The sequence below is a fragment of the Mytilus galloprovincialis genome, chromosome 11 (assembly GCF_965363235.1).
Source record: "Mytilus galloprovincialis chromosome 11, xbMytGall1.hap1.1, whole genome shotgun sequence".
Classification (NCBI taxonomy): Eukaryota; Metazoa; Mollusca; class Bivalvia; order Mytilida; family Mytilidae; genus Mytilus; species Mytilus galloprovincialis.
Genome location: NC_134848.1, coordinates 15,043,882 through 15,332,239, shown reverse-complemented (window position 1 = coordinate 15,332,239; position 288,358 = coordinate 15,043,882). Strand labels below are relative to the sequence as shown.

The 288,358-nt window shown below is 33.6% G+C and overlaps 10 protein-coding genes and 4 long non-coding RNA genes across 15 annotated transcripts in view; 11 read left to right on the top strand and 3 right to left on the bottom strand.

Moving 5' to 3' along the window:
- Nucleotides 1-1,439, bottom strand: part of LOC143051724 (uncharacterized) — a 4,581-nt gene extending 3,142 nt beyond the window's left edge. Inside the window, exon 1 of the long non-coding RNA XR_012970882.1 lies at nt 1,236-1,439. This is a non-coding gene — a long non-coding RNA (uncharacterized LOC143051724). The remainder of the gene's footprint in view (nt 1-1,235) is intronic.
- Nucleotides 1,440-52,201: 50,762 nt separating this feature from the next.
- LOC143051715 (uncharacterized) lies at nt 52,202-55,494 on the top strand. Its single transcript, XR_012970877.1, has 2 exons — nt 52,202-52,697; nt 55,308-55,494. It is a non-coding gene; the product is annotated as an uncharacterized LOC143051715 (long non-coding RNA).
- Nucleotides 55,495-59,590: 4,096 nt separating this feature from the next.
- Nucleotides 59,591-234,560, top strand: LOC143051678 (uncharacterized). Its single transcript, XM_076224588.1, has 2 exons — nt 59,591-59,675; nt 232,731-234,560. The coding sequence occupies exon 2, from the start codon at nt 232,772-232,774 to the stop codon at nt 234,368-234,370; it is 1,599 nt and encodes a 532-aa protein (XP_076080703.1). The 5' UTR covers nt 59,591-59,675; nt 232,731-232,771; the 3' UTR covers nt 234,371-234,560.
- LOC143051692 (uncharacterized) lies at nt 83,361-87,290 on the top strand. The gene has a single exon (XM_076224602.1). It carries the CDS (start codon nt 84,682-84,684, stop codon nt 85,843-85,845), a length of 1,164 nt encoding a protein of 387 aa, XP_076080717.1. The 5' UTR covers nt 83,361-84,681; the 3' UTR covers nt 85,846-87,290.
- LOC143051711 (uncharacterized) lies at nt 114,996-124,988 on the bottom strand. The gene is made up of 2 exons (XM_076224625.1): nt 124,945-124,988; nt 114,996-118,574 (listed from the first exon to the last, which is right to left on the bottom strand). Exon 2 carries the CDS (start codon nt 118,534-118,536, stop codon nt 117,694-117,696), a length of 843 nt encoding a protein of 280 aa, XP_076080740.1. The 5' UTR covers nt 118,537-118,574; nt 124,945-124,988; the 3' UTR covers nt 114,996-117,693.
- Nucleotides 126,541-135,478, top strand: LOC143051688 (uncharacterized). Its single transcript, XM_076224599.1, has 2 exons — nt 126,541-126,874; nt 132,324-135,478. The coding sequence occupies exon 2, from the start codon at nt 132,467-132,469 to the stop codon at nt 133,721-133,723; it is 1,257 nt and encodes a 418-aa protein (XP_076080714.1). The 5' UTR covers nt 126,541-126,874; nt 132,324-132,466; the 3' UTR covers nt 133,724-135,478.
- Nucleotides 160,618-161,562, bottom strand: LOC143051714 (uncharacterized). The gene is made up of 2 exons (XR_012970876.1): nt 161,389-161,562; nt 160,618-160,886 (listed from the first exon to the last, which is right to left on the bottom strand). It is a non-coding gene; the product is annotated as an uncharacterized LOC143051714 (long non-coding RNA).
- LOC143052048 (uncharacterized) lies at nt 171,301-201,215 on the top strand. Its single transcript, XM_076225020.1, has 5 exons — nt 171,301-171,340; nt 171,734-171,745; nt 179,468-179,569; nt 197,297-197,491; nt 199,400-201,215. The coding sequence occupies exons 1-5, from the start codon at nt 171,301-171,303 to the stop codon at nt 199,999-200,001; spliced, it is 951 nt and encodes a 316-aa protein (XP_076081135.1). The 3' UTR covers nt 200,002-201,215.
- LOC143051697 (uncharacterized) lies at nt 208,760-214,318 on the top strand. The gene is made up of 2 exons (XM_076224609.1): nt 208,760-208,958; nt 209,934-214,318. The coding sequence occupies exon 2, from the start codon at nt 209,985-209,987 to the stop codon at nt 210,984-210,986; it is 1,002 nt and encodes a 333-aa protein (XP_076080724.1). The 5' UTR covers nt 208,760-208,958; nt 209,934-209,984; the 3' UTR covers nt 210,987-214,318.
- On the top strand, nt 219,320-219,992 carry LOC143051710 (uncharacterized). Its single transcript, XM_076224623.1, has one exon. It carries the CDS (start codon nt 219,355-219,357, stop codon nt 219,856-219,858), a length of 504 nt encoding a protein of 167 aa, XP_076080738.1. The 5' UTR covers nt 219,320-219,354; the 3' UTR covers nt 219,859-219,992.
- Nucleotides 234,561-234,566: 6 nt separating the features above from the next.
- Nucleotides 234,567-237,308, top strand: LOC143051680 (uncharacterized). Its single transcript, XM_076224589.1, has 4 exons — nt 234,567-235,331; nt 235,645-235,802; nt 236,106-236,252; nt 236,535-237,308. Exons 1-4 carry the CDS (start codon nt 234,766-234,768, stop codon nt 237,227-237,229), a joined length of 1,566 nt encoding a protein of 521 aa, XP_076080704.1. The 5' UTR covers nt 234,567-234,765; the 3' UTR covers nt 237,230-237,308.
- Nucleotides 237,309-246,305: 8,997 nt separating this feature from the next.
- Nucleotides 246,306-247,183, top strand: LOC143051717 (uncharacterized). The gene is made up of 2 exons (XR_012970879.1): nt 246,306-246,452; nt 246,497-247,183. It is a non-coding gene; the product is annotated as an uncharacterized LOC143051717 (long non-coding RNA).
- A 10,481-nt stretch (nt 247,184-257,664) lies between these two features.
- On the top strand, nt 257,665-269,174 carry LOC143051696 (uncharacterized). Of its 2 annotated transcripts, none has more exons than XM_076224608.1 (2): nt 257,665-257,706; nt 267,566-269,174. In XM_076224608.1, exon 2 carries the CDS (start codon nt 267,751-267,753, stop codon nt 268,780-268,782), a length of 1,032 nt encoding a protein of 343 aa, XP_076080723.1. In that variant the 5' UTR covers nt 257,665-257,706; nt 267,566-267,750; the 3' UTR covers nt 268,783-269,174. The 2 variants fall into 2 exon arrangements, with proteins under 2 accessions (XP_076080723.1, XP_076080722.1); XM_076224607.1 differs by lacking the exon at nt 257,665-257,706 and adding an exon at nt 265,329-265,520.
- Nucleotides 269,175-277,174: 8,000 nt separating this feature from the next.
- On the top strand, nt 277,175-278,905 carry LOC143051687 (uncharacterized). Its single transcript, XM_076224598.1, has one exon. The coding sequence runs from the start codon at nt 277,325-277,327 to the stop codon at nt 278,585-278,587; it is 1,263 nt and encodes a 420-aa protein (XP_076080713.1). The 5' UTR covers nt 277,175-277,324; the 3' UTR covers nt 278,588-278,905.
- Nucleotides 278,906-288,358: the final 9,453 nt, after the last annotated feature.

The following is a 288,358-nucleotide window of genomic DNA, read 5'->3' as shown; positions in this document are numbered from 1 at the left end:
TTTTATATTGTAAAGTAGCAAAATCTTCTGACTACTATACCATATATAAACAAGATGAGAGCCGTGGTGTAGTGGTTAGTGCGTCGGACTACTAACACAAAGGTTCCAGTTCGATTCCCGTTCGAGATGAAAATTTCAGGAACTCAATTTTCGGCTCTCCCTTGACACCATCTGCGAGTATGGTCTTGAGGAAACGATGATAGTCCGTCGGAAGGGGACGATAAATGGCTGACCCGTGTTAAGAGAGAGCCATATCTCTTGCACGTTAAAGACACCCTTGTAGTTTTCGAAAAAGAGTAGGCTAATGCCGCCTATAAGGCAGCACTCGCTCCCGCAAAGTGGAAAGGGATTAATATAAGTTGCAAAACTTGTTTCCCAATCCACTATAAATAAATATGTTTAAACTATATAAACAAGAATATGTCCATAGTACACCGATGCCCCACTCATACTATCATTTCTATGTTTGGTGGACCGTGAAATTGGGGTAAAAACTCTAATTTGGCATTAAAATTAGAAAGATCATATCATAGGGAACATGTATACTAAGTTTGAAGTTGATTGGACTTCAACTTCATCAAAAACTACCTTGACCAAAAACTTTAACCTGAAGCGGGACGAACGGAACGAACGAACAGACGGACGGAGGCACAGACCAGAAAACATAATGCCCCTCTACTATCGTAGTTGGGGCATAAAAAAAGTGTTTTACCATCATAAATTAAAAACAAATTTTGCTAGCATAAATTCAAAAAGTATTTTACTATCATAAATTAAAAACAAATTCTGACTATACAAATCATATTGACAAAATGTTCTTCATATATATGAATGGAGCAAAGTTTATTAGACTGGAAATAACTCCTTTAAATCCAGACTACGCATAAGGAGATATGAAATTTAAGTTTGCAAAAGTTAAAATTATCGCAAAATAATTCAAATACTTGAAGAGTCAAATGACCCAAAAAAGAACCACAAAAGAAAAGCTTAATTGTCTTGGAACCAACTTGCATGGTGGGTTTTACCTGTTAGTATACGATGTTACCATTTAAAAAATAATAACACAGAATCCTATGTGAAACACAAAGAAATGGATTTAAAAAAATACCAGGTGAGATACACTGATCTGTGTCCACACTTGTACAATTCAAAAAATTAATTAAATATGATAAATAATTTGAATGCGCATCTATGTTAAATTGCTGCTATGATAACATGGAAAAAAATATACTCACCAACATATTTAAATGTGCAGCTCTACAATGTATTCCAAATAATACTAACAATAAAAATTTGAAGATGGGATGCTGTTGTCTTTTCATATTTGCAATCCGAATTTGAAACCGGTACGGTTCTAAACTTAGTTCAAAGAGTTTTCACCTCCGTCGGTTTCAACGGCTACAATAGAAAGAACAGAATACCATATACAATAACTGTCAACTAAGTCATAGACCATAACGGTCTTTATTGACAGCTTTTGAGTAGCATATCGACAAAAAACGTCCATCATATTTAATAGTCATTTAGGACTATTAGGCCAAAGTGGTGTTTTTCTTAGTTGTCAAAAAAAAACTGTCCATCATATTTAATTGTCATTAAAGGCAAACTATTAGGCAAACTTGTGTTTTCTTAGTTACATGCGTTCGTTTGCTTCATACAGGCTTTTTTATGGCATAAAGACAAATACAAAAGTGTTTCAGATAATCTTTTAAAAAGGGCAAAATGGGATTTTTAAGGGAACATGTTGTTATAACTTGTGTCCAATATCTTTTGCTACTTTTGCAAAAGAAGTTCTGAGCTGTATTTAAACTAACATTAAATGACCCTTCCCAAATCATTATTATATTCTCACTTTTAGATAACAGGCTTTTGATTTAGAATATGAAAATTATTTTTCGATAAAGTTTGATTTTTTCCAGTTTTTATTATCTTTCCCTTTCCGAATTTGCCTTAGAATTCGGCATTTTTTATACATTTTTCTTTGTACTCCAGACGCACGTTTTGTCTTCAAAAAGTCAATGAAGCTTGAATTAAAAAGAGTCAAAAGGCCAAAGAGCAAAATAAGGCCAAAGTACAAAGTTGAGCATTGAGATACTTCAAATCAAATCAAATATATGTTTTTCCCTAATCAAAGGGCCCTTATTAAGGTATATCAATTACAAACAAATACATCATAGTAAAAAAGCCAAATAAACATAGATATAGGAAGATGTGATGTGAGTGCCAACGAGACAACTCTCCATTCACATAACAATTAATAAAAGTAAACCATTATAGGTCAATTTACGACCTTCAACACGGAGCCTTGGCTCACACCGAACAAAAGCTATAAAGGGCCCCAAAATTACTAGTGTAAAACCATTCAAATTTTTATCAAATTAAACATTATAATTAATATGATTTATATAAAAACAAAAGAACAGATAAGCAGATCAATGTAGGATATAAAAAACTTTATCCAAATAGTTTGAGGTGGGGTGAAGGATGGGGTAAACATTGCTTCAAGTTTTGTTTATTTGACATCGATTTTACATAAATCCATATTGGTCAATCAATTTTTCCCAAATTCAGTCAAGAGGGGGCCAGTGAAAAAACAATGTACATTGAGTTTTTTTTTTTTTATCCTACATTGAACTTTTGATGTCGTCCCTTGTGATTATCAGGTACGCGAAACAAACAAACAAATACATACGGCCTTATGTAAGAGATATGGCCAAAAAATCATAATAATGTTAACGCATGTAAATGTGTAATGACACGCGAATCTACTCTCATTATTATTATATGTTATTATCATTGTGTAATTTATCTTGTGGTAATTATTGGATAATTCGAACAAATGTCCATTTCCATTTTTTTGACGACATAATTATTGTATAATTCGGACAAATTCCCTTTACTATTTTTTTACGACGTATAATAATGGCTTAATTCGGACAAATGTCAATTTCTTGCTTGTTGACCGCGTAACAACTAATATTGAATAATTTATTACATGTTACATGTGCAACAATTGCATTCATGAATATAAAGGTATGTGCCTATGACGTATGCTCTAAAGAATTACAATAACACATATATATGTGGAATTGATAGATATAATAGCGAAACAAATTTGGAGGGGGGATTTAAAATCGACGTTATGTTTCCCCAAACAAATCTTGTTTCTATCTGTTATTAAAAAAAATAGTTTCATTTAGCCGGAACAAATGTTTGTATCGAGTATACATGGTCAAGTTTGTGTTTTTATTTAATGAATGGCTTTTATTTATTTTGAATTTATTGAACCATAAAATTAATTTTTGACTCTTCACATTGAATAATCCGCGAAATGTGAACAGTTAAAAATTAATTTTATGGTTCAATAAACTCAAAATAAATTATTGCCATTCATTATGAATAAATTTCTATCAAAAATAATGCTCAAAGATATATATTAATACCAATAACAACGTACACAGATGTTTGCGTATGAATACACAACGTTAGAGTGGGCGTGTCTCCATAAAAATTGATAACATTGAAAATAAAGCCAATTCTTTTAGCCAATCAGAAGACAGTAAATACACCAAATTTATTAATTAGTGTTTATAGAAGCGGTTGAACAGAGAATATAATTAGATATATAGAAATGCCATAATCGGATTTTGTGCTTTAGACCGTCGTTTTATTTTTTTCATTCGATAGTTTAAGAAATGTATAAACATCTAGTATTTGATTAATCATCTATGAAGATGCAATAATTGAAGTTTGGATTAGGTCATTTTACTCAACATGGTATTTTTTTTATTATTGCAATAAATATGAAAAATAAGAGATGTGGTATAATGATAATTGCCAGTGAGTAAACTCTCCACCAAAGACCAAATGACGTAGAAGTTAATTAATTACTATAGGTCTATGTACAGCCTTCAACAATGAGCAATAGTCAATTATGAAAGACACCAAAGTGATAAATGTAAATCAATTTAAACGAGACAATAAGTATGTTTGAACTTAATACAAGAAGTGTGACCCTGAACTCTCTTTTAGGCATTTAATAATTCATAATGTAAAATACCTATTTATATAGAATAATTGTCGTGATTATTCTAAATAGACAGCTGACTAAGCGGTATGGACTTTGCTCATTGTTGAAGGCCGTACGGTGACCTATAGTTGTTAATTTCTGTGTCATGTTTGTCCTTTGTGCATCTGCCTTTGTGGAGAGTTGTCTCATTGGCAATCATACCACATCCCCTTTTTTATAGATACATTATATTCTAGATTTCAGGAACTCATTATGAAGACAAACGTTTGACTGACAATTTCGGGCATTCGTTCTAATTGATAAATTATATCTCGTGATCATTTTTAGTGTGGACAAGTGGATGTAAAGCAATTTTGACATCGGTGTGTGTGTGTACAGTCAGTATAACATTGAAGAGCTTTCTTGCACGATAGTGCTGATTTGTCTCGCTTGAGCTTAACTTCACATAACTTGACCAATTTATATTGAAAGGTTTAAAAATCCATCTCAATGTGTTATATTCACATTCATCGTAGAGTCGGATCCAAACTTTCTAAACAGGAGGTTCCAACCATAGGTCCCCATTGATAAGCATTGATCGTCAAAAAAGGGTTTTTCTAAACACTGGACCCCCTATTTTTGGACCCACCACTTAGCGGCGGTTCTACGAACTATTTTATTTTAACTATATTAAACAGAGGCCGTCTTATATCGGGTATTGTCATGGACATACCGTGTATTCAATATAAACCGTACTCACGTGACATCGTACAACCAATCGAATTATCTTAATTCATTATCTAGTGTATTGATGGTAGATTAACCCATATATACATTTTACCAATATATGATCGGAAATATAGGACTGGTTCCCGATATAAATCACAGTAAAATCATTATACTGACATATAGGTGTAGGTGTATATGATTGATTTATGACCATATGCACGGTAATTACATTTACAATGATACTAAACATATTTCTTCATGATTTTTATTGCTGATTCTAATATATCCGGTTCACATTTTCTGAAAACAAGGCGAAATGGGACGAACAACTTCTTGGCATTGCAGGGGCAGATCCAGTCATTTTAAAAGGGGGGGGGGGGGGGTTCCTAACCTAGGACAAAGGGGGGTTCCAACTACATGTCCCCATTAAAATGCATTGATCGTCCAAAAAAAATGGGGGGTTCCAACCCCCGGACCCTCCTCCTGGATCCGCCACTGCATTGTCAGTTTATTTTGGAACTTTGACTGTTCCTCTGGTATTATTCACTTCTTTTCCTTATGCGAACGAGAGGATATTGAGTATACAGACTGAAATTAGGGAGCTACCATTTGATTTTTATGGGGGGGGGGCTAGGATGAAATTTGAAAAAAAAATAGGCAGGACAGGAGTTTTGAGTAAAAAAAAGGCAGGATGAGACAATTGCAAAAAAAAAAAAGTCAGGATGACAATTTAGGTAAAAAAAAGTCAGGGTAAACTAATAAAAAAAAGGCAGGACCAAATAGAGTGAAAAATAAAAAGGCAGGACAGAGATTACAACTAAAAAAAAATGCAGGACAAAATTTTTCATCCTAGCCCCCCCCCCCCCCATAAAAATCAAATGGTAGCTCCCTTAGTGACTCAGTCAGGCAAAATGAAAGAACAGAGAAAAATCAACGATAAGGACATGTTTGAGCGGGGTCATTTTAATCTGAGTACTGCTCAAGAGAAAATTGAAATACTAAAATAATAAAGTTATTTCTTTTAAACAAACTTCACCTTTTTTTTAAATTTAAGAGCAACGAATTGACACGGACCATTTACATTGTCCATTTTTTTAGTTCATGTATATGAGGGTCTAGGTTAGGGGGAAGATTATTCATTTCTACATCCTTTAAATGTTTCGCCCATTAATAGCTTTTCTTTGGGCTTATTTACCTATTTTTTCATCTATTTTTCTTTAATATTTTGCCCTTTTTCTGTATTATATTGGCCCATTAGTCTCTATTTTTACTAATTCGTGGCCACGAATTACCACGATTTACTTATTCGTTGCCACGATTTACTTATTCGTTGCCACGATTTACTTATTCGTGGCCACGATTTACAAAGTGGTGGCCACGATTTACAAAGTTGTTGCCTGGAGTTGTAAAATATATTACATATATGCAATTTTGCGCCTGTCCCAAGTCAGGAACCTCTGGCTCTGGCCTTTGTTAGTCTTGTATGATTTTTAATTTTAGTTTCTTGTGTATGATTCGGAGTTTAGTATGACGTCCATTATCACTGTACTAGTATACATAATTTTTAAGGGGCCAGCTGTGAAGGACGCCTACGGGTGCGGGAGTTTCTCGCTACATTGAAGACCCATTGGTGGCCTTCGGCTGTTGTCTGCTCTATGGTCGGATTGTTGTCGCTTTGACACATTCCCCATTTCCTTTCTCAATTTTATATAATCATTCTCAAAATGCAATAATTGTATTTTTACAAGACCTATTTTATTACATGATCTGGGACTAATGGCATCTATCTCAAAGTCCAAACATACATGGGACTAATGGCATCTATCTCAAAGTCCAAACATACATGGGACAAATGGCATCTATCTCAAAGTCCAAACATACATGGGACTAATGGCATCTATCTCAAAGTCCAAACATACATGAGACTAATGGCATCTATCTCAAAGTCCAAACATACAGTAAATTATTATAAGATATTTTTATTCAATTTAAGGGCCCTTGAAGAACATAATTTATTACAATGATTTTTATAATTGTTACAATAATGTTGACATAAATCATAAATATGAATTTAACTATAGTTCAATTCTTAGATGTTAATCCACAGCCACTTATATGGGGGACTCATTGGGGGTTCCGATCCCGGATCCCGCTTATTGTTTTGTCAGATTCCCGTATCACGCTTACACTATATATACGTAAGCAATTCTCATTTTTTTGTCATTTCCGGCCGGGTCCCGCTAGACCTCATTTCCCGTTTTCACGACACAATAATTTGACTTTCACGTGTCACGCTTACAAAAAATTAGCAATCCCGCGTCACACTTAGACCCCAATGAGACCCACTTATATGAATAAGTTAATTTTTTTAATTACCACATATGCATGAGTCACCATTTATCAGGACATAAAATATCGAGTAAAATATAAAAAATATGTTGATTGTTTTATGGTTGACCAGTGGCAAATATTTCACGCATGTTTAGGACAAATATAATAGAGATCAAAGGATAAAGAATAGAGTGAAATGGTAAAAAATAAAAGATATAGAATTATAGAGACATTGATCTGACCCCCTCTCCCCGAACACACACACACACACACACACACAACATAGACATTACTGTCAATACTCTCATATCTACATCTCTATAAAAATATCTAAATTTGGTTTCCTGGTGCCAAACAGTAAAAAGTAACTAGTGGCCACGAAGAAGCAAGTCGTGGCCACAAATTAGTAAATCAATGCCATGGACAAGTAAGTCGTGGCCACGAATAAATATGTCGTGGTCACGGATAAGTAACTCGTGGCCACGACTAATATTTTTTTTTTCTAGAGCATGGAATGACCCAAATAAGCTTTCATAAGCCATTGAAAATTTGGCTGGAAATAATTTTCTCTAGACTTATCATACATCTATATATAACATTGTCACATTTTCCTTTCAAAAGTTTAAGGAAAAAAAAACAAGGAATGTATAGGAACTTCAAATATGGCTTTTTAAACTTTATGTTATTAAATTATATGAAAAGAAAGCATGTAAAGTAGGGGTTAGTGGGGAAATTTTCAAGTCAGTTAATGGCACTACATGGATAAAAGCAGACAATTCCGAATATCATGGCTTCAAAAATATAATTTCTAAAATTCAAAAACAAGAGGATCGACCATCCTTAGCATCTCGTTCCGAATGAATTATGATAATTTGTCAGATATATATTTATAAGTTAGCCGCAAGATGTCTGATTTCATACATGTTATGAAGTACAAAGGATATCAGTAAAGAATATGCATAATTTATACAAACTCGTTTATCTAGTTTGCCATTTATAACACTTAAGTAAGTCAATGTGGTCACTAGAAATGGTCTAGACAGCCATAAAAGTTAATTTATCGTCATTTTTTACCAAGATTTCAAATACTTTAGTACATATAACAACAGAGCATGCGCAGTAACTGTGTCATGAAAGTAGAACAAAAATGTGACAGCGAAAAAGAGTTACTTACAAGGCCATTTTGTTTTCTTGTTCAGTGCATCAATTTTGTGATTTCAGGGCTTTTTTTTATTAGCTCATTATTGAAGGCCGTACGGTTACCTATAGTTGTTTATTTCTGTGTCATTTTGTCATTTGTGGACAGTTGAATTTCATTGACAATCATACCTCTTCTTCTTTTTTATACTTACTAAAATTGTCCGTTTATAAATTTTGAAATTATAAAGAAACTACGGTTTCAACTCCCTTAGGCACAGTTGACTTGGGATTGATATGACTAAATAAATTTTTAAACCGTACTTTTAGGTCATATTGATCTTCAAGTACATTCGTGGCTTTCAAATATTTTGCTGTGATTGTTCCTGATGAAGATAAATGCAGAAAAGAGCTTCAAACGCATGAAATTAATAATGTGTTGTATTCATTTATTTTATTAAACATTTATGATAAATTATATATTTATTTCTTCCAAATGAAAGATTTCAAAACGAAAGATGCCAAAAAAAAAAATCGAATATTTTTTTAATTTAATTCAATTGTATAGCGCTTTTCTTGATTTACCTTAGTTTTAAAGCCAAAGATGTGTTATAGTAGAACCGAAATAGTTAAAGAGCTATTTAACCAAAAATGCATGTAGATATAAGAAGATGTTATATGAGTGTCAATTGTAGATCAAAATAGTTGTAGATAAAAAGCTGGCAAGATTTGTCCGCCTTGCACACATTCGTCACAACTCGGCCGATTCCGTAACTTCATCTATATAGCGGATTCACCCGAGTATTGCCGAATGCCTTGTAAACTAAAAAAACTTTAATGCATCTCGTGTTCTTTTACTGTTTGTTAAAAATACCACCAATGACACATTTGAATACGTGTCTGTATCTTTGGCAGAGGCGGATTTACTGAGGAGGGGCAAGGGGCCCTCCATCCTTTTCTGGAAAAAATTTGGTTGCTTATATATAGGGAATCACTGAAGCATGACCGGAGCGGGCCCCCTCTTCGGCATTCAGTGGACCCCCACTTATGAAAAATTCTGCATCCGCCACTGTTTGTTTTATGTGAAGCAAAATTGTTACAATAGTTATCAAAAGTTCCACGATTACAATTTAATACGCCAGACGCAGCGCGTTTCGTCTATAAAAGACTCATCAGTGACGTTCAGATCAAAATAGTTATTACGCCAAACAAGTACAAAGTTTAACAAAGTGTCTGACATCGCTCTCTCATATTATTTTGTTACATTCTTCGCAAAATGACTAGTAGATGACAAAGAGGTCACTTAAATTACCGGGTAACCTTATTTTCAGACCACAAAGGTCATGTATGACAGATTAAAGACTTAGAAAGATATTAAACTGGTCATTGGGTCATCGATGGGAAACCATTGTAATTTTTGTTCTTTGTAAATTGAACCGTTTCTAGACCGCAAAAGTCATCTATGCATGAAAGATTACAGACTTAAAAGGATATTAACCAATAATAGGGTCATCGATGGAATTTTTGGTTTTTCTGTAGCTAGGCGTTTTGTTTTGGTAATTAGAATTTAAACAAGATAGAATCGGCAATTTCCTTTTAACATATTATTCAAGTTATCATTTTAATCAAACTCAAAGGAAAAAAGAAAAAGGAGTAGGTCCAGAAAGACCCCTTTTTGGCCCCAAAATATAGCAGTTTTACAAAATTGTTAAACTGAAAACTTTCAGCTATTTATTGGGAAGTAGAATACTTCTGTTACATAAATATGGACTGTTTTTGACAACACAATGTAGATGTATCGGGTACTAGCCAATCGGCAATCCTCGGGTGACTCCGCTTCTTTCGGAATCGGCCGAGTTATGACGATTGGGGTACTAGCATCAAATAGTCATGCTAAATTACTGAAGTCTTCACAATTTTAGCATTTGAATTGATTTCCGTCTTAAATGGTAGTGGCTTCATTCGGTGTGTTCATTCTTCATTATTCTTTATTCACTTTGTCAATTATTTTCTATTCTTTATATTTAATCACCTCATTTTTCTCTTTTTTATTTTGTTTTAATCAATTGTAAATTTTTCTATTCTTTATATTTAATCACCTCATTTTTCTCTTTTTTATTTTGTTTTAATCAATTGTAAATTTTTCTATTCTTTATAGTTTAGGACCGCATCCTTTCTCTTATATTGTTTAAACCTATCCCAATTTTTCTATTCTTTATTTTTTGCCCGCTTATATTCTCTTTTCTTTTAATCTCATCCGCACCATCATATTTATAAGCGGGGGTGTCAAACCTGACCCCATTTCAACCTCTTCCGGTGACATACATTTATATGAGATAAATCAACAGGGACACATATAAAATATACTAAATTTGCTGCGTGTGTCAATTTTATTCTCTTATCTGTCAAATGGTTATTGTAGCTTAAGTGTTAATATGGTGTTATAAGCATAAGAGATTCAAGTCCACTTCTTCTCTGAATAGATTCTCCAAAAAACCATCATGGTCAATATTAAGGAGGTAGATCTAGGTTAAGGGAAATAACTCTTAAAATCATCAGTACGTTTGTGTCAACCATTTTCAAAACTATATTCTAAGCTTCTAGGTTACATAGATTATTTTCAATCTGTTTCAGGTAAATGCTTAAAATACATTGATGAACTTGATTTTACAAACGCTTAACTGATTTAAAGAGTTATCTCCCTGAACCAAGGTCTACCCCCTTAAGTTTGAACCAAAGTTAAAAAAATTAGTTCCTGTTATATACTTTTGTAGTTTTACATTCTCTTTTGTTTGCTAAATCTAAAAATCTGAAGTCCTTAATAATAACATGAAAATTAATTTAAAGTTTGACACATAATTATTTCAGTTATGTATTTGATAGCTTGGTTCAGAGACATATAAATACATAAAAAAAAATTGTCGCATTTTGTCGGAAAACGAGAACGATTAAAAATTTAATTATGTTATAAATTCTGGTAGTTGGTGAAATATGACGTAAAATTTGATTATTAAATTGAAAGAGGGTCCATTTCTATGTTTGACTGGAGGAGAAATAATGCCTTGCAAGTTGCAACTGATCGCTTACAGTTCCTTAAAAATGTTGTTGCAATGATTTTTTAATGGATGGGGTCCAGAGAATAGGGAATAATGGACAATTTGAACGGAAATGGATGCATTTATGTAGTATTTCATCAATAAAAAGAGACCAGAGAAAATGGGTCCAATTTAATTTACCTAGAGCGACAACAGCTAAGCGGATCAAGGGGTCTGAAGGGTCCGCCCCCCTTTTTTTTTTGGGAAAATTGATTTTTTTTATGTATAGGCAATCACTGAAGCAATACTGTCAGTTAGTGGACCCCACTTATGAAAAGTTCTGGATCCGCCACTGTACATAACGCTTTACTTGTTCCACTCCAAACGTTCTGCATTTGTTTATATTCCCTAACATGTCTGCACTTAATTTCCTATTCCTTATGTTCTAAGACCCTTTTTTTAATCCTCAATTATGCTTCCCCTATACATACCCTCAGAATGGGTGTAAAAAAACCCGGTAATACAACATTCATAAGACCTTATGTTAAATCCATTCCCCTCACGGTGACCATACCTTGTTTTATTAAATGGAGCTGCATACTGCATAACTGACGTGACTTTTTAAATACTTTCCAGCCGGGACGAGCTAATTATCGGACTTTCTGTGACCAACTTTATTATCAACTCATTTTGACCATTGAATTTGTAACTGGGACGAGGTGGGATTTAACCCTTTTTATAAGTAGAGCGTGTTAGCCATACAAAGTGTAACGGGAAAATAACCTTTTTTCGTAAATGGGGTGAGTTGGTGAAAAGTAGGGCGATTTGGGTATGTGGCGATTTTGCAGTGTGGCTAGTCTTTCTTTCTTCATGTTAACGTTGGTTTCTTTCCCTTGACTTATTTTCCCCTTGAAGAGAATAGTGACATTATGTAAGTTTTTAAATAAACAACGCTATATCTTATTTTTTTACTAACGGAATTGATGAATATACTATAAGGATAGCACCTATGCCGACCCGAAAACTGAGAAACCCTCGTTTAGACCTCAGACTACTATAACACATCACATGTACCATATGTGTTATAGTAGTCTCAGTTTTAGACCTATTTGGTATTTTGAGAGGGTAAATAACATATTTCCATTGGATGTTGGATGTGTACGGACATTGATAATTTTTTTAGTCTTAGATCATGATGCATGTTTTTTTTCAGTTGATAGTGGCTTTAAACAGGGTCGCCCTGATATTCCGACACCCTGTTAGTCCGACACCCCATTAGTCCGACACCTCATTGGTCCGACACCCCAATAGTCCGACACACCATTAGTCCGACACCCCATTGGTCCGATACCCCAATGGTCCGAAACACCAATAGTCCGACAAAGGTAAATAACCGCCGAAATATAAAGGTTAGAGAATAATTGCAAACAGTATAAAGAAAAGAGAAAATTGCATATCAATTAAAGAATATCTATATGAACGACCCCTCCCAAAATCCCTACACTCCTTCGTAGAATCTTGATATTTGAACTACTCTTGCTTATGAGTATATCACAGAAACAGAAAATATCATGTCCCCTGTTTGATATTATTATTGAAGAAGTACCATGACTAAGTCCATATAAGAAAAACCAAGGTCCTTGCAAGTTTTGGTAAACTAATATAAGATATGTTCTATATGGGAACACATTCTACTAAAAAATAAATTGTCATCAGCAGTCTCTAATCATAATGAATCGTGTACACGTGATAAGGTCTCGGATACAGTCAAAACTGGAAAAACTGTCATTTTACCATGAAGAAGGACTATTGATTCCAACCATTACTATTTCAATTCATATACAATGTATATACAGTACACAAACACTGAGAGCCATGGTGAGTGTGTTTAAGTTTATAACATCTATAGTGAAATTGTCCAATCGGTAATTATCTTTCTATACAAAGAAGACTTGATTAAGGTTGAAACTTCGATATAAATGGATGAAATGTGCTGTCAGAATGAACATGAACTGAATAGTCATGAAACATTTGCCACTGGACATTAGACAAAAATTAACTACCAATCATGTATTCAAACCGTCATGTCCATGAATAATGACAAAAGCAACAATATTTGTAATTGCATATTCATAAAGCAACAAACTTTCTGTAATTATATTTTAGTTATTTTCATTTGTGTTCTTTGTTGCATCTTTAAGGTGGTACCTAACACTACAGGGAGATAACTCTGTAAAATCAGCTAAACGTTTTAATTACGTTGTGTTGTAAAGGGAATAGTAAGCTTGTCAGGGATCAAAATTGGTGTTTTTCAAACTGCTATAACCAGTGTAATTTTTCTGATAAAATGGTTGGTTCAAAATTTTTGAAACTTTTATATATTTGTTAAAGGGTCAAAGTAAATACTTTGTCAAAATTTAATGAAAATTAAACGAGCCAAATTAATTTTAGTGAAAGTGTTGGGTACCATCTTAAAAACACAACTTATCGCTTGTCTTTTAAACAAACCAGGCAAACATGCAACATGAAAATAAATCTAGCAACAAACCCCACTTCTCTTGATATTCACACTTTTACAGGAATGTACTTGTTTTCATTATTTCTTTTTACCAGCACATTTTTGGCTGATTCTTTACGGAGAACACACCAAACTTTACAAAGTTCTGTTTGGTTCACCCCTATTTTAAGTGTTTAATGTATTTGCTTTAAATAATTCATTCTTCAATAAGTACAAAAATTGTTGCATAAAGACAAACTAAACTCAAACAAATTCTGTACACCACACCGAATCAACTTCGAATCTTGCATACAAACTTTTATTCAGTAAAGCCTAATTGGAGCCTTAACTTTCTTATTTCCCTCCTTTGGGAGAAACAAAAAGTAGCGTATCGCCATGTTAGTTATTCGACAAAACTTCAAAAAGTACATTTAGTTTTACAAAATGTTCGCTACTCGGCACCTTAGTCAGATTTTCTGTATTTGGTTTGAGTAAATATATGCCATTATTTTCACTAACACAAACCAACCTTGATATTCCTAAGTTGCATTATCTGTTCTCAGTCGTTCGATGGACAAGGTCAATGAGTTTTGATATCTATCTAAAATTAAAGTGGGAATAGAATTATGGTCACTTTTGCCTTTTTCCAACTACTAGTAGCAGTAAACCCTGGGTGCATGGGACGTCCGTTTGATTGGTCGAGGTATATAATTTTCCACAAAAGTCAGAGTGGTGACGTTTTATTCGATGCCTCGTATAGAGAGAGTACCACGCTCTCTGCAGGTTAAGTAACATTGCAACAAATCTATGAGGGGTCGTCGGTAGCCTTTTGTCTGAGCCTGTTGCAAGGCAAATGTTTGTCCCTATTCAATATACGTTTATCATCCAGCAGCACTCCAAGTTTCATTGACCTTTTTTTTTTACCCCTGATGGTATCTATTACAGAACTTGTCTATTGTATTTGTTAAATTGTTTTCGCATGTAATATTTGTCACTGGACATTAAGCAAATTTATAATATTGTGAGTACTTCATGAATTATGTTATTATAATTATGAGGACTCTCAGGAGGATTAGTTTTAACTAATGATATTATTCTCTTGAAGTGAAGATAATGTATTTCTTCGATCATTTTTCCTAATGTGCTTTGTCTATTATATGCATTTTCAGCTCATCTGGCCCATCACTTGGCATCCGTCGACCGGCGTCGTCCGTTAACTTTTACAAAAACCTTCTCCTCTGAACCTACGAGGGTTTCTTATCGTCGAGTTGCAATTTGCGAGTTAAGATAGTCGAGTTGCGAGTTACGAAAGTCGAGTTGCGAGTTAAAAAAGTTGAGTTGCAAGTTACAAAAGTCGAGTTGCGAGTTACAAAAGTCAAGTTGCGAGTTACAAAAGTCGAGTTGCGAGTTAAGAAAGTCGAGTTGCGAGTTCAAAAAGTCGAGTTGCGAGTTACAAAAGTCGAGTTGCGAGTTAAAAAAGTTGAGTTGCAAGTTACAAAAGTCGAGTTGCGAGTTAAAAAAGTTGAGTTGCAAGTTACAAAAGTCGAGTTGCGAGTTACAAAAGTCGAGTTGCGAGTTACAAAAGTCGAGTTGCGAGTTAAGAAAGTCGAGTTGCGAGTTCAGAAAGTCGAGTTGCGAGTTCAGAAAGTCGAGTTGCGAGTTACGAAAGTCGAGTTGCGAGTTACAAAAGTCGAGTTGCGAGTTACAAAAGTCGAGTTGCGAGTTACAAAAATAGTTTTGAGGATTGATTCACATTTGATAAACAAAGCATGCGTGTGTAAGTGATAAATTTGTCCTGGTAAAATATGTCTGGGCGGACAAATATTACTATTATAAAAAGTCCATGGTTACATAATTTACTAGTATATTTAGTCCGATGTTAGTAATATATGTCCCCAGACTAATTTTCCTAGGTAATCATGTCCTATAAAATCCTTTAATAAATTTAATTACATTTAAACCATGGAAATTTAGATGTTACGTTTTAGTAATGTTTAAGAGTTGCATAGTTATATTTTTTTATAAAATTTCCCCAGACTAATTTTCCTATGGAATCATGTCCATGCCATTAATAGTCTTAGGTTAAAATGTCCATGCCCTTAATTTTAAAAGGTGAATATGAATGTAATATGTTTTAATATTGTTAAAGACAAAACGAAAGAGTTGTGTATCAATCTGTTTAAGAAAATTTGTCTCCAGACTAGTTTTCCTAGGAAATCATGTCCATGTCATTAACAATTCTAGGTTAAAATGTCCAAGCCCTTAGTTTTAAAGGTAACTATAAATGTAATATGTTTTAATATTGTTAAATAGTTGTGTATCAATTTTTTAAATAAATTTTATGTCCCCAGACTAATTTTCCTAGGAAATCATCCCTCCGTCACATTATGTATGTATGTGCCTGTCCCAAGTCAGGAGCCTGTAATTCAGTGGTGGTCGTCTGTTTATGTGTTACATATTTGTTTTTCGTTCATTTTTTTTTATATAAATAAGGCCGTTCGTTTTCTCGTTTGATTTGTTTTACATTGTCATTTCGGGGCCTTTTATAGCTCACTATGGGGTATGGGCTTTGCTCATTTATGAAGGCCGTACGGTGACCTATAAATTATTATTTTGGTTTCTTGTGGACAGTTGTCTCAGTGGCAATCATACCACATCTTCTTTTTCATATAATACGAATAACGTCGTTTATTTGGACCAAACTTATGACACTGAACAATATTGAAAGCAAATGGCAAATGGCACGCAATAAATCGGGCCTTCTTTATATATTAGCAGTTCGGAGTCAAACGTACGAGTGACACACGACTGTTGTACGACAGTCGTTCGACAGTGGCACGACAGTGACACGACGGTAACACTCATATTTCCATGACATGAAAATCTGAAAAATAGACCCAACAACTCACGATTGTCATACGACAGTCGCACGACTTTCACAAGACTCACTTGCGACAAACCCACGACAGTACAATTACAATTCTTTTTTCCTGTACTGTACCCATCATGGAACCATCGTAGACATGTCGTAGCTGATGTGACCTCTCGAAATATTTTTTTGACATTTGATTTTGCACGACAGTGCCACGACAACTTTTTTATTGATCTTCCACGACAAAAAATCGTACGATCTGTTGTGATCGGGGCTTTACATTTCGAACATCTCTATGGACGTCATGGCAATATGGCCGTTACGTCCTGCATCGGGTGTTTTTACCATAGTATCATCCTTTGTTTCCCGAATATGGAACAATCCAAATTGAATTCTTAGAAAACTAACGGAAACCGTTTTACTAATTAATTCATAATTGACAACCTCAAACGTGTGAACACTATATAATTTTAAACCTAAGTGAATGAGTTTTATAAGTTACCCAATACCCAGGAGGAATACTTTTAAAAAAATCTTATTCACGATGTAGCACTAAACATTTTAAATTTTCCAATTAAACCTTACCTGTAAAATGGCGCAAATGTAGTTTTTACAATAGTATCTTTGATGGCAACATGTATAGACCAAAGAATAAAATGGGGGAATGAGTCAAAGAGACAGCAACCCAACCAAAATATGCAATTCAACCGAAGGCCATTTGGTCTTCAACACAGCGAGAAATCCCACACCTAGAGGGAGCCCCAAGCAGGCCCCGAAACACAGTGTCCTATATCGTTAGATCAAGAATATTTACGCCATTCTATGCTCCTAAATATAAAGATGAACCAAAATAAAAAAAATATACAAGAGCAACAAAGGCTAAAGGTTCCTTACTTAGGTCAGACACAAAAATGCAGCGGGTTTAAACTTGTTTTATGCACACACATCATTTCCCCTGTATCTCTAGCCAATGTAGACATATATAATTTTAACGTCCACAATTTTGAGTGTCACTGCCAAAGAATAAATTTTGCGGTCCCTAACGATTATTGCCAGGCTCGGCAACTCGACTTTCGTAACTCGTAACTTGACTTTCTTAACTCGCAACTCGACTTTCGTAACTCGCAACTCGACTTTCGTAACTCGCAACTCGACTTTCATAACTCGCAACTCGACTTTCTTAACTCGCAACTCGACTTTTTAAACTCGCAACTCGACTTTTTTAACTCGCAATTCGACTTTCGTAACTCGCAACTCGGCTTTCATAACTCGCAACTCGACTTTCGTAACTCGCAACTCGACTTTCTTAACTCGCAACTCGACTTTTTTAACTCGCAACTCGACATTTTTAACTCGCAACTCGCGACTCGACTTTTGTAACTCGCAACTCGACTTTCGTAACTCGCAACTCGACTTTTGTAACTTGCAACTCGATACTAGCAACTCGCATCTCGATACTCGACAACAAGTGAATCTCGAACCTACTGGGCCAAATTTCAAATTCAACCAAATTTGGCCACAATCATCATTTAGGTATCAGCTAGTTTAAAACATGTGTCTGATGAACCGGCCAATCAACCAAGGCGGTGGCTGGCATGGTTAAAAATAGAACATAGGGGTAAAATGTAGATTCTGGAATATATATCTCTAAATCCAAAGCATTTAGAGCAAATCTGAAATGGGTTTAAATTGTTTACTAGAACAAGGTCAAGATCTATCTGCCCTGAAATTTTCAGACAAATCAGACAACCCTTTGTCGGGTTGCTGCAACTGAAATTTGTAAATTTAAAGGAAACTTTGCAGTTTTAGGTTATGATCTTAAATATTATGATAGATAGAGCTAAACTGTACGATCTACAAAGTCAAACATGACCAAAATGGTCAATTGACCCCTTGATTTTTCTTCTCCTCTGAAATTACCGAGAAAAATTTAACCAAACTTGGCCACAATCAGCAGTATGGTATCTAGTTTTAGAAATGTGTTTGGTGACCCTGCCATCCAACCAACATGGCAGACATGGCATGAAATATAACAAAAAGGGCAGGGGTTAAGAAATTTTGTTATAGCTCACTAGCCCAGGGCTAATTGGTTGCAAGATTTTACTAGCCCTGTTGGAAGAACTACTATCGCAACAAAACTGACCTGCTAGCCCTAGTATGCCTTACAAATTCAGAGTTTGCTGCAATAACAATGAATTCTGTAAACTTAACAATTGTTATCCATTCACGGCATTGTACAGTAGAATTTTGCAAATTGAATATTCAAAACTTATATCAGCAACAAATATTCCATTAGCATATACATGTATATTCAATTAATCGATAATTGAATATTCACTGAAAATTGACCAAATCGGGGGATGATACAAGTCTTGACCACTGCTATACGTGGGTATGTAAAAGGATTGGATGGGGTCTTATCAGATACAATAGCATCATCACGTTTGTGTAAAAGAATTATCAGCACATGTTTCAAATTTATATTAGTCAGGTTTCTGCTGTCAAAAGGTATTCACATTTATATTGCAATAAATTAATCAGAAGGAGGTAAAATCAGGTTGCAATGTACAATACCACCCCCTGTACTGACACATCGATATTGAAATTACAAGATCCACCCAGATTTATTTGTTCTATTTTAAAACTTGTACAAAATCAGTTCAAATTCTGGGAATCCCGGATGACGTAGTTGAATCTGATTGGATAAGATAGAAAAGTGATGAGGGGGTTTTCCCCTTTCAATTTTAGAAACGCCAAGAATATTTTGTAACTAGTCCGTCGGGCATTTTGGGTTACACGTTTTGGTTGCCCGAGGTCTAAATGTTGTAGTCCCGGGCGTCGGGCTAGTGGATTTTTTAACCCCTGAAGGGGAAATGCAGTTTTTGACTTATATTTCTGAAACTAAAGCAAAAGAATAACGGTTGCATTATTTCATGCATCAATTATAAATAAAAATATCAGGAAGGCGACACAGGCTGTTACAGGTTTGTTCAGTGGCGGATCCAGGGGGAGGGTTCCGGGGGTTGGAACCCCCCCTTTTTTTGGGACGATCAATGCATTTGAATGGGGACATATAGTTGGAACCCCCCCCCCTTTTGTCCTGGGTTGGGAACCCCCCTTTTTAAAATGGCTGGATCCGCGCCTGTTTGTTGTTATAGAGATTATTACACAATGTTGACTATTGTACCCCTATTTTTGACATTTTTACCCATCATGCCTTAATATTATGTTTGTTTTAATTTGTTCGCATATTGATGTCAATATAGTGGAATTTTATACGACTGTCATGCAAGGGAGAGGTTCAGAGAATATGTACATTATGTAATGAGGGAATAGGGATGAGTTTCATATATTGTTCATCTGTAAAAATGCTGATGCAACTGCTCTTAAATCAACGTTTATACCAAATTATTATGTTATGAATCCAAGCAAGAACAAATTTATTGGCTTGTTGTCGATATGTAACGTACAAGTTCAAAGGAAATTATCAATTTTCGTGAAGAAAATTATGAAATACTTTAACTAATTATACCAATTGTCCATTATAATATACTATATGTATTTATGTTTCGTCTGTCCTGTCTAGCTTTAGAATTCAACTTCATTTATAACTAATATAGGACAATGCTGTTGATTAAAAAATACTCCATTCCAGGACCTTTCATTTTCCAAATAATTAATATTACCAATAATTGATCAGTTCCAGTTCGACGGGTTCAAACAGAAAGATTTGAAAGCAGAGAAAACTGAGTATCTTATAATCGGCATGACTTTATCAGATGACAATACTAATACTAAAATGAGGCTTGCGCATAGTTATATACCTTAATTCAGTCACGGACCCGCGATATCACGGGTATGTTCTAGTAGTATTGAAGTAGAACTAACCTAACATGCAGATGTCATATATAGTATTGAAGTAGAACTACCCCAACACATAGATGTCATATATAGTATTGAAGTAGAACTAACCTAACATGTAGATGTCATATATAGTATTGAAGTAGAACTCTAACATGTAGATGTCATATATAGTATTGAAGTAGAACTACCCTAACATGTAGATGTCATATATAGTATTGAAGTAGAACTAACCTAATATGTAGATGTCATATATAGTATTGAAGTAGAGCTACCCCAACACATAGATGTCATATATAGTATTGAAGTAGAACTACCCCAACACATAGATGTCATATATAGTATTGAAGTAGAACTAACCTAACATGCAGATGTCATATATAGTATTGAAGTAGAACTACCCCAACACATAGATGTCATATATAGTATTGAAGTAGAACTAACCTAACATGCAGATGTCATATATAGTATTGAAGTAGAACTACCCCAACACATAGATGTCATATATAGTATTGAAGTAGAACTACCCTAACATGTAGATGTCATATTTAGTATTGAAGTAGAACTAACCTAACATGTAGATGTCATATATAGTATTAAAGTAGAACTACCCCAACACATAGATGTCATATATAGTATTGAAGTAGAACTAACCTAACATGTAGATGTCATATATAGTATTGAAGTAGAACTACCCCAACACATACATGTAGATGTCATATTTAGTATTGAAGTAGAGCTACCCCAACATGTAGATGTCATATTTAGTATTGAAGTAGAACTAACCTAACATGTAGATGTCATATATAGTATTGAAGTAGAACTCTAACATGTAGATGTCATATATAGTATTGAAGTAGAACTACCCCAACACATAGATGTCATATATAGTATTGAAGTAGAACTAACCTAACATGTAGATGTCATATATAGTATTGAAGTAGAACTACCCCAACATGTAGATGTCATATATAGTATTAAAGTAGAACTACCCTAACATGTAGATGTCATATTTAGTATTGAAGTAGAACTAACCTAACATGTAGATGTCATATATAGTATTAAAGTAGAACTACCCCAACACATAGATGTCATATATAGTATTGAAGTAGAACTACCCTAACATGTAGATGTCATATTTAGTATTGAAGTAGAACTAACCTAACATGTAGATGTCATATATAGTATTAAAGTAGAACTACCCCAACACATAGATGTCATATACTAGTGTTGAAGTAGAACTAACCTAACATGCAGATGTCATATATAGTATTGAAATATAACTACCCTAACATGTAGATGTCATATATAGTATTGAAGTAGAACTACCCCAACACATAGATGTCATATATATTATTGAAGTAGAACTAACCTAACATGCAGATGTCATATTTAGTATTGAAGTAGAACTACCCTAACATGTAGATGTCATATATAGTATTGAAGTAGAACTAACCTAACATGCAGATGTCATATATAGTATTGAAGTAGAACTACCCCAACACATAGATGTCATATATAGTATTGAAGTAGAACTAACCTAACATGTAGATGTCATATTTAGTATTGAAGTAGAACTACCCTAACATGTAGATGTCATATATAGTATTGAAGTAGAACTACCCTAACATGCAGATGTTGTATATAGTATTGAAGTAGAACTAACCTAACATGTAGATGTCATATATAGTATTGAAGTAGAACTACCCTAACATGTAGATGTCATATATAGTATTGAAGTAGAACTACCCAAACACATAGATGTCATATTTAGTATTGAAGTAGAACTACCCTAACATGTAGATGTCATATATAGTATTGAAGTAGAACTACCCTAACACGTAGATGTCATATATAGTATTGAAGTAGAACTTCCCTAACATGTTGATGTCATATATAGTATTGAAGTAGAACTATCCTAACATGTAGATGTCATATTTAGTATTGAAGTAGAACTTCCCTAACATGTAGATGTCATATATAGTATTGAAGTAGAACTACCCTAACACATAGATGTCATATATAGTATTGAAGTAGAACTACCCTAACACGTAGATGTCATATATCATGTATATAGTATTGAAGTAGAACCCTAGCATGCAGATGTCATATATAGTATTGAAGTATAACTCTTAACATGTAGATGTCATATATAGTATTGAAGTAGAACTAGAACTACCCTAACATGTAGATGTCATATATAGTATTGAAGTAGAACTAACCTAACATGTAGATGTCATATATAGTATTAAAGTAGAACTACCCTAACATGTAGATGTAGATCTAAGATGTATAAATCATTAATAGAGAATATGTTGTAGTACACCAAAACAGTGAACTCAACATAGATAGCTTAAACATGTGTTAAAGGTAATTTACTGGGTATGTTTAAAATGGTTTAGTCATTATTTTTTGTTGTTTCTTACAGAGATAAGACTTATAATTAGGATGAATGTGGTAGAGGATTTAGTCACAATCAATGGTACGCTACAAAGACATGCAAGAACAGAGGATTTAGTCACACTCAATGGTACGCTACACCGTCATGCAAGAACAGAGGATTTAGTCACAATCAATGGTACGCTACACAGACATGTAAGAACAGAGGCTGGTAATAAACTGCAGGAATGGGATATTTGTGCTAGAAAAAATAGTAGCGGTAGAGACTTAATGAGACACATAAGAATGCAAACAGCTGAAAAACGTCATAAATGTGATATGTGTGAGAGACGATTTTCTAGAGGTAGTTACCTAAAGATACACATGAGAACACATACAGGTGATAAACCTTATGACTGTGGTGATTGTGGTAAGGGGTTTAGTCAACAAAGTAATTTACGGGATCACATGAGGACACATTCAACCGAAAAACCTCATGTCTGTGATGTATGTGGTAAAGGATTTATTAGGTTTGGTCTTTTACAAGTTCACATGAGAACACATACAGGTGATAAACCTTATGACTGTGGTGAATGTGGTAAGGGGTTTAGTCAGCTTTCTAGTTTACAGAGACACATGAGAACACATTCTGGCGATAAGCCTCATGACTGTGATGTATGTGGTAAAGAGTTTAGTCACCTTGGTAATTTACAAAGACACAAGAGAATTCATAGCGGTGATAAACATGATAAACCTCATGACTATGATGTATTAAAGGAACACATGAGAATACATACAGGTGGTAAATCTCATGTCTGTGAATTATGTGGTAAAGGGTTTAGTCAGAATGGTAGTTTAAACAGACACATGAGAATACATACAGGTGATAAACCTCATGACTGTTATGTATGTGGTAAAGGGTTTAGTCAGCTTTATCATTTGCAGCTTCACATGAGTATGCATACTGGAAGTAAACCTTATATATGTGATGTGTGTGGTAAAGGGTTTGGTCAGCATTGTAATTTAAAGATTCACATGAGAACACATACAGGGGATAAACCTCATGACTGTGATGTATGTGGTAAAGGGTTTAGTCAGCTTGGTAGTTTACAGAGACACATGAAAATACATACTAAGGATAAAGCTCACAATGAGATAAATGGGGTTGAGGTTAAGTGTGAGTGATTTTTATATGACCCCAAACAAATTTTTGGTTCGTATAATGGTATGATGTCGTCGTCTGCGTCGTCTGCGTCGTCAGCGTCGTCTGCGTCGTCTGCGTCGTCGTCGTCCGAAGACACTTTGGTTTCCGGATAATAACTTTAGTTTAAGTGAATAGATCTTAATGAAATTTTTTCAGAAGGTTCAATACCATAAAAGGAAGGTTGGGATTTATTTTGGGGATGATGGTCCAAACCGTTTAGGAATTAGGGCCCAAAAGGTGCCAAAACAAGCATTTTTCTAGTTTCAGGATAACTTGTTTACCAGTATTTTAATTGCTCTGAAAGTATACTGCAATGTTTAAAATCACAGTTAGAAGGTTTGGATTCATTTAAGGGGTTATGGGGCCAAAGTTTAGGAATTAAGGGCCAAAAGGGGGCCAAAACAAGCATTTTGCTAGTTTCCAGACAATACCTTGTGTGTAATTGCATGGATCTCTCTGAAATTGTACCACAATGTACCATATAACAAAGGGGAGGCTAGGATTAAGTTTTGGGTTAATTGCCCAAAATATGTAGGAATTAAGGGCCAAAAAAGGGCGAAAAAGAAACATGTTTCTAGTTTCCAAACAATCATGACAATAACTTGTGTTTAAAGAGGGGGGGCAAGGGGGGTCCCAATAACAGCAAAACAGCAAATTGATTTGGCTCATAACAGATAACAAGGAATTAAAATGGACAAAAACAGATAACAGTAAATGAAATATTAAAATAATTCGGTCTTTGACAAATCAATATTTCTTATTACGGATATAATCCTTTGTAATGCATTCCATTTTTTATGACTATGTTTTTAGTATTAATCTATGTATCTAGAATGTGTTTAAATTACTACTCAATATATTATAGTATTTTTATACGCTCGTTTACTGAACGTATTATGGTAAACTGTTGTCCGTCTTTTGTCAACATGTCGGACATTAACTCAAAAACTCTTTAACCATTTGCATTAAACTTTGGGAAATTGTTTATATCTATTGACGTGAGCTCCCTTTTTGGTTTTGGTTTTTTTATAAATTTTAGATTTTAAGATTCTGGGTAACGAGTTTTTATTCAATAAAATTGGAGATTTTTTTTCAGTTTTCTGATAATATCTCAAAAATGCTTTCTCAAAGCAAGGAATTTTGGTGAATTGAAATATATCTATTAACATGAGGTAACTTTCAATTTTTATAAATTTTAGATTTTACGTTTCCGAGTTAACGGGTTTTATTAATTAAAAAGGGGTGATTTTCCAGTTTTCAGACATTAACACAAAAATGTTTTCAGCAGTTCTTCTTCTTTCAGTACAGAGTCGGACTCTTCTTGAGTGTATAAATGACTCTTGCTCGTGAAATCATGAGGCCTTCCCTCCTCACTTAAGGTGGCTGGGGCCTATTCGAAGTTTCTATCAGAAGTGCCGTATTTTTAGTTATTTTATTCTTTACAGAAAGTGAATCAAATTGGTCGAAAAAAATAGGGGGTCACGGACCATTTAAGCTCAAAATTTTACTTTTAAAGAGGTATGTAAAAGGGACCATTTTTAAATGAAATGATAGGGAAAATAGAGGTGTTGACATATTTTTATCGGAATATCAAAAAAACGTTCTATGACACTTGGTCCAAAACTGTAATATAAAAAGCTTCAAAAAATGAGCAAATAAAAAACATAGGTCACGGATAAGGAAAAAAACATATTTTGCCTTAAAACCCAAATTTTGGCAGGAAAATGGTGAAAATGGGTGAAATGTCATTTTGTCCCTTTAACAGATACGGATAATAACGAAAATATTCTATTAGTTACATAACTACAATGATTTAACATTTCTAATCAATCAAAATATTTTGAAAAAATATATCGCATTTACGACAAATACTTTTGTAATTCATGCGTGAAATTATGCGCAGTCGAATAGTCCCGAGCCACCTTAATAAAAACTATTTACAGGAAAAATTATTTACACATAAAACTATGTACATCTGGGGTCAAAGGAGATCTAGGTGTGTGAAGCTCCTGTCAAGGCCTCTGGCAGGATGGTAAGGCTGGCCTTGAACTCTTCTAGTGTAGCTGCTGTTGTGGCTTTTTCCGGTAGAGTGTTCCATTCCCTGCTTGATCTTGGGAAGAAGGAGTACCTGTATTGGTCTTTTAGAGTGCACTGTTGGTGTATGCGGTGGCCTCCTCTGGTCCTTGAATCTCCGGGTTTGTAATAATTAGAGGGGTCAATATCCACCAATCTAATGCCATGGTGAGTCGGTCTTTGCAGCGGCGATCTTTAAGAGGCTCCCATTTTAGTCTCTCCATTAAGGAGCTGACACAACCTGGGGATACATCTTGGTATTCATTGTACACGAACCTAGCTGCCCTTCTCTGTACTTGTTCTGGGTCTTTTTCAAGGGTATGTTGGTAAGGGTCCCATACAGTGGAGGCGTATTCCAGGGTAGGTCTGACCATGGTGATGTAGGCGTTAGCTTTGACTTCTGGTTTACACCGTCCTAGGTTCCTTCTCAGAAAGCCTAGTGTTCGTGATGCTTTGCCTACCGTCTGGTTGATATGTGTCTTCCACTGTAGGTCATTGTTTATGGTGACTCCCAGGTATTTCCCATGCTCGACTGCATCTAGTGTGTGACCATGTATTTGGTAGTTCCTTATCAGTGGGTTTCTTTTGTTGGTAATCCGTATCACGATGCACTTCTCAGGATGGAAATTCATCTGCCATCGTGATTCCCACTCTTGGAGTTTGTTAAGGTCGTCTTGGAGTGTCTCGCTATCCTTTACATTCTTTATTTTTCTGTAAACTAGGCAATCGTCTGCAAATAACCTTGCCTCAGAAGATGTTGATTGTGGCAGGTCATTAATGTAAGCCAGAAATAATAGGGGTCCGATGACTGTTCCCTGAGGCACCCCTGAGATGACGTCTAGGGGGCCAGACTTATGCCCTTCAAGCAATACGGATTGTGTTCTCTTGCTTAGGAAGTCTTGTATCCATTTGAGTGTTACTCCACGTATTCCGTAATAGTCCATTTTTTGGAGGAGTCTCTTGTGGGGCACTTTGTCAAAGGCTTTGGAGAAATCAAGCAGGGTGATGTCTGTCTGTTCTCCTTGGTCTAAATTCTTGCCAATTTCGTCTAGTGTTATCAGGAGTTGTGTTTCACAAGATCTTTTGGATCTGAAACCGTGTTGATGGTCACAAAGGATCTGGTGGCGGTCAAAGTGATCCATGATGGTGCTGTGAACAATATGTTCCAATAGTTTGCAGCAGATTGAAGTCAATGAGACTGGCCGATAGTTAGAAGCTTTGTGTTTTTCTCCTTTTTTGAAGACTGGGACAATGTTGGCAGCTCGCCAGTCGTCAGGAATAATTCCAGTGTCCAAAGATTTCTGGTAAAGTATGGTCAGATATGGTGATATGTGTTCAGCTGCTTCTTTGAGTATATAGGCTGGAATTTCATCAGGCCCGGTGGCTTTGAATGGTCTTAGTCCACGGAGTAGCTTGTAAACTCCCGCCTGGCTGACTCTGATGTTGTCCATAGTTGGGTATGGACTTGGTCCTATATGTGGCATGTTATGTATGTCTTCTTTGGTGTAGACAGATTGAAACTGCTGGTTTAAGATTGAAGCTTTAGTTGGTGTATCACTGTGGAGAAGTCCATCTTAGTCTTTGAGTGTAACAATGCCTGTGGATTCTTGTTTCCTGCTCTTAATGTAGGACCAAAATCGTTTCGGTTGCTCCTTGTGGTCTGTGCTTATGATGTCTTCCATGTATTTTCCATGAGCAATCCTAGATTCTTTCTGTAGCTTTGCCTTGAGAAATTTGTAGCGTTTCCAATCTTTAGTGTTTTTAGTTCTTTTAGCTTTGGTGTATGCACGCTGTTTGCTGTTGCTAATTTTACGTAACTGTGTGTTCATCCAAGGGTGGCTGTATCTCTCCTTGGTCTGTTTAGTTGTACGTATGTGGTCATTGCTTTCATGATGATGCTCTTGAATTTATTCCACATTGCGTTGATATCACTGAAATTGGTGGTTTGAAATTCAGTGAAGTTATCAGTAAGGCTTTTGTTAATTCCCTCCATATTGGCTTTTTTCCAGAGGTAGATGGTTCTACTAGTAGGTTTAGGTCTTGTTACTTTAGCTGCTAGGTCTAATAGTACGATGTCGAGGTCACTGTTTCCAGTTCTCATGAAACGTTGGTGTATTGTTTATATATATTGACTGAAGCTCCCTTTGTTGCTAATCAAAAAAGTGACCTAAAAGAGTTTGAATATTCTGACTTTTTCTAAATGACCATTTAATGAGGTGTGTGAATTTTTCTTAATAAAACTATGAGGCAAAGTGGTATATAGGGTAGAAAAATCAAAAGCACCAATTATAAGCATGCAATTTATCAAGTACTTCGAAGGAATTTTGACACTCTAAAAGCAATTTATTCCACTATTTTCAAAGGCCTTATTTGAACAAATTTTTATCAGTTAAGGTTTTTGATTGTACCAAGTGTACTAGTAAGTAGAATACATAGTTTAGTAGGGAAACAGTGGCTTGAAACGAAATAAATCTTTGTTTGTAATGAGTTATGTGCAGCTTCGGACCCAAGTACATGGTTGGAACTTTCATTGTACAATGCATTTGGTTCTGCTTTGAAAAAGAATCACAGAGCCGAGTCTATGTACCATATTATATAAAAGATTAAGTGGTTGTTAGGACCTAGTCCTTAATTGAGATCCTTGTCAGATATTCCTGGCCATATGTTTTCCTTTTTGTCATATTAAGAATTGTTTTAATTTAATATGTTCGTACGGAAAACAAGGAACATTATTCTCATACAAAAAATTAAGATAATTCTAAATACACATTCATAAAACAAAATGGAATTTATTACAAAGGACAATCATAAGATATACTTGAATTGTCCTGGACCTCACTTCTGTGATGGGTATATGTTAATGGAATCCTTCTCTGAATACGGGACAAACATATTAGTAGTGGTAGACCCCAATGGCCAATGATCTTCAATTTATACCGAATATTGACTGTCAAAAAAAATGCTAACATTCCAATTTTCAATAACAGTTAACAGCAAATACATTATCACAATAACAGATAACAAAAAAACTAAAAGCCCAATAACAGCTAACAGAGAATAAGACAATAACAGCTAACAGCAAATACATTTTCAAAATAACAGATAACAAAGAATTAAATTGCCCCATAACAGCATAACAGTTAAACCCCTTGCCCCCCCCTCTTTAAAGTGTATGGATCTCTCTGAAATCGTACTACAAGGTTCAATATTACAAAGGAAAGCATGGGATTGAGTTTAAGGGTTATTGCTCCAAGGGGGGGGGGTTGGGGTTTCAATAAATTGGGGGGATCTCAGTTTACCATTTTTTTAAGGGATTTTTTTTTTTCAACATTTTTCAAATTTCAAATTTTGAAAAGTTTCAATAAGAAATATTCAATTGCATAGTTTTGTGCAATAGATGTGTTAAATCTTGAACCACATTAATTTTGTGGCAAAAACCTATATTATGTCAAAATTTGATCACAATCAAAATTCAGACAGTATCAAGCTTGAATATTGTGACCAAATTTGCCCCAACTGTTCAGGGTTCGACCACTGGGGTCGAATAAAGCTGCGCCCTGCGGAGCACCTGGTTACATAGACACATGATAACACATTCAAGTCAAATCAAGGCAAATCTAATTTTTGTGCCAAATAACATATTGGAAGAAAATCTGTTTAAGACTTACAGAGAACACATACTTGTGACAAACATAATAAATATGATGTACAGTGAAACCTGTTTAAACCAAACCTCTTCGGGATTATGTTCGGTTTTGATTGAGGTTAGGTTTTATCAGGTTCACAGCGCATACAATTTGATATGACGGTGCTTTAGAAAATGTTTGGTTTATACAGGTTTTCGGTTTAAGCAGGATTCGGTTTAGCCAGGTTTCACTGTACATGCTAACAAGTTGTATTCAGAAGAAATGGATTAAAGAGACACTGTGACACATGAGAACACATACTGGAAATAATTATTAAACCTCATAGTATATGTGATGTATTGAGTATAGGGTTTTATAATAATGGAAACTGACAGACACATGAAAACATATAATTCAAGTGTTTAATCATGGGCCAAACATTATTTGAAATGATGACTCATAGATTTGTATATTAAAGATCTCATACTGGAGATAGTTTTTAAATTGTGATGTATGTAGTGGGTGGATTCTTTAGAATCGAACCTGGAGATAGTCTTTAAACTGTGATGTATGTAGTGGGTGGATTCCCGACTGATTTTTTGCATTCAAACTGATTTAATTCGAAAACGAGTGCATGGACCCCCATTTTTTAAACCGACATTTTGTTTCATTTTGCAGGGAGATTATGTGGACCAAATTTTATAAAACTGTAAATAGTGCATTTTTTTTTTAATTTTGATAAATGTACAGCAAAAAATTACTGTTTTTTTCTCAATTCATGACCATTTGATAAATATGAGTTATTTCTGAACAAAAAAGGCATACATTTTTAGAATACTTCTAAAATACAGAAATTACAAATTATTTAACAAAAAAAAATTTATGTTTATCTTTTAAAACAAAAAAGTTATGTCTTTCTTTCTAAATGGAAAATACGGCCACAAATCCGAATTTTGAGCAAATATACAAAATTTCGACCTCATTTAACTCAAAAAGTAGCACATGAAGGTATATTTTTTATTATACCCCATGCAACGGGTTGCGGAGGGTATAATGTTTTTGACCCGTCCGTCCGTCCGTCAGTCCTGTTTCTTGTCATCGCAACTCCTCTCAAACCACACAACAGAATTTCATGAAACCTTTTCAGATAATAAGGACATACTATGTAGTTGTGCATATCGACAGGAAATTGCGGTTCAATTTTTTTTCTAGGAGTTACGCCCCTTTGAACTTATTTACTTTAATGTACTACTGCAACAGTTTGTCATCGCAACTCCTCTCAAACCACACAACAGAATTTCACGAAACCTTTTTAGATAAAATGGACATATTATGTAGTTGTGCATGTCGACAGGAAATTACAATTCCATTTTTTTTCTAGGAGTTACGCCCCTTTGAACTTTTTTACCTTTACGTACTACTGCAACAGTTTGTCATCGCAACTCCTCTGAAACTGCACAACAGAATTTCACGAAAGCTTTATAAAAAAAAGGTCATATTATGTTGTTGTACATATCGACAGGAAATTACGATTCAAATTTATTTCTAGGAGTTATGCCCCTTTGAACTTATTTGCTTCAATGTACTATTGCAACAGTTGGTCATCGCAACTCCTCTGAAACCACACAACAGCATTTCATGAAACCTTTTTATACGACCGCAAAATTTGAAAAAATTTTCGTCGTATATTGCTATCACGTTGGCGTCGTCGTCTGCGTTGTCGTCTGCGTCGTCGTCCGAATACTTTTAGTTTTCGCACTCTAACTTTAGTAAAAGTGAATGGAAATCTATGAAATTTTAACACAAGGTTTATGACCACAAAAGGAAGGTTGGTATTGATTTTGGGAGTTTTGGTCCCAACATTTTAGGAATTAGGGGCCAAAAAGGGCCCAAATAAGCATTTTCTTGGTTTTCGCACTATAACTTTAGTTTAAGTTAATAGAAATCTATGAAATTTTGACACAAGGTTTATGACCACAAAAGAACGGTTGGGATTGATTTTTGGAGTTTTGGTTTCAACAGTTTAGGAATTAGGGGCCAAAAAAGGGCCCAAATAAGCATTATTCTTGGTTTTCGCACAATAACTTTAGTTTAAGTAAATAGAAATCAATGAAATTTAAACACAATGTTAATGACTACAAAAGGAAGATTGGTATTGATTTTGGGAGTTTAGGTCCCAATAGTTTAGGAATTAGGGGCCAAAAAGGGACCCAAATAAGCATTTTTCTTGGTTTTCGCACCATAACGTTAGTATAAGTAAATAGAAATCTATGAAATTTAAACACAAGGTTTATGACCATAAAAGGAAGGTTGGTATTGATTTTGGGAGTTTTGGTCCCAACAGAATAAGGGGCACAAAGGGTCCAAAATTAAACTTTGTTTGATTTCATCAAATTGAATAATTGGGGTTCTTTGATATGCCGAATCTAACTGTCATGACTGTGTATGTAGATTCTTAACTTTTGGTCCCGTTTTCAAATTGGTCTACATTAAGGTCCAAAGGGTCCAAAATTAAGCTTAGTTTGATTTTGACAAAAAATGAATCAGTTAGGTTCTTTGATATGCTGAATCTAAAAATGTACTTAGATTCTTGATTATTGGTCCAGTTTTCAAGTTGGTCCAAATTGGGGTCCAAAATTAAACTTTTTTTTTTGTTTGATTTCATCAAAAATTGAATAAATGGGGTTCTTTGATATACCAAATCTAACTGTGTATGTAGGTTCTTCATTGTTGGTCCTGTTTTCAAATTGGTCTACACTAAAGTCCAAAGGGTCCAAAATTAAACTTAGTCTGATTTTAACAAAAATTGAAATCTTGGGGTTCTTTGATATGCTGAATCCAAAAATGTACTTAGATTTTTTATTATGGGCCCAGTTTTCAAGTTGGTCCAAATCAGGATCTAGAATAATTATATTAAGTATTGTGCAATAGCAAGTCTTTTCAATTGCACAGTATTGTGCAATGGCAAGAAATATCTAATTGCACAATATTGTGAAATAACAATTTTTTTTTAATTAGAGTTATCTTTCTTTGTCCAGAATAGTAAGCAAGAAATATCTAATTGCAAAATATTGTGCAATAGCAAGATTTTTTTTTAATTGGAGTTATCTTTCTTTGTCCAGAATCAACTTAAATCTTTGTTATATACAATATACAATGTATATTCACTTTTTACTACCAACTGATAAATTAAAATAATCTTTACCATTCAGTGATAACAAGCAGTTTTTTTACATCTTAATATTTTATGATGTATTTAAATGAGTAGTTATTGTTGCAAACTCCATTAGAAATTTTAATTGAGATTAGTTTTGGAATAAGGGAAAGGGGGATGTGATTAAAAAAATTGGGTTCAATTTTTATACGACCGCAAAAATTTTAATTTTTTGGTCGTATATTGCTATCACGTTGGCGTCGTCGTCTGCGTCGTCGTCGTCGTCGTCCGAATACTTTTAGTTTTCGCACTCTAACTTTAGTAAAAGTGAATAGAAATCAATGAAATTTTAACACAAGGTTTATGACCACAAAAGGAAGGTTGGGATTGATTTTGGGAGTTTTGGTCCCAACATTTTAGGAATTAAGGGCCAAAAAGGGCCCAAATAAGCATTTTCTTGGTTTTCGCACTATAACTTTAGTTTAAGTGAATAGAAATCTATGAAATTTTGACACAAGGTTTATGACCACAAAAGGAAGGTTGGGATTGATTTTGGGAGTTTTGGTTCCAACAGTTTAGGAATTAAGGGCCAAAAAAGGGCCCAAATAAGCATTATTCTTGGTTTTCGCACCATAACTTTAGTATAAGTAAATAGAAATCTATGAATTTAAACACAAGGTTTATGACCATAAAAGGAAGGTTGGGTTTGATTCTGGGAGTTTTGGTCCTAACAGTTTAGGAATAAGGGGCCCAAAGGGTCCAAAATTGAACTTTGTGTGATTTCATCAAAAATTTAATAATTGGGGTTCTTTGATATGCCGAATCTAACTATGCATGTAGATTCTTAATTTTTGGTCCCGTTTTCAAATTGGTCTACATTAAGGTCCAAAGGGTCCAAAATTAAACTTAGTTTGATTTTAACAAAAATTGAATCCTTGGGGTTCTTTGATATGCTGAATTTAAAAATGTACTTAGATTTTTAATTATTGGCCTAGTTTTCAAGTTGGTCCAAATTGGGGTCCAAAATTAAACTTTGTTTGATTTCATCAAAAATTGAATAAATGGGTTCTTTGATATGCCAAATCTAACTGTGTATGTAGATTCTTAATTTTTGGTCCCATTTTCAAATTGGTCTACATTAAGGTCCAAAGGGTCCAAAATTAAACTAAGTTTGATTTTAACAAAAATTAAATTCTTGAGCTTATTTGATATGCTTTATCTAAATATGTACTTTGATTTTTGATTATGGGCCCAGTTTTCAAGTTGGTCCAAATCAGGATTCCATATCAAGTATTGTGCAATAGCAAGAAATTTTCAATTGCACAGTATTGCACAATAGCAAGAAATATCTAATTGCACAATATTGTGCAATAGCAATTAATTTTCAATTGGAGTTATCTTTCTTTGTATAGAATAGTAGTTGATAATATATGTTGGAAATTTGCCAGACATGACTATGATGTCATTTTTGTCGAGCCTGCAACTTTTGTTGCAGAAAGCTCGACATAGGGATAGTGATCCGGCGGCGGCGGCGGCGGCGGCGGTGTTAGCTAACTTCTTAAAAGCTTTATATTTTAGAAGGTGGAAGACCTGGATGCTTCATACTTTGTATATAGATGCCTCATGTTACGAAGTTTCCGTCAGTCACATGTCCAATGTCCTTGACCTCATTTTCATGGGTCAGTGACCACTTGAAAAAAAAGTTCAAATTTTTTGTAATGTTGAATTCTCTCTTATTATAAGTAATAGGATAACTATATTTGATATGTGCGTACCTTGCAAGGTCCTCATGTCTGTCAGACAGTTTTCACTTGACCTCGACCTCATTTCATGGATCAGTGAACAAGGTTAAGTTTTGGTGGTCAAGTCCATATCTCAGATACTATAAGCAATAGGGCTAGTATATTCAGTGTATGGAAGGACTGTAAGGTGTACATCTCTAACTGGCAGGTGTCATCTGACCTTGACCTCATTTTCATGGTTCAGTGGTTATAGTTAAATTTTTGCGTTTTGGTCTGTTTTTCTCATACTATATGCAATAGGTCTACTATATTTGTTGTATGGAACGATTGTAAGGTGTACATGTCTATCGGGAAGATGTCATGTGACCTTGACCTCATTTTCATGGTTCAGTGGTCAAAGTTAAATTTTTGTGTTTTGGTCTGTTTTTCTCATACTATATGCAATAGGTCTACTATATTTGTTGTATGGAACGATTGTAAGGTGTACATGTCTATCGTGAGATGTCATGTGACCTTGACCTCATTTTCATGGTTCAGTGGTCAAAGTTAAATTTTTGTGTTTTGGTCTGTTTTTCTCATACTATATGCAATAGGTCTACTATATTTGTTGTATTGAACGATTGTAAGGTGTACATGTCTAACGGGCAGATGTCATGTGACCTTGACCTCATTTTCATGGTTCAGTGGTCAAAGTTAAGTTTTTGAGTTTTGGTCTTTTTATCTAATACTATATGCCATAGGTCAACTGTATTTGGTGTATGGAAATATTTTATGATCTTTATGTTAGTCGCACAGGTTTTATTTGACCGTGACCTCATTTTCACGGTTCATTGCACAGTCTTAAGGTTTTGTGTTTTGGTCTATTTTTCTTAAACTATAAGTAATCGGTCAACTATATATGTTGTATAGAAGCATTGTTAGCTGTACATGTCTGCCTGGCATGGTTCATCTGACCTTGACCTCATTTTCAAGGTTCATTGGTCTATGTTTAGTTATCTTGGTTAATGTTAAGTTTATGTGACAATTGTTATAAAGCTTAGCTTTATACTTAGGACTATCAACATAATATCAATGATTAGTATAGAAGGCGAGACATTTCAGCGTGTGCACTCTTGTCTATTTTTATTTGCCAATAACTTTATGTAAATAACTTCATTGGAAATTTGCCAATATAAAATGTTGCTGATTAAGCTTTTTGGAAAATGACGCAGTCATTGTTCCATTACTGGCGACCTGAACTTCATTACATTTCTCTGCCTACCGCGCTTGGTTTCGTATTTACTATTTTCTATACAAACTGGAATTTGCTTGTGTTATCATTATGCATGAGAGGTCATTGTGTAGTAATCAGCCAGGAACCAGTTTACAAACTAACTGGTTTCTGCTTGTATTCCACTACACTCGAACAAAGTGTTGTAGTTTGACGGGAACCAGTTTATAATTTGTAAACTACAAAACGTAATCGGTTATTGTTCATTCCGTTTTGGTGTTTCATACCGACTTTTATGGTTTGAATAAGCTTTAGACCCTTCAAACATTAATGTGATAGGTATATTAAAGACTGTTTTACAAAAGGATGGAACTGTTTTGCTTTCAAAGTCGTACTATAGCGATATCTGTTATGTACGGATTTCCACTCTCACCGGTTAGTTTCTTCTTTTACACGTGCTTTTGAAACTTTCTGTTTAAACATCGCAAGTTTTAAAATTGTTTTTTGAGTGAATTTAACTTATTTTAACAATCATGAAGCGTTCCAGAATCATTTTCAAGCAGTTCCTTCTTCTCTTTGATGATGGAAAATAGGTTTTTCTCAAGAAAATACCGCAAACGATCGCAGAGGAATTGAAACGTACAAGTCAAGTCGGCACCTGGTTAAATTGGCATCTAGTCAAATCGGCACCTATTTGACGTCAATTCGGCATGCAATAATATTTGTTATAATATTTTCTATTCAATTAATTAATAACTGTTACCAAGTACATAGTGAATATGTTGTTGTGTATTTAGGTAAACAACGAAACCAAAGTGAAATTATGTTGTTGTGTATAAAGGTAAACAACGAAGCCCTTACCCAAACTGTTGTATTAACAATTAGACAATTATTAAAATAAAATGGAAAACTTTCAATAAATCAAACTTTCATGCCAAATAATAAGCAAATTTAAGGTGTTTTTTTTCAGTAAAGTTTAAAAAGCATTAAACAAACAATCCTGAAAAATGCTCAACTGGTTTAAATAATGCATAAAAATATCCAATATCTCATGTATTAGTCCAAATAATTATGACGTCTGGCAAGGCTATTTTATTTTTTTTCTGTGATGTCTTCCTACGAAGTTCGTAGGAAGGCGTCCCAGAAAAAAATTAACATAGCCTTGCGGTCAAAGAAAGGTGTCCCAGAATATAATTAAAAAAGCCTTGCCAGACGTAATAATTATTTTGACTACTCATATATATATCATTAAAAATACACCAAAAAAGTCATTAAGTTGAGAAAAATAAATATATACAAAATGTACATGAACACCCAAAAATGTGAAAGTTAGTATTTAACTCTTTTTGCTTAAATACTGAAAAAAATTCTGGCAACCCCTTACTTATTTTACTCTTTTTGCTCAAAATACTGTTAAAATTTATATTTAACATGGGTAACGAATTGACTATATCAGGTGTCGATTTAACCAGGTGCTGATTTGTCCAGGTGCCAATTTAACCAGGTGCCGGTTTGACTAGAATTCTTTGACAAATGTTTGAAATTACCTGAGTTTCATTAGACCTTTAATAACAGTAACAAAAAGATTAATTACTTAATATTTTGTGGGAGAAGGGGGTTCAGACTATGTGGTATCAGGTCTGTTCGCGCCCAATACACTTTCGCACCCTACACGTTCGCACCTCGCACGTTCGCACCCAAGGTCCGTTTGCACTCTACTCATTCGCGCCCAATTTTAATTCAAATTCAAGTTGAATAATTGGAAAATTATGATTGTTGTTTTAAATTGCTTTGGTGTAAATACTGAATGTATTTATAGCTTGGTATGAGTAAAACATTGAAGATTTTAAAGGAAAAACACAAAAGATAATTGTTTTTAACAGCTTGGTCCCTTTGATCTGAAACAACGAAACAATAAAATATAGGAACCAAAATATAGCAATCCACTATTATAACCAAAACATGATAAAATCTATTCAACACACAGAAAAAAACATAGTCAGAATCTCACTTCATTTTGAAAGAAGTCAATGAAACAAAGTTATAGCAATACACTAACCAAAACATGATTAAGAGTTATTCATAGATCAACACAAAATAAAACGTTGACAAAATACCACTTTATTTAGAAAGGATTATTATAATTTTTAACAAAACATGATTAAGATTTATTCAACACAAAAAAAAAAAATGCTGTCTCACTTTATTTTGAGACAATGACAACAATTATACTTATAAGAAAACAGTTGCTTACAGAGTTATTAAACACAAAACCAATTAAGATTGGGTGCGAACATGTAGGGTGTGAAAGTGAAAGGGGCGAACATGAGTGGGCGCGAACGGACCCAGATTCAGACTATGTACCAGTGAGAAATATACAAGCCTTTCTACGGTATTTATTTGTACAATTCAGGTAGTCTTGACCTATTCATTTGTCTTAAAAAACAGCCAGTTGTCACCTTCACTTCACACACACACACATATACGAATATCAATTATATGCTTACGAGACATGTTGCATTGTTAAACTAATTACGGTATGTGAAAATCAAGACTTGCATAAAAACTATCCCAATATTAGAGACAGTGGCGTCATTTTTCTTCAGTGCTTTCAGCTCTTTGATTTTCCTTATCTTATCTAAAATGTTTTTAGATAATGTATGTTGGACATTTGCCAGACATGACTATGATGTCATTTTCTATTTTTATTTGCCAATAACTTTATGTAAATAACTTCATTGGAAATTTGCCAATATAAAATGTTGCTGATGAAGTTTTTTTTATTGTTTTATACAATAAACAATGTATATTCACTTTTACTACCAACCAATCTTTACCATTCAGTGATAACAAGCTCTTTATTTTACATTTTAATATTTTATGATGTATTTAAAAGAGTAGTTATTGTTGCAAACTCCATTAGAAATTTGAATTGATATCAGTTTTGGTAAAAGGGAAACGGGGATGTGAAAAAAAGGGGGGGGGGGGTTTAAATTTTTCTCATTTCAGATTTCATAAATAAATAAAAAGAAAATTTCTTCAAATATTTTTTTGAGAGGATTAATATTCAACAGCATAGTGAATTGCTCAAAGGCAAAAAAAAACTTTTATGTTCATTAGACCACATTCATTCTGTGTCAGAAACCTATGCTGTGTCAACTATTTAATTTTAGATTTAAAAAGTTTGAAGAAGAAATCTTTAATTGATTTGTAAAATCTTGATATTTGTTTTGTGTAAAAAAAAAACATGTAATGTCAAAAATTTGATCACAATCCAAATTCAGAGCTGTATCACGCTTGAATGTTTTGTCCATACTTGCCCCAACTGTTCAGGGTTCGACCTCTGCGGTCGTATAAAGCTGCGCCCTGCGGAGCACCTGGTTAGATAATAAGGACATAATATGTAGATGTATGGACAGGAAATTATAATTCATTTTTTTTCTATGAGTTAAGCCCCTTTAAACTTATTTACTTTAATGTACTACTGCAACAGTTTGTCATCGCAACTCCTCTGAAACTACACAACAGAATTTCATGAAACTTTGTGGATAATAAGGTCACACTACGTAGATGTGCACATCGACAGGAAATTACAATTCATTTTTTTTCTAGGAGTTACATTTTTTTGTAAGCCCCTTTGAATTTATTTGCTTCAATGTACTTCTGCAACAGTTTGTCATCTCAACTCCTCTGAAACCACACAACAGAATTTCATGAAATTTTGTAGATAATAAGGACATGCTATGAAGAGGTGCATATTGACAGGAAATTATTTTTTAATATTTTTTTTTTCTTTCTTACACTTATTTAATTTCTCCAATGACAATGTGGGGACGTGGGGTATGTGAGCATGCTCCCTAAGGTTCTTTAATTACATATTTGATTTAATCAGGTAAAAAATAGCCTATATGCAAATTTTCATCAACTTGTAAATACAGAATCAAAACTGTATAGTATGCCCTTAAATTGTGATGTATGTAGTGGGTGGATTCTTTAGAATCGAACCTGGAGATAGTCTTTAAACTGTGACGTATGTAGTGGGTGGATTCTTTAGAATCGAACCTGGAGATAGTCTTTATTAACTGTGATGTATGTAGTGGATGGATTCTTTAGAATCGAACCTGGAGATAGTCTTTATTAACTGTGATGTATGTAGTGGATGGATTCTTTAGAATCGAACCTGGAGATAGTCTTTAAACTGTGATGTATGTAGTGGGGGGATTCTTTAGAATCGAACCTGGAGATAGTCTTTAAACTGTGATGTATGTAGTGGATGGATTCTTAAGAAACACTCAGGTGATTAACATGTATTAATATTTTATAATGCATAGGTTAAAGTTTAATTGTATATACACATGTTTACAATGTACCAAATAAATGCTATTTTCTAAATTCTTTGTTTATTAAAGGATCAGATGAATATCCATGAATGTATGAGAGTTCATCCGGGTATTCATGGTATTACAATATGTTAAAACATCAATTGTGATACGACAATGTCATGAATGAATGAGAGAGTGCATTCGGGTATTTAATTATGTTAAAACAAATGAAAAAAGTAAAATCATAAATATGCTGAACTCCGAGGAAAATTCAAAACGGAAAGTCCCTTATCAAATGGCAAAATCAAAAGCACAAACACATCACACGAATGGATAACAAATGTCATATTCATGACTTGGTACAGGCATTTTCTTATGTAGAAAATGGTGGATTGAACCTGGTTTTATATCTAGCTAAACCTCTCACTTGTATGACAGTCACAACAACATTGTGATATATGACAATGGCATGAATGGAGAGAGTGCATCCAGGTATCAACCTATGTTAAAACATTAATTGTGATACGACAATGTCATGATAATATTCTGTTTTCTACATTTTTGTCTTATTTTGATTTGTATATATATTTTTTTTTATCTTATTTTGGGTTTTTTACAACATGTACCTCTTGAACAGTAATATACATGACTGTAAATTAACTATCATGTGTAAATATCTGTTTTTGGTTGTATTGTGATGTATGTGTTTTTGAGGGCCTCAATGAAGATGAGGTTTTTTTGGTAACTAACTCAACCCTCTTTAAATAAAGAATTTATTTATTCATTATTCTTATATTTATTATTATGATTGTATGATGGCGGCAACTTAGGTATTGCTATCCGGCGGCGGCGTAAACTATTTAAATAAAGCTTGATATTTCAGAAGGAAGAAGACCTGGATGCTTCATATCTTGTATGTAGATACCTTATGTTACGAAATTTCCGTTTGTCATATGTCTAATGTTATTGACCTCATTTTCAGGGTTCAGTTACTTCTTGAACAAAGGAGTTTTTTTTTGTAATGTGAATTTCTTTCAGATATTATCTGACCTTGACCTCATTTTCATGGTTTATTGGTCAATGATACATTTTCGTCATTTTGTCAGTCTATCAGATACTCTATGCAACAGGTTACCTATATTTGGTGTATTGAATGATTGTAAGATACATGTAGTTCTAACCAATAACATCTGACCTTAACCTCATTTTCATGGTTCATTGGTGAATTTTAAGTTTTTGTCTTTTTTTTTCAAGTTCTATAATGCAAACGCGTTAAAACAGTATTAGAACTTCTCATTATTTTTTGTGTTCATAGACCATATGATAAGTGAACTGGAGAGTGGAGTCGCGTCTAGTATGATCAGAAAATCGCTTCTTTGCGCTGAATCTGTGTCATCGTGTTGTAGGAAATATAACAAACGAACAAATCTCAACATTGTCTGAGACATTTATACGAAACTTACCTGGCATGTAATTTTGACGAATTTAATTGGGAGGTCGCTCGATACCGAACACGTACGCTGCTTTATAACATCTCGCGAGTGCTACCATGGAGATCTATCAGTGTACAACGTATTTTGAAAACAAATGTACGATCAACAATGAACAACGACAGTTACTTGCATTACTGCATATTCATCGGGATTTCAGTGTGAATATTGACAAAGTAATGGAGAAGTTAGTTTCTGCCTATACCCGAAGAGCAGATTTTGGATAATTTTGAGTAAATTCTGTATCACAAATATGTGTTGTTTATGTATTACTCTATTCTGAAGATTTATTAATAGTTTTACATTCAAAATTTTTTAATAAGTCCTATATACATATAGCTCCTCTTTTAACCGTCCTATGACCGAAAACCGAAAAAAACATTTTTCTGCATAAAAGGGACCCAAATTTTTTTGTAGTTGCTTGCACATCCTTGTATTCTAGCTACGCACCTGCTATTAGTAATAGGTCAACTATATTTAGTGTATAAAATGATTGTAAGGTATACATGACTTTTTTGTAGTTCTAGTCCATATCATCTGACCTTGACCCCATTTTCATGGTTCATTGGTCAATGTTAAGTTTTTATACGCCCGTTTACGAGACGTATTATGGTATACCGTTGACCGTCAGTCCGTCCGTCCGTACGTTCGTACGTCCGCCCCAAAGTTGGTTTCCGTTCTCTAACTTTAGTTTGCCTCAATCAAATGTTATGAAACTTATGCACAATCGGCTTAAGCTTAGTACAACAAAATACAGATCAAGTTTGAATTTTGGTAGTGTAATTTTAACCGTTATAGAGTTATGCCCCTTTACAAATGGAAAAATGGCTGAATTTTTCTTTTCCATTCTCTAACTTAAGTAAGCTTATTTTTTTGTTTCTGTTCACTAACTTAAGTTTGCCTCAACCAAATGATATGTTATGCCCCTTTATAAATGGAAAAATTGCTGAATATTTCGTGTCCGTTCTCTAACTTAGGTTTGCCTCAACCAAATGTCATGAAACACAATACTTATTTATACCACAAGTACAAATTTGAGAAGCGGTATTTTTACCGATCATGATTTAAGTCCCTTTACAACTTTATATGATTTGCAAGCTATGGGAGCATCATCTGTGTCCCATGGACACATTCCCCATTTATTTGGGCTCATTTTTCTCTATTCTTTATATTCTTTGCCCATTATTCTTTATGGTCAAGGAGACAACTATCCACCAAAAGAAATCAAATGGTGAAGATAAATTTGACCTGTCATGTAATTTTGACGAATTTAATTGGGAGGTCGCTCGATGCCGAACACATATGCTGTTTTATAACATCTCGCGAGTGCTACCATGGAGATCTATCAGTGTACAACGTATTTTGAAAACAAATGTACGATCAACAATGAACAACGACAGTTACTTGCATTACTGCATATTCATCGGGATTTCAGTGTGAATATTGACAAAGTAATGGAGAAGTTAGTTTCTGCCTATACCCGAAGAGCAGATTTTGGATAATTTTGAGTAAATTCTGTATCACAAATATGTGTTGTTTATGTATTACTCTATTCTGAAGATTTATTAATAGTTTTACATTCAAAATTTTTTAATAAGTCCTATATACATATAGCTCCTCTTTTAACCGTCCTATGACCGAAAACCGAAAAAAACATTTTTCTGCATAAAAGGGTCCCAATTTTTTTTGTAGCTGCTTGCACATCCTTGTATTCTAGCTACGCACCTGCTATTAGTAATAGGTCAACTATATTTAGTGTATAAAATGATTGTAAGGCATACATGACTTTTTTGTAGTTCTAGTCCATATCATCTGACCTTGACCCCATTTTCATGGTTCATTGGTCAATGTTAAGTTTTTATACGCCCGTTTACGAGACGTATTATGGTATACCGTTGACCGTCAGTCTGTCCGTCCGTACGTACGTACGTCCGTACGTCCGTCCCAAAGTTGGTTTCCGTTCTCTAACTTTAGTTTGCCTCAATCAAATGTTATGAAACTTATGCACAATCGGCTTAAGCTTAGTACAACAAAATACAGATCAAGTTTGAATTTTGGTTTTGTAATTTTAACCTATACAGAGTTATGCCCCTTTACAAATGGAAAAATTGCTGATTTTTTCTTTTCCATTCTCTAACTTAAGTAAGCTTCATTTCTTGTTTCTGTTCACTAACTCAAGTTTGCCTCAACCAAATGATATGTTATGCCCCTTTATAAATGGAAAAATTGCTGAATATTTCGTGTCCGTTCTCTAACTTAGGTTTGCCTCAACCAAATGTCATGAAACACTATACTTATTTATACCACAAGTACAAATTTGGGTAGCGGTATTTTTACCGATCATGATTTAAGTCCCTTTACAACTTTGTATGATTTCCAAGCTATGGGGGCATCATCTGTGTCCCATGGACACATTCCCCATTTATTTTGGGCCCTTTTTCTCTATTCTTTATATTCTTTGTCCATTATTCTTTATGGTCAAGGAGACAACTATCCACCAGAAGAAATCAAATGGTCAAGATAAAAGCATTTATAGGTAACTGTACGACGACCTTCAGCAATAACAAAGAAAAAAAGAAAGAAAAATGTGAATAAATTCAATCAATCAACTAACGAGCAAATTTATACAATATAATTTACAAGAAACATGTATGACAGAACCAACGACAAACGCTTAATTACAGGCCCTTGACATGGGACAGTCTCTTATCAATATGTAGCGGTGTTAAACATGTTGCATAGCGCTAAATCCTTCCCTAACCAGGGACATTGTTGGTACATCACATCATACAAACAAACTATTAAAATCAGTTGCAGTATAAATCGGTATATGCACAAATAAACCAACTAACATAAAAACAGTAGACACTAAGGGACAACATCAAAAGATCAATGTAAGATAAAAAACTTAATTCAAATAGTTTGAAGGTAGGGTTGAATGCTGCAAGATTTGCTTATCCAACATTGATTTTTACATATATCCATATGGGTCAATCAATTTTTACCAAATTAAGTTAAAGAGGGGGAGGGCTGGGGGTCAATTAAAAAACTATATGAATTAAGTTTTTTTTTTATCCTTCATTGAACTTTTGATGTGGTCCATAAGTACCGATATGAGAGTAGCAGCAGTTACTAAAAGATATTTGAAATTTAATCACTTACAACAAAAAAAAAAATAATCATGTTTTCTCGGACAAAAGTATCAATCAAGGCACATCATACGGATTTAGTATGAGGACGTCATAAACGGTATGAGAAACGCATGACTGTGCAATGACACCCATTTTCCAGTGACATCCTAATTGTATACCCTTCATGATGGTTGATCATTTGTCGCATGACCTATTGTATTAATTGTTTATTGGTCGTCATCCTGATCATGCATGAAATGTTTGCCACTGGACGTTATGCAAAAACAATTAATCAAATACAATGACTGCATTATGTCATTACGAATGTATGGTTATACCAATCGATATTACTAGAATAACGAGTTACAATGTGTTAGCCGATCGGCATTGCGTAAAACGACGAATCAAAGAATTCAACTGTATAAACAACTAAAAAGGAGAGCCAGCCTTAATTTAAATACTCTTTTAAAAAAAATCTTAATTTGAAAATTAAAAAAAACTAAATTTCAAAAAGGGAACTTGTAAATACATTCTTTCATAAAATATTTTTGTACTAAAATATAGAAGCGAAAACCCTCATCCGAGCGGAAAATTTCTGTGTTGAAGACCCATTGACGGCCCTGTGCTGTTTTCTGCTCTTTGGTCGGTTTGTTGTCTCTTTGACACGATCCTCGTTTCCATTCTCCTCAATTTTGGAAATGCAAAAAGGGTTATTGAATACTATGTATATCTTGTAGTGCAAATGAATTACAATCCAGGCAATAGATAAGTACTAGGTGTTTAAATTGAGCCACGGATCTCGCGATGTCGCGAGTGTAATCTCAGTGGCGGATCAAAGGGGGCGGGGTCCTGGGGTTGGAACCCCCCTTTTTTGGACGATCTATGCATTTGAATGAGAGCATATAGTTGGAATCCCCCTTTACTCTGGGTTGGGAACCCCCCTTTTAAAAATGGCTGGATCCGCCCCTGAATCTAGTTGTATGATACTATTTAACATGTATATCGTTTGTTTTTACCTGCTCAAAACTTGAACAAATTATGAACAGTAATAGCAAAATACTTAAGTAAGGGATATTTTAATCACTTATTTCAGAACCATTTCTTAATTCCCTGAAAAAGTACATACACTGGCAATTATAACAAAAAAATTGTAAGGGTTCCGCGGAACCCAGTGTCTCGCCTACTTTTGCGCGTAGTCACAGGCTCAACATAAATGAGGAAGAATATAATAAAAATGTTCCTCTAGATACTATCTTTTGATTGTAAGAAGCTTCTGTCAAAGTTTGGTAAAAATCCAGGATAGTTTATGTATCTAATAAATGTGTTAAAAACTTTGCCTGCAGACTGCAAGTAGTGTTAACTGGAAGAAAAACTAAGTCTATTTATAAGTAGAATATAGAAAAACAGGAACGAAATTTTAACAAAATTTTCTTCTTGATACTAGCTTTTGATCATAAACAAGCTTCTGTCCAAGTTTGGTACAAATCTAGGATAGTTTAAGAAAATTATTAAAATTTTAAAAACTTTAACCACAGAGTGAATGCAATGTTTCCTGGCAGAAAAATTAAGTCCATTTATAAGTAAAATACGGAAAAAGAGGAATTAATTTTTACAAAAATTTACTTCTTGATACTATCTTATGATCATAAACCAGCTTCTGTCCAAGTTTAATAAAAATCCAGGATAGTTTAAGAAAGTTATTAAAATTTTAAAAACTTTAACCCTAGATTGAATGTTATGTTAACTGGAAGAAAAACTAAGTCCATTTATAAGTAAAATACGGAAAAACAGGATATTTTTTCACAAAATTTACTTCTGGATACTATCGTATGATCATAAACCAGCTTCTGTCCAAGTTTAATAAAAATCCAGGACAGTTTAAGAAAGTTATTAAAATTTTAAAAACTTTAACCCTAGATTGAATGTTATGTTAACTGGAAGAAAAACTAAGTCCATTTATAAGTAAAATACGGAAAAACAGGATATTTTTTCACAAAATTTACTTCTGGATACTATCGTATGATCATAAACCAGCTTCTGTCCAATTTTAATAAAAATCCAGGATAGTTTAAGAAAGTAATTAAAATTTTAAAAACTTTAACCCTAGAGTGAATGTTATGTTAACTGGCAGAAAAACTAAGTCCATTTATAAGTAAAATACGGAAAAACAGGATATTTTTTCACAAAATTTACTTCTGGATACTATCGTATGATCATAAACCAGCTTCTGTCCAAGTTTAATAAAAATCCAGGACAGTTTAAGAAAGTTATTAAAATTTTAAAAACTTTAACCCTAGAGTGAATGTTATGTTAACTGGCAGAAAAACTAAGTCCATTTATAATAAAATACGGAAAAACAGGATATTTTTTTCACAAAATTTACTTCTGGATACTAACTAAGGATCATAAACAAGCTTCTGTCCAAGTTTGGTAGAAATCCAGGATAGTTTAAGAAAGTTATTAAAATTTCAAAAACTTTAACCACAGAGTGAATATAACGATGACGCAGACGACGGAATGTAGGATCGCTAAGTCTCGCTTTTTCAACTATACTTAAAACATGTAATCAGTGTAAGGTGTACTTGTCCGTCTGGCAGTGTTCATCTGATATTGACCTCATTTTCATGGTTCATTGATCAAAATGAATGTTAAGTTTTCCTGGTTTAGAAAAGAGAATAGTTGTTTGTTAAAATGTCAAGAAAAGAGAAAATGGGTTGTTAAAATATAAAGAATAGAAAATGATGGAGTGCTAAAATATAAAGAATAGAAAATGATGGAGTGCTAAAATATAAAGAATAGAAAATGATGGAGTGCTAAAATATAAAGAATAGAAAATGATGGAGTGTTAAAATATAAAGAATAGAAAATGATGGATCAGTGCTAAAATATAAAGAATAGAAAATGATGGAGTGCTAAAATATAAAGAATAGAAAATGATGGAGTGCTAAAATATAAAGAATAGAAAATGATGGAGTGCTAAAATATAAAGAATAGAGAATAACATGAATCCTTAAACACAGCAGAACATTTAAAATTTACCTTTCACAGATTTTTTTCTCTCTCGGAAATTGTTAAAATTGATATGTGAGGCTCCACGCTAAAGGAGTGAACAATAATGTTAAGGGAAATGTGAGAACGAGATCATATGATTTATTATTCATGTATTAGCATCTGTCATATTAATTAATGTTTGTAAAACGAAACTTCCTCCAATGAAGGAGGAGCTCATAATTAGAGTGTCATGTTTTGAGTCAATATTCAGTAAAAATAATAGTGATTATAATAGAACATATATACAGACGCACAGAAATGATTCAAGCAAGTATCACTTATGACTACGGGTTATGAATGTGATTTTAATTAGAGTATTGCTACACGTTTGTCATGTTAATTGAGTATTGTCTGTTTTTTGGTATTCCGTCTAAATATTGGCTGTAAATATAAAAATTACACAAACATATAGATACAATATACATGATATATAGGCCGCAGGAAGGAGTCAATTGCAATTTGTAAAACGAATCTTCCTCCAATGAAGGAGGAGCTCATAATTAGAGTGTCATGTTTTTGAGTCAAATTGAATACTCAGTACAAATAATGTGATAAGTGATTATAATTGGACATACATACGCACAGAGGTAGGAGTCATTATTGTAACTGTTAAACGAATCGTCCTCTTAATTGACAGAGTCACAGAGATACATATAGATAGTAGACAGGTACGTAGGAGTCATTATTGTAACTGTTAAACGAATCTTCCTCCTAATTACAGCGGATTCCATTGAGTGTGTAGTAATGTAATATCTTTGGTTTGCTTGCTTGCTTGCTTGTTAGCTGAACCGTGAAGTCATTATTAGGTTAGGTATACTACCCTTCTTTCGAAGTAGCATAGTCCAACAGACAAATCGATTAGTTTTCTGTTGGACTAGTATATTCTCAAAGTAGGGTAGTTTAATTATCCCAACAATGACTTCACAGTTCAGCTAACAAGCAAGCTAACCAAAGAATTACCTTTGGCTACACACTCAATGGAATGCTCTGTAACAGACTCACAGAGATACATATAGATAGTAGGTAGGTGGAAGTCATTATTGTAACTGTTAAACGAATCTTCCTCTCAATTAACAGACTCGCAGAGATACAGATAGATAGAAGGCAGGTAGGAGTCATTATTGTAACTGTTAAACGAATCTTCCTCCTAATTAACAGACTCACAGAGATACATATACTAAGATAGTAGGCAGGTAGGAGTCATAATTGTAACTGTAAAACAAATCTTCCTCTTAAGACGGAATCACATAATGTAATGTTGGTAATATAACTTGAAATAAAGAGATGTGGTATGATTGCCAATGAGACAACTATCTATCATAGATCAAATGAAGCGGATGTAAGAATTTATAGGCCACCATACGACATTCAACAATGAAAAACCCATACTAGCTCAACTTATGAAAAGGAGTTTAATCTCATTGAACATAAAGCCCGGGTCTGCCAACTCACCCCACTGAGTGATGACAAAAAAAAATAAACCGTATCATAGTAAATTAAGACCTGCTAACTCGCCCTACTTATGAAAAGGAGTTTAATTCCGACAAAAAAAAGGTCTGCCAACTCGCCCTCTAATGAAAAGGAGTTTAATCCCTTTGAATAAAGGTCTGCCAACTCGCATCACTTATGAAAAGGAGAATAAAATCTTACTACATTAAAGACTACAAATTCGCCCATCTTGTGAAAAGGTGTTAAAGAATAAAATCTTGAAGCATTAGTGAAGGGCTACCAACTCGCCTCACTTATGTAAAGGAGTTTTAATCCCGACAAAAAAAGGTCTGTTTAATGGGTACTTATAAAGTGAGAAACGGAATCGAAACGAAACGAAACGAAATATAACGAAACGAAACGAAATACAACGAAACGAAACGAAATATAACGAAACGAAACGAAATGAAAAAATGAAAAATGAAGAAACGAAATACAACGAAATAAACGAAATAGGCCTATATATAATATATCTTTTACATTGTTATAGGAGGTTAGGATTTTGATTTTAAAAAGGTGGTGTAATTAATCGTTTTTTTTTTATTCCAAGTTCAGAGTCCAAGTTAAGGGGGCTACCATTTGATTTTTTTGGGGGGGGGGGGGGGGTGGAGAGGGCTATGATGAAATTAAAAAAAAACCTGCAGGACAGGGATTTGAGTATAAATAAGGCAAGACAGGATTGTTTAGTAAAAAAGAAGGCAGGATGAGCAACTGGGCAAAAAAAAACGGGATAAATTTATATAAAAAGGCAGGACCAAATATAGTGAAAAATAAAAAGGTAGGACAGAGATTACAACTAAATAAAATGCAGGACAAAAAATTTAGCCTAGCCCATAAAAATCAAATGGTATCTCCCTAAGTTTGAATTGGAGAAGTTGTATTTGACAAGACATTAAAAATGTGAAATGCTAACGGCGGACGAGTAGCCATAACGAAACCTAAATTGAACTGAAAAAGAGATCTGAGGTGAACGTTCTGTGTTACTCCCTTTTTACCAAACATGAATTTGAATGGAGATATAAATTTGGAATGTTTTTCTCCTGGGTTGGAGACCCCTTCAATCTTTTGAAAATGACTGGATCCGCTGCTGACGTCGATGAGAAAGAAAATCAACATACCTAGATGGTCAGAAAGAGTCCACCATGTTTTAAGTGATTAACAAATATCTACATCGTGTTGCAAGCAATATATCTCAATATAGATATATTGAAACATCTTACTGACAGCAATTCGGACTTGTGTGTAGATTAAACCAATATCTTTGGTTAAGTTGCTTTCAAACTGAACCATGAAATCATTACTTTTGAGTGTAGTTACTTTTGAAAGTAGTTTAGTCCGACATATAGACAACATTCTGTTCATCAGACTAGACTACTCTAAAGGGCGGGTGGGTTCGTTTGAATTGTTTTACATTTATCATTTCGGGCCTTTTATAGCTGACTATGCGGTATGGTCTTTGTTCATTGTTGAAGGCCGTACGGTGACCTATATTTGTTAATAACTGTGTCATTGGGTCTCTTGTTGTCTTATTGGCAATCTCAACACATCTTTTTTGTATGTACAAAATCTTTCCTTTCCCTGAAATCTAGTAGAACAATTGCTTAAAGTATCTCTGAAACAAACTCAGTGACATGACAAAAATTGGACTTTGACCAATGAACCATGAAAATCAGGTCAAGGTCAGATGACATTTTTTAAACGGCAATTTTCATCTTATTAGCATCATATAAACCAAATTATTGATAAAGTACATCCCTTATAATGAACTATAGAAATGGGGTCCAAGTCAGATGATACCTGTTATTTGAATACACCAAATATAGTGCACCTAATGCTTAAAATATAGGCGATATGGATTTGACCACGAAAACTTAACACTGACGTGCATGCAGATTTTACAAGATACTTAATTGTGTATATTTTGTATGCCTGCACCTGTCCTGGATTATTTAGGAGCCTGTTGTTCATGTGGTTGTTGTAGTTCATATGTGTTTTCTGTTTCTCGTTTTGTATATATTGTATTGTGTCGCGGATCATACATATTCTGAAGTGTTGATATTGTTTAAATCGCGTCTTTTTCATAGAGTTAATATTTTATAGCGTCTTTTTATTTTATAATGTTTAACTTCTGTCTAAGGTTAGGTTCAAGGTTGGCGAGCCTGTTAAACTGTTTAAACCAGATGCATATTCAATACTACTGTCAGTAACCTGTTGTTCAGTGGTTGGTGTGGTTCATAGGTGTTTCTCGTTTTCTATATTTTGATTTACTTGTTTAAAGTTTGTATTCAATGGCAATTTTGGGGACTTTATATGTAGCTTGCTGTTTAGTGTTAGCAAAGACTCTGTGTTCAAATCGATGCTCATTGAACTGTTAACTTAAAATGCATTGCGACTTGGATGGAGAGTTGTCTCATTGGCACTCAAACCACATCTTAATTATAGCGTTGGTTTCCTGTTTAAATAGTTTTACATTGGTCATTTTTGACCCTTTATATCTTGTTCGGTGATTGTTCATGAGTTCGTATTGAAAGGCCGTACTCTAACCTATAATTGCTAAGTTAAACTACACTGTGGCGTGGATAGAGTTGTCTCATTCGCACTCATACAACATTTTCTGTTTAAAATCAAAATCCTAACCTCCTAAAACAATGTAAAAGATATATTTTATATAGGCATATTTCGTTTATTTCGTTGTATTTCGTTTCTTCATTTTCCATTTCGTTTCGTTTCTTAATTTTTTCATTTCGTTTCGTTTCGTTTCGTTGTATTTCGTTGCGTTTCGTTGTATTTCGTTTCGTTTCGTTATATTTCGTTTCGTTTCGTTTCGATTCCGTTTCTCACTTTATAAGTACCCCTGTTTAATCCCATTGAATATCCAACTCGGCCGACTATTGAAAAAACCAATTTGAACCGTAATAAATTAAACCAATTAGCCATACTTAAGAAATACAATTAATCTGATGAAAACCTTAGAAATGCTTCTTACTTATTTACTACTTTTCAGTCGAAGAGGTAAATACCAGCCTTTCTCGTGTTTCTGTGACCAAGGCCTTCACGGTGTAGTAATTACTATACAAATCCTTGCTGTGACGTACGATGTTATTATTATTACCATTGTAACTGAGACGAGGTGGGATTCGTTGGGATTTTACCCTTTTTATAAGTATAGCGAGCTAGCCATACAAAGTTAAAAGGGAAAATAACCCTTTTTCGTAAATGGGGTGAGTTGGTGAAGAGTAGGGCGATTCGGTATGGGGCGATTTTGCAGTGTGGCAAGTCTTGCTTTCATCATGATAATTTTGGTTTCTTTCCCTTGACTTATTTTCCCCTTGAAGAGAAAAGCAACATTTATACATGTATGTAAGTTTATAAATAAACAACGCCATATCTTATTTTTTTTACTAGCTGAATTGGTGAAAATACTATAAGGATAACACCAATGCAGACACGAAAACTGAAAAAACCTTGTTTAGACATATTTGGTACATGTATTTTGAGACCGTAAATAACATATAATTTTCCATCAGTCCATTGGATGTAATTGTTGGATGTGTACGGATTGATAATTGCGTCTTAGATGCATGATTTTCTTATCAGTTAAAAATCATAGTTATTAATAAGGATCCAAGGTATCAAGGGGCCTAAGTGGCCAAGTGGTCTAAGTACAATGTAGTTACTAAGTGTAATCAGTAGTCAACACTGGAGTTGTGAGTTCGAACCTCGCTCATGCGGGGCCACTTCTTCTTCTTCTTCTTTATTCTTTCCCACACTATCTGGAGTACCACTACTTTTGTAGTGTAGCACGGATAAGCAACTGATTGATACTGTAAGCAACTGTGTGCATGTGCAGGAATATTGTACAGTGAATATGATCAGTGCACAAACCAGTATTATTTCGCCGAAAATATATTGTTCAAGATACTGGTGTAAAGGATATCAACACAGCCTGGCGTACCCACCACCAATTTACAACGCAACGGCAGTTGGTCTTATCCAAAATGAGCTAAGGCTGCGATCCCAGCTCAGGGTGCTCAATTAAAACATAAAACTTGAGTGTTTTTAAAATAACTTGATGTCAAATCACTTTTGTACACGTGCAGCAAACTGTTCCCCTGCATCACCAAACTATATACATTTGTACTGCATTTAAGGCACACATGACATGTTATTTCAATTATACACTAATCAATGTATATTACTTTAAAAGTTCATGCACTGTGGCATATATACTAAAATCTAAAATCACTTCATGTACCACCAAATTATCAATGTTACTGTGACAGTTTGTAACTCAGCATATAACTCAACTTTCTATTGTTCATTCTAAATTAAACCAATATGCACATCTTTATTGGTACTTCTCTTAAGTCTCCTTACACTGCACCAGTAGCCTTATATCTCCTACTTCACTAAAAAAACACACAACAAGTTAAGTTAAGGGAGAAAATCAGTAGCTTACACTCAACTCCAACCTTAATTGACTAGGATTGTCAGTTTTCATGTCTAAGTTTAAGTGTATATAATTTTAATTTACTAGAAACTTATATGTGTGCGACAAACTTTTATAACTCATTATCTGGAAATAATTCCAATGAGAAGGTGTTCCACAATTGGAATTAAATACGTATAGAATTTTAACGGGAAAAGGGTGAGATTTTAACTCCCGCCGGAAGAATCACATGTATATTGTTACTTGAACTTAAGAAGATAGTTGTCTCATAACTTATTTGACAATTGTATATAGTTTGATGACGACCATTTGATATTGGGGGTTGGTGGGGGGGGGGGGGAGGAGGGGGGGGGGGGGGGGGCAGGAGGATTTGGAAAATAAATAACTCAGCCCTGATAATCACAAAAATAAATGGTTTGTTCTGTGGTACATGTAGTTTGAAAATAAATTACCTGATTTGCAATGTATTGGGGTGTCATTATAAAATTTAGTCCTGGTATCTGTGATGAGTTTATTATACCCCCGCTTTAAAATTATACCCCCGCTTTAAAAAAGGGGGGGTATACTGTTTTACCTCTGTCTGTCCGTCAGTCCGTCCGTCCATCAGTCCGTCAGTCCGTCCGTCCGTCAGTCAGTCCGTCCCACGAAACTTTCGTCACATTTTTCTCAGGAACTACACATCCACCCTTTCTGTAATTTGGTATCAACATTTATATATGTCAGCCATACCGTGTGATGCGTTTTCAGATTCATCACTTGACAACTTCCTGTTTACCGAACACTTGTCTGATTTTACACATTATAGCCAAGTTGAAAATTTTCGTCACATTTTTCTCAGGAACTACAATACAAGGATTTCTGAAATTTGGTTTCAGGATTTATATAAGTCAGCTATACCGTGTGATGCGTTTTCAGATTCATCACTCGACAACTTCCTGTTTACCGAACACTTGTATGATTTTACACATGATAGCCAAGTTGAAAATTTTCGTCACATTTTTCTCAGGAACTACAATACAAGGATTTCTGAAATTTGGTTTCAGGATTTATATAAGTCAGCTATGCCGTGTGATGCGTTTTCAGATTCATCACTCGACAACTTCCTGTTTACCGAACACTTGCATATTTTTACACTATTAATATTATCCACTTGCGGCGGGGGTATCATCAGTGAGCAGTAGCTCGCAGTTTCACTTGTTTATATTGTTTTAGAGTTTTGCCTCTTTACAAATGGAAGAATTGCTTAATTATTCGCTTCCATTCTCTTCCTTAAAGATACTATTATATGTATGGTTGCATCAACCATACATGTTATGAGACTTATAGACAATTGTTATTACCACAAAACTCAGATTAAGTACAAGATAGATTTACTTTTACCGATCTTCAGTTATGTCCCTTAATAAATTTAAGGTTTGAATTGTGGTGGCAATACTATTTAACTGTTCTAGAGTTATGTCACTTTACTGTCACGGAAGCACATATTAAGTTAACTTTTGTTATTTTTTTTTTATAGATCTACTAGTCTTACAAGAACCCACATATACTGCCTAGTAATAGGATGTACGAGGTAGAGGATTTAGTCACAATCAATGATACTATTACGAGACACATAAGAACAGAGACTGATAATATACATCATAAATGTGAGGTTTGTACGAGAGAATTTAGTCTAAAGAGTGACTTAACAAAACATGTTAGAACACATATTGATAAAAAACCTTACAAATGTGATGTTTGTGGTAGAGATTTTTCCAGAGGTAGTTTCCTAACTAGACACATGCTAATACATACTGGAGATAAACCTTATGACTGTGATGTATGTGGTAAAAGGTTTGGTCAGGATAGCAATTTACAGAGACACATGAGAACACATACAGAGACACGTGCAGGAGATGATAAACGTCATGACTGTGATGTATGTGGTAAAAGTTTTAGTCAATATTGTACTTTACAGACACATATGAGAACACATTCAGATGATAAACCTCATGACTGTGATGTATGTGGTAAACAGTTTAGTCTATATGCTTCTTTACAGAGACACATGAAAATACATACAGGTGATAAACCTCATGAGTGCAATTTGTGTGGTAAAAGATTTATTCAACATGGTAGTTTACAGATACACATGAGAATACATACTGGTGATAAACCTCATGAGTGTGATTTATGTGATCAACAGTTTAATCAGCTGAGTAGTTTACAGATTCACATGAGAATACATACAGGTGATAAACCTCATGACTGCGATGTATGTGGTAAAAGGTTCAGTGAGCAGAGTAATTTACAAATTCACATGAGAACACATACAGGCAATAAACCTCATGACTGTGATGTATGTGGTAAACGGTTTACTCAGCTTGTTAGCTTACAAATTCACATGAGAATACATACAGGCGATAAACCTCATAACTGTAATTTATGTGGTAAAGGGTTTAGTCAGCTTGGTAATTTACAAAGACACACAAGAACGGTTCACACATGACACATACATTGACATACAGGTGATATTAAGCGACATGAGTGTCATGTTTGCGGTAATGTCAGTTAAACAATATACACAATAAAGGGTTCAAAATCAAGATTGTAATTTACATAGACATGTGAAAATTAGAGTCACTGATGAGTCTTACAAAACTATAATCCTGGTACCTTTGATAACTATTGTAATAAATTTTAATGTATTATTTACCTGCTGTATATTAATTCTTTGATTTTACATATCCATCCCATGCATTTGATCTATTATATGTATTCAAATCCATTTTAACTCCCGTATCTTATTCTATGTACATGTACATGTAAGATATGAGATGTACATAATTATAGGTCAAAATACAGTCTTCAACACAGTCTTCAAATCAGAGCTTTGGCTCACACTAAACAGCAAGCCATATCAAGGACCTTAAACTGACTAGTGTAAAACCATTCAAACAGGAAATTAAACCAACGGTCTAATCTATATAACAAAATCGTAAGGGTTACACAGTGTCTTGCCTTCTTTTGCTGTTAATCACAGGCTCAACAAAAATGAGGAAAAAAATCAATAAAATATTTTTCTCGATACTATCTTTTGATTTTAAGAAGTTGTTTTATCATGATACTTTACAACATGTGTTTAATCGTGATACTTGACAAGGTACCTTAAGTTGGAATGATGTGTTTAATCCTGATATTTGTAAAGGTACCTTAAGTTTGGTGGATGTGTTTAATCATGATACTTGGTAAGGTACTTTCAGTTGTGTTGATGTGTTTAATCGTGATACTTGACAAGGTACCTTATGTTTTGAGGATGTGTTTAGTCCTGATATTGGTCAAGGTACCTTAAGTTGTGTTGATGTGTTTAATCCTGGCACATTACACGTTACATTATGTATTGATGTGTTTGATCATAAAGCTTGACAGGGTACCATCAGTTGTGCATTGATCCGTACTAAAACTTATTCAACTACGATTTAAAACCGGGGAAGATAACTCCCAATACAAAAATGTTCACATAGCAAATTCAAATTAATAGCAATCTTTACCATCAATGTTCACAAACACTTTGATTCAGAATGGACAACTGATTGATTTTTGGTGTTTAACGCCACTTTCGTCACTCTTTGCTATATCGTAGTGGCCAATATTTATTGGTGGAGGAAGACCAAATACCCTGAAAGATAAACACAATTATTCGGTGGAAAAACTTGCTATCATAAAAGAATATTGAATGGATATGGGGTATCTATGATATATATGACATGAAATATACATTTAATAAGTATGGGCACAGTAAAAGACACAAAAAGCAATGGAACAGCGCTTTTTTTCCTATTTTTCATCTTAAAGTCACACTGAGGCCTCACTCAAATTCAAAGTCAACAATACTCCGGCGTTGTTTTTTTAGGTTATTTCTAAAAATTTGGGACAACTGACTGCCTATAACGAAATGTTTCAAAATCTGCTTTTATAAAAATTGAATAAAAAAAGTTATGTTTTTGTCTAAGGGGGGGGGCTATGGGGGTTTTTTTTCTGGACAAAAACAAGCTATTTTTTTAGCGACAAGTCGAAAACAATTTTTTTCTTTCAATTTTAGCATTACATTTAGTGGCAGCTGAGGGTGAAACAAACAATTTTTTTTTCTCAGAATCAAAAACAAATTATTTTTTTCTCCAAAAACTGGAAACAAACTTTTTTTTCAAAAAAAAACCATAGCCCCCCCCCCCCCCCCCCCCCCCCCCCCCCCAGAAAATCAAATGGTTGCTGCCTAAATCGTAGATACACTTTGCGGATCACTTCAAAAATTTCTATGTAGGATGAAAAAAAAATAATAATTTACATAGATTTTTCCAAGACTCGCCACTTTGATGTATAATGGAGCTACCATTTGATTTTAAGGAGTGTAGTATCATAAAGGGTGTTTCCTTTCTTGTTAGTATAGCTGCTGAATGTCCAGTGGCAAATAGTTTACGCATATTCAGGACGCGCATATTCAGGACGAGAACAAATTACATTATGAAACCACATACAACAGGAAAGTCCAGTAATTGGGGTCGACCATAATGGAAATTTGGTCTTCCAATGGAACACCAGGGTAAAATTTGATATGCACAGAAATTTAAACTTTAGGGGTCCTTAATTTGCAGAGAGACTTGGACTCTCTTTACATTCTTCTTTGTCAAGGGTTTTACTGACGATCGGAAGAAGACTTAACAAAGTCGGATCATATTTATCCTAGTCACCCTTGTGGTTCCTCAACATGAATATAGATTGACTGGCAAAAATATATGCGACAAAGTATATGTAAGAAGATGTGGCATGAGTGCCAATGAGGCAACTCTTAATCCAAGTCAAAATGTGTAAAAGTAGACCATTATTGGTCAGAGTACGTACTTCAACGCGAAAACCTTGGCTCACATCGGACTGCTAACTATAAAGGGTTCTAAAAATTACTAAAGAAAACCATTCAAACGGGAAAACCATATCATCGATCTCATCTGTCCAAATATTGAAGAAGAAAAAAAACAGACAAAAGAGAAACACTTATGAACCTCATCAACAAACGACTACTGAACATCATGTTCCTGGTTGAAGATATGTGCATAAAATTGCTGCGGGTTTAAGGGCTTTTATCAATAGTGTAACATCACAACATATATAGAAAGACTCATATTCCCCATTTCCATTTTCAATTTCACATTATGAAGTATCAATTAAAATGGCTTAACTCAATCAAAAGAAAAATTTACACAATTGAACATACAGTGAAAATAAGTTGGAATGTTTTATCATGAAGCGTGTTTCCTTAACTGCTACAACAATTGATTAATCAGTTAGTATAGTTGTCCAGTGGCAAGTAGTTTACGCGGCATGTTCAGGAAAAAAAGAAATTACATTGTACCAATACAGAGGGGGGATAGGACCTTTATCGGGACTCCGGGATCGGATGTTTTTAAGCTCGGGATTTCGGGATTGACCCTTTCGGGATCCGGGAACCTTTTTTTCGGATTTTGGGATGTCGGGATTTGCTTTATTTAAATTCGGGACCTCGGGATTTTATTTTTTCAAGTCCGGGATTTCGGGATCAAGACCCCTCCTATCCCCCCGCAATACATACAATAGGAAAGTCCCTATTTTTCTCTTTTCTTTATATTTTACCACCTTATTATTTCAAGGCCTAGCTTGTTTTGGGCGCACTTTTCTTAAATTTTTTAAGCTATTTTCTTCACTGTTTGTCGATGATTTTATGTTCTTCATTGGAAGGAAATACATTTTGAAGAATATAACGTTGGTCTCTTTTCCCCGACTTAAATCGTCCCTTAAAAAACAAAGTAAGTTATGATTAGAAGACAATGGTTTATTATATTATTCTTTACTAACTGAGGCGTAAAATATATTGGTAGGTTTAATACTGTTTATAACATGAAAACTATGAAGAAGCTATTATCTGCTGGTAGGTTTAATACTGTTTATAACATGAAAACTATGAAGAAGTTATTATCTGCTGGTAGGTTTAATACTGTTTATAACATGAAAACTATGAAGAAGCTATTATCTGCTTGTCCAGACTGAAATTTGTCACGTGTAAGACGGTAAATAACATGTCATGTATGTTGTATTTTCATGGTTGGTAGTTTATGAATCCGGGTCCGTTCGCCCTGATTCATGTTCGCCCTGATAAATGTTCGCCCTGATTTCTGTTTGCCCAGAATCTATTCGCCCTGATTTTAATTTTTTTTCTAATTTCATAATTTTAGTATTTGAACAAAATATGTTAAAGTTTGTTGAAAAATTGACAGAATATTTATATTCCCGCGATCAATTTATCATTTTCTCTTTGATTTACCATAGATGTAAAAATAATACATCTATGGATTTACAGAGTAGAATACTGGACTGAATACAATGTATTTCTCTTTATTGATAACTACTCTCAGAGTATTATATTAAATGAACTTGTAAACAAACATGTTTCATGATTTACAGTTTGTAAATCATTGTTTTTTTTTTTTTTATTAATTTCAAGGTGAATATTTTATCAAAACAAAACGTTTGATTTTTATTAATAATCCACCAAAAGACAAGTATCAGTGATCCGAATTATTTTGTCATTGAACAATTATAATGATCCTAAACAAGCCATAAACTTTTAGATATTTCCCTGTTTCCATAAATATCAAGAATATATATATCATAGAAATATCTGAATAAGTTTATTCAACTTCAATGTCCTGAATATTAATATTTTTTTAGTAGGGCGAACTAACCAGGGCGAACATGTTATCAGGGCGAACGGTCCCAATACCGTAGTTTATTATATTATGACTGAGACAACTATCCTCCTATCTACAAAATATTATGAAATTGTGTCCTGTTAAAGGGAGGTTATATTTTGTGAGTATAAATGAGACAATATTTCATAGGCAGAATCTTGTCTCATGAAGGGGAGGTTATCAACATATAATCATGTTGGAGAAGGTATATAGGAATTTGTTTTCTGTGACATGTGCCTGTGTATATATTTACAAAATAAGCGATTATCAGTACATCATGTACATAACTTATATGTGCACAGTATAATGTAATAAAATGAAACATATGTTAGACAATTCTTTAAACTATAATATATATATATATATATATATATATATATATACATTTGTAATGTATTTATGCAAATTTGAAACTCACTATTAGTAAATATAATATAAATTCCTTACTATACAAAACAATTTTCAGTTATAAATCTAAAAATGTGCATGCTGCATGCTTGTGTACTATTTCTAATTGTGTAATAATTCGATAAAAAAATATTTTAAAAGCCAGTATTTCTTAGTGAAGTATTTTCATGAACAGAATTTCATAGTGAAATACTGTCTAGAAGCAGGTGACAAAATTTTATAGACAAGGACACTATTTCATAATAAAATATTGTTCAAGACAATATTTCATTATGTAATCATGTTAATACTGTCTGTGGACAATATTTTATATGAAATTTTGTCGACAGACAATATTTCATGCATGGGGGACAATATTTTATGTTACAAATATGTGGCATGCATGCCAATGAGACAATTCTCAATCCAAGTTACAATGCATTAAAAGTTAAGAACCATAAGTCATATTACGGCCTTCAACACCATGAACTCAGAGCTTGTAAATTATGTTGACATTTACTAACATTGTATTCCTTATGAATAAATAAGTCGTAAGGTATACATCAATTAGCAGTACAGCATACAGTCAAACCTGTTTTCAGAGACCATTTAATGTAGAGCAAAACAGTGGTCTCTTATTACAGGTGGTCTTTTAATACAGATTTGATTTATCATGTTTATATACATGACATACCGAAACAGAGGGACAACAGTCCGAAAATTGTATGTCGTCATTAAATATCAGATTAGAAGCTTCCTCGCTCTAAAAGGGGGAACAAATATGTTTACTTGTGTAACTTTTGTAGCATGAACAACGATAAACAGCCTGCACGGACTTCTGTAAATTAACAGCTTCCGCATGAAACATCTTGATGTTCACCTCGTCTAATCTTTTATTCAATGCAGATACAAAAATCGACTTTCCAATACTGTTAAATTGACTCAAAAATCAGTCCATTTTTTCTTTTCTTTGCATATTAAACACTGCATAAAATTTAACAACGTTTGTCTTTTCTTTGGACTTAATGGGGCAAGTTGCAACGGACTTGACGTATCACGGAATATTTACTGAAACTATCCGTAAATTATTTGGATTTTACAATTAGACTTTTCTGACAAAGTATATTTAATGTTTTATAACAAAAAAACATAGAATATAAACACATACACACAAAGATTGTAGCATATATCAGTGCAAATATGTGTATATAATAGCGAAAAGGTAGTAATGTCATATATCAGTTGAGACCAAATTATTGACTAATACACAAAATGTGACGGAAGGCAAGTGATTAAGTTCCGTGTTGAAATTGAAGTTTTTTATTCCATTCTTTTTCCATTGATTTCTTAAGGTTTTTTTCATATTTTGGTTCCGAATTTTTTATCACTGATTAGTTTTATGAAATACTATATGCTAAAAATATTACGGGATAATTTGTTTTACTACGATGAAGAAGAAACTAAAGTTTGTGTCTGAATTTGCGATTAAAATTACCTAAATTTTTAACAGTCTAAACTTCGCAAATTTTATAGATTATAAGAAAATGAAATACTAAATAGAATATTTCGATATCTGAAAATAGCGTCAGGAAAAACTATTTCAGTTAAATGTAAGCAAACATACACAATTTTTCATTTTGAAAAAGGGGGGTTGAAACTCTCCTATATACTACTAGTCATTAAAACGACTTTTTAGAAAAATGTGACCGTACGAAATTCTGACGACAGGGCAAAAACTAAAGAAGACATATTTGTCTTTAAGTTAAGACAATTTTTAGCCGTGTGTTATTTGGGGAGATTAAACTCGCCATCTAGACGACTTTTTACACTTCTGTCACCGCACTATTAATAAATCTGGGGTGGGTGTGACTTAATACACCAGATAACTTAAATATATTCACCTAAACTGAGGGTCTGGATGGTGTTTACAGAATAGATACACCAATCATGTAATAATCCCTTATTAAGCAAAAGAGCAATATTTAAAGGCTGAGAAATTAAAGATTAAGAAAAGACTGATAATAAAAGAAAATGATGGTGTGTTAAAATACAAAGAATAGATAATACTGGGCAAAATAGATAAAGATTAATATAGAAAATGGTATATAAAATATAGAACTGAAGGACCCTATCAAGAATCATACATTATAATATAATTGATACTTACATTTAATTGTGTATAGACCTCATATTTGATGTTATAGAAACTACACTCTTTTATATGCATTAACTGTCAACTTAAATGTGCCAGTTGTAAATCAATCTGCAAAAGAAGTTACAATAATTACTGAAAGGTTTCAATTAACACTCAATTGTATACACACCAGGTTGTAATATAAAATACACAAAATTAAGATTGATCTGTTGATGTGATTGTTTTATAACAAGTGTGTTAAAATTTGAAAAGATCTACACAAACACGCAAATACTTCAGATACACATTATCATAGTGAATCAATATTGAAAATACATATTTTTAAATTTAATCTTATGTCTATATATAAAATAAACATAAGAAAACAAATATATTAAAGACAAAAAATTCAAATACACACTAAAAGGGATGATTTAAAATAATACTATAATGACTTATGTAGCATCAGATTCAAAACCATCAATAAAAAGTTGTTAATAAATTATGGCCATGACAATAAATAATATTTCTCACATATAATATCTCATGTGAATGCTTCCACAGTTTGATTAAAAGCAGACCAGGCTCAAGCTAGCAGCCACTCGCCAGCAGCCACTTCGCTAGCAGCCAGTTTTCAGATATGTCTATAAATCCAAAAGTTGCAAAAGACTCAAACGTACTTTAAATGTTTTTATCAATCATATAATCACAAAATAATCTGTTTTTATATATGAATGAGCAGCCGAAGACACTATTTAATGTTTTTTTTTTTCTTTCAAATTAACATGTAATTTCCTGATCATTACTTTATTCGCTTTTCATATACAAAACAGCGTGCTGCGCGCAATTTTAAATAGTGTATGAAGAATAGTAAATAGCTATGCACTTATTTAAATGCTGGCAAAATTGTTGTTACATGACATCGACGTTTCCATAAGAAATCAATTTTGTGATATTGTAAGAAATAGCTTTCCATAGTCTCGGCATCCTGTCAAGTAGTTCCTAAAAAGTATCAATAGTTTTGCATTACAAGAATAGAAAATTGCACTCGTGCTTTGCTATTTTTTTGTCAGACAAATTTGTTTTGACAAAAGATTCTACTTCTGAACAAGCGGAATGCGCTCACATTTAATTATACGAAAAGTTTATTTGTTGTACTTAATGTATGGTGTGCACGGAAAATATAAATTAGCAATTTATAAAAGAAACCTACCTTTGGACCTATGGTGAATTTTCCCACCTGGGCCATTTGGGCCATTGGACCTTAGACCCTTACCTATCATTTGCACCTAGTGGGTAAAAAAGTATTGCCGTAGGGAATTTTTGACAGACTTTTGAAAATTTGGGGTAGGCATTTTTGACCCTTAAGACCTAAGTTCGGACCTATGGTGAAGACAAACTATGAGTTGTCCCACCTGGACCTTTTGGACCATTGGACCCTAGCACAATACCTACCATTTCCACCTAGTGGCTAAAAAAGTATTGCCGTAGGGAATTTTTTACACTCCTTTAAAAATTGGGGTAAGGCATTTTTTTAAAATGTAACTTGGACCCATGGTGAGGACAAACCATGAGTTGTCCCACCTGAACCTTTTGACCCATTGGACCTAGACCCTTACCTATCATTTGCACCTAGTGGGTAAAAAAGTATTGCCGTAGGGAATTTTTGACAGACTTTTGAAAATTTGGGGTAGGCATGTTTGACCCTTAAGACCTAAGTTCGGACCTATGGTGAAGACAAACTATGAGTTGTCCCACCTGGACCTTTTGGACCATTGGACCCTAGCACATTACCTACCATTTCCACCTAGTGGCTAAAAAAGTATTGCCGTAGGGAATTTTTAACACTCCTTTAAAAATTGGGGTAAGGCATTTTTTTTAAATGTAACTTTGGACCCATGGTGAGGACAAACCATGAGTTGTCCCACCTGAACCTTTTGACCCATTGGACCTTAGACCCTTACCTATCATTTGCACCTAGTGGGTAAAAAAGTATTGCCGTAGGGAATTTTTGACAGACTTTTGAAAATTTGGGGTAGGCATGTTTGACCCTTAAGACCTAAGTTCGGACCTATGGTGAAGACAAACCATGAGTTGTCCCACCTGGACCTTTTGGACCATTGGACCATAGCACATTACCTACGATTTCCACCTAGTGGCTAAAAAAGTATTGCCGTAGGAAATTTTTTACACTCCTTTAAAAATTGGGGTAAGGCATTTTTATGCCCCGTCTACGATAGTAGTAGGGGCATTATGTTTTCTGGTCTGTGCGTCCGTTCGTCCGTCTGTTCGTTCGTCTGTTCGTTCGTCTGTTCGTTCGTCCGTTCGTCCGTCTGTCCCATGTCAGGTTAAAGTTTTTGGTCGAGGTAGTTTATGATGAAGTTATAGTTGCATCCATTTGTAACTTTACATACATAGTCATTATGATAGGGAATTTCTAAAAAGTACCTCAAATTTAGGTTTTGGTCCTCATTTCATGGTTCATTGAACATGAAAATGAGATTGTGTGAAACAGCTCTTTGCCAGGTTAAAGTTTTTGGTCGAGATAGTTTATGATGAAGTTATAGTTGCATCCATTTGTAACTTTACATACATAGTCATTATGATAGGGAATTTCTAAAAAGTACCTCAAATTTAGGTTTTGGTCCTCATTTCATGGTTCATTGAACATGAAAATGAGATTGTGTGAAACAGCTCTTTGCCAGGTTAAAGTTTTTGGTCGAGGTAGTTTATGATGAAGTTATAGTTGCATCCATTTGTAACTTTACATACATAGTCATTTTGATAGGGAATTTCTAAAAAGTACCTCAAATTTAGGTTTTGGTCCTCATTTCATGGTTCATTGAACATGAAAATGAGATTGTGTGAAACAGCTCTTTGCCAGGTTAAAGTTTTTGGTCGAGGTAGTTTTTGATGAAGTTGAAGTCCAATCAACTTGAAACTTAGTACACATGTTCCTTATGATATGATCTTTCTAATTTAAATGCCAAATTAGAGTTTTGACCCCAATTTTACGGTTCACTGATAGAAAATGATAGTGCAAATTTCAGGTTAAAGTTTTTGGCTTCAGGTTAAAGTTTTTGGTCAAGGTAGTTTTTGATGAAGTTGAAGTCCAATCAACTTGAAACTTAGTATACATGTGCCCTATGATATGATCTTTCTAATTTAAATGCCAAATTAGAGTTTTGACCCCAATTTTACGGTTCACTGAACATAGAAAATGATAGTGCAAATTTCAGGTTAAAGTTTTTGGCTTCAGGTTAAAGTTTTTGGTCAAGGTAGTTTTTGATGAAGTTGAAGTCCAATCAACTTGAAACTTAGTATACATGTGCCCTATGATATGATCTTTCTAATTTAAATGCCAAATTAGAGTTTTGACCCCAATTTTACGGTTCACTGAACATAGAAAATGATAGTGCAAATTTCAGGTTAAAGTTTTTGGCTTCAGGTTAAAGTTTTTGGTCAAGGTAGTTTTTGATGAAGTTGAAGTCCAATCAACTTGAAACTTAGTATACATGTGCCCTATGATATGATCTTTCTAATTTAAATGCCAAATTAGAGTTTTGACCCCAATTTTACGGTTCACTGAACATAGAAAATGATAGTGCAAATTTCAGGTTAAAGTTTTTGGTCAAGGTAGTTTTTGATAAAGTAGAAGTCCAATCAACTTGAAACTTAGTATACATGTTCCCTTTGATAAGATCATTCTAATTTTAATGCCAAATTAGAGAATTTATTCCAATTTCACAGTCCTTTAAACATAGAAAATGATAGTGTGAGTGGGGCATCCGTGTACTGTGGACACATTCTTGTTTTTAAATGTAACTTTGGACCCATGGTGAGGACAAACCATGAGTTGTCCCACCTGAACCTTTTGACCCATTGGACCTTAGACCCTTACCTATCATTTGCACCTAGTGGGTAAAAAAGTATTGCCGTAGGGAATTTTTGACAGACTTTTGAAAATTTGGGGTAGGCATTTTTTACCCTTAAGACCTAAGTTCGGACCTATGGTGAAGACAAACTATGAGTTGTCTCACCTGGACCTTTTGGACTATTGTACCCTAGCACATTACCTACCATTTCCACCTAGTGGCTAAAAAAGTATTGCCGTAGGGAATTTTTTACACTCCTTTAAAAATTGGGGTAAGGCATTTTTTTTAAATGTAACTTGGACCCATGGTGAGGACAAACCATGAGTTGTCCCACCTGGACCTTTTGACCCATTGGACCTTAGACCCTTACCTATCATTTGCACCTAGTGGGTAAAAAAGTATTGCCGTAGGGAATTTTTGACAGACTTTTGAAAATTTGCGGTAGGCATGTTTGACCCTTAAGACCTAAGTTCGGACCTATGGTGAAGACAAACTATGAGTTGTCCCACCTGGACCTTTTGGACCTTTTGACCCTAGCACATTACCTACCATTTCCACCTACATGTAGTGGCTAAAAAAGTATTGCCGTAGGGAATTTTTTACACTCCTTTAAAAATTGGGGTAAGGCATTTTTTTTAAATGTAACTTGGACCCATGGTGAGGACAAACCATGAGTTGTCCCACCTGAACCTTTTGACCCATTGGACCTTAGACCCTTACATATCATTTGCACCTAGTGGGTAAAAAAGTATTGCCGTAGGGAATTTTTGACAGACTTTTGAAAATTTGGGGTAGGCATGTTTGACCCTTAAGACCTAAGTTCGGACCTATGGTGAAGACAAACTATGAGTTGTCCCACCTGGACCTTTTGGACCATTGGACCCTAGCACATTACCTACCATTTCCACCTAGTGGCTAAAAAAGTATTGCCGTAGGGAATTTTTTACACTCCTTTGAAAATTGGGGTAAGGCATTTTTTTTAAATGTAACTTTGGACCCATGGTGAGGACAAACCATGAGTTGTCCCACCTGAACCTATTGACCCAGTGGACCTTAGACCCTTACCTATCATTTGCACCTAGTGGGTAAAAAAGTATTGCCGTAGGGAATTTTTGACAGACTTTTGAAAATTTGGGGTAGGCATGTTTGACCCTTAAGACCTAAGTTCGGACCTATGGTGAAGACAAACTATGAGTTGTCCCACCTGGACCTTTTGGACCATTGGACCCTAGCATATTACCTACCATTTCCACCTAGTGGCTAAAAAAGTATTGCCGTAGGGAATTTTTAACACTCCTTTAAAAATTGGGGTAAGGCATTTTTTTAAAATGTAACTTTGGACCCATGGTGAGGACAAACCATGAGTTGTCCCACCTGAACCTTTTGACCCATTGGACCTTAGACCCTTACTTATCATTTGCACCTAGTGGGTAAAAAAGTATTGCCGTAGGGAATTTTTGACAGACTTTTGAAAATTTGGGGTAGGCATGTTTGACCCTTAAGACCTAAGTTCGGACCTATGGTGATGACAAACTATGAGTTGTCCCACCTGGACCTTTTGGACCATTGGACCCTAGCCCATTACCTACCATTTCCACCTAGTGGCTAAAAAAGTATTGCCGTAGGGAATTTTTTACACTCCTTTAAAAATTGGGGTAAGGCATTTTTTTAAAATGTAACTTTGGACCCATGGTGAGGACAAACCATGAGTTGTCCCACCTGAACCTTTTGACCCATTGGACCTTAGACCCTTACCTATCATTTGCACCTAGTGGGTAAAAAAGTATTGCCGTAGGGAATTTTTGACAGTCTTTTGAAAATTTGGGGTAGGCATGTTTGACCCTTAAGACCTAAGTTCGGACCTATGGTGAAGACAAACTATGAGTTGTCCCACCTGGACCTTTTGGACCATTGGACCCTAGCCCATTACATACCATTTCCACCTAGTGGCTAAAAAAGTATTGCCGTAGGGAATTTTTTACACTCTTTTAAAAATTGGGGTAAGGCATTTTTTTTTAATCTAACTTTGGACCCATGGTGAGGACAAACCATGAGTTGTCCCACCTGGACCTTTTGACCCATTGGACCTTAGATAAAATGAGATCCTTTTCAAAACTGATGAACTTGAGACGCGAGGGGATGTGGTATGTGGTCACTTTTGTCTGTCCGTGTTGAAGATGCTGACAATGGGAAAATCGTGGAAAATGCAATCTTTTCGCTCTATAGATAAATGGATAAGTTTGGATCCCATGCAAGACAGTGCATATCCGTCTGGTGGATCGTGCATCATTTCGATATGAACGACAATCGCATTACTAGCCTATGATATCCCAAGGACAGCTCGGATGCTGTGACAAAACGGTAGGTAACCAAGCAGTTGAAAGATGGTATAAAAGACAACAATGAGGTAGAGGCTGCGCTAGAAGCGATCATGAAATAGCTCTCGAGGACATGAAAAAACACCTTGTCGGTATCGAGAAAAAAAGTGGGAAAGTGTCTACCTTGCGGCACAAGAACTAGTGACCAAAGGATGGTATATGCAAAGAACTATGTGGATCTAAGCATGGCGGTTCTAGAGAAAATCAATACCATCGAATTGAAGGTGAAGTCTTATCACACGGCGGACAGGAGACGGCGCGAATCGAATCTCATATCTGAAGAGGACCTGCGCAACTATATGATAACACAGCAGTTTTTTCCGGTCATATGAACTAGTCTATTGCACATCCGCAGCTTTGACCCAATAGTTGAACTCCGTGGGGTACCCCTCCACTTGACGTTAAGCTCTTTCATCCCTCCCCATGTTCTTCTACGCAAGATATGTTCGATGCGGTAGGTGTTTTGACACTCATATCAACAAGGTCGGCCGCCTAGGTCTCATCCACACCACACTACTACACCGCGTTTTTGAAACGTTCCTCGAACTGGTTTGTGCAACTCATTCGCTAAATCATCGGTCCAGCGAACTTTTATTTTCTAAATACTCAGACCAAATCGAGTTTTGGTATCGATGATTGGTCCGATGATGCTGTGGTCCATGCGTTCGCGTGTGAAAGTGTTGGAAATGGTGTTAAGCGAGGCTAGCATAGCTTTGCCACAGATGGGGTAACGGGCGGTTTTATCCTTGTGCTGGGGATAACAGAGATCGTGGTGATATGCAGCCTGGTAAATTCGATTAATGTGGTTTGACCAAGCTTTCTGGGTGCAGGCGCTTGCTAAGTTTAATCTCTGGCCCGGTAAAGTTGTGTCCGGGTAGACGCATTTCCATTGGTGATCGGTTGATTACTAGTAGTTTGTCCATGAACCCTGCACCAGTTGCAGCAACAAACTAAGACTTCATGGCACCGCATACCTTACAATTTCCAACTTTAATCCGTCGCCTGTTCGATTCCTGGTCATTACCTCGCTGGGGTTAACTATGTCCGTCTTCCAATGACATTGCAAGCAAAAGTTCATCGCTATTTTATTCAAATAAATGAACGTCGAAGACATTTCCTACAGTGCCAACGCCTCCAACAGGAGCAATCGCTACCTCCTGCCGCAATCAGAAGGTTTATCATTGGGAAGTCGGACTGTGGTAAGACAACGCTGTTAAACAACATAATCCTGTGCGATGGATGCCTCAAGTACGATCAATTGTACGTCTTCAGGAAATCGCTTCACCAGCCCATCTACCGGGTGTTGCAGCAAGCGCTGGGAACAGGCTTCACTAAGGAAGATATCCTAAACCTCGTACAGTGCAAAGCCAAGTCACCCTACTCGTTGATCGATGTGGTCAACGCCTCACCACCACCACGACACCCGGGTGGTATCGAAACTTTTTCATCGAGCAAAGGAGCGATGAACTAAGCCCCGGAAACTCGACCAAACTCATTGTGTTCGACGACTTGATGCTTAGCAAATGAAGACTACTACGTGAGTGATCGCCACAACATTGATTGTTTTTAATTGTGACAACTACTTCAACTGCCCCGCCAGTCTATCCGGGAGAATGCCAAGGTCCTATGCTTCTTCTAGCATGATGCTAAGAATTTCGAACAAATCCGACGAGATCACTGCAACAATCTCACCAAGGAATACTGTAAATTCAGAGATTATTGCGAGGTTTTTATTATTGCGAATAATGCGACAGAGTTGTAAACGCAATAATTAAAACTCGCATTTTGTAATGTCTTCACTGAATTAAGCATGACTTTTCTCAAAATCGTAATAATTAAAATCGCATTTAATTTAAAATGACAAAATCGCAATAATAAATGAACGTAATAATTTCTGAATTTACAGTAGTTTGGCAACCTATGTATTTGTAACCATCGATATAAAAAGCACCAAGGCAAATGGAAAATATCGATGCAATTTGATGAGTTTTATAGGTATTGTATCAATAATAAATTGTTACAAAGATAACCCCTCGAAGTACAAGGATTCAGAGTTCCTAGAGTATTCATTGTCAGATATTGAACTGGAGCTAGAGTTCGATCCCCAGCCTAAGAAATACGAATGGCCCTGAAATGTAAATTTGAGTCGGCCCCGGGCAAGGTATGAAGACTGTGTTACAAGTGTGGTTGGATTGTGTTTCATTATTTATGTCCCGATATGTATGAAAGTCTGTTGAATTGGATATACACATAATGGTAGATCCCAACGCCCACAACAACCCAAATGCCCGCCAAAACTTTTTTCGGTCATCAGTGCAATCACCGATGCAAACCGCGTAAAGACGTATGTCTCAGATACAGGAATCTTCAGAAGATGGGCATTCGACCCACGCTTGAACCATCGCATATAATTGATCGACCTGGGTCGACTGGGTATTCGAACCAAGACTATTGGGGTGTTCGAGGCAATCGAAGGCGTTCACACCAACGCTTAGGTGCGTTCGAATGCGTTCGTTCAAACCCTTGAAGGCGTTCGAAGCCGTTCACAGCAACGCCTAGGGGCGTTTGTTCCAACGCTTTGAATAAATGACGTTCATCCAAATTCCCGTCCCAAAGCAGCGGGGGGCACTCTCAAAGGAGTTGCATGTAACTAAGCGGAGCATTCAATCCTGTAACATGCAGCACCGCCCTGACATTATTGGACCTTTCCAAAGTGTTTAAGCCTGAGGTTGAGGCTCAGCGGAAAGCAGTTTAAAAAAATCACCAAAACAATTGAAGATTTACCTCCAGTTGTGCCAGCCCTTCCTTCTCCAACGCCCGAGTTTGCCGACCCTCTACCTATTGCACCACCTACAACCACCGTCCTCGTACCTCGAGAACAGCAGTATTTGCAGCTCAGTATGACTCCTTCCGCCGGCCACAACCTTGGATTTCGATCTGAAAACGATGGTTTCTTCATCCGAAGTTTATCAGTTACTTTTGACGGCGATGATATTTTCGTGGATGGTGTGAGGTACAAAGGAACCCTTGGCCTCTGGGAACTCATGGTGAAAAAGAAACCAGATTCGTTCGACGCTGACGACCTTGACGACTTTGAAGAGATCCTGAAAAGTTCCGGTGCCATGTATCAATGCAATTCAACCCTCTTAAAAACGGCGAAGGCGAACAAGAGTTACAAGGAAGGAAATCGTATCCCACATCTACCAGAGGGATAAGTTTGGCAGTGGGCTGCCAGTCGTGAATCTTTCTGCCAACTTCAAGCAGCTTCTCGATCGCTTGGAACTGTGTGCTGCAGCTTACCGAGCAGGAAATAATGGTGTGCGCAACGAAATTGTGTCGATTATTGATGCTATGAAAAAGGGTAGACATATCAGCATTGAGGAATATAAGGCGCTTCATCGTAGCTTCCTATAAATAAATGTTGCAAATAAAAAAAGGTTACGCACGAAAGTACGACTACGGTAGGACAGGTTTGTTTGACACAGTAGCCTTGAAAGGTGTTGAAAAATGTGGTTGGTAAAGTGGTATAAACCATCTACTACTTCGTCAACGCTAAAAATACATACATTATGTCTGACATCCTTACAATCACCGAAGGATTGACTTTCGATGAAAGTCTCCAGGGATTTATCAAGTTGACGAATACGAACCTCAAACTGGTGCCAACCTGAATAATCAAGGTGGTATCCTAATCAATATCGAAACCCAAGACTTATTACTCCATCCCGCTGAAAGTTATCTTTTGGTAGAGGGGCAACTGCAAAAGAACGACAGTAGTGCATATGCTGATGCAGATCTAGTGTCTCTCTTTCACAATGGAATCATGTATATCTTCTCTCAGGCCAGCTAATCGAACATATCAATAACCCAGGCGTTGCCACTACCATGTTGGAAATTCTGATTTATCACGACGATTTCTCCAAATCCCAAGGTCTCAACCAGCTGTGGTGCATGGATTCATCTACCGAAGCTGAGACCGAAAACACAGGGTTCGCAGCACGTCATGGTAAAATTATCCCCAAACCTGCCAACAAAGGAGCTTTTTCATTCACAATACCCCTGAGACATATTTTCGGCTTTTCAGACGACTACGACAAGATCGTATACGAATTAAAGCATGCATTGTCACTAGTGCGCGTGATTCAGACGCCGATGCCATGCACTGAGCCGCCGCAGTCAACGATGTGGCAAAAAATATTCTGAGTCAGATCTCTTGGTTCGTTCTTCACGTCACCCCATCAGGCAAAAACAAGATGCGGCTGTACAAAACCATACAAAGTAAAAGTAAAATCGACTGTGGATTTCGCATGAGGCAGTGTGATTCTATCACCGTTCCCAAAAACACACAATTTAAACTGGCGCATATCTGCCACAAGTGGTACTTATAAGCCTAGATATACAATCGTTGCAATCCAAACCGACAAAAGTGTGGATAAGACCCATGACGCCGCCGTGTGCGATCACTGTCGATTGCGGAACATAGATATTACTGTCAACGCTGAACCCTACCCAGCCGTCGTATTTAATGCCTTTTTCACCCAAAATAGGGTTGCCAGAGTGTTCAAGGAGGCTGCAGACATAAGAAAGAAACTCTACAACATGGTCACCCTCCTCAGTAACGGCGGCGTCAACACCGATACCTCTGATTTCACAGGCTTATAGCCGATGTTTATCATCTATGCAAGTCATCAGTCCGAGCGGCTGAAAGAATCCACGGTGGACATCCAGATACGAGCCGAATTCGATCGCAATGTTTCCGCCAACACCGAAGCATTTGCACTTGGAATCTCCGACAGAGTTCTTTACTTCGAATCTGACGGACACAAGACAAACGTCGTGTTTGAAGCCTGAAAATAAATTAACAACATTATTTTGCAGCAATTCGTAGGTAAAACCGATCTAAAGCAGGGGTTCTCGTTCATAGTATCCGGGAACCATAGCTAAATTCAAACCCGCTTCAATCCACTAAAAATTGGAAAGAATTATGAGATGTCATTGGTAAATCATGAGACTTACTACGTATACTCCATCCCCAACATTCACACAGGTTCCTATGGCATCAACGATGAAATACAGCGACAGCTGCGGCTCAACAAACACAAAGCCAAAATCATTATCGATGCAAATCGGGAAACCCTAAGAGCATCACTAACTCTCGCCAGGCACTACGAAGAACTTTACTTTTTTCAACTTTACAAATAGCCGCAACACCGTCTTGGGATTAGAACTGCAAATTTACACCTACGATAGGGCTATACAGAAGGGGAACACATTGTTAGTATCATCAACATCATCAGCATCCAGCTGGCAAATAGCGGTATTTTCTACGGGAGCTATGTAAATGGAAAGCAGTAATCCACCATCTGTAGTTTCTTTCCCGGTGTCGATCCTGGTATGAAGAACCCCCCAAAAAAACTGGTGTACTTACCAGTGACCCTGAAAACCATCAATCCCATGTGCACTTATCTCACCGATCAGGATGGTGACCCCATCAAACTCCGCGGCGAACACCTCACTATCCATTTTCATCTTCTAAGGGAATAAATAATAACTTAACACGATAATGGTTTGAAAGGTCAAGTAAATAAACTACACTGGGCTGCCAAGAAAGGTTGTCAAGTCTCCATTTATTTGTCCCATGCAAACCTGTAATGCGAACACAAGATGAGGCTCACCTCTCGGCAGGTTAAAAGATTATCAAACTTCTTCAAAAAGTTACTTGTGTTATTAATCTGGAGCTGAGTACCACCCAGATAAAAAAAACATAAAAAAAAGTGGATACCTACACATGTTCGTAGGCAATGAGGGCATTTCACATGGTATCTAAAACCATTCTATCTGCCTTGGGTATTGGAGACTTGATTGCTTTGGTGGTGAACCCGTCAACAAGGTATTGGGATCATGATTTTACCTGAAACTTGGTGTATGCGTTTGAAATTTTAAGATATTTTAATTCTGGTATCTATGGTGAATTTATTTGCACAGTGAATCCCAGTGGTAACGATCTCTACCTCAACCCTCAAACGCCAAGATCACCTATGATGATGGACTTTACTTGAGGCTTGCACGTGGTCAGCAATTCAACGACAAAGCCGGTCTGATATTAGGTGATACCAGCACCTTCAAAGATACCCCTCCTCGGTATGCTCCTATAAATAAATGAACGATTTAGATTCTGGGTACCGGCAACTAAAGATTTCTACCTCCTGAGCCTTATTCTCTCTCTGATCAGACATACCTTGTGTTTATTATGTGGCTTTTTTCTCTTTTCTTTCACAAAGGCACATAGGCAGGTAATAATTCAAGGTCAAATTGGCCAAAAGCCCAGGTGTAAATCATAGGTAAGGGTCTAAGGTCCAATGGGTCAAAAGGTCCAGGTGGGACAACTCATGGTTTGTCCTCACCATGGGTCCAAAGTTAGATTTAAAAAAAATGCCTTACCCCAATTTTTAAAGGAGTGTAAAAAAATCCCTACGTCAATATTTTGTTAGCCACTAGGTGGAAATGGTAGGTAATGGGCTAGGGTCCAATGGGCCAAAAGGTCCAGGTGGGACAACTCATAGTTTGTCTTCACCATAGGTCCAAACTTAGGTCTTAAGGGTCAAACATGCCTCCCCCAAATTTTCAAAAGTCTGTCAAAAATTCCCTACGCCAATACTTTTTTACCCACTAGGTGCAAATGATAGGTAAGGGTCTAAGGTCCAATGGGTCAAAAGGTCCAGGTGGGACAACTCATGGTTTGTCCTCACCATGGGTCCAAAGTTAGATTTAAAAAAAATGCCTTACCCCAATTTTTAAAGGAGTGTAAAAAAATCCCTACGGCAATATTTTGTTAGCCACTAGGTGGAAATGGTAGGTAATGGGCTAGGGTCCAATGGGCCAAAAGGTCCAGGTGGGACAACTCATAGTTTGTCTTCACCATAGGTCCAAACTTAGGTCTTAAGGGTCAAACATGCCTCCCCCAAATTTTCAAAAGTCTGTCAAAAATTCCCTACGGCAATACTTTTTTACCCACTAGGTGCAAATGATAGGTAAGGGTCTAAGGTCCAATGGGTCAAAAGGTCCAGGTGGGACAACTCATGGTTTGTCCTCACCATGGGTCCAAAGTTAGATTTAAAAAAAATGCCTTACCCCAATTTTTAAAGGAGTGTAAAAAAATCCCTACGGCAATATTTTTTTAGCCACTAGGTGGAAATGGTAGGTAATGGGCTAGGGTCCAATGGGCCAAAAGGTCCAGGTGGGACAACTCATAGTTTGTCTTCACCATAGGTCCGAACTTAGGTCTTAAGGGTCAAACATGCCTCCCCCAAATTTTCAAAAGTCTGTCAAAAATTCCCTACGGCAATACTTTTTTACCCACTAGGTGCAAATGATAGGTAAGGGTCTAAGGTCCAATGGGTCAAAAGGTCCAGGTGGGACAACTCATGGTTTGTCCTCACCATGGGTCCAAAGTTAGATTTAAAAAAAATGCCTTACCCCAATTTTTAAAGGAGTGTAAAAAAATCCTACGGCAATATTTTGTTAGCCACTAGGTGGAAATGGTAGGTAATGGGCTAGGGTCCAATGGGCCAAAAGGTCCAGGTGGGACAACTCATAGTTTGTCTTCACCATAGGTCCGAGCTTAGGTCTTAAGGGTCAAACATGCCTCCCCCAAATTTTCAAAAGTCTGTCAAAAATTCCCTACGGCAATACTTTTTTACCCACTAGGTGCAAATGATAGGTAAGGGTCTAAGGTCCAATGGGTCAAAAGGTCCAGGTGGGACAACTCATGGTTTGTCCTCACCATGGGTCCAAAGTTAGATTTAAAAAAAATGCCTTACCCCAATTTTTAAAGGAGTGTAAAAAAATCCCTACGTCAATATTTTGTTAGCCACTAGGTGGAAATGGTAGGTAATGGGCTAGGGTCCAATGGGCCAACAGGTCCAGGTGGGACAACTCATAGTTTGTCTTCACCATAGGTCCAAACTTAGGTCTTAAGGGTCAAACATGCCTCCCCCAAATTTTCAAAAGTCTGTCAAAAATTCCCTACGCCAATACTTTTTTACCCACTAGGTGCAAATGATAGGTAAGGGTCTAAGGTCCAATGGCCCAAATGGCCCAGGTGGGAAAATTTCACCATAGGTCCAAAGGTAGGTTTCTTTTATAAATTGCTAATTTTTATTTTCCGTGCACACCATACATTAAGTACAACAAATAAACCTTTCGTATAATGAAATGTAAGCGCATTTCGCTTGTTCAGAAGTAGAATCTTTCGTCAAAACAAATTTGTCTAACAAAAAAATAGCAAAGCACGAGTGCAATTTTCTATTCTTGTAATGCAAAACTATTGATACTTTTTAGGAACTACTTGACAGATGCCGAGACTATGGAAAGCTATTTCTTACAATATCACAAAATTGATTTGTTATGGAAACGTCGATGTCATGTAACAACAATTTTGCCAGCATTTAAATAAGTGCATAGCTATTTATTATTCTTCATACACTATTTAAAATTGCGCGCAGCACGCTGTTTGGTATATGAAAAGCGAATAAAGTAATGATCAGGAAATTACATGTTAATTTGAAGAAAAAAAAACATTAAATAGTGTCTTCGGCTGCTCATTCATATATAAAAACAGATTAATTAGTGATTATATGATTGATAAAAACATTTAAAGTACGTTTGAATCTTATGCAACTTTTGGGTTTATAGACATATCTGAAAACTGGCTGCTAGCGAAGTGGCTGCTGGCGAGTGGCTGCTAGCTTGAGCCTGGTTAAAAGCAGGTATGATGCACAGAGTAATGTATGCATTTTTTGAATAATTCTTTGTTTTTAATACTTCTACAATATGTTATAAATTGGAATAAGAAATAATTTAACATGTGTAAATGCGATCAGTTTTAAGATTCATGTACAAATATACCTTATAGATCTTTAAAGAAAATGCACTGGGGGGGAGCATAGGTGAAAGGTGGCGGGCCTCAGCCGGCATGTTGATCGGGCATTTTAACAAATTCTACTCCTTTAATACGTTGCATGGTTGATCATGGTTTCCCAAATTTAAACTTTGACCGGCATGAATGGATCCATGGTCAGTCTGCAAAATGTCGACGTGAAATTATATTTGTATAGTCAATAGTCGATAAAGATTGGATTGTTTATAAGCAAGTAAGATAGTGTAAACGTAAAAAATTATTTCAAAGGAAGTTTCAACGGACTGACCACATCATGTTGACAACGAAACGTGTAAATAACCACATTTTTTAAGTAAACATGCAGCTTTTTCTTCAGACTACATTCATAACCGCGAATGAAATGGATATCCAAGATCTTCGGCAGAAGGCGAAAATAATTTAAAACTAACGTACCTCAACATATAAGCAACCCACATCTATCGTGTTGTTGTCGAACTGAAGACACTGACTTCTATCATAACAAGGTGCCCGATCAGCTGTTGGTGACAAGCTAAAATCTGACGTCGACGAAACGTTCTAGCCAATCACGTGTCGAATAGTTGGGAAAATGACGTCAGATTTAGATTGCGATGCAAACACCGAAAATCATTGCTAAATATTTTTAAACTGCATTAACCCACATTAACCTGCCTGCGATATAACACATTTATAGGTTAGACAATACTTGGTCATGTTCAGTGGCGGATCCAGAAATTTTTATAAGTGGGGGCCCACTGACTGACCTAAGAGGGGGCCCGCTCCAGTCACGCTTCAGTGATTCTCTATATAAGCAACCAAATTTTTTCCCAAAAAGGGGGGGCCCGGGCCCCCTGGGCCCCCCCCCTAAATCCGCCTCTGATGTTTTATGAAAATTTAAGCCCAAGGCGAAGCCAAGGGCTTAAATCTTCATAAAACATGATCAAGTATTGTCTGACCAATTTAAAACATATTCACACTTTCGAGTGACCATACAAAATTCACGGGGGGGGGGTCTCTTCCTATATAAAGGTATATACATATGTGCCGCTGGAATGGGTCCCTTTTTTGATCCGTCAAATATATCAATGGGGTGCAATTTTACCGAGGAAATATATCAATAGGTAGTAATTGACCGATTGTGATATATCAATGGGTCATAAATTTCAGTTTGTTGTGCAACGATAAATATATGAATGGGTTATGATTTCGCTGTGAAATATATGTATAGGTAGGGATTTCACAATTATTCAATATATGAATGGGGGTGTTTTTAAAATCCCAGCTGCACACCTGTACCCAAAATCCCATGTTGAGACCCCCCCGTGACAAAATTAGCCTTTCCCATTGTAATATTCAAACCTTAACAGGAGTTCACTTTTTATAATGAACCAAATGTAAAACATACTAGGTAATCATCATTTTAATGGATGCAATGAAATAGCACTGACATACATGTAGTTTGTGAGGACCGAATGGATATTTTTTTTCTTCTGCTTCAGGTAAAATTTAATACTTTTATACCTTGAGATTTTTTTATTTTGGAAAGCAACACAATGTTATGTAAATCCCCTTTTTGAAAGTTTTTTTTTGTAAATAAAAACTCTCTGTATAAGCAGTTAAAAGTCCATAAAACATTAAATGCTTAATTTTCATTGATAGTTTTATATGTATTGTGTTCCTCCGAAAAAGAAAAAAAAAATCCTTTGCTTTACGTGTAAATATCAGTAGTATGATATTGTTTTCTTGAAAGAAAAAAAATTCCCTCAAATGCCAGGTATATAATTATAAACAAATATTATTTAACCTTACCCCCCCCCCCCAAAAAAAAAAAATTGTTTTTGTATATCTATAATACTAAAATTACGAGGTCCAATTTGTCAGCCGTCATCAAGTTAAAACGACGAATCAAAGAATTCAACTTTATATATAACTAATATAGTACAAAGGTGTAGATTCAAAATTACACCACTCCAGGCCCTTTTGTTTTCCACGTAATTAATATTGCCAATAATTAAGAAGTTCCGGGTAGAGTCCGATACCGATACCAATAGTGTCTGTATATTCACCTGTTACCTATTACCTTATCTGTACGATCCGCATCTGACAGGCGCACCACCAAACGGTGTTTTCAGGATTAATATGCTATATTCACGGGTCATAATCACCGTGTTGACACTACTAAATTCAAGCACTCCCTATTGTAGTAAGACTTTCTAAAATAACAATACGAATTCTAAAAATCTGGACTTTAAATAAGGCATATAGGTACAGTTTTCAATTTGTTAGCGGGCATGACGTAAAACAACAAATAAAATAATTCAACTTTATTTATAACTAATACAGGACAATGCTGTTGATTAAAAAACACTCCATTCCCAGACCTTTTCGCCGCAATATAGCCTTTTAAGCTAATGCGGCGTAAAGCAACCAACAATCAATCAATCCAGGACCTTTTGTTTTCCAAATGATTAATATTACCAATAATTGATACGTTCCAGGTCGACGGGTTCAAACAGAAAGATTTTGAAAGCAGAGAAAACTGTGCAACTTATAATCGGCATGACTTTATCAGATGACAATACCAATACTTAAATAAGGGTTACGCATGGTTATATAATTGAATTCAGTCACGGACCCGCGATATCACGGGTGTGTTCTAGTTCTATATATGTGTACCATTATAAAATGTATGAAAATTTGCAAAATTCAAAATGTTTTGTTTGAATCTTTGCTCCTTCATCTTTAATCAGTAGGCTCTTTTCCCAGTGAAAATGCCCCCGGGGATTGTACACTTCATTAGTGGAGTTATTTTAAGAGTTCACTTTTATAATTAACTGACAATGAAAAGTCATTCATGTAAAGCATTTCATAGTGCATGGAAAACCATGTACTATGAAAATTAGAGAGTGAAAAACTGACTTTTCATTGGACGAGAAGGGGTGAGTATGTTCTAAATATACACAAACAGATAGATACAATATATAGGCCGCAGGCAGGAGTCAATTGCAATTGTTAAACGAATATTCCTTCAATGAAGGAGGAGCTCATAGTTAGAGTGTCATGTTTTTGAGTCAATATTCAGTAAAAAATGTGATAGGTGCATGATTATAATAGGACATACAGAATCACAGAGGTACATATAGATAGAAGGCAGGTGGGAGTCATTCATGATTGTAACTGTTAAACGAATCTTCCTCCCAATTAACAGACTCACAGAGGTACATGTAGGCAGGTAGGAGTCATTATTGTAACTGTTAAACGAATCTTCCTCCCAATTAACAGACTCACAGAGGTACATGTAGGCAGGTAGGAGTCATTATTGTAACTGTTAAACGATCTTTCTCTATATTAACAGACTCACAGAGATACATATAGATAGTAAGCAGGTAGGAATCATTATTGTAACTGTTAAACGAATCTTTCTCTCAATTAACAGACTCACAGAGGTACATGTAGGCAGGTAGGAGTCATTATTGTAACTGTTAAACGAATCTTCCTCCCAATTAACAGACTCACAGAGGTACATGTAGGCAGGTAGGAGTCATTATTGTAACTGTTAAACGATCTTTCTCTATATTAACAGACTCACAGAGATACATATAGATAGTAAGCAGGTAGGAATCATTATTGTAACTGTTAAACGAATCTTTCTCTCAATTAACAGACTCACAGAGGTACATGAAGGTAGGTAGGAGTCATTATTGTAACTGTTAAACGAATCTTCCTCCCAATTAACAGACTCACAGAGGTACATGTAGGCAGGTAGGAGTCATTATTGTAACTGTTAAACAAATCTTCCTCCCAATTAACAGACTCACAGAGGTACATGTAGGCAGGTAGGAGTCATTATTGTAACTGTTAAACGATCTTTCTCCATATTAACAGACTCACAGAGATACATATAGATAGTAAGCAGGTAGGAGTCATTATAGTAATTCTGTTAATCGAATCTTCCTCTAAAGACGGAATCACATAATATATTATGTTGGTAATACTGATCATAACTTGAAATTAAGAGATTGATTGCCAATGAGACAACTTTCCATCATAGATCAAATGAAGTGGATGTAAGAATTTATAGGCCACCATACGACATTCAACAATGAAAAACCCATACTAGCTCAACGTATGAAAAGGAGTTTAATCGCATTGAACATAAAGCCCGGGTCTGCCAACTCACCCCACTGAGTGATGACAAAAAATATTAAACTGTATCATAGTAAATAAAGACCTGCTAACTCTCCCTAGTTATAAAAAGGAGTTTAATTCCGGCAAAAGAAGGTCTGCCAACTCGCCCTCTAACTGAAAAGGAGAATAAAATCCTACTACATTAAAGACTACAAATTCGCCCATCTTGTGAAAAGGTGATAAAGAATAAAATCTTGAAGCATTACTGAAGGGCTACCAACTCACCTCACTTATGTAAAGGAGTTTAATCCCGACAAAAAAGGTATATTTAATCCCATTGAATATCATGGCCAACTCGGCCGACTATTGAAAAAATCCAATTTGAACCGTAATAAATTAAACCAATTAGCCATACTTCAGAATTATAATTAATCTGATGAAAACCTTAGAAATGCTTCTTACTACTTCTCAGTCGAAGAGGTAAATACCAGCCTTTTTCGTGTTTCTGTGACCAAGGCCTTAATTGTGTACTGAGTAATTACTCATGATACAAAGTCCTTGCTGTGACGTACGATGTCATTATTATTACCATTGTAACTGGGACGAGGTGGGATTCGTTGCTTTTTATAAGTATTGCGAGTTAGCCATACAAAGTTAAAATAACCCTTTTTCGTAAATTGGTGAAAAGTAGGGCGATTCGGTATGGGGCGATTTTGCAATGTGGCAAGTCTTGCTTTCCTCATGATAATTTTGGTTTCTTTCCCCTGACTTATTTTTCCCTTGAAGAGAAAAGTAACAGTTATGTAAGTTTATAAATAAACAACGCCATATCTTATTTTTTTACGAACTGAATTGATGAATATACTATAAGGATAACACCAATGCAGACACGAAAACTGAAAAAAAACTGGTTTAGACATATTTGGTATTTTGAGACCGTAAATAACATATATTTCCATGAGTCCATCATTGTCCATTGGATGTACATAACAATGAACATATTAAATTGTTGAATGTGTACGCTACGGATTGATAATTGAGTCTCAGATGCATGATTTTTTATCAGTTAAAAATCATATTTAAATTATTAATAAGGATCCAAGATATCAAAGGGTCTAGGTGGCCAAGTGGTCTTAAGTAGGGGTTATATACATGTATAATTAGGGGGAGGGTTGGGATCCCCATAACATGTTTAACCCCGCCACATTATTTAAGTATGTGTCTGTCCCAAGTCAGGAGCCTGTAATTCAGTGGTTGTCGTTTGTTTATGTGTTACATATTTGTTTTACGTTCATTTTTTTACATAAATGAGGTCGTTAGTTTTCTTGCTTGAATTGTTTTACATTGTCCTATCGGGCCTTTTATAGCTGACTATGCGGTATGGGCTTTGCTCATTGTTGAAGGCTGTATGTTGACCTATAAGTGTTGATGTTTGTGTCATTTTGGTCTTTTGTGGATAGTTGTCTCATCTGCTCATTGGCAAGCATACCACATCTTCTTTTTTATAAGTAGTAAGTACAATGTAGTAACTATTGAATCAGTAGTCGACACTGGAGTTGTGAGTTTGAACCTCGCTCAACTTCAACCTTAATTTACTAGGATTGTCAGTTTTCCTGTCTTAGTTTAAGTGTATATAATTTTAATTTACTAGAAACTTTTTTAACTCCCGCCGGAGGAATCACATGTACATGCATATATGTTGTTACTGGAACTTTAGAGGATAGTTGTCTCGTAACTTATTTGACAATTGTATATAGTTTGAGGACAACCATTTGATATTTGCAATTGGGGATGGGAAGCAGGAGGATTTGGAAAATAAATAACTCAGCCCTGATAATCACAAAAATAAATGGTTCGTTCTGTGGTACATGTAGTTTGAAAATAGATTACCTGATTTGCAATGTATTGGGGTGTCATATGATGAGTTTATTTATATTGTTTTAGACTTTTGCCTCATTACAAATGGAAGAGCTTAATTGTTTAATTATTCGCTTTCATTCTTTCTCAAAGATACTATTATATGTATGGTTGCATCATCCTTACCATATATGTTATGAGACTTATAGACAATTGTTATTACCACAAAACTCAGATTAAGTACAAGATAGCTTTAATTTTACCGATCTTCAGTTATGTCCCTTAATAAATTTAAGGTTTGAACTGTGGTGGCGATACTATTTAACTGTTCTAGAGTTATGTCACTTTATTGTCACAGAAGCACATATTAAGTTAACTTTTGTTATTTTTTTTTTTATAGATCTAGTCTTTAAATACAAGAACTCACATATATACTGCCTATTACATTGTAATAGGATGGACGAGGTAGAGGATTTAGCCACAATCAATGATACTCTACCGGGACACATAAGAACAGAGACTGATAATTTACGTCATAAATGTGAGGTTTGTACGAGAGAATTTAGTCTAAAGAGTGACTTAACGAAACATATAATAACACATATTGATGAAAAACCTTACAAATGTGATATTTGTGGAAGAGAATTTTCCCGAGGTAGTTTCCTAACTAGACACATGCTAATACATTCTGGAGATAAACCTTATGACTGTGATATATGTGGTAAAAGGTTTAGTCTATATGCTTCTTTACAGAGACACATCAAAATACATACAGGTGATAAACCTCATGAGTGCAATTTGTGTGGTAAAAGATTTATTCAGCATGGTAGTTTACAGATACACAAGAGAATACATACAGGTGAAAAACCTCATGAGTGTGATTTATGTGATCAACAGTTTAATCAGCAGAGTAGTTTACAGATTCACATGAGAATACATACAGGAGAAAAACCTCACGCATGTGATTTATGTGATCAACAGTTTAATCATCAGAGTAGCTTACAGAAACATGCGATAATACATACAGGTGATAAACCGTATGACTGTGGGGAATGTGGTAAAGGGTTTAGTCGTATAAATTATTTACGGGATCACATGAGAACACATACAGGTGATAAACCTTATATATGTGATTTATGTTGCAAAGGGTTCAGTCATTATAGTAATTTAAAGAAGCACATGAGAACACATACAGGTGATAAACCTCATAACTGTGATGTATGTGGTAAACAGTTTAGTGAGCTTGGTGATTTAAGAAGACACACGAGAACACATACCGGTGACAAACCTCATGAATGTGATGTATGTGGTAAAAGGTTCAGTGTGCATTGTAATTTACAAAAACACATGAGAACCCATACAGGCGATAAACCTCATGACTGTGATGTATGTGGTAAAAGGTTCAGTGAACATAGTAATTTACAAAAACACATGAGAACCCATACAGGCGATAAACCTCATGACTGTGATGTATGTGGTAAACGGTTTACTCAGCTTGTAGGCTTAAAATTTCACATGAGAATACATACAGGTGATAAACCTCATAACTGTATTTTATGTGGTAAAGGGTTTAGTCAGCTTGGTAATTTACAGAGACACACAAGAACGGTTCACACATGAGAACACATACACGTGAAAAAACCTCATTACTGTTATGTATGTGGTCAAGTTATTAGTCAGCAGACACATGAGAAAGGTTGACACATGAGAACACATACAGGTGATATTAAGCGGCATGAGTGTCATGTTTGCATTTTTTTTTTATAGTATTTCATATTTCATAGATATGGGCACTGATTCTAAATTTGGTTAACTCGTTTAAGGTTTTACAATTACATAACAATAATTATTTTTAAGGCAGCATATTGTCCAATCACAGAAAGGATTTTCGAGCATGCGTAGTCTGTTGCCATAGTGAAGCGTCCATAAGTTCAAAGTGCACAAACCGAAACTATACCGACTATGTCGGAAAAAAATATTGGCCTTAAAAATAATTATTGTTAAGTAATTGTAAAACATTAAACGAGTTAACCAAATTTAGAATCAGTGCCCATGAACTTGAAATAGAAAAGGGAAGACATATATAAAGGAATACCTCCAGACAAAAGATTTTGTAAACTATGTAATAATGACATTGTTGAGGATGAAATTCATTTTCTTCAATCAATGTCCATCACTTAAACATGTTAAAACTTTCATTTTAGATATATCCTCTAAATTTACTAATTTTAAAACTTTAAATGACCAATCTAAATTTGTATGGTTGATGTCAAATGAAGATCCATTTGTTAATAACATAATGATTTAATTAATAGATAATTTAATAAAGACTAGAAGAGTAAAATTAAGTAATAAAAACTAAGATTAAAGAAGCCCTCAGCCCTTCTCACTTTACAACGGTACTGATTGTGTTCACTCACTCATTTTCTTTGAGAAAATATACTGTATTTGTTGTCTCCCTTCTCTTATATAGTTTTAGTTTTATTGTCATGTATTGTAACTTCAAATATTTCAATGAAAAAAAATCACCACAATTATTTGTACACTTTAATTTAAACTGTAATTGTACTGCTCCTCGGGCGTATTGATTGACAAATACAAATTGTTGTTGTTGTTGTTGTTGTTGTTGTCATAAGTCATTTTTTGGGCTAGATTTTGATTGTTGTTTGTATGTATATGAATATTTTGTGAATGCTTTATTTCAATCAATATGTGACACTATTGTAATATAAATGCGGTTGAAGATGAAACCCACTTTTTTCTTAAAATGTAAAATTAATAAATCTTTACGTAATCAGCTTGAAAAAGATATAAGTAATATATGTCCAGAATACTTTAATTTGTCTGAAACAGATAGATTACAATCTATCTTCATTTGATATTATGCAGCTTACTGTTCCGTTCATTAAAAAGTCATTTGCACTGAGGGGAGTGGACACAACGCCTGAATAAATATTACTGTTTTACCACTTTATATATGATGTTTAATATGTTAATTTTTCTATTGTGTATATTGTATTGTATTGTTTGTATATGCCTTCAACCCCCAGGGGTGTAAATGTGCATTTCATTAATAAATAAATAAATATATTATATAATAAACAATTTTTTTATTATTCTTATTTTGCAGTAATGTCAGTTAAACAATACATGTATATAAAGGGTTCAAAATCAACATTGTAATTTACATAGACCTGTGAAAATTAGAATCACTGATGAGTCTTTGGCTTATGTATATGAAATGCGCGTCTGGTGTACAAAACTATAATCCTGGTACCTTTAACTATTGTATTAAATTTAAATGTATTATTTACCTGTTGCATATTTAAAAAATTTTGATTTTACATATCCAGCTCACACTGGTCATGCTTTGATCTATTATATGTATTCAAATCCATTTTAACTCCCGTATATATGTACATATAAGATATGAGATGCACATGTAAGATATGAGATGTACATGTACAGTTTACATGGTCATGATGGTATATTTAATAGATATAAAAAGATGTGGTATGCCTGCCAATGAGATAACTCTCCACCCAAGACACAATTTGTGAAAGTAAACCATTAATTATAGGTCAAAGTACGGTCTTCAACACAGTCTTCAAATCAGAGCTTTGGCTCACATCGAACAGCAAGCTATATCAAGGACCTTAAACTGACTAGTGTAAAACCATTCAAACAGGAAATTAAACCAACGGTTTAACCTTTATAAAAACATTGTAAAGGTTCCGCAGTGTCTTGCCTACTTTTGCTGTTAATAGCAGGCTCAACAAAAATTAGGAAAAAAATTCAATACAATATTTTTCTCTGTACTACATATGTATCTATTGATTTTAAGAAGTTGATGTGTTTTATCACGATACTTTTCAACTTGTATAACTATTTACACGTGATTCTTGACAAGGTACCTTAAGTTCGGTGGATGTGTTTAATCCTGATTCTTGACAAGGTACCTTAAGTTCGGTGGATGTGTTTAATCCTGATATTTGACTAGGTACCTTAAGTTCGGTGGATGTGTTTAATCCTGATATTTGACAAGGTACCTTAAGTTTGGTGGATGTGTTTAATCCTGATATTTGACAAGGTACCTTAAGTTCGGTGGATGTGTTTAATCCTGATATTTGACAAGGTACCTTAAGTTCGGTGGATGTGTTTAATCCTGATAATTGACAAGGTACCTTAAGTTCGGTGGATGTGTTTAATCCTGATATTTGACAAGGTACCTTAAGTTCGGTGGATGTGTTTAATCCTGATATTTTGACAAGGTACCTTAAGTTCGGTGGATGTGTTTAATCCTGATATTTGACAAGGTACCTTAAGTTCGGTGGATGTGTTTAATCCTGATATTTTGACAAGGTACCTTAAGTTCGGTGGATGTGTTTAATCCTGATATTTGACAAGGTACCTTAAGTTGTGTTGATGTGTAAATCGAGATATTTGACAAGGTACCTTAAGTTCGGTGGATGTGTTTAATGTGTTTAATCCTGATATTTGACAAGGTACCTTAAGTTCGGTGGATGTGTTTAATCCTGATATTTGACAAGGTACCTTAAGTTCGGTGGATGTGTTTAATCCTGATATTTGACAAGGTACCTTAAGTTGTGTTGATGTGTAAATCGAGATATTTGACAAGGTACCTTAAGTTCGGTGGATGTGTTTAATGTGTTTAATCCTGATATTTGACAAGGTACCTTAAGTTCGGTGGATGTGTTTAATCCTGATATTTGACAAGGTACCTTAAGTTCGGTGGATGTGTTTAATCCTGATATTTGACAAGGTACCTTAAATTGTGTTGATGTGTAAATCGAGATATTTGACAAGGTACCCAAAGTTGTGTTGCATGATGTGTTCAATCGTTTAGTCCTGATATTGGTCAAGATACCTTAAGTTGGGTGGATATGTTTAATCATAATACTTGACAGGGTACCTTCAGAACTTTGTGTTGATGTGTTTTATCATAATACCTGACAGGGTACAGGGATGATTCCACTATATAGTTTAGGGCCGCTTAGCGGCCTTTAAATGGGACAGCGGCCCCAAAAAAATGTTTGTGAATATAAATTCCCAATTCAGGAAAATAAGATAAAAATCGGTATTTATAGAAAAGTTTCTGTCACCGATTACGGCAACTATAATTTTTTAATAGTTTGTCGTCAAACGTTTTAGAATCAATAAGAATGCTAAGTGGGAATTGCATTTTATTCACGACGATCTAATTATGTCAACTTTAGCAGCAGGATTTAAGTGATTAAAATATTATCGGAGTATTTGACCTCGTAAAAGTAGATCGCCCAGCAGGTTGTTCAAAAGAATTCTTTTTTTGTCAAAATGGGTGTCAAAGTAGACCTTGGCAAAAAGCAAATTTAAATTTTGATATAACATTGATGAACAAAATTTAATGGGCGCCGATCTCGTAAAAGCAGATCGCTCACCAGAGCCGGTTATGTAATTTGATTAAAACTTGTTTTGTAAAAGAAATTATTTTATATTTTGGTCTATTTTCTCAAAAGACAAAAGTTTGAGCGTTTTTTCAAATAATGTCGATTATAGATCATTGATGAAATGAGGCCCCCCTACTGAAATACGATGTCATCGTTATGGAAGTGTTTCGAAAGATATGAAAATGATCAACATAATTTTAAAGTTCACTGGCGGGTTCAATAAGAATTGCTTTAAATATCTTATCAATTAAGTATATAAACTTTTGTAATTGCTTTTCTGAATTCGACAATTGGCCAGTTCAATTTGAATCAAGGTAAGTTTATCAAGATGATCTGTTAAAAAAAATACACAATGATTGATTTTTTTCAGTGGTTAATATGGCAAGCCAGGGGTGTGGAAATGCTATGCCCGACTCGCCCGACTCGTACATTTGAACAACCGGACAAGTAATTATTTTTGTCTTGGTTGCCCGTGGACAAGTAAAAAAATATACAACATGTACAAGACAAAGTTCAAATCCAACAAAAACATAAAATTAATTCCAAAACGTATAAAGATGTTTAATTCATGTAAAAGAAACCAATCTTCAGCAAGTAAAAACATCAATGTTCATGACGATAAATATTACATGCTACTGGAAATAGATCGATTAATTTACCAAAATAAATAAAAATAAGTATGCAAACCAGAGTCGCGTAACATTGCATTGGCTTTATCCATTGACCCGGGATCGTCGATAAAGTTTTATCCATCATTTACCGGTTGTGTCATTTCTTTAAATTTTGTATCGAGATTCAGATTGACAAATACTTAATAAAAAGCTGGGCAAGTAAGACAAAAAGAATCATGAGTCGAGTAGAAAACCTTAAGGGCATACGATACAGTTACAGGGAAGGTAATAACGTTGCTAACGTAAAATGTTATTTTCGCGACGTCAAACTCTGACATATCGGGAAAAGATGCATTTTTCGACTGATTTTTATCATTCAAACTGATTTAATTTGAAAACGAGTGCATGAACCCCTATTTTTTAAAACAGCAATTTGTTTCATTTTGCAAGGAGATTATGTGACTTGATAAACATGCAGCAAAAAATGACGTTTTTTCCTCTATTCATGAACGTTTGATAAATATAGAGTTATTTCGGAATAAAAATTGCATAATTTTTAATGATACTTATAAAATACAGAAATTACCGATTATTTAACAAAAACCATTTTGTGTTTATCTTTTAAAACAAAAAAGTTATGTCTTTCTTTCGAAAAAGAAAATACGGACACAAATCTGAATATTGAGCAAATATACAAAATTTCGAACTCATTTTACTCAAAAAGTAGCACATGAAGGTATATTTTTTATTACATATTTGATTTAATGAGGTAAAAAATAGCCTATATGCAAATTTTCATCAACTTGTAAATACAGGTTCAAAACTGTATCGTATGCCCTTAAATGCAAACGGAGGACACAAAGTATTTAAAAAAAAAAAGAAACGGAAGCTAGAATCACTGTCCTCAAATTTAGTATATTATGTACCTACTGGCTACAATTTTTATTCCAAAACTGCTGAAAAATTGTCCTTTACATAATATGTTCTGTTCTGTTCTGTTCTGTCATTTCATTGGTTGGTTTCCTGTTAGGTTTCTGTCCCACTGATGTTAACCCATTTCCTACTTTCCTAATTTTTTTAATTTACACATATAAACAAATGGATTTCATTCGTTTGTGATGCACAATAGTGATATATTAGCTAACAAGAAATACTTCAATATTTATTGGGATCATCAGGCCAAGTAAATTTTTGTCCGGACAAGTAAAATTTTTAGTTTTACTTGCCCAGGGACAAGTGCTCACAACAAATATTTCCACACCCCTGCAAGCCGTTTTGCTATTTAATCTAACTTCAAGATATATCATACACTTTATAAGATCTATAATATTTAGTGTGTAAGATATCTTATAAAGTTGATAAGATATCTTATATAGTTCATGATATATCTTATATAATTTATGAGACATCTTATAAAATTTATGTGATATCTTATATAGTTTATGAGATATCTTATATAGTTTATGAGATATCTTTTATAGTTAATAAGATATCACATATACTTTTCTTTTATCAGATATCTTATCAATTATATAAGGTATCTTATATAAAGTATATGTATAAGATATCTTATATACTATGTACTAAGCTATCTTATAATCGATATAAGATATCTTCTATATAATATATGATATCTATTTTGTATAAGATACCTTATAAAAAAGATTATTTAAGATATCTTATATATTATATAAGATATATTATTAGAGATATCATATATAAATTATCAGATATTTCATATACTAGTAAGTAATAAGATATCTTTTTATAATTTTCTTAGTATGATATACAATAAACTATATAGATATCTTATATAAACATATTTATAAGATATTTCATATACTTTACATGCTTTATGAGATATCTTATAAACTTCAGAATATATCTTATAAAGTATATAAGATATCTAAGTATAAAGTATATAAGACATCTTATAAAGTTATTAAATATATAAAATATCTCATATAACATTGTATATTATAAGATATATCATATAATATAAGATATCTCACACAATATATAGATAGCTTTTAAAAATGAAATTATATAAGATATCTCATATATTAAATAAGATATCTTATATAAATGTCATATATTATATAAGATATCTTATATTAATCTTATTTATTATATAATATATCTTATATATTAGGAGATAATTTGAAATACGAATGAATAGCTAAACAGCTTGCCATAGATTTATGTTAGCTGGTATACATATGTTTTTGTAATAGGCCTCGTTTACTAGAGTTACGTTGATATAGTGATAGTGCATCATGTGCAATGATATTCATGAATTACAACTTCCCTTGTCTCAATCCAATGTCTTTCAAGTGATCTGGTTATCATATCTCTGAGAATCATATTTATAATAATCAGTAGCCCGTCCAGAATTATTCAAAAAGTTACAACTTCTTAAATCAGTGTACAGGTGAAACTAAATTAAACATTCCGTTTTTACAGGAAAATGATATTATTTCGTCTTAGATAGTACGGATAAAAAATTCCTAATTCGGATAAAAATTCCCAATTCGGATAAGAATTCCCAATTTGATGTTCAAGGGACCCATTTGAAAACAGCTGGAATCATCCCTGGGGTACCTTCAGAACTTTGTGTTGATGTGTTTTACCTTGACACGTTACATTCTCAGGACTTAACACGAACAGCATAGATCATATAGTGATATAGATATAGGAAGATGTGGTGTGAGTGCCAATGAGACAACTCTCCATCCAAGTAACATTTTTTTAAAAGTAAACCATTATAGGTTAAAGTACGGTCTTCAACACTGAGCCTTGGCTCACACCGAACAACAAGCTATAAAGGGCTCCAAAATTACTAGTGTTAAACCATTCAAACGGGAAAACCAACGGTCTAATCTATATAAACAAAACGAGAAACGAGAAACATGTTTATAGAAGATATGCTCTAAAGAGACAAATAAGAACACATTTAAGCCATTTTTCATTTTTCTCTTTTCTTTAACATTTTGGTCAATCATTCCGTATTCTTGATATTTTAGCACCTCAGTATTTTCTATTGATACCCCACGCAACGGGTTGTGGAGGGTATAATGTTTTTGACCCGCCCGTCTTTCAGTCCTGTTTCTTGTCATTGCAACTCCTCTCAAACCACACAACAGCATTTCACGAAACCTTTTCAGGTAATAAGGACATACTATGTAGTTGTGCATATCGACGGGAAATTGCGATTCAAGTTTTTTTCTAGGAGTTACGCCCCTTTTGAACTTATTTACTTTAATGTACTACTGCAACAGTTTGTCATCGCAACTCCTTTCAAACCACACAACAGAATTTCAATCACGAAACCTTTTCAGATAATAAGGATATACTATGTAGATGTGCAATGTAGTTGTGCATATCGACGGTAAATTGTGATTCAATTTTTTTCTAGGAGTTACGCCCCTTTGAACTTATTCACTTAAATGTACTACTGCAACAGTTTGTCATTGCAACTCCTCTCAAACCACACAACAGAATTTCACGAAACCTTTTCAGATGATATGGACATACTATGTAGTTGTGCATATCGACAGGAAATTGCGATTCAATTTTTTTTCTAGGAGTTACGCCCCTTTGAACTTATTTACTTTAATGAACTGCTGCAACAGTTTGTCATTGCAACTCCTCTCAAACCACACAACAGAATTTCAATCACGAAACCTTTTCAGATAATGAGGATATACTATGTACATGTACAATGTAGTTGTGCATATCGACGGTAAATTGTGATTCAATTTTTTTCTAGGAGTTACGCCCCTTTGAACTTATTCACTTAAATGTACTACTGCAACAGTTTGTCATTGCAACTCCTCTCAAACCACACAACAGAATTTCACGAAACCTTTTCAGATAATATGGACATACTATGTAGTTGTGCATATCGACAGGAAATTGCGATTCAATTTTTTTTCTAGGAGTTACGCCCCTTTGAACTTATTTACTTTAATGAACTGCTGCAACAGTTTGTCATCGCAACTCTTCTCAAACCACACAACAGAATTTCACGAAACATTTTCAGGTAATAAGAACATACTATGTAGTTATGCATATCGACGGGAAATTGTGATTCAATTTTTTTTCTAGGAGTTACGCCCTTTTGAACTTTTTTACTTGAATGTACTACTGCAACAGTTTGTCATTGCAACTCCTCTCAAACCACACAACAGAATTTCACGAAACCTTTTCAGATAATATGGACATACTATGTAGTTGTGCATATCGACAGGAAATTGCGATTCATTTTTGTTTCTAGGAGTTACGCCCCTTTGAACTTTTTTACTTTAATGTACTACTGCAACAGTGTTTGTCATCGCAACTCCCCTAAAACTACACAACAGAATTTCACGAAACCTTTTCAGATAATAAGGACATACTATGTAGATGTGCATATCGAAAGGAAATTCCAAATATTTTTTTTCTTCTAGGAGTTACACCTCTTTGAACTTATTTGCCCTTTGGCCCTACTTGAACAGTTTGTCATCGCAACTCCTCTGAAACCACACAACAGAATTTCACGAAACCTTTTCAGATAATATGGACATACTATGTTGTTGTGCATATCGACGGGAAATTGCGATTCAATTTTGTTTCTAGGAGTTACGCCCCTTTGAACTTATTTACTTTAATGTACTACTGCAACAGTTTGTCATCGCAACTCCTCTCAAACCACACAACAGAATTTCACGAAATATTTTCAGGTAATAAGAACATACTATGTAGTTATGCATATCGATTTCCATTCTAGGAGTTACGCCCCTTTAAACTTATTAACTTAAATGTACTACTACAACAGTTTGTCATTGCAACTCCTCTCAAACCACACAACAGAATTTCACGAAACCTTTTCAGATAATATGGACATACTATGTAGTTGTGAATATCGACGGGAAATTGCGATTCATTTTTTTAGGAGATACGCCCCTTTGAACTTTTATACTTTAATGTACTACTGCAACAGTTTGTCATCGCAACTCCTCTAAAACTACACAACAGAATTTCACGAAACCTTTTCAGATAATAAGGACATACTATGTAGATGTGCATATCGACAGGAAATTCCAAATATTTGTTTTCTTTTAGGAGTTGCACCTCTTTGAACTTATTTGCTCTAAGGCACTACTTGAACGGTTTGTCATCGCAACTCCTCTGAAACCACACAACAGAGTTTCATGAACCTTTGTAGATAATAAGGACATACTATGTAGATGTGCATATCGACAGTAAATTGCGATTCATTTTTGTTTCTAGGAGTTACGCCCCTTTGAACTTATTTACTTCACTGTACTTCTGCAGTAGTTTGTCATCTCAACTCCTCTGAAACCGCACAACAGAATTTCATGAAATTTTGTAGATAATAAGGACATACTATTTAGATGTGCATATTGGCAGGAAATTATTTTTTTCTTATACAATTTTTTTTTCTTACACTTATTTAATTTCTCCAATGACAATGTTGGGACGTGGGGTATGTGAGCGTGCTCACTAAGGTTCTTTATTTTAAACGTTTTGTTCCCGTCGTAGCGGAGAGGGCAGTTAGCTTAACCCTTTACCGTCTGTACGTCCGTACGTCCAAAAGTTGTTTTACCATCCCCTTTTCATTGCTTTCTTGCAATGATAATATTGAGCTTACTATTTGTGATATATAATAAGTGCACTTATATGTAATCAGGATCTTCCATAGATTTTAAAGCCAGTATATCAAATGGTAAAATTAAGTTTCTTTTGGGTATATCCATGGGAACAATCTGCATTTATTTGCTATCAAGAAAATATTGCAAAAAAGGGGGAGGGGGGGAATACAAAATTTGGCTTAAAGTAGAATTTCAATCACTTGAAGTTATACCTTTTCTGAAGCTGTTTACATATATTTTTCAGTTAATCCGATGAAAATCATATATTTCTTGCGTCTCATTTTTTGGTAAAATTGCGTCAAAAACTTCGTACACAGTACATTAATTTCTGAACCGATGGCTGGTCTATCTAATGAAAATACAGAGAGTCAAACAGACAATAGCCATTAAAACATGTAAAAAACAATCTTGATGTTCTTATAAACCATCTTTGAATGCTAAACAAGTACTCAGCTGTCTAAAAATGAATTTTATTACATGTACACAATAACTTTAGTATTTGAAAAATCCGCCGGGGCAAAAATGCGAAACTTAACTCCTTACTGTGTACCTAATACACAATGCTTATAATTATTTTGTTGTTGGGTTTACTAACAGAGGCGGATTTAAGAGAGACAGGGGGCGGTCCCCCCTTTTTTTTAATGGGAAAACCACCTTTTGGTTATATATAAAATTACTGAAGTGTGACTGGAGCGGGCACCTTCTTAGGCTGTCAGTATAGGGCCCCACTTAGGGACCGGTCAAAATTTATCGTCACATAGGACCGGTGCAAAAAATAAAAACATTTAATAAAAGTTACAACCCTATGGCTTTCTGACTGAAAAAAAATGATGTCCTATGCCAACTTAGTAATAAAAAAGTTGGTGTCCTATCCTACTTTTCCAATGTATTATACTTTAATTAATAGAGGCATTTAACATATGTTGTCTTTATATGATCAAAAGCAACAGTTCCATGTTTTATTTTGTTGATTCACATACAATTACAGGCATGGCATTATCATAAATTATACTATGCATAATGCATTGAAAAACACAAATACATTGCATAATGCAATCAAACCACAAATAGGTGTTTGTTGAAGTGAAAAATTAATGAAGCTGCATGTATCTTATATAGAATTTTATTAATACCTTTAAATATTAATTATAAAAACAAGCTCCAGGAAAAACAGGAAACAGAATAGCATTTGGTTTAACTCTCTATATATATTTTAACCTGGAGACTAATAGGTTGTCTTGAAATGTGTTTTTCATTAGGAATGGTAATAATTGCTTTAACATTTTCCCATTTACAGAAAATTTACCTGATGTGACACCCAAATGATTTTTGCTTCTTTGTTGGTTGATGTAATGTACATGATGTATGTTTGTTGCACTTCACCATATAAGTGAAATTGAATTTTACAGCAAAACAACAAAAAACTAAATGACATTGGATTCAGTAAGCTTGATATATATCTAAGATAGCTGCATAGTTTGATGAAAATCCAAGTTGATTTGAAAAATTTATTAAAAAAATTAAAGTGTACTATCTCTATTTTGTCCGAATTGCAAATCCTTGCTATTTTTACCAAGATTACCTTAGTTCTTAATTTTACAGCAATACAAAAAAAAACTAAATGAAATAAGATTTAGTAAGCTTGATATATATCTAAGATAGCTGTATAGTTTGATGAAAATCCAAGTTGATTTGAAAAAGTTATAAAAAACATTAAAGTCTACTATCTCTTTTTTGTCCAAATTGCAAATCCTAGCTTTTTTTACCAAGATTACTTTTATTCTTAAATTTTACAGCAATACAAAAAAAAATGAAATGGGATTCAGTAAGCTTGATATATATCTAAGATATCTGCATAGTTTGATGAAAATCCAAGTTGATTTGAAAAAAGTTATTTAAAAAATTAAAGTGTACTATCACTATTTTGTCCAAATTGCAAATCCTAGCTTTTTGTACCAAGATTACTTTAATTCTTAAATTTTACAGCAAAACAACAAAAAACTAAATGAAATAAGATTAAGTAAGATTGATATATATTATCAAAGATAGCTGTATAGTTTGATGAAAATCCAAGTTGGTTTGAAAATGTTATTAAAAAAATTAAAAGTGTACTATCTCTATTTTGTCCAAATTGCAAATCCTAGCTTTTTTTACCAAGATTACTTTAATTCTTAATTTTACAGCAATACAAAAATAAAATGAAATGGGATTCAGTAAGCTTGATATATATCTAAGATAGCTGTATAGTTTGATGAAAATCCAAGTTGATTTGAAAAAGTTATAAATAAAATTAAAGTGTACTATCTCTATTTTGTCCGAAGTGCAAATCCTAGCTTTTTTTTACCAAGATTACTTTAATTCTTAAATTTCACAGCAATACAATAAAAACTAAATGAAATGGGATTCAGTAAGCTTGATATATATCTGAGATAGCTGCATAGTTTGATGAAAATCCAAGTTGATTGAAAAAGTTTTAAAAAAATTAAAGTGTACTATCTCTATTTTGTACAAATTGCAAATCCTACCTTTTTTTTACCAAGATTTTTTAATTCTTAAATTTTACAGTAATACAAAAAGAAACTAAATGAAATGGGATTAAGTTAGCTTGATATATATCTAAGATAGCTGCATAGTTTGATGAAAATCCAAGTTGATTTAAAAAAGTTATTTAAAAAATTAAAGTGTACTATCTCTATTTTGTCCAAATTGCAAATCCTAGCTTTTTTTTTACCAAGATTACTTTAATTCTTAAATTTTACAGCAATACAAAAAAAAAATGAAATGGGATTCAGTAAACTTGATATATATCTAAGATAGCTGCATATAGTTTGATGAAAATCCAAGTTGATTTGAAAAAGTTATAAACAAGATTAAAGATGCCTATCTGAATTTTTATATAATTATTTTTATTTTTACATATTGTATATTATACCCGGTTATTTCAAGTTTTGTTATAAATGTTTATAAAAATTATTTCAAAGTAATAGTTTGAAAAAAAACGTGTGTCCTATGGATATTATCTGTGAAAAAAGTGATGTCCCAACAAAAGCGATTCAGGAAAAAAATATCTGTCCTACTGCACTTTGCACCGGTCCTATGTGACGATAAATTTTGACCGGTCCCTTATGAACATTGCTGGATCCGGCACTGATTAATGTGTTTTGTTTCCCTTTCTTATCTTGGATTATGTTCAAACAATCTATGATCAAAGGAAGATGGCATGTTAAATTTACTCAACTATATTACAGATATTCGTAATAAACGTTAATAACTTGTTTGAGTCATATTATCGATACGCGTAATATTACTTGCAGTGGTAGATCCAGAATTTTTCATAAGTGGGGGCCCACTGACTGCCAAAGAGGGAGGCTCCAGTCTTGCTTCAGTGATTCCAATTATATAATCAACCACATTTTTCTCTCTCAGAAAGGGCAGTTAGGGGCTTGCCCCTGAAAAAAAGCATCGTAATCCTTCTCTGACTTGAGTAAATAATCGCCTGCACTGTAGAATTATGAGTGTTAAGTCTTTAAAAGGGGACGAAAGATACCAGAGGGACAGTCAAACTTATTAATCGAAAATAAATTGACAACGCCTGGCTAAAAATGAAACCAGATAAACAGAAAAACAATATAAAACATGGCAAAACATAAAAAAAACTAAAGAATAAGCAACACGAACCCCACCAAACACTACGGGTGATCTCATGTGCTGCGGAAGAGTCAGCATATCCTGCTCCACATGTGGCACCCGTCGTGTTGATTATGTTATAACAAATCCGGTAAATAGTCTAATTCGCTAGGTTACATTCATGAAAGGGAAGGGGATTGTACGTAACCTATATCATATGTGAAACAGTTATTCCATAACGATCAACCAACTCGTAATTTGGAGATATATACTGCACTAAAGGAGTGAAAAATAATGTTAAGGGAAATATGAGAACAATTAAGATTATATTATGATAGTATCTGTCATATACATATGAAAGCTAGGCCACATTTAAAAATACTTTCGTTTGCCCAAACCCTACCCAAAGGTCGAGAAAGTGGGTAGGTAGGTAGGCATTTTTTAATAATTTTTTTTTCAAAAAAAGAAATTGAAGTATCAGATGTTTATTAGTCTTCATGCCTATTTGATTAAACTAAAAAAACTTCTTCAAGTCAGGGCAATAAAAGAATTTGAGTAGGCAGCTTTTTTTTCTGGGTAGGTAACATTTGGGCAAACAAACCTAATATTTATTATGGCCCTATCACTTATGGCTACGGCTTATGAATGTGATTTTAATTGGAGTATTAATACACATTTGTCAGTATTGTCTGTTTTCAGTATTCAATTTAAATATGGCTGATAATATAAAACATAAACACATACTGATCAAGACACAATATAAATAGGCCGCAAGTAGGTGTCTTAAAGGGGCACTAGCTACGAGATATATGAAAAATCTAATAATTATTTTTTTGGGCTTAGTCAGCAATGAAATACAAATAGTGAAATAGTAATTCCATTTTAGTAACCAATAAGATTTAATTTTGTCAAATAAGCAAAAAAAAAAAAAAAAAAAAACCCACTGATTATGACTTATTCATGTTATTCACTTGTAAGTGAATAATTCGACCTCATAAAATCTGTATCCATGTGAACTTTAATTTAACCCCTTAGCTTGAGATTGATAACACATGAATTGTATGTGTAAAGTTATTTAAAGGGGCACTAGCTGTCAAATTCATGATCACCGATTTGAGTCAAATTTTAATATTTTATTTATAACAATGTTAAACATTTATCCAAACTATCAAAAGGGTGAAATAAAAAATTTACAGAGCATAGGGTCAATAGTATGTATTTTCGTTTCGTGTGTATTTTAGTCAAGACTCCATCTAATTAAATATCGAGTTGACCTCAGATGACCATATAAGCGACGTAACCATAAATATCCTAATGATTAGATATAAATAAATTAAGCCAACACGTGCATTTGAATTTTCATAGGTCTGTTTAATTTTATTTTATAGATAAAAAATATATGTGTATCGTCGTTTTTACATGTAGAAGAAAGTTTTTGTGCCCCACCTACGATAGTAGAGGGGCATTATGTTTTCGTGTCTGTGCCTTCGTCCGTCCGTCTGTCCCGCTTCAGGTTAAAGTTTTTGGTCAAGGTAGTTTTTGATGAAGTTGAAGTCCAATTAACTTGAAACTTAGTATACATGTGCCGTGCTCTATGCTATGATCTTTCAAATTAAATGCCAAATTAGAGATTTGACCCCATTTTACGGTTCACTGAAAATAGAAAATGATAGTGCAAATTTCAGGTTAAAGTTGTTGGTCAAGGTAGTTTTTGATAAAGTAGAAGTCCAATCAACTTGAAACTTAGTCTACATGTTCCCTTTGATAACATCATTTTAATTTTAGTGCCAAATTAGAGAATTTATTCCAATTTCACGGTCCACTAAACATAGAAAATGATAGTGCGAGTTGGGCATCCGTGTACTGTGGACACATTCTTGTTTAGTCGATAGAATCAGTCATCAAATGAATTACCTTTGTTTAACTTTCAATGTTGACATTCCTTTCCTTTAAATAGTTCAAACATATTTATCTATAGTGGATTGGGAAACACGTTTTGCAACTAATATTAATCCCTTTCCACCTCGCGGGTGCGCGTGCTTGCTGCCTTGTAGTGGCATTAGCCTACTCTTTTTCGAAATATACAAGGGTGTCTTTAACGTGCAAAATATATGGCTCTCTCTTAATACGGGTTAGCCATTTATCGTCCCCTTCCGACGGACTATCATGGTTTCCTCAAGACCATACTCGCAAATGGTGTCAAGGGAGAGCCGAAAAATGAGTTCCTAAAATTTCCATCCCGAACGGGAATCGAACCAGGAACCTTTGTGTTAGTATTCCGATGCACTAACCACTATACCACGACTCCTTTCCTTTAAATAAACAGTAGACGTACAAAGCATGCGTTGTTCATCTCTAGTTAAGGGGTTTAATTGAAGTTCACATGAATACGGATTCAATATTATTTAGCTTAATTTGACAATTCGCTTCATCTGTACTAATTCACTTTTATATTTGATTGAACCAAAAAAAATCATACTTTAAACTTTTATGCATCTCGTAGCTAGTGCCCCTTTAAAGAAGAGAATGTTAACACTGAAATTGAAACAAAAGGTAACTAAATTATTTCATTTGATTGACTGATTCGATCATCAAATAAACATTCTATACAGGTAAAAACGACGATAAACATTCATTTCATCTATAATATGAAATTAAATAGACCTAGAATAATTCACAGCACGTGTTTGCTTAACCTATTTATATCTATATTTATGTTTACATCGCTTAGTATATGGCCATCGGATGACTGTAGATGTCAACTCGATAAATAATTAATTGGCGTCTAAACTCAAATACACACAACACGAAGCTACGTAGTTTCATGCCTGTGCCTTGTTTATTTTTTTTTATTTAGACTTTTAATAGTTTGGATAAATGTTTAATATTGTTATAAATCGAATATGAGAATTTGATGAGAATCGGTGAACATGAATTTGACAGCTAGTGCCCCTTTAATTGCAATCGTATTAGAGTGTCATGTTTAAGTCAATATTCAGTAAAAATAATGTGATAAGAGATACATATAGATAGAAGACAGGAAGGAGTCATTATTGTAACTGTTAAACAAATCTTCCTCCTAAATTGACAGTCTTATAGAGATACATATAGATAGTTGGTTGGTAGGTGTCATTATTGTAACTGTTAAACGAATCTTCCTTCCAAATTACAGACTCACAGAGATACATATAGATAGAAGGCAGGTAGGAGTCATTGTTGCAACTGTTAAACGAATCTTCCTTCCAATTGACAGACTCACAGAGATACAGATATATAGTAGACAGGTAGGAGTCATTATTGTTACTGTGAAACGAATCTTCCACCTAATTGACAGACTCACAGAGATAAATATAGATAGACGGCAAGTAGGAGTCATTATTGTAACTGTTAAACGAATCTTCCTTCCAATTGGCAGACTCACAGAGATACATACATATAGTAGGTAGGTAGGAGTCATTATTGTAACTGTTAAACAAATCTTCCTCCCAATTGACAGACTCACAGAGATACATAGAGATAGAAGGCAGGTAGGAGTCATTATTGTAACTGTTAAACGAATCTTCCTCTCAATAAACAGACTCACAGAGGTACATAATGATAGTTAGCAGGTAGGAATCATTGTTATAACTGTTAAACGAATCTTCCTCCCATTTGACAGACTCACAGAGAAACATATAGATAGTAGGTAGGTATGAGTCATTATTGTAACTGTTAAACGAATCTTCCTCCTAGTTGACCGACGCACAGAGATACATATAGATAGAAGGCAGGTAAGATTCATTATTCTAACTGTTAAACGAATCTTCCTCCCAATTGATAGACTCACAGGGGTACATATCAAATATAGTTATCCTATTACTTATAATAAGAGATAATTCAACATTACAAAAAAACTTAACTTTTTTTTCGAGTTGTCACTGAACCGTGACAATGAGATCAAGAACATTCGACATGTGACTGACGGAAACTTCGTAACATTAGGCATTTTATATAAAGAATATTCATGAAGCCTTTATGTCTTCAATCTTCTAAAATATAAAGCTTTTAGGAAGTGAGCTAACGCCGCCGCCGCCGGATCACTATCCCTATGTCGAGCTTTCTGCAGGCGCGACAATAAAAACTGGCTGACACGAAAATTTTCCTGAAAATTATATTTGACCAAAAATGACATCAATCAATCAACAACTGTTAACAACATATTAAGTTGGAAGTTTATATGTGTATTTTGTTTTGGTTTAAATTAGCACCAAGTTTAATGAACCATTTTCTACATAAGAAAATAATTAATGTCTGTACCAAGTCATGAATATGACAGTTGTCATTATCCATTCGTGTTGGTGTGTTTAGGCGTTTGATCTTGCTATTTTCTTATTATTAGGGACTTTCTCAGTTCAGAATTTTAATACCTCGGAGTTCTGTATTTTTGCTAGTGTATTTTTTTTTATAACATCGAGGCCGGGTTGAAATTATTCTCCCTTTTGTATTATAGTTATCTTCCTTTGTGTATCAAAGGAATATAACTATATATATGGTATCTCATTCTCGATAGCTTTGTTCCTTTCGAACCCACTACCAGCAGGTGCTTTAACATTGAGCGGTTGGCACCCCTCATATTCCTCGCCAAGGTTCGGGCGAACCCGTAAAAATGACCCAGCTACGCTACTGGTCAGATCCCTCCAACCACACTGTCGCACCCGAGTATACCAAAATTTCATCTTCCCGAGTGTCACTGGTCAGTTTAACCGGCCATAGATGGATTTAAACAGGCACTAGCAACATCCACCGTCTCCTAACTTGTGATTATTGGATTTTAACTGTGAATACGCATCTTATAACTGTACATAGACATGGTAGAGGACAGCTTTACTGCTATGGCACGTATGCGCCAGAATAAATATCCTTAAAATGAGTCACACACTTAACCAGAAGAATAAGAAGTTTCCTTGACAACTATCATGGTAAAACATGTACATCCACATTTTCAACAGTTATCTAAATGTATTATAAGGTTAATATGGCCATTGTTATATTAAAGTTCGTTTCTGTGTGTGTTACTTTTCAGTGTTGCGTTTCTGTTGTGTCGTAGATCTCTTAGATTTGATGTGTTTCCCTCAGTTTGAGTTTGTAACCGGGATTTGGTTTTTTCTCAGTCGATTTATAAGTTTTTAACAGCGGTATACTACTGTTGCCTTTATTTAAATATTGCTTCAATATGCAAAAGCAATTAGACACAAAATTAATCAAACTTTGTTAACTGTTGATACATAGTTACCATGGTTATGTGGATGGAGAGTGGAGAGTGTTCTCTATGGCACTCATACATGTCATCATCTATATAGATATAGGAAGATGTGGTATGACTGCCAATCAGACATCTCTCCATCAAAATAACAACCATTATAGGTCAAGGTATGGCCTTCAACATGGAGCCTTGGCTCACCCCGAACAGCAAGCTATAAAGGGCCCCGAATATTACTGATGTAAAACCATTCAAACGGGAAAACCAACGGTTTAATCTATATAAAAATGAGAAACACGTACGAACTACATAAACAGACGACATATACTGTACATCAGCTTCCTGACTTATGACAGGTGCAAACATTTGCAGCGGGATTAAACGTTTAAATGGTACCAAACCTGCTCCCTTTTCTGAAACAATAGTATAACATCACAACATAGAAAAACACACTTTACCATGTATACTGTGATATCAGTTCTTACATATGAGCGAGTAAAGATAGATCTGAATTTTAATCAGATTGCCAACTTATAAAATCTCCTCCCATATGTACTATTAAGTACACACTATACTTATAACAATAAATATATCAAACACAATTTATAATTGCCGATCGCCCAAAAGACTAGAAGGACACCGGATTTTATTATAATCTATCATAACAAACATAATATTTATGCAAATAATATATATAAACATATATGTAAACAATGCTTTCAATACGAAATGAAAACATTGACTCCGTCATTAACGAACCCGCCGGCCAGGAAAAACTAACAACTTAGTCGATATGGAAACCTGTGTCAAAACCCTAATGCTCGGAAGATCGTCTCGAGAGTTGTACTTGGACAATACTGAAAGTTAGCTTATGTATACATAAACAAAATACCATCAAAATGTGTAATAGCAAACAAAAATACCAATATATAGTACAAAAAAACAAGAAAAAATCAAACATTAATGAACCAACATTAAATCTGAACTTGACCAGTTCGAAGTTGGCGAGAGAATGGTCTGATAGGGAAATAAACCCGCCAAAAATGACCATTCACGTGATACTACAATTAATATCACGTGTCCATACATATATTAAAAGAACCGTTATTACAATAATTTTCCTCTATACTTCGAAACTCGGAAAATTATAATTAACTGTATGACACAATTTGGGCTGGATATGTTCCACAATCATTGAGTTAATACAGTCAGGTTTACAATCTTCATAAAACATGACCAAGTATGGTTTAATATGGAACGCCATAGCTGTCTTATGTGTCTTTTTTATTGCTTTTCTATTATAAGATGGTGCTTTTCTATTATAAGATGGTGGTTTTCTATTATAAGATGGTGCTTTTCTATTATAAGATGGTGGTTTTCTATTATAAGATGATGGTTTTCTATTATAAGATGATGGTTTTCTTTTATAAGATGGTGCTTTTCTATTATAAGATGGTGGTTTTCTATTATAATATGGGGTTTTCTATTATACGAAGGTGCTTTTCTATTATAAGATGGTGCTTTTCTATTATAAGGTGCTTTTTTATTATAAGGTGCTTTTTTTATTATAAGGTGCTTTTTTATTATGTGATGGTGGTTCCGTGATTAACCGGAAGTGTGGGGAAGCATTAATGACAGGACGATTGCCCGGATAGTGACAGGACGGTTGACCGGACGAGATATAAATAGTCATAACTTTTTTGTTATTCGGTAGCTTGGTTTAATATTTGTAGACCTTAAAGATATTAAAATGTATTTTATGAAAATCAAACAAAATAAGTGAACAAAACTATTTTTAGCAGATAAAGTTGACCGGACGGTATCCACACTCGCCGATATACAGTAATTCAACCCCTCGACAACAGGTGTTGATATCAATATTTGTCCATGAAATTCAGTAATCTGTGAGAATAATGAATATTGGATACGACAATATAAACTTTATAGTAAAAAAAAAAGTTTGTCTCCAAAAAAAGTTGACCGGACGGTGTTTTCATTCGTCGATGTACGCGTTAATCATATTGAACTGATAAAAAAGTGTCAATATCTTATTTGTTTTACAATATTTTTACACGAAACTAAGAAATCTACGAGATCAATAAATACTTGATTTGAAAATATCAACTTTATAGTAAATAAAAATGTTTTTCTTAAAATAAAGTTGACCGGACGGAATTCACATTCGCCGATATATATGCTTTAAATATATTAATGATCGACACAAATGTCATTATCTCTTTTATTTTACCATATTTGTCCGAATATTTTAAATTGATAAATACGTTATACGAAAATATAAACTTTAAAGTATAAACATTTCCTTTTCCTCAATATGTTGACGGGACGGAATTCATTTGCCGATATATGCTTTAAATATATTGAACTGATCGACGTCGACATGTTAAATATCTCTCCATGAAATTAAGGAATCTGGGAGATTAATAAATTATATATATTATACAAAAATATATACTTTATAATAAAAACTTTGAGCCCAAAATATTGACTTGATTAAGTTCACCAGCACACTAGAAGACCTGATATATAAAATATTTATTACATGTATTTTATTTCGTTTGAAATAGGGGTTTTCCCGTTTGCTATTTGTAGTTAATATTTACAGATGGGAACTAGTATAACTAGTTCGGATACTGGTTTTGTAACAGTATGTACTATTTATAAGTTTGATGTTAGGTGCAGGAGGCACGAGGAAAGTTTTGGCGGTTTTTATGGGTGGGGTTTAAAGGTACTATATAAAGTTTGGGATTTAAATGTATTAGTATCGAAGGTGCTCGCAGTTACGTCGGATTGAAGTTGGTCACATAGGTATATGTGCAGTTGCTGCTATGTTTATTGTACGTACAGGCGTTGGAGGCATAAGCCGGGGGAAAAGAAACGATGCGAAAGAGGAACAATGTTATATGTCATGTGTTTATATAATGTTTCGATTGAAGAAATATGTACAATTCAGTAAAATAAAATATTGTATCGCAAGAGAAAATAAGATGTTACTGCGAGCAACTAATCCTATATCTGTGTTTGTCTTGTTTATAGCCTATTGAATTAGAAATTAAATGCTTTAAATTCGGACGAGCAGGGCGAGGGAGAATTTAAATGTATTTAATTAGATTACTATCTAATTTTGACACCTGTCGTAATCACCAATCAAGAAAATAATCATGTCATTTAAGTTTTCACACCTGAGACATCAAATACATTTAATTGAATTAACTTTTATAATCAGATGGCAATCAGAATCCAATCAAAGATCACAGTGAATTGAACTTTTTTTAAAAGAATTAAAGAATACAAAACTGGCTCTCTTTTTTTTTAAAGATAAAACTAGATAGCTGACATGGATTAAATTAAAGTGAGACCACCATTCTGCCGATATCAAATCATTTGAAAAAACAACAACAATGTATTGCAATATGACCTTTAACATCGAAGGAGTAAACTTGCATTCATTCGTGTGCAGACCTTTTACAATAGAAAATAAAGGACGGGCATCGAACACAAAGTTACTTTTGTATAATACTGCACTGTCACTAACTAGTCTGTCACTATATTTAAATTTAAAAGTGAGGCAAAATATATTCACCATTCGGTGAGGGGTCTGGCTGTCGTTCAAGACCCCCAGAAGCCTTGAAAAAAATACGCAAAATCGTGCATCCCGAGAGTTTCTCGGACTCCTAGGAGGCACATTATTTAAGTGTCCTTTCCCTTCGAACCTCAGTCTCCGAAAACACCAAAACACCAGCCAGGTTAAAGACATCAGCCAAGTTGAAAACACCAGCCAAGTTAAAAATACCTCAGTCAAAACAGAAGGTTGTATCAACACCGAAATCTACTAAGATTGAGGTATGCTGATAATGGCAGTCAAGATCATCAGATACTTTTTACTGACAGTAAACCTTCTGTGAAGAAAGAAAGTCCTGTTAATATATTTAAAACCAAAGACCTAAAATACAATTATAGAGTTGCGAATCTCTTCATGTATCATATATGTCTCTGTTAAATACATCGGCAAATGTGAACTCAGTCCGGTCAACTTTTTTTTTAGCAGAAAAACATTTTTTTTACTATAAATTTATATTTTCGTATAATTTGTTTATAAATCTCACAGGTTCCTGAATTACTTGGACAAATATTGAAACACAAAATACATTTTAATATCATTAAGGTCTACAAATATTAAACCAATCTACCGAATAGCAAAAAAGTTATGACTATTATTATCTCGTCCGGTCAACCGTCCTGTCATTATCCGGGCGGTCATTAGTGCTTCCCCACACTTCCGGTTAATCACGGGAACCACCATCACATAATAAAAAAGCACCTTATAATAAAAAAGCACCTTATAATAAAAAAAAGCACCTTATAATAAAAAAGCACCTTATAATAGAAAAGCATCTTATAATAAAAAAGCACCTTATAATAGAAAAGCACCTTATAATAAAAAAGCACCTTATAATAGAAAACCACCTTCGTATAATTGAAAACCACCATCTTATAATAGAAAAGTACCATCTTATAATAGAAAAGCACCTTCGTATAATAGAAAACCACCATCTTATAATAGAAAACCACCATCTTATAATAGAAGAGCACCATCTTATAAAAGAAAACCACCATCTTATAATAGAAAACCACCTCTTATAATAGAAAACCAACATCTTATAATAGAAAACCAACATCTTATAATAGAAAAGCACCATCTTATAATAGAAAAGCAATACAAAAGACACATAAGACAGCTATGGCGTTCCATAGTTTAACCTATAATACTTATATAGGTTAATTTGTAGGATACTTATATATACAAGTGAATTTTATTTACTTGTACAAGTAAAAAATTTACTCAGTATAATGTTCCTTAGACATTCTAATTGTTTTACTTACAAGTATTAAAAAAAAATCACCCCATCTTCTTTTCTTGAATTGTTAGGATTTCTTTGCTCTAATCATGGAAGTAATATTTGAATGTTACTTCCATGGTCTTATAGAATTTTAAAATGTTTGCCCTTTGCATATATCTTTGCTTATCATTCAAGTGTAATTTCATGGACAATTTCAATTCTCAATTCTTTATTTACACTCAGACACAAAATATGTGTTACATGAGGACAAATTACAAATCAAATACAACAAATGACAGAATAGACAGGTAACTATCAACAAAAGAGTAATTTCTAAAGATAATAAAACTTGTAAGATACACGCATCTTTCTAAATGAAGGTAGATAGCTTCTTGATAAATATAGCTAGATTATACAATAACTGACAGTGACACAATGACAGCATATTTTGCATTTTCAGTACAGATCGGTATGCTGTATAATATTTCGGTATATATTTCTTCCGAAATTCAGTAATAGTACTATTATTACATACATATAAATAGTGGTATTCATCACCAATACATGATTCATTACATAAGGTACATATGCGATCTGTCCTAGCGATGTTGTACCATCTGCCAGTTTCCATAGGAATTTTTAGGTTACATGTTCTCAATTTTGAAATCCAGATTCTTTTATCCTCTGGAAGACGTAATAGATAATTTTCCAGACCAAATTCAGATTTAAATAACTTATAATATTCGCCACGAGACGAGTTATCGATATTACTGAACCACTTTTGAAGAAACTGATCCTGAAGACTCTGTTTTATAACAGGTTTGATAGTTGAATAATCAATGCATTGATTGAAAAACATATAACCTAATCCTGAGTTGTCAAATATAGATTTTACAAATGACACCCATTTAAATTCACAAATACCATCAGCATGTAGTTTGAAAATAAGCTTATACATAGAACTACTCAGTTTGTTTTCATTTTTAGCCATTCTGCTCCAAAACGATAACATTCTTAATTTTACTTTAATTTCAAGTGGAAACCTTCCTAATTCTCCATATACCATGAAATTTTGAGTACTTGATCTCTCATTCAAAAAATTCTCTTGCAAAATTGAAGATGAACTTTTTCAATTATATCAATTTTTTCAAATCCCCATATTTCTGATCCATACAATAAAATAGGTTCGACAAGATAATCAAACAGTTTGAGTTGTAGGTCAATAGGTAAATGTAAATTTCTAATCTTTGTATAAACAGCAAAAAAGTGCTTTTTGCGACTGTTCTACAAGCTTTTTCTTTGCACAAACAAATGACCCATTATAATTAAGCAAAAGACCAAGATATGTATAGCTATCTACAATTTCAAGAGATGTACCATCAAGTTTAAAATCATAATCCATTTTCGTTTTTCTTTTGCTAAAAACCATCACTTTAGTTTTACCAATATTCACACTAAGTTTCCACATTTTACAATAGTTTTCAAAAACTTTGAGAGCATTTTGCATTTCATCATAATTATCAGCAAAAATAACTGTGTCATCTGCATACAACAAAACAAAAATTTCTAAAAATACATGTAATTCATTATAACATTTTTCTTTAATTAATTCTAGAGGTAAAACATGAAGTTCTAAAGTAATCTTCTAAGTCATTTAAGAATATGGAAAACAAAAAGGGGGAAAGATTTTCACCCTGACGAACTCCAATCATACACGGGAAGAAATCTGATTGCGTATTGTTGTATTGAACACATGATTTGATATTAGTATACATATTATATATAACTTGGAAACATTTTCCTTTTATCTGGCTTTTTTGTAATTTTAACCAAAGTCCACTTCTCCAGATGGTATCAAAAGCCTTTCTAAAATCTACGAATGTACAAAACAATTTTTTACCAAAGGACAAATACAATGAAACAAGTACATGTATGACAAATATATTGTCTGTAGTTGAATGGCCTTTCCTGAAACCGGCTTGATTTTTAGAGATCAATTCCAGTTCATTAGAAAAGAAATTCAGTCTTTCGTTTATAATCGAAGTGAAAAGTTTACCCAGACAACTAATGAGTGTTATTGCTCGAAAGTTGTCAGGATCTTGTGGATTTCCTTTATTCTTAAACACCGGCTTAATTATACCCAGGAGCCAACTATCTGGGATAATACCTGTGTCTAGCACAATGTTAAAAAGTTTACAATACATTGAGATAAACTCAGGTGGGGTGTTTTTAAGATATTCGTTAAGAATACTGTCAATCCCAGGTGCTTTACTATTTTTCAATTTTTTAATAGCTTCAGCAACTTCTGTCTGGGTTATAATCCCATTTAATATTTCATCATATATAGGATTGTCTTGAATGACAGCATCTATATCGAAAGTAATATCCCCAGGTTTCATATCGTCTTGCATTTCATTCTCCGAATTATCAGAGTTAAGATTTTTGAAATATTCTGAAAAAATTTCGATAGACATATCCGGACTATCTTTTTTAGTAAACTCTTTTTTAGAGTTACTAAATTTATTCAACAACTTCCAAAATTGCTTCGAGTCGGATTTTGAAAAATTTCGTAGCTCATTTGCGCACTTATCTTTATATTTATTAAAACTGTTGCTCATCTGCTTTTTAAACTCTCTGGATCTCTCATTAAGCAATAATCTGACATTATCTGATTTGTCATGCTTAAATTTTGCCTTTACCTGATGAAATGCATCCCTTTTCCCTCGACAAGCTTTATCAAACCAAGGTTTATTACTATTACTCGATTTGTATGAACGAATATTCGAGTTGCCCAATACACTACTGGCTGTCTGGGTCAACACGTTGCCAAGGTCATTGACAACCATATTTACCTGTTCAGTTGTAATGTTTTGGTTACTATCTAGGTCATCTAGCGCGCTGTCAATTTCACCTAAGCGATTTGATAACACCTGCTGAAATTGGTTAGCGTGAACAGGATTCCACTTAATTTTAGTATGACCAAGGTCATTTATGTTTTTGGGATTTACTTGTTTCAAAGTCTGGAAACTCAAGGTAAAATGTATTCTGTTATGCACATCTGAGATCATCGGATTAAAATTTAATACATTAAAGTTTGTAATATAATTAAATAGATCAGGAGAAATAATCAAATAGTCAATAAGACTCACATTTTTACACGTGGTTTTACCTATTGTATCATCAAATAATCTACCGTTAGCAATATACAATGAGCACCTTTTACACATGTCAATTAATTTTGAACCAAACCTATTAGACTTTTTATCCTCTGAGGATCTTTGCAAAGGGATATTGTAGTCTAATAAAAAATTGTAAGAATACATATTTTTGAGGGTATCTACATCCTGATTATCAGTTAAATCTAAAATATCAAATAGTGTATCATCAGGAACTATAAAATCAGGCATTGTTGCAGTTCTAGCATTAAAATCACCCAGCAATATTATAGAACTAGCATTTTCCGAAAATTGCATCATTTCTGATTCAATTTCAGAAAACGCATTATCAGTTGAATACTTAGAGTACTCAGGGGGAATATAGACTCCTCCAACTAAAATGTTGACCCGTAACCCAGTTAATTCCGGGGAAATTTCAAACCACTGAACATAGTCGGAATCAGTATCTAAAAATTTCAAATGTTTATCAAAAATTTTCTTAAATGCTATTACAATGCCGCCTGACTTTCTTTCGAATTTTTTTCTGTGTTTTGCATAGTAAGAATAATTTACGGGTAAATCGAGTACATCATATCTATCAGTTTTTGTTTCGCAAAATGAAAAAATATCATATTGATTAATAATGTCACAAAAGTCATTGTTCAATAGCTTGGATTTTAATCCACACACATTTACAAACTTTTAAGGAGAATCGTAATGACTGTTCATGTGTGTCTGATGTGTTGTCCTAACTTCCGTGTACATGTTGATCAGGGGGTGCACCACGGGGCGGGGGCTCATATGGTTGGACATCGACAATGAGTTGATCATATACAATTTTAGCGTTTCTACGGGCTCTTTGGAACTCTTTTAACTTCGGTACTAATGCTCGTCTACGATCATTAATTTCTGCGGGGTACTGCTGCTGTACTGAATAACGTGACTTATGCCTTAGTTTTGCTGGGACAGCTCGAATCACACGTTGGTGGTCATCGTATTTTGAAAATTTCGCTATGATATTTCTCGGTTTTCCGTCATTTCTTGGTCTGAGCCTATGAACATTCTGAAAGGAAATTGTGTTAGCGTCTCTGATTTCAAGTTCAGTTTCAATAAAGTTTTTTATTACACTTTCAGTGTCTTCTTTGGATTCATTGTCCTGTTCAGTTATACCACTAAAAATCAAATTGTACTTCATTGAATGTGTTCGGAGCCTTAGAAATTGTTCCTTAAGTTCATAGTTTTCATTTTCGAGATATGTGTTGACTTGTTCCATTGACTTTACTCGATCTTCTATGATGAAATGATGATTTTCTTCTTTTGCCAACGTATGTGCTTGTTGTTCTTGTGTTGCTTTAATGTTATTTATTTCAATTTTCATATCGTTCATGTTTTTTTTCAAATATTTGAAGTTTTTTGTTGATGTCTTCCAATAAGTCAAGTTTTTGTAACTGTTGGTATATAACTGTGTTAGTATTGTTGACACTTTCCAGTTTTTGATTCATTATATTCATGTTTGAAAAAATCATCTGTATTGCGACATTGGGGTCTGAATTAATTGGTAGGGTAGCATTTGATATAGGTAGCCCTGGATTACACGGCATTGGATACTGAGAGATGCGTTGAGGCTCATGCACCGGTGTACTTTGCAAAGGGTAAGGCGGTACCGAGGGTCTCTGAAATGTAGATTTACTAAAGTGCTGAGAATTAGGTTCTACAAATGAAACTGCAGTTGTGGGACTAATATTTCCATGTGCTTCGGAAATTACTTGCGACAAGTCCATTGTTTTGTTTTGTTCTATTGTATTTGACGCCGCCATTTTTGTATTTATTTTCTCCGGTGGGGTCAAACCTGTTTTCGATGAGTAGTTTCTTCGACGCTTTTTTTCCATTAAACCAATAATTATGTCCAATAACCAATTGGGATTACATCAAGCACAAAAATGTTCATGTATCTCACTAGTATCATGGTAAAATTATAATTTTCCTTCTCTTACTACTGACGTGGACCCTGTCTATTCCGCCATTTTTTCCAAGTTCAATGCAAATCCAATCTGTTATCTTCAGCTAGAACACTGCTCATTTACAAGCCCCTAAGGATCAATTTTGAAGGATTACGCAAATACTTAAGATATTTGCCCAATCAGTTTCTTTGTTGAGTTAATGAGATAAAACATTGAACTTATTAAACATATCTTTATTTCTCATCACCAAATACATAGGTACAGAGAAGAAATTAATACAGTACATTAAACACATAAACATAAACAGTCAGAGCTCAGACATAAACAAGTCGATTTTTGATTTTGACTAACAGAAGTCCACACATGTATTTATCAAAAAAAATATTTTCAATTTTAGACTCATCTAAGTCAGAAAATGACAGACTTGTTAAGGTCTATTTATGTTGATGAAAAAACTTACTTTGACTTGGTGGCCAAAGTACACCACCTATTACAGCAAAAACCTGCCTGAGAGTTCACAAGGACTTGAGCTACCTATATTTAAATATCCAATTGAACATCCTTACTAAACACAGATGTTCTACCTCATTAGGTGTGGCTCCGGGTGGTTGCATTGTAAGGTTAAGTAACATTATCTCCGATTTTTTAGACTCTCATTCATATTTTTCTTTAGAAGACAAAGCATTGTTTTTCAATGTTGTCATTATTTCATTTAGATGCGTGACCTTTTTATATTAGTAGGGGTGGGTCTTGAAGTGAACCAATTTTGATAACTTACCGACTTGTAGGAGTCGATAAGTTTGCAAATTTTTGATTCTGGTCAGTTATTTCTTGCTTAACAATATTTGACTTATTAAAGTCGTATTTTGTCTTGCATTAAAGGGAGACAAATCCAAAAACTTATAAATTTAGGCATAAAGGGAGACAAATCCAAAAACTTACAAATTTAGGCAGCAACCATTTGATTTTCTTGGAAGGGGGGGGGGCTATGGGTTTTTTTTCTGTGAAAACCTTTTTTTGCCTTTAGCGAAGTACAATCTATTTTTTTTGCGACAAACCGAAATCAATTTTTTTCTTTTAATTTTAGCATTACATACAGTGGCAGGCTAGCTGAGGGTGAAACAAACAATTTTTTTTCCCAGGGTGCATAAAAAATTATTTTTTTCACCAAAACCTGGAAACAAACTTTTTTTTCCAAAAATAACCATCCCCCCCCCCCCCGAAAATCAAATGGTTGCTGCCTTAGACCTCTACGAGTCAAATGCAGATTTAGACTTATATTATGTCTGACTCAGAGCTCTGACTGATAAATATACAATATATACATTTCTCTAATTCTATGGAAATTTATCCCTTTCCAAACCCATTGTATAAAAAAATTTAATCAACGTGTGGTTGCTGGTGATCTCAAAAGATCATTGGATGATTTTAAGGGTCATTACCATTTTAGCTAACTGGATGAATCAAAATTGCCCTATTTGTAGACGACATAATTTCAGTAATCATGGTAAATAGTATAATATTTAGACTTCTAGTAAAATTAGGATTGTCATTGATAAATTTATTTCTCTCTTCTTTGAAATGTGAGCAATTAGCATGGTTAGGCAGCAACCATTTGATTTTCTGGGGGCTATGTTTTTTTATGGAAACAAAAGTATGTTTCCATCTTTTTGAGAAAAAAATAATTTGTTTTTGATTCTGAGAAAAATAAATTGTTTGTTTCACCCTCAGCTGCTACTATGTGTAATGCTAAAATTGAAAGAAAATTTTTTTTTTCGACTGGTCGCGAAAAAAATAGATTGTCCAGAAAAAAACCCGTACATCATTTAAAAAGAGCTGTATGTTCCAGATATAAGAAAATCAAAATTCATCAAATATATACGTTTAACAAATATTAAACATTTTAAAATCAATGTTTTTAGTACAATGAAAGTGGTACAGTAGTTTATATAATACAAGAATACTTTGACTGCTTTCCCATAATCAATTAAGGGAGCCACCATTTGATTTTTTTAGGGGGGGGGGGGGTTGCTAGGATGAAAAATTTTGTCCTGCATTTTTTTTAGCTGTAATATCTCTGTCCTGCCTTTTTATTTTTCACTCTTTTCGGTCCTGCCTTTTTTTATTAGTTTATCCGTCTTTTTTTTACCTTAATTGTCGGCCTGACTTTTTTTTTTTGCAAGTGTCTCATCCTGCCTTTTTTTTAACCAAAACTCCTGTCCTGCCTATTTTTTTCAAATTTCATCCTAGCCCCCCCCCCCCCCATAAAAATCAAATGGTAGCTCCCTAAGACCAGTAGGATTTCATCCTTAATTTTACATCAATAGCAAGTGGGAAACGTCCTAGCTCACCATATATCATACAGTTGGGAGTAGAAGATTTCAGATTCAGAAACAACTTTCAAAATTTTAGATGAACCTTTTTGATAATATCACAGTTATTAAATGAATCCCCATAAAATTATGAGCTAACCTGGGAAAATCATCATCAAAGGCATAATTTTGCATCTCAAAGCTTGAGAATTTTTGTGGGATTGTAAGAAAAATTTACTTATACATGTCTGTACAAGTGAATTTTTGAGAAAATTAAGGGGAGATTATTCAAAATTATAATTTACTTATATGGATGGTATTTTTTTTACTTCTTCAAGTAAATAAAAATTACTTGTACAAGTAGTACCCTCATTGTAATATGCATAAGGTAAAAAATATATTTATACATAAATTTTCACTAGTCTATTTAAATTACAAACTTGACTTGATCCCTTTACTGTGTTAATTGCTTAACTGACATTGCGGCAAACACGACAGTCATGCAGCATATCATCTGTACATTGTATGTGTTCTTATGTGTCTCTGTGAGTTACCAATTTGACTACATCCTTTACCACATACACATGATACATCACAGGCTCATTAATGAGGTGTACCGCCTGTATGTATTCTTATGTGTTTTTGTAAAGTACCAAGCTGAGTAAACAGTTTACCACAAACATCACACCCATGAGGTTTATCGCCTGTATGTGTTCTCATATGAATTTTCAAATTGCAATGCACACTGAACCTTTTACCACATACATTACATTCATAAGGTTTGTCACCGGTATGTGTTCTTGCGTGGCTTCTTAAATGACCAAGCTGACTAAACTGTTTACCACATACATCACAGTTATGAGGTTTATCACCTGTATGTGTTCTCATGTGCTTCTTTAAATTACTATACTGACTGAACCCTTTACAACATACATCACATATATAAGGTTTATCACCTGTGTGTGTTCTCATGTGATCCCGTAAATTATGTATACTACTAAACCCCTTACCACATTCACCACAGTCATAAGGTTTATCACCTGTATGTATTCTCATGTGAATCTGTAAATTACCAAGGTGACTAAATCCTTTACAACATACATCACAGTGATGAGGTTTATCTCCAGTATGTATTCTCATATGTCTCTTTAATTTACTATTGTGAGTAAATTTTTTAGCACACACATCACATTTGTGAGGTTTTTCACCTGTATGTATTCTCATGTGTGCCTTTAAGTTACTACATTGTCTAAATTCTCTAGCACAAACATCACATTTATGAAGTGTTTTACCAGCCTGTGTGTTGATGTGTCCCTGTATACAGCTATGCATAGTACCATTGATTGTGACTAAATCTTCTCCTCCCTCTAACATCTTATTGTGTCCCTGTAGAGTACCATTGCTTGTGACTAAATCCTCTCCTCCCTCTAACATCTTATTTATCATGTTAATAAGGTTTATCTCCAGTATGTGAGTTCACTACTCTGTAAGGAACAAATAACAGACATATATTACCAATATTATTTAAACTGATCGGGGTGTTCTTATCCCGAATCCGGCTTACTAAGTGTTTTGTCAGATTCCTGTACCTCGCTTACACTATGCACATAAGCAATTACCTTTTGTAATTCATGTTTTCCGCTAGACTTTATTGCACGACTTCACTGTGTAAGTTTTTTATGTTTTAAAGAAAAGCTAGTTGTGTTGATCAAATAGTACTGTAAACTTTTACTGGCAATGTTCGATTTTGGGGCCTTTTAAAGTTTGATATTCATGAAGTATGGGTCTTCCTCATTGTTGAAGTCCAAGTGGTTGCCTTTAATTTCTTACAGGATGCATCTAACTACTTTATTTAACTTTGGAGCATAGTTGTCTTAAATATGATTAATTATCAATCACATATACAGGTATATGACTACACGACGTCTTGGAAGGCTATTTTAAGGTTCATGTGGACCCTATGGCTAAAATGGCTGCATTTTTGTAACATAAAATATTGTCCCCCATGAAATATTGTCTGTCGGAAAAAATTTCATATAAAATATTTTCCAGACAGTATTTCATTTTGATTGGCTGATATTGTCATGATTGTCCTAATATTTTTCAGTATAATTTTTTATCACCTCAATTGGAATTATCTCCCTTATTTATTATGTCAATTGAAATTTTCTTCCTTATACCACTGACCTAATAAAAAATATATAATTTGAGTTGAGTCCTAATATTTTTTTATTTTTCACAGTTTTAGATTAAAATAAATAAATTTGGTGTATTTACTGTCTTCTGATTGGTTAAAAGTATTAGTTTTATTTTCAATGTTATCAATTTTTATGGAGACACGCCCATTCTGATGTTGTGTATTCATACGCCAACATGTGTGTATGTTGTTATTGTTTTAATATAAATAGTATTAAAAGTTCTTTGAGCCTATTTTTTTCATAGAAATTTATTTATAATGAATGGCAATAATTTATTTTGACTTTATTGAACCATAAAACTAATTTTGTACTCTTCACATTTTACATAATCTGCTTCGCGGATTATTCAATGTGAGAGTCAAAAATTAGTTTTATGGTTCAATAAAGTCAAAATAAATGAAAGCCATTCATAAAATATATTTGGTTGATATTGTCCTATTATTGAATTTGAATATAATAATACATGTATGTAATATAACAAAATCAGGATAAATTCGTTACACAGTGTTTAATTGTCCTAATACATAATTTACCGGGTCAATAAAATTCATATCTGGTTTGGCTTCGCCTCACCAGTTATGAATTTTATTGAATCAATAAATTCTTGTATTTATAGGACAATTGCACACTGTGTAACTCATTAATAGTATTACATTCCTCTGTACAAATATAAGTAATGTATGTACTGACAATAACTTATTTTGTAAATTAATACACAAAATTTCCTATGTACCCTCTCTAACTTGAATATATGTTGATTACCTCCCCTTCATGAGACAAAATTCCATGACAATCTGTCTATGAAATATTGTCTCAATACTCACAAAATATAACCAAAATATAGCCTTCCTTTATCATGTTTAACAGAACAAAATTTCATAGTATTCATCTGTGAGGGGGGATAGAACCTTTATTGAGACTCCGGGATTGGGTGTTTTTAAGCTTTGGATTTCGGGATTGACCCTTTCGGGATCCGGGAATTTTTTTATTTTTTTCAGATTTCAGGACCTCGGGATGTCGATTTTTTAAGCCAGGGATTGCGGGATCAGGACCCCTCCTGTCCCCCCTATCCCCAATTCACCAAAAAATAAAACCTTCCTTTAATAGTCCAAATAATTATGACGTCTTGAAAGGCTATTATAATTTTTTTCTTTGACGCCTTACATCAACGTCGAAGTAAGGCGTCAAAGAAAAAAAATATAATAGCCTTTTAACCCTCTTGATGCCAGATTTAAAAACAACAACGTTATGACGTTACCAATAGGTAATGACATTTGGACGTCACCAGTGCCGAATTCTTTTGACGTCGTCGTTTTCGAGGTGTTTTTTTTTATTTAGAAAGTTGAGTCTATAGCTATATTCTTTGATAAAAGATGTGACAACTATTACCATTACGTGAAGACAAATTGGCTTATTTTGTTTCTATATTTGTAGATGAACAAAAAATATAATATTTTGTTTGAGCGGAGAAGTTATTAAATACAAATAAAGAACGAAAAGAAATCAACATGTACATCATACGCATTTTATTCTTGCACGTTTTATCAAGCATAGATCAGCTGATTAGAGTGTTTATGTATGCCAATAATATTTTGTCATTTCTTGGAATGTGATAACATTTGAGTATTTATGACTATAAAACTCATGTCCAATTAACTGAGGTTGTTTCTTCCCTAAAACGCAAACATTTTATTCCTCATAGATCTGCAATGTGTGGAAATGTTTAAAACATCTTCCAACACAAAGTCCAACGCCACAGTCCGGACACCATGTTCTTATTCTTGTCCCCGAAAATCTGTTCTCTTTGCCAGAACAAACGGCACATCTCATTCTCCTTTTGTTGGGAATCCATTCTATGAAGTGCCGAGCAGTAAGTCTGGTACTTTGAAGTAAGCAACGTCTACCCGGTCGTGTCTGTCCTTCTCTGTGTTGTCCAATCAAACCCTGTATTATTTCCTGCTGAAATGTCAAATGGTCCATTTTCTTCTGTACCACAAAGGTATTTCTGTAACATATGTAGGCGTTAACTGAAAACAAAATAAAATAGTATTGTTAAATTAATGTTTTTCATACCTTTTGGAAAACAAAGTCACATTTGAATTGTATGCGAGTTTAGTTTGAGAAATGGTAATTAATTATCAGTGTGATATAGGACTACATGTTTGTAAAAACATCAGAACGAAACCCGTCACATAAAAAAATATAAGATAGCGAACAAACAATTGCATAGCGCCCGTACACTTACTTTGAATATATTTTTCAAATTAAAGCCTTTCGGTAACTTAAAAATTTAAATAAACCATACCTGTTGCTGTCATGAGGAGGTTGAACAAAATCTTCTTCCATAATTTCAAACTTCTAAATTGGGGTTCATACTGTGCAATAAACTGGTCACCTAGATCAATGCCACCCATCGTCTCATTGTATTTGTGTACCAAAGCTGGCGCCTTCACAACTTTCCCCTTACTATTAGGTTTCCGGGTCATTCTGAAAATATATATTTTTTTAAAATACATTCTAGATCTTGACCTTGATAAAAACAAATATTCTGATTACTTCAATGCATGTACTTACAAGTATGAATGATTATAATTTTAAATCCTTTTTTACTCATAGATATTCTATGAAAATGTGATCACGGGTTTTGAAATTGTGAACTTTTGCGGAACCATACATATCAATATATGAATATGGTTCCTTACTTGGAAGAAGAAAAAGAGGAATAGTACAATACATTCAATATAAAAACTTACTTTGCACTTCCAGCTGTTGTTAACAAGGACACTTGTCGGCGATCACTATATAGAACAGACATAACTGGTCCTTGGGACTTTGCAAGAATTGCCCCCTTTGGAAGTTTTGCTTTTCTAAAACTTTGAGGCATGCCTTTTCTTGTGGCAATGACTGTACCAGTACAATATGTACCCCTGTTTCTGAGGTCGTGTACTAATTTTGGACTGGTAAACCAACTGTCGATGGTCAAATGGTGCTGGTTTCCAAAGTGGGGCCTCATCAGATCCATAACAACTTTGTATCTAGAATATACATGATAGTGCATTCAATATTCACTGCAACGTTTATTACAATAGAATGAATCTAAATATGTTATTTGAAATAAACCAGAAATTCATGTCGATGGTTCCCGTCTCTATAATACACCAAAGGCCTTCTACGAGAATGTGTGTACGGTATATGGTTTTATGATTATAGTTTTTTAGAATATACATGTACATGTAGTCATGGTACATTTAGTTCACAGTGTTCACAGCGCTCGTATGTTGTACACTATACTATTGTATGTTTGAGTTAATGGTATGTAAAAATTTGAGAAACATAAGTTAAACTGTTTTTTTTTTTAAATTATCAACTGATTATGGCACTTTAAAAAACTTACTATTGTGCATTACATTTAATTACAGTCTGGTTGAAGAATCATGTTGCTCTCTATAGTCGTTTTATTGATTTTTGTTATTGATGCTACCGATTTGACAAATACCACTTGTACAGATACAACCGACTTACTATCATGACTATTACTAAGATTAGTTTATCACAAAACTGGACAATCAAAAATTTGTGCGTTTTTGTTATTAATTCTTTGCAAACCGGGGTGTTATAGGAGATGATTCTATTAGCTTAATGTGGTTCTTGAGAAAAAGGTTGACTGGTGAAAATTTCATGATGCTACATGTAAAAATAAAAAAAAAACGAAAATTAATCATTTCCAGACTTGAATTATTCAAATGTAATATAATTTCAACAGCATACCCTTGTCCATCAGGATGACGAGGTGCATTTGATTTGCCCTTGTACAGTTCAACTTGATGTGTGTATCCACTGCCTGATTCAGCAAGAACCCATGCCTTGACACCCCATACTGTGCGCCTTTTTATTAGCAATATATTGTTTCAAAAAATGCCTTCCTTTGAAACCAATCATTCTTTCGTCAATGCAAACATTTTGTGAAAGTCTGAAATAAGTTAATATTTTAAGAATACATACATTATGAATAAATTATTGAAAAAATACTGTGAATGAATTGAAACAATAATGAAGTAAATTATTTTAAATATCAAACAAATTCTGCAGACTTTTGTGCAATAATAATTTATTATTTTTTGATTGTGCTTTTTTTATATAGTTGCAAGATTTATATTCTTCTTCTTACCTGTAATTTTCCTCAAAAGTTCTGTTGAAAAATTCTATGATATTAGCAACTTTATGGAGTGGGTCATAACCAGCTTGGCCTCTCTCGACTGCTAAAGCATTATCATTGCAGTGTAAAAACCTTAAAATTTCCTGGAATCTATTTCTTGACATGATCTGGGAAAAATTTGGAGTGCATGTTAATACATTCTTATTTCCGTTTTCCCAATATGAAGCATAAGAAGGTTTCCTGACTATTCCCATTGCTAACAGTAAACCAAAAAAGGCACTGAGTTCCTGCTTGGAAACTGGTTTCCAATTATTTCCTCTTCCTTGTGGGGTTGGGTCATTAGCGTTTAACGTTGTTGTAGCATACCTATTTGTTTCCTCAACTATGATATCAAGCAAACTGTTGTCATCTTCACTAATAAATTTCTCAAAGTAATCATATGGAGATAAATTTGCATCAAATCCAAGAGGACCATGATCTGGACTGAATGCTGGCAGTCTATCTATGACAAAAGTATTTGGCTCTATAATAGTAAACCACGGTCCATTTCTCAGGTTACCAGGTCTATTGATTTCATTTTCAAAATCTTCAGCATCCGTGACCAATGAGTCGGATATATCAGCATCACTATTGTCGTCTTCTGTAAACGACATTTTTATCCTGCACACTCCAATTTCGCCGTGATTATTACGTCACTATGACGTCATAAATATGACGTCATATACTCAACGTAATCGTCAATGACCTATGGTCAGTAGTACAGTTATATATAATTGAAAACATAGTGCAATGTCTTGATTTAATTGGTATACTAATTTAGATTCTGGAGACGACATATATGTCGCCTTGGCATTAAACCCCCGCACGACATATATGTCGCTTTGGCATTAAAGCTATAACGACATATATGTCGCCTTGGCATTAAGAGGGTTAAGACGTCATAATTATTTGGACTACTCCCTTTAACAAAACAGAGTTCCAATGATAATAAGTATTCACAGGGACATATAACATGTAGAATGTATTATATGTCTCTGGTATTCATCAGTGAAATATTGTCTATATACAGACAAAATTTCACTATGATTATACATAGTTATGAAATATTGTGTCTTGTGGTACAATATTTTCATAGGACAAAATTTTGCTTTACATTGCAAACAGTAGTGACAGTACTGGCAAACCTGTGCATCTGGAAAAATTTTAAGGCACACAATGTAGCATGCCCTAGATAAATAAAATTATGTTTGTCTGTACTCTGAGTAAATATTGAGGTGAAAATGCTGCCATTTTAGCCAAAGCCAAAGGGTCCACATGAACCTTAAGTTAACTTTTTGCTTTGTTATTTGCCGTCTTACATGACAAATTTCATTCTGAACAAGCAGATAATAGCTTCTTCATAGTTTTCACGTTATAAACAGTGTCAATTCTATTCATTTTTTGCTCATTCCAGTTTGTAAAAGAATAAAATAAACCATAGTATTTACCATGTTTACTTACTTTGTTTTTGAAGGGAGAATTTAAGTCGGGGGAAAGAGACCAACGGTATATTATTCAATATGTATTTACATATTGAATCCATGACAAGTCGCCCCACTGGCAAATCGCCCCACACTTAATCGCCTCACTTTTTCACCAACTCGACCCACTTTAAAATAAAAACGCCCGAACCTGGATAACCAAATCGCTCACTATTAAACAAGACTGTGTCCAAACTACACGAATGCCCCACTCGCACTATCATTTTCGATGTCAGTCAATGGACCGTAATATTGGATAAAAAATATAATTAGGCATTAAAATTAGAAAGATCATTTCATAGGGAACATGTACGTGTACTAAGTTTCAAGTTAATTTGACAACTTCATCAAAAACTGATGTGATGTGAGTGCCAATGAGACAACTCTCCATCCAAACAACAATTTAAAAGGTAAACCATTATAGGTCAATGTACCGTCATTGCCAAGAATCTGTCCGGTTTAAGGGAGATAACTCAATTTGATAACAATTATTTGGAGCGACAAGGACGATAACCCATCCTCGCTCCACATGGGGTTACTTGATAATATGACATGTGCGATAAGACGCACAATTGAGGGGTCGAATACCCGCTGTTTTGTAAAGATAATTTCAGTGAAAACCAATACCAGATGTTATCTATTAAATAAATTCGAATCATGTTTTTTTGTATTTTGGTGCAGTTTGTTAAATTGATTGAAGGCCGGAGAAATCTTCGATCTATGTTGAAACCTGGGACGTCTGAAGAAGATTATAAGTCATAGTTGAAACGTCTCACGATGTTTGATCTCAATTGGTAAATGTCAGATGCATATAAATAAAAATAGATATTATTTATTAAAATGAATTGAGCATCAAACTGACTGAAATGTAATTGAAATTTTAGTACAACTATTTCATATGTAATTGTCTGAAAGGCTGTTGTCTAACGATTCCTTTTTATACATATAATCTGATGTCCAGTAGTTGTCGTTTGTTTATGAGATTCACAAGTGTTTCTAAACATTTTTTTTATACATTATACTGTTGGTTTTACACTAGTAGGTCTTGCTGTTCGGTGTGAGAATAAGCTCCGTGTTGAACACCGTACCTTGACCTATAATGGTTTACTTATACAAATTGTGACTTGGTTGGAGAGTTGTCTCATTGGCAATCATACCACATCTTCCTATATCTATAACTGGTACCTCAAGAATTCGAAATGTCTGTCATTTTATTTAATTTCAAACATTCATTGACAGTTCATAATTATTAAATTTAACAGTATACTTTGAGTTCGGATAACAACACACTGATTCCTCGAGTTAAATAAAGTGTTGTTGCTTAATGTCTGTCATATTTTTTTCGTAAATTGGTTTGTTATGAATGAGGCCGTTAGTTTTCTCAATTGAATAATTCTATATTTTTTTTTATGTTGGGGCCTTTTATAGCCGATTATATGGTATGTGTTTTCTCATTGCTGAAGACTGTACGGTTGCCTATAATTGAATACGTCCACTTCATTTGAACTTTGGAGGATAGTTGTCTTATTGGCAATCATACCACATCTCTTTGGATGTGTACTGGTGGATAATTTATCTTCAAAAAATTAATTTGAACGCGGTCCCTCTAAGATAACTGGTTTTATTTTAATTTATATTAGTGTATTTGTCTTAATTTCTATCTTGGGACAGTATATATCGAAGACGCAATGTTTTCTGTACATTATAAACAGAAAAATTATGTAGCAGTGCCCCTAAATATAAAACGGCGATTAGTATCCGTTGAGGAGGTGTTCCATCATTGGAAGAAAATACAAATTGAAGGATATAACGTTAGTCTCTTTCCCCGACTTAAATTGTACCCTCAGAAACGATAAGAAGACAATGATGTTATTATATATTCTTTACAAACTGAGTTGAAAAATATATTGGTAGGTTTAATACTGTTCATTAAACCTACGAAGAAGCTATTGTCTACTTGTCCAGACTAAAATTTGTGGTATCAGGTCGGGAGCGTAGCTATAATCCGACAACCCTAAATTCCGACAGTCAAGTAGTCCGACAGTCTGATAGTCCGACGGTCCGATATTCCGACAGTCCATGAATCCGACAGTCCGATGGTCCGACACGAAGCTCTTCTGCTGAGGGGAGGGGGGCTCGATCTTCTGCTGCAAAGGTATGGATATCGTCCTATATAAATTGAATACATTTTTGTAACTTCATTGGGGTGTAAAAGCGTTGACCGAAGTACATTTTGTTTGAAGCGCGGAATCTTTGCTCTCACCCCATATATCTCGTATTAGGTCACTAACATACCATGTAATTAATAATATTGAAGGAGAGACACTATTATATATGTCTCTTGATGGATGTTTTGACGATCTAGACTACCTATACATTAACCCATGCACGGTCGGTAAAATGCTCTTACTTATATTTGAAGTTCTAATCGGCCGGTCCGTTTCCAATGTTCAACATGTGGAAGTTTTTAACGACCTTGACTTTCTAATGTAGATTATAATAAAAAAAAAATAAAGTTAAATTAGTAAAAGATGTATTATAGATGTAAGATAAAGTAATTTTTGAATATTTTTATTTGCTAATTGTTCTAAGGTAGAAAAATGGTGAAAGAATTATAATATTATAATATTATGCCCCATATATGGTTTTATGTTTTCTGGTCTGTGCGTCTGTTTGTTCGTCGTACCGTCCGTTCGTCCGTCCTGCTTCAAGTTAAAGTTTTGGTTAAAAGTTTAGTCGAGGTAGTTTTTGAGGAAGATGAAATCCAATCAATTTGAAACTTAGGAAACATGTTCTTTATGATAGCCTTTAAGGATATTTCTAAATTCAATGCCAAATTAGATATTTTACCCTATTTTCACGGTCCACTGAACATAGAAAATGATAGTGCGAATGGGGCATCCGTGTACTTGGGACACATTCTTGTTCTGATATGTTTTTCATTCATTTTTTTCTAGATTTAATCTTTTTAAAATAAGGCGAAGGAGTATATTGTGAAAGGTGAAAGTCAAATTATTATTTTAAACAACTGTAAAAGACACAATTATTAACGACATAAAGCATAGGTAATGACTGTTAATCAACAGTGCGTGTGTTTGACACCAAAGCTGTCAAGTGAAGCCATGCACTGGGTGGGCGTATTGCATTTCCGCTAATTTTTCAAAGTCCCAATACTACGTTTCCGCAAATTTAAAATATACGTTTCCGCAATTTGTATTTATTACTTTTCCGCAAATTTACCTAGTAAATTATCATGATTATAAAGATTTGAATGCACATATATCATGTATATGATAAATTATTTTTTTTTAATAAAGAAAATGTTCTGATCTCAGTATAGCTACAATTTACTAGATATAACTACTGACTCGGGTAAGGATGAGTTAAACTTCATTGAGAAGTCTTTGGTTTGGCTAAATTGCCAACTGACATGATTGAAGAATGCTTTGTTGAATTAATTGCCGATGCTCCATCAGACGAAAAATGCATGAGATCTGCCGATTATATATTGGAATGTTATATAAATGGCAATTGAGATTTCCACCAACCATTTTGGGCATCACCCCTGACCCGAGGAAAAGAGAACAAGAAATGGTGTCAAGTCTTTTTGTGTCGACCTGAACGAGCAGTTTTACGCTAGCCATCATATATACCATATTTGTCTTTGTCGATGTGTTATTGAAACCGAAGACAACATCTTACATAAAGATGGGAACTGTAACTGTAAAAGTACCCGTTCGGAAAAAATGAATAGGAGAAGATGGACTTCCTTCCTGAACAAAATACAAAATTTGTAAACTGTGAATGTGCTACTATGGACTTTTTACGACGTGTTGGCTACAAATATTATAACATATCAAGATATTTTTGAACATACGTTTTCATACATTTTAATGATGTATTTTACTTACATGTTATGATGATCTTTAACTTAAAACATATTTATTTTTTATTATAGCTTTGCTTTCGATCAAAAGGTATTCCTTAATTATTTGCGGAAAAGTAATAAAAAAAAATTCCGGAACAGTAACTTCTTTTCTGGAAACGTAAACTTTTTTTTTCGGAAACGTCATCTTTTTTTCGCGGAAAAGTAATGCCAATTTGCGGAAACGTAAAACGCCGAAATGGGTCGGGTAATTTGAGTTTACACAGCTAGACTTCCTTGTCCAAGGAGAATTACGAATTTACCGGCATTGCAATCATTTATGAAATCAGTCTGAAGGCTTTGAATCTAATGAAATCGGGTCATTTTCAGAATTCCCGGGTTATTTATTTTTCTCAGGTCACACCCGCAAGATACGGGTCAGTTCACAGGTATGAAGACGTCTTAATGATCGAATCGACACATGATTTTATTGCGTAAAAAAATAAATTACAATCGTTCCATGTCTTTATAGACATGTTTTTAAGAGACAAGTGACTGTGAGTCGGGCTGTCGGATTAAAGGACTGTCGGACTATCGGTCTGTCGGATTATAGGACTGTCGGACTACAGGACTGTCGGATTATGGGACTGTCGGATTATAGGTCTGACCCCATCAGGTCCGTTCGCGCCCAATATACTTTCGCACCCTACACGTTCGCACCTCGCACGTTCGCACCAAAGGTCCATTCGCACTCTACACGTTCGCGCCCAGTTTTAATTCAAATTCCAATTGAATAATTGGAAAATCATGATTTTTGTTTTTAATTGCTTTGGTGTGAATACTGAATGTATTTGTAGCTTGGTATGAGTAAAAGATTGAAGATTTTTATTGAAAAACACAAAAGATAATTGTTTTTAACAGCTTGGTCCCTTTGATCTGAAACAATGAAACAAAAAAATATAGCAAAACACTATTACTGAGACTACTATAACACTCTCAGACTATTATAACCAAAATATGATCAAACATGATAAAATTTATTCAACACACAAATTAAACGCAGTCAGAATCTCACTCAATTTGAAACAAGTCAATGAAACAAAGTTATATAGCAATACACTAACCAAAACATGATTAAGAGTTATTCAACACAAAATAAAAGGTTTACAGAATTCCACTTTATTTAGAAAGGAATAATTTAAAAAAAAAATACTACTTGCCAAAACGTGATTACAAAGTTATTAAACCCAAAACTAATTTTAATTGGGCGCGAACATGAAAGGTGCGAAAGTGAAAGGGGGCGAACATGAGTGGGTGCGAACATGAGTGGGCGCGAACGGACCCGGATTCAAAATTTGTCATGTGTAAGACGGTAACAAATTTATATATGTTGTTTTAATATCATGGGATTCATGATCAGAGATCATCAGAGACATATAATACATAATAATAGTCGACTTTCATATTATATTTGATGTCAGCGGTTATGCGTAACGTCACGTGATACCCGACAAGTTTTTTTCCGCGAAAATATAAACAAAGTAAAAAAGAATGGTAAAACTAAAACGTTGTGTTTGGGGAACCTGCAACAGCGATGACAGGTATAAGCATAAACCTCATATGTTAGGAGTGGAATTCTTTCCTATACCTAAGCCTAAAACAATATATGTCTCTGATATCATGTTTATCAGAATGACAACTATCTTGAGGTCCTATCCCTACTTCATCGTTAATTTTAGCAACTTCACATTTATTATGGGGGTCTCATTGGGGGGTTCCGATCCCGGATCCCGCTTGCTGTTTTGTCAGATTCCTGTATCCCGCTTACACTATGTACGTAACCAATTCTCATTTTTTTGTCATTTCTCGGGTCCCCCAAGACCTCATTTCTCGTTTTCACGATACAATAAATTGACTTTTACGTTTCACACTTACGAAAAATCGGCAATCCCGCGTCACGCTTAGACCCCAATGAGACCCACTATTATCAATGTTGCTTGTATTATCATGATAGTCCAGTCAAACTGATTAAACATTTAACCTCAAACTAATTGCAACAGAAAATGGTTTAGTTCTAATCTATAGCATTATGTCCTTTATATATATATACACTGAAAAAAGTCCTTTCAAATCTTTACTTGAGGAAAACTCAAAATCAGCATTTTTAATTTCCTATGGAAATTATTATTGGAACGGGAGAAAACTCTTGCAAAAATGAGTCTCTTTTGGTCAGTTTTGGTTGTTTTTCTGGAAATTTATGTAATGTCATGAATGTATGATACTTTGATAGGGTTATAAGTTTGTATTTGACTAAATTATAAAATCTGCTGCTTATAAAATGTACAAGACTGAAGTGTTATGGGTAGTTTTATTTTTTTCATGCATTTTTCATTTAACATGTTAAATAAATAGCAAATTTGAAGCTTTGTAACCATTTAAAAAAAATAATGTGAAAATTTGGTATTGTTTAAATATATATACATGATATACATGATATAGGAAGATGTGTATATATATCTGTATATTATATTTTTTTCAGCAACTTATTTATCTAAAGAAACTTTAAACCACAAAAAGAAGAATACATGCTTAAATATTTTTCATTAAATTTGAGATTCTTTACCTTGACATGTTGAAAAATTCAATAAATGGTCAACTAATGAATTACAAAATCTAGATTATAGCTTGATAAAATATATGAAAACACGTTTAGAGTTGTCATGTTGTTTGTTATACTCTACAGACCACTAATAAATCAAGAACCAATACATTCTTATGAATAGGAGCGGTAAAGTTATAATTTATTATCAATTTTTATTGATATTTCTACCTTTTTTGCAAGAGTTAACTCCCTCTTCAATGCAAATCTCCATAGGAATTTTAAATCATTAATGGCGATTTTTATAGTCTTCCTCAAGTTAGATTTTATGGAACTTTTTTCTATGTATATTTGGGGTATAATGCTAAAGATTTATACTTAAAAACCTTCTGTTGCAAATACTTTCGGTTTAGGGTCAAATTTATGCTACATTCATGACATTGACTGGACTATTAACAGTTTATCAGATCATTACAGATTGGCTTTCCTTGTTTATTCATACAGGTGAGACATTTAATATATATCTTTGGGGCAACAGTTTATTTACTTAAGATAATTATGAGAAGCATGCATGCCAATGAGACAATTCTCAATCCAAGTTACAATGCTTGAAAACATGAAAAAGTTAAGAACACCATGAACTCAGAGCTTGTAAATTATGTTGACAATTACCAACATTGTATTCCTAATGAACAAATAAGTTGTAAGGTATACATCAATAAGGCAGTACAGCATACAGTCACAGCCCTTCTTGTACATGTTGTATTATTTAATATTTAGTATGGAACTAGAATTACCCAAACATACAGATTCATAAATGCAGAGAATGTCTAAATTGCAGAAAAGTATCAAAAGGTTATATACATATGTCTTTATTTTTTGGTGTTCCTTACAGAGTCGTTCAAGAAATTACATACTGGTCACTGGACATAAACATTATCAATAAGATGTCAGAGGGAGGAGAGGATTTAGTCACACTCAATGGTACTCTACAGAGACACATAAACACATAGGCTGGAGATAAACAATATCAATAAGATGTCAGAGGGAGGAGAGGATTTAGTCACAATCAACGGTACACTACAGAGACACATAAACACACAGGCTGATAAAACACATCATAAATGTGATGTCTGTGCTAGAGATTTTAGTCAAAGAAGTAACTTAAAGGCACACATGAGTACACATACTAGAAATAACCCTCATGGCTGTGATGTATGTGGTAAAGGTTTTAGTTTTCTTAGTAATTTACAGAGTCACATGAGAAAACATACAGGCATTAAACCCCATGAGTGTGATGTATGTGGTCAACAGTTTAGTCGGCGTTGGAGTTTACAGATTCACATGAGAACTCACACAGGTGATAAACCTTATGACTGTGATGTTTGTGATAAACGCTTTAGTCAGCTTGGAAGTTTACGGCTGCACATGAGAACACATACAAGGAATAAACCTTATAATTGTGATTTATGTGATAAAGCGTTTAGTTGGCGTGGGAATTTAAGGACTCATATCAGAACACATACAAGGGAAAAGCCTTATGACTGTGGTGTATGTGGTAAAGGGTTTAGTGAGAAAGGTAGTTTACAGAGACACATGAAAATACATACAGGGGATAAACACGATAAACCTCATGACTGTGATTTATGTGGTAAAGGGTTTAGTCAGCTTGGTAGTTTACAGATTCACATGAGAACACATACAGGTGATAAACCATATGACTGTGACGTATGTGGTAAAAAGTTTAGTGAGCAAGGTAGTTTAAAGACTCACATGAGAACACATACAGGGGATAAACCTTATTACTGTGGTGAATGTGGTAAGGGGTTTAGTAAAAGTAGGGGTTTACGGGATCACATGAGAACACATACAGGTGATAAACCTTATATATGTGATGTATGTTGTAAGGGGTTTAGTCAGCATATTAATTTACAGACTCACATGAGAACACACACAGATGATAAACCGTATGACTGTGGCGAATGTGGTAGGGGGTTTAGTCGTAGAAGTAATTTACAAGATCACATGAGAACACACACAGGTGATAAACCTTATATATGTGATGAATGTGGTAAAGGGTTTAGTCAGCATAGTAGTTTACAGACTCACATGAGAACACATACAGGTTACAAACCTCATAAGTGTGATGTATGTGGTAAAAATTTTAGTTTGCTGAGTCATTTAAAAAGACACACGAGAACACATACAGGAAATAAACCTCATAGCTGTGGTGTATGTGGTAAACGGTTTAGTCAGTCTGGTACTTTACAGAGACACATGAAAACGCATACATAGTAGGGTACATATTCACATGAGAATACAAACATAGTAATTTACAGTTTACAGATTCACATGAGAATACATACATAGTAATTTACAGTTTACAGACTCACATGTGAATACATACATAGTAATTTACAGTTTACAGATTCACATGAGAATACATACATAGTAGTTTACAGTTTACAGATTCACATGAGAATACATACATAGTAGTTTACAGTTTACACTCGCATGTGAATACATACATAGTAATTTACAGTTTACAGATTCACATGAGAATACATACATAGTAGTTTACAGTTTACAGATTCACATGAGAATACATACATAGTATTTTACAGTTTACAGGTTCACATGAGAATACATACATAGTAATTTACAGTTTACAGATTCACATGAGAATACATACATAGTAATTTACAGTTTACAGATTCACATGAGAAGATATACATAGTAATTTACAGTTTACAGATTCACATGAGAATACATACATAGTAATTAACAGATTCACATGAGAATACATACATAGTAGTTTACAGTTTACAGATTCACACGAGAATACATACATAGTAATTTACAGTTTACAGACTCACATGTGAATACATACATAGTAATTTACAGTTTACAGATTCACATGAGAATACATACATAGTTATTTACAGTTTACAGATTAACATGAGAATACATACATAGTAATTTACAGTTTACAGATTCACATGAGAATACATACATAGTAATTTACATTTTACAGATTCACATGAGAATACATACATAGTAATTTACATAGTAATTTACAGTTTACAGATTCACATGAGAATACATACGTATATAGGAATTTACAGTTTACTGATTCACATGAGAATACATACATAGTAATTTACAGTTTACAGATTCACATGAGAATACATACATAATAATTTACAGTTTACAGATTCACATGTAATTTACAGTTTACAGATTCACATGAGAATACATACGTATATAGGAATTTACAGTTTACTGATTCACATGAGAATACATACATAGTAATTTACAGTTTACAGATTCACATGATAATACATACATAATAATTTACAGTTTACAGATTCACATGAGAATACATACATAATAATTTACAGTTTACAGATTCACATGAGAATACATACATAATAATTTACAGTTTACAGATTCACATGAGAATACATACATAGTAATTTACAGATTCACATGAGAATGCATACATAGTAATTTACAGTTTACAGATTCACATGAGAATACATACAGGCGATAAACCTCGTGACTGGAGTGTATGTGGCATAGGGTTAAGTCAGCATGTTAGTTTACAGAGACACATGAGAACAGTTCACAATGAGAATACATGCAGGCGATAAGCTGCGTGATTGTCATGTTCACGGCAAAGTCAGTTAAAAAATAATCACGATAAAGGGTTCAAGCCAACATGGCCAAGTTTGTAATTTACGGAAATGTGAAAATTTATATATATATATTATTTGCCTGTTGCATATTAATTTGTTGATTTGACATTTCCAGCCCAAGCTTGGTCATGCATCTTAACTCCCATAGGTGTACATGTAAGATATGAGATGTACTTGTAAGATATGAGATGTACTTGTAAGATATGAGATGTACTTGTAAGATATGAGATGTACTTGTAAGATATGAGATGTATATGTAAGATATGAGATGTACATGTAAGATATGAGATGTACAGTTTACATGGTCATGCATTTGATGGTAAACCATCGATATTAAAAGATGTAATACGAATGCCAATAAGACAACTCTCCATTCAAGACACAATTTGTGAAAGTAAACCATTTTAAATCATAGGTCAAAGTACGGTCTTCAACACAGTCTTCAAATCAGAGCTTTGGCTCACATCGAACAGCAAGATTTATCAAGGACCTCAAAGCCGTCCAAACTGACTAGTGTTAAACTATTCAAATCGGAAAACCAACGGTCTAATCTAGTATATAAAGAAATTATATCTTCTTAGATATAGGAAGATGTATGAGTGCCAATGAGACAATTCTCCATCAAAGTCCCAATTTATAAAAGTAAAACATTATAGGTCAAGGTACGGCCTTCGACACGGAGCCTTGGCTCACACCGAACAACAAGCTATAAAGGCCCCCCAAAAAAATTAGTAGTGTAAAACCATTCAAACGGGAAACCAACGGTCTGATCTATACATATAAATAAAACAAGAAATGAGGAACACGTATAAATAACATAAACAAACGACAACTACTGTACATCAGATTTTGTCTACTTTTGCTTCAACTGGTAATCGCAGGCTCAACAAAAATTATGAAAAAATCAAATGAATAAAGTATTTTTCTCGATACTATCTTTTGATTTTAAGAAGTTGATGTGTTTTATCATGATACTTAACAACACGTGTTTAATCGTGATACTTGACTTGGAACCTTAAGTTGGGTGGATGTGTTTAATCATGATACTTGGTAAGGTACTTCCAGTTGTGTTGATGTGTTTAATCGTAATACTTGACAAGGTACATTATGTCTCATGTGTTGATGTGTTTAATCATGAAGCTTCGCTTGACAGGGTACGATCAGTTGTGCATTTATACGTTCTAGAACTTATTCAACTACGGTTTAAAACCAGGGGAAATAACTTCCAATACAAAAATGTTCACATAGCAAATTCAAATTAATAAACACTCTGATTCAGAATGGACAACTGGTTAATTTTTGGAGTTTAACGCCACTTTCGTCACTCTTGGTTATATCGTAGTGGCCAATATTTATTAATGGAGGAAGACTGAATACCCCAAAATAAACATAATTATTCGGCGGAAAAACTTGCTACATGTATTGTAACAGAATATTGAATGGCTATAAGGTATCTATGATATCCGTGACATATAATAAGTATGGGCACGCGGCAAAAGACACAACAAGCAATGGAACAGCCTGAGGCCTCACTCAAATTGCAAGTCAATAAACTCATAGATACCAGCACTAAATTTTGTATATATATGCCAGACGCGAATACTACGGCGTTGTTTTTGAGGTTATAAAAACAAATGTGGGAAAACTGACAGCCTTTAACGAAATGTTTCAAAATCTGCTTTTATAAAAATTGAATAAAAACTATGTTTTTGTCTAAAATAGATCTACACTTTGCGGATCACTTAAAAAAAATCTATGTACAGGATAAAAAAAAAATCATAGATTTTTCCAAGACTCGCTGCTTTGTTGCATTAGAGAGCTACCAAGTTTGATTTTAAGGGGTGTACTACCATAAAGGGTGTTTCCTTACTTGTTAGTATAGCTGCTGAATGTCCAGTGGCAAATAGTTAACGCATGTTCAGGACGAGAACTTATTACATTCTGAAAACACATACAACAGGAAAATGCAGTAAATGGAGTCGACCATGATGGAAATTTGGTCTTCTAATGGAACACCATGGTAAAATTGGATATGCACGGAAATTTAAACTTTAGGGGTCCTTAATTTGCAGACAGACTTGGACTCTCTTTACGTCATACTTTATCAAGGGTTTTACTGACGATCAGAAGAAGACTTAACAAGGTCGGATCATATTTATATTCCCTAGTCACCATTGTGTTTTCTCAACCTTAATATAGATTGACTGGTACAGATATATACGACAAAATAGATACGAGAAGATGTGGCATGAGTGCCGATGAGACAACTCTCAATTGATATCAGAGATGGGGTAATCGTAATCTGTAATCGTAATCGATTGTAATTGATTACATTTTTTCAAGTAATCGACAGTAATCTGTAATCGAAGACATTTTCGATTACATGTAATCGTAATTTAATCGATTACAGCAAAAAATTGGGTGTAATCACCGATTACTTTTCGATTACATTTCGATTACATTTGATATCCAAGTCAAAATGTGTAAAAGTAAACTATAATCTATAGGTCAAATTACGCTTTTCAACACGGAACTTGGTTCACACCGGACAGAGAACTGTAAAGGGCCCTAAACTGAAATGACTAGAGAAAACCATTCAAACGGGGAAACCATATCATATCGGTCTTATCTGTCCAAAAATTAAAAAAAAAAACCCAGAGAAACGAGAAACATTTATGAACCTCATCAACAAACGACAACTACTGAACATCATGTTCCTGATTGAGGACATGCGCAAACACATGCTGCGGGTTTAAGGGCTTTTATCAATTATAGTGTAACATCACAACATAGGAAGACACATATTTCCCATTTCCATTCTCAATTTCACATTATAAAGAATTGATTAAAATTGCTTACTAGTAACAGAGGCGGATTTAGAGGGGGGGCCCCCCCTTTTTTGGAAAAAAATTGGTTGCTTATATAGGGAATCACTGAAGCGTGACTGGAGCGGGCCCCCTCTTAGCGCAGTAAGTGGACCCCCACTTATGAAAATTTCTAGATCCGCCAGTGAGTAACTCAATCAAAGGACGAATTTACACAATTCAACATACACTGAATATAAATTGGATTTTTTATCATGAAAAGTGTTTCCTCAACTGCTACAACAATTGATTAATCAGTTTATATAGTTGTCCAGTGGCAAGTAGTTTACGCATGTTTAGGAAGAAAAGAAATTACATTGTACGAATAAATACAATAGGAAAGTCCCTATTTTCTCTTTTCTTTATATTTCGCCACCTTATTATTTCCAAGCTTGTTTTGGGCGCACTTCTTCTTAAAATTTTAAAGCTGTTTTCTTCATTGTTTGTCGATGATTTTATGTTCTATAAACCCCATTATGGCTCCTCCAAGAATTTGTATAGTAAGACTATGCAAATCCTTGTCCCCTCTATATACAATTACGATCGATTTCTCAGTTAACCCTAAAAATTAACTTGCGCGTCCGTCTAAGATAACTGATTTTTACATGAGAGGACTGTCAGGGCCTTGGGTGTATTGCCATCGCCTAATTTTCCACCTCATTTGAATATATATATATGCATATATAATTAGTTTCGGAATGATAACCGAGCTATAAAAATTAAAGATCCGCGCATATTATATAGTGCAAAATAAAATTCCTTATCGCTTCTTTTAAATTCATGTTTTCAATGGATACTCAGAAATTTATTTTTATTAAATACTATAGTATTAATTAATGGGTGTTTTTATAATGGCCCTGTTATAGGCCCGAGAACACAGTTATTTCGTAGTGCATTTCTTTTAGACAATAAATTCAAATTAAAAAAATCGCACCTGCTCTTTCTCAAAAAGATTTTTACAGTGAATTGCACTACCAGTGAGACAAATAATATCAAAACTATAGAAACTTCTCCCAGCTCTAACTCAAAATATTGACAATTCTGTGTTAAGGGGGTGTAAAATTCAGATTGACAGCTTCAGACGTGATAAAATTTGACCTTTTGGAACTGGACCAAATGATTTATCACTACTTAACATAAAGATTCAGCACCCAAATTTTTTAAACATGTAATTACATCCCCCTACTTAATATTTCATGCATTTAATATCAAGAAATAACTTGGGGAAAGTGTATCAAATAAAACATGCAAGTTATACACTGTTTACACTAGGGACTATATTCGTAGACAACGAAAACCAAAGGACGATAACAGTGTCCTTGGACCTAATAGGACAGAAAGACTTGACCAATCTTTATAAAACTTTGTATAACCTCAGCTTAGGCAATTTGGAGATAGCTTGCCAAGTTTCATGGCCATATGGCATATATTAGAGAAATTAATATAGACATTTGGATGTTTATTTTTGACGTGTAAATTAAATATCTTCAACTGTCAAGATTTTGGCTTAAAAATTTTAAATTTTGCAAACATTTGCTTTTTAAATGCTCTTGAATATTAGTATTAAAAGCATCTGAACACTCATTTTATTTACCAGATGTATTGTAATTATTCCAAAGTTAAATTTATATGAGCCTATGCCTGAAAATAGAGATTTTTTTAATTTAGGGATGACTTATATAAATATGCATTTTTCTCAGCCAATTTGAAGTTTTTGAAGTTTTTAAGGCCTAAATTATTCTTTCATATATATTAAATGTACTTTAAATGTATAGAAAAGTTACAAAAAGCATACCACATGAGTATAAAATGGTATTTGGCCATGTAGTACTGAGAATTATTTAGAGTTGATTTAGGCGGTCGCCCATATTGACATATAAAAATGCTCACAGAAGCTATTAGAAATGAAAATGTGTTACTTTTTGCTCATTTCTATGCTAAGGTATTATGATACAAGAAGTGTGATTGCAAAAGGACTCTTGCATTTAAATTTTTTGAAAGACAATATGGTCTGATGGCCAGTTTTTTTCACTTTTCAATGGAAAACTTGCATTTAGTTTTAGTCTCAATAGGCATAAATTAGGACCACTTACTATCATACAGTGAAAAAAATGGTAGCCTATGTAAGGAGTAAGGTGTACTGAATACAGTAAAGTGCTTTTTTTTTTTTTTACAGATTTAGAGAAATATTTGTGATGGACTACAGATTTGATGTACAAAGCTATTCACATTTTACATACATCTATTAGGCTGTTCGACCATGGCCGTGAATGCAAAATATCTGCATTTTTTCTGTGATAATCTACTTTTCTCTATATACAGAGTTCACAAATTGGAGAGAAAAAAAACGCCCCCTTGGAATAATTTCCTCAAAACTCAATGCCTGCCTTTCATTTGTATTATGGAACCTGTTTTTTTCGGGGTTCGTAAACTTTCATGTGGCAGAAAAGTCAACCAGTTGTCGGTGGCCGCTTACTGAAAGAAGAACTTTGCAAATTGTAACAAAACCCTGCGATTGAAAGTTGGCCACGGTTTGTTTTATCGAAAAGGGAGGGGGGACTGAGCGGAACAAATTAAGATTATTCATGTCTGTTTAAGCTTGCTATTTAGAGAAACATCTCAATTGAATGTTATTTTGTAATGTTAATTCGATGTCAATGTCTACACAAATGCTCTATTTATCGGCTATTGGTACTTTACGGAACGGAACGGAACGAAACGGAACGGAACGGAATTTCATTTAAGGTATCCATAGGGGGCATTTATCAAAATTTCGAAAAATCTTTAAAACAAATTAACTTTAAAATTTCTGTGTTTACGGTTTTCCATATATACAAATAACACAAATGTATACTTGAACTCTTCTTCACAGGTGAAATGTGTAATAATGTATAACATCGTAAATATGCTGTACATAGATGAATATATGACCTGATAAATTATCATGAAATTAACGCATTTGCAAGTCAAAAAGTCCTACCCCTTTCATTCATTATGATATCTAAACAGACTGACCTCAAGTCGTCCTTTCCGTCGATGATTAGAAATATTGGTTCTGATTTTAACTTTTTAAATTTATTATTCCGTTCCGTTCCGCAAAGTACCAATTGCTCTGAGGAATTGGTATTTAATGGAATCAACGGAAACAGACATCTATAATGTTCAAAGCAGTATGATAAAAAAAAAATGTCTGACACCTCTTTTTTTGCATGAGTGGTACATGTGTTTTAGATAGATAGCATTATAAACCTGATAAATAATTAAAAATTTAACACAAAGGCAGGTTTGACAAAAAGTCTTACTTCTTCCGTTCGTTATTATATTTAAAAAGAGTCCTTCCATCGCTCGTCCCGAAGATGATTAGAAACAGCGATCAAGTTGAATCTGATTTAAACTTTTTACTTGATTATTCCGTTCCGTTCCGTTCCGCAAAATACCAATTGCTCTGGGGAATTGGTATTTAACGGAATCGAACGGAAACAGACATCTAGAATAAAATAAAGAAAGTATGAAATTCTGACACCTCTTTTTGCACGAGTAATAAGTGTTTTAGATAGCATTCCCGACCTGATAAATAATTAAGAATTTAACACAAAGGCAGGTTACACAAAAAGTCTTACTTCTTCCGTTCGTAATTATATTTAAAAAAAAAAAGGCATTTCACCGCACGTTCCGACGATGATAAGAAAAAGTGATCAAGTTGAATCTGATTTAAACTTTTTAATTTATTTTTCCGTTTTTTTTCGTTCCGCAAAGTACCAATTGCTCTGAGGAATTGGAATTTAACGGAATCGAACGGAAACAGACATCTATAATGTAATAAAAGCAGTATGATAAAAACAAGTCAGACCCTTCTTTTTTGAATGAGTGGTAAGTGTTTTAGATAGCATTTCGACTTGATCAATATTTAAATAAACAGCTGCGCCATGAGCGCATGATACGCCCGTCGTCTTGTGAAAAAACATAAATCTTTTTTGAATAACACAGGGTTGTACAGGATGTCATGCTTAGTATATCCTGACTCATTCCTTATTCCTGCTCAATAGGAAGATTGTACAAGATGTATTTGGAAACCCGACGCAACATTAGCCTGTTAAGTTTTAAGCAATAGAGATACAGCGCAACATGTGAAAAAAAACTCTTTACAACTCAATAACTCGAAAATATAAAAATGAATCATCACCAAAAAGTATACAGATCTTTAGATTAATATAACAAAGAAGTGTGTAAAGTTTTAAGCAATAATCATAAATCGTTTTTGAGATATGGTGCGACATGTAAACCCACCTTTTTTTTTTTACAAAATACTCAATAACTCAAAAATGAAATTTTGAATCATCACCAAAACGTATACAGATCTTAAGATTAATATAACAAAGACATGTGTAAAGTTTTAAATAATAATCATAAATCGTTTTTGAGATATGGTGCGACATGTAAAAAAACCCTCCCCCTTTTTTACAAAATACTCAATAACTCAAAAATTTAATTTTGAATCATCACCAAAAAGAATACAGATATTAAGATTAATATAACTAAGAAGTATTTAAAGTTTTAAGCCATAATCAAGAATCGTTTTTGAGGTACGGTGCGACATGTGAAAAAAACACACCCCTGTTTTAGTTACAAAGTGCCGTAACTCAAAAAGTTGTAATCTTATTTTCACAAAAAAAGTATACAGATCATTTGACCATCATAAGAAACAACTATGTTAAGCAACTGTAGCAAGAAGAAATTCATGAAAATATTATTATCTTATTAATTAAGTTAGAACATCAGAATAACAAAGGGAGATAATGTTCCTCATAATAATTAGTTAATAATTAAAAAAGAGTCAATGATTATTAAAGTATTATTGAAGTATTACCCATGAATTTCTTAGAATTGGGTTCAATAGTGATATCCTTTTTAATCAAATGCATTTATTTCTGAATTTAAAAGTAATGTTAAATAATCATATTATTTTTTTTTATTGAAAAATCATCTGTCGGGGTATAAAAATGTCTTTTTCTTGTTTCTCATGTTTTTCATATACTTTTTCTTGTTTCTCATATACTTTTTTATGTCTTCAGGGTTTTCCATATTTTAAGGGTTGTTCAATATTGCATTATCTTGTATATATTAGGGCAAAACATATAAAAAGATAGGAATTCTAATTGATCAGGTTTTGACTGGTGATTTTATTGTAAATTCTATAGTGAAAAACGTTAATCAAAGGGTTAAGTTTTTATATAGATATAAAGAGTGTCTAAATTTTCAATCTAGGAAAACATTGTGCTCTTCTCTGATTCAATGTCCTTTTGATTATGCATGTACATGGTGGTATGAAGGTATATCAAAACCAATGAAGAATAAACTTTAAGTAGCACAAAATACGATTGTAAGATTTATCCTACAATTACATCATTGAAAAGTGTGACATATATTGAATTTGAAAAACTGCTTTTAAAATATTAGTAATCTAGTCAAACAACTCAGACTCAATCATGTTTTGAATATTTTTAATGATACATGTCCAAACTATCTACATTTAAATTTTGTTAAAGTGAAATCTTTTAATACAAGCTCTAGTATGAATTTTTATATACCTGGAATTAAAGGATGTGAATGTACCACTTTTTTATATAATGGAATAAAAGATTTGAACTTGCTATGTTGCTCAAAGAAATATGTGTTCCACTAAGTGCAAGTAAACAAATTTTGATTGATAAATTTAAATCCATCTTTAATTGGGATTTTTTTTTATATTATTATTAATTTCATTAACATTTTGAGCCTTTATCTGTTATAAATATAAATGATTTTTGTTATTGATGTGTGTCAAGCTTAGTGTGAACTAGCTAGTCTCTTTTAAAAAGGACCCCACTGGAAATAAGTTTTATTAGCTTTTGTTGGCAATCCTAAGGCTGCAATGGAATCAGTCCATTAAATTTAATAACAGTCTAGTCAAAATATATAAGTTGAAAAGTTACAATATTTTATCTTTTAAATTATTATGTTTAGTGATCATAACTGTAAAAAAAAAATAGTGTCTGTAATGTAAAACAACATTTTATGTCTAGTGCTATTCTATATGTCATTTTTACTGTATTGTGCTTTGTCAGTTTTCATATACAGTTTATTGAATGCATTTAAAACAGCCTAAACAGACTTAGAAATTTGTGCCTTAACATTAAAACAATTTAGTCCAAAACCTCAGAAAAAAATTCTACACCTGCCTACATATATTAAATAGGCAGATAACTCTGATTCCCAAGCACACAATCTGTTTTTTATTTATGAAAAAAAAAGGATGAGAATGATATATACAGGAACCAATATCAATAAACAACTATAGATTGGACATTACAACTCTAAACTTTACATAGAAAATATGGGTAGAAGTGATTTTCATAATATCAAGGGAAATAACTCCAAAACAAACAAAATATTAAATTCATATTTTAATTGAACATCTTAGCCATAACATTTAGTTAATTGCCCATTTTGTAAATGGCATACTATGTATAATTTATAATTTCAATAATTGTTCTGTATACTCAATGAAGTTAATCTGTATGAATATTTTTTCTTATATTTGTTATTAATGAATAAACTGATAAAATTATTATGCTTATATTTCTCTTAATCAATTTGAAGCTGCCCTTAGTTATAATATAAGTAGAATAGAGAGTATTTCTTTATGTGTGAAAATTTAAATGACACTTGGAAACACTCACCAAATGAATGTTAAACATTTGCATGGAGATAAATGGTTTTGCAGTTTTCCACTCACCTGTTATGAATGATATAGAATGCTAGACATACAATTGCTATTCTGGTGGCTTATTGTATTTCATTTATCAGAAGGAAAAGACATTACAAAAACTTTTGTTTCATCTACTTGTTTGTTGAACTTAAGAATAATAAAATATGTCTAACTGACATCATAGTGGCTCATCTAACATTTTTTTTTTTTAAATCATTTACTTCGAAACCCATAAATAGATCAAAACTATTTTTTTATTTCATCTATAGAATATCTTCTACACAGTTAGAGATTATTGTCCCAATTTATCAACAAATATTGCCACCAGCTTAAAATAACACATACATGTAGCTTTCAAACTGCAGTTTTTGGCTAATATTTTTCAATAACTTTTAAGTTAATGGGAAACCTGATGAAGAAAAATTATCAAAATGACAATTTCTATCTAGCCTAGAAATTAAATGTAAATTTTAAATAAGGCAAGGAAAAACATTCAAACTGCAAAAAATATCAACATGGCATGTTTACTCTACCAGAAAATTATAAGACTCCATATATAAAAGGAGTTATTGCGGGGCCTTTTATAGCTGACTATGTGGTATGGGCTTTGCTCATAGTTAAAGGCCGTACGGTGACCTATAGTTGTTAATTTCTGTGTCATTTGGTCTCTTGTTAAGAGTTGTCTCATTGGCAATTTCACCAAATCTTCTTTTTTACCTAATAGGTATTGTTTCCCTCTTATGTCTACATTGTTTGATTGTTCTTAAAAAACACATAAGAGTTTCTATAAAGGTGTTATACGCAAGGATGATAACCACAAAAAGATGTAAAATATGCAAATATGAGAACAACAAAAACTCTGTTATGAGTTATTTCCCCTGAAAAAATCCATGAGACCAATTTATTTGCTCTCATCTTGAATATGGAGATGGAATTTGGAGTTATTGCCCTTGATTTTTTTCAAGTTTCAGAAAAAAACACCATAAGTAAACATGCATGGCCAGATCCATCTTACTAAACTTATCATTTTATTGGCCTTTCAGGTACAAGTCAGTTTCTTTTTTCACTTGACTTCTTTAACCCTTTCACAGGTGTTCATCATTCTAAACTTTAAAATATGTTTGATACCCCAAAAAAAAAAAATTTTAGGGGGTATATAGGAATCTCCCTGTCCGTCTGTTTGTCCGTCTGTCCAAATGTCTTGTAAGCGCAACTCCTCCTTAACGGATGGACCAATATTGATGTAACTTTACACAGCTGTAGTACACAACCTGAGGATTTGCATGATGGAGAATATTTATGGTCGGGATTTTTCAAGGGATATACATGTAATTGAATTTACTTAGTTTTAATATAGCAATAAATGGCAACAGGTCTCATAAGCGCAACTCCTCCTTAACGGATGGACTAATATTGATGTAACTTTACACAGCTGTAGTACACAACCTGAGGATTTGCATGATGGAGAATATTTATGGTCGGGATTTTTCAAGGGATATAATTGAATTTACTTAGTTTTAATATAGCAATAAATGGCAACTGGTCTCATAAGCGCAACTCCTCCTTAACGGATGGACCAATATTGATTAAATTTACACAAATGTTGTACACAACCTGAGGATGTGCATGAAGGAGAATATTTCTGGTCGGATTTTTTTCAAGGAAGATAATTGAACTTACTTAGTTTGAATATTACAGTATATGGCAATATGTCTTGTAAGTGCAACTCCTTCTAAATGACTGTATCAATATTAATGAATATTTACACATTTGCAGTACATGACCAGAGAATGTGCATAAAGGAAGATAGTCTTGGTCTGAAATATCTAAAGGGAGAAAATTGAACTTACTTTATTTAGATGTAGTTATTTCTTTTTTGTTTCCACACACTTAATTAAAATATGCAAAGAGGGATAACTCTAATCATTATCTATACTATTAAACGAGAAGACCTCATTTTTGGTGTCGCTTCTCTTCTTTCCACAATAAATTAATCAAAACGAGTCTGTGTCCTATATGTACAGTGCATAGTCGCATTTGTCATCCATTCATATGATTATTCAGATTGAGTTATTTTGGGAGAAAAACGAGAAAAAAAGGCATCCGGATATTGTCCCGTCATTGGACGAAATTTTAAGTCAGATTATACTTCCGGTTTGCGTTTTTCTGTATACTTTGAACAAACAAATAGTACGAATAAAGTGTATTTTAATTCTGTTCAGAGTTTATTATATGGAGAGGGTCTGTATACTATGTCAATTGACCACCATGGATCGATTACTAAGCTAAGAATTGAAAGTAAATACACTTTATTTATATAGTAATATACAGATAAGCGCTAAAATTATTCATGTGAACTTTTGATACCTTTTCTGAAATTCTCCATTCATTAAATATTTTACAAAATTCATTGATAACAAAAAAAAAGATGTGGTATGATTGCCATGTTGAGACAACTCTCCACAAGAGACCAAAATGACACAGAAATTTACGACTACAGGTCACCGTACGGCCTTCAACAACGAGCAAAGCCCATACCGCTTTCTCAGCTTTAAAAGGCCCCGACTGAATGACGATGGAAAAAAATTCAAACGAGAAAACTAGCGGCCTTATATATGTACAAAAAAGGAACGAAAAACAAATATGTAACACACAAACAAACGACAACCACTGAACTACAAGCTCCTTACTTAAATGTTCATAACATACTAAATGTATGTTCATATTGAAATTGATAGAAAACCAAAAATTGGGAATTTTGGAAATGAAGGAGGAGGTATAAAACTTCTAACAACACTTTACATACTTTTAACTCCGCACTGAATGCCCGCGATTTCGCGGGTGTGTTCTAGTTTATTTTAAATGTTATAGCAATATGTAAATTAATGTGTATTCCTTTAATTTAAGTCATTAATAGTAGTGACACATTCATTCTGTGTCAGAAACCTATGATGTGTCAAATATTTAATCACAATCCAAATCCAGAGCTGTATCAAGCTTGAATGTAGTGTAGTAAATATAGGATTGGGGTATCCTTAGTGAGTTGAATCAGTTGTATGCAATACTCATATAATGTTAAATACTATCCACACTCATCTGTGCCCACTCTTGTTTTAGTTAAACAGAATGTCCAACGTAGAACTAAATATCGTATTTAAGCAAAGGAATAATACTTATTTTAATGAAATTTCTCTGATTCAAACCAAAAAAAATCATTGAAACTGACATAAAATCTATACTTTTTTATTGACAAAATAATCTTGTAACGTTTAGATAACGTGCTTTTCAACATACAATATACACTCTTGTGGAAACCAACTGTGTTCATCTACTTGTCAATCTGTGTTTGTTTATATCCATCAGACTTCGTTGTTGAAATTTTGTCAGGAAGTCTTGCATTATCCTTTATTTTAGCTTGTTGATATGTTTATGAAAGTCATCTCACTCATTGATTCAAAGTTAAGTATCTTTGAAATATACATTGTACATGTAAGATATCACATATAGAGCTCCAAAAATTATTGTGTGATTATGGTCAATTTATAACTCAACATAAAAAAAAATCAAATGATAAATCAGTTTTCCAATTGAGAACTTTCCATTTCTATGAATCAGCATGCCAGTCGACTGCAAATGAATATATTCTAGTTATACAGTATTCTAGAGCTTGTTTGTCCAATCGCAATTAACCCTTATAAAGTAATGCTTTATATAGAACCTAGGGTTTTTTTTTGTGGAGTTCGTGCTGATGAGTTTGATTTTCAAGAACTGATTGCTTTTAATCGCCTCCTTTTGTCTGTTTTGTTTCAGCAACGCAATGCAAAAAGACCCCAGATTTTGTGCTCGTCGAAACCATTTATATTTATTTTTTGACATAAAGAAATAGTTGGTTTCATGCTTTTTAAGACACAAAAATATTTACAGCCTTCATGTTATTGTATGCAACTTGAACAGATTCAAATACCAGGGACCAAGAAGAATAGGCTGAACAAAAGCCTTTATGCTGCAGAGTGTCATTCTGATTAAAATTAAGATCTATAAATCTCAAAACTTGTTTATAAACTGCACAACTACTTATATAAATTCACGCGCTGTCCATTTAATAATACTAGCATAACAATTTTAGGGGTAAGTGCTAAAGATACAAAGTTCAATGCTTATTAAAATCCCGCATTTTATATTGTGTGTAGTTGTCTCGTAAGCAATCGCAACCACGTCTTATTCTTTTTTTATTAGATGTAAAAGTAGTTTCAGAGTAGGGATTTGAGGACGATAGAGAATTTCTTTTGATATGCTTAAGATAATGGGATGTACTCTTGAGGTCCCAACAGTTCATGAAGAGAGAGATCAAGTCAAGCGCTATTGGTAGTTTAATATTTCACTCGAGATTCACAATATAGTGCTGGCGAGACTAAATGTTAAACAGTAAAGATCTATAGAAGCTTAAAGTTTTTCGTTGATATATATATTAGGTGTAATTTCATACCTTTTGATTACGGCGATGTTGTTTAAAGAGTATGTAAAAGTAGAAACGAACTGTATAAACCTTTACCTTTGACTAATCATAGATTACTACAAAAGGTTATCAATTCAACGCCGTAGTATGCTCTTTGAATATTGTATATATCGGTACAAACATTGATTTCGTTATTATTAGATACTTTATTACCAATTGTGTATTGCCATAGTTATAAACGCTAATGCTATTACAACCTTTTGTTACTAATATTTTGGCATTACACAAGTTCATGCTCTTTTTTGTAATGCCTTTACACTATTCAATGACTATGTACTGATTGATATTTCATGCTTGAATGCATGATTGTTTTTTTTATATTAATCCATGTCAACTAGATTTCAGGAACTGCGAGTAATTATAGATCGATACTTTGTGCCTCTAATCTATTAAAGTTGTTTTGACTTTTGTGTCAATCTAATGATTTAAGCCTTTTGCAACTGTTATTATGTTAGTGCTTTTACACAAATGTCCCAGGTAAAAATGTGGAGTGAAAAGCACACAGACATGTTAACCCCTACATGTCTGCTTGTGTCTGTCCCACGTCACTTAGGATATAAATAAGAAGATGTGGTATGAGTGCCAATGAGACAACTCCCCATCCAAGTCACAATGTATAAAAAGTTAACAATTGTAGGTCAAAGTACGGCCTTCAACACGGAGCGTTAGCTCACACCGAACAGTATAGCTATAAAGCCTGTAATTCAGTTGTAATGGTGTTGTTGCTATAAAAAAGAAGATTTGGTGAAATTGCCAATGAGACAACTCTTAACAAGAGACCAAATGACACAGAAATTAACAACTATAGGTAACCGTACGGCCTTCAACAATGAGCAAAACCCATACCGCATAGTCAGCTATAAAAGGCCCCGAATTGACAAATGTAAAACAATTCAAACGAGAAAATTAACGGCTAAATTAATGTACAAATAAATGAACGAAAAACAAATATATAACACAGCAACAGCTGTCTATATGTGGTGTTCTTACATTTATTGTTTTGTACACCAATCAGGTCATTTTTTTTTCTCTTTTTCTCTTTTAAACAGTGGCGTGGCTTGATATGCGCTTGAGGTTATGCTCATTGTTGAATTGTGAATTGTGACCTATGGTTGACACCTTCTACATCGTCAAGAGTTCACATAATGTTTTTTTTAGCGCTCTTGATGAAGCGCTGATAAAGTATATATAGTCTTTTGACGTGTGGGGATATCAAGCCTTCAGCTAGATCTGTAATGCTTTGTGCTGGAGGTATAAAGTCTTGCACTGTAAATACAAAAGCATCTATATTGATTACAGTTGCATATAAGACGTAGAATCTTGTAAAGATGCTTTAAGTCTTCCGATGCACGTGGAATGTTTTGCGCTGAAGGTATAAGGTATTATCCTGAATACCGTATAGTATGTGAAAACACTTTTAAGATCGGGTATGTGAAAACACTTTTTAGATTGGGTCCGTTTGAAGCGCAAGACTTAACAGCCTTATAAATGAAGACTCACTAACATTGACATCTCCAGTAATAGGTTTAACACATCCGTCAGAAGACTTAAAACATGGTTAACTTTTTATGCAACCCTGTTGGTTTCATGCTCATAAGGACATATTATGCATGACTAGAAAAATAAAACTTATCAAAGATATCAGGCGAAATATTTGCACGCCAGACGCACAATTAGACTCATCAGTGACGCTCGCATAAAACAGCAGTATGTATTACTATAGTATTAATAAATGGGTATTTTCACAATGGCCCAGTTATATGCCCACGGTCTAATGATAGCCACGGATGCATGAACATGCACATGTTAAAAAGCTAAAAAATATAAAGTTGAAGAGCTTTGAGGACCAAATATTTGGACATAGATTATCCCAAATACAGCTAAGGTAAATATAAATGCCCGAGGTAGGAAGTCTCTAGTAATTTGAGTCCTACACTAGGATGTAAAGTATAGCGATGTTGTAGGTCCTATTAAGTCTAGAAAATGTTTAGTCTACCGCTTTAGATTTAAACTCAAGTTCTGAAGATGTATTTTCACGCAGAAAAGAGTCTTGTTTACTCCATGACAAAATTTAAGACAAACTCTAGACTTTATACATCTTCAATACTAAAACTGAAATTTTCAACGCTCGAAATCTTTAGAGCTTCAGTAAGACATCTTCAGCGCTTGAATTTACATTTCTTCAATCTACATTGCTTGCTCTGAATTTTATATAGTTTACTTATAAACTTTACCGTCATAGAGTTTGAATTTTTAAATACACCTCGAAATATTTATTTCTTAACCATTTTCAATAAAAACTTCAGTGCTGGAGCTTACAATTATAGTGTTGTTATATGTTTTAGCACTTCATTTCGAGTAAAAAGGGCTTCAGTTTATAACATCTTCAATTCTAGATCACCCAATATCTGCAACTTCTTTTCTGCACTCGCATTTGCAGTTATAAATCTCTTAATCAAAATACATTTATGACAAAGTCGTTCCTCTCTTGGGATTTTGAAACATCTTCCCTTTTCAATTAAGAGGGAGTGATCACTTAGTCTAAATGTAGTGATCAATCTCCTTATCTGAAAATTAGATATATTTAGATAAGATTCAAGTTTACAATCTTTTTTAAGTTTTTTATATAGATAAAATTTACTTTTATCATCAATGTTTTCAAATATAGTTTCAGTTAAATCTTCATATCTATTTATCATTTTTAACTTTATATCATTTTTTATTTTATTTACATCTTTTATGTCCTTGCAAGTAGAAAATATATTAAGGTCAATATTAGTCTCTACAACAATATTTTTTGCATATGTATACCATGAATAAGTTCCATTCAGATCTAGAGACTGTGTTAGAGAAAAAGCTTCCTTTAACAATGGATTAATATTATCATTATATAGTCTAGCTAAATATAAAAGGGTTTGTGTTTTAATAAAACATGTTAAACCATAGACTTTACATCGTCATAGTATACTTGAAACACGGTAGGGTTTGTTATGTGCAATCAACAACACTGCAGTATGAGCAATAATCATGAGTATATAGCAAGGGTAATTTATATAGAGAACTTTAGAATCCAGGCATTGCCTGTTTGAATTTTGAGATGAAATCTTCATCCCATGGTGATAAGTTTATTTTACAGTGGTACTTATTTTCTTTAAAAACATTAGATGTGCTATTGTCTTTTAGACTGAACCACTGTGTTTGGCAAAAAAGACTATAGTAGTCTAATCAGATCTTCATAAAGTGGATTGACCCTTAATATTGCCCATTGAACAAATTATACAAAAGAGTATTTTAGACCCATTTAATAATCTGTTTGACCAAAGGGATAGAAGCTATCTCTTGTGGTGCTATACTCATTTTTGTTGGTGTTATATTATTTAATGAAATATACCACTAAAGTCCTCTGTACTGAAAGATTGGACCATAGGTGCTTGTGGACCAACGGGCCTTAATAATCACCTAAGACACTATAAGAGTGTTTAAGACCCCTTTTCCCATCTGTTGGACTAAGCGGAAAAAGCTACCTCTCATGGTACTGAGTCCGTTTTTGGTGGTGCTTACATTTTAAAATGAAATATACCACTAGACGCCTCCATACTGGAAGATTGGTCCACAGGTTCGTGTAAGTCAATGGGCCTTAGAATCACCTTAGATCCTAAAAGAGTGTTTTAGACCACTTTTACCCAACTGTTGGACCAAGGGGACAGAAGCTACCACTCGTGGTACTAAGTTCATTTTTGGTGGTACTCATAGTTTTAAATGAAATATGCCACTAGAGGCATCTGTACTGGAAGTTTGGAACACAGGTGCTTGTGGACCAGTAGACCTTAGAAATAACCTTTTACCCAAAAAGAGTGTTTAAGACCCCTTTATCCATCTGTTGGACCAAGGAGACAGAAGCTACCTCTCGTGGTGCTAAGTTCATTTTTGGTGATGCTTATATTTTTCTTTAATGAAATATACTATAAGAGACCCCTATATTTGAAAATTGGACCATTGGTGCCTGTGGACCAATGAGCCTTAGAGACCGACTTAGAACCCCAAAGAGTGTTTTAGACCCCTATACCCGTCTGTTGGACCAAGGGGAGGGAAGCTACCTCCCGTGGTGCTAAGTCCGTTTTTGGTGGTGCTTATATTTTTCTTTAATGAAATATACTATAAGAGACCCCTATATTTGAAAATTGGACCATTGGTGTCTGTGGACCAATGAGCCTTAGAGACCGACTTAGAACCCCAAGGAGTGTTTTAGACCCCTATACCCGTTTGTTGGACTTAAGGGAGGGAAGCTACCTCCCGTGGTGCTTAGTCCGTTTTTGGTGGTGCTTATATTTTTCTTTAATGAAATATACTATAAGAGACCCCTATATTTGAAAATTGGACCATTGGTACCTGTGAACCAATGAGCCTTAGAAACCGACTTAAAACCCCAAAGAGTGTTTAAGACCCCTATACCCGTCTGTTGGACCAAAGGGAGGGAAGCTACCTCCCGTGGTGCTAAGTCCGTTTTTGGTGGTGCTTATATTTTTCTTTAATGAAATATACTATAAGAGACCCCTGGATTTGAAAATTGGACCATTGGTGTCTGTGGACCAATGAGCCTTAGAAACCGACTTATAACCCCAAGGAGTGTTTTACACCCCTAAACCCGTCTGTTGGACCAAAGGTAGGGAAGCTACCTCCCGTGGTGCTAAGTCCGTTTTTGGTGGTGCTTATATTTTTCTTTAATGAAATATACCATAAGAGTCCCCTATTGTTTAAAAATTGGACCATTGGTACCTGTGGACCAATGAGCATAAGAAACCGACTTAGAACCCCAAAGAGTGTTTTAGACCCCTATACCCGTCTGTTGGACCAAGGGGAGGGAAGCTACCTCCCGTGGTGCTAAGTCCGTTTTTGGTGGTGCTTATATTTTTCTTTAATGAAATATACTATAAGAGACCCCTATATTTGAAAATTGGACCATTGGTACCTGTGGACCAATGAGCCTTAGAGACCGACTTAGAACCCCAAAGAGTGTTTTAGACCCCTATACCCGTCTGTTGGACTTAAGGGAGGGAAGCTACCTCCCGTGGTGCTTAGTCCGTTTTTGGTGGTGCTTATATTTTTCTTTAATGAAATATACTATAAGAGACCCCTATATTTGAAAATTGGACCATTGGTACCTGTGAACCAATGAGCCTTAGAAACCGACTTAAAACCCCAAAGAGTGTTTAAGACCCCTATACCCGTCTGTTGGACCAAAGGGAGGGAAGCTACCTCCCGTGGTGCTAAGTCCGTTTTTGGTGGTGCTTATATTTTTCTTTAATGAAATATTCTATAAGAGACCCCTGGATTTGAAAATTGGACCATTGGTGTCTGTGGACCAATGAGCCTTAGAAACCGACTTAGAACCCCAAGGAGTGTTTTACACTCCTAAACCCGTCTGTTGGACCAAAGGGAGGGAAGCTACCTCCCGTGGTGCTAAGTCCGTTTTTGGTGGTGCTTATATTTTTCTTTAATGAAATATACCATAAGAGTCCCCTATTGTTTAAAATTGGACCATTGGTACCTGTGGACCAATGAGCATAAGAAACCGACTAAGAACCCCAAAGAGTGTTTTAGACCCCTATACCCGTCTGTTGGACCAAGGGGAGGGAAGCTACCTCCCGTGGTGCTAAGTCCGTTTTTGGTGGTGCTTATATTTTTCTTTAATGAAATATACTATAAGAGACCCCTGGATTTGAAAATTGGACCATTGATGTCTGTGGACCAATGAGCCTAAGAAACCGACTTAGAACCCCAAAGAGTGTTTTAGACCCCTAAACCCGTCTGTTGGACTTAAGGGAGGGAAGCTACCTCCCATGATGCTAAGTCCGTTTTTGGTGGTGCTTATATTTTTCTTTAATGAAATATACTATAAGAGACCCCTGGATTTGAAAATTGGACCATTGGTGTCTGTGGACCAATGAGCCTAAGAAACCGACTTAGAACCCCAAAGAGTGTTTTAGACCCCTATACCCGTCTGTTGGACCAAGGGGAGGGAAGCTACCTCCCGTGGTGCTAAGTCCATTTTTGGTGGTGCTTATATTTTTCTTTAATGAAATATACTATAAGAGACCCCTATATTTGAAAATTGGACCGTTGGTACCTGTGGACCAATGAGCCTTAGAAACCGACTTAGAACCACAAAGAGTGTTTAAGACCCCTATACCCGTCTGTTGGACTTAAGGGAGGGATGCTACCTCCCGTGGTGCTAAGTCCGTTTTTGGTGGTGCTTATATTTTTCTTTAATGAAATATACCATAAGAGACCCCTATATTTGAAAATTGGACCATTGGTACCTGTGGACCAATGAGCCTTAGAAACCGACTTAGAACCCCAAAGAGTGTTTTAGACCCCTATACCCGTCTGTTGGACCAAGGGGAGGGAAGCTACCTCCCGTGGTGCTAAGTCCGTTTTTGGTGGTGCTTATATTTTTCTTTAATGAAATATACCATAAGAGTCCCCTATATTTGAAAATTGGACCATTGGTACCTGTGGACCAATGAGCCTTAGAAACCGACTTAGAACCCCAAGGAGTGTTTTACACCCCTATACCCGTCTGTTGGACCAAAGGGAGGGAAGCTACCTCCCGTGGTGCTAAGTCCGTTTTTGGTGGTGCTTATATTTTTCTTTAATGAATTATACTATAAGAGACCCCTGGATTTGAAAATTGGACCATTGGTGTCTGTGGACCAATGAGCCTAAGAAACCGACTTAGAACCCCAAAGAGTGTTTTAGACCCCTATACCCGTCTGTTGGACCAAGGGGAGGGAAGCTACCTCCCGTGGTGCTAAGTCCGTTTTTGGTGGTGCTTATATTTTTCTTTAATGAAATATACTATAAGAGACCCCTGGATTTGAAAATTGGACCATTGGTGTCTGTGGACCAATGAGCCTAAGAAACCGACTTAGAACCCCAAAGAGTGTTTTAGACCCCTAAACCCGTCTGTTGGACTTAAGGGAGGGAAGCTACCTCCCATGATGCTAAGTCCGTTTTTGGTGGTGCTTATATTTTTCTTTAATGAAATATACTATAAGAGACCCCTGGATTTGAAAATTGGACCATTGGTGTCTGTGGACCAATGAGCCTAAGAAACCGACTTAGAACCCCAAAGAGTGTTTTAGACCCCTATACCCGTCTGTTGGACCAAGGGGAGGGAAGCTACCTCCCGTGGTGCTAAGTCCATTTTTGGTGGTGCTTATATTTTTCTTTAATGAAATATACCATAAGAGACCCCTATATTTGAAAATTGGACCGTTGGTACCTGTGGACCAATGAGCCTTAGAAACCGACTTAGAACCACAAAGAGTGTTTAAGACCCCTATACCCGTCTGTTGGACTTAAGGGAGGGATGCTACCTCCCGTGGTGCTAAGTCCGTTTTTGGTGGTGCTTATATTTTTCTTTAATGAAATATACCATAAGAGACCCCTATATTTGAAAATTGGACCATTGGTACCTGTGGACCAATGAGCCTTAGAAACCGACTTAGAACCCCAAAGAGTGTTTTAGACCCCTATACCCGTCTGTTGGACCAAGGGGAGGGAAGCTACCTCCCGTGGTGCTAAGTCCGTTTTTGGTGGTGCTTATATTTTTCTTTAATGAAATATACCATAAGAGTCCCCTATATTTGAAAATTGGACCATTGGTACCTGTGGACCAATGAGCCTTAGAAACCGACTTAGAACCCCAAGGAGTGTTTTACACCCCTATACCCGTCTGTTGGACCAAAGGGAGGGAAGCTACCTCCCGTGGTGCTAAGTCCGTTTTTGGTGGTGCTTATATTTTTCTTTAATGAAATATACTATAAGAGACCCCTGGATTTGAAAATTGGACCATTGGTGTCTGTGGACCAATGAGCCTAAGAAACCGACTTAGGACCCCAAAGAGTGTTTTAGGCCCCTATACTTGTCTGTTGGACCAAGGGGAGGGAAGCTACCTCCCGTGGTGCTAAGTCCGTTTTTGGTGGTGCTTATATTTTTCTTTAATGAATTATACTATAAGAGACCCCTGGATTTGAAAATTGGACCATTGGTGTCTGTGGACCAATGAGCCTAAGAAACCGACTTAGAACCCCAAAGAGTGTTTAAGACCCCTATACCCGTCTGTTGGACCAAAGGGAGGGAAGCTACCTCCCGTGGTGCTAAGTCCGTTTTTGGTGGTGCTTATATTTTTCTTTAATGAAATATACTATAAGAGACCCCTATATTTGAAAATTGGACCATTGGTACCTGTGGACCAATGAGCCTTAGAAACCGACTTAGAACCCCAAAGAGTGTTTAAGACCCCTATACCCGTCTGTTGGACTTAAGGGAGGGAAGCTACCTCCCGTGGTGCTAAGTCCGTTTTTGGTGGTGCTTATATTTTTCTTTAATGAAATATACCATAAGAGACCCCTATATTTGAAAATTGGACCAATGAGCCTTAGAAACCGACTTAGAACCCCAAAGAGTGTTTTAGACCCCTATACCCGTCTGTTGGACCAAGGGGAGGGAAGCTACAGCCCGTGGTGCTAAGTCCGTTTTTGGTGGTGCTTATATTTTTCTTTAATGAAATATACCATAAGAGTCCCCTATATTTGAAAATTGGACCATTGGTACCTGTGGACCAATGAGCCTTAGAAACCGACTTAGAACCCCAAGGAGTGTTTTACACCTCTATACCCGTCTGTTGGACCAAAGGGAGGGAAGCTACCTCCCGTGGTGCTAAGTCCGTTTTTGGTGGTGCTTATATTTTTCTTTAATGAAATATACTATAAGAGACCCCTGGATTTGAAAATTGGACCATTGGTGTCTGTGGACCAATGAGCCTAAGAAACCGACTTAGGACCCCAAAGAGTGTTTTAGACCCCTATACCCGTCTGTTGGACCAAGGGGAGGGAAGCTACCTCCCGTGGTGCTAAGTCCGTTTTTGGTGGTGCTTATATTTTTCTTTAATGAAATATACTATAAGAGACCCCTGGATTTGAAAATTGGACCATTGGTGTCTGTGGACCAATGAGCCTAAGAAACCGACTTAGGACCCCAAAGAGTGTTTTAGACCCCTATACCCGTCTGTTGGACCAAGGGGAGGGAAGCTACCTCCCGTGGTGCTAAGTCCGTTTTTGGTGGTGCTTATATTTTTCTTTAATGAAATATACCATAAGAGTCCCCTATATTTGAAAATTGGACCATTGGTACCTGTGGACCAATGAGCCTAAGAAACCGACTTAGAACCCCCAAGAGTGTTTTAGACCCCTATATCCGTCTGTTGGACCAAAGGGAGGGAAGCTACCTCCCGTGGTGCTTAGTCCGTTTTTGGTGGTGCTTAATTACTGAAGTCCATATAAAAGTTTTTTTTTTTATTATTATTTTTTATTTCAACTTTTCATTTAAATGAATATTTTGATGTATCTTAATCTGTTACTGTACATAAAATAACTCAAAGTTGTCTAAATTTATTAATTTTACTGATAAAGTCCGTGGTGCTTCTTTGTTACGTGATGCACGACCTCTGAGTGTTGTGCTAGAGTAATATGAGGCAGGTGTTACCTGTGAAAGAGGACGAAGTATTTGCAATTTGGGAGCTCGCTATTTAACAATAAATTTTGGAAAAGTTCAGTTTTAAGAGGGGGGGGGGGGGGGGGGGGGGGGGCAAGGGGTGTTCTGGGCCAATTTAAATCTTTGTTATCTGTTATTTTGAAAAAAATATTTGCTGTTGATATACCGGATGACGAACATGGCGGACCCACTTTTCACTTTTCTGACCGCTGAAGAAAAAAGTGTTATTTTAGTGTTTTAAACTTAACATTTTACATACACATAATTTTAATACACCACCTCTACTCCTAATGAGTGATAATATGAGGCAGGTGTTACCTGTGAAAGAGTACGGAGTAGTTCAGTTGGGCTTTTCATGTGGACATAGATTTTTCTTGCCTGCTTTATATGTTGGCTAGAATATTTTTTCCTTATATGTTGAATGTAGGACATTTATTTGGGAATATTTCTTTTTTTTTGGGGGAAAATTCGGGCAAGATTATTTTTTTCAATCCAAGCATGGCCAGATATTTTTTTTACCAAAATCAGGGCCGGGATTTTTTTCTAAAAAAGACCAGCCCCCCTCCCCACCCTTTTTCCACCTATACTATAGTAACACTATACAGGGGCGGATCCAGGAATTTCGAAAGGGGGGGGGGCGTAGAGAAAATTATATGAATTATCTCGCGTAGCGAAGGGAGGCGATATTTTTTTGGACCTTTTGTGGGCTAAAATCATGTAAAATAAAAAAAAGTGCAAGTAAAGGGGGGGGGGGGGCGTACGCCCTCTACGCCCCCCCCCCCTGAATCCGCCACTGCTATATATGTCCTTGACCTAAGAAACACTGCATATTAAATGCATTTTGCCTCTATGTTCTATTTTTTAGCAATATCATATAGCTGAAGTATGGATGAATTTGTTAATTAGTTTCAGAGGAGAAGATCTTTGAAATAGTCTACACTGTACAGACGGATGGATTGACAGACAACAGACACCATGTGATAGCAGAAGCTCAGATTTCCATTTAAATTGACAAATAAGCTTTATTAAAATCTAAACTTTTTGTCTTGTCTTTTTGATAGTTATGCCAAGTATTGACATGTATGGTAAATAAACCCTTACCAAATGAATTTTGATAATTTAGTTCATTCTTATACTGTGGATTAACACACGTATTAGTAAAAAGTAGGGCTGATCCATTACAAATATGTCTCCTTTTTGAACACATTCTGTATCTGCCTATCCAAATCAGGAACCTTTAATTCATATATCTGTTATGGCTGGTTTACCATATCTGTTTTATGTGCTGAGTACATGTGTACAAATTTTAAAATACATGTATTTGTTTTCATGTTTACATTGTTACATGATGTTTTCCTGATGTCATGCATTTCATGACACTGAATGGATTTTGCTCATTGTTGGTAGCTGTACTGTCACATTGTGCTAATAAAGGTGTTTACATCTATACCGTTTAATCTCTGCTGGATAGTTGTCTTACATGCAAGTATACCACAACTATGGACATGCAAGTATAAGCTTAACCCTTGAGACCTCTGACATAAGATTGATAACATAATAGCAGCATATGTTTGAATTTATAACAAATAAAGAATTATACAAGGGCATGCTCTCTCTCCCAACAAATATCATGCAGCATCCAGTGGTTATAAAAATAAAAATTTTTTTCATGATAAATCCTGTGAAAATAATAATACACTTTAAAGCAGCATATTTATCAATACCATGATCAATCATGTTGAAAGGCTCCTGAAAGAACACTGCAGTGATGTTTCTTTTATAGTGAAAATAGTTATGACAAAACATGATTTATAATCTGAATTTATTACAAGTTTATACATTCAACAATAACCAAATCTATGTTAAATTAGTCTTTCTTAGTCCCCTTTTCAAAGATTTCAGTACTGTATTAGTATATAATTATTCAATTTTAGAGTCATAAAATGTAGCCTGAAAAGCAAACAGTTCTGTTGTTTAAAATCACTTGAACAACTTGATTATCAGCTGGTGAGGTTGTTGGTATGCCAACAAGGAAACAAATCAAACTTGAGTAACAATTTTCTAATGTTGAATTCTGAAAATAAAAAAAAATGTTAATTTGTATTGAATGGAAAATGTTTTCATGACAGATATTTTTCATATTGTATGAGAGTTATGTCCCTTATAACATGAGTCAATATTTGAAATCTTCACTCAGTAATAATTTAAGTTTCAACAACTGTTATCAATAATTGAGTTTTGTTTAACACTGAAATTCAGTCAAGGTGAAGCTCTCAAAAACAAGTTGTCAGAATGTTTTGTTTTGTTTTATAATTAATGGTAATGAAACCGCAATAACATACAAAATGTTCATATATTATGACTTCAGTGGTTGTATTTTTTATCTTGTACAAAACAATCAGGACATCAGTTTTCTTTTGAATTGTTCTGCACTTTTGATGTCTTTATATAGATGCTAATGTGCTTGGTTTGGCTCATTGTTGTAGGTTATATGGTTGTCAAATAACAGTCATACATGTATATTTTACCATATACATGTATATATTAAATTTATATTTTGTTCACTCTGTGCTTACCAATGATTAACTATCCATTTGAGTTATTCCTTCTAACTATAGCTATTAGAGCTTGGTAGCTATTTTACAGACACGCTTCATTTTTTGTTGTTGCAACCATTTGGACATGCATATTTCATTTTCCTTCTTAAGTATCATATATGATTTCCAGTATCAGATATCTTTCTCCACTCTGAAAGTGCATAAAATTTAATCAGTATTAATTTCATCTAAGCAAAAATAAAGTATTTATTGCATAATTTTATTGCAATGTAAAATTTGTTAAAAAAAACAATAAAACATGTGAAAAAGAGTTCATTCATCTGTTATCTTTTTCAGTTTTTTTTTGGTATTTGTTTGAAGTTTTACATTGACTCACTAGGCCAATTAAAAATATGTGTGTGTTCCAGTTACCTTACATCCCCTACTATTTAGTCTTAATAATAGCCTACCCTAAAAATTGTTTTGTCATATTATATTAAGCAATTATGTTCAAAGTCAGATTGTTGCTCCTATAGACTCAAACTAAAAAAAATCCCTACTTACCTACCTTAACTTTTTTTAGATGTGACTGGAACCAAACATACTAGTTTATTTGGCCTTAGCAACATTCATATCTAATTATCACAGCAAATCTTCCAATCAACTATCTTTAAATTTCTCATTTGTTTATTGTAAGTGTATAATTTACTTTTTGTTGTTAATGTACAATGTACATTTTTATTTTTAATGTGCAATTAATGCACTTTTCTGTTGTAAATGTACAATGCACTTTTTGTTGTAAATGTACAATCCACATATTTGTTGTTGTAATGTACAACATAAATGATGGGTCCCGGTAAAGTGAGAAACGGAACAGAAACGAAACAGAGCGAAACGAAACGAAACATGACGAAACGAAACGAAACACGGCGAAACGAAACGAAACAGAGTGAAACGAAACGAAACAAGTAAACTGAGAAACGAAACACAACGAAACGGAACACAATCTGTATTTTGAGGAACGGATTTTTTTTCATTTCGTCTTTTGTCTTTGAATGAGAGTTTACGAGGTCTTTATACGACTGCAAAATTTTTTTGGGGATACGGTATAATGGTATGATGTCGTCTGCGGCGTCGTCATCGTACAAAGTCACATTGGTTTCTAGTCCAAATAATTATGACGTTTTGCAAGGCTTTTTATAATTTTTTTTTTTATAAAAAAGCCTTTCAAGACGTCATGATTATTTGGACTAATTGGTTTCCGGACAGTAACCAGTGGCCGATCCAGAACTTTTCATAAAGGGGGGGGGGGGGGCTGACTGACCTAAGGGGGGCCCGCTCCAGTCATGCCTCAGTGATTAATTATATATAATCAACCAAATTTTTCGCACGAAAAAGGGGGGGGGGGGGGGTGGCACGCCTATGTTAAGTTTAGGTAAAAAGATCTTTATGAAATTTTTACAGAAGATCCAATACCACAAAGGAAAGTTGGAATTGATATTTAGGATGATGGTCCCAATCGTTTTGAAATAAGGGGCCCAAAAGGGGCCCAAAACTAGCATTGTTCTAGTTTCCAGACAATAACTTGTGTTTAAGTGTATGGATCTCTCTGAAATTGTACTACAAAGTTCCATACTTCAAAGGAAAGGTTGGGATCGAGTTTTGGGGTTATTGCTCCAAGGGGGGTTTCAATAAGCTGTGGGGGTGTTTACAATTTTTTTAAGGGGTTCATAATTTTTTTCAATTTTTTGAATATTTCAGAAAAAATCTTCAATTGCACAGTATTGCACAATAGATTATAAGATCTTTGACCACATTCATTTTGTGTCAGACGCACGTTTCGTCCTCATAAGACTCATCAGTGACCCTCAGATCTAAATAGTTATAAAGCAAATGAAAGTACACAAGATTGTTACAAAATACAGTTATTTCATCAATTTAGTTGTATATATTTAATTTCATCCAAATTCCTTTATCATGTTAATTGAACATTACTATCATCTAAAAAATAAAACGGAATAAGAGTAATGTATGAACTGTCGATAGCACAGTGTAGATACTATTCTGTACGCTATCCGGAAGTCGCGATTTTCGAAGCGAGAACTTTTTGGATAGTATGTGAAATTTGATGGATATACTGAATTTAACGGTAAGTGGATCATCTGTACATTGCTGAATGATTAATTCAGCTGACATCGATATTCTCAAATGGTTTAGAATTAAATTTAGCACATTCATTATTCGTATCTCTGTCTTAATCAATAGATTTTCAAGTGCATCACTAAGGACAATCAGTCTGTGAACCTAAAAACAATCTTTTTACCCTCTTAGTGTACAAATTAACGTAAATACCAGACTTAATTAACTAAATGAAATATATTTCAAGTGGTGGTAAAAGTTTCAACCAGATATTTGAAGCCAGAAATAAGAAAATAACACTTGTTTGAATTTCTCACTGTACGATCAGTCTCGCTTGTATATTTTGAAACTGTATGATCAGTCGTTATTTCACTGTATTCTAGTAGTGATTTCAAAGTTATTTACGATACATTTAGAAGATGTCATTTTTCTAAATAACACAAATATATTTCAATAAATTCACATCCTGAAAACTTATATGAAACATGTTTAGCTTAATAGGGTGTACTCGACTTACTACATTCAGTATAAGGATGTTAAATGTTGTTAAAATCTTTATTTTTCACTGTATTCTAGTAGTGATTTCAAAGTTATTTACGATACATTTAGAAGGTGTCATTTTTCGAAATAACACAAATATATTTCAATAAATTAACATCCTGAAAAAAACTTATATGAAACATTGAAGGCCGTACTTTAACCTATAATGGTTTAATTTTTAAATTGTTATTTGGATGGAGAGTTGTCTCATTGGCACTCACACCACATGTTGCTATATCTATTAGCTTAATAGGGTGTACTCGACTTACTACATTCAGTATAAGGATGTTTAAATGTTGTTAAAACAAGAGGAAGGTTTGTTGTATGTATAAGTTTCAGAATTGTCCTCCGTTATACTTAAAATTGTACAAACGCACAGATTTAATTGTAATACAAAAATGCATGTATTTACACTCATTCGAGGCCGTACTGTAGCCTATAATTGATCACAGTTACTTCACTTTGTTTTGGGAGTAGAGCTATTTCGGTGACACCCAAATGTACAACACTGCGGGGGTTTATAATGATAATGAAGTCCGTCTTTCCGTTCGTTCGTTGGACAGTTATACTATGTTTGGCCGGTTTTGTAAGTACATCTCCTCATTTACCACTTAATATACAATGGGGTTTCCAGCCATTTTTAAATGGAGAGAGGGTCCAATCCAGGAGAAAAGGGGATTCCAAATATATGTTCCCATACAAATGCATTGATAGTTAAAAAGGGTTTCAATCCGCCGGATCGCCTTTTTTTTTTATCCGTCACTGATATGACTTAATTAATCTTTCCCGGATTCCTTATCATAAATTATAATGACTGTATTGTGCACCGTCTATTTCGAATTAAAGTAAACATCTTTTATGGGGGTTCTTTGTATAAGATACGGACTATGCATTATATTGGGCACCTATCAGGTTTTTCCAACACCACCTCCTAAACCAATTATAAAAGTTCTGAACTGAATTGCTCCATTTTTAATCAATTAATGCAAATATGCACCTTCTATTTCTATTTTTTGGTGAAAATATTTTTCATGTTTTTATATCTCAAATACGGACTTTGCCATAGTTTTATATTGGGCGTATCTATTTTATATCCACAAATTCCTTCAGACACTTAACTTTGTGAATCTTTTTTAGATTCTTTATCATTTAATTCAATTGTGCACCTCTTATTTTCATTTTTTTTTTAGAAAACTCACTGTTTTCTCCTTCCGTGATAAGGGCTTTTCCACTACCTTATTGGGTGGTACCCATTCACTATACGCAACTTTCCTAAACTTACCGTATATTAATAAAACTTTCTCAGATTCTTTATCAAATGATGCCACTCTGCACCTATATTTTAGTTGGTTTTTCTTTTTTTTTTTTTTTGGGGGGGGGGGGTATTTTTTCCAAAACATGGACTTCAGAAGCGGCGGGAGAATACTTTCGTTAATTCTTTTCTCAATACCTCAAGTTTTTAAACAAATCACTGCATGTTGTATTGAGTTGTAAATACTTAAATTTACATTTATTACTTCAAAAAGAAGATGAAATATTATTGCCAATTGATTGCCAATTTAATTATACAACTTTCCCTCCGCGTCTCAAATGTTCCCTGAATAAAATAATTCACATGAGACAAACCAACGACCATAAATTATATACAGCGAGGTAATACGTATTTGTTAGATCTAACCCACACACACACACACACCAACACAAACACCGATACACACCAACAACCCTTTTAACCCTGCACAATTGAAATATGAAAAAAAACAAAAACGTTTAAATCCCTTTTAAATAAGCTGTACTCGCCAGACCGATAAAATGCCAAACTTAAAGCAAACAACATCGAACAAAAATGAGGACAAAATCACAAATATTCAAAACGACAACGCAGTGAAGCAGTGATATAACTTAGGAAGCTACCATTTGATTTTTAGGGGGGGGGGGGCTAGGATGAAAAATTGTTTCCTGCTTTTTTTTTTATTTGTAATCTCTATCCTGCCTTTTTATTTTTCAGTCTATTCGGTCCTGCCTTTTTTTCTTAGCTTATCCTGACTTTTTTACAACAAATGTCATCCTGCCTTTTTTTTCCAAGTTACTCATCCTGCCTTTTTTTTACGACCATTGGTTGACGACCTAAATTATCCCATTGACTGGGACAGATTAGGTGAACGTTTGTTGGTAACAATCACTGCTCACTATGTACTTGTTAAAGACACTGAATCTGTGGGGTCACATAAGGTTCTCAACACCTAAATAAAGTAATTCGAAAAACTAATCCGGAATAATACGATGTGTTGATTTATATCAATAATATAAATCAAAACATAAAGGTTATTCCTGAATAATTTTTCGAATTATTTTATTATTAAAGGCGTTAAGAACCTATGGTGACCCCACAGTTTAAATTATATAATAAGTAAGAAGTGAGCAATGGTCGTTACCGACAAACGTTCACTTGATCTGTCCCAGTCAATGGGATAATTTAGGTCGTCAATCAATGGCCAGGACCACACTGTTTTGAATATGATTCTATATTGATTTGAATTTAACATGTTCATTTCATTAACAATTTTCAAATAACAAAGTCAGTAGATATTAACAATGTGCCTCCTTTTCACCCCATCCCAAAGTTTTTCTCAGGGTCGACTAATATCAACTTTTAACCTGAATGTTTCGGCGGACGGTGTAAATAGTCTTTTAAAATGTTATAGCTAAAAAGATAACTGCAACTATACACTATTACAAAGTCCACAAGCAAATCAAGTATTGCTTTTTAGGCGTTTGATTTTAAACAAGACTGACGGAACAAAAATACAATTATTTTGCAGTCTACAAAAATCATCATATCTATATTTATATTGTCTGATGAACGATACTACACTTTAAAGTTCCCTGGACAGTTCATAATATCATATAAATACGTAGATACCTTCAAATTGCCTTTGTGTTTTCTTAAAATCACGACTGGTCATACAGTAAAAAAATTTGAAATCGCTACTAGAATACAGTCAGTTATGGACTGATCGTACAGTAATTTATTTTGGTATCCTCAAGGAAAACATATTTTTTATGGGAAATACGAATGTTCTACTTAAATACGAAACGAATATTGAAACAGTATATATTGAACTTTAAACTGATGCAAATATTTGCAATAAAAGGTTATTTGTTTTGTACTACGAAAGCAAAATTGTCCATCGATTTCACTTTTTTCTATGAAGTTGGTATGATGCACACGTATATTTTATATTCTACTGCATGTTTTTGTTAAAGTTACACATATTTATGATGCTTTACATACCTTGAAGATGTTGAAAGCACTTTATAGATATAGGTGTAAACAAATGATGAGAAAAGTCACCGTAGGCAAAACCGTCCTGTTAGCCAGTTGGTAGTCATCGCTTCGAAAATCGCGACTTCCGGATAGCGTACAGAATAGTATCTACACTGTGGATAGGTGTTATATTCTTCTGATTGGACAAAAACACTGCAACAGTAAACGGTCAAGTTTTAATATTGCCTTCTCTGAAAGTGAAATACACAGACCAAACTATACTCACTCAATCTTTCTTTTTATGCCCCACCTACGAAGAGGGGCATTATGTTTTTTGGTCGTACGTCCATTCGTCCGTCCGTCCGTCTGTCCCGTGTCAGGTTAAAGTTTTTGGTCAGTCAGGTTACAATTTTTGGTCAAGGTAGTTTTTGATGAAGTTGAAGTCCAATCAACTTGAAACTTAGTACACGTGTTCCCTATGATAATATCTTTCTAATTTAATGCCAAATTAGAGTTTTGAGCATCATTAAACGGTCCACTGAACATAGAAAATGATAGTGCGGGTTGGGCATCCGTGTATAATGGACACATTCTTGTTTTCAATGTAAGGTGCAGGTCAATGAGATAGCAACTCATCGACACATAACCTCGAAAGGCATCTATAGTTTATAGTCAACAATAGACAAGGGTTCTCTTGTCGTTAATGGCTGTTTAAATCCATAATGAAATAGTATTCATCAATCAGTTATTACATTCAATTCAATTCAAACTTTTATTGCCATATAAATCAACTCATACGATTTTTGACAAAAACAAAACATTTTTACAACTGTATCTGTTTTCTGGTCATATTCTGGAAGTCCTTTGGTAATTTTAGGCTACGACAATTGCAAAGCCGGATCTTAGTCTTCTTCGTTACTAACACCGAATATTCCATTGATGATCATTTAACTTAGAAAAAATGACCCACCATTTGCATGGGTATCATCTTGCATGAATTAGCCTTTTTACCCTCTCTTGATGGTTCACAATATCTTTTCGTGTAAAATCTCTTGTTGGTAAAAAGAATATAATTTTAACACATTATATCATTTCATATAAATTAGATAGATTGATTTCTAGTGTTGACAAAATTGAATTTCAAAAAATATGATCAATATCAAATTTTTCCAGTTTTTAACGATTTTTAGCAAATTTTGCCTTTTTTCACCCAAAATCACTTTTTTCTTTTGTGTTTTTTAATTGATTATTGTTTGATCTAATCAACATTAAATTTATATTTGCCTTAGTTGAAATTTGGAACGATTTAGAACAACAAAAAAACTTATGGGAGTTTTTCCCAGTTTTTAACGATTTTTGACTAATTTTGCTATATTTTACCCAAAGTCAGCATTTACCCAAATTAGATATTGCTGTTTAATTTTAAAATGATTTAGATAAAGTGTTTGTCCTTTTTGGAAATAACCAATACACTTCTGTTACCATGTTTACATTTTTCTTGTCTGTTTTGAAGTCAATTCACATTATTTTCATCACAATTTTCACAAAAATCTGATGTTTTCACCTAAAATCTCATGTTTTTTAAAAAAATATCTTTTTTTTTATTATTTCATTTCATAAAGGCTTTATAAAGTGTTGTTAAATTTTTGATTTGAAATGATTATCTTCAAAAACAAATATTCTATTAGCTTTTCCCAGTTTTCCACTATTTTTGATAAATTTTGCTATTTTTCACCCCAAAAATCCATTTTCCCATCAGAATAACTTGGTAGACTTTTAGTATGTTACAAAGAAAGCCTTTCAGAATTGAAAAATGGCCAAAACAATTCTGTTGCAATTTTTTTGAGGTTAGCCTCATTTTTGGTCTATTTTGACTAGACTGTATGGAGTTGTGTTCACGTCAACTCGAAACTATACACATGTTCATTATGACATGTTTTTTTGAAATATAAATCGAGTCATACTGTCCTCTGGATCATACTTGTTTTTTTATTCGTTTCTACTTCTTTTTTTTAAGTTTAAGAGATTTTTTTTTATTATGGCAGTCCATGACATTTTCCTTCTTTTATCTTGTTGCAAACCAGATACAATCTCGTTTCAATTTCAATTCAAATTAACCTTTTAAGTATTTGCTACCGTTCCACTTGACCTCAACTTTATGGAGATCCCGCATGTACTTCGTAACTTGTCTTTTGAAAATGTTGTAGATACTAGTTATAGTAGATCATAGTAACACACGTCTGTCAAGATAAACTGCGATTACCAAAAACACAAACTTCGGTGAGTTACCTTAGCCGTATTTGGCCTAACTTTTTGGAACTTTGGATCCTCAATGCTCTTCAACTTTCTACTCTATTTGGCCTTACAATTATTTTAATTCGAGCGATACTGATGAGTCTTGTATAGACGAAACGCGTGTCTGGCGTAGTAAAAAGCTATAAGCCTGGTACATTTGATTATTATTTAAAAGAGAACGTAGAAAATGAAGAGTCGAACATGAAATATTGTATGAATAAAAGGAGAAAAGGTGTGCTCCAGTTACAACTTTTATTATGTCACAAGGTCACAATTAAAAATTTCCTCGGGTCACTAGGTCACTTGTAAGCAAACTATTTAAATTATAAACTGATTTGATTCTTGGTTTAAACATTTTAAAGGTCACATGTACTTTCAAAGGAGACTTCAGGTTGCAACATGGTCAGCCCCCTTAATCAACGTCCAAGGTCAGATTTGACCATGTTATAGCAACATATAACTCCACCCTGGTGAATGCATCCATCCTGAACATTCAGATCCTTCTATATAGATACCGACCTTAAGGTATATGTCAAAGTGTCAATACCATTGGGACCGCCTCGGTGGTGTAATGGTTAGCGTGCTCGCCTCGAGTGCGGTAGGTCGTGGGTTCGACCCTCGGCCGGGTCACACCAAAGACTTGAAAATTGGTATTTGCTGCTTCTCCGCCAAGCACGCGGCATTAAGGAGTTAGAGCAAAGACTGGTCGGCCCGGAGTCAGAATAATGTGTCCGGGTAAGGTGACATGTCTTCCTGCGAACTGTTACCTTGTGAGCTAGCACGTTAAAAATCCGGCTTAGCGTGTCGGTCTAGTACAAAGCGGGGTTAATATTCATTTATCATTATCATGTTCTCGTCCTGAATATGCATCTGACTTGCCACTGGACGTTAAACAACCATCCATCCATCCATCCATACCATTGAAGTATTTTGGCTACATGGTTATTTCACTTGCGATACATACATGTAAATGTTTCATTCATGAATACAAATACCTTAAATTAATTGGCACTAAATGCATTAACAACAAATGACCTATTACAGATTATTGCATATACAATGATATTAATCATACTGTTATTAACTATAACAATGTTCGAGACTATAAAGCACAGATAGAACTTGACTGGTACGGAATGCGTTGTTTTCGTAGTCAGCAAGCCGCAGTACGTGGCGGATCCAGAACTTTTCATAAAAGGGGGGGGGGGGGGGGGGCTGACTAACAGAAGGCGGGCACACTCCAGTCATGCTTCCGTGATTATCTAATCACCGAATTTTTTCCCATGAAAAAGGGGGGACCCCCCCTCGGAATCCACCTATGGCAAGATATGCACACATTCAGATTAAATCCGATCTCTTGTAAAAAATCGGAGATCGGAGACAGATCCAGGCTCTAAGAAACAGGGCGTGATTGTTCGTTTTAACGATTTTTGAGCAAACAATTAGATGATTTAGATCAAAAGGGCTCTCTATACTAGCATTGATTTTTTATGGGTCGTTCCTCAAAATACAGATTTTGTTCCGTTTCGTTGTGTTTCGTTTCGTTTCGCCATGTTCCGTTCCGTTTCGTTTCGTTTCGCTCTGTTTCGTTTCGTTTCGCCGTGTTTCGTTTCGTTTCGCCATGTTTCGTTTCGTTTCGCTCTGTTTCGTTTCTGTTCCGTTTCTCACTTTACCGGGACCCCTTTATCTCCCCTGATTTACTGGAAGCAATGGATTCTGACGTGCCGTCCTGCTCTGGAGCCAAAAAACGTCGCAAATCAACAGATCAAATAGACGATCCTGTTTTTGTTGAATTCCACTCGAACGAACCATTGATGGCGTTACTTAACAACAGTGTCTCGGCTTTAAAGAAAAGAAACGAGTTCTCTTTATGTATGCTTAAAATTTCCCATTGTAATGGAATGGCTCCAAAAAACTTCTCAAAAGCTTTTTGCCAAACAGAACGATATAAGTGCACTGATGAAGCTTCTTCATCATCATCTACATTGAGCCCAAAGCATGTTATGTTGTTTTCCATGTCCAGTATCTTTTGTTACGGAGAAGAATTGTTGTGTAGTTTTCTGAAACCAAAAAGTGAGACTTGCCTTCCTCAAAGAAAAGGTGCAAAAATTGCATTATCAAAGCTTTTGTATTTTCTTTCAGAAGAAACTGGCGGTAAGATTTATAAAAATATTCTATGGGCATTACTGGTCCAAGACCAGTTACTATATGAAATTCTTTGTTTTTATCAAATATTTTTTTTCAGGAACATCTGTTGAAAATATTCTTTTAGCATAAACTGATAAACAGAGGCGGATTTAGGGGGGGGGGGGCCCAGGGGGCCCGGGCCCCCCCTTTTTGGGAAAAAAATGGTTGCTTATATAGGGAATCACTGAAGCGTGACTGGAGCGGGCCCCCTCTTAGGTCAGTCAGTGGGCCCCCACTTATGAAAATTTCTGGATCCGCCACTGATAAAAGCCGTTAGCAGTTACCAAAAGTTATACTAAACACCATAATCTCGGGCTGCTTTCCATTATGAGGTTCCTACCGACTGTACCAGTCGAACCGGAAATGGAACACGAACCCTAGGTTTGGTTCAATTGGATTGTCTGTTGAGACGAAGTAGAAGAACCAAAATAGTCCGCAGTAAATGGTTCAAACCCGGTACAAACCGCATAATGGAAAACACCCTCGGACTTTAAATCATTTTGTAAACCAGTGGACCATAAAATTGGGGTCAAAACTCTAATTTGGCATTAAAATACGGGACCTCACGGTTAATGACGCCAGATTGGATAGGGGGCAAATTTTCATACTGGGGGTGAAAACGGTATGAAAAATAGGGGAAAACATCATGGAAACTGAACAGTTGCTTGGAAACACACATAGCTTTTCCCGTAGTTTCATACCATTTCCCCCTCCAGCCAGAAAATCTGCCCCCTATCCAATATGGCGTCATTAACCGTGAAGTCTCGTATTAGAAAGATCGTATATCATGATCATAGGAAACATGTGTAATAAGTGTCAAGTTGATTGGACCAACTTCATTCAAAACTACCTTGACCAAAAACTTTAACCTGACACAAGACAGACTATCATAGGTGGGGCATAACAATGAAAGTTGTGTGAAAGTGTGCTGACTTTTGCATAAAATTTTATGGTTACGAGGACCGGTTACTGTCCCTCAATCATACATGTATGTCCATAAATTCACAATTAATATGAATATTCCTGTCATATGCATCTACAGCTGGAAGAGATATACCCAAACATGCCTGAGTACAATGTATGTCAATGAATTTTATAGCTATTCTTCCTTAAATCTGATCTGATCATGAACTGGTCCTTAAGACCATCAAAATACACTGTATTAAATAGGAGCATAGCATATGATTTTTATTTTTATGCCCCACCTACGATAGTAGAGGGGCATTATGTTTTCTGGTCTGTGCGTCCGTCAGTTCGTCCGTCTGTCCCGTGTCAGGTTAAAGTTTTTGGTCAAAGTAGTTTTTGATGAAGTTGGAAGTCCAATCAACTTGAAACTTAGTACACATGTTCCCTATGATATGATCTTTCTAATTTTAATGCCAAATTAGAGTTTTGACCCCAATTTCACGGTCCACTGAACATAGAAAATGATAGTGCAAGTGGGGCATCCGTGTACTATGGACACATTCTTGTTTTAAGCTGTTCACAATTTCACGAAACAAATTTGTTTTCTAGAAAAAACTTTGATATTTCTTGTTTAAAAACAGTAAGTTTTGAAACATCGAGGACATCGGGGGGGTGGATGGAGGAATTTTCAAAAGGGGTGGGGGGTGCAAAACATATGTCCCGATACAAATGCATTGATCAGCCAAAATAAAGGGGGGTGCGCACCCCTGGAACCCTGCAGATAATAGCAGTATACCAAAGTTAACAAAAAAAGTAACAAAAAGATGGAATCGCTCTAATATACATGTTCACCCTAGGTTCTGTTCGTAGTAGGTTTGTTTGCCCATGGGTTCTGTTCATCCTGGGTTTGTTCGTGTTATATTTATTTTTCTTATGCAATGATTTTGATTGGATGACATGATGTGTAAAATTCTTTATCTCCCTTTCTGTTTTAACTAAGGAAGCCAACATTTTGAATTCCGGAACATATTGACATGTAATTTCTCCAATAATACATTGTAAGCCAAAAAAAAACCTCATATGATATTGCACCTATAACATATCCAAATATGTATGATATCACGTGACTTTGGTGCATTTCAAGCCGTCATCTTGTTCTAATATGTCCCATAGAAAATTCATCTATTTAAATCCAAATTTCTCATTATTCTGACCTGTTTTCTGACTTTTGCAGCTATTTCCTTAATATTCAAGTGTAATTCAATTTAGAAATTTTGGTCCTGACAGTTTCAGCTCAGGGCTATTCCAGAAAAAAATGTATGGGGGTGTTGGGAGGCACTTTTTGTCAGCACCCACCACCCAGACAATTGTAATTGACAATCATAGTGCATTAGAGTGTGAAAAGGTGTCCTGATACCCATCACCCATGTATTATTCATATAAAGTGCCTTCCAACCCCCCCATACATTTTTTTCTGGAATAGCCCTCACCCAAAGGGCCATGTGAGCTTATGCATTCGTGTAGTCCATTGTCCGTCGTCGTCGTAAACTATTTCAAAGATCTTCTCCTCTGAAACTACTGGGAAAAATACCTCTAAACTTTAACTTAATGGTCCTTATGGTATCTAGTTTATAAATTATGTCCGTTGTTTTGTTCCATTGACAAACATGGCGGCCATAGCTAGAACATAGGGGTCAAATGCATATTTTTGCTTATATTTTATCTCAAAAACTATAGCATTTAGACGGGGTAAAAATGTTCAATAGGTCAAGATCTATGACCCCTGAAATTTTCAGACAAATTGGACAATCCATTGTTGGGTTGCCATAGGGGGGCCTGGGGGGCCTGTCCCCCCCCTTTCATGGGAAAAATTTGGTTGATTATATAGGGAATCACTGAAGCATGACTGGAGCAGGCCCCTCTTAGGTCAGTTAATGGCCCCCTTATGAAAAGTTCTGGATCCACTGGTTGCTGCCACTAAAATGGTAATTTTAAGGAAATTTTGCAGTTTTAGGTTATTTTCTTGAATATTATAAGAGATAGAAAGAAAATGTAAATAGCAAAAATGTTAAGCAAAGTAAGATCTACAAATATGTTATTTGTAATAACCAAAATTGTCAATTGACCCCTTAAGGAGTTATTGCCCTTTTAAAACAATTTTACACAATTTTGTCATATTTGCTAACATTCAAAAATCTTCTGCTCTGAAACTACTGGGCCAAATACTTTGAAATATTAACTTAATGTTCCTTAGGGTATTTTGTGTATAAATTGTATCCAAAATTTTGATCCGTCGACAAACATGGCTGCCATGGCTATAAATAGAACATAGGGGCAAATGCAGATTTTGGCCCATATCTCAGAAGCTATAAGCATTTAGAGCAAATCTGACATGAGTTTAAATGTTCATTAGGTCAAGATCTATCACCCCTGAAATTTTCAGAAATAATTGGACAATTCATTGCTGGGTTGCTGCCACTAAAATGGTAATTTTAAGGAAATTTTGCAGTTTTAGATTATTATCTTGAATATTATGATAGATAGAGAGAAAGTGTAAATGGCAAAAATGTTCAGCAAAGTCAGATAGATCTACAAAAAAGTTAAATGACCAAAATTGTCAATTGATCTCTTAAAGAGTTATTGCCCTTTATAAAAGACAATTTAACACAATTTGCTAACATTTAAAAATTTTCTGCTCTGAAATTTATTATTTGGCAAAATACTTTGAAACTTTTAATAACAGTCAGAGCTCAGACATAAATAAGTCTCAATCTGCTTTTGACATAAAGAAGTCAAAACATGTATTCATTAAGACTTATCTAAGTAAAAAAATGACAGACTTGTTTAGGTCTATTTATGTTGATGAAAAGACTATCTTACTTGGTACACCACCTATGACAGCAAAAACGTCATCGTCTTGTCTGAGAGTTCACAAGGACTTGAGCTATCTATATTTAATTATATATCTAATTGAACATCATTACTAAAGTTAAACACAGATGTTTTACCTCATTAAGTGTGGTTCCAGGTGGTTGCATTGCAAGGTTAATTAACATTATCTCTGATTTTTTAGACTCTCATTCATATTTTTCTTTAGAAGACAAAGCATTGTCAGTCAATGATGTCATTATTTCATTTAGTTGCATGACCTTTTTATAAATATGCGTGGGTCTTGAAGTTAACCAATTTTGGAAACTTATCGACTTCAAGGAGTCCATATTTGCAATTTTTTATTCTGGTCAATTATTTCTTGATTAACAATATTTGACTTATTAAAGTCGTATTTTGTCTTGCATTAAAGGGAGACAAATCTTAAAACTTACAAATTTAGACCTCTATGTGTTAAAAGCAGATTCAGACTTATTTATGTCTGAGCTCTGACTGTTTTTAACTGAATGTTCCTTATGTTATTGAGTTTATGAACTATATCTAAAGTTTTGTTCATAAAAAAACATGGCTGCCATGTCTAAAAAAAGAACTTAGGGTCAAATGCAGTCAGGGATGATTCCAGCTGTTTTCAAATGGGTCCCTTGAACATCAAATTGGGAATTCTTATCCGAATTGGGAATTTTTATCCGAATTAGGAATTTTTTATCCGTACTATCTAAGACGAAATAATATCATTTTCCTGTAAAAACGGAATGTTTAATTTAGTTTCACCTGTACACTGATTTAAGAAGTTGTAACTTTTTGAATAATTCTGGACGGGCTACTGATTATTATAAATATGATTCTCAGAGATATGATAACCAGATCACTTGAAAGACATTGGATTGAGACAAGGGAAGTTGTAATTCATGAATATCATTGCACATGATGCACTATCACTATATCAACGTAACTCTAGTAAACGAGGCCTATTACAAAAACATATGTATACCAGCTAACATAAATCTATGGCAAGCTGTTTAGCTATTCATTCGTATTTCAAATTATCTCCTAATATATAAGATATATTATATAATAAATAAGATTAATATAAGATATCTTATATAATATATGACATTTATATAAGATATCTTATTTAATATATGAGATATCTTATATAATTTCATTTTTAAAAGCTATCTATATATTGTGTGAGATATCTTATATTATATGATATATCTTATAATATACAATGTTATATGAGATATTTTATATATTTAATAACTTTATAAGATGTCTTATATACTTTATACTTAGATATCTTATATACTTTATAAGATATATTCTGAAGTTTATAAGATATCTCATAAAGCATGTAAAGTATATGAAATATCTTATAAATATGTTTATATAAGATATCTATATAGTTTATTGTATATCATACTAAGAAAATTATAAAAAGATATCTTATTACTTACTAGTATATGAAATATCTGATAATTTATATATGATATCTCTAATAATATATCTTATATAATATATAAGATATCTTAAATAATCTTTTTTATAAGGTATCTTATACAAAATAGATATCATATATTATATAGAAGATATCTTATATCGATTATAAGATAGCTTAGTACATAGTATATAAGATATCTTATACATATACTTTATATAAGATACCTTATATAATTGATAAGATATCTGATAAAAGAAAAGTATATGTGATATCTTATTAACTATAAAAGATATCTCATAAACTATATAAGATATCTCATAAACTATATAAGATATCACATAAATTTTATAAGATGTCTCATAAATTATATAAGATATATCATGAACTATATAAGATATCTTATCAACTTTATAAGATATCTTACACACTAAATATTATAGATCTTATAAAGTGTATGATATATCTTGAAGTTAGATTAAATAGCAAAACGGCTTGCCATATTAACCACTGAAAAAAATCAATCATTGTGTATTTTTTTTAACAGATCATCTTGATAAACTTACCTTGATTCAAATTGAACTGGCCAATTGTCGAATTCAGAAAAGCAATTACAAAAGTTTATATACTTAATTGATAAGATATTTAAAGCAATTCTTATTGAACCCGCCAGTGAACTTTAAAATTATGTTGATCATTTTCATATCTTTCGAAACACTTCCATAATGATGACATCGTATTTCAGTAGGGGGGCCTCATTTCATCAATGATCTATAATCGACATTATTTGAAAAAACGCTCAAACTTTTGTCTTTTGAGAAAATAGACCAAAATATAAAATAATTTCTTTTACAAAACAAGTTTTAATCAAATTACATAACCGGCTCTGGTGAGCGATCTGCTTTTACGAGATCGGCGCCCATTAAATTTTGTTCATCAATGTTATATCAAAATTTGAATTTGCTTTTTGCCAAGGTCTACTTTGACACCCATTTTGACAAAAAAGAATTCTTTTGAACAACCTGCTGGGCGATCTACTTTTACGAGGTCAAATACTCCGATAATATTTTAATCACTTAAATCCTGCTGCTAAAGTTGACATAATTAGATCGTCGTGAATAAAATGCAATTCCCACTTAGCATTCTTATTGATTCTAAAACGTTTGACGACAAACTATTAAAAAATTATAGTTGCCGTAATCGGTGACAGAAACTTTTCTATAAATACCGATTTTTATCTTATTTTCCTGAATTGGGAATTTATATTCACAAACATTTTTTTGGGGCCGCTGTCCCATTTAAAGGCCGCTAAGCGGCCCTAAACTATATAGTGGAATCATCCCTGGCAGTTTTTGGGAAAAGGCAGCGTTCATGCTGGCTGTCTCCTTATGTGGTTGCACGGATCATGTTCCCTCATTTACCGTATCTGTTCCGTACTTTGCAATATATCTAGTGCAGGTCAAACAGATCATATACATTTGTATATCATATTTACGGTTACCTGACAACTTTCATTATAATGCATGCCCTACACGATTTTGAACCTTTATCCCGATTACTGAATCATGATCATAAAAATAGCCCCAAAGTACGATTTTAATCAAATAATCAAATAATTTTTAACCCGTTCATGGTAAAATTCTTCTAAACTGATTAACCAATCAAAATCGGGATTAACTGTAACACACAGCTGATCAATCAAAAGCAAAAAAGCTAATACAATCGTGAATCGAAAGATTGAATGGGATTTTGAAATGAATCTTTTGTCAGAACTCAGAATTGTATAAATTGTACGTCATACTGTTGAACTATTTTCAACTTGCAAATTCGGTATTATCTTTAACATGTTTTCAGCAGCTGAAGCTCAAACAATCGTGAATCGAAGGAATGGACCATTGAATGTGAATTACAAGTGAATCGAAAGAATGAACCATTGAATGAGATTTTGAAATTATTTTTTTGTCAGCAAGCAGAATTGTATAAATCGTTATACAGTTGAACAGGCCCTGTGCCGTATTTGATTGACATACGTTGTTAAATTCACTTCATTGGGTAGTCCTATAATATATGACTTCGCATTATATATTCACTATTTAACGTTTTCATGCTGATATTTTCATTTTTTATTTTTTGTCTAATTGCAATGTATACTGTTACAATCTTATCCTGATCCATTTTCAGAAATGCAATGTAGACGATCATTTACAGAAGCTATCAAATTTTCAGATTTTCTGTTAAGGACATATTATATACATAAACTGTATATGGTTATCTATATATAATTTTTATATCTATTTAAGAAAATATAGTATTGATAAAGATGCCGATTTTTTTAATTCATGATCATCACTTATTACTTCACTTTAGTACCATTTGGCACTGGTGCTCCAATAACGGAGGAATATAATTTGGAAAAAAATCGTTTTGTTCCCAATTTCGATTTTTATGTTGACCAGAGTTTTTGAATTTCACCGGTGTCAACATCAATGACCTGGATAAACTTTTCTTTCTTTTGGATTATTTAAGGAGAAACAATCAATATAACTACCATAATTCAGGTAAGTAATCACTTCTTAACATATTTAAAACATTTACGTGGCTGGTCAAATCAGAATTAATTTTTTTTTCATGCTACGCGTTTTTGGCCAATCGCGATATGACCTCGGGTGGCACATTGATAGTAAAAAGAAAATATCAGAACAGCAAATGTAAATAGTGAATAAAGCCTCCGAGGTCATATGTTATAGGACTATTCATTGGGGAACTGATTAGATTTTGCAGAATGTAATACAGTCGGAAAGCAAGTCCTTAGAAACGTCCGTTGTTGCTACTTTCATAAGACAACAATGAATCGCATGGATAAGCCCGCCATTCTGATATTACGTTAATTTCGCAGAAAAAAATATTTGCAGTAAAATTGGATTTTTTTCATTTTTTTTGTTATACGACCGCCAAAATTTTAATTTTTTGGTCGTATATTGGTATCACATTGGCGTTGGCGTCGTCGTCGTCCGAATACTTTTGGTTTTCGCACTATAACTTTAGTTTAAGTAAATAGAAATCTATGAAATTTAAACACAAGGTTTATGACCATCGAAGGCAGGTTGGGATTGATTTTGTAAGTTTTGGTCCCAACAGTTTAGGAATTAGGGGCCAAAAAGGCCCCAAATAAGCATTTTCTTGGTTTTCGCATTATAACTTTAGTTTAAGTAAATAGAAATCTATGAAATTTTGACACAAGGTTTATGACCACAAAAGGCAGGTTGGGATTGATTTTGGGAGTTTTGGTTCTAACTGTTTAGGAATTAGGGGCCAAAAAGGGCCCAAATAAGCATTATTCTTTGTTTTTGCGCAATAATTTTAGTATAAGTGAATAGAAATCAATGAAATTTAAACACAAGGATTTTGACCATAAAAGGAAGGTTGGGATTGATTTTGGGAGTTTTCGTCTCAACAGTTTGGGAATAAGGGGCCCAAAGAGTCCAAAACTAAACTTTGTTTGATTTCATCAAAAATTGAATAATTGGGGTTCTTTGATATGCCGAATCTAACTGTGTATGTAGATTCTTTATTTTTGGTCCCGTTTTCAAATTGGTCTACATTAAGCACCAAAGGGTCCAAAATTAAACTTAGTTTGATTTTAACAAAAATTGAATCCTTGGGGTTCTTTGATATGCTGAATCTAAAAATGTACATAGATTTTTGATTATTGACCCGGTTTTCAAGTTGGTCCAAATCATTGTCCAAAATTAAATTTTGTTTGATTTCATCAAAAATTGAATAATTGGGGTTCTTTGATATGCCAAATCTAACTGTGTATGTAGATTCTTTATTTTTGGTCCTGTTTTCAAATTGGTCTACATTAAAGTCCAAAGGGTCCAACATTAAACTAAGTTTGATTTTAACAAAAATTGAATTCTTGGAGTTGTTTGATATGCTGAATCTGAACATGTACTTAGAGTTTTTATTATTGGTCCAGTTTTCAAGTTGGTCCAAATTGCGGTCCAAAATTAAAAGTTGTATGATTTCAGCAAAAATTGAGTCCTAGTTGTTCTTTGATACGCTAAATCTTAACATGTACTTAGATTTTTAATTGTGGGTTGACTTTTCAAGTTGGTCCAAATTGTGGTCCAAAATTATACTAAATGTTTTGTATCAACTAAAATTGAATCCTTGGATATTGGAATACTTCAAAAGGGATTGGTGTTCTTTAATATAGTAAATCTAATCAATATTTAAATTTTAAATATATTGGAAATTTACCAGAGGTGTTAAAAGGATAAATTTGATATAATTTTGTGTATTGACTTTAATCAGGACACTTATTATCTTAGCAGCCTCCTCAGTCAAATAGATAGATAAGAAAGAAAATTTAATTGCCATTTTATATACATATAATTGATTGTAATGATTACTGTTTGTTTGTTCTTTGTGTATGTGTTGATGACAATCCAGATTTGGATTTTTATATCAATAAAATCTTATCTTATCTTATCTAAATGAACTCTAAAGAACTGTCAAAGTAATTGTTTAGTGGTGTTTATCTATGGACATAAAGTCAAGTTATAAAGTTTTCTCTGCAGAACACTTAAAGATTCTGATTAACTTAATCTGTTTCATATTCAAAGATAAAGACTTGTTTAATGTATATTCTGGTCAGTTTTAAGGTTGTTGCTGGATGTGAAAAGTTGGTTACATGTTTGCAATATATAAATATTGTATATGAACTTGATGTTGTTCCAAAAAAAATTTATGGGGTCAAATTTTTTAGGGGGGGGGGTTCAATTTTAGGATTTCTCACAATTTTTTTTGCTATTTCTTTGTCTAAACATATTTACTAAGTATTGCACAACAGCACAGTGTATTGCGCAACAGCAAATTGTATTGCACCAGGGATGATTCCACTATATAGTTTAGGGCCGCTTAGCGGCCTTTAAATGGGACAGCGGCCCCAAAAAAATGTTTGTGAATATAAATTCCCAATTCAGGAAAATAAGATAAAAATCGGTATTTATAGAAAAGTTTCTGTCACCGATTACGGCAACTATAATTTTTTAATAGTTTGTCGTCAAACGTTTTAGAATCAATAAGAATGCTAAGTGGGAATTGCATTTTATTCACGACGATCTAATTATGTCAACTTTAGCAGCAGGATTTAAGTGATTAAAATATTATCGGAGTATTTGACCTCGTAAAAGTAGATCGCCCAGCAGGTTGTTCAAAAGAATTCTTTTTTGTCAAAATGGGTGTCAAAGTAGACCTTGGCAAAAAGCAAATTCAAATTTTGATATAACATTGATGAACAAAATTTAATGGGCGCCGATCTCGTAAAAGCAGATCGCTCACCAGAGCCGGTTATGTAATTTGATTAAAACTTGTTTTGTAAAAGAAATTATTTTATATTTTGGTCTATTTTCTCAAAAGACAAAAGTTTGAGCGTTTTTTCAAATAATGTCGATTATAGATCATTGATGAAATGAGGCCCCCCTACTGAAATACGATGTCATCATTATGGAAGTGTTTCGAAAGATATGAAAATGATCAACATAATTTTAAAGTTCACTGGCGGGTTCAATAAGAATTGCTTTAAATATCTTATCAATTAAGTATATAAACTTTTGTAATTGCTTTTCTGAATTCGACAATTGGCCAGTTCAATTTGAATCAAGGTAAGTTTATCAAGATGATCTGTTAAAAAAAATACACAATGATTGATTTTTTTCAGTGGTTAATATGGCAAGCCGTTTTGCTATTTAATCTAACTTCAAGATATATCATACACTTTATAAGATCTATAATATTTAGTGTGTAAGATATCTTATAAAGTTGATAAGATATCTTATATAGTTCATGATATATCTTATATAATTTATGAGACATCTTATAAAATTTATGTGATATCTTATATAGTTTATGAGATATCTTATATAGTTTATGAGATATCTTTTATAGTTAATAAGATATCACATATACTTTTCTTTTATCAGATATCTTATCAATTATATAAGGTATCTTATATAAAGTATATGTATAAGATATCTTATATACTATGTACTAAGCTATCTTATAATCGATATAAGATATCTTCTATATAATATATGATATCTATTTTGTATAAGATACCTTATAAAAAAGATTATTTAAGATATCTTATATATTATATAAGATATATTATTAGAGATATCATATATAAATTATCAGATATTTCATATACTAGTAAGTAATAAGATATCTTTTTATAATTTTCTTAGTATGATATACAATAAACTATATAGATATCTTATATAAACATATTTATAAGATATTTCATATACTTTACATGCTTTATGAGATATCTTATAAACTTCAGAATATATCTTATAAAGTATATAAGATATCTAAGTATAAAGTATATAAGACATCTTATAAAGTTATTAAATATATAAAATATCTCATATAACATTGTATATTATAAGATATATCATATAATATAAGATATCTCACACAATATATAGATAGCTTTTAAAAATGAAATTATATAAGATATCTCATATATTAAATAAGATATCTTATATAAATGTCATATATTATATAAGATATCTTATATTAATCTTATTTATTATATAATATATCTTATATATTAGGAGATAATTTGAAATACGAATGAATAGCTAAACAGCTTGCCATAGATTTATGTTAGCTGGTATACATATGTTTTTGTAATAGGCCTCGTTTACTAGAGTTACGTTGATATAGTGATAGTGCATCATGTGCAATGATATTCATGAATTACAACTTCCCTTGTCTCAATCCAATGTCTTTCAAGTGATCTGGTTATCATATCTCTGAGAATCATATTTATAATAATCAGTAGCCCGTCCAGAATTATTCAAAAAGTTACAACTTCTTAAATCAGTGTACAGGTGAAACTAAATTAAACATTCCGTTTTTACAGGAAAATGATATTATTTCGTCTTAGATAGTACGGATAAAAAATTCCTAATTCGGATAAAAATTCCCAATTCGGATAAGAATTCCCAATTTGATGTTCAAGGGACCCATTTGAAAACAGCTGGAATCATCCCTGTGCACAACAGCATGAAATCTTCAATTGAAAATAAATTCAAATCATTTAACCAATTTCAAGTTCTTTAACTACATTTATTCTGTGACAGAAAACTATCATGTGTCAAATATTTAATTAAAATCCAAATTCAGCCTCTATCAAGCTTGAATATTGTGTCCTTATTTGCCCAAACTGATCAGGATTGGACCTCTGCGGTCGTATCAAGCTGCGCTCGGCGAAGAACATTTTTTTGTTTGCGTCAAAGAAAATATTTCAAATCTGATTAAATATCAGATGTCTCCCGCTATATAGACCCTTTAGAAACCCCTTAATAAACAGAATTCCATAGGAAAGACATTCTATGACATTGTAGTTTTTAGTCTCCCACATTGATGTCAACAAGTTGATGTTCTGAAGTCACAAGTGTGTATCAGTACACATGCAAGATTTTAAAATATAAGTGTATGTCATCACAGTTTTTTTTGAAATATTATGGCAATTGTTCAGCAGGGAGTTTATATTGTGGATTTATTCTCCTTGAAAAAAATTGAAGCAAAGGTAAGACATTTTAAATATATCTTAGAACTTGTACTTTTATATGGCCCTTAAATTAAAAAGAATCTAAAAATGTACGAGCCAGTTAGTTTTACAAAAGAATCTTTCAATGAAGGGGGGGGGGGGGGGGGGGGGGTGGGGGTGGCAGGGGATTTTATATCAAGACAGGTTTTTTTTAACCATGCAAACCAAGCAAGATTTTTTTTGTCTCGCCTGCGACTTTTGTCCCAAAAAGCAAGACTTAGGGATAGTGTTAAGGCGAAGGCGATGGCGGCATTAGCTCTTGACTAAAAGCTTAATATTTCAGAAGGTAGAAGACCTGGATACTTCATACTTTGTATATAGATGCCTCATGTTACGAACTGTCCGTCTGTCATATGACCATTGGCCTAATTGACCTCATTTTCATGGTTCAGTGACTACTTGAAAAAAAAGTTAAAAATTTTTGCAATGTTAATTTCTCACTTATTATAAGTAATAGGATAACTATATTTGGTGTGTGCGTACCTTGCAAGGTTCTCATGTCTGTCAGTCAGTTTTCACTTGACCTCGACCTCATTTCATGGATCAGTGAACAAGGTTAAGTTTACAGGGTTAAGTCCATATCTCAGAAACTATAAGCAATAGGTCTTGTATATTTGGTGTGTGGAATGATTGTAAGGTGTACATGTCCAACTGGCAGGTGTCATCTGACCTTGACCTCATTTTCATGGTTCAGTGGTCAAAGTTAAATTTTTGTGTTTTGGTCTATTTTGCAGATACTATTAGCATTTAGTCAATTATATTTGGTGTATGGAATGATTGTAAGGTGTACATGTCCAACTGACAGGTGTCATCTGACCTTGACCTCATTTTCATGGTTCAGTGGTCAAAGTTAAATTTTTGTGTTTTGGTCTATTTCTCAGATACTATTAGCATCCAGTCAATTGTATTTGGTGTATGGAATGTTTGTAAGGTGTACATGTCTGTCTGGCAATAATCATCTGACCTTGACCTCATTTTTATGGTTCATTGGTCAAAGTTAAATTTTGCAATTTGGTCTATTTCTCAGATACTATAAGCATCAAGTTGATTATATTTGGTAAATAGAATGTTTTTAGGGTGTACAAGTCTGTCTTGCAATAATCATCTGACCTTGACCTCATTTTCATGGTTCATTGGTGAATGTAAAATCATCAATGATTTGGTCTTTTTTCAGATACTATAGGGATAGTAGAACTATATTTGGTGTAGGGAATAATTGTAAGGTGTGTACATGTCTGTTTAGTAGATGTTAGTTGATCTTGACCTAATTTTCATGGTTCATTGGTCAAGGTTATTTTTTTTATGAGATTTATTCGGAGATACTTTTAGCAATAGGTAAACTAGATTTGTTGTATGGAATGAGTGTATGAACTACATTTATGTCTGAAAGGGTTTATCTCACCTTCATTTCAAGTACAGTTAATTTAATGTAATGCTTGTGGTATACAATGCTTTTTTATACTTTCAACATAAATTATATTATGAACACTAGAACAGGCGAGACATTTCAGTGTGTCCACTCTTGTTTAGTCAATCCAAAGCAAGATATTTTGTTTTCACATCATACTTGCTGCAGATCAAGCCAGAAAATATTTTTTAGCATCTGAATACATTCGGCAAAATTATAATTTTTCAACAAAATAGATTTCAATGAATTTGATTCTAAAGTTTTCTTTTCTAACATTTCACTCATATTACCTGTTAATCATCTTTTTTTAGCTCACCTTTCCTAAAAGGAAATGTGAGCTTTTCTCATCACTTGGGGTCCGTTATCGTCTGTCGTCGTTAACAATTTTTTAAACATCTTCTTCTCTGAAACTACTAAATGGAATTGAATGAAACTTAGCATGATTGTTCCTTAGGGTATCCTGCACAAAGTGTGTGCTTCGATTTTTGATCCATCGAAAAACATGGCCGCCATTACTAAAAATAGAACATAGGGGTCAAACAACAGTTTTCCCAAATATCTCAAAAATCCTTAGGTTAAGGCAAATTCTGTCAGGTTGAAAGTGTTTACCATAATGAGAGCTACCTCAGTGCAGATTTTCCTGAAAATCTGTTAACTGATAATTGAGTTAGTGCCCTTTTTAGCTCACCTTTCCTAAAAGGAAATGTGAGCTTTTGCCATCACTTGGCGTCTGTCGTTGTCGTCGTCCGTCCGTCTGTCTGTCTGTCCAGTGTAAACTATTTCAAAGATATGATCCTTAGGGTATCTTGATTTAAAGTTTATGTTTTATTTTCTGTTTCATCAAAAAACATGGCCACCATGGCTTAAAATAGAACATAGGGGTAAAATGCAGTTTTTGGCTTATATCTCAAAAACTAAAGCATTTAGAGCAAATCTGACATGGGATGAATTTGTTCATCAGGTCAAGATCTATCAGCCCTGAAATTTTCAAAGGAATCAAACAACCCATTGTTGGGTTGCTGCCACTTAATTGGTTATTTTAAGGAAATTTTGCAGTTTTTGGTCATTATCTTGAATATTATTATAGATAAAGAGAAACTGTAAACAGCAAAAATGTTTAGCAAAGTAAGATCTACAAATAAGTAAATATGACCAAAATTGTCAATTGACCCCTTAAGAGTTATTGTCCTTTAATGACAAATTTACACAATTTGTTCATCATATTTGCTAACTTTAAAAAATCTTCTTCTCTGAAACTATTGAACCAATTTCAACCAAACTTAAGGTAAATGATCATTAGGGTGTCTTGAATAAAGTTTTTGTTTTATTTTCTGTTTCCTACAAAAAGATGGCCGTCATGGCTAAAAATATAACATGGGGGTAAAATGCAGTTTTTGGCTTATATCTCAAAACATTAAGCATTTAGAGCAAAACTGATATAGGTGAATTTGTTCTTAAGGTCAAGATCTATCAGCCCTGAAATTTTCAGAGGAATCAAACAACCCATTGTTGGGTTGCTGCCACTTAATTGGTAATTTTAATGAAATTTCGCAGTTTTTGGTCGTTATCTTGAATATTATTATAGATAAAGAGAAACTGTAAGCAGCAGAATTGTTAAGCAAAGTAAGATCTACAAATAAGTCAATAATACCAAAATTGTCAATTGACCTTTTAAGGAGTTATTGCCCTTTGAAGATATTTAACTCAATTTCTTTTACTTGTAAGCTTACTTAAAAAAAAAACTTCTCCTTTGAAACTGCGGCATAAATTTCAGCCAAACTCAGGCTGAATGAGTTTCAGAGTATAAATTTAGTATAAATTTTATATTTCCTTGTACATTGTTTGGCTAAAATAGAACATAGGGGTAAAATGCAATTATTTGCTTTTGAAGAAGATATGACCAGATTCAAGAATATTTATATAAATTGAAAAGCCAAAATAATCATTGATGAAAGATTTAAGGGGGTACCCTTCACTATACCCCAAAAAAAAGCTGTTGTTTAATTTTAATTCTTTTTATATCATTGATAGATTACTCCTAGTTGAACATTATGTAAAAATTTTAAGAGATTTGAACCAACGGAAAAAAAGTTATGGTTACCCAAATATGGCATTTGCTACATGCAAATTTCAGCAAAATTTGGAAGTTCCAGAAATATGGGTATAGGGGTATATATGTTATTATTTTTTTTAATTTATCCTAAATTGACAATAGCATAGTTAAAAGTGATAACTAGGACAATTTTTAATTGATTGGTACTGTTTTTTTTGTATTTTTTTTATTTTGAATTTAAATTTTAGTCTAGGATAAATAGGGGGGTCTGAGACTTAGGGACCAAAAATTACTATGATTGGTCAAATATTTAGGAAAAAAAATATCAATTAAAAAAAAATGTGTCGTTTATTTTTTGTAAAAAACTAATCATTTGTTGTGCTATTATAAGTCTATTATTCTTGCAAAAATTTTAAACAATTGAACCTACAGATTTTTTTTTTATTCAATTTTTAAATATACCTCCACCCTCAATAAATAAGAGCAAGTTCCACTCAGATAGTACATATGGGCCATAATTTTTTCATCTTTTGAACCAGGTCTTAGATATTGAGTTTAAGTGTCTTGTACCCTGATGACCTGAATGTGACCTTGAATTTGACCTCAAGGTCAACTTATTGTATTTTTTCGCAAGAAACACCACCAGGCCATAAATTTTGGTCTGTTGACATAGACCTTACATCTGTGGCATGTTGATGTGTCATTATGAGAAGGTGTGCCCTGGTGATTTTTTACATGTACCATGTATATCAAACTTGGGTCCATTTAAGGCGGTAATGGGTGGATGCCCCCCCCCCTCTTTAAAAACAAAAACACATTACATGAGTGCATTTTACAATTATTTTATGTTTTTAGCAAAAAAAGTCCAAAAAAATTTCTGCATTACAATTTGATCCTCTTTCAAAAATCCTGCAAAGGTACCTGTTACACTTATATTTCAGTTTAAAGTGTTCAGATCAGGCAGTTATGTTTATGAAGTCATCAGTTTTATGTACAAATGCATTAATAAAAGTAAAGAACTGACTATCTTAATCTTCATTTGGCTTTGCTTCTAAGTACTTTTATAGTTTATCATAGAAGAGATCATTATAATGATAAAATCATAACCATAAACAGGTTAACTTTACCCAGGGGTAGGTGATTTATCCCTTTTTTTTTGCCCCCTGGGGCCTCAAGTTTGCTGAATAATTCTTTTATTACAGAAAATATTGAATTCCAAGCCTGTGTTTAGGTGAGAGAACACTACAATGCAATTATACTAGTATATTTTTGGTTGTCCAACATTATATAATTATTTATTTGAAAGAAAAATCACAAGGCAATAAATGCTTTTGTTAAGGCTTACCTGAGGTTTTGGACTGGACAGAGTACAAATTTATCTATGAAACACAATAGGTTCAACAGGTAGTGAAAAGTAAATATGAGCCATTTTGTACTTAATATATATATGTGAAGATCATAAATACAAATTTATGAAAATGCTAATGCCGGTTATTAGCCCATGTGAACTGTCCTAATTAGATACATGTTTCAAGAAAAAAAAATGAATTTATATATCTCTTACACTTGTAACTGGAGTAATTGACAGCAAAGGCAGTTGGATCCCCCCCCCCCTTTTTTTTGGACGATGAATGCATTTATATCGAGACAAATATTATTTAGACCCCCTTATAAAATGGGTGGATCTGCCCCTGCCAACAATAACATGATAAATATAAATTTCAAGGAAATCATTACATGCATACTAGAGTTATCATATAATTCATTAGTGTTCAACATGTTAAAAAAGCTTTATTCAAATGGTTAAACTCTAAAAGTACATGACCAAGCTGGAAAATATTTTTAATAGAAAGGGAACTTTTTCACCCTGATTAAAAAAATAGCAAAGTAACCAAACACATAATTTTTTATTTTTTTTAGGCCAAAGTATAAATTTATGAATTCAAAATCTTAATCAATCAACAAGATACGTGTACATGTATACATAGGCAAATCCATTTCTATATACCATGTATACATGTACATATTGTATGACATATTTTGTGCATGGCAGCAAATAATATAAATTGTCTTTTTACATATTTACATGTATATACATCTAGAAATGAACATGCTAGTTCCTATGTTGTACTGTTACACCACTGTCCCAAGATAGGGGGAGGGTCTGGATACCACTAACATGTTTAACACTGCCACATGGTGTATGTATGTGCCTGTACCACATCAGGAGCATTTCATTCAGTGGTTGTCATTTGTTGCTGTGTTACTTAGTAGTTTTACTTTAATTTATTTGTACAATAATTAGGCCATTAGTTTTCTCGCTTGAAATTGTTTTACATTTGTCTTTGTCAGGGCCTTTAATAGCTGACTATACAAGGGGTTTGCTCATTGTTGAAATCCATATGGTGACCTATAGTTGTTAATTTCTGTGTCATTTGGTCACCATCTCTTGTAAAGACTTGTCTCATTGGCAATCAACCACAATTTCTTTTTTATATTTTAAATGTATTAAAATAAAAAGCAATCACATTTTATAAGCCTAAAACAGTGGGCAGGATTTAATGTGCAAATATGTGGGATGTGAACAGGTATTAATGGAAGCAAATAAAATCAATAACTCATCAACCTGCAGTGCAGCAACTAAATGATAAAAAATCTTCATGACCCTGTCCAAAAAAAAATGCCCTGAACCTTAATGTAAACATGAACTGTCACATGCCATGGTTAAAACACTATTAAATTCATAAGTTGCAAGTATCTACACAATTAGTAAGAGGCATGTTTTTGTCCATAATGGGTCAGCCTGGCCTTTTTTATGTTGTTGTTGTTTTTTTTGTGGGGGGGGGGGGGTGTCACTGACACTGAGCAACAGTTTTTGCTCAGAAGTTATTTAAGCTTGCCATGCTGCAAGGGTTTAAAAGACACATTCACCCTGTTGATCTAAAGTGCACAGTTGTTAAAAATAACTAGAGACCATGTAAAAACACTGACCTTCATCTCTTTTGGACTTTTCACCCTGAGGCTGTTGTTTACAAACAAGTTTTTGTATGTCTTTATCCGAAAAATAATGTGTGAACTGCTTCACAAGCTACCAAAATGAAGATCGATATATATAGCTTTCGATCTGCATTATGGTATTCACGAAAAGCAGTCCACTGTTTACGTCTGAAGCAGTTTGCCCTTGGCAACATGTGATCCTCAAAAACAACAACTTCACAAGTTTTACCTTTCTAAAAAGGTAGTAAATGCTTCGTAGTATCATAAATTACGTGTTCTAGTGTGTTTTTATGTTTATATATTTTTACAGAGAATATTGATTATTTATTTCATTTCAGAGTCATTTAATGCGTGTAATCTATAATTGTTATCTTTTAGGGGGGGGGGGGCGGTACTTTTAAGATTATCTTTATCAATATGACAGAGCACCCGTACAAATTTAAATTTAAGCAAAATACGAGTCTAAATTGATATCAGTTAAACACGAAATTACATAAAGGTTGCATATGAAATTCATTCAATATTTATCAGACCAGAGAAAACGTATTCAGTATATATAACACTTCTATTTATATCTCACTCATATTCATTTGGACTAATGACATCTGTATTCGCAAAGTTCGAATTTATCAGGTAAACGTAATACCTATAAGTTTATTTGGCGTTCCATAAAAAATTTTGATAGTTCACCTATGTTTGCGTTCCATATATATATGTTTATTCTATTTATATCTCATACAGATACAATTTTATAAACATTGAATCTTGAAATAAATCGTGTATATTGCTGATTAACAAAGCAAAGGGTCGTGTATTAACAATATTTATTTAAATATTGAATTTTAGCAATTCATATATATGCATCATAATCATTAAAATGCGTACACGATTTACCAACTGTTGATCGGGACTATAAATACACATATTATTTTTTCCGGCATTTGATGCTTCTCCTCGCACGAGAAAATCCACAATTCTTTTTCTTAATCTAGCCAATGGCTGTTGCTGTATCTCGGCCACATCAAAAGGCAACCAATCAGAATGCATGTGTGATACATTATAATTTCAAGATGGCGTGGATATCACTCGAAAATCAGTTGATCTGGGTCTCAAAATTCTTGCATATTGCAATATGATTTAAAAACGCTTCAGTGAAACAGATCATAAAACAGATTATGGGAAGAGTTATCTTTCTTAGGTGTTGGGTACCCCCTTAAGCAAATAATTTAAGGTGAGCGATTCAGGCTCTTGAGAGCCTCTTGTTTGACATTTTTGGCCATTTTTGATATTATTATTTCAAAAATCTTCTTCTCTGAAACAACTTTTCAAAATCAAATGAAACTTGGTAAGGTTGTACATTAGGGTATCCTGCAAAAAGTTTATGCTTGGATTTTTGATTTGTCGAAAAACATGTCCGCCATTAATAAAAATAGAACATAGGGGTCAAAATGCTGTTTTTGCTATTTTTTCCTGAATAATAGAAGAAAATGAAGATGAAAGCTACTTTGAAAGGTAAACATGGTATCCTGAGTTGAATGGTGATGGTGAAAATTTGTTTTGGGCAGCCATTTTCCCGCCAATTTTCACAATTGCTCGGATTTGAATGATATTTGGTTAATATAGTAAACATGGTATCCTGAGTTGGATGGTGATGATGAAGTGGCCATTTTTTAAATGGCTGCCATTTTCCGGCCAATGTTTACACTTGCTCAGATTTCAACAATATTTGTTTTTTAAAGTAAACATGATATCCTTAGTTGAATAACCATGATTAAACTTCTTAATATGTTTTAGCTCAATTTACAACAAACATTAATATATTAATTTAGTTTAAAGGTCATTGTTTACCAGGTGAGCGATTCAGGCTCTTGAGAGCCTCTTGTTTAATATTAGTGTAAAAACATGTAGTAAGTTGCATTTCACATCACATGGAATGTATTTCACATCACATGTAATGTCATATGCATAAAAAACAATTTGCATATACATATAAGATTTAATTAACAAATGATAAGTGTAAATTATTTTAAATTTTTACTTGTTTTAAAATTTGTGACCTAATATTAATCAGCTTTTGTATAATATACTTTATTTGCAATCATTCAAATATAATAGCTGCACTATTTCAGTAACCTGAACGATTAAATTTTATAAATCTATAAGGAATTTTTTTTTTATTTGTCAAAAGTTATCATCTTTTTCTGCAAATGATTTTAAAAAATGCAATTTTTAATTTTGAGTTCATTTTTTCTCAAACTTCTTTTTTTTACACCTTTAATATCAAACTCTGAGCTGAGTGAGAAGTTAAAGTTTCACATATTTTTTTAAATTCAATGATTTTTAAAAGAGTTCATGATTAATTTATGAACTTTTTGATATCATAAACTGACTTTATTCAGAAAATGATTATGACAAAGTTAAGGAAATTACTTTAATCTTTTTATTTGTTGTTGAAAATTATCATATCAGTCAATGTTTACAGTAGAAAATTGAGAATGAGTCCCATCCATGTTGTTTTGTTGTTGAAAATCATAAAATTTGTTAAAAAAAGGGGGGGGGGAATGTAAAAAAAAAAAGAATTAAAAGCCAACAAATAATGTGATAAAGATATAACATTACCAATATGGATTTATTTATATTATATCACATCACGTAGCCGGTAGTGTGCTTAAAACATGACAATAATCAAAGTTTTATCAAAATTTTGACAAAGATTGTACTGTCAACAAAGGGAGATTACTCGTAATTTACCTATCGGGAACGCTTCGTCAGAAATTTGACACATCGAAGTGGCACATTTCCGTCTCCCGAAATTCGAAGTGGCACAAATTTGATATGATGTAGTCCAAGTCATACCTCAATACATATTTTAAATTCAGCATAGGTTTTGGAGAAGTTAAGAAAGAAATTTTTGTTTTAATTTTCAAATCACAGCGGTTTTCGATGACCACCTCAAGTTTGAAGACGTAATATGAGAATTTAAAGTAGTTTATTACAAAAATGAGGTGATAGAAATATTATTAGCTCACCTTTCCTAAAAGGAAATGTGAGCTTTTGCCATCACTTGGCGTCGGTCGTCGTCCGTCGTCGTCGTAAACTATTTCAAAGATCTTCTCCTCAGAAACTACTGAACCAATTACAACCAAACTTTAGCTGAATGATCCTTAGGGTATTTAAAATAAAGTTTGTGTTTTATTTTCCATTTTGTCAAAAAACATGGCCGCCATGGCTAAAAATAGAACATAGGGGTAAAATGCAGTTTTGGGCTTATATCTCAAAAACTAAAGCATTTAGAGCAAATCTGACATGGGGGTAAAAATGTTCATTAGGTCAAGATCTATCAGCCCTGAAATTTTCAGATGAATCAAACAACCCATTGTTGGGTTGCTGCCACTTAATTGGTAATTTTAAGGAAATTTTGCAGTTTTTGGTCATTATCTTGAATATTATTATAGATAAAGAGAAACTGTTAACAGCAAAACTGTTCAGCAAAGTAAGATCTACAAATAAGTCATTAATACCAAAATTGTCATTGACCTTTTAAGGAGTTATTGCCCTTTGAATATATTTTACTCAATTTGTTTACTTGTTAGCTTACTTTAAAAAATCCTCTCCCTTGAAACTGCTGAATAAATTTCAGCCAAACTCAGGCTGAATGAGTTTCAGAGTATCTAGTATAAATTTTATATTTATTTCCTTGTACATCAAGAAACATAGCCTGTATGGCTAAAATAGAATATAGGGGTAAAATGCATTTTTTTGCTTTTGAAGAAGATATTACCAGATTCAAGAATATTTATTTATATTGAAAAGCCAAAATAATCATTGATGAAAGATTTAAGCAAATAATTTAAGGTGAGCGATTCAGGCTTTTGAGAGCCTCTTGTTTGTGTTTTGGTCTATTTCTCATATACTATTGGCATCCAGTCAATTATATTTGGTGTATGGAATGTTTGTAACTGTAAACTGTGCATGTCTGTCTGGCAATAATCATCTGACCTTGACCTCATTTTTAGCTCACCTTTCCTAAAAGGACATGTGAGCCTTTGCTATCACTTGGCGTCCGTCGTCGTCATCCGTCGTCGTCATCAACTATTTCAAAGATCATCTCCTCTGAAACTACTGAACCAATTACAACCAAATTTAAGCTGAATGATCCTTAGGGTATCTAGAATAAAGTTTGTGTTTTATTTTCCATTTCATAAAAAAAAATGGCCAGCATGGCTAAAAATAGAACATAGGGGTAAAATGCAGTTTTTGGCTTATATCTCAAAAACTAAAGCATTTAGAGCAAATCTGACATGGGTTAAAAATGTTCATTATGTCAAGATCTATCAGCAACGAGCATGTGTTGATTGTGCCAGGAATCCCTATCCCACAACATAGAATTTCACTTTTAAGAGACACTTTTACCATTTTTAATTAGTTTATTGAACATTGAGATATTTTCGATATTCCCGGACTACTTTGACATTGTTAAATATAGTTACATCTAAAGCCACAAAAAATACAATTGCTCTCAGTGATCAGTAATGATGTAGTCAGAGAAGGCATGACTTCGATCATCCGCTAGAAGGCACAACGCAATTTTCATAAATTCTGACTCAATCTGCCAAGGGTGAAGAGGAGGGGCACCGGATCGTAATCCTTGGCTAGCAAAGATGGATGACTGTCAGCAGGGGGACATTGTTTAACATAGGACTCTATGGGTAAAACATACAAATGTTCAAATAAGCTTATCAAAGCCAGGTGAGCGATCCAGGCTCTCATGAGCCTCTAGTTTCATTTGCATTTGAAGCATTTGCATTTGCATTTCAATTTCTTTTGATTTTAAAGCATCAACCCAGAAAATTTTAATTAGTTCCAAAGCATCCTGATCCATTATATCCTCCTCTACCAAATTTGTAACTTTTATGTTTCGAACTTCAAATTTCAACATTGAACATTTAACTTCTTATTCTAAATGTTTGCCTAACGCTAACAATTCAGACTTTTTCAGTGCCACCAGCAATTCCCTATTTGGATTCTCCATAAAGTTCTTTGCAGATAAACTTATAGTTATACTAGTTGTGATATGAAAAAAACTCATGGTTGTGATATGAAAAAACTCATGGTTGTGATATGAAACAATTAATTTAAACTTTGATCACTTTGTTTATTCTAAGTGAAATATTTGTGATCCCAGACAAGCCCCCAATTTCTGCTACATGTATGTGAAGTTTTTATAATAATATACTACAGAAAGACAATCTGATTAATTTCTAATATTTATTTTAAAACGAAACAATTTACAACAAATATTTATCAAGTTATGAATAATGTACATTGTAAGGACTGGCCTGAATATCAAAAGAATGTACTTGAATAATTAATATTCCTTTCTTCCAAGATGCTATATTCCAAGATGTACTTTTATTTTCAATTAAGCTTGTGTTTATAAGTCCAAGAAGTGATATCACTAAATATGTATATATCCAAAAATTTCCAAACATCCAATGATGAATCCTTAGTATCCCAATTAATCCATTACATGAAAGATACAGTAAACTCCGGCCGTCAGCCTTGTATAGGGTTTGAGCGTCATGCATGACCACAACTATTTGTTCATATAAAATTTACTACAAAGTATAAAAAATAAATGATTCACAGGTTTGTCTACAACAAACTTGTATTTATATAAAGTTATTAATAGAATGATGTAACAATAGACTGAGTTTTCTATAGAATATTATTATAAACATACTGAATTTAATATTAGATATAATTTACAAGACAAATACATAACATTATTTACATTTATTGCTCCTTTTTTTTGAAGAAGACTTAAATTGTGAATAGTTTGAATAGCTATCACATTTGTTTTCTACCGAAAGCAAAACAATTATGAGTTCCTAGTTTACACCAATTCTTGGTTTAAGACCCTGAAAATATGTTTACCTGCGTCTGAAAGTGTACTCTTTGTGGGCATCTTGAAAAGCCATTTCCTGTTGTTATTTTAGTCATAAGGGAAAACCAATTAACTTCAGGGGGTTTAATGATTGCTCCCTTAGGTGATTACTTCTGAGATATCTTTTAAAATATTATAGAATATGACAAGATTGTACAATAACTAGCATTCAGCTGATTCATTTGCAATATTAATTTTAGAAAGAACTGTGTGATGCATACTAATGTACACTGAAATTCATTTCTTTTATTTTCAGCTGCTGAAAAGGCTTTTGCAGAGGAAGACCGGAAGTTGACAGAGGCAGAATGGGCAGTTGTTTTAGCTCATCACCTGTTTTCAAAACTGTCTGTTTCATCATATTATCTTATTGACAAGGGGTACAGCAAATATGCAAGATGTCCATGTGGTTGTGACGGAATTTTAACCGGGGACTATGGGGACACAAGCATAGGTATTGGAGATTATTCTAGTAACCGTATATTTTATTTAGAGTTAAGTGATACATTTACATGTACAATGTAATACCTCAATAATATTTTTTTAAAAAATGCGTTTGTATATTGCTATCATATTGTGGTCGGAAGACATATTGGTTTCTTGACAATAACTTTAGTTTAGTGAATGGATCCCTATGAAATTTTACCAAAAGGTTCAATACCACAGAAGGAAGGTTGTGATTGCTTTTGGAGGTGATGGTTCCAACTGTTTATAGCAATAAGGGGCCCAAATCAAACATTTTTCTAGTTTTTGGACAATAACTTGTGAAATAATTTTTTGAATGCTCTGAAATTTTACCACAAAGTTCAATATTTTTTTCGTATCCAGCTAACTCGGCAGAGCACATTTTTAAAGCAGTGCATTTATGTCATGGTGTAACTAACATTTTGTTAACCCGATGTTGATTACCTGATATAGAGTGCACACATGTTTCATTGTTTTTTTTTTCATCTGTGACTTCTGTTGCAGAAAGTGAGCCTATATGGATAATGAGGCAGCAGCTTTAGCTCATTACCTAAGAAATTTCAGAAGGTAGACAACCTTGTTGCTTCATGTGTAGAACTATTAGTCAGAAAGTAGTATAATTATTTGAGACAAAATGGTTCCTGTGCATTGCTATTACTTTTGAAATATTTAGAATATTTTTGTATTTTCTGCTACCTGGAGGCTTGTCATGTGCTTATGAAGAAAAGAATTTCTTCTCTTCAACTTTCGAACCCCTTTGCATTTCATTTATGAAACTAATGATGATTCCCCCATATGCTCATTGATATCCTGGTCAAATTTACATCACAATTTTTTGCTGCATTCATGCACATATATATATTCTTTTTAAACGTGTACTGAAGTTCTTGTTTTTTTTTCACAAAATATATAGATACATATGTATATGTAAACTGTAAAAAAATGGTTTTATTTCCAAGCCAAGGAATTATACCTTCACCAAATGACAACAAACATTCCTCAAGCAGTTGATGATGTTTCTGCAAGTTAACTTTTTATATGATTTGCTTACTATTTATATGCAATGTTTTGCATTACAACATAATGCTTTTAAAAATGCTACTAGTTAAACAAATAGGAGAATTTAAGGTGTCACAATACAAAGATTTTTTCCCTACAATCACTAACCTTTAAAATGCTGTAACTTTCTTTAGAATGCATAAACATTAATAAAAGAGGTATATATAGATAGATAAAAGATTAATCTTTTAAATGAATGCAATATTTTTATTATGCAATTATTATGTAATTAGTGGCAAATTATCGGTCAGTTCACTTGAATGAATTTAGCTCTGTCATCTCTTTAACTATACTGAAAATTGTAACGTAATCTTAATCAACACATTATGGGCTTCAAAAGGGTGTCTCAAAATGTCCCTATGGTATGCCATTCTCTCATAAATCACTAATTAGTGTAAACATCCTAACCACATAAAAGAAGATAATGTTTGAATATGTGTAAAATTTGTTCTATACATTCTATCTGAAATCTGAGACACCTTTTGTAGATAATGGCCATAGGAACAACATATAACAAAATCTGCCCTCTAGGGATACCTATGCAGAAGCTAATTTCAATTGAAAGTGGAAATTTCGTGAAAAATATTTAAGGCACAGTTAACATTATAATTGATTACATAATTGTAGCATACTACTAACATTGCATTAATTTGAGAGAGTAATCTGTTAGCTATCCATAACTACCACATTTATAAATTTTCAAGCAATATTAAGAAAGTTACAGCATTTTAAAACTTGGGAGTTGTTGGAGTTATGAAATCTTTGTATTGTGCTACCTTAAAGGAAGTTAGTATAGGTGGTGTTTGTTATAGATTGCTTTTCAAGTTTTGTTTTACAGGTTGTCCTGAAGTTTGGCATGGTTTTGTTGATCTCATGATGGGCATGATTGGCATAAATATAGCAACCATTGAACCAGATTCACCTGGTGGGTCAGGAAACCGTTCTTCAATAGAAGTAAATATTGAAAATACAGATTTGAAATCTAATAAGGAGCAAATGATAGCACAGTCCATTGTATTTTCATTTCTGCAACAAAAACTGCATCCTGAGTTTGTAAACCATTTAATTCCAAGCATTGGTATATCAAAAGAGATGTTAGTTATATACTACTATGATTGTAAAAATGATGTACTTATTGAAAGTTCTCAGATGCCTTACATTCAAGATGAAAAACTGTGTATTCCGACCATAGTTGCTTTGTGGTTAGCATTGAATTTCAAGTACTTTTGTTCTGGTATAACCAAGGGCATGAATAACTCCAGTTACAAAGCAGGCTTCTTTGAACAAGTTGATGAAAAATTAAATCTGTATATGAATGTTAATATGCCATGTGGTAAGCACTATTCAAAGGAGGATAATACCTGGACATGGTTAGGAAAGCCAATAGAAGATGAACCTGCAGAAAAAGTCAAAGATATCAATAAGTTAGAACCTTGGTGAAATTTCTCATTTAGACAAAAACTTAATGTACACCATTGATCTTCTTTTTCCTGCCTAATCAACATCTTCTTTACCAATCAAAGAACAATACTTTATTTTGGATCTTCTTCAAGTGTTGTTGTCTATGTCTGCAGTAGTAAATAAAAGTTTCAGGTCAAAAGATTGATGAACATATGTTTTCCTACTTAAGGCACTCTTGCAAAACGAGGATATCTTCAATCAAGATGATTTTTAATGCAACTGCTCACATTTTCCTGTGAAAAAAATGTGACATAAGTCGCCACTTTGTGTTTAAAGACCCTGACACTTCATTGTTAACAAATCGTAAATGGTAGATTCCATTTGAATGGGTAAAAACCAGAACCTGATTGGCAGGTCTAAAAACAGGAAAGTTATTTTTTTATACATTTTTAAAACTCTATAAAACTTAAACTAAAAACTGCATATATATATATATATATATATATATATATATATAGCAAAGAAGTGATTTTTATTAACTTTATTGGTATATTTATTTGAAATATGTGATGTTGTATCTAGGCAATATTTTTTAGGGAAAATATTGATTTAAGTTGAAATGATAGAGCATTATTTTGAGTTGGAATTTACTCTTGTCCACTTACTGTATAACTTGAAAACAGCAAGTGATAAACACACCTGGTCTTCAGTTATGATCACAGTACCATTAAACTATTTAAATGAGGGTGAGTCCCCTGGGTAACCCCCCACCACTTGTAATTTGAGAATGTTCTTAATATCTTGTAAATGGTTGTGATCCCCACCCCTATTTAAACCATATATATTCTTGTTTGGGACAATAAAACTTTGGCAAATGAAATATAGCGTGAGTCCCTTGGGTCTTGACTTCTTAAGACTGGAGTTTGAAGTGTCTTAAATTTTCATGAAATTAACCGAAATTTGAATTGTAAAGTTAAGTATTAAATTTACAAGCACTTCTTTGTTTCATTGTAAAGTTTATTTCATTGTCTTTTTGAAAATGTTAAGTTTTAAGAAATCAGTAACCGTTAACCCAAAAATAATTTTACTACTGGTGATTAACATTTTGAGATAAAAAGTATATATGTTCTCATATTATTCATCTAAATATTATTTTATTGTTAACAATCTGTGTCAGAGATTCAGGACACTCCATTCACTATATTCTTGTTTTTCAATAAACTGACCGACAGCACTCATAGTGCTTTCATTAATAGGTACACCATCAGATGATCAAGATATTTCAATTTTTTTTAACCAACATTGACATAAAAATAGAACATTTGCAAAAATCAGTAAATTGCAAGTTACTATTCATATTCAATTTTACCACACGGTTTCATACCACAAAAGAAAGTTTCTGAATGGGAGTTATCTGGTTATGGCCGTAACTATTTAAGAAAAAGGGACCAACAACAAGCATTTTTCTTTTTCTTAGACAATAACTGATTAATAAATGTTTGGATCTGTACCTAATTGTACAACAAGTTTCCATATGACAAAGGAAAGGTTGGGAATTTCTTTGAATGTTATGGCCCAAAGTGTTTTGGAATCAGGTCTGGATTCCAGACCTTGGCCTCATTTTCATGGCCCATATGTCCATATATGAATATTTTTGTTTGGTTTCTCAGATAGCAATATGTCATCTGTATCTTTCAAATTGGAAGATTCTAAGATGTATTTTAAAAAAATATAATCCTGGTACCTTTGTTCAAGCGTCTTCTCACAGGTGACTCATTTTAATGGTTCAAGTTCAGTATCTTTGGTGAGGTTTGTTTCTTAAAAATTAATAGGCAATAGTTAAGTAATATTTTTGTATGAATGATTGTAAGACTTTTGTAATGTTTTCAAACTGAAAGCCTTTTAATGAAGCAGTGTGAACAGTGATTATTTTGTAATTTTTGCTTTATTATAATTTTACAAAGTTAATACAAAATTGTGAATAGAAATGGGGAATGTGTCAAAGAGTCAACATTGAAACAAATTTGTAAATGGATTCAAATAAAAGTATTTTAAAGTTATAGCATTAAGGTAGATAGGGTGTCTTCCTCCATCTTGGATTTTGAAATACTAGAAAACAAGGTCTAGATCTTTGATGAAATGTGCAAATTTTTATAGTAGTAGGTAATTCATGTGTAAGAATTTTCATTATAATATAGAAAATGCCATGTCTGATCATATTAATGGTTGTATTTTACAAAAAAAAGAATTCTTTTGTTTGATTCATTTTTTTCCAACTTTGTCAAATAAGGGGAGGCAACTCAAATGCAAGGGCAGATAATCCAGATAGTGTTACTTTTACAATAGAATGTGTTAGGAATTTACTCATTTTTACATGTAGCAAGAAAACGAGTCCGGTGACCCCATTTTTTCTTTTTCTTATCTGAAAGCATAATATTGAAGCTATCTTCTCATATTTTATCTCAAAATTCTATGGTGTGGTTTGCGTTTTATGGCGGAAAAATGGGTTTTCCATGCATAATCTATACAAAATCTTGACAATTTTGAACAACCTGTAACGTGAAAATAAGTCCGGTGACCCATTCTTTTTATTAATGTTTTTAAACAAGCAGGATATGAACTACATTTTGGCAAATTATTAAAAGATTCTATGGATTATAATTTAGACACCCCATCTACCTTAAAATGAGTTTAGGATTTAAAAAAAAAAGTTTTTAAATCAGTATATTAATGCAAGTGTAATATTCTGTAAATTTTGAAAGAATTTCCTTTAGCCTTGGTATGTTATTGCTTTTATATATGTTATCAATATTTGAATGAATTCACAGAGTTTTGTATAAATACTGGATGGAGAGTTGTCTCATTTGCACTCATACCATTTATATTGTCTGAATTTGTGATTGATTAACATTTTTGGGTTTATTTCCTTTTACATTTATTTTGGACAAGTCGTTCTCAAGTTACGGTGCACATGTTTACACCAGACAGACGGACAGACGGACGGACGGACGGACGGACACTGGACATTTGTATACCATAATACGTCCCGTCAAAATTGACGGACGTTTAAAAAATAACACAAAGACAGGTTAGACAAAAGGTCTTTCTACTTCCATTGGTAATTATAAATTAAAAAGGGGCCTTCCGAAGATGATTAGAAACAGTGATCAAGTTGAATCTAATTTCCGTTCAGTTCCGTTCCGCAAAATACCAATTGCTCTGAGGAATTGTATTTAACGGAATCGAACGGAAACAGGCATCTGTAATGTAATAAAAGCAGTATGATAAAAAAAAATATGGCTGACACCCCTTTTTGCACGAGAAATAAGTGTTTTAGATAGCATTCACGACCTGATGGCCTCTTTTTTAAAATATAATTACCGATGGAAGGAGAAAGACTTTTTGTGTAACCTGCCTTTGTGTTAATTTTTTTTATTATTGATCAAGTCGAAAATGCTATCTAAAACACAAACCACTCATGCAAAAAGAGGTGTCAGACAATTTTTTTTTATCATACTGCTTTTATTACATTATAGATGTCTGTTTCCGTTCGATTCCGTTAAATACCAATTCCTCAGAGCAATTGGTACTTTGTGGAACGGAACGGAATAATAAATTTAAAAAGTTAAAATCAGAACCAATGTTTCTAATCATCGTCGGAAAGGACGACGTGAGGTCAGTCTAGATATCATAATGCATGACTTGCAAATGCGTTAATTTCATGATAATTTATCAGGACAATCCGACATATTCATCTACAAAATATTTCCCGATGTTATACATTATAACACATTTCACCTGTGAAGATGAGATTAAGAATACATTTGTGTTATTTGTATATGGAAAACCATAAAACACAGAAATTTTAAAGTTTGTTTTGTTTTAAAGATTTTTCGAAATTTTGATAAATGCCCCCTTTAGATACCTTAAATGAAATTCCGTTCCGTTCCGTTTTGTTCCGTTCCGTAAAGTACCAATAGCCCTATTTATCGGCATTGTTTTTGAAGCGAGTAACAAACTGTCGGGTTTTATCTTTCGATGTCCTCAGGACATATCCTCGTGATATAGATAAACCATATTATACGAATGGACTGCAAAGATGTGTTAAGGTTGATTCTAATTGGTTTAAAAAGTCACGTGTGAAAAAGTCAGAAGTGAAACTACAAATTTGATAGTTGTTAGAATTCATATGCAGTATAACGTAATCAGAGATCAATATTTTAATTAGATTGTGCCTGTAAGTCCGTACCTATTAACTTACCAGTCTAAAGATATATTGGGAGAATCCTTACAGTCTTAGAGATATAAACATGATAAATATAGAGTAACTGTCCTGGTTTTTTATAAGTCTTCCTTAAAGTATTGTATAATTTAGACAATACATTACATGTACGTGTATTGCCGAAATTATATGATAATTTGATGATATGTGCTAATCATACACTACAGCAGTATTTAATTGTATAACCGTATCCATATAAAATTTTACTAATTATACATTTGTTTACACATAAACATGAGTACTTTAAACTGTATGCTCTGAACTACTAATGCATGAATAATGCTGTTCTCAGTTCCAATGCATCTATGCAAGTCATTACAATTTTAATGCCCCTTTCGCTAAGCCATTGGTGGAATTCAATGTAACAGTTATCCTGGTCTGTCTGTATGCAAGTTTCTGTTCATCACGAAATTGATTTCAGTTCTGTAACATTAATATGGCTCGACTGAATGTTATTATATACATATGATATATATAATATATATAAACATGTATATATATGTACAGTGCTTATTATCACACACAAAAAAACAGATAATTTAAAAAAAAATCATTATAGTGAAAAATGTATGTCCATTTAAATGTGCAAATAATTTTATCTTTTTAATAATGTTTCTCTTTTTAATATCATTTCTAACTATTATTTGCCACAAATTTAATACTTAAAACTATTCAACAGTGCTCAATCCCACAAAAATAACAAGCTCAAAATTGGGTGGTTAGACAAGATTTTTCCACAGCGATGGTTACGTTAGAGAGAAAAGACATTGGATGTTCTGCTGCAGTGCATATGACTGCAAGATATATTTTAAGTTTTCGGGCACCCCAGATTAAAAGTTGAACTGCAACATTGCAAAGGGTTAGTGTATGATTTTATTTTATCAAAATGTTAAATGATTGATTGATTGATTGTTGGTTGCTTAACGTCCAGTGGCAAATATTTCATGCATATTCAGAACGAGAACAAGTTTACAATAAATACAAAAGGTAGGTCTTGTCACAATAGAGACCATCTGGGATGAAGGTCGGGGAAATTTGGACTGCCACTGGAAAATGAGGGTTTATTAGATAGGGACAGAAATTTTGCCTTGCAACAGGCCACCTACGGACCCCTCAAAGAGTTGTTGCAACGGTTCTTAACGTGCAAAGAGCGTAGCACTCTCTCTACACGAGACATCGGATTTAACGTCCCCATTCTGACCGGACGTGACTGCAAACTTGATACATCCCGCACAGCGCTAAACGGACGCCCCACTTCAGCAAGCGTTTTACTGCCGGTCGGGAGAAGACCAAGTGACCATATTTCTATTCCCCAGTCACCCTTGGGGGGAATGTTAAATGTTTAATTTTTTTTATTGTTTTTATTATTCTGTGGAAATTTAAATCTCAAGAATCTTTCTGTGAGTTTGGATGAATAATTCCATGTTTTAATTTGTACCAGAAGCCCAAGTCACGCATTAGTTAACAGGGATTTAAAATATCAACGATTAAAATCACATGTACATGTACATGTGTACTCTAGATAGTTTAAACAAAATGTTCAGCTACATTTAAAGGAACCTATCTATTTTTAATTCTCAAACATAATTGTTATTACTCAAGCAACGTTGTTAACAGTTTAGATATATATCAAATCGGATGAGAATCCAGGATTTTTAAAGGGGGACTGAGGGGTCTAGCAAGTCAACATTTTGGGTAAAACTATATAAAAAAAGTACTACGCATTTGCCATACATGTAGCTCCTTGAAAAGAGCGTTCCTTCAGCTATCTCCTCCCCCAAAATATCAGCCTCGGCAATTTTAAACCCTTTTACGCCGTATATTCATGTAGCTGTACAATGGAGCCTATGGGACTACAATCTAAGTAGACATCTGAATCACCGAAAATAAACCTATATTTTCATGTATAATTTGATAATTAAATTTTAACACATTTATATATACATTGTTTTAAATTTGTTCTTGACAACAGAGTTGGTGTATGTGGGTTCGATTCCCACCATAGGCATTCATATATATTGGCTGGTGCAAAGCGGGCAGTTTAGCTTAGAGGCTCTACACTGACTCTGTTGTTCATATGTCACTTAAAAAATCAGGCGGCCTCGTTCAGGTTTTGCCATCTTTATTTTTCTTTTCCAAAATCATACACAACAAAACCATTGAATAATTGTGAAAATTATACCATACTTGTAGATAACTATAGTAAAACTTTAATTGTTTTTGGCATAATTAACCTTGGCTGCCATCCAATAATTTGATCCAATAAGTTTTTATATTAATGAATTATATAAATCAGAATTGGATTCTTTTGGTTACATAACATTTTGGATGGTAGGTGGCGGCCAAATCTTTATTCCTAAAGGCTTAAAGCTTTTAGGTCTGAAAATTGTCCAAAATCATCACATTTTGACAAATTTGGAACATAAAATGTACTTTTATGAAAAGAACTGATTTATTCATCTTCGCTAGCCAAGGGTTACGATCCACTCCCTTTCCCTGAAGAGAAAAGGAGTGGGTTAAATGTACATACATAAATGAAAATTAAAACCAAACTGTTGTCATTATTCATAAAAAAAAGAAACCAAAAGGGAGGTACATGTATGATTGGTAATCAGACACTAGCTCTAACTAGACAAAATGATGAAAAAGAAATAAAGCTTACCATACAACAGTTTTACAATCAGAAAAAAAAACTATACATAAATCAGTTAGAAATAGCCATGAAATGACAAACGTTAAACAATATATATACAAGAAAACCAATGGCCACATCAACGAACAAAGTTAACTGAAAATCAAGATATACACCAAAAAATTACAAGCCCTGTTTTACAGGCTTCTTTAATACTAAGGACCGACACATTCATATGGTAGTTGTGTTCTATATGCATGGTGCAAAATTTTCTCATTGCTAAAACCAGTGGTATTCAAAGTATAAAATCCAGAACAAAGTAAAAAAAGACTAACAGTTGAAAAACTATCCAGATGTTGTGAAATTCAATTAACAAAAATACCGGCATCATTAGCGAAAGGCTATCTACATATAATACATTGTATTATTCCATATTGGTATTATATTTTAGTAGGTTTCTCTATATGAATTGGATTTTGAATAAAAAAGCATATTCACCTGAGAAAGTGTTATTCATGCACCGCTCTAAACGTCAATCGCTTTTGCATGCAACGTTATGGTAAAATGTTTCAAGTAAAATTTGTTTTGGTATATGTTTGTCATCAAATACATTTTCTTTTCTCGGAATATGGAATAAAACAATTACTGTCTTTTGTTTCGGTAAATATGGGGTTTAATTGACTTTGGAAAAACTGATATTCACTTCGGCCGTCGGCCTCGGTCAATATAAGTTTTTCAAAAGTCAATAAAACCTAATATTTACCTCATCAAAAGACAGTAATTGTATAATATTTACATTAAACCATTTAATAATTAGAAAACAGAACCTACAATGTACATGTATAGCTGCTGATTTTTTTTAACAATTTAAAAAAAAAATAAAATGGATAAATGATTGACTGTGTTACAATAAAACCAAAATAACTCAGTGAAGCTATTTATGAACATTTCAAAAGTTTGTGTTGACTGCAACAAAAATCTAGAACAAGGGATAGTAATCTTGCTGTGTTAACATCCATTTAATTAGCAATTGATCCAAAAGCTAAATGGTTCAGAAATTAGAAGATCTGGATACTACATGTACAAACAATTGTTAATAAATGCCATTTGTAGAGTAGGATCTGCTTACCAATCCGGAGCACCTGAGATCACCCCCAAGTTTTGGTGGGGTTCGTGTTGCTCAGTCTTAAGTTTTCTATTTTGTTTCAAGTGTACTTTCATTTGTCTGCATGTCTTTTTTAGTTTTAGTCATGGAATTGTAAGTTTATTTTCGATTTATGAGTTTGCTGTTCATCTGGTATCTTTAGCCCAAATATTACAATTTATCTGTGTTAATATGATTGTCTTGAACCTCTTTTTCATAGTTCAGTGAGTGACTATATAGCAACTCGAAAAATTGTTTGCTATGTTGATTCTCTATTATAAGTTATACGCTAACGATTTTTGTATTTGTGCAACTATATGGTCATAATGCCAATCTAACAGTTCTCATTTGACCACGTAATCGTTGATAATTTAAAAAGTTAAGTTTCCTAGTTTAAGTCAGTATATTAGATATGATAGCAGATTATATAATCTGTTCTATATTGTAAGGTGAACATTTCTGTCTGGCAGGTATTATATAAACACCTGTCATTTATCAATAATTCAACATATAAACTTGTACTCTGATGTTCAGTACTTCAGTACTTTGATATTTTGGTGTATTTGTCTTTATTTCTATCTGGGAACAGTATACCGAAGAAGCAATGTTTTATTTATATTATAAACAGAGAAAATATGTAGCAGTGCACTTATATAAAACGGCGATGCGTATCTGTTGAGGAGGTGTTCCATTAATGGTAGGAAATACATATTGAAGAATATAACGTTGGTCTCTTTCCCCCGACTTAAATTCTCCCTTCAAAAACAAAGTAAGTTTATAATGTTTATGGACTTTATGATTAGAAGCAGGTAAACAATGGTTTATTTTATTCGTTACAAATTGGAGTGAGCAATAAATGGGTAGATTTAATACTGTTTATAACATGAAACCTTTGAAGAAGCTATTATAATCTGCTTGTCCAGACTGAAATTTGTAAGGTAAGACGGTAAATAACATGTTGTTTTATCATGGTTATACCAGAGACATGTATACTAAATTTATATGTCTCTGGTTACACATACGTGATTGGTAATTTGTTATATTATTATGAGACAACTATACTCCAAAGTATCTAGATGCATCATGTAAGAAATTAAAAGCAACCACCCACTTGCACTTCAACAATGAGGAAAACCCATTTTTATGAATAGCAAACTGTTAAAGGTCCAAAAATCGAACATTGCTGACAAATGTAGAACAGTTCAATTGGGAAAATTAACGTCCTGATTTTAGTACAAACAATACATGAAAAACATATGTCCCATTATGATTCTTTAGATGACATTCCACACAACTCCTCCACTCCTACGAAAGTGACGAGAGCTATAAACAAAATCACTGCCTCCAGGCTCCTACAGTTGGATTGCATCCTAGGTCATTCATGGTCCAGTTACCATGGTTACTGAATTTATTGTGATATTTTCTTTAAAGTTGCATATTAGCAACGTTACTGTTTATCAGATTGTGACTTGTCTTTTCTGATTTTATTTAATATACAGAAAGGTGAGACATATCTCTGAGTCAACTGTTTATTTACTATAGATAAGAATATGTGTCATGGATGCCAATGGACAACTAACTCTCAAACATGTATGTCAAAGTTGCAATGCATGAAAATTAACAATAATTTCTTATTATATACATTGAAGTCAATGCAAGTAGGTTAAATTATAGCCTTCAACATTATTATGTTGACCATGTTGAAATTTACCAACATTGTTTTTTTATGAATAAAAAAGATGTGATGTTTACTTAATGAGGCAGTACATTATATAAATTTCTTGTAGATGTTGTATATAGCATGGAATAAGAATTACTAAACATGCAGAGAATGTTAAAATATGTTATACATGTATGTAAATTGCAGATATCAAAAGGTTTATATGTCTTTATATTTGTTTGTTCTTAAACAGAGTCTTACAAGAACGCACATTCTGGAGATAAACATTTATATCAAAAATAAGATGTTAGAGGGAGGAGAGGATTTAGTCACACTCAATGGTAATCTACAGAGACACATAAACACACAGATTGATACTATACTTCATAAATGTGAGGTTTGTTTGAGAGAATTTAGTAGAAAAAGTGACTTAAAGAAACACCTAAGAATACACACGGGCGAAAAACCTTATACATGTGGAGTTTGTGGGAAAGAAATGTCTAGAGGTAGTAGCATAAAAAGACACATGTATATACATATTGAAGATAAACCTCATAATTGTGATATATGCGGTAAAGGGTTTAGTCATACTAGCAATTTACGGGATCACATGAGAACACATACAACCGAAAAACATACTGTCTGTGATGTATGTGGTAAAGGATTTAGTAGGCTTGGACTATTACAGATTCACATGAGAACACATACAGGGGAGAAACCTTATGACTGTTGTGAATGTGGAAAAGGGTTTAGTCAACTTTCCAGTTTACACAGACATATGACAACACATTCTGGTGATAAACATCATGAGTGTGATGTATGTGGTAAAGTGTTTAGTCTCATTGTGTATTTACAGAGACACATGATAATACACACAGATGTGAAACCTCATAATTGTGATATATGTGGTAAACTGTTTAGTCCGCATGGTCATTTACAAAGTCACATGAGAATACATACAGGTGATAAACCGTATAACTGTGAATTATGTGATAAACGGTTTAGTCAACATGGTGTTTTACAGAAACATATGAGAATCCATACAGGTGATAAACCCCATGTCTGTGATGTATGTGGTAAAGGATTTAGTGAGCAATGTAATTTACAGAGTCACATGAGAACACACACAGGTGATAAACCTTATCAATGTGATGAATGTGATAAAAGGTTTAATCATTCTAGTAATTTACGACGTCACATGAGATTACATACAGGTGACAAACCTTATGAGTGTGATGTATGTGGTAAACGGTTTAGTGAGCATGGTAGTTTACAAATTCACATGAGAATACATTCTGGTGATTAACATCATGAGTGTGATGTATGTGGTAAAGCGTTTAGTCTCATTGGTAATTTACAGAGACACATGATAATACACACAGATGTGAAACCCCATGTCTGTGATGTATGTGGTAAAGGATTTAGTGAGCAATGTAATTTACAGAGTCACATGAGAACACACACAGGTGATAAACCTTATCAATGTGATGAATGTGATGAACGGTTTAGTCAACCTAGTCATTTACAAAGTCATTTCAAAACACATGCAGGTGATAACCCTCATGACTGTGACGTATGTGGTAAACGGTTTAGTCAGTAAGGTAACTTAAAGAGACACATTAGAATACATACTGCGGATAAAGCATAACACATACATGAGAACACATGCATTTGTGTACTAGTCAAATCAAGGTAAATCTGATTTCGTACTTAATGTCATGAATTCAGACTTGCAGAGAACGCATACTTGCGACAAACATCATAAACATTTTCAGAAGAAATGCATTAAACAGACACATACTGGAAATAACTATTAAACCTTATATATGTGATGTATAGATGAGGGTTGTATGATAATGAAAACTAACCATGACAGACGCATAAAAACATATATTGTGTCTGTGAGGTTTACATGTAAATTATTTGGGAAACATTATTTGTATGGATGATTAATACAGAGATGTATAAGAACACATAGAAAAATTGATGTATAAGAACAAGTAAAGATCAAGAAGTATAAGAACACATAGATGAAGAGATGTTTAAGAACACATAGAGCTAGAGATATATTAGAACACACACATAGAAATAGAGATCTATAAGAACACACACTTATAAAGAGATAATAGATATATTAGAACAAATGCATAGAGATAGAGATATATAAGAACACAGGCATAAGAGATTAGAGATATATTAGACGTATGTAGTGAACTTTTTTTTTAGAATCTAACCCTTCAAAAGCACTCTAAGGCTTTTCAATTCAACTTTTACAAATATGTAAACAGTGTCAGTGTATACATATTTGTTAAACAGTCAAGGGTGTAACTTTAAACAAGTTAACAGAGAAAAATAACATGCATGTGTTATTACAGACACTTTCATGAGTTGTCTGCTCTTTTTTTTCCTTAATCTGTAGTAACATATGTTTGTTATCAATTAAATATATCACAAATATTTTATCTTTCAGTCAGAGCTCAGACATAAATATGATAAACAGGTCCATTTTTGTTTTTGACTTAAAGAAGTCAAAACATGTATTTATTGGAAAAATGTGTTTTCAATTTTAGCTTTTAATACATGTATTACCTTCAGTTGATAACTAGTTTTCTAATTCCATTAATACAATTTTGATCAAACATAGTAAATCAATGAGACAAGGCCTTTAAGACATGTAAGAGAAAATTAAGCAGTTATAACAAGGCTTAGTTATTACAGGCATGTAACTTATTATACATATATATGTATATGAGAGTAAATGAGACATTTGGGAATTACTTGGAATCTTGCGCAGTGCCTTATTACAAGTTCTGAGCATCATTTCTTACAATGAATTGAAATACATTGTGATATATATGTCTGAGCAAAGGCTTAAAAGAGATGTAGAGAAGCTGTAATAACACCCTTTGGTTATTGCAGGAATATATTTTCTGTAATAACATAGACCTGTGTACTATGCATGATTGGTAAACTATGAACTGCTATATCTTTGTCAAGTTGAGTATACATACATGACATAAAGAAAATTACAATATCAATAGAAAAATTTAACAAAATAAAGTTTGTGTATTGTCTGTTTGAAACATGTAAGGCAGCAACCATTTGATTTTCTGGGGGGGGGGGGGGGGGGGGGGGCTATGGTTTTTTTTTCTGTGCAAACTTTTTTTTTTGCCTTTGGCGAAGAACAATCTATTTTTTACCGACAAAACGAAAACAATTTTTTTCTTTCAATTTTAGCATTACATATAGTGGCAGCTGAGGGTGTAACAAACAATTTTTTTTTCTCATGGTCCAAAACAAATAATTTTTTTCACCAAAACCTGGAAACAAACTTTTTTTTCCAAAAAAAACCATAGCCCCCCAGAAAATCAAATGGTTGCTGCCACAGGCGCTTGGGTCTATGATACAGATTTTTTTTTTTTTTTTTTTTTATTAAAATATTCAATTTCCTATATTTATAATACATATCTATCAATTCTGTGCATGTATCACCTAGTTTCGAGTGATTTAAACGACCCAGAGAAAATACCAAATTTTACTATCCATACTAAGTAACAGTTTCTTAGGATGGATAGTAAAATTTGGTATTTAATAACAAACATATGTTATTACAGTATTTTGATATTTTAACCGACAATAACGACATGTTTGTTATTTTTCTCTAATAATTACTTATTTAAGTTAGACCCTTGACTGTTTAAGTTGAATTGTAATGACATACATGACATATTGTTTACCAAATGAACATGATGAATGTTATTTTTTGTTTAAGGGCATCCGATACAGTTTCTCGATTAAATGTCATTTTTATAATTTTGTAATATGTTGTAGGCCTTGGCGAGTTAACACAAAATAAAACATAGGTCACCGTGCTTGTTTTCGAGAAAATTGAGGCTGAAAATTGGGGATTTGTGCAATTTTGTAAAAAAAATGGCAATGTTATAATTTTTTTGGAGCAGATATTTTACGTCGTAAATAATTAAGATCGGGTTCAATCTGAAGCTGTGATAAATGTCAAAAAGGGAAAAAATAAATCACTACACGAATAACTATGCAATTATTCAAGCCTTGCTTGACATTGCAGACCAGATGCTCAAAGTGGTATTTTTTTAAACCATAAAAAATGGAAATAAACTGTTTCTGAAAATGTAATTTTTATCATTTTTCTGCATAAACTGCATTTTGTCATGCTTTCTCCAAATTTCAAATAAAAAATATAGGTCACCGTGCTTGATTCCATGATAAACGCGATTTATCCTAAAAATTGCGTCCCCCCTTTGTAACCTCAACGTTAGCGCCAAAGTGCACGACGTCGCTGGCAGACAATTCCGACGTTATCTCTGCAAATTACCGGCGACATTTTTCAGATGTATAAATATTGCTTGTAAAGTACTAACTCTAAATTGGCAATATGTTTCCGGGAAAAAAAACATGTGAATGATAAATACCTCTCTCTGTTTGTGGTCTAAGTGAGAAACATCTCAAGAAAAACTTTTTTTAAAGTAATTACGGGCTGTTGATAATTTTTACGGCTTTTGAAATTAAAGACTCGGCAATTTAGAACTTGACATACAGTTACATGTACTGTACACACTCATGTATTAATTTGATGTATTAATCTATAAAATATGTTGACCACTAGATGTTGTTTTTTTATTTTGTTTGATGTGCTGCTGTTTCATTACAATACTCCTTTACATCCCTCTATTCACGTTTTAATCACTTTTTATACGACCGCAAATTTTGAAAAAATTTTCGTCGTATATTGCTATCACGTTGGCGTCGGCGTCGTCGTCGTCGTCGTCGTCGTCGTCGTCGTCGTCCGGCGTCCGAATACTTTTAGTTTTCGCACTCTAACTTTAGTAAAAGTGAATGGAAATCTATGAAATTTTGACACAAGGTTTATGACCACAAAAGGAAGGTTGGTATTGATTTTGGGAGTTTTGGTCCCAACATTTTAGGAATTAGGGGCCAAAAAGGGCCCAAATAAGCATTTTCTTGGTTTTCGCACTATAACTTTAGTTTAAGTTAATAGAAATCTATGAAATTTTGACACAAGGTTTATGACCACAAAAGAACGGTTGGGATTGATTTTGGGAGTTTTGGTCTCAACAGTTTAGGAATTAGGGGCCAAAAAAGGGCCCAAATAAGCATTATTCTTGGTTTTCGCACAATAACATTAGTTTAAGTAAATAGAAATCAATGAAATTTAAACACAATGTTAATGACTACAAAAGGAAGGTTGATATTGATTTTGGGAGTTTAGGTCCCAACAGTTTAGGAATTAGGGGCCAAAAAGGGACCCAAATAAGCATTTTTCTTGGTTTTCGCACCATAACGTTAGTATAAGTAAATAGAAATCTATGAAATTTAAACACAAGGTTTATGACCATAAAAGAAAGGTTGGGTTTGATTTTGGGAGTTTTGGTCCCAACATAATAAGGGGCTCAAAGGGTCCAAAATTAAACTTTTGTTTGATTTCATCAAAATTGAATAATTGGGGTTCTTTGATATGCTGAATCTAACTGTCATGACTATGTATGTAGGTTCTTAACTTTTGGTCCCGTTTTCAAATTGGTCTACATTAAGGTCCAAAGGGTCCAAAATTAAACTTAGTTTGATTTTGACAAAAAATGAATCAGTTAGGTTCTTTGATATGCTGAATCTAAAAATGTACTTAGATTCTTGATTATTGGCCCAGTTTTCAAGTTGGTCCAAATCGGGGTCCAAAATTAAACTTTGTTTGATTTCATCAAAAATTGAATAAATGGGGTTCTTTGATATACCAAATCTAACTGTGTATGTAGATTCTTCATTTTTGGTCCTGTTTTCAAATTGGTCTACACTAAAGTCCAAAGGGTCCAAAATTAAACTTAGTCTGATTTTAACAAAAATTGAAATCTTGAAGTTCTTTGATATGCTGAATTCAAAAATGTACTTAGATTTTTTATTATGGGCCCAGTTTTCAAGTTGGTCCAAATCAGGATCTAAAATTATTATATTAAGTATTGTGCAATAGCAAGTCTTTTCAATTGCACAGTATTGCGCAATGGCAAGAAATATCTAATTGCACAATATTGTGAAATATCAAAAAAAAAATTAATTAGAGTTATCTTTCTTTGTCCAGAATAGTAAGCAAGAAATATCTAATTGCAAAATATTGTGCAATAGCAAGATTTTTTTTTAATTGGAGTTATCTTTCTTTGTCCAGAATCAACTTAAATCTTTGTTATATACAATATACAATGTATATTCACTTTTTACTACCAACTGATAAATTGAAATAATCTTTACCATTCAGTGATAACAAGCAGTTTTTTTACATCTTAATATTTTATGATGTATTTAAATGAGCAGTTATTGTTGCAAACTCCATTAGAAATTTTAATTGAGATTAGTTTTGGAATAAGGGAAAGGGGGATGTGATTAAAAAAATTGGGTTCAATTTTTCTCATTTGAAATTTCATAAATAAAAAAGAAAATTTCTTCAAACATTTTTTTGAGAGGATTAATATTCAACAGCATAGTGAATTGCTCTAAGAGAAACAAAAATTTTAAGTTCATTAGAACACATTCATTCTGTGTCAGAAACCTATGCTGTGTCAACTATTTAATCACAATCCAAATTTAGAGCTGAATCCAGCTTGAATGTTGTGTCCATACTTGCCCTAACCGTTCAGGGTTCAACCTCTGCGGTCGTATAAAGCTACGCCCTGCGGAGCATCTGGTTATAATTTAACATTTATTCATAAAATCTAACTTTTTTTCGGGTCATTGATTACAATTGAATAAAATTGAGAGGCTCCTAAACAGTTTAAAATTCACAGTTTGTATAGCTCCAAGACTATGCGGTATGGGCTTTATTCATTGTTGAAGACCGTACGGTGTCCTATAGATAACTTTGTTAATTTCTGTGTTCTGTTTGTTTCTTGTGGAGAGTTATCTCATTTACAGTTATGCCATATTTTGTATTTTATGTTGTGAGAAAACAAAAATAAAATCTTATAAAGGATATTCTTCAATATGCTAAAAGATGCTTTTGTCCAGAGAGAGAAACTATACAATAATTTTGATATTTTTTTATACGGAAAAAAACGATTGAGTTACTAGCGAGAGGACTGGACAAAGGGGCCTATTACCTATTTCATTGGTAATTTACTATGTATATTTTTTCACCACAGTGCTCCACATTGCAGGGTACATACAATATCGCACATGCTTTGCATCTGTCTGTCCTTCCGGTCCTTGTGGTTAATTAGATTTTTCAAGTGTACAATTCTTGCCAAATTTCTATGAAACTGATATCGTATGGACACGTTCGAAAATCACTGCATATCAACTATTCGTTAAAAGAGTCAGTTTGCCATTCGGAAATATTAACTATATCGGAAATTGCATTGTATTTGCTGTCATTCCGTCATTTCTCGTGTATTTGTAAAAAAAAAAGGTCAAGAATAAACATCTGTGCTACAAGCTCATGATACGCCCGTAGTCTAATGAAAAAACCCATAATGCATGTTTTTAAAATAACACGGGATGGTACAGGAAGTTATTGGAAGTATATCCTGACTCATTCCTTATCCTTATAAATAAAATTTGAATACAGATCGTTGAACCATCCTGAAAAAATAACCATGTTAAGTTTAATGACATTAGGATAATATGATATACTGTACCATATTTACGACGGACAGCCGGACGCCGGACATTTTTATACCATACTACGTCAAATCAAAATGTTAACGGGCGTATGAAAATATTGTTGGCTACTGCCTTTAGAAATTTCCTCGGAGTTCGGTATGTTTGTGATGTTACTATTTGTTTGAAAGAATACGTGCTACGTGGAGGTAATATAAACTTTGTTCTTTTATTAAAGTTGTATCATTGTTGATATTAGCGGAATACCATTATTTATCTAACATAAATAAATTGAATAAATTGTTCAGTAATGAAGTTTACTTCTTCGTGTAAAATATTCGGTATCAGTTTTAAAAAAGCATTGTTGGTTCAGTGGCGGATGCAGGAATTTTCGAAAGGGGGGGTGCTAGCCCAGGGCAAAGGGGTGGTGCAAAACATATGTCCCGATTGTCCCGATTCAAATGCATTGATCGGCCAAAATAAAGGGGGGGTGCGTACCCCCGGAACCCCCCCTCTGGATCCGCCACTGTTGGTTTTCTGTGCTGTAATAAATTGACAGGTAATCGGGTCCGGACTAAATCATGGTTTATGAAGGATAATGATATATTTGCCACTGGACGTTAAGCAATCAAAAATCAATCAATACATAGGACATAGTCTTGGTATATAGCTGGCATTTAAGGTAGCGCCTTCCCCATATCAAAATGATAATTGACATGCATTATATTACTAGTAACACCAAAAGGGTCAGTCATCTTGGGATTGCTTTACCGTATACGACATTTTGTCAAAGATCACACATAAACAGTAATGTGTTTTATTTCTTATCATTTGATTAGCCTGTTATCCTGTTAGAATCAAATGCACTTATATTAATGTTGTAGAAGTTAGCATGCGGGAGAAACAGAAATTGGAGCACCAAAAAATTTACATTACGTTTCTTATTACGGAAAATTACACGCATTACGTCCCGCAAAAAGTGACGTTTTGCGGGAATTCAAACGCTTAACGTCGCGCCAAGAGTTAACTCCCTTGAAACTATCGGATGCCCTCATCTGTGAATTTATCTATTTTAAAACATTAATTGTGATATAACAATGTCATGAATGTTTGAGGAGGAGGGGCAATAGGGGTCCGTTAATATGTTAACAGCACCTCGATTTTGGCAAAAACAGTTAACAAAAATGCAGTTAACAAAGTGGGTTAAAAACAGTTCACAGCTTTCATTTATCTCAGATAACAGTTTTAAACAACACATTGAAAAGGGCCAAAACAGGTTAACATAAAAAGGTATTGCCACTTCTTTGAGAGTTCATCCAGGTATTAAACTATGTTGAAATATTAATTGTGATATGACAATGTCATAAATATATGAGAGTACATCCGGGTATTAAACTGTTAAAATATTTATTGTAATATGAAAATGTTATGTCATGAATGTTTGTGAGATAAAAAAAAGAAGAAGATGTGGTAGGATTGCAAATGCGACTAATCTCCACAAAAGACTTAATGACAAAGAAATACAAAAACTATCACAGATCACCGTACAGCCTTCAACAATGAGCAAAATTCATACCGCATAATCAGCTATAAAAGGCCTCGAAATGACATAAAACAATTCAGAAGAGAAAACTAACCGCCAAATTTATGTACAAGGTACGTCTCTCAAATACTATAAGCAGTAGGTCACCTATATGTGGTGTATGTGTGAGCCAGAATTTGTTCCTGTGAAAAAAGTTCCAGTGGAACTAATTTCACATGAAATAATGAGAGACACATAAACACACATACTGGAGATAAACATTATCAATAAGATGTTAGAGGGAGGAGAGGATTAAGTCACACTCAACGGTACTCAACAGAGACACATAAACACAAAGGCTGATAAAACACATTATAAATGTGATGTTTGTGCTAGAGAATGTTCTCAAGGTAGTCACTTAAAGAGACACTTGAGAACACGTACTGGTGAAAAACCTCATAACTGTGATGTTTGTGCTAGCGAATTTTCTCAAGGTAGTAACTTAAAGGCACACATGAGTACACATGCTAGAAATAAACCTCATGGCTGTGATGTATGTGGTAAAGGTTTTAGTTTTCTTAGTAATTTACAGAGTCACATGGGAAAACATACAGGAGTTAAACCCCATGAGTGTGATGTATGTGGTCAACGGTATAGTCGGTGTTGGAGTTTACAGATTCACATGAGAACTCATACAGGTGATAAACCTTATGACTGTGATGTTTGTGATAAACACTTTAGTCAGCTTGGAAGTTTACGGCTGCACATGAGAACACATACAAGGAATAAACCTTATAACTGTGATTTATGTGGTAAAGTGTTTAGTTGGCGTGGGAATTTAAGGACTCATATCAGAACACATACATGGGACAAGCCTTATGACTGTGGTGTATGTGGTAAAGGGTTTAGTGAGAAAGGTAGTTTACAGAGACACATGAGAATACATACAGGGGATAAACACGATAAACCTCATGACTGTGACTTATGTGTTAAAGGGTTTAGTCAGCTTGGTAGTTAACAGATTCACACGAGAACACATACAGGTGATAAACCATATGACTGTGATGTATGTGGTAAAAAGTTTAGTGAGCAAGGTAGTTTAAAGACTCGCATGAGAACACATACAGGGGATAAACCTTATGACTGTGGTGAATGTGGTAAGGGGTTTAGTAAAAGTAGGAGTTTACGGGATCACATGAGAACACATACAGGTGATAAACCTGATATATGTGATGTATGTTGTAAAGGGTTTAGTCAGCATAGTAATTTACAGACTCACACGAGAACACCCACAGGCGATAAACCGTATGACTGTAGCGAATGTGGTAAGGGGTTTAGTTGTAGAAGTAAATTACAAGATCACATGAGAACACACACCGGTGATAATAGTTATGAAAAGTACCAGGATTATAATTTTATACGCCAGACGCGCGTTTCGTCTACATAAGACTCATCAGTGTCGCTCAGATCAAAATAATTAAAAAGCCAAAACAAATACAAAGTTGAGGAGCATTGAGGACCCAAAATTCCAAAAAGTTGTGCCAAATACGGCTAAGGTATTCTACTCCTTGGGTAAGAAAATCCTTAGTTTTTCGAAAAATTCAAAGTTTTGTAAACACAAAATTTATAAAAATGACCATATAATTGATATTCATGTCAACACTGTCACCGAAGTGCTGACTACTGGGTGGTGATACCCTCGGGGACGAAACGTCCACCAGCAGTGGCATCGACCTCAGTGATGTAAATAGTTATCAAAAGTACCAGGATTTTAATTTTATACGCCAGACGCGCGTTTCGTCTACATAAGACTCATCAGTGACGCTCAGATCAAAATAGTTAAAAAGCCAAAACAAATACAAAGTTGAGGAGCATTGAGGACCCAAAATTCCAAAAAGTTGTGCCAAATACGGCTAAGGTATTCTACTCCTGGGGTAAGAAAATCCTTAGTTTTTCGAAAAATTCAAAGTTTTGTAAACAGAAAATTTATAAAAATGACCATATAATTTACATTCATGTCAACACCGAAGTGCTGACTACTGGGTTGGTGATACCCTCGGGGGATAAACCTTATATATGCGATGAATGTGGTAAAGGGTTTAGTCAGCATAGTAGTTTGCAGACTCACATGAGAACACATACAGGTTACAAACCTCATAAGTGTGATGTATGTGGTAAACGGTTTAGTCAATGTGGTAGTTTACAGAGACACATGAAAACACATACATAGTAGGGTACATATTCACATGAGAATACAAACATACATGTAGTAATTTACAGTTTACAGATTCACATGAGAATACGTATATAGTAATTTACAGTTTACAGATTCACATGAGAGTACATACATAGTAATTAACAGTTTACAGATTCACATGAGAATACATACATAGTAATTTACAGTTTACAGATTCACATGAGAATACATACATAGTAATTTACAGTTTACAGATTCACATGAGAATACATACATAGTAACTTACAGTTTACAGATTCACATGAGAATACATACATAGTAACTTACAGTTTACAGATTCACATGAGAATACATGCATCGTAATTTACAGTTTACAGATTCACATGAGAATACATACATAGTAACTTACAGTTTACAGATTCACATGAGAATACATACATAGTAATTTACAGTTTACAAATTCACATGAGAATACATACATAGTAATTTACAGTTTACAGATTCACATGAGAATACATACAGGCGATAAACCTCGTGACTGGAGTGTATGTGGTATAGGGTTTAGTCAGCTTGTAAGTTTACAGAGACACATGAGAACGGTTCACAATGAGAACACATACAGATGATAAGCTGCGTGATTGTCATGTTCACGGTAAAGTCAGTTAACAAATAATAACGTTAAAGGGTTCAACCAACATGGCCAAGTTTGTAATTTACAGAAATGTGAAAATGTATATAAATATATATTATTTGCCTGTTGCATATTAATTTGTTGATTTGACATTTCCAGCCCAAGCTTGGTCATGCATCTAAACTCCCGTATGTGTACATGTAAGATATGAGATGTACTTGTAAGATATGAGATATACTTGTAAGATATGAGATGTACATGTAAAATTTAATTTAAGTCCATTTAAAAGTAAAATACGCGGGAAAAAAGGAAACAAAAATTACTTCTGCATACTATCTTATAATCCAGTACAGTTTAAGAAAGTTATTAAAATTTAAAAAAAACATTAACCATAAAGTGAATATAATGTTTCAGTCAGAAAAACTAAGTCCATATATAAGAAAAACACGGAATTTTAATTTTAACAAAAATTACTTCTGCATACTATCTTAATATGATCATAAACAAGCTTCTGTCCATGTTTGGTAGTAATCCAGTACAGTTTAAGAAAGTTATTAAAATTTCAAAAACTTTAACCACAGAGTGAATATTTGTGGACGCCGCCACCGCCGACGACGACGGAATGTAGGATCGCTTAGTCTAGCTTTTTCGACAAAAGTCGAAGGCTCGACAAAAAATCCAAGAAATGAGAAACACGTAAAAATTACACAAACAAACGACAACTACTGTACATCAGATTTCAATCGCAGGCTCAACAGAAATGAGGAAAAAATCAATAAAATATTTACAAGGTACCTTAAGTTGGGTGGATGTGTATAATCAAGATAATTGGTAAGGTACTTTTAGTTGTTTTAATGTGTTTAATTGTGATACTTTACAACATGTGTGTAATCCTGATATTTGACAAGGTACCTTAAGTTGGGTGGATGTGTTTAATCCTGATATTTGACAAGGTACCTTAAGTTTGGTGGATGTGTTTTATCGTGATAATTGGTAAGGTACCTTAAGTTGTGTTGATGTGTTTAATCATGGTACTTGACAAGGTACCTTAAGTTTTGTTGATGTGTTTAATCATGGTACTTGACAGGGTAACTTAAGTTGTGTTGATGTGTTTAATCATGATACTTTACAAGTTACCTTAAAGGTGTTTATGTGTTAACGTTCAATAATAAAGTTACATTATGTCTCATGTGTTGATGTGTTTAATCATAAAGCTTGACAGGGTACCATCAGTTGTGCATTGATTCGTACTAGAACTTATTCAACTACGATTTAAAACCAGGGGAAATAACTCCCAATACAATATTGTTTTCATAGCAAATTCAAATTAATAGCAATCTTTACCACCAATGTTCACAAACACTCTGATTCAGAATGGACAACTGGTTTAGTTTTGGTGTTAAACGCCACTTCGGCACTCTCGGCTATATCGTAGTGGACAATATTTATTGGTGGAGGAAGACCGAATACCCCAAAATAAACAGAATTATTCGGCGGCAAAACTTGCTATCATAAAATAATATTGAATGGATATGGGGTATCTATGGTATCCATGACACATAATAAGTATAGGTCCGAGACCACAATTGTCGTCCCTTATAGTCCCTAGTGTTAACAGTGGGTTACTTGCCATTACTTTTTATACCCCTTCCAAATTTATTTCTCCATGTTTAATGCCTCAAATTGTAAGTAGGGGGGTGAAATTACACTGTAAAAAAATTAGGGTCCCGAATTTTAAAGGAAAGTAGTGATTTGGTCCAGGTGAAAAAGGTTGAAAAATAGCACTTCGAAACCGGCCAAAAGATGTCAAGACGCCCTAAAGATAAAATTGTCCATATTTTGAGTTAGAGACGATGAAGTTTTCTATAATTTTGATATAATTTGTTCCAAAAGTAGTACAACACACTGTAAAAGTTTCATTGAGAAAACGCAGGTTGGATTTTTTAAATTTTCATTTATGTTCTAAAAGAAATGCACTACGAATTAATTGTGTTCTCGGACCAGTATACGCACAGTAAAAGACACAAAAAGCAATGGAACAACGCTTTTATTGCTGTTTTTTCTGCTCAAAGTCACAATGAGACCTTTAACATATTGCAAGTCAATAATACTCCGGCGATGTTTTCAGCTTGTGTTTACAAATTTGTGATAAACATGAAACTGACGGCCTATATAGCGCAAAATTTTAAAATATGCTTTTATTAAAATTGAACCAAAAAACAAATAGTATGTATTTGTCTAAATCGTATACAACTCGTCTAAACATCAACCCAACAATGTTAGATCTGTAAATTTGCTTTCTAAATCGTAGATACACTTTAGGGATTACTTCAAAAGTTCTCTGTAAGATAAAAAAATTTAATTTACATAGATTCTTCCAAGACTCGCCACTTTGTTACATAAGGTAGATACAATTTAATTGTTAGAGGTGAGGGAAGCTTGAATGTAAAAAAAAGGTCAGGATGACACTTTTATCCAAAAATTTAACGCTGGATAGCAACTTTATGTAAAAAAAATATCAGGATAACTAATACAAAAAAAGGACAGAATAGATTGAAGTAAAAAGATAGGACAAAGATTACAGTTAACAAAGACAGGACTACATTTTACATCCTAGCTCCACCCCACCCCCGCAAAGACATGCGAAACAATAATGCCTTTAAATACATGTTATATCATGTGCTATCATGAAGGGTGTTTTCTAATTTTTTATTTTATCTGAATATGCAGTGGCAAATAAGTTAACGCATGTGCAGGACGAGGACAAATTACATTGTAACAATACTTGCAATCAGTAATAGGGGTCGACTATGATGGAAATAAGAACTTTAATTCAATGGAACATCAGGATAAATTGGTTATGCAAGGCAATTTAGACAATAAGGGTTCTTATAATAATAATAAGTCTTACACTCCCTTTACATTAATCTACTTTTTCAAGAGTTCTACTGACGATCAGAAAAAGAACAACAGTGATCTTATTTATATTCCCTTGTGGTTCCTAAACATGAATATAGATTAACTGGTATAGACATCTGTGACAAAAAAGAAGATGTTGTATGAGTGCCAATGAGACAACTCTCAATCCATTTCAGAATATGTAAAAGTAAACCATTATAGGTCAAAGTACGTACTTCAACACGGAGCATTTGCTTACATCGAACAGGAAGCTATAAAGGGTCCCAAAAAGGACTCGAGTAGAACCATTCATATGGAAAACCATCGGTCTCATCTGTATAACAAAAACGAGAAACACTATGAATCACATCAACAAACGACAACTACTGTGAATCATGCTCCTGACATAAGACATGTGCAAACAAATGCAGCGGGTTTAAACGTTTTCATAGGTACCAACCTTCACCCTTACCTGAAACAATAGTGTAAGAAGACACATATTCCCCATTTCCATTCTCAATTTTACATTATAAAGTATCAATTAAAATGGCTTAACTCAGTCAAAGGACAAATTTACACAATTGAACATGCGCTGAAAATAAATTTGAATGTTTTTAAAACATTTTAGCATGCGCATGTTAGCATGTAAGCTCATGAAGAGTGTTTCCTTACAATGATTGATTAATCTGTTTGTATAGTTGTCAAGGGGCAAATAGTTTATGCATGCTCTGGAAGAAAAGAAATCACTTAGTTTGCCGATGATTTTCTGTCTGTAAACCCTATTATGGTCCCCGCTATATAAAATTACGATCCAACTTTAATATCTATCATTTTAACCATAATTTAAAAAAATAATTTAGGATAGCAAAACTTATAGCCAGTTTGACCTCCTCCCTAACTATGTGATAAAAATAAATTTAACCATCTTTTGATTAATTGTCCCTTTTACAGACTTTACAACTGTGCGTCTGGCTAAGCTATTAAACTGATTTTATTTTGATACCATTTTGATGTATTTGTCTTTATTACTATCTGGGTATATCGAAGACGCAATGTTTTATGTTCATTATAAACAGAGAAACTATGTAGCAGTGCACTTATAATATATAAAACGGCGATTCCTATCCGTTGAGGAGGTGTTCTATGGAACGCCACGACTGCCTTATGTTAATAATCAGCATTATACGCAGTGTTCACAACATTATATGAAGTGATCACAGCATTATATGTAGTACTCACAACATTATATGAAGTGATCACAGCATTATATGCAGTGCTCACAGCATTATATGCAGTGTTCACAACATTATATGAAGTGCTCACAACATTATATTAAGTGCTCACAACATTATATTAAGTGCTCACAACATTATATTAAGTGTTCACAACATTATACGTTTTTTGTTGTATGATGAGATTGATGTATGATGAGATTTATGAATGATGAGATCATTCGGTAAACTTCGTTTTTTAGCGGAAATTACCGAATCCATTATTGGTAAATAACGGTAATGCCCAGCAAACAAATTTAAAAAGTTATTAAAATCATGTTATCATAAGGTAGCATACAATATTTAAAACTGATTGAAATAAGTAAGGAAAAGATGAAACTGAGAGGTGAATGATTGAAGTAGTTCTGTTCGTCGTAAGAAATACGAATGGCAAAATGTAAGTTAAATAATAAAAAAGTTTATTTAATGAAATATCGTAGGAAAATTTGTATGATATATTCTCGAGTTCATTTCCTACTGAAGAAATTTAGCAAGGTGCCACTTTATAGTCCGTACTCAGTTTTAAAAAGCTTAATTACCTTTTAAACAAGAGGCTGTCACAACGACAGCAAACCGGATTTATTAACATTTATTTGTGTCCTGGCAATATCACAAGAACCATTACTGATGAATGGTGAAAGTGAAAATCGTCAATATCAAATTTGACCTCCATTTTGTCATCAGTATCAACATATTAAAATTTGAAAAGCTTAGATTGAATGGTTCATGAGTAAATGCAACAACCTGAATGGAAACGCCATTTTTGAACGTCATTATTGAACTTGACCTCTATTTTGTCATCAGTAACAACATATGAAAATTTCAAAAGCTTTGGTTGAATGGTTCATGAGAAAATGCACGGACACGACGGGAAAAACCATTTTTCAATCTTTCAAGAACCACAACTCCTGAACGGTAAAAGTCAAAATCGTCATTATTGAACTTGACCTCCATTTTGTCATCAGTAACAGCATATTAAAATTTCAGAAGCTTTGGTAGAACAGTTCATGCATAAATGCACGGACACGACTGGAAACTCCATTTTTCAATCTTTCAAGAACCATAACTCCTGAACGGTAAAAGTCAAATTCGTCATTATTGAACTTGACCTCCATTCTTTCATTAGTAACAACATATTAAAATTTGGGAAGCTTTGGTAGAACAGTTCATGCGTAAATGCACGGACAACTCCATTTTTCAATCTTTCAAGAACCATAACTCCTGAACGGTAAAAGTCAAAATCGCCATTATTGAACTTGACCTTCGTATAGTTGTCAGGAATAACATATTAAAATTTTAAAAGCTTTGGTTGAACGGTTCATGAGTTAATGCACGGACAACATTTGATTGCCGCCCGCCCGCCCGCCCGCCCGGCCGCCCGACCGCCCGGCCGCCCGCCGTACATCCCCAAATCAATAACCGACATTTTTGTCACAAAAATCCGGTTAATAAAACAGTCAGCTTTCTATAACACATAGGTGCCATATTACGCTAGCTTATATATGTCATGATAGAGTCATTTTTGGCATCGATTTTCAGAATTTGGCATTTTTACATGAATAAGTATCTAACAGATATGGAAAATGCAGTTTAAAGTATTTCACTGTAGGTGTTAAACATAACTTTACATCAATTATTCCATTTTTTACAAGCTTTTTAGCACGGCAAGTACTAAGATTGTCTTCTAAATATGATCAGCAGTCTTATATAGAAATTTAAACTTTCATAGAAAAATTTACCCTTTCAAGACCCTGTTTAACAATTTCATTTAAAGTTATCAGCTCTTATGAAAATTGAGTTTGTGGGGATGAATAAAACATTTACTACGTTTGTTCGTCAGTTTGCACGGTACATACATGTATATATATAAAAGTGGTATGCTTGCCAATGAAACAACTTTCCACAAGAGACAAAATGACATCACAGAAATTTTAAACAGCTAAACGGCCACAGTACGACCTTCAACAATGAGGAAAGCCCATACCGGATAGTCAGCTATAGAAGGCCCCGAAATGATAAACGAAAAATATTCCTAAGTTATGTACAAACAAACGATCGAAAAACTAACATGTATATAACACATTAATTAACAAACGACAACCACAGAAATAAAGGCTCCTCCTGACTTGGGACGGCCACATATATGCAAAATGTGGCGGGTTTTAACATGTTAGCGAGATGTTGGTATCCTCCCTCTAACCTGGGACAGTGGCGTAACAGAACAACATAAGAACGAACTATGAAAATCAGTTGTAAAAGGCTTGTTAGTTTTCTCGTTTGAATTGTTTTACATGGTCGTATCGGGGCCTTTTAAAGCTGACTATGCGGTATGGGCTTTGCTCATTGTTGAAGGCCGTACAGTGACCTATAGTTGTTAATGATTGTGTCATTTTGGTACTTTGTGGATAGTTGTCTCATTGGCAATCATACCACATCTTCTTTTTTATATTAACTCATTAGATGGGTACAAATATAAATACATATGATCTAACAAGAAAATAGAGTGAACGTGCATGTGGGCGGGTACTTGTATATCCCAACAATAAAAAGACACTATAAGTACTGATCTGAGAGTATATATAACTAATATAGTACCATGCTGTTAATTAAAAATAACATCACTCCAGACCCTTTTGTTTTCCACATAATTAATATTGCCAATAATTAAGTTCCGGGTCGAATCGATACCAATAATATATTCACCTATTAACTATTACATTATCTGTACGTTCCGCATCTGACAGGAGTATCACGAAACGCTGTATTTAAGATTTTGCTATATACACGGGTCGTAATCACAGGGTTGAAACTACTTAATTCAATCATTGTCACATTGTTCCCGATTGTAGTACTTTAATCAGTATGACTTTCTAAGATGACAATACGAATAATAAAAATCTGGACTTAAAACAAGGCGTATAAGTACAGCATGTACAGTTTTCAATTTGTTAGACGTAAAACAGCGAATCAAAGATTCAATTTTATTCATAACTCATAAAGGACAAAACTGTTGATTAAAAAATACTCCTTTCCAGAGACTTTTGTTTTCCAAACAAAATCAATAATACCAATATTAAATTGACAAGTTCCAGGTCGACGGGTTCAAACAGAAAGATGTTAAAGCAGAGAAAACTTCATCTTATAATCGGCATGACTTTATCAGATGACAATACCAATACTACAATAAGGCTTACGCATAGTTATATTCTTTAATTCAGTCACAGACCCGCGATATCACGGATGTGTTCTAGTAAATATATATACATATTAAGTTGTGAATATGGTGAAACTAATCCTCAAAATAAGTTTAAAATGCCCTGGTGTGGAATAAACTTGGGTTAAATTGATCATACTTCTTAATTTACTTATTTCAATCCGTTTTAAATATTGTATACTGCCTTAATGATCACATATATAATAATAACTGTTTAAATTTGTTTGCTGGGCATTAATTTACCGTAATTTACCAATTATGGATTCGGTAATTTCCGCTAAAAAACGAAGTTTACCGAATGATCTCATCATTCATAAATCTCATCATACATCAATCTCATCATACAACAAAAAACGTATAATGTTGTGAACACTTAATATAATGTTGTGAGCACTTAATATAATGTTGTGAGCACTTAATATAATGTTGTGAGCACTTAATATAATGTTGTGAGCACTTCATATAATGTTGTGAACACTGCATATAATGCTGTGAGCACTGCATATAATGCTGTGATCACTTCATATAATGTTGTGAGCACTACATATAATGCTGTGATCACTTCATATAATGCTGTGAACACTGCGTATAATGCTGATTATTAACATAAGGCAGTCGTGGCGTTCCATAGTGTTCCATTATTGGAAGGAAATACATATTGAAGAATACAACGTTGGTCTCTTTCACTTAGTTTGCCGATGCGCACAAAAAGGATAAAAAACTTGATCACAAGTACAGTATAAGCAAACTTTTTAAAATAAAACAGTTCATTACTAATAGTATATCATCTTACTATTTTATGACTTATAAGTACATGTATTTAAAATAAATCTTCTCTTTTTAAAATTGTAAGATATCAGTTATAATTTAAAGAATAATGACAAGATCCCCATATAGTAAAATAAACTGTGAAGAAAATTTATGTATATATATTAGCTCAAATTTTTCCAAACCCCTACCATTTGACATAAGTCTTATAAAATATAATTTTCATTATAGTTCCTGATGTATTTATAGCACTCTTAACTAATAATTATAAGTAATTTTAATTTGAGACCATTTTAATTCTTATTTGTAAATATATGCAGTTGTCTCTTAAAATTTTCTTACAACCCAGCACATATGAATTATTATATATCTTTTAAAACTTTATGATGACAATCCATTGAATTAATTATGATATTTATCATTTAGTGATTATTATAACCAAATTCAGTCATCTGTATATAATTATTTGTTTCCTTATGTTTTAAGGTGTACATAGTTGCTAAAACTATACCCTTTGGGTAGTGCTCCACAATTAATGGAGGAATATACAAGAAACTGAACTGAACTTTCCCCCGACTTAAATTCTCCCTTCAAAAACAAAGTAAGTTTATTAGAAACTCTTAGAAGACGATGGTTTATTTTATTCTTTACAAACTGGAGTGAGCAATAAATGGGTAGACTTGACACTGTTTATAACGTGAAAATTATGAAGAAGCTATTATCTGCTTGTCCAGACTGTATTTTGTCATATGTAAGACGGTAAAAATATCATACCCAACTATATCAGTCATATTCATCAGGACTGATATAAACTCTGTCGTGTATACAATGTCGTTGAAATCAGAGGCAATTGTATACTAGTATATGTCTATGTTGAAATGTATACAATAACATTTTTTTTTTACACAAGTTTAACTGTATATCAATTTATTGAATGCCTGGATTTTCCTTAAAATATTAGATTAATAAAAAAAAAATTAATAAAATCATATTCAATGAAATCTTGTTTAATTTTCTACGAAATAAAACAAATCCATTTAAATTAGAATTTGAATCAAAATATTTCTTTAAAATATATAATTATAGAAACATAAATATTAATTTGATTATCTTTTAAAACAAAAGTATTTTTTTAAAGAAATTGTTTTATATTGTTCATATTTTCTTAAAGTTTATTATGATACATTCTTCTTCTGATTTGACACGGGAAAGAGAAGATATATTTGTATGAAAACTTTTGTATATCATAAAATTCAAACTCTGGTAATACATGCATGTATACACAGGATGTTTAATGTCACCTGGTTGCTTTTGGTTTGCACGTCTACCTGACAATATATTGTTATGTAACATTACAACCCAAGTCAGAGGTCACCTGGTCGTCAAGTGATGGGATTTTGAAGGTATAGAATATTTATCTATTATTATTGTTTGGATTTTTTTCTGTCTCGGGACGTAAATATTTTTTGGTTCTAAAAGGAAAGTATAAATATATTTCTAAAAAAAGATAAATTATACAGAAAACAGGAAAAACGCTTTTAAAAAAGCAGAGAAAATTTTATTGTTTACTATTTTCTAGTAAAAGTATATATCTTAGATATCAGGCGGTCAAAATAAAATGTTCCCGTGTCACTCTTAAAATAATATTTCTTTATCAAGAAATTTTGAAATCAATCATATCGAAATATCACCAAAGAAAATAACAGAAACATTAGAGATTCTACATAAAAAAAATAATTTAATCAAGGAAGGTCGTACTATACAAATCTTTGATTTGATCTCAGATTTGATGCAACATCTCCATATACATCATCCGCCATTTTGAAAAATCCCGAAATATTCATTTTTTTAAATCAATTTTTGACCGAAATAGACCAGAAATTAAACTGTTTCAAATAGTATTTTTTCGACAGATATATGTTTGAATCTACTTAAGTTAATCAATTTGCAAAGTTTTTTTTTTATTAACGGAATTTCTTTATTTGTTGTACAAGTAGACATGGGTATCGGTAATTTAGCATTGAGTCAACGGAGAAATGACGAGAAAAAGTAATGTTTTTACGATTCTCATTTGACCGAATTTAATCAAAAATTAAACTGTTAGGATTCCTGTATACGTGATTGGTAATTAATCATTTTATGAGACAACTATGCTCCGAAGTTAAATAAAGTATCTAGATGCATCCTGTCATGCCTGTTAGAAATTAAAGGCAACCACTTGGACTTCGACAATGAGGAAAGGCACTGGCTACGGTTACATGGAAATGTAACAATAATAAAAATATTATTGTTACATTGGAGACTAAATGCCGGAATGCCTGGTTGGGTAAGGACCTGTTTTATTACGAATGTAACAGTAATTATTGAGGCTACAGTTACATTGCGTTATCATGGTTATTGTTACATGAAAAACAGCAATGTACAATGGGACTAGTAAGGCAGCAACCATGTGAGGTATACATCAATGAGGCACTCGCCGCAGTACATCATATAAATTTGTTTAACATGTCGTATATATAATATCATGTATATCATTGTATATAGGTTGTAAGAATTACTCAAACATACAGATGCATAAAGTGGGTCTCATTAGGGTAAGTATGATGCGGGGTTGCAGATATTTTGTAAGCCTGACACATGAAAGTCCAATTATTGTGCCGTGAAAACGGGAAATAAAGTCTAGCGGGACACATGAATTACAAAAAGAAGAGAATTGCTTATGTGCATAGTGTAAGCGGGGTACGGGAATCTGACAAAACAGTAAGCGGGATTCAAGATTAGAACCCCCCCCCCCCCCCCATAAATGCAGAGAATGTCAAAAACGATTTGTTGTATATGACATGTGTGTCAATTGCAGAAAAGTATCAAAAGGTTTATCATATTAATATGTCTTTTTTTTTGTTCCTTATAGAGTTGTGTAAGAACTCACATACTGAGATAAACCTAATTAACATGATTAATAAGATGTTAGATGGAGGAGAGGATTTAGTCACAATCAATGGTACTATACGTGAGGGAGGCGAGGATTTAGTCACAATCAATGGTACTATAAGTGAGGGAGGAGAGGATTTAGTCACAATCAATGGTACTATTAGTGAGGGAGGCGAGGATTTAGTCACAATCAGTGGTACTATAAGTGAGGGAGGCGAGGATTTAGTCACAATCAATGGTACTATAAGTGAGGGAGGAGAGGATTTAGTCGCAATCAATGGTACTATAAGTGAGGGAGGAGAGGATTTAGTCGCAATCAATGGTACTATAAGTGAGGGAGGAGAGGATTTAGTCACAATCAATGGTACTATAAGTGAGGGAGGAGAGGATTTAGTCACAATCAATGGCACTATAAGTGAGGAAGGAGAGGATTTAGTTGCAATCAATGGTACTATAAGTGAGGGAGGAGAGGATTTAGTCACAATCAATGGTACTATAAGTGAGGGAGGAGAGTATTTAGTCACAATCAATGGTACTATTAGTGAGGGAGGAGAGGATTTAGTCACAATCAATGGTACTATAAGTGAGGGAGGAGAGGATTTAGTTGCAATCAATGGTACTCTAAGTAGCTGTGTACAGAGACACAACTACACACAGGCTGGTAAAACACTTCATAAATGTGATGTTTGTGCTAGAGTATTTAGTCAAAGTGGTGACTTAAAGAGACATGCGAGAACACATGCTGGTGAGAACCCTCATAAATGTGATGTTTGTTTTAGAAAATTTTCTCGAAATAGTGAATTAAAGAGACATATGAGAACACATACAAATGATACATGTACTGGTGAAAAACTTCATAAATGTGATGCTTGTGCTAAACGTTTTTCTCTCAGCTGTAACTTAAAGGAACACATGAGAATACATACTGGTGAAAAACCTCATAAATGTGATGTCTGTGCTAGAGAATTTACTCAAAGTAGTACCTTAAAGAGACATATGAGAATACATACTGGTGAAAAACCTCATCGCTGTGATGTATGCAGTAAAGGATTTAGTCACCTTGGTAGTTTACAGATTCACATGAGAACACATACAGGTGATAAACCTTATGACTGTGGTGAATGTGGTAAAGGGTTTAGTCGTATAAGTAATTTACGGATTCACATGAGAACACATACAGGTGATAAACCTTATATATGTGATGTATGTTGTAAAGGGTTTAGTCACCATGGTAGTTTACAGACTCACATGCGAACACACACAGGTGATAAACCTCATAACTGTGATGTATGTGGTAAAGATTTTAGTCAGCTTGGTAATTTAAGAAGTCACGCGAGAACACATACCGGTGACAAACCTCATGAATGTAATGTATGTGGTAAAAGGTTTAGTGAGCATTGTAATTTGAAAATTCATATGAGAACACATACAGGCGATAAACCTCATGGGTGTGATGTATGTGGTAAACGGTTTACTCAGCTTGGTAGTTTACAAAAACACATGAGAACACATACAGGCGATAAACCTCATAACTGTGATGTATGTGGTAAAGATTTTAGTCAGCTTGGTCATTTAAGAAGTCACGCGAGAACACATACAGGCGGTAAACCTCATTACTGAGTCTGTGATGTATTATGTGTATGTGGACTGGGATACAGTCAGCTTGGTAATTTACAGAGACACATGAGAACACATACAGGCGGTAAACCTCATTACTGAGTCTGTGATGTATTATGTGTATGTGGACTGGGATACAGTCAGCTTGGTAATTTCCAGAGACACATAAAAACACATACAGATGATAAGCTGTATTATTAATTAACTGGAGCTTATTTGACTAAATACGAGTAAAACTGCCAAATCGATAATTTTGTCCTATAAGGCCAATACGGATTTTTCCGTATTGGCCCGGGTTTAGCAAGCCCAATATTAGCATATTCGATTAGCTCTAGACTAATCGGTTGAAATCCCGATAACTCTAGAGAACTACGGCTAGTGTCGTCTGACAGGAGAAAATGACAACAAAACGATGGAGCAATAGCTCTATAAAAAATATAGATGATGCGATGGATGCGTTAGTTGAAGACTATTTTCACTACGACGATTTATCTAATAGGGAGGCAGAGTACATCAAGAGAAATCTCGCGGATGTCAATGGGGAAGGAAATTTGATTCTGGAAGAAGTTGATTCAGCGAATTTCAACTTCCCAAATGAAATTCTGCAGGACATTGAAAATGCACAGAATCATGAGATTGACGAATCAGACAAAGAAAATAGCTCGAGTAGCAAGAGGTTTCGCTCTGTCACTGATGAAGACACTGACTCTTTTCTAGCTTTAAGTGTTAACAAGAACACAAAAACTAAAACAAAGAGTGACTTGAAAGTGATGCTGGATTTTTTCATATCTGTTGGAGAAATGCGTGATTCAGTGGAAATACCTGCCAAAGACTTGGACAGTCTGTTATCAAGATTTTTTCTTGGAGTCCTGAAGAAAAATGGTGACGAATATGAGCCTGACTCTTTATCCTCTATGTTCAACAGCTTGGATAGACATTTGAAGGACTCAAAAAGTAGTATAAGGTACGATTATTTTCATGTAGATTATTTGATATCTGTGAGACATGTAACTCCCTTGTCTTGATATAGCATGATAGCCTTTGCATTATTCTGTCAAGCATTATGACTCGAATATTCAGTGCCAATATTTTAATTTTAGCCTTGTGTCATTTTTTTTGGTAAAAACTATATATATCATCTGGGTCAATGTGGTTTTGATGATCTTAAGCTTGTGTACAATGAATATTCCTTGGTTTCTCTTTGCTATAAGTATAAAACATGTACATACAAAAATTACATGTCAGATATTATGCATATCTTTTCTTTAATGTTTCAGTATTAAAAAGGATCCTGAGTTCAACCACACAAGACGGGTATTAGAAGCGAAGCGAAAGGCATTAAAGTCATTGGGCAAGGGCAGTAAGCCAAACAGAGCTGAACCTTTGACGACTGAGGAAATCCAAATCTTGAGGGAGAAAGGCGTTATTGGAACACGTAAGTTTAAAAAAAATGTTGTATTCCAGCGTGTCAGTCAGTAACTTTTAATTAAACATTTTTCTAACCTTGTGGCAAACAAATTATTTTATTTCCTTGTCGCCCTCTATCCATCCCTGATTATTAAATGGTTGTTCTAATAAAAAATGTTTAAAATACACATAAGGTCTTGAACAATGAGAGTGTCTCCAGAGGTCTTTTGCATTTTGATACAGTATTTGTCCTTTAAATACTATTTTAAGTTGGATATTTACATTAAGATACATGTATTTTAGTTAAGTTCTTTTTTTTTTCTTTTTCCAGAAAACCCTGATGCATTACTGAATGCTGTGTTTTTAAATAATGCAACATACTTTGGTCTACGAGGTCGACAAGACCATGTTAACATGACATGGGGAGATGTCAAGTTAAAAGCTACATCTGATGGAAAGGAGTATTTGGAATTTAATGGTGAGATTATGTTATGATTTCCATCATTTAAATAGTTGATATTTTAAATCTTTTAGAAATCACAGAATATATACTTCTGTGGATAATGGATGTACATGTACAACAGTCCTGACAAAAGTTAGTAATTTGTGCTTTTAAGGATATTAACCATTGTTTTATATTTATCAAAACAAATCTTATTTACTATGCAATACATGTTTTTTGTTATATAAAAGTGAAAGTTTTGTACAGACAGGAAGGATAATTCTTCTTTAAATATTGACATAAGCATACTTTTTTCAGAAAGAAGCACCAAAACCCGTAGTGGAGCAAAAAGCAGGGATTTCCGGGATATTACGCCAAAGATTTTCGGGGAAGGAGGAAGTAATTGCCCTATTCATGTTTACAAGGAATACAAACGGCATAGACCTCAAGACACATTAACTGATGAACATAGATTTTATTTGAGGCCTTTAGATAATAAACATGAGGAAATATGGTACACTCGCCAAACCATAGGCAAAGATAAATTAGGTAAAATGGTAAAAAATATGGCAGAAAAAGGAGATCTTCAAGGAAGAAAGGTTAATCATTCGGGACGTAAAACTTTTGCTACCACACTACTTCAAAATGGTAGACCTGCCAATGAAGTTGCTCAATTAGGAGGCTGGAAAGGCATTAGTACCTTAACTCATTATTCAGTACCGTCTATTGAACAACAGCAACAAGCTTCTCACACAATATCTAAGGTCATGTTGCCGAACTCAGATTTACAGACGACATCAGATTCAGAGGAACCTTGTGAACTTTCAAACTCAAATACATTAGTTCATAATAATTTAAATGCAAATGTATCAAATACAAATAATCAAACTGCTAACAAACATGACAACCCAATGGCCATGTTTGCAGGTGCAACTATAACAGGTGGTGTTTTCAATATTAACATATACTCAGGGGAAAGAAAGAATACTATAAACTGCAGCCAAGAGCTTTAATCTGAAAACTAGATAAAAACATGTTTTTTACTTGTTGTGTTTATTTACTGTTGATTATTTAATAAAATTGTTACTATTTTATTGTTTTGATTAAAATCCTCAATTTTCATTGATACATATTCAAATCACTACTATTGAAGTCCTGAATGTCAGATTTTCACACTATTTTCAATCTTCATATTGGCCCGGCTAGAGTTCATATTGGACTGGTTAATTAATAAAGGTATCATTGCGTAACAATTTTCATATTGGCTTAGTTATAGGTCCTCGGGCAGCCATATTGGCCTTCGGCTTCGCCTCAGGCCAATATGGTACCCTCGGACCTATAACTAAGCCAATATGAAAATTGTTACGCAATAATACCATATTATTGTCGTGTTTGCTGCAATGTCAGTTAAACAATACTGAAACATAGTAAAGGGATCTTGAAAGTCAAGTTTGTAATTTACATAGACTACTGAAAATTTGTATAAATGTATAATTGACCTGCTGTATATTTATTATTTGATTTAACATATCCAGCTCAAGCTAGCTGGGTCATGCATTTGATCTATAATATGTATTCAAATTCATCTTAACTCCCGTATACAGGTATATGTACATGTCATGAATTCAGACTTGCGACAAACATCATAAGCATGGGGTACATGCTGAAAAGTTGTTTTCAGAAGAGATGCATTAAAAAGACACATACTTGAAAATAACTATTAAACCTTACATATGGGATGTAATTAGAAGAGGGTTGTATGATAATTAAAACTGACCATGACAGACGCATAAAAACATATTGTGAGGATTGAATTATTGAGGAAACACTATTTGAAATGATGATTCATACAGAGATGTATAAGAACACATAAAAATAGTGATGTATAAGAACACGTAGATATAGTGATGTAAAAGAACACACTAAGATAGAGATGTATAAGAACACATACATAGAGATAGAGATACATAAGAACACACAGAGATAGTGATGTATAAGAACAGATAGAGATAGAGATTATAGGAACACATAGATATAAATATATATAAGAACACATGCATAGAGATCAAGACGTATAAGAACACATAGAGATAGTGATGTAAAAGAACACATTAAAATATGTATAAGAACACATGCATAGAGATGAGAGATGTATTAGAACACATACATAGAGATTAGAGATATATAAGAACACATACATAGAGATAGAGATATAAAAGAATACATACATGACATAGAGATATTGATGTATGTAGTGAATCTTTTTTTAACCCTTCAAAAGCACTCTAAGTGATTTACATGTATACATATTTGTTAAGAGTTGAATTGTAGTTACATACATGACATATTGTTTACCAAATGAATGTTATTTTTTATTCAAGGATCTTTAGTATGCAAGTTCATCTGTGAATTTATCTATATTAAAACATGAATAGTGATATAACAATGTCATGAATGTTTGAGAGTTCATTATTATTGTAATAAGACAATGACCATGTTGACTTGTCGGGAATATATCATGTGAGATAAAAATAAAAATAAAAAGAAGATGTGGTCATGGTGGTTAGGTCTTGGTTTTTTTCATGTACTATAATCAACAGCTCAACTATAATTAGTGTATTGAATGATTGTAAAACAAACAACCCAGTAGTTCTAACCAGTATCACATGACCTTGACCTTATTTTCATGTTTCATTGTTAAATTTTAAGTTTTTGTCTTCTTTTTAAGTACTTTTAGTATTATAGGTCAACTATATTTAATGTAGATTGTTAGGTATACGTATAGTTCTAGCCAGTATCATCTGACCTTGACCTCATTTCCAAGGTTTAATTATTGGTCAATGTTAAGTTTGTATGTTCATAGTGTTTCGGTATGTTTTTCAAATTCTTGATGTAATTTTGGCATAATTGTAAGGTGAACTTGTCTGTCTGTTAGGTATTGTCTGACCGTGACCTCATTTTCAATGATACATTTTCGTACTTTTGTCAGTCTATGAGATACTATAAGCATTGAATGCTTGTGAGGTTAACATGTCTGTCTTGCCTGGGTCATTTGACCATGACCTAATCATCATAGAACATTGATAATGTTAAGCGTATGTGATACTAGTCATGTTTGTGGTAAAACTTTCATGTTGCAATTAAGATTTAAGTCGAATGCATTTTGGATTTAAACTACCGGTGTATAAATAGGTGTGTAATTAAGAATTCAGGTTTTATAGAAAACTTTTAGTCACGTGAGAGTACACACAGCGATTGCGCGTGTTGTGACGTCGACCGTCAGACATTACAGCGAAAAGAAAATATATATTTAAGTCACCACACAGCCTCAACAATGAGCAAACCCCATGTAACCCATGCACACGGGAAAAAGGGTCCGATCTTTGACAGACTTATATAGAATATACCGTGGATAGTAACGTTTCTGAACGCTCAACCTTCCTGCTAAACCAGGATAGTGGTGAAACAGCACATACTTGTGATAAACATACTACATGTGGTATACATATTATCTACGGCTTCGGAAAGTAGAGATAGCTCGTTTCTTGGCTAAAATCTCATAATAAATGGGTCAACTACTGTAACAGCTTACAAAAGACATTTGGCTGTAAATGTTGTGTAAATGTTCAAAATGTCAATAACAACATTTGAACATATATAAATGTTAACTTATGTAGAAATTCAATGGTTCAAGCAATGAAGTTTTATTCAAAGTCGGTATTCAATAAAATAAACTTGAGAATGGAAACGAGGAATGTGTGAAAGAGACAACCGGATTTAAGAATAGAACACAGACGATAGCCACCAATGGGTCTTCAGCAATGCGTGAAAAATCGCATCGCGAGACAGGCTGCAGTTGGTCCCTTTTCAAAATGTGTACTAGTTCATTGAAAATAAACTACATAAACACATGCATTTAATGTGTTGTAAATGTTTATTTTGTGAATGACAGTTAACGCTTACAGACTTACGGACACATATAAATGTGGTCAATTGGTAAATGGCAATCAGAAATTACACAGACATGAAAACAGCCAGAACGTATAAACATGACAACAGTCATAGCTTACACAAAGATGAAAACAAAGGTTTCAGAGGCATGACAACAGTCATTACTAAACAGAGATGGTAACAAAAAACATTCATGACAACAGTCAGACCTTACACAGTTTTGTAAACCTTGATAATCCAGTGTAAGCGTTCTTGGAACATGGCTTATCGACTGCCGAGACATAACAATTAATGATTGTGTAATATACTAGTAAATGTCTGCTAACAGCAAGCTCTTACATGTACTTGTGGAAACATACTGGTGATAACCCTAATTAATGTGGTGTAAGTGGTCAATGTTTTACTGAGAGTCAAAACTCACAGAGAGACAAGAATACACATACTGGTGATTACCCTAATAAATGTGATACTAGTGTTCAATGTTTTACTGAGAGCCAGAACTCACAAAGAGACATGTGTACACATACTGGTGATAAACGTAATAAATGTTATACAAATGTTCAATGTATTACTGAGAGCCAGAACTCACAGAGAGACATATTTACATATACTGGTAATACAAATATTTTCTGTCGTATGTGCTTTTTTTAATTTTAACTTTCAGCCCGAACTTACGGAGAGACATGTAAATTACACAACATTGCGGAAACTCAAAGAAGAGACATGCAGTAATATTCTACTGACAGCTAGAACTCACCAGAGAGACACGTGGACACATGCTGGTGATATACCTACTTAATGTGTTGTTAGTGTTCAAAGTCTTTTTTTTTTATTTTCCTCAAAGATCTACTATGAATTACCACTCGACGTCAATTATGTTGTTGACAATTTTATTCATGGCATTCTTCTTGTGCATACATGTGAAAATCACCGAAGTTGTCTACTTTTCGAATCAGTGCATTTTCTAGCAAAAAACAACTGTTAAAAACACTATCATAAAAACAGTTGCAACTCATTATTCATCTGTTGGTTAATTAACCTCATATTTTACGAGTTGAAAATCAATTAAGGTGGTACCCAACACCTTCACTAAAATTAATTTGGCTCGTTTAATTTTCATAAAATTTTAACAAAGTATTTACTTTGGCCCTTTGACAAAAATATAAAAATTTCAAAAAATTTGAACCAACGAATTTATCAGAAAAAAATACACTGGTTACATAGCAGTTTGACAAACTCTAATTTTGATCACTGAGAAGCTTAATATTCCCTTAACAACACAACGTAATTAAAACGTTTACCTGATTTTACAGAGTTATCTGTACTGTTAGGTACCACCTTAAGGAGCAATTCAGCTGGCAAACAAACAATAAAAGTGTAATTACAAATATTAAAATTCGTAAGTCAAACCAATAATTGCTTTTATAACATTTATACAGCTAGGTGCAATTTCTTTATGTTATATATGTTAAAAATAAAAATTCAAAATGTTTTGTATCTTAAAAATAGTTAGAACTTCTACAAATACATTTTACGAAATAGTAAACATGTATAAAGTCCAGGGGTACGAAATAGTAAACATGTATAAAGTCCAGGGGTACGAAATAGTAAACATGTATAAAGTCCAGGGATACGAAATAGTAAACATGTATAAAGTCCAGGGGTGCGAAATGGAAAAATTGATGAATTTGGTTGATATGGCACGGAATGTTTTTTTTTCATGGTTACGATATGGTTAATCTTGGATACGAAATGGAAATTTTGGGTACAAAATGGCAGAGGTACGAAATGCCTAAGGTACGAAACTACTTGCTACGATGGTGCTCCTGCCAGAGGCGGACCTTACCGTTTAGGTAATGGACATGTACAAAGAATGATAACGTACGTTGGTTTCATTCCCTCGACTTAATTGGCCCTGTATAAGTAAATCACAAACATACTGAACTAGGAGACTAGACCAAGTAAGTTTACTGTCAAAGACTGTTATCATGGTTATAAACATGAGTGAAAAAATGTATTACATGTAAGACACTTAAAAATGACTTGAAAACTAAGAAACTAGTATCCACTTGTACAGACTTGCATTTGCTTTTTTGAGGCCACAATTAAAAATATTTCAGTTTGGCCAAACCCGACCCATGATGACTGGGTTATGGGTAGGTAGGTAGGCAAATTCTTTTTTTTCTTCAGAATTTGCATGGAAATATTAAAAGATCTTAAAACAGTACATCTGTTTTTTTTCGTCAAACCTTTGTAGAGTCAACCAAAAGCCATGAATTTAAAACCTCTATAAACAATGATAAATAAATTAGTCTACTTTATGATTTGTATCCTGAGATGTTTATAACCCTGACAATTGCTACATGTGTGAAAGGGCTGGTGGATTTATGAATTAAGTGATTTTCAACAGTTACATCAACACGATGTTTGCATGTGTAAAAAAAATTATCAGCTGACTATGTAATGATTTAATTTGTTTGCAGTTTTTAAATCCTATATCTATTAAAATAGATTAAATGTCCTAAACTATTTTAAATGAATTATTATTTACCATCCATAGTTTCTGTCTTTTTTTGTTTTGAAAAAAAATTTATATTTTACATTTATATCACACAGGTAAACTACTTTGGCTATAAATAGATCAAAGCATGTTCTGTAGAATCTACAAACTAAAACATTTTTGTTATAATTTTATTTCTTTAGATAATTAAGTTTAAATTTTTGAAAATAATCATTATTGATAAAATATAATTGCATAAAGTTAAACGTTTTCTGTTTTATATTTTCCAGGGGCTTCCTCACAAATTTGTATAAAAATCCCAGCATAACATGTGTTCACTTTTGCACATGTGAAAAAAAATATTTCTGACAAAAGCCAGATTTCTCTTGTCATAGGGGATTTATATTTATATTGCAATAAATTATTCAGAAGGAGTTACATTCAGTTAAGATTATATTTCTGATTCTGTGAGCAATTACAGTTTTATCAAATTCTCCCAAACAGCAACGTACTGATCTTGTCAACTGAGAATAGTAAATTTGAACTATTTGAATAAAAAGGCATCTAATTCACATGATAAAGGAAGATTAAATTAAAGACAACAATTTATCAAGAAATAATTCCTTTTTATTCAGTAAAAAACTGTGGTATTGTACATTGCTTATGCCGAGATTTTCAATTAACGGTATTTGGGGGTATGATATATTGATCGGTATTGACCTGTCTTGTCACACAGCTCTTGAACACATAACCATGCAATAAAATATTTCTAAATATTTTAGTACGGGAACGACAGGCACTTGTTTCTATCCACATGAAGGTCGATATAACCATATAAATAGAAGCTGGAGTAACGAGGCTGAAAAATTATCCTCCAAAAATGCTAATTACGACAGGGAAAAGCTGGCGAAAAAATAACAGTGTCCAGGGCTGCCGAGCCGCCCGCACCCCAGGAAAAACGGTAGATGAAGGGCAGGCGCGGATCCAGAGGGGGGGTTCCGGGGGGTTGGAACCCCCCTTTTTTTTGGCCGATCAATGCATTTGAATGGGGACCTGAAGTTGGAACCCCCCCCCCCCCTTTGTCCTGGGTTAGGAACCCCCCTTTTTAAAATGGCTGGATCCGCCCCAGAAGGGGGCAACGAGGCTGAAAATTAATCCCCGAAAAAGCCAAATACGACCGGGAAAAGCGGGAAAAAATTGAAGTGTCCAAGGCAGCAAGCCTGCCAAGTCTTTAGCGCGAGACTCACACATTTTCATGCTTATTGGGCGGCATTTTCCTTTAATCTATTGTTTTTTCTCTTTTATTTTTACAATTTGGCCTAAAAATTAGTTGCCCCAAGCACGCCAATAAAACGTCTGCTTTTAATGTGAGAACAACTAAATTATGTTAAGCACCGACAGAATAAATAGCGGATCTTGATTTTTAAGGCATACTAGGGCTAGTAGGTCAGTTTTGATGGACTAGCAGTTCTTCAAACAGGGCTAGTAAAATTCTGCTGCCAATAAGTCCTGGGCTAGTTAGCTGCAACTAATTTTTTTACTGACCTCTGAAAAACAAAATCTTCTTGCAAGATTGTAAATTCGCAACTTCCGGATCCATTTCCTGTCAGAATAACATTGAAAATATTCGATTGCAAATGGTTTTGAACAAATCTACCTGAATATTCTTATCAGATATTCGAGTACACGATGAAATTAACATTGAGGATATAGGTAAGGGTTTGGTAGTACAGACAACTACAGCGTAAAAAAACCGTGCAACTTCACATGTTTCACTTCTTTACGTTCGTTAAGTCAAAAGATAAAAACAGAGAACATCAAATATCGATTAACTGCATCTCTTATGCCCTTCCTTTAATCTTATTCACATGTACAGTTACTTTCAAATCAGTGCAAAGACGACTGACAAACTTTAAGTTTTATACGATGACGGAGCGGACACGAAAAAAATCCGCAAAAAAAAATCGTCAAAAAAAGAATTTGAGTCGGCGGGTTTATTTTAGTTCGGTCGCGTTTGGGCAAACATACAATCTTTTTATTTTGGCCTCAGACCGTAAATACATGTAGGTTATAAATGTCTTGCAATCATTATGACCATGATGATTGCAAAAATTATTATGAGACTATCCATCAACGTTCAGATGAAGTAGATGTATACAATTATGTAAGCAATTATAGGCAATTTTATGAACTTCAACAATGAGAAACACCTGAACTCCTTAGGGCAGTTATGAGCAAACAACTTGACGTCCATTTGAAAGTGAAAGTCAAAATGCAGAAATCGATGGGTCTCTGTGAAAACTGTTAAAATATGGGAAAATAAAGGTTGGCAGGTAGGTTAAATTTACTTAAATGAAGAGATTAATGAAAAATGAACAGATTGGTGCCCGATTTATATAATTCCAAGGCCATCAGTCGGCACCAGAAGCGACGAAGCAGCTCATTTATTTTGGGTGGGCAAATGTCCACTTTTTGATATGGGACGAGCTCTGACGTCCGACGACCGAAGCTTGTCTGGCAAAACAGCCGTTGGACGTCAGAGTGATCTCGGACTACTTTTAAATAAGATTAACATTTTAACTTTCTTAAAATTCTTGTGAATAAAGAAAATGTGAGGTGCACATATCAATGAATTATGATGCAGTACCATTGGTGGATCCAAAAAGGGGGGGGGGGTACAACATATATAATTCTTGTACGTGTTGTACAAAATATGGAATTGAATAACCCAAAACAAGCAGATGCATAAATGCATAGAATGTCAAAATAAATATTGTATGTGTAATTTGCAGGAAAGAATCAAAAGGTTTATAAATAAAATGTCTTTATTTTATTATTTTGTTCCTTACAGAACCGTACAAGATTATACATGCACATTAAAAAGAATGTATGAGGTAGCAGATTTCGTTACAATCAATGGCGCACAACAGAGACACCTAAGAACACAGACTGGTACACTTCATAACTGTGATGTTTGTGGCAGAGAGTTTTGTAAAAATAGTGACTTGAAGAGACATGTAAAAACACATACTGGCCAAAAACTTCATAAATGTGTTGTTTGTCCTAGAGAATTTGGCCAGAGTAGTGACTTGAAGAGACATGTGAAAACACATACTGGCCAAAAACTTCATAAATGTGTGGTTTGTCCTAGAGAATTTGGCCAGAGTAGTGACTTGAAGAGACATGTGAAAACACATACAGGAGATAAACCTCATATCTGTGATGTATGTGGTAAAGGGTTTAGTCAGTCTGGTAGTTTACAGAGTCACATGAGAATACATACAGGTGAAAAACCTTATGACTGTGATGTATGTGGCAAAGGATTTAGTCATCCTTATAATTTACAAGTCCACATAAGAATACACACAGGTGAGAAACCTCAACATATTCATGATTGCGATGTATGTGGCAAAGGGTTTAGTCGGCTTCAAGATTTACAGAGACACATGACAATTCATACAGGTGATAAACCTTATGACTGTGATGTATGTGGTAAAGGGTTTAGTCAGCCTGGTAGTTTACAAAGCCATACAAGAACACATACAGGTTATAAACCTCACGACTGTAATGTATGTGGTAAAAAGTTTGGTCATCATTGTAATTTAAAGAGACACATGAGAACACATACATGAACAGGTGATAAACTTCATGACTGACTGTGATTTATGTGGTAAAGAGTTTAGTCGGCTTTGTAGTTTGAAGAAACACACAAGAATATATACTGAGGATAAACAAATAAAACGTGATAAGCTCACAATGAGCATGATGAGACTTATGGGATTGAGGTTCAGCATGTTCAGCGTGAGTGATATTTACATAAACAATCAAGAACTCATTCTAGTCAAATAAGGGCAAATCTAATTTTATACTTAATTGAAGTTAATACAGACTTGCAGAGAACACATTTTTGTGACAAACATCATAAATACCGGGTATGACGTACATGCTTAAAAGTTGTTTTCAGAAGAAATGCACTAAAAAGACATATACTTGACATGCTGGAAATAACTATTACACCTTATATATATATATGACAATGTGAGGTATTTAGAAGAGGGATAAATGTATATAAAAATGGAAACTGTCAGATGCATACAAGCATATACCTGTGTGAGGTTTAAATCATGGGCCAAGCATTATTTGAAATGATGACCATTGATGACCTGATGACTCATAAAGATATACAAGAACACATAGAGATGTATAAGAACACATAGAGATATATAAGAACTCATAGAGATATGTGATGTCTGTGGTGGATGCATTCTATTGAATCCAACCCTTTAAATGCGCTCAGGAGATTTACATGTACAAATATTTGATAATGCAAAGGTTAAAGTTGAATTGTATTTACATATTGTTTACCAAATGAATGTTATTTCTTTGTTTAAGGATCACATCCATGAAAGTTCATACATGCATGTGAATGTATCGATATTTAAGCATTAATTGTGATATGACAATGTCATGAATGTATGATAGTTGATCCGGGTAATAAACTATGTTAAAACATTGATGGTGACATGACATGAATGTTTGTGAGATAAAAATGAAAAGAAGAAGATGTTGGATGATAGCAAATGCAACTACTCTCCACAAGACACCAAATGACACAGAAATAGAAAAAAAATATCATAGGTCATCAATGGTCATCGTACAATCTTCAAGCATGAGCAAATCCCATACCACATAGTCATGATAGTCAGCTATAAAAGGCCATGAAATGACATATATATAAGATCATATAATAATATAAAAAAAAATACTATAAAAGTTCTTAATAATTTAAACTCGCATTTTGAAATTTAGTATTTTTTTCAAGTATTATAACCATCAGGTCATCTATAATTTGTGTTTTGAATGATTGTAGCGTATTCAACCAAGTAGTTATAACCAGTATGACATGACCTTGACCTTATTTTCATGCTTTATTGAACTGTTAAATTTAAAGTTTTTGTCTACTTGTCGAGCCTGCGACTTTTGTCGCAAAAAGCTCGACATAGGGATAGTGATCCGGCGGCGGCGGCTACGGTGAAGGCGGCAGGATTAGCTTACTTTTTAAAAGCTTTGTATTTTAGAAGGTGGAAGACCTGGATGCTTCATACTAGGCTTAAATTAAAATATTGTTTGTTTGCCCTTTACCGACCGAACCTATAAATTCGTTCCGCCTGAAAATCTTTTATTTGTATTTACCAGCAAGATTTTATTTTATTTCATTTTTTCATTCCTACCAAAAATCTTATATTGGTATTTCCCGCTCAAAACTTTTTTACCGGAATCCTCGGGTTTTATCTTTAACGTAAAAGGTCAAGTCCGTTTGGTATCACGTAAGCGTTTGACATGAACACTTGCATTTGAAGTTTCAAAGCATTTGCTTGAAATCAATGTTGAACGCTTCCTGAAATCATGATATGACGTACGTTACTCTGTACCTTTATACTTGAAGAGCAGGGTTTATTTACAAAAAAGTTCGTTTGATACAAAATTATCAACGTGTGTACAAACTATTTTGTAAACGGACGTTGTATTCTATGTAGGGATGGCCTTTTGTGATCCGCAGATCAGGATGATTATGTTAACGATGCCGCTATATTATTTATATCTGACATGAACCAAAGGTGACAAAACCCTGTAAAGTGGAGAATATTTGGCAGTAAAATCGCCAAGTTTTCCATACAGATCATTTATACATGCGATGTAAAATACTTGACAATTGAGTTTTAAGTCTTGTAGCATTTTTATTGGAAACAAAGGCACACGAAATTTTAAACACTTTAGGGACTTTTTCTACTAGTAATGTACGTCGGCCCGGACATATCTTACCAGTACAAAGTTATCTCTTAGAGAAAACGTTTAGGTAAGCATACAAGGTATGTAGAACATAAGTGCAAGTTCAAACTCTTTAAAGTTCCAGGCATATAAACGTTGAAGATATGCGGCTCACCTCTATATTTTGATATTTGAAAACAAAATAGTAGTGCATATGAATTAGCTTAATTCACATTCTACGTGATATTAGTCCCAGAAAACTTATTTGCAAAAGCAAAACAGACAAAAATGGCATTATGCAGATTTTGTATCTATAAAATAAAATATTATACCTACCAGCCTACCCATGACAAAAAATATACCGAGCCAAGTTATTTTTTTTGGAGAAAAAATAAAATATTTTACCTACCTACCTACCTACCCTGTTTCAAAACATAGGATCGGAAAAGGGCAAACAAACAATATTTTAATTTAGGCCCTATGTATATGGATGCCTCATGTTACGAAGTTTCTGTCAGTCACATGTCCAATGTCCTTGACTTCATTTCATGGTTCAGTGACCACTTAAAAAAAAGTTATGCCCTATTATTATAAGTAGTAAGATAACTATATTTGGTATGTGCGTACCTAACAAGGTCCTCATGCCCGCCAGTCAGTTTTCACTTGACCTCGACCTCACTTCACGGATCAGTGAACAAGGTTATGTTTTGATGGTCAAGTCCATATCCCAGATAATATAAGCAATAGACCTAGTATATTCGGTGTATGGAAGGACTGTAAGGTGAACATGTCCAGGTGCCATCTGAACTTGACCTCATTTTCATTATTCAGTTAAAGTTAAGTTTTTGTGCTTTGGTCTGTTTTTCTTATATATACTATATGCAATATGTCTCATACATTATTTGTATGGGATGATTGTAAGGTGTACATGTCTTAGACTAGCTGGCTGGTGTCATCTGACCTTGACCTCATTTTCATGGTTCAGCGGTCAAAGTTAAGATTTTGATGTTTTGTCTTTTTTTCTAATACTATATGCAATAGGTCAACTATATTTGCTGTATGAAAATATTTTATGATCTATATGTCAGTCACACAGGTTTTATTTGATCATGACCTCATTTTCACGGTTCTTAGGTCCGAGAACACAATTAATTCGTAGTGCATTTCTTTTAGAACATAAATGAAAATTAAAAAATTCCCACCTGCGCTTTCTCAATGAAATTTTTACAGTGTGTTGTACTACTTTTGGGACAAATTATATCAAAATTATAGAAAACTTCATCGCCTCTAACTCAAAATATGGACAATTTTGTGTTTAGGGTGTCTTGAAATCTTTTGACAGCTTCCGAAGTGCTAATTTTTAACCCTTTTCAGCTGGACCAAATCACTACTTTTCTGTAAAATTCTGGACCCAAATTTTTTTACAGTGTAATTTCACCCCCCTACTTACAATTTGAGGCATTAAACATGGAGAAATAAATTTGGAAGAGGTATAAAAATTATTGGCAAGTAACCCACTGTTAACACTAGGGACTATATTCGTGAACAACGAAAATCAAGGGACGACAATTGTGGTCTCGGACCTAATAGGATAGAAAGAGTTGACAAATCTTAAAAAAACTTGGTATGACCAAAGCTTAATAAATTATAACACTACTTGCAAAGTTTCGTAACAATAGGATATATATTATAGACAATATGTTAAATTCTATACTCATCTTTGCGTGTTAAATTTTGACGTTAAAATTGAATAATTTCAACTATCAACATTTTGGGCTTTGAAAATTAAAATATTGCAAAAAAATACTTTTTAAATGCCCTAATATATCATTTATTATGTACTAAAAGCAATAGAGTACTCATTTGATTTATCAGAGTTAGCATAATTATTCAAAAGTCAAATTTATATCAGCCTGGGCCTAAAAATTGAGGTTTTTCAATGAAAGGGGGCCTTACATGAAGATGTAATATTTTCCAGCAATTTTAAATTTGTGAAGCTTTTTGGTTATAAATAATCCTTACATATGTATTGAATGTACTTTAAATGGAAAGAAAAGTCACAAATAACATATCATATTAGTTTAAAAGGGTCTTAAGCCAAGTAAGACTGGAAAAAAATAAGGGTCAATTTAGGCCGTGCCACATATTTACATTAAAAAATGCATATTGAGGCTATAAGAAATAAAAAATTATGTCTTTTTTATCATTTCTATACTCATGTGATATGATACAACAAATCTGAGCACAAAAAGGCTCTTGCAATTAACTTTTCTTACAGACAGTATGGTCTGATACAAAGATTTTTGCCTTTTTAATGAAAAACTTGATTGTAATTTTAGTCTCAACAGGCTTATATTTAAACCACTTGCTATCCTACAGAAGAAAAGAAAGATATTATGTGAGATGGAACAGGTACAATAGACATTGTAAAGTGCTTTTGATACAAATTTAGTGAGGTCTTTATTGTGGACTTCAAATTTTATGTACCAAGAACCCCACTTTTGACTTCATCCAAACAGGGCGTTAGACAAGGGTCATTTATACAACACATTTTGTACATATTGTCTGAGATAATCTTCTTTTCTGTAGATTCTGAGTTCAAAAACAAGTAAAAGAACTAGATAAAGGCATAAAAACACAAGTATTGACACATGAAAGCCTGTCAGATAGAAAGTCAGGATGCCATGTATGTATCAGTATTGAAAAAGCCTTGAAATGCCTATTTTGACCATAAAATGCCAAAATTGGTCATTTTTGCAGATATTCTATTAAATAAAAGTTTAAATCCTTTAGTTTCATGCTATTTGACAAATTGACACCACCAAATCATTTAGGGAAGATGCCAAAGTACAGATTCTATATTTACAGACTTCACCTCTTAGGTCCGAGAACACAATTAATTCGTAGTGCATTTCTTTTAGAACATAAATGAAAATTAAAAAATTCCCACCTGCGCTTTCTCAATGAAATTTTTACAGTGTGTTGTACTACTTTTGGGACAAATTATATCAAAATTATAGAAAACTTCATCGCCTCTAACTCAAAATATGGACAATTTTGTGTTTAGGGTGTCTTGAAATCTTTTGACAGCTTCCGAAGTGCTAATTTTTAACCTTTTTCAGCTGGACCAAATCACTACTTTTCTGTAAAATTCTGGACCCAAATTTTTTTACAGTGTAATTTCACCCCCCTACTTACAATTTGAGGCATTAAACATGGAGAAATAAATTTGGAAGAGGTATAAAAATTATTGGCAAGTAACCCACTGTTAACACTAGGGACTAAGAACGACAATTGTGGTCTCGGACTATTGCTCTGTTAACGTCTGTTTTTCTCTAACTATTAGAAATGGGTCAACTAAATTTTTTGTATGGAAGAATTGTCAGCTGTACATGCCTGCCTGGCATGGTTCATCTGACCTTCACCTCATGTTCATGGTTCATTGGTCAATGTTTAATTTTCTTGGTTAATGTTAAGTTTATGTGACAGTTGTAATAAAGCTTTATATTTAGGACTATCAACATAATATCAATGATTAGTAAAGAAGGCGAGACATTTCAGCACGTGCACTCTTTTTAAGTACAATGAGTAATCGTGTTTTTAGCTTAACCATATTAAGAATATAAGATGATGGTAAGGTATACATGTAGTTTTAGTCAGTATCATTTGATCTTAACCTCATTTTAATGGTTCATTGTTCATGATGCTAAGTTTGTGTGTTTTGGTGTTTTTTTTCCCCAAATTCTTGATGTAAATAAACTCATCATAGATACCAAGACTAAATTTTGTATATAGCCGGACGTGCGTTTCGTCTACAAAAGACTCATCAGTGACGCTCGAATCCAAAAAAGTTTAAAAAGCCAAATAAAGTTGAAGTCGAGCATGTTTTGGAATGAAATAATTGTGAGGTGAATTTGTCTTCCTGGCAGAAATTAACTGACCGTGACCTCATTTTTAATGATACATGTTCGTAATTTTGTCAATTTTGTTAATTAACATATCTGTCTTGCCTGGGTCATCTGACCATGACCTCATTATTATAAAATATTGATAATGTTTACTTATTTGTGGAAGAACCTGCTGTTTTCGGAATAAACTATCTGACAGACATATATAGAATATGCTGTAGATAGAAAGGTTTCTAAAAACTTTAACTTCCTGCTAACCTGGGACAGTACATACTTGTGATAAACATAATACATGTGGTATATCTATTTAATGAAAATTAAAGTAAAGGCGAAAAAAATGTCAAATCACAAAAATACTGAACATCGAAGAAATTCAAAACAGAAAGTCCCTAATCAGTTGGCAAAAGGTGACGTACGTTGCTAGCTACATGATATAAAATCATTCTGACAACAATTCTTACTTATGTAAAATATAAAGTACCTTGATTGTTCAAATATTATTTTTAGTTTGCTTCAACCAAATAATATGAGATGCCCCTTTATAAATTATGATATAGACACCGATGTGGCTTAAACACAGCAAGAAAATCCGCATTCGGGGGCAGGCTTCAGCTGGCCCCGTAACACAATGTATACTTTTTCAATGAAAATAATAACAAGTATTTAATATTTCAAAAACAGTCAGAACTTGTAAGACATGTGAACACAGTCATACACATGTGTTAAAAATGTTCATTTTGTGAATGACATGCAGTTAACGCTTCCAGACATTCGAACACATTCATATAGATATGAGAACCGTCAGAGCTTGCACAGACATGATAACAGTCAGAACATGCATAGATATAAAAACAGTCAGAACGTATAGACATGAGAACCGTCAGAGCTTACACAGAGATGAAGTCTGTCAGAGATTACACAGACATGATAACAGCCAGAACTTACACAGACATGAAAACAGTCAGCTAACAGTGACATGAAAACGGCTAGAACGTATAGACATGAGAACATTCAGAACTTATATATAGAGATGAGAACAGTCAGAGCTTAATCATCCAGTGTAAGCGTTCTTGGATCATGGTTCATCGACTGCCGAGACAACAATTGATGATTGTATAATATATGTCTGCTAACAGCCAGTTCTTGCCTTACAGATAACTGTGGACAAAAACTGGTGATAAACCTAATAAAAAGCGGTGTAAGTGTGTATTTTTTTTTACTGACAGCTAAAGCTTAGAGAGAGACAAGTGCACACATAATGGTGATAAATCTAATTAATTTGGTGTAAGTGGTGTAAGTGTGCATTTTTTTACTGACAGCTAAAACTGTCAGAGAGACACATGAACACATACAGTGGAGATCACTTCTAACCTCTCATTAAATCTGTCAAAATCTGTCAGGAGAACTGTTCTAGGACAGTACGTAGAACTGTCAGCCTGACACCTTTTAGTCAGTTCTAGGTTAGAACTGTTCTAGCTTAAACTTAAACTTCCTGCTAACCTGGGACAGTGGTGAAACAGTACATATTTGTGATAAACATAATACAATGTATACTTTTTCAATGAAAATAATAACAAGTATTTAATATTTCAAAAACAGTCAAAACTTATAAGACATGTGAACACATACACATGTGTTAAAAATGTTCATTTTGTGAATGACATGCAGTTAACGCTTACAGACATTCGAACACATTTATATAGACATGAGAACCGTCAGAGCTTGCACAGACATGATAGCAGTCAGAATTTGCATAGATATAAAAATAGTCAGAACGTATAGACATGAGAATCATCAGAGCTTACACAGAGATGAAGTCTGTCAAAGCTTACACAGACATGATAACAGTTAGAACTTACACAGACATGTGAACACAGTCAGCCTACAGTGACATGAAAACAGTCAGCTTAGAGTGACATGAAAACAGCTAGAACGTATAGACATGAGAACATTCAGAACTTATAGTTATGAGAACAGTCAGAGCTTATAAACACGAGAACCGTCAGAGCTTACACAAACACGAGAACAGTCAGAACTTGCATAGACAGGACAACAGTCATAGCTTACACAGAGATGAGGTCCACAACAGCTTACACAGACATGACAACAGTCAGAAGTTTCAGAGGCATAAAACCAGCCAGACCTTGCACAGATACGTGAACACGCACTGGTAGAAACCTTAATAATCCAGTGTAAGCGTTCTTGGATCATGGTTCATCGACTGCCGAGACATAACAATTGATGATTGTATAATATATGTCTGCTAACAGCCAGTTCTTACCTGTACAGATAACTGTGGACAAAAATTGGTGATAAACCTAATTAAAGTGGTGTAAGTGTGTATTTTTTTACTGACAGGTAAAACTTACAGAGAGACACGTGAACACATAATGGTGATAAATCTAATTAATTTGGTGTAAGTGTTCAATTTTTTACTGACAGCTAAAACTGCCAGAGAGACAAGTGGACACATAATGGTGATACATCTATGTAATTTGGTGTAAGTGGTCAATTCTTTACTGACAGCTAAAACTGTCAGAGAGACAAGTGGACACATAATGGTGATACATCTATGTAATTTGGTGTAAGTGGTCAATGTTTCACTGACAGTCAGAACTCACAGAGAGACATGTGCACACATAATGGTGATAGATCTATGTAATTTGGTGTAAGTGGTCAATGTTTGACTGAGAGTCAGAACTCACAGAGAGACGTGTGGACACAATCATACTTACCAGTGCAAAACCTTATTGAAAAAAAAACTAAATTTAACTAGATTTTTCCAAGACTGGCAACTTTGTTACTTAAGGGGTCTACCATTTGATTTAAAGAGGGGAGGGGCGCTACAATGAAATTCGTAAAAGGAGGCAGGATGGGGCACTTTGCCAAAAATGGCAGAATACCAAATTTATGTTAAAAAAAATGTCAGGATAAACTTATAAAGAAAAAACAGGACTAAATAGAGTGAAAGATAAAAAGGCAGGACAAAGATTACATTTTTTTTTAAATTGCAAGACAAAATTTTACATTCTAGTTCACACTCCCTCCCCTCATACAAATCAAATGGTATAGACATATGCGACAAAAGAATGTTTTTCAATACGACATGTTTATCATGAACTATAATGAAGGTTGTTTCCTTACTTGTTAGTATAACTGCTGAATGTCCAGTGGCAAATAGTTTACGCATGTTCAGGGCGAGAACAAATTACGTTATGAAAACATATACAACAGGAGAGTCCAGTAATATGGGTCGACCATGATGGAAATTTGGACTTCCAATGGAACACCAGGGTAAAATTGGATATGCACGGAAATTTAAACTTTAGGGGTCCTTAATTTGCAGAGAGACTTGGACTCTCGTTACATCCTACTATGTCAAGGGTTTATTTGACGATCGGAGGAATACTTAACAAGGTCGGAACATATTTATATTCCCTTGTCACCCTTGTGGTTCCTCAACATTAATATAGATTTACTGGTACAAATATATGCGACAAAATATATATAAGAAGATGTGGCATGAGTGCGCCGATGAGACAACTCTCAATCCAATTTAGTCAAAATGTGTAAAAGTCAACCATAATCTATAGGTCAAAGTACGCTTTTCAACACGGAACTTGGCTCACACCAGACAGCTAACTATAAAGGGCCCTAAACTGAAATGACTAGAGAAAACCATTCAAACGGGGAAACCATATCATCGGTCTCATCTCACGGTCCAAAAATTAAAAAAATAAACAGAGAAAGGAGAAACATTTATGAACCTCATCAACAAACGACAACTGTTGAACATCATGTTCCTGATTGAGGACATGTGAAAACAAATGCTGCGGGTTTAAGGGCTTTTATCAATAGTGTAACATCACAACATTGGAAGACACATATTCCCCATTTCCATTCTCAATTTTACATTAAAAAGTATCAATTAAAATGGCTTAAGGTGGTATGGGTGTCTTCCTCCATCTTGGATTGTAAAAAACAGAGAATCAAAGGTCCAGATTTTCCATCAATTTAGCAAAATTTGATGCAGGAATGCAGATGTTTAATGTACATTTTCATTTAAAAGTACCAATTTATAAGAATATAACTTCTAAATATTGATATTTTTGCAAATGTTAATTATAATTTTTGGTTGTTTTTATTCTTTTTTAAAATTGGCATTTTAAGGGGAGGTAACTCTAAAAAAAGTGCATTTTCTGAAGGATTCTGTATGGAATTTTCCTATTTTGTATTTTAGCCGGAAAAAACGTACGGTGACCCTATCTTTTCTTTTGATATTCTCAAAGCAGTGTCTAAAAGCTATCTTTTCCTGGAGTATTTAACAATTCTATCATTTTGTTTAGTTTGAACATTCTAATCACAAAATGGTGTTTTTTCCTGTATAATCCATACAAAATGTGTCATTTTGTCCCGTCCTGTAGCTTGAGAAAATGTGCGGTGACCTATCATTTTTATTATATTTTTCAACATGTATCAATAGATACAACGTTTTGGCAAAGTATGAACAAATTCTATCATTTTTATTTTAGACTCCCATTCCACCTTAACTCAATCAAAGGGCAAATTTACACAATTGAACATACGCTGAAAATAAATTGGAATGTGCCACGTTTATCATGAAGAGTGTTTCCTTAACTGCTAGTACTACGATTGATTAATCGGTTTGTATAGTTGTCCAGTGGCATATAGTTTACGCATGCTCAGGAAGAAAAGAAATTACATTGTTCCAATACATACAATAGGAAAGTCCAGTAAAAGTTGGCCTATTTTCTCTTTTCTTTATATTTTACCACCTTATTATTTCCTTGCTTGTTTTGAGCGCATTTTTTCTTTAATTTTTAAGCTACATTGTTTGCCGATAATTTTCTGTTGATATGAAAACTCGATTATGCCCCCTCTATATATAATTACTAACTAATTATTTACTAATGTACTGTGTATATATATTTCAGGCCAATCGAACATTAATATTTCTTTCTTTCTTTAACCCTTAAAATCATTTAGGATAGCAAAACGTATAGCGAGTTTGATCTCGTCCCTAACGATGTAAATAAAACAAATTTAAACATCTTTTGATTTATTGCCCCTTAACAACTTGTGAGTCCGACTAAGCTAACTGATTTTATTAATTTTTGAGGTATTTATCTTAATTTCTATCTGAAAACAGTACATCGAAGACGCAATGTTTTATGTTCACTATAAACAGAGAAACTATGTAGCAGTGCACCTATATCATGTATATAAAACGGCTATTAGTATCCGTTGAGGAGGTGTTCCATCATTGGAAGGAAATTGTATTGAAGAATATAACGTTGGTCTCTTTCCCTCGACTTATATTTTCCCTTCAAAACAAACAAAAGTAAGTTTATGATAGAAAGACATGAGTTATTTCCTATTATTGGGTATACGGGGAGAATATAGGACAGAAAGTCACGGACAAAAAGTCACAGACAAAAAGTCACGGACAAAAAGTCACAGGACAAAAAGTCACAATTCATTTTTTCTGATTATTTTCTTCAAGACCTTCTTAGGGCTAAATAATTTCAGTAAAAAATCTCCCATTGACTTTAATGCTAATCTATGTATGGAATTAAAATTATACCTGATTTACCTTTAGAAATTGGAAACTTTCATATAACCATCATGAAAGTACAAATGTAGCCCTATCTTTTGCACTAATATTAATAAAAACATAGGGTCATGCGGCATTTTTGGGCATTCACATGGCCTTGTTTACAAACAATGTAGTTTGGCACTGAATTCCTATACTGACCCCCATTACTTTTCAACCCTGTAGTAAAAAAAATTAGTACATTCAGCATTTTTTTTTTTTTTTCAACTCTAGTTTTGATTCATCTGCCAAAAAATATTTATTACAAACATTATCTACCAATCAGAAGAGCATATGACTTCAGTGTTATACAGAAAGCTCTCCCCTATATGGGCGGTCCCTGATGATGTATATTTATTTACTGAATTTACCCCTATAAGGGCAGGGATGATTCCACTATGTAGTTTAGGGCCGCTTGGCGGCCCTTAAATCGGCCAGCGGCCCCAAAAAAATGTTTGTGAATATAAATTCCCAATTCAAGAAAATAAAATAAAAATCGGTATTTCCGGAAAAGTTTCTATCACCGATTACGGCAACTATAATTTTTCATAGTTGTCGTCAAAACATTGTAAAATCCAGATAAGAATGCCGACTACGATCGCATTTTATTAACCATGATTTAATTAGGCAGCAACCATTTGATTTTCTGGGGGGGAGGGCCCGGGGCTTTGGATTTTTGTGGGAAAAAAAAATTGTTTCCAGTTTTTGGAGAAAAAAATAATTTGTTTTTGATTCTGAGAAAGAAAAAAAATGTTTGTTTCCCCCTCAGCTGCCACTATGTGTAATGCTAAAATTGAAAGAAAAAAATTGTTTTCAACTTGTCGCGAAAAAAATAGATTGTTTTTCACCACAGGCGAAAAAAAAAGTTTGTCCAGAAAAAAAATCCATAGCCAACCTCCCCCACCCCCCCCCCCCCTGAAAATCAAATGGTTGCTGCCTTATGTCAACATGAGGTAAACAATTTTAGCAGCCGGATTCAATTTATTAAAATGTTATGGGAGTATTTGATCTAGCTCGTTAAAGTATATATCGCTTACTCAGCAGGTTGATCAAATACATGCTTTTTGTCAAAATGGGTGTCAATTAAAGCAGACCTTCGCAAAGAGCAAATTCAAATTTTGATATAACAGTCATTAATGTATAATTTTTATTGGGCGCAGACTATGTAATTTTAAAAGATATGAATATGATCAAAATAATTTTAAAGTTCACTGGTTCAATTGCTTTTAATATCTCATCAATTAAGTATATACAATTTTGTAATTGATTTTCTGAATTCAACAATTGGCCAGGTCAATTTGAAATCCATTTCAATCAAGGTAAGTTTTACTTTATAAAGATGATCTGTAGAAAAAATACCCAATGGTTAATATGGCAAGCTGTTTTGCTATTTAAACTTACTTCAAGATATCTCATACACTTTATAAGCTATCTTATATAATAGTTCATTAGATATCTTATATAGTTTGTAAGATATATCTTATAAAGTTTATTAGATATCTTATATAGTTCATGATATCTATAATACTAAAATTACGAGGTCCAATTTGTCAGCCGTCATCAAGTAAAAACGACGAATCACAGAATTCAACTTTATATATAACTAATATAGTACAAAGGTGTAGATTAAAAATTACACCACTCCAGGCCCTTTTGTTTTCCACGTAATTAATATTGCCAATAATTAAGAAGTTCCGGGTCGAGTCCGCTACCGATACCAATAGTATATTCACCTGTTACCTATACCTTATCTGTACGTTCCGCATCTGACAGGCGCACCACCAAACGTTGTATTCAGGATTAATATGCTATATACACGGGTCATAACCACAGGGTTGACACTACTAAATTGTTACCTATTGTAGTATTTTAATCAGTAAGACTTTCTAAGATAACAATACGAATACTAAAAATCTGGACTAAAAATAAGGCGTATAGGTACAGTTTTCAATTTGTTAGTGGGCATGACGTAAATCAGCGAAGCAAAGAATTCAACTTTATTTATAACTTATATAGGACATTACTGTTGATTAAAAAATACTCCATTCCAGGACCTTTCGTTTTCAAAATAATTAATATTATTGTTTCAGTTCGACGGGTTCAAACTTGAAAAGCAGAGAAAAACTGTTTATCTTATAATCGGCATGACTTTATCAGATGACAATACTAATACTAAAATAAGGCTTGCGCATAGTTATTCAGTCACGGACCCGTGATATCACGGGTGTGTTCTAGTATCTTATATAATTTATGAGATATCTTATATAGTTTATAAGATATCTCATATAATTTTCTTTATCATATATCTATTTTATATAAGATATCTTATATTTAATTATATAAGATATATTATTAGAGATATCGTATATAAATTATAAGATATTTCAGATAATTAATAAGATATCTTATATAATTTTCTAAATAAGATATCAAATAAACTATAAATGATTTCTTATACAAAAAGTATCTATAAGATATTTCATATACTTTATGAGATATCTTATCAACTTCAAAAGATATCTTATAAAGTATATAAAATATCTTATAAGTATATAAGATATATAAGTATAAAGTATATAAGGTATCTTATAAAGTTTTTATATTATGAAATATCTTATCAACTTCAAAAGATATCTTATAAAGTATATAAAATATCTTATAAGTATATAAGATATCTAAGTATAAAGTATATAAGGTATCTTATAAAGTTTTTATATTATGAGATATCTTATTAAATATATCATAATATAAGATGTCTCATATAATTTATAAGATAGCTTTTAAAAATGAAATTATAAAAGATAGCTTTCAAAATGACATTATATTAAATGAGATATCTATATATTAGTAAAATGCGTTTTGTTTAAATATACTTTTTCACTTTTTTTGGTCTTTTGGAAAATGTTGTTTGTGTTGTATTTAGACCTTTCTACAATGAAATTTGTTTTACATGCACACGTATAAAAATTGCGGTTTTTATCCAACGCAATCATAGGTTTGAACATAGTTTTCAATTTAGACTCGTTTATACATTTGTATAAGATATCTTATATATTATGAGATAATTTGAAATTCAAATAAATAGCTAAACGGCTTGCCATAGGTTTATGTTAGCTGGCATATATATGTTTTTGTAAAAGGCCTCGTTTACCAAAGTTAAGATGATAGTGCACCATGTGCACTGATATTCATGTATTTCAACTTCCCTGGTCCAATAACTTCTTCAATCAGTGTACAGGTGAAACTTAATAATATACATTTTCCATTTTCACAGAAAAATTATATTATTTAAGGAATGACTGTAATATTTTTTTCTGTCTATGAAGAAATAACATAAAAAATGTGGTGCACACTGAATAACGTGCGTAGGGGGTTATTTAACAGTGTGCACCATATTTTTTATGTTATTTGGAATAGACAGAACAAATATTACAGTCATTTCTTATAATTTAATTCTAAATTCCCTTTTAAACCATAGAAAACCATGAAAAAATGTTGATGACGTCACGGTCACATGACTAAATGATGTATATGAGCTGATAACCATGATAACAAAATAATGTCAGCCAATCAGAAGACGTGTTACATCCAAAATTAAATTATTTCGTCTTAGATTGTATGAATAAAAAAAATCCCAATTGGGATGAAAATTCCCAATTTGATGTTCAAGGGACCCATTTGAAAACTCCTGGAATCAACCCTGAAGGGACTTTTTTACTTCTTTTCCTACTTTTTTGTAATAAACATGTAAGGTATCCAATTTTCAAGTTCCAGTGTCAATACAACATTCATAAATGCTGAGTTTGTAAAGATAGAGCAAAATTTATACTACAGCCCACACTGCGGCCAATGTATATTTGGTATATAAAGTTGCACATTGACTGTTTTTAAAAGAATGGTGTAAAATACTATGTTTAATAAATATGAATTGTTTTCTGTGTTTGCTTTGACCAGTATTGCAAGTACATGTACACCTAGAAACTAAAGACTTGGTGTACTCTTAGTTAAATTTTTCCTTATATGGAAGTTTTTGATTAAATACCCTGAAAAGAGCACAAAAGGACTTTTTAAAGGCTTTTTTAAAGCAGTTTGATACCAAATAAAACAACAATTATGTTTCATTATACTAAATCTGTGTTTTAATTACTTGTAAAGTTCACAAAATGTCATTGACAATCACTCTGCAGAAATTCCTGTTACCCCAACATCAGGATGGATTCTTCGCCAAAACTAGACAGCCAAAACTGAAGTAGAAAAAAGTGCCAAATATGAATAAATAAGTCTAAATATAACCAAACTTTGCATTTGGAAGATTAAAGTAACAATTTAGAATATTTAAAAGCAATTATTTAACAAAAAATTCCAATTACAAACATTTCAACACTAGCATGACTAGTTTCCTAGATGAAGGACATGTAATCATGAAAAGTTGTCTAGTATAGTTTTTAAATAAAGAATCGCAATGTGTTATGTGAAAATAAATGAATATCTTCATGCGGTCAGATTATTTGAGTGTTAAAATACTAGAAAAGTGCTTATTTACCACTTGTTCTACAACTTAACATGGGGAACACAGCTAAAAAAAAAAATCACTATGAAATTTAAACACAAGGTTTATGACCATAAAAGGAAGGTTGGGTTTGATTTTGGGAGTTTTGGTCCCAACATTTTAGGAAAAGGGGCCAAAAAGGGCCCAAATAAGCATTATTCTTGGTTTTCGCACAATAACTTTAGTATAAGTTAATAGAAATCAGTGAAATTTAAACACAAAATTTATGACCACAAAAGGAAGGCTGGGATTGATTTTGGGAGTTGAGGTCTCAACAGTTTAGGAATTAGGGGCCAAAAAAGGGCCCAAATAAGCATTATTCTTGGTTTTCGCACAATAACTTTAGTATAAGTAAATAGAAATCTATGAAATTTAAACACAAGGTTTATGACCATAAAAGGAAGGTTGGGTTTGATTTTGGGAGTTTTGGTCCCAACAGTTTAGGAATAAGGGGCCCAAAGGGTCCAAAATTGAACTTTGTTTGATATCATAAAAAATTGAATAATTGGGGTTCTTTGATATGCTTAATCTAACTGTGTATGTAGATTCTTAATTTTTGGTCCCGTTTTCAAATTGGTCTACATTAAGGTCCAAAGGGTCCAAAATTAAACTTAGTTTGATTTTAACAAAAATTGAATCCTTGGGGTTCTTTAATATGTTGAATCTAAAAATGTACTTAGATTTTTGATTATTGGCCCAGTTTTCAAGTTGGTCCAAATCGGGGTCCAAAATTAAACTTTGTTTGATTTCATCAAAAATTGAATAATTGGGGTACTTTGATATGCCAAATCTAACTGTGTATGTAGATTCTTAATTTTTGGTCCCGTTTTCAAATTGGTCTAAATTAAAGTCCAAAGGGTCCAAAATTAAACTAAATTTGATTTTAACAAAAATTGAATTCTTGGGCTTTTTTGATATGCTGAATTTAATCATGTACTTAGATTTTTGATTATGGGCCCAGTTTTCAAGTTGGTTCAAATCAGGATCCAAAATTATTATATTAAGTATTGTGCAATAGCAAGAAATTTTCAATTGCACAGTATTCAGCAATAGCAAGAAATCTTCAATTGCACAGTATCGTGCAATAGCAAGAAATTTTCAATTGCTCAGTATTGCGCAATAGCAAGAAATCTTCAATTGCACAGTATTGTGCAATGCAAATATTTTCAATTGCACAGTATTGCGCAATAGCCAAAAATATCTAATTGCACAAAATTGTGCAATAGCAAGAAATTTTCAATTGATTGGAGTTATCTTTCTTTGTCCAGAATAGTAGTTGAATCAACTTAAATCATTGTTTTATACAATACACAATGTATATTCACTTTTACTACCAACTGATAAATTAAAACACTCTTTACCATTCAGTGATAACAAGCACTTTTTGTTACATTTTAATATTTTATGATGTATTTAAATGAGTAGTTATTGTTGCAAACTCCATTAGAAATTTGAATTGAGATCAGTTTTGAAAAAAGGGAAAGGGGGATGTGAAAACAAAATGGTGGGGGGGGGGAGGTTTAATTTTTCTCATTTCAGATTTCATAAATAAAAAGAAAATTTCTTCAAACATTTTATTGAGAGGATTAATATTCAACAGCATAGTGATTGCTCAAAGACAAAAAAAATATTTTAAGTTCATTAGACCACATTCATTCTGTGTCCAAAACCTATGCTGTGTCAACTATTTAATCACAATCCAAATTTAGAGCTGAATCCAGCTTGAATGTTGTGTCCATACTTGCCTCAACCGTTCAGGGTTCAACCTATGCGGTCGTATAAAGCTGCGCCCTGCGGAGCATCTGGTTGTAAATTTGTGTAAATTTTTAGAAAATATTTTGCACTGTAATTACTGAGCCAAGTTCATTATAGATAGAGATAATTGTAGCAACAAGAATGTTCAGTAACGTTAGATCTACAAACACATTACCATCACCAAAACACAATTTTGTCATGAATTTATCTGTGTCCATTGTTTAATATGCACATAGACCAAGGTGAGCGACACAGGCTCTTGAGAGCCTCTAGTTTCAATTTTACGAACGAAAAGATATTATCTAAACCTATGTATTTAAAATTTTAGTAAAACTACAAAATCACAATTTATGACAAAATTTCGAATTTGCTACTTAAATAAGTGATTTATAAATCACTTATTTCAGTAAGTCCCCTGACTGATAAAAGCTGAATGACTGGTGATCATTGTAGAACACTTTATGACTTGTAATTTTGGATATTTAAAAACTGCACCAAATTTTAAAAAGAGGGAACAATTTGCCTGTTTGTCAGATCTGAAGTACTTGTTTTGGTATATTCGAAGTTCTGGGAACCAATCAGTTCTTTCTTATATGCCATTAAAGGTGTAGTTGATTTGTTCAGTACAAGACACCATAAAGTGTAGCTTTGACATGCACTAAATGTCATTTATTTGAACTTAAAATGAAAGAGGTGTTCCTGCTTGAAATTTGGGAATTGAACATAGAAAGCAATGGGGCCATGAATTAGTGGTGTACATCATTATAAGAAACATACGTACTGTTTATGTAAAATAATGTTTTAACATGTTTAAGGTGGTACTCAACACCTTGACTAAAATTTATTTGGCCCGTTTAATTTTCATAAAATTTTGACAAAGTATTTACTTTGACCCTTTGACAAAAATATAAAAATAAAAAAAAAAAATTGAACCAACCAATTCATCAGAAAAATTACACTGGTTATATAGCAGCTTGACAAACACTAATTTTGATCATTGAGAAGCTTAATATTCCCTGAACAACACAACGTAAGTTTAACTGATTTTACAGAGTTATCTCCCTGTAGTGTTAGATACCACCTTAAATCATGTACATGACTGCAGCAGCAGCATGATTTGAGATCATGTGACATGTTAGAAGCTTGTGAAGCTGAAATATAACAAAAATGTTGATCTTTTGCAGCATATTGATAAAAAGGTATGGAAAAACTCATACATCATTGTCCATGACTGTATACAAAATGTAAAGATTTTCAGGTAAAAAACTTTTTGAGTGTTCCACATCATGCACATAGTGGTTAGCCGTGTTAATTAGCATGTTACAATTTTTCCAAATGTACCTATGTAGTCGTTTATTGGTATCATGTTGTCGTCTTCACTATCCTTGTCGTCTATGTTTTTTACACCAATTCCTAAACGGTTTGAGCCATAACCATATGAAGCCAATCCTAACCATCCCTTTGGACAACGAAGACAAGTTTGTTTCTGTAAAGAGAAATCTATGAAATTTAAACACAAGGTTTGTAATCACAAAAGGAAGATTGGATTGATTTTAGGGGTTATGGTCCTAACAGTCAATGACAGTTAAGGAATAAGGAACCAAAAAGAGGCCTAAAAGGTCTAGTTTCTAGACAATAACATTTGTTTAAGCTTATGGATCTCTCTGAAATTATACCACAAGTTTCCATACCACAAAGGGATGGTTTGGATTGGCTTCATATGGTTATGGCTCAAACCGTTTAGGAATTAGTGTAAAAAACGGGGAACACAAGGGTTTCATATGGTTAATGGACAATTAAGACAATTTTAAAGCAGTATAACTGTATAAGGAAGGTATAAAATAAAATATATTGAGGTATTAAATCCAAATAAAATATGTTGGATGAGCTTCAAAATTATGTTGTATGTCTTGAGGTGATTAGTTGTCAATTGACTTAAGACTTTTATAATGTATTTAAAGGGGTAATTACGGTTGCATCTCCAATGGAAATTTGAATTGAGATCGTGGCCATTTCTTGAGGGAAAGATTTTTTTTGGGGGAAAAGGTGGAGGTGAATAAAATATTTTAATGGGGCATTTATATTTTTTTTTTTGCCAAAAATAATTGGGAGATAGAATTTTTTTTAATTTTTGGAGGGGACAATTCGCAACAGCATATAGTGTATTGCACAAAAGCAACAAATTGAGTATAAATTCAAATCATATAACCAATTATAAGTTCTTTGACAACAGTTATTCTGTGTCAGAAACCTTAGTTATGTGTCAAGTATTTTAATTACAATCCAAATTCAGACCGGTATCAAGCGTGAATATTGTGTCCATTTTTGCCCAAATGGTTAAGGGTTGGACCTCTGCAGTCTAATCCAGCTGCACTCAGCGAAGCAAATTTATACATTTAATCTTTGCTGCATATCAATTGATTCAATTGGAATATTTGGCTTGAATTTTTCTAATCTTGTAATATAAATGTACGAAAATGTTGGCATATTCCAGAGAGGTATATACATGATATAGAGGTTTTAATTTATATGTATATATATATATATATACAAAAAAAGTTTCTTTTCAAGCAGTGTACAGAATTATATATTAAAAATTAAATACACAAAAAGAGTTTTAAAAGCAGCATTGTCTAGCGCTTTCATCCATCCATCCAGAGATGGATGAAAGCCCTAGACAATGCTGCTTTTAAAACTCTTTTTGTGTATTTAATTTTTAATATATATATATATATATATATATATATATATATATATATATATAATTAAAAAGAAGATGCGGTATGAGGGCCAGTGAGACAACGCTCCATCCATCTAAGTCCCAGTGTGTAAAAAGTTACAAAGCTTGATTAACTTCTAAATCCTTTGGCATATTGAAGCAAACAAAATATATGTTTAAACTACAATAAATTAAGATAACTGTTATAAGGGAGCTACCATTTGATTTTTATGGGGGGGGGCTAGGATGAAAAACTTTGTCCTGCATTTTTTTTTAGTTGTAATCTCTGTCCTGCCTTTTTATTTTTCACTCTATTCGGTCCTACCTTTTTTTTTATTAGTTTATCCTGACTTTTTTTACCTAAATTGTCAACCTGCCTTTTTTTTTTGCAAAGTGTCTCATCCTGCCTTTTTTTTACTCAAAACTCCTGTCCTGCCTATTTTTTTCAAATTTCATCCTAGCCCCCCCCCCCCCCCCCCCCCCCCCATAAAAATCAAATGGTAGCTCCCTAAATGATTTGAATGTGGTGTTTAGGAAGCTGCCAAAAGTTTTATATGTCTAACATTTTTGTGTGTTCCTTACAGAGTTGTACAAGAACGCAAATACTAGAGATAAACATTATCAATAAGATGTTAGAGAGAGAGGAGATGATTTAGTCACACTCAACAGTACTCTACAGAGACACATAAACACACAGGCTGGTAAAACACATCATAAATGTGATGTTTGTACTAGAGAATTTACTCAAGGTAGAAACTTAAAGAGACACATGAAAACACATACGGGTGAAAAACCTCATGAATGTGATGTTTGTTTTACAAAATTGAGTCGAAGTAGTGATATAAAGAGACATATGAGAACACATACTGGTGAAAAACCTCATAAATGTGATGTCTGTGCTAGTGAATTTTCTCAAGGTAGCCACCTTAAGGCACACATGAGTTCACATACTGGAGATAAACCTCATAGCTGTGATGTATGTGGTAAAGGGTTTATTCAGCATGGAATTTTACAAGTTCACATGAGAACACATACAGGTGAAAAACCTTATGACTGTGATGTATGTGGCAAAAGATTTAGTGAGCAAGGAAGTTTAAAGAAACACATGAGAATACATACAGGTGACAAACCATATGACTGTGATGTATGTGGTAAAGAGTTTAGTGAGAAAAGTAACTTAAAGAAACATGCGAGAATACATACAGGTGATAAACCTTATGACTGTGATGTATGTGGCAAACGGTTTAATCGGCATAGTAATTTACAGAGACACATGAGAACACATACAGGGGATAAACCTTATGACTGTGGTGAATGTGGTAAAGGGTTTAGTCGCCTTGAATGTTTACAGAGACACATGAGAACACACACAGGTGATAAACCTTATGACTGTGATGTATGTGGTAAATGGTTTAGTCAGCATAGTAGTTTACAGACTCACATGAGAACACACACAGGTGATAAACCTCATAAGTGTGATGTATGTGGTAAAGATTTTAGATTGCTTGGTCATTTAAGAAGACACATGAGAACACATACTGGAGATAAACCTCATAACTGTGGTGTATGTGGTAAACGGTTTAGTCAATGTGGTACTTTACAGACACACATGAGAACACACACGGATGAAAAACCTCACAACTGTAATGAATGTGGTAAAGATTTTAGATTGCTTGGTCATTTAAGAAGACACATGAGAACACATACTGGAGATAAACCTCATCACTGTGATATACTAGTATGTGGTAAAGGATTTATTCAAAATGCTTCTTTACAGAGACACATGAAAATGCATACATAAAAGTGTACAGATTCACATGAGAATACATACATAGAGTAACATAGTAATTTACAGTTTACAGATTCACATGAGAATACATACATAGTAATTTACAGTTTACAGATTCACATGAGAATACATGCAGGCGATAAACCTCGTGACTGGGGTGTATGTGGTATAGGGTTTAGTCAGCTTGTTAGTTTACAGAGACACGGTTCACAATGAGAACACATACAGATGATAAGCTGCGTGATTGTCATGTTCACGGTAAAGTCAGTTTAAAAATAATCACGATAAAGGGTTCAAGCCAAGTTAATTTGTAATTTACAGAAATGTGAAAATTTATATATATATATACAAGTACACACCCGTGATATCGCGGGTCCGTGACTGAATTAAAGTATATAACTATGCCTAAGCCTTATTTTAGTAATTGGTATTGTCATCTGATAAAGCAAGTCGATTATAAGATACACAGTTTTCTCTGCTTTCAAATCTTTCTGTTTGAACCCGTCGACCTGGAACTTATCAATTATTGGAAATATTAATTATTTGGAAAACAAAAGGTCCAGGCTATCCAGGAATGGGGTATTTTTTAATCAACAGCATTGTCCTATATTAGTTATCTTAGAAAGTCTTGCTGATTGCTGAATAAAGCTACAATAGGGAACAATTTGACAATGATTGAATTTAGTAGTGTCAGCCCTTTGATTATGACCCGTGTATACAGCAAAATCCTAAATACACCGTTTGGTGGTGCGCCTGTCAAATGCGGAACGTACAGATAAGGTAATAGCTAACAGGTGAATATACTAGTGGTATCGGTATCGGATTAGACTCGGAACTTGTTAATTATTGGCAATATTAATTATGTGGAAAACTAAAGGGTCTGGAGTGGTGTAATTTTTAATCTACACCATTGTCCTATATTAATTATATATAGAGTTGAATTCTTTGATTTGTCGTTTTTACCCGATGACGTCTGACAAATTGGACCTCGTAATTTTAGTATTATAGATATATATTATTTGCCTGTTGCATATTAATTCGTTGATTTGACATTTCCAGCCCAAGCTTGGTCATGCATCTTAACTCCCGTATATGTACATGTAAGATATGAGATGTACAGTTTACATGGTCATGCATATGATGGTAAACCATAGATATAAAAAGATGTGATACGAATGCCAATGAGACAACTCTCCATCTAAGACACAATTCGTGAAAGTAAACCATTAATTATAGGTCAAAGTATATTCGGTCTTCAACACTGTCTTCAACACAGAGCATTGACTCACATCGAACAGCAAGCTATATCAAGGACCCCAACATGACTAGTGTAAAACCATTCAAACAGGAAAACCAACGGTATAATCTAGTATATAAAGAAATTCGTAAGGGTTCCGCGAAATCCATTGTCTTAGATATAGGAAGATGTGGCATGAGTGCCAATGAGACAATTCTCCATCAAAGTCACAATTTATAAAAGTAAACCATTATAGGGTCAAGGTACGGCCTTCAACACGGAGCATTGGCTCACACCGAACAACAAGCTATAAAGGCCCCCAAAAATTATTAGTGTAAAACCATTCAAACGGGAAACCAACGGTCTGATTTATATATAAAAAAAAACCAAGAAATGAGAAACACGTATGAATTACATAAACAAACGACAAAACTACTGTACATCAGATTTTGCCTACTTTTGCTTTAACTAGTAATCGCAGGCACAACAAAAATGAGGAAACAATCAATAAAATATTTTCTCGATACTATCTTTTGATTGTAAGAAGTTGATGTGTTTTATCATGTTACTTTACAACATGTGTTTAATCGAGATACTTTACAACATGTGTTTAATCGTGATACTTGACAAGGTACCTTAAGTTGGGTGGATGTGTTTAATCCTGATATTTGAAAAGGTACCTTACGTTTGGTGGATGTGTTTAATTGTGATACTTGACAAGGTACCTTACGTTTGGAGGATGTGTTTAGTCCTGATATTTGTCAAGGTACCTTATGTTGGGTGGATGTGTTTAATTGTGATACTTGACAAGGTACCTTAAGTTGGGTGGATGTGTTTAATCCTGATATTTTACAAGGTACCTTAAGTTGTGTTGATGTGTTTAGTCCTGATATTGGTCACGGTACCTTAAGTTGTGTTGATGTGTTTATAATCCTGATATTTGATAAGGTACCTTTAGTTGTGTTGATGTGTTTAATCATGATACTTGACAAGGTACCTTAAGTTTGGTGGATGTGTTTAATCATGGTATTGGTCAAGGTACCTTAAGTTTGGTTGATGTGTTTAATCCTGATACTTGACAAGGTACATTAAGTAGGGTGGATGTGTTTAATCATGATACTTGACAGGGTACCTTCAGTTGTGTTGATGTGTTTAATCCTGACACTTTACACGTTACATTATGTGTTGATGTGTTTAATCATAAAACTTGACAGGGTACCATCAATTGTGTTGATGTGTTTATTAATCCTAATACTTTACAAGTTACCTTATGTGTTTATGTGTTAACTTTCAATCATAAAGTTACATTATGTCTCATGTGTTGATTTGTTTAATCATAAAGCTTCGCTTGACAGGGTACCATCAGTTGTGCATTGATCCGTTCAAGAACTTATTAAACTACGATTTAAAACCAGGGGAAATAACTCCCAATACAAAAATGTCCACAAAGCAAATTCAAATTAATAGCAATCTTTACCATCAATGTTCACAAACACTCTGATTCAGAATGAACAACTAGTTTAGTTTTGGTGTTTAACGCCACTTCGTCACTCTTGGCTATATCGTAGTGGCCAATATTTATTGGTGGAGGAAGACCGAATACCCCAAAATAAACACAATTATTCGGCGGCAAAACTTGCTATCATAAAATAATATTAGATAATCTTTATTTGTCATATAAGTAACATTATACTTGTGACATAAACAAAAGTAACAACAACAATAAAATAACTGAGTTAAACACACACATATCTATATATATACAAGTAAAACTAACTAAGAGTCCCCTGTCCTCAGCTCTAAAGACTGTTTTATAAAGGAACCTGTTTTTTTTTCACTTGGTTTATATTAGAAGGATTTAGTAGGATTACTAGTTTTTGTGTATCAGATAGATTTGGAAACATAGGATTATCTATTGCCATGTCATTAAAAAGTTTTATACGTAAAACGTTATTAATTTGACAGTGGAGGAGAAAGTGATTTTCATCTTCTAAGGTTTTACAAGTTGGACATGTTCTATTGTCTCGAGGTATTTTTAGATATCTGCCCTTCTCAATGAGCAAATTATGGTCACTAATTCTAATTTTTGTAAATAAACGTCTAGTTTCAAAATTTTGATATTTAAGATAAAATTCTTGGTCTTGTTTGACTTTAATATTTTTAAATCATCAGTTGCTTTGATGTGTTTAATCCTAACACATTTGGTGGAGGAACAAAATTGGAATTTTGAAAACAAGGATTTAATATTTTTGTAAAGAAAAAGTTTGTTATTTTCGTTCAAACTATTTATTTTATTTTCCAGTAGTTCTGAATAAAATTTACTTGTAATATTCTTATAAAATAATATTGAATGGATATGGGGTATCTATGGTATCCATGACACATAATAAGTATAGGCACAGTAAAAGACAAAACAAGCAATGGAACAACGCTTTTATTGCTGTTTTTCTGCTCAAAGTCACAGTGGGACCTTTAACATATTGCAAGTCAATCTTTCTCCGGCGATGTTTTCAGCTTATTTTTACAAATTTGTAACAAACATGAAACTTTAAAATATGTTTTTATTAAAAATTGAACCAAAAACAAATAGTATGTATTTGTCTAAATCGTAGATACACTTTAGGGATTACCTCAAAAGTTCTGTGTAAGATAAAAAAAAAATAATTTACATAGATTCTTCCAAGACTCGCCACTTTGTTACATAAGGTAGATACAATTTCAAATTGATTGTAAGAGGTGAGGGAAGCTTGAATGTAAAAAAAGGTCAGGATGACACTTTTATCCAAAAATATAACGCTGGATAGCAACTTTATGTAAAAAAAATATCAGGATAACTAATAAAAAACCCAGGACCGAATAGATTGAAGTAAAAAGATAGGACAAAGATTACAGTTAAAAAAAAGACAGGACTACATTTTACATCCTAGCTCCACCCAACCCCCGCAAAGACATGCGAAAAAATAATGCCTTTAAATACATGTGTACTTGTATCATGTACTATCATGAAGGGTGTTTTCTAATTTGTTATTTTATCTGAATGTGCAGTAGCAAATAGTTAACGCAATTGCAGGACGAGGACAAATTACATTGTAACAATATTTGCAACCAGTAATAGGGGTCGACCATGATGGAAATAAGAACTTTAACTCAATGGAACATCAGGATAAATTGGTTATGCAAGGCAATTTCGACAATAAGGGTTCCTAATTTTCAGAGAGCCTTACACTCCCTTTACATTCTACTTTTTCAAGAGTTCTACTGACGATCGGAAAAAGAACAACAGTGATCTTATTTCTATTCCCTAGTAACCCTTGTGGTGGCGGTTCCTAAACATGAATATAGATTAGCTGGTTTAGACATCTGTGACAAAATAGATACAAGAAGATGTTGTATGAGTGTCAATGAGACAAATCTCAATCCATTTCAGAATATATGTAAAAGTAACCCATTATAGGTCAAAGTACGTACTTCAACACGGGGCCTTTGCTTACATCGAACAGGAAGCTATAAAGGGCCCCAAAAAGGACTCGAGAAGAACCATTCAAATGGAAAACCATCGGTCTCATCTGTATAACAACAACGAGAAACACTATGAATCACATCAACAAACGACAACTACTGAGAATCATGCTCCTGACATAAGACATGTGCAAACAAATGCAGCGGGTTTAAACGTTTTCATAGGTACCAACCTTCACCCTTACCTAAAACAATAGTGTAAGAAGACACATATTCCCCATTTCCATTCTCAATTTCACATTATAAAGTATCAATTAAAATGGCTTAACTCGTCAAAGGACAAATTTACACAATTGAACATGCACTGAAAATAAATTTGAATGTTTATAAAACATTTTACATGCGCATGTTAGCATGTAAGCTCATGAAGAGTGTTTCCTTACAATGATTGATTAATCGGTTTGTATAGTTGTCAAGGGGCAAATAGTTTACGCATGCTCTGGAAGAAAAGAAATTACTTAGTTTGCCGATGATTTTCTGTCTGTAAACCCTATTATGGTCCCCTCTATATAAAATTACGATCCAACTTTAATATCTATCATTTTAATTATAATTTAAGAAAATAATTTAGGATAGCAAAACTCAGTATAGCCAGTTTGACCTCCTCCCTAACTATGTGATAAAAATAAATTTAACCATCTTTTGATTAATGTTCCCTTTTACAGACTTTACAACTGTGATCAACTGTGCGTCTGGCTAAGCTATTAAACTGATTTTATTTTGATACCATTTTGATGTATTTGTCTTTATTACTATCTGGGGAAAGTATATCGAAGACGCAATGTTTTATGTTCATTATAAACAGAGAAACTATGTAGCAGTGCACTTATAATATATAAAACGGCGATTCGTATCCGTTGAGGAGGTGTTCCATTATTGGAAATACATTTTGAAGAATAGAACGTTGGTGTCTTTCCCCAGCCTTAAATTCTCCCTTCAAAAACAAAGTAAGTTTATGATTAGAAACTCTTAGAAGACGATGGTTTATTTTATTTTTTACAAACTGGAGTGAGCAATAAATGGGTAGACTTGACACTGTTTATAACGTGAAAATTATGAAGAAGCTATTGTCTGCTTGTCCAGACTGTATTTTGTCATGTAAGACGGTATAAATATCATACCCAACTATATCAGTCATATTCAGGACCGATAACTCTGTCGTGTATACAATGTCGTTCAGGAATCAGAGGCAATTGTATACTAGTATATATGTCTATGTTGAAATGTATACAATAACATTTTTTTTACACAAGTTTAACTTTATATAAATTTATTGAATGCCTGGATTTTCCTTAAAATATTAGATTAATAAGAAAAATTAATAAAATCATATTGAATGAAATCTTGTTTAATTTTCTACGAAATAAAACAAATCTATTTAAATTAGAATTTGAATCAAAATATTTCTTTAAAATATATAATTATAGAAACATAAATAATAATTTGATTATCTTTTAACAGCAAAAGTATTTTTTTAAAGAAATTGTTTTATATTGTTCATATTTTCTTAAAGTTTATTATGATACATTCTTCTTCTGATTTGACACGGGGAAGAGAAGATATATTTGTATGAAAACTTTTGTATATCACAAAATTCAAACTCTGGTAAATACATGCATGTATACACAGGATGTTTAATGTCACTTGGTTGCTTTTGGTTTGCACGTCTACCTGACAATATATTGTTATGTAACATTACAACCCAGGTCAGAGTTCACCTGGTCGTCAAGTGATGGGATTTTGAAGGTATAGAATATTTATCTATTATAATTGTTTAGATTTTTTTCTGTCTCGGGACGTAAATATTTTTTGGTTCTAAACGGAAAGTATAAATATATTTCTAAAAAAAGATAAATTATACAGAAAACAGGAAAAATGCCTTTAAAAAAGCAGAGAAAATTTTATTGTTTACTATTTTCTGGTAACAGTATATATCTTAGATATCAGGCGGTCAAAATAAAATGTTCCCGTGTCACTCTTAAAATAATATTTTTTTATCAAGAAATTTTGAAATCAGTCATATCGGAATATCACCAAAGAAAATAACAGAAACATTAGAGATTCTACATAAGAAAATTAAAATAAATTTAATCAAGGAATGTCGTACTATACAAATCCTTGATTTGTTCTCAGATTTGATGCAACATTTCCATATACATCATCCGCCATTTTGAAAAATCCCGAAATATTCACTTTTTTAAATCAATTTTTGACCGAAATAGACCAAACTGTTTTAAATAGTATTTATCGACAGATATATGTTTGAATCTACTTAAGTTAATTAATTCGCAAAGTTTTATTTTTATTAATGGAATTTCTTTATTTGTTGTACAAGTAGACATGGGTATCGGTAATTTAGCATTGAGTCAACGGAGAAATGACGAGAAAAAGTAATGTTTTTACGATTCTCATTTGACCGAATTTAATCAAAAATTAAACTGTTAGGATTCCTGTATACGTGATTGGTAATTAATCATTTTATGAGACAACTATGCTCCGAAGTTAAATAAAGTATCTAGATGCATCCTGTCATGCCTGTTAGAAATTAAAGGCAACCACTTGGACTTCGACAATGAGGAAAGGCACTGGCTACGGTACCATGGAAATGTAACAATAATAAAAATATTATTGTTACATTGGAGACTAAATGCCGGAATGCCTGGTTGGGTAAGGACCTGTTTTATTACAAATGTAACAATAATTATTGAGGCTACAGTTACATTGCGTTATCATGGTTATTGTTACATGAAAAACAGCAATGTACGATGGGACTAGTAAGGCAGCAACCATGTGAGGTTTACATCAATGAGGCACTCGCCGCAGTACATCATATAAATTTGTTTAACATGTCGTATATAATATCGGTAAACGGACAGAAAAGTCACAGGACAAAAAGTCACAGGACATAAAGTCACAAATTTGATAGGACAAAAAGTCACAGGACAAAAAGTCACAAATAATTTGTTGACAATTGTTTGAATATATAAGAGAAATATTTTTAAATTTACTTTTTCATACATATATTCATATTAAAGTTTAGGAAATGTGTCATTATACTTGAAAAATCAAGATTTATTTAATTTTAATCAGGCAAAAGATATATTTCTTGGCAACATGAAGCCATTTAAGTGCCAAACCACTTTGACATTTTGTTGTTTTTAACAATTATTTGATCATCTTTGATATTTTTTTGATAAATTTTGTTGAAAAAGTTGGTTTATATACAATAGTTCAAGAAAAATACAAAAATAATTTTGTAGAAATAAGCGGTTTTTATTCAAAGAAAATAATCAGAAAAAATGAATTGTGACTTTTTTTCCTGTGACTTTTTGTCCGTGACTTTTTGTCCTGTGACTTTCTGTCCTACATTCATAATATCATGTATATCATTGTATATAGGTAGTAAGAATTACCCAAACATACAGATGCATAAAGTGGGTCTCATTAGGGTAAGTGTGATGCGGGGTTGCAGATATTTTGTAAGCCTGACACATGAAAGTCAAATTATTGTGCCGTGAAAACGGGAAATAAAGTCTAGCGGGACACATGAATTACAAAAAGAAGAGAATTGCTTATGTGCATAGTGTAAGCGGGGTACGGGAATCTGACAAAACAGTAAGCGGGATTCAGGATTAGAACCCCCCATAAATGCAGAGAATGTCAAAAACGATTTGTTGTATATGACATGTGTGTCAATTGCAGAAAGGTATCAAAAGGTTTATCATATTAATATGTCTTTTTTTTTGTTCCTTATAGAGTTGTGTAAGAACTCACATACTGGAGATAAACCTAATTAACATGATTAATAAGATGTTAGATGGAGGAGAGGATTTAGTCACAATCAATGGTACTATACGTGAGGGAGGCGAGGATTTAGTCGCAATCAATGGTACTACAAGTGAGGGAGGAGAGGATTTAGTTGCAATCAATGGTACTATAAGTGAGGGAGGAGAGGATTTAGTTGCAATCAATGGTACTCTAAGTAGCTGTGTACAGAGACACAACTACACACAGGCTGGTAAAACACTTCATAAATGTGATGTTTGTGCTAAAGTATTTAGTCAAAGTGGTGACTTAAAGAGACATGCGAGAACACATGCTGGTGAGAACCCTCATAAATGTGATGTTTGTTTTAGAAAATTTTCTCGAAATAGTGAATTAAAGAGACATATGAGAACACATACAAATGATACATGTACTGGTGAGAAACTTCATAAATGTGATGCTTGTGCTAAACGTTTTTCTCTCAGCTGTAACTTAAAGGAACACATGAGAATACATACTGGTGAAAAACCTCATAAATGTGATGTCTGTGCTAGAGAATTTACTCAAAGTAGTACCTTAAAGAGACATATGAGAATACATACTGGTGAAAAACCTCATCGCTGTGATGTATGCAGTAAAGGATTTAGTCACCTTGGTAGTTTACAGATTCACATGAGAACACATACAGGTGATAAACCTTATGACTGTGGTGAATGTGGTAAAGGGTTTAGTCGTATAAGTAATTTACGGATTCACATGAGAACACATACAGGTGATAAACCTTATATATGTGATGTATGTTGTAAAGGGTTTAGTCACCATGGTAGTTTACAGACTCACATGCGAACACACACAGGTGATAAACCTCATAACTGTGATGTATGTGGTAAAGATTTTAGTCAGCTTGGTAATTTAAGAAGTCACGCGAGAACACATACCGGTGACAAACCTCATGAATGTAATGTATGTGGTAAAAGGTTTAGTGAGCATTGTAATTTGAAAATTCATATGAGAACACATACAGGCGATAAACCTCATGGGTGTGATGTATGTGGTAAACGGTTTACTCAGCTTGGTAGTTTACAAAAACACATGAGAACACATACAGGCGATAAACCTCATAACTGTGATGTATGTGGTAAAGATTTTAGTCAGCTTGTTCATTTAAGAAGTCACGCGAGAACACATACTGGTGACAAACCTCATGGGTGTGATGTATGTGGTAAACGGTTTCATCAGCTTGGTAGTTTACAAAAACACATGAGAACACATACAGGCGGTAAACCTCATTACTGAGTCTGTGATGTATTATGTGTATGTGGACTGGGATACAGTCAGCTTGGTAATTTACAGAGACACATAAAACCACATACAGATTATAAGCTGTATTATTGTCGTGTTTGCCGCAATGTCAGTTAAACAATACTGAAACATAGTAAAGGGATCAAGTCAAGTTTGTAATTTACATAGACTACTGATAATTGTATAAATGTATAATTGACCTGCTGTATATTAATTATTTGATTTAACATATCCAGCTCAAGCTAGCTGGGTCATGCATTTGATCTATAATATGTATTCAAATTCATCTTAACTCCCGTATACAGGTATATGTACATGTAAGATATGAGATGTACAGTTTACATGGTCATGCATCTGATGGTAAACCATAGATATAAAAAGATGTGGTATGAATGCCAATGAGACAACCTTCCATCCAAGACACAATTTGTGAAAGTAAAGTATTAGCATGATTAGTTATAGGTCAAAGTACGGTCTTCAAAACAGTCTTCAACACAGAGCCTTGGCTCACATCGAACAGCAAGCTATATTAAGGACCCTGAAATATCAAGACTTAAACCATTCAAACAAGAAAACCAACGGTCAAATCTATATAAAGAAATGTGTAAGAGTTCCGCGAAACCCAGTGTCTTAGATATAGGAAGATGTGGTATGAGTGCCAATGAGACAACTCGCCATCAAAGTCACAATTTATGAAAGTAAACCATTATAGGTCAAGGTACGGCCTTCAACAGGGAGCTTTGGCTCACACCGAACAACAAGCTTTAAAGGCCCCCAAAAATTATTAGTGTAAAACCATTCAAACGGGAAACCAACGGTCTGATCTATATATAAAAAACAAGAAATGAGAAACACGTATGAATTTCATAAACAAACGACAACTACTGTACATCAGATTTTGCTTTTGCTATAACTAGTAATCGCAGACTCAACAAAAATGAGGAAAAAATCAATAAAACATTTTTCTCGATACTATCTTTTGATTTTAAGAAGTTGATGTGTTTAATCATGATACTTATAATTAACAACATGTGTTTAATCGTGATACTTGACAAGATACCTTAAGTTGGGTGGATGTGTTTAATCTTGATATATGACAAGGTACCTTAAGTTTGGTGGATGTGTTTAATCATGATACTTGACAGGGTACCTTAAGTTGTGTTGATGTGTTTAATCCTAATACTTTACAAGTTACATTATGTGTTGATGTGTTTAATCATAAAGCTTGACAGGGTACCATCAGTTGTGCATTGATCCGTACTAAAACTTATTCAACTACGATTTAAAACCGGGCAAGATAACTCCCAATACAAAAATGTTCACATAGCAAATTCAAATTAATAGCAATCTTTACCATCAAATGTTCACAAACACTTTGATTCAGAATGGTTAAGTGGTTGATTTTTGGTGTTATGGACACAGTAAAAGACACAAAAAGCAATGGAACAGCGCTTTTTTTTGCTATTCTTCATCTTAAAGTCACAGTGAGACCTCAAGCAAATTGCAAGTCAATAATAAATACTCCGGCGTTGTTTTTGAGGTTATTTCTAAAAATTTGGGACAACTGACTGCCTATAACGAAATGTATCAAAATCTGCTTTTATAAAAATTGAATAAAAAAGTTATATGTTTTTGTCTAAATCGTAGATACACTTTGCGGATCACTTCAAAATGTTCTATGTAGGATAAAAAAAAATAATTTACATAGATTTTTCCAAGACTCGCCACTTTGTTGCATAATTGAGCTACCATTTGATTTTAAGGGGTGTACTATCATAAAGGGTGTTTCCTTACTTGTTAGTATAGCTGCTGAATGTCCAGTGGCAAATAGTTAACGCATGTCCAGGACGAGAACAAATTACATTATGATTACACATACAACAGGAAAGTCCACTAATTGGGGTCGACCATAATGGAAATTTGGTCATCCAATGGAACACCAAGGTAAAATTAGATATGCACGGAAATTTAAACTTTAGGGGTCCTTAATTTGCAGAGAGACTTGGACTCTCTTTACATCCTACTTTGTCAAGGGTTTTACTGACGATCAGAAGAAGACTTAACATAGTCGGATCATATTTATATATCCTAGTCACCCTTGTGGTTCCTCAACCTGAATATAGATTGACTTGTACAGATATATGCGACAAAAGAGACACAAGAAGATGTGGCATGAGTGCCGATGAGACAACTCTCAATCCAAGTCAAAATGTGTAAAAGTATACCATTATTGGCTCACACCGGACTGCTAACTATTAAGGGTTCTAAAAATGATTAAAGAAAACCATTCAAACGGGAAAACCATATATCATCGGTCTCATCTGTAAAAAAAAAACCTAAAAAAACGAGAAACACTTATGAACTTCATCAACAAACGACAACTACTGAACATCATGTTCCTGGTTGAGGACATGTGCAAACAAATGCTGCGGGTTTAAGGGCTTTTATCAATAGTGTAACATCACAACATAGGAAGACACATATTCCCCATTTCCATTCTCAATTTTACATTATAAAGTATCAATTAAAATGGCTTAACTCAATCAAAGGACAAATTTACACAATTGAACATACGCTGAAAATAAATAGGATTTTTTTATCATGAAAAGTGTTTCCTTAACTGCTACAACGATTGATTAATCGGATTGTATAGTTGTCCAGTGGCAAATAGTTTACGCATGCTCAGGAAGAAAAGAAGCTACATTGTACCAATACATACAATAGGAAAGTCCAGTAAAAGTTGGCCTATTTTCTCTTTTCTTTATATTTTATCACCTAATTATTTCCTAGCTTGTTTTGGGCGCATTTTTTTTCTGTTCTGAAAACCATATTATGGCCTATGTATAATTACGACCGACCTTTACTATTTATTGGTTTAACCTATAAACTTAACTTAGGATATCAAATTATACTTATATAGTAATGTCACAGAGCTGTTATAAGCCACTGGCTTTAAATACTCATGTTAGATATACATATTTATTAGCTACAAGTTCATAAATATACATTTCAATTAATTACATTGTTCAATACATAGACACATCAACTCACTATCATTAACTATCTGCAACTCTCCCGCATCTCAACATTTACCAACTTTTATTATCGTGAAGGCCTTCACTACTTTCATCACTTTCTCACACATAAAATCGTCATTCATCCCCAGACCACACAACAATAGGGACAGAAAATAAACAAACAACACAGACATACATTATACGGCTTTTAATTATAAATGATTACAGTTAAAACACAGCTGCATCATACATTAAATTAAACGGTCAATCAGACAGTCTGCTAAAGTTCACTAAAGCAATAAATTTACAAATATACTTAACACTCTTTACTATAAAAAATTAATGTGGGCAATTAAATACCTATCTTAGATCAGATATAAATGTGCAAAGTTTCACCCTATGACAGTAAGTTTGACCTCGTCTCTAACGATGTAAATAAAACAATCTTAGATTTATTGTCCCTTATAACAACTTGTGCGTCCGGCTCGAGGCGTCCGGCTAAGCTAAATGATTTTATTTTGATTTTATTTTGGGATATTTATCTATTTCTATGGAAGACGCAATGTTTTATGTTCATTATAAAGAGAAACTATGTAGCAGTGCACTTTAAATAAAATAGCGATTAGTGTCCGTTGAGGAGGTGTTCCATAATTGGAAGGAAATACATATTGAAGAGAGTAACGTTGATCTCTTTCCCTCAACTTGTATTTTCCCTTCAAAACAAACAAAGGTAAGTTAAACTTTATGATGAAGACAATGATTTATTTTATACATCATAAACTGGAGTGAGCAGTAAATGGGTAGACTTAACGTGAAAACTATGAAGAAGCCATCTACTTGTCCAGACTGAAATTTGGGGTTACACTAAAAACTTGAAAGTGGACCCGAAAAGGACTGAAAAGACATAAAAATATACGACTCAAATTATTCAAATATTGCAACAACTTTTTATTGGATAGAATTTCTTCAAGCTGGAATTTTATCATTTGTTAATATCCATAGTTTAATTTGCATTCGAAACGTTTTACGTCCTAACATCAATTCTAATTAGAATTACAATCCGCGTCAAATTCGCTAACGACGTTAAAGGGGTACCAGTCTATGAAAGGTGCGATACGATAAAAACTTTTCTTATATCAATGAGCGATATTGTCTTATATCAACGAGTTGCATTGTGGGAAATCTCAGACGAATGTTTACATTTTTATGAAGGAACGAAGATTTCTCGGTATAAAGTAATGATTCTTTTCTTAAAACAGGATGACATTTAACACGACATACGTCTGCTGTATAATTTCCATGAATTATTTTATGTAATAACAAGCAAGGTGTATTTAAACGAGAAAATTAAATTGTTGAATAAATGAAACATAATTGCACGATTTATCATTTGTAGGTGAACACATTCAATAAAAATCATGAAGCAAATTCAGTGGAATGCAATTGAAATGAAATCAACTGTTTACTAAGCCAAAATCACCTATAAGTCAAAGTTACTGCTATATTGTCTAATATCAATGCGATGTTTGTCTTATATCATAGCGATACTTTTTTAATATCAAAAATTTATGAATGCGATACATTTCTAATATAACTGCTATAGTTTTCTAATATAAAACGAATACGAGGAAACGTCACAAGGAATGTCAAGAAAACCGCAAACATAATTCACAATCTTAGTTCATGACCGGCTTAATGTTTTAGGATCAATATCACTAAAATTTCGTTTCTGCAACAAAATTAACGCTTACATGGACTTATCTTTTCGAAAATGTTGCTTGACCCTACTGTTAGTTGAAAGTGTTAACAACCTGTCCAGTCTATTGTTTTGTAATCACATGCTTTAACCCACAATTTCTATTTGAAGTGATGATGCAATGGCGGAATTAGAATGCTGTTGTAAATAGCCTACCGACCTATTAGATTCTAATATAGGTCCAGTGGCGGATCCAGAGGGGGGTCTGGGGGTTTGAAACCCCATTTTTGGCCGATCAATGCATTTGAATGGGGGCATATGGTTTAAGTCTCTTTATCCTTGGTTTGAAACCCCCCTTTTAGAAACGGCTAAATCCGCCCTTGAGGTCACACTCCTATAGCCTATCCACATGGGTAATATCAAAATAAAAAAAAATTATCAGTACTTAAAAGAAAAAAAACATTCATTCAAACAATCTTATCCAATACAGCTCCAAATAACAATGAATATCTGAAGATACCAACCAGATCGAACAAAAACGCTTATTTACGGATTTAGCTATACTTTTTGGACCTTTTGGATTATAGCTCTCCATCTTTTATATAAGCTTTGGATTTCAAATATTTTGGCAACGAGCATCACTGAAGACACTGCATTGTCGAAATGCGCATCTGGTGCATGAAAATTAGGACCGTTAATGTTATTACTACCACTGAGTCAATATTTCTGCTGGTTGACTGTTAGTTCCCGGGGTATCACCAGCCCAGTAGCCAGTACTTCGGTACTGGCATGTAAATACGTTTTTTTTTGTGTTATTTAAACTTTCTGTAACAATTTTTTAGAAATTATGATAAATTATGGAATGTATCTCCCTCATGCAAAGCTCTGATTCCTTTCACGGATTTGACTATACTTTTTGGACTTTTTGGATTATAGATCCTCATCTTTTATATAAGCTTTGGATTTCAAATATTTTGGCTACTGAGCATCGCTGAGAGACATGTATTGTCGAAATGCGCATCTGGTGCAGGAAAGTTGGTACCGTTAATGTTTTTACATCGCGACCACCGCGAGAACATTCCTCTGTATTGTTGCCAGCGATTTGACCTTAGTTTTTGACTAGTAACCGATCGTATAAATACGCTAACATTTCTTAGTGCAAAATTACAATCCGTATCGCTTGTTATAAATTCATTTCTACAATGAATACTAAGAATTTGTAAGGGTTCCGCGGAACCCAGTGTCTCGCCTATTTTTGCTGTAAATCGCAGGCTCAACAACAATGAGGAAAAAAATCAATAAAAATATTCCTTTTGTTACTATTTTATGATTGTAAGAAAATCTAAGTCCATTTAAAAGTAAAATTACAGAAATAACAGAGTGATCTTTTTACAAACTTTACTTCTGGATACAATCTTATGATCATAAATAAGCTTCTGTCCAAGTTTTGTACAAACCCAGGATAGTTTAAGAAAGTTATTAAAATTTTAAAAACTTTAACCACAGAGTGAATGTAATGGTTCCCCGCAGAAAAACTAAGTCCATTTAAAAGTAAAATATGGAAAAAATGGATTAATTTATTTACAAAATTTACTTCTGGATACTATCTTATGATCATAAACAAGCTTCTGTTCAAGTTTGGTACAAACCCATGATAGTTTAAGAAAGTTATTAAAATTCTAAAAATTTTAACCACAGAGTGAATGTAATGTTTCCCCGCACAAAAAAACTAAGTCCATTTATAAGTAAAATACGGAAAAAATAGAATTTTATTTTTACAAAATTTACTTCTGGATATTATCTTATGATCATAAAAAAGCTTCTGTCCAAGTTTGGTACAAACCCAGGTAAGTTTGAGAAAGTTATTAAAATTCTAAAAACTTTAACCACAGAGTGAATGTTTTGTTTCCCCGCAGAAAAAACTAAGTCCATTTATAGTAAAATACGGAAAAAATGGAATTTTATTTTTACAAAATTTACTTCTGGATACTATCTTATGATCATAAACAAGCTTCTGTCCAAGTTTGGTACAAACCCAGGATAGTTTGAGAAAGTTATTAAAATTCTAAAAACTTTAACCACAGAGTGAATGTTTTGTTTCCCCACAGAAAAAACTAAGTCCATTTATAGTAAAAAAAACTTTAACCACAGAGTGAATATTTGTTGAATATATATTGAAAACAAATAAATAAGATGTAAATGTCTGTTGACGTTAGAAATAAACTCATCATAGATATTAGGACTAAGTTTTGTATAGACGCCAAACGCGCGTTTCGTATACAAAAGACTCATCAGTGACGCTCGAATCCAAAGATGTGTACATCTTTTCTATATTTAAGAAATAATTCAGGGAAGCCATAGATTGTTGGAAATTTACACATGGATTGGGCCGTGATATTCGAATTTTATTCTGTTGATTTCTCCGAGCTCTTGTGCATTATTTCTTTTTATTATGCGTCTGAATAAGAATAACAGGTTTTTTTTTAATTGCACTTTTTAAAACAATAAAATCGGCAAATAGGTTCCAATGCATGTAGATTTACGCGGGGAGTATATTGTACATAACAGACACTATTATGTATACCTCTGAGTCTGCGCTAAGTATAGATCTATCGAGAGTTTTGTCACAGTGTTGTTTACAAAGCGAAAGAAGCACGTCATACTAGAATTATAAATTAGATCTTTCAGTGCTGTTTATTTGGTATTTTTATTGACGTAATCGTTCTTGTACCATCATAATCAGTCGTTATCGTTAAAGCTTTAGAAGTGTACTAGTTTATATTGCACTGTACAAAAGATTCAGCACCCAAATGACGTTTTTGGAGGTCTAGAAAGCAGTTATTTATAAGTGGATATTTTAAAGATTTATAGATATAAGAAGATGGTGCATGATTTCGAATGAGACAACTTTCCACAAAGTATAATGATTTGTTTCAAGTAAACCATTATAGATCAAAGTAGGGCCTTAAACACGGAGCCTTGGCTCATAGCGAACACCACGCTGTATAGGAACAACAAAAAAGTACTAGTGTTAAACCATTCAAACAGGAAAACCAACGGTCTAATTTGTATAAAAAAAGGAGATTCAAAAGTATAGGTCAGATTTTGTTGAATCAATCTGAACGAGAACAGTGTGATTCATCTTTGTCACAAGTTAGTTTCATTGTTATCAATAAAGAAAGTCTTACATGCGTGCATTGCGAGCATATCAGATATATATTATTTCGGTGCGTTCATTATAAATTGCTAAAAATTAATGTTATATAGTATGTTATATAGATGGCGTCTGTACTACAATTCACACGAAACGAACCTACATATAATCAACCCATGCGCTATAAACTGTTTCTTTTTGGACTTTTGGTAATTTGGATAATTGTTTTACATTGTTATAAATCAAATATGAGAATTTGAGTCAAATCGGTGACCATGAATTTCACAGCTAGTGCCCCTTTATCTTTTTAAATTCGTATTGACAAAAACATATTTCTAATTCTAATTGGGTAGTTCGAATTAGTTATTCGAATTAAAATAAAGAAAAGAGTGTGAACGCGATTAGCGAATTCGATTCGAATTTAATTCGAATTAACTGTCCGTGTGAACGAGGCATAAGACTACTAGTAAATGATCCAATTATCACCTAATATCAATACAATGTGTGTATTACAACCGGCAAACGTTCATGTTGTAATTAAAACATTCCAATCGACGAACACGCATCTTTAAATTGCTTATGGTTTCTTCTTCTTCTTTCAGTACAGAATCGGACTCTTCTTGAGTGTATATAAATGACTCTTGCACGTGAAATCATGAGACCTTCCCTCCTCAATTAATAAAAACTATTTACAAATAAAAATATGTACATATGGGTGAAGCAATACTAATATTTTCATTTCAAAGTTAAAGACCAGATTAAATATATATTTTAAGCACTAAGCAGTTTAAGCATGATTTAATTTGAATAATATCAACGGGCTGGGGCAATCTTTTTTTTTTCATCATCTGACAACAAGGTATTTTGTATTCTTCAAATATGTTCCTGTATTATAAATATAAAGTCATTCGTTCTCTTCTTTAGACTTTTGTCTAAAATAAAAAAATAAAAAAAATAAATATTGTGCGAGTTTAAATATATCTACCCCTTTGATCCATTCATGTCTTTTATTTCCCCGACAAGGTTCGAATCTGGTGACTTAACCATTATATTTTAGATAAGATTCTAAAACTTTCAAATTGTTTGATTTCATCAAAAATATAATAATTGGGGTTCTTTGATATGCCAAATCTAACTGTAAATGTAGATTCTTAATTTTTGGTCCCGTTTTCAAATTGGTCTACATTAAAGTCCAAAGCGTCCAAAATTAAACTATGTTTGGTTTTAACAAAAATTGAATTCTTTGGCTTTTTTGATATGCTGAATCTAAACATGTACTCAGATTTTTGATTATTGGCCCAGTTTAAGTTGGTTCAAATCAGAATCCAAAATTATTATATTAATTAAATTAACGGTACCAATTGTCTTGCACCAGATGCGCATTTCGACAATACATGTCTCTTCAGTGATGCTCGTGGTCAAAATATTTGAAAATCCAAAGCTTATATAAAAGATGAAGAGCTGTAATCAAAAAGGTCCAAAAGGTATAGCCAAATTCGTGAAAAGAATCAGAGCTTTGCATGAGGGAGATACATTCCTTAATTTAAAATAATTTATAATATTTTGTAACAGCAAATTTTAATAACACAAAAAATCCGTATTTTCATGCCAGTACCGAAGTACTGGCTACTGGGCTGGTGATACCCTCGGGGACTAATAGTCCACCAGCAGAGGCATCGACCCAGTGGTAGTAATTAAATTAACGGTACCAATTTTCTTAAGTATTGTCATATTGTGTAATAGCAAGAAATTTTCAATTGCACAGTATTCAGCAATAGCAAGAAATCTTCAATTGCACAGTATTGCGCAATATCTTCAAGTGCACAGTATTGTACAAAAGCAAATATTTTCAATTGCACAGTATTGCGCAATAGGAAGAAATATTTAATTGCACAATA

Bases quoted from the DNA above. Each gene is read 5' to 3' on its own strand.
- LOC143051692 (XM_076224602.1), top strand. From the start codon at position 84,682: ATGGACGAGGTAGAGGATTTAGCCACAATCAATGATACTCTACCGGGA.
- LOC143051711 (XM_076224625.1), bottom strand. From the start codon at position 118,536: ATGATAAATAAGATGTTAGAGGGAGGAGAGGATTTAGTCACAAGCAAT.
- LOC143051688 (XM_076224599.1), top strand. From the start codon at position 132,467: ATGTCAGAGGGAGGAGAGGATTTAGTCACAATCAACGGTACACTACAG.
- LOC143052048 (XM_076225020.1), top strand. From the start codon at position 171,301: ATGGATTCTGACGTGCCGTCCTGCTCTGGAGCCAAAAAAC. The intron at 179,570-197,296 runs GTAAGTAATCAC...TTTTATTTTCAG, and splicing joins ATATAACTACCATAATTCAG to CTGCTGAAAAGGCTTTTGCA. The intron at 197,492-199,399 runs GTATTGGAGATT...TTTGTTTTACAG, and splicing joins CTATGGGGACACAAGCATAG to GTTGTCCTGAAGTTTGGCAT.
- LOC143051697 (XM_076224609.1), top strand. From the start codon at position 209,985: ATGTTAGAGGGAGGAGAGGATTTAGTCACACTCAATGGTAATCTACAG.
- LOC143051710 (XM_076224623.1), top strand. From the start codon at position 219,355: ATGAGTACACATGCTAGAAATAAACCTCATGGCTGTGATGTATGTGGT.
- LOC143051678 (XM_076224588.1), top strand. From the start codon at position 232,772: ATGATTAATAAGATGTTAGATGGAGGAGAGGATTTAGTCACAATCAAT.
- LOC143051680 (XM_076224589.1), top strand. From the start codon at position 234,766: ATGACAACAAAACGATGGAGCAATAGCTCTATAAAAAATATAGATGAT. The intron at 235,332-235,644 runs GTACGATTATTT...TTAATGTTTCAG, and splicing joins GACTCAAAAAGTAGTATAAG to TATTAAAAAGGATCCTGAGT. The intron at 235,803-236,105 runs GTAAGTTTAAAA...TTCTTTTTCCAG, and splicing joins GAAAGGCGTTATTGGAACAC to AAAACCCTGATGCATTACTG.
- LOC143051696 (XM_076224608.1), top strand. From the start codon at position 267,751: ATGAAAACACATACGGGTGAAAAACCTCATGAATGTGATGTTTGTTTT.
- LOC143051687 (XM_076224598.1), top strand. From the start codon at position 277,325: ATGATTAATAAGATGTTAGATGGAGGAGAGGATTTAGTCACAATCAAT.